Below are 288358 nucleotides of genomic sequence, written 5' to 3'. Positions count from 1 at the left end.
GAGTGGGATGCAAAACATACGCATTCAGCTGCCGGATATAATTCGGAACACATTGACTGTTTGGTATTTATTGACGAGCTTATTTATGCATAAATATTGTCATCGTATTAAAGTATCGTATTTACATTTATAGTCAATTTATATATCACTTAATTTCTTTGATTGTATTAATCAGTCTACATTAGAAAGGCATTTCTTTGGTTCTATAAAAACGTTTTTTAAAGAATATTTGTCTGATTTCAGGTCTACTGCTTGTGGAAAGCGCAGGGATAGAACCTTGCATAAACAGGAACTCACCATTCAGTTTGCTCCATTGCTAGCACCCGAGTATCTGAAAAGGCCAGTTAACCTAAGAACCCCTGACCCACACGAGATCTCGATCCCAGCAGCATTAAAGGCGAGCACATGAAAGTACAAAGAACAATTCTTGCGCCTGAAGTGTGCCAGCCAAAACTTCCGATGTACATTTCGCCAGCACCAACTGTGCAATTTTTTAACTGCTCCTACCCCTGACTTCGTCAATTTCAGCTCGAATAGTACCTTACCTGCCGGACTCTAATAATCAATACCAGAGGAAGCTGGAGACTGAACAGGCAGGGGAGTTTCGGAGACAGTACCAAAAGAAGCTGTTATACCATAGCTAAAATAAGTGATTTGAGGGCAGGGACATACCAAACATTGTAGGAGTGGATAGATGCTATGAAGTTGAGATACTAAAGAAACAAGAAAACTTCATAAATTGAAAACATTACAGTTTTACATTGATGATATTTAAAAAATTATCTTATATTTTAAAGCTTCCAACACTCTGCTTTTTACTATTAACAACAACAGATGAAGATCAACTAAAGTGACAATGAAAAAAGTCCTTATCGCTGCTAAGCTTAAATTGAGTATTGTTCAATGATTTATGCATTCGTGTATTGCTTAAACCATTTACTCTAGCACTTTATTACCAGCACAATAGGACAATACTGGCACAATCAGAATAACACAATAATTAATAAATCAATTAATCAAACGTTGGAAAAACTAGGTGTTTTTTAAGTAGTTTATTGTCCAGTTACATCACCAAAGTTTGAGGTACAATATACCCCTTTATTTTGTGATAATACATATTTGTTTTCTAAATTTTAATTATCATAAAAGAAGGTTTGTACCAAACATAAGTATTGAAAGTGGAAAATTATTATTATTATTATTATTATTATTATTATTATTATTATTATTATAATTATTATTGCAGTAATTACGATCAATTTCACCAAATATTGTAGTACCCATCAATAATGTGTCCTACAATATTATACCGTCGCAAATTATAAAAAATGAATATGAATAAAATGTAGATTATTTAGTGCATTAAAATCTAGAATATCGTCGATATGATGAGGTTTGTGCTTATATTATACAGAAACGGAACTGGTAGAAATAAAATACAAAAAGGAACACTTTAATTTGCATTCATGTTCAACGAACGTGTTAATACTGATTTCCATTTTTATAACGCTGTTATGTCAACAGATGATATAAGAAATATATTTTGGTGGTTCTTCTCGTCCTTCGGTAAATCTATTTCTTAGATGTCAAAATAAAAAGTCGACCACTTAATGTAATATTGCTATAAGTTTACGTTTTGAATTGCTTCCTTGCTGAATGTACGAACAATATTTTCATTCGTGAATAAAGTATTGTATGGCATATACTTTTATTGCTTGTCTTTTTGTGTCTTCGCCATACAGTTTATAAAATGTGCAAATGGCCCAAGAAACTGCATAACCTTTTGTGTAATGTTCATACAAGAAATAAAGTAAGTTTTCTTATCTAATGGTGTAAGATGATAACCCGGATGCGAAAAAGGCTACATCCTTTGTTATCGTAACATTTGAAACAAGAATCCACCGAACACTGTCGATTAATATATATTTCTTGTTCATTTGTATAACCTTTAAAACACGTATCGACATGGAACGACCATAAAAAGTAAACATATCTGTACTTATGACAAAAACTACCACCGTGACAATATCAAGTGCAATAAACAACATTAAGCACTTTAAAACACGTTAGGATAACAGGCTTACCCCTGTTGAACAATTACTTTTTCTAGAAAAGGACACTTTGTTTGTTTGTTTGACTTAGTCACATGACCTAAAATCTTTTGTCACTTCCAAATGAATTTAACGCATGAACTAAAAGTATTTGTCGAAATTAATTGAGGTTTTTATTTCTTCTTAAATAACAACGAATGTGAACATTTAAGAACGTGTGACAATCATTAAAAAGAGCTAACGGAGTTTCCAATTAACACACAACACCATTTGCATATTTTATTACGACATACACTTTTATTACACTTTTAGAAAGAGTACACTGTCTTTACGGAAACGATCGGAAATCAAACAGAAGATGATAAATAACTATCGTCAAATATCGCTGTTATATTTTTCTATCGACTTAAAACGTAATCCCGATGTCATGTAAATGTCTTGGATGAATCCAAATTTAGCTATACGTATGCCGCAACATTAAAATAACACTGATTGATTCGAGACCTGAGTTTGAAGACTTCCTGAAGTTTCGAGGAAGTCCCTCCGAAATCTCGAAATGTATCGCATGCCACAGTTACATGTCTCTTACACAGACTTGCGAAATTGTCTGAAACAACATTACAATATTTTGTTATCGCATGTATTTAAACATTGAATTGGTTGAAAACCATTTCAAAATACAGCTTCATATAAAATAGTATCTGTCAAAATATTCATGACACAGAATATAAATAAGGCCATGACCTGGATTCAGCCCAATTATCTCAGGTCATTTATAGTCGGTGTGTATTTTAACATGTATATGTAACTAATGGGTGTCTAGAAAAACAATCTTATAAACATAATTACGCAATCTCAAACTCGCATTATGTTTCAATTGGTAAAAACATTCACATGCCGCACGATATCGGAATCGGGATGATTGCAAATAAATCGGTTACAGTTTAATTTAAAAAAAATTACTATGAGACTGCGCCTTGTTTAGTTAAACAGGGGAATGTAAATGCAAATGAATACGTGCTATTGCGTAAATTGAAAGTCCCGCCTTATATAAAAATGTTAAGCAATTGGTTCAGACGATATTTTGAAGAGTGTGCATCGTTTATCTGATGGTCATCATACTTTAGTAATTAATATAGTACACGAACGGTCGCGTCCCCAATATTGCTTGTTTGTTTAGGAGCATAATTATTTTCTATGGAATAAATTGGCTGAATTTGAATAAGACTTATACCATATATAACTGTTTTTTCCAATCGAACATAGAGTCAAAATGTAATAAAACAATATGTGGACGTGTGAAAATATTATACACTACGTACGAATTCGTCAAATGTATACTAAATTGAAGTAAATTCAATATAAAATGTTTAACAATCTACATAAGCAATAAGCAATGTATGATAGTAAATGTTTTACATAAAATAAAATTGATACGAACAAGTATTATATAAATGGTATTAACTATGCTGCATATTCTTTGTTGCGTATAACTTGGATCTACTTCGTGAAATTACAGTATAGTCAACATTTGTAGTGCGTTTGTTTAAAACGAATGCAAATTTATTTTTGTGATAAATTTCTGTGTAGTGCATACTATTTCTGTAATCAATGTTTTGTATAACTCGGTCGATTTCGAGAAAAACAATTCACATGTATGTAAGTTTTTGAATTCGCCTCTGGGGAAGATCTAAAGAACGCTCTCATAGTGTTGATCGAACCCTTGACCTTCTGGATGCTAGGCGGACACCATATCTACTACGCCACGTCGACCAGCAAACTGGAATGATTTGATATAATTTGCATTTTCAGTTCCAAGACGATTGCCTATTTATAATTGTATGTGCGCTTGTTTTGTATGTGTGCGTTGTGTTTTTGTGCGTGATCGCATTGTTAAACAATAGATTCCTAGCAATAAATAAAACTACAAATATTGGAATATACCAGTGCAGGTTCGCTTTGTTAAAAGCACAAAACGTATTGTGTATGGTTCGATGACTTTTATCTTGTCAACACAATACACCTATATAAGGTATATATATATTCGAAATTTATCTAAAAACGTAAGGTATTCTTGGTTTATTCTTGAAAGTGTATAACGATTTATAATAAGGATATGTGAAAATATGAAAGTGTATAACGATTTATAATAAGGATATGTGAAAATGCACTTGGGCACGTTACATTACTAAAATTGCAAGAAACACAATGCCTTATCCGAATCTGCGGCATTGATGCAAAAGTCACATCAAGATAAGATGTTTGCAAACAAATGAACGGTCGTTTATTCCACCAATGAAACGGAGAAGAGCGATAAAGACTGATTGAGTTCTCGAAATACGAGCATGCAGGTGAAATATGGAGGCATTGTATGATTATTCTCTAAAGATTACAATGAATTGCACAATACCTATCATGCGTTTCGTTTTGTGCAATAGCGTACATTTTTCTGCTTTGACAACATTATTACATTTAGATTTGATACAATTTGATTGTAACGTTTAATGGTTAAGACTTTATAACACATTTCTGTACAAACGTTATGAACATGTCGTGTTAAGTTGCAACGTCAACATAGCCATATGTTGAATGAATCAAACATGTTTATACCCGCTGAAACTACTCCGCTTTACAGGTTGATCATTAAAAAAGTAAAACCATATCCTATCAATAGCGAAGACATGTCAAGAAAGCGATTGATAATCCAAAAACGTTATCTGAAGTCCAAATACTCATAATAATGCATATAACACCGAATCTTTGTAAAGGTTCAATACTTAAATCCGGGTTATGTACGCTCAACCGGTCTTCCATGCAGAATGTATACTTCCATTTTAAATTAAACACAATTGATTATACGCATGATCATAAGTATGTGTGACACCAGTAGACATATCAAAGGATATTTATTTAAGCTTATTATTTTTCGGTATACGCCGCCGAACAATATGTCAACATGAGAAGCGTTGAGTGAAACTTTTATGGAAATGTAATTCACCGAATTGCATCGCACAACTTCGCATATTGACATCATTAGCAACTTATGGGCCTTGCTGAATAATTAAGCCTCACTCAAGAGAATCGTTGACCAAAACAGGAACATAAATGTTGTAAATAAATAATCTTAACTAAGTTACTTATTTGTGAAGTAATTCAGTTCATTTTTTTTCACGAATGTCTATTTCATAGTGTTTTTTTTGTATTGTGTTGTACCAATGCGAGAGTGTAAAAGTGTCAGGGAAATCGATGCGAACGCTCATTGAAACGTTTCATATGTCACAGGTATTTAAAGGGTCAATACCTCGCAATAAGAAGTGATCTAATTAAATAAAAACTATTAAAGCATGTGATTGTGGAATGAAGGTGATTTGTTTACCGCTAATTGCAACTTTATAATTATCTTTTACAATCAAAACAGATAAAACCAATTACTAAGCTATGTAATGCATGCAAAATGTGACCCTTTAATTAAACAAATGGCAATTAGAGGCATAAATCACTTTATGACCAGAGTTTCATTCGACCAGACATGAGAGTTTATTGTAGCGTGTTAAAACTCTTTAAGCCTCGTATAAAAGAGCTGTCAAATTCATTAGCTGCCCGAATTAGAAATTCATGTACCGGCTATGTCAAGTTGCAATCATGACATTGTTTGCATAACAAGGTTTCGTACTTTTGCTTGTATTCGCATTCAAATCGAGCAAAGTAACAACATATAGTATGCTCGTTAACGAAAACAAACATTTTAGCTTTAATTTCACCTTGGTCATAGACTATGGAGATATGTTACGATGTTGATTCATTTAATTTATGAAAATGTATCGATACATTATGCACAACGACAATTGCTGAAATATGTACAAATATAATTGAAATATGTAAACGTGCATACCCGCCTCATCGTGATTGAAGGCTGTTAGCTCCGAAAGCGTCTGCCTTCTTTACCAAATCATACTTGAGGAACATTTTCCAATTCATTTTAATTGTATTGTATTAAACAAAACGTCGCTTGTCACCGGCTAACCTTTTGTACAAAACAGCTTCACTTATTTCTATATTTGATCCGAATCTTGGTATACACAAATCTGCCTTACGTTATGCACTTGATCAAACATCTTCGCAAGCAATCAAATAATTTATCACAACAATAAATGTCAATATTAAATAACAATAGACACATATTTTACACATTTATTTTGAGAACCATTAATGTATCCATCCTTCGTTTTAATCATTTAGAATACTCATTTTTCTAAGACGACACATATAATAAAGCAACGCATAATTCAAGACGAAACCATTTTAAAATGTTTTTCCATCGCAAACCTCATCATTATGTTTTCTGTAATTTGAACTTTTTATAATTCGTATGCTTACTAAAGTTAATAGTACTGTGAATAGCGGGTGATCTTATGTATAGGCATTCTAGTAAGGTTAAAGCGATTAAACAATACAATAACTCAATCACATATATGTATATCAGTGGCGTAGGCTCGAAAATGAAGATCTGCTTCCAAAGGGGAGAGAAAATCATAAACCAGTAAAATTTGACATATTCCTAGTTTAGTTCAACCGTAACGGTAAATCTCATCCCTTTTGCACTGTGTTTCATATTTATTGAACCAACGCATTGCGTTTGTTTCCTATACTGAAACTTTAAAAAAAACACAATGCACACCCCAACCTAATATCAAACAAATGCATAATTGGATACCGCACGGCGCCAGCTTTTTTTTGGCGATGCATTGATAAATGAGCCAACGCTACTTCCGATGTGGCGCTTAGGACCGAATCTTTTGAAAATTCACTGAACATTCTACATGGTTCGTAAGTTTTATAATTTTTGTTATGTTTTTTTTTCAACATATATCGCATTGTTAAAAAATCGGACAATATAGTGTGATTCAGGGAAGATTAATTCATCCACACATGTACAGAAGCATACAATTACAACCCATTTAAAAACGGGTGGACCTTTATGAGTTGTGGCATGGTGGCGTTTTTGAAAGCATATCGATGTTTTTGGCCTGTGTGACGAGCAAATGTCCATCCAATTAAAATACCAACGACATCAAACTAATAATTTGAACATTTACAAGCTGGTGCATGAACAAATACATCGGCCACTAGTCGGTCTAACAGATAATATAGTATTTTTCCAAAAGAGATGGAGCCAATGCCAAGGAGGTGGCACTAATGACAGAAGGTGGCGCCAATACACAATTTCAGCCTTTTTTTAATTTTCTATAGCGACCTTACGTTGATTTTTTGTGTGGTATTTTCAGGATGACTGTTCGATCATTTTTCTTTATTGGATGATAGTGAAATATTCTCGAACAAGTAAAGTTTACATTATTATGAAGAAACATGACTGTGTTGCAAAATGATTTTGGTGATTTCGACTATTGAATATGCTATACAACTTGAAAGTTACTTGAGTATTATACGAAAGTTAACGATTGAAAAAAAGCTATCTTATTTTTGGAGAAGAAAGTAAGGAGAAGCGATATATTTTAGCCTCTGACATAATGAATTGGTCACCTTTGCCTTTCAGCAACATAAGCATGGATTAGGGGGAAAATCTCATCGTTTCAAGCAGAAGCAACATCTTATGATTATTTCGTGAATTATCTTGCTGTATACACACATTTCTTGTATAAGCAATATTTTCAGAATGTTTAGAATTTTGTTATTAAAATTTATTTAGTATTACATATTTTTGGTTTATATCGTACACTATGTTTTATTCAGGTTGCCGACATCTTAATTGAGTCGGTAACTTGTATATTAACATCTTGTTTTATATAGAATGTGTATATGTTTTGTAGAGATTTGTGTTTACATATACACGTCGAAAAAGGAATTTTAAAAGGAACACTATTTATCAAATGTAACTCATGATATGATTCATTTATCGTACATTGGCGCGACCTCCTTGGCATTGGCTAAATCTCTTTTGGAAAAATGCAAAATTATCTATTAGATCCGCAATAGGTCAATTTGTTTGTGCATGGAGAATCTTGTATATGTTGAGCGCAATCGTTTACTGGCATTAGCGTATCAATATGGTGTACGTTTTCTCCTTACACAGGCAAAAACATAAATTTGATTTAAAAAAAAACACCATGGCACAACTTATAAAGGTCTCCACGTTTCCAAATGGATTGCGATTGTATGTTTCTTTACATTTGTAGATGAATTAATATTCGCTTTATTGCACTACATTGTCCGATTTTTAAAAAATAATGCGAAATATATTGAAAAACATTTTTAAAAAATGGAACCCTGCAGAATTATCCTTGAAATTTCATAACATCCGGTCCTGAGCGCCACCTCAAAAGTAGCATTGGCTCATTTAATTATGCATCGCCAAAAAGAAGTGGCGCCCGTGATTAACGGCCGTGTACCGTTTGTCATCAAATTGGCAATAAACTTATTCAATCGATTGCGTTCTGGGAATCGATGTGTTTTAACCCTCAGAGTTTCGATGCTCTTTCACAAAGGCGAGTTGACACTTTTTAAAACCCCACCATTATATACTTCATTGTCGCTTAGCGAACACACTCAAACCAGAACTTGATTATACAATGGAACTCACCGCGCCCAATCAGAAAAGTTAATTGTTCCATTAACTTTGTGCGTTATCCTTTCAGGATAACTAAAAGCCTAGCATGTCATCATGTAATTGCTTGCTTGTTAATTGAATAGCGTTTGATTTCATATACATATGTCGAATTGTTTGGTGATCCATTAACACCTTTTGCGACATTTGCAGATCCGAAAAGCGATTGACATTCCCATGGCGCATGCGTAGGTCGCTGTTTTATATAAATCGTTGCCTCTCTGTTGACCGCTAGTAGCTTTAATACCAAGCGATTCTAGGCATTGAATGTAACAGTTGTTCGTACAGCAGAGGACGCTATAGCAATCTAAATTGGTGTTCAATTTGAACCATTCAGTGCAAAATTGAAGACGTTTTTCTCAGAAATCCATGCGAACCACGCCACAGATGAGCATATAAGAAAATAAAAAAATAAATATGTTGTTTCAGTTCATGGGAAATATTAAAGTCAAAGTTACAATATACTGAGTTTCCTGATAAAGTACGTTAAATACTCAACATAATTTGGGAAGCGAAACAGTACCTAAAACAAAAAAAATATATATACATAGACATTCGAAGAAACCGACAAGCGAAATCGAGTGTGTAAATACGCCTATAATATACGTTAGTACGGTATTTATATATTCTGTGAAAAGATAATCAAACATGTCATCACAACGGACAGTACAAGTCATGCTAGAAATATTGGTCGTGTTACTCTGGATATCATGCGTTGTAACTTTACCCGTCGCTCTTCAAAAAGACACACTGATAAATCGACTTCCTAACCTGCGTGATAGACGAAACACACCAGGAATGGTAATACACTCTTTGTATATGTTTAATTATATTTAATTATTACACTTTGTTTGAAATTAGTTATGCGAGTGTAATACAATATGTAATAATGTAATATTGCATTATTGTGTTTTTGTTAATTTATTAACTATGGTTTAATAATAAGACATCTAAATAAAACAAGGCATGCATTATTGCTTTCTTTGCGTTTATTTTTTTTCAGATATATTATTATGTACTTTTCCCCTTTTTAATTTGAAGTGTGTTTTATGGTTTGATTTGGTCTGGAACTATAAATACTTTTAAAATGCATGATTTGTTTCGTGTTGGCAATGGTTATGCAGTCTTTATTAGAGTAAATAGTATTGATTTTTATTGAAGTGCAATTGTCAACTTTTGAAAAACATTGCAACAGTTCCGAACGGCTGAATATTCATGTTAAAACAAACTATAAGAATACATACTATTTGTTTTATTTTGCATATGCACATTTTATTCCAATTTAAGTATGTATTTTTAAATTAATCATTCATCGTGAATAGTTCGTTCGATTGTTTAATAATATGTTAATAATAAGGGTTAATTTAATATTTTCAATATTTTATCTTCAATTGCATATTAAAATATAAACGTATACATGAAAATATCGTATAAAATAGCTGACGCTCCTCAGTTCAACCAGTTATGTTTTTAAATCTACGACAAATTTGTGAAGGCTGAAGCATTTTGTTTCATGAAATCAATTCTATCGGTGACATTATTTTGTTTAATATATATATATATGTATATATATAAGAACAAGTTATTTGCCTAATATAACCCTATATGTTTTTATATTAATGGCTTATTTAACTTATTTATCGTACTTTTGTCAAACGGGAAAGGAAAAGATTAGACTATGGACAATTTAAGCACAAATGTTACCGTACAATTAATTGGAAATAACACGATTATTATTAGATTTCACTCGAAACTCCGAACTAGCACCTCTAACGGAACAACAACAGCATGCATGTGTTTACGTAAGGCTGACTTAACTAGTCGGTTACGTTTTATGTACTAGTTCAAGTTTTTTTTTGTTCAGTTCTTTTTATATTTTTATTTCCTTACTCAAGACAGATGTCTGTTTTCTGTTTGTAAAATAGCAATACCTGAATACCTATACCAACGTGGTTACAAGCGTCACAATGAAGAGGATTCGATATTTTTATATATTTAATTACATGTACTGCACTTATAGACAAACACCAGTTATGAATACGTATCTGCAATAAACTACCCGTGGTAAATGTATTATCATAAAGTGTGTTTCTCATGGGTAGAAGAATTATAATGATTTTAAAGTTATTCTATATACATTATAAAAGGTGTTATATATTATAATAGTTGTACTCAAATATTAAAATTTCAAACAAAAAGGATATTAATATATGTGATAGTTCAAGACACATAAGTTAAATAAAATTACAAATGGTATAACGTTGGTAAAAATATGACACACAATATATTTTTACTCATAACTTACAGGCATACATGGGGATTCAATATTGACAGCCTGTGAATTAACTGCAGAAGAAATAAATTGTTCGTACTTATGCTTTTTTAAGAAAGAATTGTTTTTTAGAAAGATAAAACAAACTAAAAGTGGTTACTTGTACAAACGGGGACAATCATCAGAATGAAAATAAACGCAAACAGACATACACTTACTTGTGTTAAATACATTCTTTGAAGTGGATCTATACATAATGTTCTTGTGGAAATTCGCAGTAATTAAAATCTGATTTATCGACTGGAACCATATAAAAAGCCGTAGTAAACAATCGAATTATGAAATCATTTGTTCTGGGTCCTAGATGGAACGCATTATCAACACAACTCGATTGGTATTAATGTTTCATTACTGGCTAACACATTATGTTCGTTCGACGCCATGTTTTCATTCATTGTTTTAAAACAAATAGCTAAAATAATTTTAAAGTCATAGCTTTACATACATAGTTGTAAGTTGTTCAAACAATAGTAATATATGTCAATTTTATAATTAACTGGAATATTCGTTACAATCATAAACGACAACTACAAGAGGCGAAAAAAAATCTGGTAAGAAACTATCCTCAGATACAAAATAGTAAGAACTTGAAAGTACAGTACACGCGTGTGTTATGAGGCATTTTAAGAAATAATTCATTCTGTCAATGGTAGATAGGAACACAAGTTTATAAACAAATTATTAAGATACAAACAAATTGAAAAACGAAGCAGCTGATTCGTATTAAACAAACCATATTTAGGCAACCATGCACTTAACTATTATGACTGTAAAAAGTATTGCATTCCTGTGCCAATCGGATTATTCTTTATAAAATTTAATTCGGTGACGCATAAGGATTGTATCATGAACTCTTTTCATCCTCTTTGTAACGCTTTAAAGTAAATCTGTTATGTTGTGTTACTTAAACAAAAAGCTCTGGGGAAAGTGCACCCATGGTGACAACGTTGCGACAATGGGCAATAAAAGGATGCACGTTTACTACGAAGCGTGGGAGTGCGTTGATAATTATTTCTTACCGCTTCATGCGTTATTTCCGCTATTCACACATTATAGCATTATAAAGGCACGGATATTAATTAAATGCGTATATCTGGTATATATGGTAGTGGGATTATTATGAACCATCGCATGCATCGATCCATAAAAGACTCGGGCATCGGATAAATATTATTATATTAACACATATAAAACCAAATTAACGCTCGAAATAATTTATGTATTAAATTTTCTTAATACTGACAGGTTAATAAGCATTGTCAGTTCGTTTTGCTTCAAGAGACTTCAGTATTTGCTTTGTGTGATTATTTATTTGAACAAAGGGAAAATATAAACAAATAAAATATTACACCACATATCAAATATAAACGTATACTCACCATTATTGTTTTATGACCGGTCATGTTTTTTAATTATTAACGTTAAACATATGATGCAGTTCTGTAATCTGTTAAAAAACGGATTTATGGTTAGAACAATTTACAAAATTATTGTGTCGCAAAGCGGACGTTATATAAATTAAAAACAGTAATAATTATCATTCCTCTGTCAAAATATTGACCTTTTTTAGAAGGCGATTTTTTTTCAAAACCATGGATACGATTGATAAAACATCATTTTCAGAAAAATATAATCACCCGTTTGTTCGTTTGTTTAATTATGTTACTCACGGGCTATCATCGAATCAATTTGTCCCAAAGAATATGTAGCTTAATGGCTTACTCTCTCCTTGACATTAGTAATTTAAAAAACATTCACAATTGTCACGATCGTTGACAATGGAGTTCCGTATTGAACTACACGAACAAATAAATCAGTTTGTTCCATTGAAGTAATGTGGTTCTAGCCACAGGCAAATCTCAAAGAAGTAAAAATGTATCTCTGATTCAAAAGAAAAACTCTATAGGTACCACAGCGCTCTAAAATAATAATGACAATGAGCGCACAAAAATTGTACTTTGGCAAATCTTTGCTAATCATAGTAAGCTCTTATTTAATAACACGACTGCGTTCTTTATTCGAAATTTACATAAATTGTAAGTTGATCTATAAAACCTTGACAACTAGTCAATGTTGGCAAAAAACTTTATGTAATTTGTGTTTTACACTAGGTGATAATACAGGAAACACTTACTTTCTTCAGGCGGTACAAGAATGATAATTGAATGTGATACAGAATAAAAAACAATAATGAGAAGAGGGATTATATTGAAGAAAGTTCGGTATTCAAACTTCGTCATTTGTTTTATATTTTCCAGGACCCGTCGGACCATGGAATGATAGTAAACGAGAATGTGGTTCGCTTGATGTTCCCAGAGAAGCAACATTTACTGCATTACCTTGCCTCAAGGAGCCGAGAAGTGAAGAGACAGCGGCAATGCTATTGGTCCGTTATATCGTGCTTCTAACAGCGCTGCTATTCAACCCGGGACGCAGTAGACAAAACAACACGAGGATATATTAATAAAGCGATTTATATTACACTCACCTGAATAAAATCTATTGATAAATTTTGCATGTAAATATATTTTGCATTCAACAGAACAAATTATTCCTTATGTTTTCATGATTTCGATCTGTTGCTGCGATGCAGATACGATATATCTTTTGAAATACCACATAGCATTAGGAGGCAATAAAATATACTTATAAAAAAATCTTAATTCAGTCCTCTATCTTGTGTTGTAAACAAACGGAACATGTTATTATTTAATCAAATAAAAGAAACGAGATAGGCTTGTTAAAAGTTTTCTTACTGTTTGTATCTGTAACAGAATGTACAAGAATTTATGTTTCCTAAGACATCTTAAAAATAGAAAAGTCCAACTAAATTCAACAAAGTTTTACTAATTGAAACGAGTTATTTCAGACCATTATATAAACAGGACTGTTTTCTCATAGCCCATCAAACAACTTTGAAGCGTGGAAAGCATCGCATGTTATGGTCGCACTTAATGTAATTACAGTATTCTCATATAACAAATGTAGGATAAAACTCGAGGTACTATAATAATAAGAATATAAATTCAATATCAGTTTCCTTTCAATTTAATATCTTCATTGTTTATTGATAACTGTACCATGTTTTGTCACAGTTCCATTAGTATTGAATGCGGTAACCCGAAGAAAACAAAGGAAACAAACGGCCAAACGAGTGTGTATCTGAATAAATGGGAATCAGATTTGTTTTCGACATAAATCCGTCCCGAGGGAGAACGTTTAACTCTTCAAAATGATGGAATGGTGTTTTGACTTAAAGATTGCAATATAAGGAATTCGGTCTATTGAATTTTCAAAGTCACGTGTCCTTATAAAATATGTTATTTCATTTAAACTGTTTGAGGGTTTTGGTTGGCAGGTCCGCACATACAAGCAGTCATAAAGACGCAGCAAGATGTGTGAATAAACTTTGACGTGATGGGTGGCTGAGTTGGGTGGGGCTTATTAAACAGACAACTAATTGTTCCCTTTTCAAATAATTGCCTTACTGTAAATAATTTAAGTTCTCACCACTTAAATGCAGCGTTTATTCAAATAAACCGCAACTAGTTTCAGGTTAATTTTTGGAATTTGTTTAAAATTTAATACTATTAAGGTAATCATTTTTAGAATAAACACTTCTTTCCATGTAATAACCGTTATGCTTTGAGTAAATAAGAAAATCGTAAGTTGTTGTTTTAGATTGAAATAATGGAAACACATCCGCTACACACAGAGATTTCGCGAAAAACTAAGATTGGGTTAAACGCTATTTATTTAGATACACGAAAGTGCATATAAGAAATACAATACAAACATTTATCAATCAATCTGAAGTTATCAATTTGATATCTGCCTGATATAACGTTGCCTGATAAAAAAAATTATCATTGCCAATAGGAAGTTCTTTTATCAGTCATGTGTTGAGGTTAGTCATATTACTCGGAATCCACTATAAATTAAGTAATCATTTTTAGTAAAATCGAATCAGATTCAACAAACAAACAATTTGATACCAAGATGTTACAAGTTTATATTTTAAGCACTGTAATATATTTTAAACACAAAATGCACCACACACAGCACCAAACTTTTTATACAAATATTAAGCGCGCGTGCTCATGCGGTCATTATTAACACGTCAAACGACAAGAGTCATATTCTTTCCCGCTAAACCTGCAGCTTTTAAGCGATTTTATTTTTTATTTCTTTAAAATCGGGGACGTAGAGGTATGATAAACATAAAAACAGGTTACTGCCTAATCTGTTTGTAATGTATCAGGCTCGGCACGAATAAAATAATCTCGGCAAGCCTCGCCGTTATATTATTCAAAGCCTTGCCTGATATATTACAAAAACGATCAGGCAGTAACCTGTTATTCTCTATATATACTATTTACAAACAATATACTAGCCATGTAGAAATTGCTGCATTGCTGCTGCATACAATTGACAGAATTGCCAAGAAAGCTCGAGGCTTATGCTGTGTCTCTCTTCTGTCTGTTAGAAAAGCTGCTGTTATGGTGTAAACAACCAAAGGTATAACAACAATGTATAGAAATGAAGAATTTTCGAACAATACAGTACGGTGATCGGTTTTTGTATACCGTTTAGAAATGTAAAAATACTAAGCATTATAATAGAATTAGTATAACACAGTAGTGTAGATAGAAAAAAGCTAATACGTTGAGAAGGAAATGGAAAAAAGTGAAAGAGTAGAGAAGCAGAATAAGAGAAGTTGCGGTAAAAAAAGAAGCAATTGCGGGACGGGGCATCGCTAGCAGTATAGTGTTTGTTCCTGAGATGGAGTAAAGTTATAATCTATGACTATCTCGGATGAAAGACTGAACCTATTTGAATATTAAAGAATTTACTCCGTATGATCCGTCGTTAACACCGGACAAAAGTAGTTACAAAGTTATAGGGTTGGAAACTGGACAGATTGTCAAAAAGGATAGCGTCTTTAGTATAACTGGGGCAATTGACGAAAAAGTGGAATCTATCGTCAATCTCACTTTATTGACAATATTGACGTTTTACAATGTTTTTTGCGAACAAATGTTCATTTAAGCTGCTACAGTGCATTCGTAAACGCCATTGAAGAACATTAGAACTAAGATAGTGTTTAAGAGTTAATACAGAATGACGACCAATAACCGATGAAACTGTATAATTTAATACAAACAATTAAATCTTGCCGACTGAGAAACAAAATCCTACTGTTTCATGGTTGTGTTAATTTCCTTCGGATATATGTCATTGACCATAATACAAATGACGTAAAAACTTAGAATTTCGTGACCAGGTTTACTTTCAAACTCTTAATTGCATGATATGTCGGTCGTACATGTCATTGACAATGAATGAGAATAAAATCAACACAATATACATATATGATTTTATACCTAAAAGTTTACAATTGTTACACTTTTTTAAACATTTCGTTCGTACAATATGTAAGCTTTTTAAAAGTCATATGTATAATTACTTGTTTTGCCATTCACGAAAAGCTATGTGTGTGTCATATTGTTTTTAACCCTTGAAAATCACAATATTTTGTAACACACCGTCCTGATTAAATCTTTATATTTTACATTTCAGCTTTGTTTTACCATGTCATCGTTACCAATTGTTAACATTTTGCAAAAATCATGATTTTTATTTTAAAATTCCTACCAGTATTGAGAACAATTTTTTTTGTCAACCTAAATGTAATTTTGTTTCCGCTGTGATGAAACGGCACCCAGAAAACATTAATATTTTTTCTATAAGTGTATTGCATATTGACTCTCAATACCCAACGATTAAGCGACCGCTTCAAGCGTGATGTTAATCAATTTCTGTAATGCCAAAGCACGGTTATTGCCTTCTACATGATCACACTTTTCATCTGATTTAAACTGACGATTAATTGTGTGTTTTTTCTTCTGGAATCTGTATCATTCATACGGTTATCGAAATAGTAAAGGGAACGGAATTTCAATAAAGAAAAAAAAATACAATTTGTAATCCTACACAATATATTAGATACTCACGGAAGATAATTCTTCAAAAGTGCATTATACATGGACAAGACAAAATTGATATGAGCCGACTTGATTTTTGTCTGATAGAATCGAATAATATACCTACATTATAAGGAACTGATAAAATGACTAGAAATATTCCAAATCTCGTATAAAATGGCATTGTGCATTAAACTTAGATTACCGTGAGGTCGAGGTCCTGGGTTCAGGAAACTTAATAGCTCTTTTCGATGAGATTTAGACTACAATGTATTTATAAACATAATAATTGACGACTGTGCGAATGAATTACTTAGTATGTTAAATAGTGTCAATATCTGGGAAATTTAGAACATGGTGTAACACTTCCTTCGATTCACTATTTAAATCAAAGGGCACGAACGCCGTAACAATTGTGTTTCGCTCGAGAAACACTTAAAGAATGATACTCATAACAAAACAAAATACCCAACATTATAGTACATCATACTCGAACTTGAAAACACTATTAAACTGAAATATAGCTTTAAAGCGACTACAGCACATAAAATCTATACAAAATTATAGAAGAAGGAGAAAAAAATCGGACAAAAAACAACAACAAAACTCAGCACTTTTATGCGTACCATAAACAAAACAATCGTAAGCTATGATAACATTTTAAAAACGAATATTAATTCTATAAACGCGCTCTGAAAAATCCATTACACATACATTTGAGACACATGATAAAAACAAACAAAAATAATGCAATGGGGACTGTCAACAGAAACGTAAAGAATACAAAGAGGCTCTCTACAATTTTAATTTAAACAAGGGCGATAACGCTCGACAAATAGTACTTGCGAAAAGACAATCGTACATATAGTTATGTCGCAAATGCAAAGCAGATTATAACTGTCAATTGGGACGCAAAATGGATACTATGAAATCTAAATCACCTAAAGAATTTTGGAAATTGTTTAGTAAACCGCGTACGAATCAGAAAGGTGAAACAATTAATTTAAACGAGTTTGTCGACCATTTTAGAACTCTTGCAAATAGCGGGGCTCTTCGTAATAATGAAAACAGTTCTAATTTTGTTAACAATTTTGACAATTGTAACGAAAGGGTTAGTTCTTATCCTGAACTAGACAGATATATTTCATTGGAAGAAATTATATCGGCCACCAAACGTTTGGGTAACAATAAGGCATGTTCGTCGGATAACATCATATATGAGAATTTCAAAGAGATTGTTCAGGTTATAGGACCTGCATTTGAACTGCTATTTTATTACATACTAATTTCCGGAAAATTTCACAGTAGCTGGTCAACAGGCCTGATAATCCCCCTTTATTAAAAGGGAGACCCTTTAGTCCCAAATAACTATCGGGGTATTACTCTTGTGAGTTGCTTTGCAAAGCTTTTCACAAGTATCTTGAACGAGCGTTGAACGACGGTAAATTATTGGGCGTAATAAGGTCATTATATGACAAAATAAAATTAGGCGTTAAACACTTGAATTGTATCTCAGATTTCTTTAAATCCGACATAGGCTTATTGCGAGGGGAAACGTGTTCACCAATTATCTTTTCTCTGTTGCTATATGATATTGAAATGCACTTACAAAATGATATAAATGCTGGAATAACCATTGACCAGCTATCAATTTATCTTTTGTTATTTGCCGATGATGCAGTACTATTCTCTGAATCAGCGGAGGGATTACAATCGTCGTTGAATAATTTGAACGAATATTGCAATAAATGGAATATAACTGTAAATGTTGAAAAGACAAAATTTGTTATCTTTCATAAAGGTCGTTTGCCAACCGGGTACAGTTGATTTTATAATAATAATCCAATTGAAGTCGTTAAAAAAAATCAATTACCTTGGTATAGTAATGTCGAGTAGCGGCGCCCATATACAGGCTACAAAAACGCTGTCGGTAAAAGCGCTTCGGGCGATGAACTCATTGTTGAGTATTACGAAATCGCTAAATGTACCAATCAAAATAATGTTTAATTTGTTTGATGCATATGTTGCTTCGATCGTTAATAATGGTTGCGAGACTTGGGGATTTACTAAGGCGGAAAATATTGAGCGTGTACAGGGTAAATTCTGTAAATGGCTGCTTAATGTAAAATCCTCTACACACGCATTGTATTCCGAAGTTGGAAGATATCCGTTGTATATTTGCCGTTATTTGCAAATAGTAAAATATTTTTTAAGACTTTTCGACTTTAAATCTGCCAGTTGTATTTTAAACAATATTATTCGTAAACAATGCGAAGAAGCATGAAGCATAACACGTTTCAAATCTAGGGCATGCAAAGATCGAAACCTTTTACAAGAATCTGGTTTTAACGACGTTTGGTTGTATCCAGAATCCGTTCATATAAACACCTTTATTCCAATTTTTCGAAATCGTTTAAAAGATACTTTTATTTCAAATTGGAGAGCGGACATTAATGAAAGTTCCTCATTGTACCTTTACAAAAATTAAAACCTATTTTTGAACGATCAGTTTTCTTAGATATCTTGGAGAATTCCAAATTCAGATATATCATTGCAAAAATGCGGTTATCATCCCATTGCCTTTTTATCCAAACTGGTAGACATCAAAATATTCCCAGAAATGAACGAATATGTAAAAACTGTTCATTGAACGAAATTGAAGATGAATACCACTTTTTACTGATTTGTCTTTTTTATGACAATTTGTGAAATACTTATTTGCCTAACTTTTACAAAAGAAGACCAAGTTTGTTTAAATTTGTGCAATTATTAAATGAAACTAAAAAACGGTATTAATTCGTCTAGCTAATGTTTGCATCAAAGCTTTTAAACTTAGGGCTGACAATATATAATTATGTTATATTATTTTTCGATGTGAAAGTATCTTTTCAAAAGTATATATATTCAATTATTTATATGTGAATTGTTCAAGTATTACATTTTAATACTCTTTGCAAATTAAGAGTCATCTCATATTGTTCTGGCATTCTCACAATAGTATATAACTGATGTACTGTATACAATGACAAGTATTGTTGACGCATGTAAATTTGTTTTGTTTTTTGCTGTTGATATTGTTGTGACGATGAGCTGTAAATGCTTTAGTCGAAATAAACATTCTGTTCTGTTCTGTTGAAATTCTTACGCTGCTGATGCACAACTTCGGATAATCGCGCCAACAATTAGGATATTTATCATACAATTAACTTATTTAGCCTACAAACTTAATGTTTCCAAATAAAATCTGTCGGTCGACAGTAGAATTAAAAAATAATTTCAATACTTCCTTGAAATATACTGCGACTACTGCAATTAATAAGATACTCATTCAAAATGTTTTCAAATGTGATTGAAATTAATACGTTATAAAGTAATTGCCAATTTGAAATTACGCCTATTTTAAACCAGTTTTATCATTTCTAATTCATCTATTAAATGAATATACATGCGGATTCTTTCATAGTATTAACATGTGTAAAGAAAACACAAACCTTTAAACACAGATTTAATAAACAACTACGTAGAATTTAACAATATTAAACCCAAACCTTAACCAAAATCTGTACTTATTATATTATAAATATTTTGGGGTAACACAATGTAAAACGTTTACTTTTCGCATGCTGTAGCGATTAAGGGATAACGTACAAACACGAAATCATTACAAAATGAGATATGTTTCATAACCTTTTTTCTTACAAAAACTTTAATTTAAACGGGAAAGAACAGGGTTACAACACTATTCAAATTCGAACCCCTGACAGTGACATATTTTTCATAATTTTGTACTACATTCAATTGACCAGTCGCCAACTCCGCCCACATTTTGTCGATCAGCCAATCAGATATCGATTTTTCACACACCCCTCAGCAACGCTTATCTGGCCGCCATTTTGTCCGACAAACAAAGCGTGTTGTACATATGGAATGAACGTAATTTTTAAGAGTTTACACAGATTTTATATCAAATGCATGATCATTACTGTTCGATCATTATTCAAAATTGTAGGTGCTATACATACTTTATAAAAGGTTATTATTTTATCTTTTTTTCTTGAACATATGAACGAGTAATGAGAAAACAAACACAATAAATAGTTTAACCACACCAGGTGTGTGTTCTATAAAACGTGTTATACCGTTTGATGCACAATATTTTTAAGCAGTTTGGGCAACATAATAATTGACACACGTGCTTATTAATCTCAGCGTAATTGTCGATGATTAATAAATAACAGTATGTTGCGTGGATCTCAGAATGAAGGCACATTAAGGCATTGTTAGGTACTGTACACAAGAAAAGAAAACTATTTAATTACTTAAATGATTTCCAATTATATATTTATTTTCTGTGGATCATAAACAAGGGAAATCATTATAAATTGTTAACTTAAATATTGTTTTTACTAAAGTAAAAACAACAAAAAGGTGATTTCAACGCGGCTTAGCCAGCTTAAAGCGACTTCAAGTGTAAAATGTACGGCTTATATTACAACAACAACATTTCTAATACAACATACATTGTCACTGGAGAAATGTGAAAATTGCAATTAACATATAAGGGCCATCTTGTTATAAATAAGCAAATGCATAATATGCTAAATGTATTCAATTCGAATGTTCGTGAACAGCACCGTAATACCAACATTTCATTTTTTAATAGTGAAATGTAACAGGTTCGCATTAAACATAAATGTAATAAAATGCATATTAGACTATCTGTTAATGAAACCACGAAATCAGGCCTGTATTAAATTATGGTTACAATAAAAATTCAATCTATATCTAAATAAAAAAAAATCGGTGTCTTTAAAAATAACACAATAAAACAAAGATCTAAACATTTTTAATAAACAAAAAACCCATCATGATATGGATATGTCATTTGAATTTAATAAAAAAAAATTCAAAATTATATATGAATAGCCACCGGGTTCACTGTCAGACGGTTGAATACAAGTTCAAAATCAATATGAAATAAATGCTCATTTTTACGACGGATTTTTCATCACCTCCCTATATAATATGTATAAGAAACGTTTCTGATAGTCAGTCTGCCGTTAACTCATTTATTTTGATTACGCCATTTCTCTCTAAAGTTTTTATAATTGTATTAACGTTTTACAAAGCAGTTTAGTTTAGTGTGCTGCTTTAATAATTTATTTTATAGAAAAGAGCATAATACATCATTACAGATATAGAATTTCCCTCACGTAATCTGCTATAATTGCGATCTGCTTGTCGGAGTTTTCTAATCACTAGACCACGTGACTATGTGGGCGGAGCGATCGATAATTTGGCGACTGGTCAATTATTTGACGGTTGCAAGTTACTTTTTGACGATGCTGCGAAGTAGCTCGTCTAAGTTATCATACCAAGAATCAATTCTTCACAATGGCGACCTATGTAAAAGACCGAGCCAGTTCGATTAAGATAGCTCGATTTTTCTAATCGGCATACCTCGCTGATTATCATTGATAAAGGTAAAAGAAGCTCAGCTATAAATAGCACAGTATATTCTGGGAAAACTATTTAATAATAGTTTGAAAACTTTAATTTTAAAACAGTTATATTAAATCCATTATATGTTTATAGATCAATGAAACAGCTATGCATTTTCTGTATTGTATTTGACATTTGTAGTGATTCTGTAAATAAATTGCGAATAAAAATGTGTATAATTCACGTTTAACGCAATCATGAGTGTAAAGAAAACGAATTATTTCAAACCTGTCATTTGTAAACGTTGTAGCGAGTATGGTATATAAACAGCATAATAGCTATATAATATTTTTGAAACTCGCTCTTATGCAGTTTTTCATTTTGCATATTTAATAAACTTTTCAAACAGAAATTACAGAGGCACATCAGTGCACATACTATGTTTGATAATTCATTCGTTTGTTGGATATTGTTTGCTGTTTTAAACACATATTACGTCATATCGCGGAGATTTAGTCAAACTTACCATGTGTTCTTGGGCGAACTCACGTATTCAAGTACTCTTACGACTATGTGCTCATACCTACTTTCGGGAATCATCATGGAATTATTTCCGTATTTAACGAACAAACATGCCTAAGCTTATTGAATTAGAGAAAACACAATAATCAAAAGAGAAAAAGTATGTGAACTCACGTCCGTACACATGACATCATTAACTTAGGAAAGAAAACAACGAAATAAAGTTTGATATGATATACATGTGAAATTAAAGAGCATGGTGTAATTAAAGATCATGTCAAGTTTTGAATATATCTGCGGAAACGTAATGTTATTACCCACAAACGTTTTACTATAACAGAACGTTTTTTAAGATAAGTGGTGCAGAAATACGCGTCGAATATCGTTAAAAATATTTCTTGTTATATTTGATCGAGAATGTAACCCGCCTCCCAGTTTCGCTGAATGGGTCAAGTTCCCCACAGGTACTACTTCCCCGTACCCCAAATTTTTTTTCTTACCCAAACTTTTTCGTACCCAATTTTTTTTGTACCCAATTATTTTTCGTACCCAATTTTTTTTCCTATCCAATTTTTTTTCCTACTCGAATTTTTTTTCCTACCCAAATTTTTTTACCCATTTGTTTGGCATAATTTTTATGCCCATAATTTTCGTACCCATTTTTGTTTCGTACCCAAAATTTTCGTACCCACATACACAATTTTGGTGATGTAGATAAACTTAAATTGATGCTTTTATATCCATCCTCTTCAAAAGCATCGTTACATCAGTACTGTCAGTACTTTGATTGACACTGGTGCTGGCAATCATAGAAAACTATTTGACAAGAATGAAGTAGCTACGGGATTAACTGAAGAGTTCAAATCAGCACTTTGATGTATACATGCATATTACGGTTGTGACACAACAATTGCTTTCAAAGGAAAGGGGCATATCAAACCTATTACATTGATAGAAAAAGGCAACGAACCTTTGCTCCAAAGGCTGCTTTAGGAAATACCTGGACGGTTGCAGACGAAGTAGTGGGTGAATTGGATATATTCACGTGTGTCATGTATGGAAATGCTAGAACCGACTCGGTAGATAAATTGCGTTTTCTTAAGATAATGGAGGTCTGTGATGATAGCCCAAATGCGTCCAAGAATGTAGACTTGTCAGTGTTGCCTCCCTGCAAGCAATGCCTCCGTTAATGTCTCCTGCAACACATCAGTGAATTATAAAGTTTGCAAATGGAAAAGGTCACACATACCCGATCCAGTTTTACCACTTGCAACGGAAGGACATGGATTGACCAAAAACAAATACTGATACAGGCCTGATTGAACCACTTTGGATTGATGGAGATATACTCCCGCCTCAAATTCTTGATGTATTGGATGACATGGCAAATGAACTTGAAGAAGAGTATGACACTGGTGAAAGTGATACTGAAACGGAAACGGAAAGAATTGGCGATGAAGACAGTTAAACAGTATATTTAAATTAAAAGAACAAGAAAAAGTAGCTATGAGCAACTAACTAACTAATAGGAAGAGATTATTAAGAAGTTATTTTCCTTGTGTTTTATGTTTACCCTACCCACTTTTCGGGGCGTGTTAAATCTATTGAGCTTCAAGCAATGTCTTTTATATCGCTCTTTTTTAATGTCTGCAGGTAGTGGCTTATGCTGACATTCACATTTTTACTGAAAACAATCTGTACTTAAAATATTTCAGTCTATATAGTGATATTTTTCTTTTTTTCCCGATTGTGTTAGTTTCTCATTAATATTCATGACTATGCAAAATAGATAAATATATAAGTTGGTCTTTACAATAAAGCACAATGTGTAGCCTTTGATTAAACATTAATTTATTTTTATTACGATAAGATATAATATTATTATGATGTGATATAGTCGCCCTGGTCCGTTTTCCAATTTTGAATGGCGGTTGCCATGGAAACTGGTTGATATGAACAGTTTCAATTGAGTTTACCTTTAAGGACAAGTGAAAAAAATTACTGTTACTGAACAACTTGGTATAGGTGAAAATTTATCCCAGGGGGATGCATGGAGACCCCTGTTAGGGCATGGCTTAAATGAAACATTATTATTTAAACCATGACGCTTTAAGTAAAAGGGATGCCAGGTCGGTATGTATTACAAAATCATTGTCTTCACGTAATCTGAACACGTATTGGAAAACAATGTAAAAACTGAATATTAAATTGCAGTTACTATTCATATTTATGCACAAAATATTATGGATAACAAACGTCCGATAATTAAAAAAAGAAATTAAAACGCATATTCCTCACCAATTAAAAGCTTTAATAATGGAACTCATATTTTCCTGATGCTGCTTATTTGGTGAGGAATAAGATTTCAAGTACGTTGTCTTAACTGACTATTTGTCATTCAATTTCTGAGTAATATGTACTGCTTATTTAAGGACATAGGACTAAATAAATCCATATCGAATATACGTTACATAACCACCTGACACAAAACACAATACGCAACATATTACGACACAAACATAATTGTCGCGAAATATATTTAACGATCCCTTCAAGTTTTATGCAAGTTACCGACGAACAGGTGATTAACATATCTCGAACTATTCGTGAAATGTGTGGCCATGTTTTCTTTTACGACCTAATTGTTTTTGACTATTTTGTTTCTTTCATGTTAATGCGTTTTGTACAGCCTTATACTAAGTGGATGAAAGTGACAAAATATAAACGTGCTACATTAACTTATATTAATTAATTGAAATATTGTTATATATATCATTACGAAAAGAAATACTGTAAACTTGAATATACCATATTGATTTGACAATAACATATGATTAAACAATGATCAGTCTATTGCACTGCTAATTTTGCGCAAGAGCTTCGTATATCTGCGGCTTATAAATGTATGTTCAAATTACTATACAATTTATTATCTTAGTAAGAATCATATGAGTTTAATACCAATATCATTAACCAATTAATGCAATGTTTATAAGTTATTATTTCATAACAATGTTATCACAACTGATGATGATATACGGATGACAAAATGATTTATCCTTCCTATGGTGTTTGAATCAAACTTACATTATTTTTGATAAACTATATGAATCGATGTGCAGCGTAAACGCATATGTACTTCATGCACACTTGAACTATCAAGTATTCATAAAATGTACTTTTAAGATGCATGTGGGTAAAATGGGCATACTTAATGTACCGAAAATATGTTTATAATGTATAATTATTTACATTGAACTAAACGATTACGTGTCTTAAGCGGTTTTATAAAAAATTGCACTAATGTATATTTTGTTATACTGTATATCGACAATAACGTCAATAAAAGTAAGTTGGTACATTGAGTATATTTAATAATTAAGTTTGTACATAATTAAGTATTTCATTACCGGTTCAATAATTTGATATACAAAGTGAATATGACAAACTCTAGTCACGTTTAGGCATACTATCAGTTTACATGTCATTCAGTGGAATTGACAATTGTTAGCATTTTTGGCCTAAATATATTAACTCATCTTGTAATGTTTCTAAGGAATTTTAATTTTCTGTTTATTTGAATATTTATGCTACATAAATAGTGATGGGGACTTACTGTATATTCCTATTTCCAACAAATCGGTGGCATAGGAAATCGTACCGATATCGGTTACCGAACATGTTTATAAGGATGAAACGTGTGCTATGGCGTGTTAAACGTTGCAAAATTTTCAATAGGATAATAGTATGAATTTATTGTATGTAATCCATGGATTCTAAGCTGTTCGTATGAGAAGAATAAACTTTTCATGTCAACAGATAATGCCAATTTCACAAAAAGTAATTTCACATGCATTTAACAATTTTATCTCAAACTACTTTCAAATATCAATCATATATCTTAAAGGGTAGACGTTTTACTTAGACTGAAGGATCCATTAATGACTGAACTAGACACCGAACGTGCCTGGTTATATTCATGAATTTTCTGTGAACAATAATTTAAGGAAAAAAAAATGAACAAAACACGTCAAAATTTTGTAAACTGAACAAAAATTCCATCAAAATAATATCAATCAAAGAGAAAACGAATAATCTTAAAGTAGACATTTAAAAAACGTTCACATGAACAGATGCTATACATAAGGGAATGTTTATTAAGAGGATAAACTGTTGCTGATCATTAAATGATATTTAAACTTGTGCGAAGAATGGCCCTGTCTAAGCCGTGCATTAAATCAACATTTACGTCACAGATAAAACCCACAGGGAAACCTTTCTACATGCAATCTTAGATTTTCAAGAAATTATAGAGTTTTTATGTTAAATTCACAGTGGAATGGCTTGTAGATATATTACATGGTTTTGTAAAAAATACAAATTCATCAAATATTCATGATAATTTAGCTTATTTAATTTGGTGAGGGGGCGATTTGTAAAGTATTTTGAGGGATGCCAAATCAGAAATTGTTAAAGGTTTCTTCAAGGGAACAAATGCCATCATCTTAATAACGATGTCATTAATCTATATTGTGAAGAAAAATTCAAAATAATTGTGCAATCATCAATGTAACAACTTGATGACAACAATAATCAAAGGTATGCAATATAATATCCCTCTAACAAGATGGTTCTTGGCTAGTCAATAACGCAGAGATTTATGCTAAGCATTGTGTAAGGACAATTGTTTCGAATCGAAGTCCCAAGAGTCAATAAAATCATGAACGTAGCATAAAAATTTGGATAATCTGCTTGTGGCGTTGTTTTGCTAGCATTGGTCTGCAAACTTCTGTTTATGCTTCATGGGAAGCATTACACTTATTTATGTGTACATCTGGTTCATGTTGTTGGCATATCTGGACAATAATTTGATTATTTATCACGCTATTTTATTATAACAGTTTGCACGTGATTACCATATGGAGACGGTGATGCTTGAAAACCCATGTTCCTTTCTCAAAGGCAATGTCACTGTCCCCGGTGGTATATGGGCAAATTGTAGTTTGTTTGCAATTAAAAACATACATCATTTCTCACACAATTTTTTTTAAATAAATGGTATCACATGATCAAAATGCAGCTATGATGTCGTACGCAACATATTTTTTCCTAGCTCAAATTTCAATTGTTAATGTATAAGTCAAAGTCAAGTATGGGAGTAAAATAGCGTATCAGGTCTCTGATTAAATCATTTAGCGCGTAATTTAATTTACCATATATGATTACAACATAGAAATGACATATCTTCTCGCAACACTTGTGTTTGATTAACGGTCGATAATGGGCAGTTAGTAGAGCTTTATTAAACTAATTATACATGAGTTTGTAAAAAAAATCACCGAAAACACTAAAGCATGTTAGTATACTGACTGTAATTTAATGTTTCAGCAGGCAGCATGAGGAAGCATATAGTGTTTACCGTGTTTATCTTTTATTTGTGTGTACAGGTACGTTTGGACTTTTGTAAGCATATGGTAACTTTAAAACTATGACAAATGTGAGGCATCATGCTTAAAAAAATGGATAAGAAAGTATATTCATCGCATACTTATATTTATTTTAAGTTATATTTAACACAAACAAAACACTTGTAGCAGTCATTATTGAATGTTCGTTGAGAAATTAATTGCTAATATTTGCACATTTTTGAGTTGTCAAACCGTATTTCCACGATTCTACAAATAATTCCATGTTGAAAAAATAACTAAATATATGCACTGTATTTGACGTTGGCCAAAATTGTATTCTGTTCAAATTATTGTGTATAATATTCAACAATTGCACGAGTATAAGGTTTTTTTTAATGTTGTGGCAAAGGCTTGCACAAAATGATCAAGATGACGAAAATTAAATGGTGTGTTGCCGACATCAAATTAGATATAGCTTTTTGACGATGCTAGAACAGCATCGTCTAAGGTATGATAACCATCAAAAAATTCTTCACAATGGCGACCTATGTAAAAGACCGATCCAGTCCAATTGAGATAACTCGATTTTTCTAATCGAAATACCTCGACCTCGTTGATTTTCATTGATAACATTCTCCTAGCAGAGTTGTCGTTCGTGTTTCAACATTCAACAATGGCCGACCCCATGAGAGTCTCGAGTCAAAACTTTCTTACTGCATAAATTGGCTTGTTTCGCTATTTAGAAGCTGTCATTTATGATAGATGAATTATTTATTAACTAAATCTCCGCTAATGACAACAATGGATGGAATTCGAAGGATATATTCGATGTGAATGGATCACTTTCTACAACAATGGCTTCGCCCATGAGAGACTTGATAACACTCGTGTCAAAACATTCTTACAGCTTAAATCGGCTTGTTTCGCTATTTAGTAATGCAACAATAAATGGAATTCGGAGAATATATTCAATGTGAATGAAGCCCTTTCTGGATCTCGACAGCTTGACAAGGCAAAACTGGCATACTGATGATACTGGCATTTTAAGTTATCAATTTAAGTCACATTTTGCTTTATAAATTTTGTTCGAGCATTTTGCGACTTATTGAATGGCTCTGATACCCGATATCAACATGTCATATGGGATTTGCATATCACCAAGCTGTCCTGAAATACAACATTGATTACAAACTCTTTACTCAAATTAATGGTTTGTATGAATTCTTTCTTCTTTCTATTTAAGTAGTTGATATCATTATAGTCCAAATAATTAGACGTAATTTACCGTTTAGTCCATGTATATCGACCTCATATTTATAGGAGTAGATATTATGTTAAAGGGGCCTTTTCACAGATTTTGACGTGTTTTGAAATAAGTCATTAAATGCTTTATATTGATAAATGTAAACATTGGATCTTAAAAGCTCCAGTTAAAAATCCAGAATAAAATTCTTTAAAAAAATTAGTCCGCAGCAGGGCTCGAACCAGTGACCCCCTTAGTCCTGGAGTAAAAACGCATTAGCCTGCTCGACGATTCTGCCAAGTATAAATGGTTGACGTATTTTATACCTAATATAAGCAATCTTCGTAGTTTCACACAATTAAACAACAACAACATAACTCTCCAAATTATTCAATCGTTTCCTTTATAATTTTTAAATCGTTAGAAGATGCATATAATGGCTATATTAGACCATGGTAAATGTTCAGTAATACTGTTTCCTAAAAATAACATAATTAAAACTAAAATTTGCGAATTCGATACAACTTTTTCAATTTTTGTCAATTTACCAAAAGGTGAAAAGATCCCTTAAAAAATAAATGAACTGTATCCCAGAAAAAGGGACATTAAGGCGAGTGTGGCCAGTTTAGATCCAGTTCAGCCTGCAGTTGCTTGAAAGATGTTTGCTTAAGAGCGGTTTTCTGACAATGACAAAAAGTTTAATTGGATACTGATTAGACTGCCCTTTTCCTGTGACCTGGCTAATTAAATTCAGAAGCCTGGTAACAGTTTAACGTTAATATTACCAATGTGTCAGACCAGGGCCTGGATTTTGAAATCTATGACATGCATGGTCAGAAGATGTCATTTAAGATTATACATTTTTTCAAATACATACAAATGCATACAAATATAAATAATTAAATGCACGAAGTCAGAAGGCATTTGACTTCGGCTGGTGCCTTGGCACACCAGGTGTTTTGGTTGCAATTGTTTGATGGACTCACTACTTGGATGTGTAGTTACATTATTTACAGTATATCAAACAGTATTTAGCATGAACCAATGATTTTTTCAAACATAAATAATTGATGTAAAATGCTTGAAGGAATAATATTTAAGGTTTAAGAAGGCATTTTCTTTTTGTTTTAAAGGATATCTTTGAAAATTATATTTTTTATGATTTTTTGGGCAACAAGGGGTAACGCATTTAAAAAAAATGTAATAAATTTTCTGACAAAAACTGGTACCATGAGTAGCATGAAACACTAATTTTTAAAAACATTTGTAATTGATGAAAAATGATTGCAAAAATAATATCTAGGGTCTATAAAGCATTTTTTTTAATTAATAGTTCTCTCTGAAAATTCTATTTTTCATGAATTTTTTTTTGCAACAAGAGGTTATGAAATTTAAAAAATGTTACTGGATTTTTAGACCAAAACTGGTACTATGATAATACTATGATGCACTTCGCCAAAATATTTATAATTATATTGTTTATTCTTGAACATGTATTTCCTCTATTTACTAAAAATAACACTTTTGATCAGAAAATTCATATATAATGATGTTTACTTTTATTTTCAAGACGCAAAATGCCTCTTTTTAGTTGTATTCAGCCACAAGTTCTTGTCAGCCACTTAAGGGTTATATGTTGCCTTTCTTTTACTCAATGCAAAATAATTCTACACTTTGAGACATTCATAAAATATTTTATGTCTTGACAACACGGACAGGCTAATAAATTTATATATCAAGTACTTCCATACTAACAGGATCATTCTAGGCGGGCAACCTAGCAACCTTGATTTGTTCATATCTTCCTATCAATCTGTTGATTGTCAAAATGTGTTATGAATAATTTGTTCGGAGAACATTTAATGTTTGTTATAATTTTTAAATAACTCAATGTTCAAAGTGATATTGTGTTATTGACCGATAAACCAACATACTAATTTAAAGGGAATATTTTATTAATTATGTGCATGTTATCCTACATGAGAAATACTTGCCTAAATGTTTTTCAAACTATAGAGAAATCTATATACAATTAATAATTGATGACGTTTATCAAAAAAAATAAAAAATTTATGAAATGGAAGTTTAAAGATAAAAATAAATAATGCAAATTTTATCAGATATTCGTAATAATTTCCAATATAATTGTGTGTCTGAGCAATGTGGATGAATAAATATATCGGATAAAACGAACACTTGTCTACACTTGTATTATGATTTATTTTTTAATATTTTATGCACTTAAGTTTAGCCTTAATGCGTTTTTATAAGCATTAATAGACAGTGTCTCTCCCCAAAATCAAGGAATTATTACTTGTCATTCATGTGGGTAATGGTATGCAATAATTTTGTGGTAGAATATTTGAGAAAAACATTAGAAACGAAACTTGTCAGTGATGAAATTTTCCATATGGTTATAGAAATTATCGATCTTTGGTTTCCGAAAAACAATACGTCACGGTTTCCAAAAAAATGATGGTTTTGCCCAAAGATTTTGGTGTTAATTAACATTACTTGTTTATATTTTAATAATTTCGATTCTCATTTGATAAATAGGTAATTTCAAGGCTGATAAACTTGAAATATGCAAGCTATTCTTTCGTTTTGCTCATGTCTGTCGATACATCTGTACAATCGGTAATTTCAGTAACCAATCATTAAATTGTAGCAGACACAAGTTTAAATAAAATAAAAAAAATAAGTTTTACACTAATATTCTACCTCTTTTTTGCTAAAAACTAATGCATGAATGATATAAAAGTAATATTGCATCGTTTTCAGCCAGGAACACTGTCTATGACCGCGAAAAAAAACATAACAAACATTTTGATTTACGATATTTACTTTATAAATAGCTTGCAAACGGCATTGCATTGCATGTTCCACAAGATAAATATCTGGACTTATTTTATTGGATGATTTCGGACTGTTTCATCCAATCAGAAAATAGCTTTTAAACGTAATTTAGACCCATGTTTAGCGAGATAATTAAGTACCACTTTGTATACACTGCCAAATTGTGACATAACATGTTGCCTCCCTTGTTGGTTCATGCTACTGTATTATTATGCCCCCTTTCGAAGGAGAGAGGGTATATTGTTTTTACATTTCTGTCCGTATGTCCGTATGTCCGTCCACCAGATAGTTTCCGGATGATAACTCAAGAATTCTTATGCCTAGGATCATGAAACTTCACAGGTACGTAGATCATGACTCGCAGATGACCCATATTGATTTTGAGGTCACTAGGTCAAAGAGCAAGGTCACGGTGACCCGAAATAGTTAAAATGGTTTCCTGATGATAACTCAAGGACGCTCATGCCTAAAGTCATGAAACTTCATGTGTACATTGATCATGACTCACAGATGAAAACTATTGATTTTGAGTTCACTAGGTCAAAGGTCAAGGTCACGGTGACCCGAAATAGTAAAACGGTTTCCGGATGATAACTCAAGATCGCTTATGCCTAGGATCATGAAACTTCATAGGTTGATTGATCATGACTCGCAGATGAACCCTATTGATTTTCAGGTCACTAGGTCAGAGGTCAAGGTCACGGTGACCCGAAATAGTAAAATGGTTTCCGGATGATAACTCAAGAACGCGTATGCCTAGGATCATGAAACTTCATAGATACATTGATCATGACTCGCAGATGACCCCTTTTGAGGTCACTAGGTCAAAGGTCAAGGTCACAATGACGCGAAATAGTTAAATGGTTTCCGGATGATAACTCAAGAACGCTTATGCCTAGGATCATGAAACTTCATAGATACATTGATCATGACTCGCAGAGGATCCCTATTGAATTTCAGGTCACTAGGTCAAAGGTCAAGGTCACGGTAACCCGAAATAGTAAAATGGTTTCCGGTGATATCTCAACAACGTTTATGCATAGGATCATGAAACTTCATAGGTACATTTATTATGACTCGCAGATGACCTCTAATGATTTTCAGGTCACTAGGTCAAAGGTCAAGGTCACAGTGACTCAACTTTGAAAAATGGTTTCCGGATGATAACTCAAGAATGCTTACGCCTATGATCATTAAACTTCTTAGGTACATTGATCATGACTCGCAGATGACCCCCATTGACTTTCATGTAAGTAGGTCAAAGGTCAAGGTCACGGTGACTTGGCACAGTTAAATGGTTTCCGGATGATAACACAAGAAAGCTTACGCCTAGGATCAAGAAACTTCATAGGTACATTGATCATGACTCGCAGATGACCCCTATTGATTTTCAGGTCACTAGGTCAAAGGTCAAGGTCTCAGTGCCAAAAAACGTATTCACACAATGGCTGCCACTACAACTGACAGCCCATATGGGGGGCATGCATGTTTTTCAAACAGCCCTTGTTTCAAAAATGTTTTCATGTAGTATACTTATATTGATATTTACACAATCGATGCATATCATGACAGTGAATTAATACTGATAATTATTCAATATATTTTGCTTGATACAATCATGTACATTTATATCAAATGAGATCATACTGTAACTTCAGTGATGAATTTCAGTGAATTAAATTAAATCCAAAATATAAGTAACTCCTATATCTCTCCCGCAGCGCGCACACCTAAACATTCTGCTGTGTACCTATCCAGATCCAGATAAAAAGATATGATACATAATTATGTATCATATTGTTCAGAGGGGATGATTTTACCTCTGTTGTATCAATGTATTGTTTTACTTCTTTAATCAGTGTGTTTAAAGATATATAAACATAGCTCCGGGGTCTTTGCTTCAGACAATGAATATTTCATATCCTGATCTCTTTTTCTAATGGATATTTTAACTAGTTCCTACATTCAATTCAGTCAATTATATGTTACGTAGTATCTGTACACATTGGTAGATTAAATTTGTACATCAAATATTATTTTTTAATTGTTTTAAAAAGATATAGTTCAAATGTTAATACTAGATTAATTTAGAAGCTCAGTCATGTCACGGAGATCTAGAGTCCGTGGTCATGTGGTAATTAAACATTTTTTAATATAACCACTTTTATATGGAGTCCTGACCAGATCTCAAATGCATATCCCTTTTCTCTGTCACCCCGGTCATCTCCTATCAAAATGGCAAATTATATGCAGAACCGTTCTTTATACACAATGGTTGAATGAAAAAATTGACATCCTTTTCACATGGAAATTTCACTTTGACAGTCATGGAAAAAGAGCCTGCACAACACAGATCAAAAATACTTTTTTATTTGTGGATAATCCCATATCTTGAAACTCTATGTGCATAAATATCTCAAGTCTTCATGAAATCAGGACAACAAAAAAGTCCTTAATTGACCTGGCTATAGTAATCAGATAATTATAAGCTCAATTAGTATATTTATGTCATATGTTTTGTGTATTGTAAACATTCACACAATATTGCAGGTACATGATAGCAATAAATAATAACAAAGCCATCCATACTATAAAGGTCAATGGCAAAGCCTGTGAGAAAAATTTGAACGCATTGAGTGTAATCACACAACGTGCTCATGGTGAGCTTTTGTGATCGCTTTATGGCATTCGTGAGCCGTCAACATTTGCCTTATTAACTCCGTAACAGTAAATAAGTATCCGGATGATTAATCAAAAATGCTTACGCCTAGGATCATTAAACTTCATAGGTACATTGATCATGACTGGTATATAACCCTTATTGATTTTCAGGTCACTTGGTCAATGGTCAAGGTCACAGTGTCTCATAACAGTAAAAAGGTTTCCTGATTATAATTCAAGAATAGTGAGGCCTAGGATCATGAAACTTCATAGGTGAATTGATCATGACTGGCAGATGATCCCTATTGATTTTCAGGTCACTAGGTCAAAGGTCAAAGTCACAGTGACAAAAAATGTATTCACACAATGGCTCACACTACAACTGACAGCCCATATGGGGGCATGCATGTTTTACAAACAGCCCTTGTTTGTCTTATGTTGGTAAATGTTCATATCGGTCAATTCTAGGTTAAGTTTGAAAGTAGGTCATATGTGGTCCAAAATAGGTCAACAAACCAAATCACAGAAAAGGTTAGTGAACACTCCAGAGGTCACATTTTCTTCTAGATCTTCATGAAAATTGGACAGAATGTTATCTCGATGAAATAAAGTTTCAGCTTGAAAGTTGGTAGTTTGTCAAAAACTAGGTCATAACGTCAAAATATAGAAAACTTCCTTTACCTTTCTACAGGTCACATTATCTTCCTGATTTTCATGAAAATTGCTTACAATGTCCATCTTAGTCAAATCAAAAGCTGAATTTGCAAGTTGGTCATGTGCAGGCTAAAGCTAGGTTACAACTTAGTCAAAGCATACACAAGTTTGTTGACACTATCGAAGGAGTTTTGGGTGAGCGATACAGGGCTGTCTTGTTTTGGAACAGCCTGTAGTAAGAAAGGGAAGGTATTGTATTTGTTTCAAAAGTAACATTTTATTGTTATTGGAAGTAACTGAGCAATTATATGATGTCATAGTTTTGGTTATTTTGCTCACTTGTTATGATGTGACAAGTTGAGCTTTTGTTATCACTCTTTGTCTGTTGTATTTTATCCAAAGTTTATTGTGAACACATAAAATATCATTTTACACTGTTTAAATTTGGGTGTCACCTCTTTGCCAGATTTTTATGAAACTAGTCACCTCTTTGTCATTTTGGGTTTCATATTCTATCAAAAATTAGGGCACTAGGTCAAATATAAGAAAAGGTCTGTTAATACTTTAGTAGTCACATTCTCTCTCTGATCCACTTGTAAATTGGTTAGAACATTATTTTAAATGATTTCAAAGTCAAGCTTGAAAGTAGCATATTTAACATTTAGGTCACAATGTCTAGTCTCAGTGATAAACAGGTCACGTTCCAAAGTGGGTCATGTGCTTCCAAGCATTTGATCAATAACTTAAATCATTAAAATCTATGTTAACACTTACATTTTTTACCTGATCTTCATGGCAGTTGATCAGAATGTTAAAATAAATAAAGGTAGGAACTCGGTAACAAGGCTCAACTATATCGGATAGACGCAAATAGTTTGTTCATACTCGCAATGCCTTTTTTTCTAGATCTTCATGAAAAATAAGTTAACACCACAAGCAAACAATCAGTTTCAGGTGAGCCACATTGTGCTGTTAAAGCTATCTATGTATAGTATAGATTGTTACAAAACCTTGTTTATCAATAAAAATAAATGAAAAAAATGGCTTTCTAAAAGTTGTAGTCTTGGATGATATATTCCTTAACTTATAAGCTACGACAATCTTTTGAAACGATTGCACCTTAACCATTTACTATTGACCTCCGGATAAATGACAAGCAATAAAAATTACACAATTGCGGTGGTGTAGATTTACTTATAGATGCTTATTTATTTTATGCTTTCCGGTGATTTATACAGAAATATCAGTGAAATAAACTGGTATTTCACTGTTTTAAACAGTGAAAAATAACAGTGAAAATATCGCTGTTTTTCTGGAAAAATCGATATTCCACCGAATCGAATAAATATCCTCTATATATCCATCCTCTTCAAAAGCATCGTCAAACCAGTACTTTTAGTACTTTGATTTAATAGAGCATGGGCTTAAGCGATGCTTCATTCATGTAAGTCTGTGCGTTTGTTGTGTGTTCGGGTGTTGTCTGTCATTTTCACTAGCCGTTTGGTTTTTGATCAATCTTTCCATAAATAAAGGACCAAGGTTTTAATCCTGCAGCTGAAGCTTCACTGTGTTAATATTTGAAGAATCGTTACTCGTTTTTGCTGTTTAAACCACTTTTCTGTTTATTTGTATTGTTCGTTCTCTCGATATTTTCTCAAAATAATTATAAAAAATAAGACGGATGATATAACGAAGACTCACATGTTTGGAACGATTTGACTTTGAAATTTACTAAACCTATGACTTAACCTAAACCAGCGTCGGCACAGCTTTCTTTTAACTCTTTAAGTGCTGGAACCGAATTTTGAAGGCCTTAGCAAACAGTTTGGATCCAGATGAGACGCCACAGAACGTGGCGTCTCATCAGGATCCAATCTGTTTGCTATTCAGATAGTATTCTTTGCAACAAAATCGAAGATAATGCTAATTTTAGAAATTCAGCAACGACATTTTAGCAGACGACAAATTTCCCAGCATGCAAAGGGTTAAAAGGTTGTATTCATTTTTAGATTTAAGAACGCGTTTTATTAGCAAATATTTCAAAACTATGCTTCACAAAATTATGTTACCGGTCATAATGTCATCATCAAGTTTATTTATTTGAACTACAAGATTAACAGATTTAATATCATTTCAAAAACATGTGTTTTCCTTGTCTTTGTTAGTTTGACATTGTAGTATTTTTCGTTGTAATTATAATTAATCACTTAGTAATATTGCATTGGATATAAGAATTGTAAAAAAATAAAAAATAAATCAAGTATTGCTTAAAAACATGAACATGCATACGGAAATTTTGAGATCAAGCAGTCACATATTTTCCAATAAGAAATTAGAAGACACGATACTTAAATCTGATCTCTGTGCTTTGGAATTTGTGGAGAAAGGCATTATTCTAAATAGTTGAAACCTCGCAATAGGTTGAAATGTACAAATCTATCCAACAAAGGCGCATATGATTACATTTTGAAATGATAGATTACACAGGCAAAAATAAAAATAAAACATTAATTTCATTTGCTAGACTTAATGTAGCCCTTGATATAATATTGTGTCTTTTCATTAAAACTGGTACATACGGGCACTTTAACTAGTTCAAATGCATTTAAATGCTCAGTAATTGAGATAACCATACATGATTAAACTTTGAGTTGAACGATAAACAATCCAACGTAAAAACAAAACATTAAAATAGATTTCTGGACTCATTTTGGACAATAAACTGCTTAATCCATATTCAATATTTACAAGTTCTTAAATACTCCTCTCTTTAAATATTTACATTTTCTTGTGGTAGGTTACTGATTTTTTTTCTAAATTGTCAGATTGGGGTTGTAGACGCGAAATAGATCATATATAAAAATATAGTGAATTATAGACAAAGTCGATCATATGCATAACATGTGATAAAATCAATATTTTACCGAAACTACTCCCACAGTCTGTTCAATTGCAATCAATTTAATTCGTGATGCCGTGTTTCTTTAGATAAGAGACATGGTAATCTACCACAATACTTAAAACTGTTTTGAGTTACTGAAATAAAACTTAAGTTATCGACACAATATCGTTTTAGCCATAATTCATTGTGAACAAACGAAACGAAGTTTTTCCATTGCATGAATAGAGTGTGTCTGTAATTGTCAATGAAGACATTTTATTAGTAGCGTGTGCATAATAAACGCCAACTAGAATTGTCGACGTTTGTAGGCGTTTATGAGATCAATCTGTAGCAAACTGGAAACATGTAAACTTAACAAATTCGAAGATGCAACAAACGAAAGCGAAGCATTCAATGTCATCATCAATCGAAGTTCTTCCAAAATTGCCTGTTATCATTAAAAACGAAACTTATGTCGTTTTTCAATTTGTGCAGCTTTATACATAGTTAATATATGAATACGTATGCATATAGTTATCACGTTTGATGAACTCCGATTAATTTCTTTGTTTAACTAAGGCATTTTATATTCTTAATGCTGTGATCTTTACTGGGGTTTTTTACGGAAAATGAAAAAACAAATATCCCTTTTTTTTAGATAATAATAATAATAATAGATAAAATAAGCCACCTGCACTAAACAAAAAAGAATTAAATTGTTTCTCAATTAACTGATATATATAAGAAAATATTGAGTTATTCGTGTTGGTCCTGTATCATCGTCTAAGAAATTCATATTTGTAAATTCGAATATTCTGTGATAATAACTGAGTTCAGATCAAATAGTTGATCAGAATTTGTTTTGTTTAAAATAATCCACCGCATGGGAAGCTGTGTGTGTGTGTTTTATGCATTACTTCCATGAAACTTCTGATGCATCCAGTACTTGATATTACAAATGAATTCTGAGCAGAACTGATTTATAACACAGCGATTGATTCTATGTGTACTGATTTGATATGTTCTCTGGTGGCGTTGGGTCACTCCAGAGTACCCGCTTTGCAAAATCTACGTTTTTGTCCAAAATCATTCGCTTCTAGTTTCTTGGCAAATATCGACTTATGTCATTAGTAACATATATTGAGACACAAACTTTAAAAGCCAATTGTTGAACAGATAAATTGTTCCTCAAAATGATTATTTTTAAAAAAAAACTACAGAAAAACAGTTTTTGTTTTGCATATAGAAATTTCAGAATGATAAACTAAGGGGCTTTTCAACGTGAGCTTCATTTGAAACAAGACTTATCTTTTGAGATATGATATTCGGCGTATAAACTGACTTTGAAGTAAAAGGTAAAAAAAATATTTAAAAGAAAATTATTGTTGTGTTCTTTGGTCACTTAAAATACATTGCACAAAACGTTTGCTATGATGTGAACGTTTATTAAATCACGTATTAGTGTTCGCAAATACAATTTTTACAACGTTTGATTACATCATATGTATCCTGATTGGGTTTTTAAAAACTAACATATTCGTCATCGAAAACTGTGCAATTTGACGCAGTTTTCTGTCCACACAATAAAATATCACCGTTACATCTGTGTCATGCGAAAATTGGCGTTATGGCATATGCGGCAAGCGGACCTCAACTGGACTGAAGCTTCGTTGGCATCCTATTGCATACGTCCCATTTTCGCATAACGCGAGTCTTTAATAATATAATTGCGCCTGGTAAATGGAACATCAAACCATGATATTTTCCGATGTAAAATTAAGGTTCTATTGATTGTTCGTAGCAAACTGGAGAATTTCCTAGCCTATTCAGGCTTGCAGGAAAGATTTTCAGACAGACTGACCGCGTACGTCACTCGTGTGTGGATAGATAATTAGGTAGATAATAGAAAACGTTTTCCCTTCGTGTTATTTGATATCTTGCAAGAAATACTTTGTTATCAACAAAATGCGTTTATGAACAGTGCATTTCGTCTTCCACTGCCGATTTACTGCCAATTATGAACTAAAATCGAGTTTATGTGGGTGTCAAATGTGAACAAAAGACGACAGCTTTCCCCAGACGAGCGATTGAAATGTTCGAGAACACAGATTTGCGAACACAAAAAATTGAAATAATTCATCCTTATATTTTGTTTAAGCTATAAAACAATTTCGAGAAATTTAAATGCATTCTAGCTCTTTGTAATGTTAAACTTATTCGTGAAAAGGCTATAAATAGTGCAAAGAGAATTGGAACAAATCATTTTGTAATTAATTCACAAAAATGTATTCATAGTTTTACTATAGAAGCCCAAATGCGATTTTCTGAGCCCGAAGTGCTGCAGTAGCTCCTTCATGACAACTTGGGCTGCTTGATGTCAGGCTTTAAAGGCTTTAAGCGCCGAAGTACAAATGATATATCATAATCCTCTAGCTTCTCGGACAAATGATCTATCATAATCCTCTAGCTTCTCGGACAAATGATCTATCATAATCCTCTAGCTTCTCGGACAAATGATCTATCATAATCCTCTAGCTTCTCGGACAAATGATCTATCATAATTCTCTAGCTTCTCGGACAAATGATCTATCATAATCCTCTAGCTTCTCGGACAAATGATCTCTCATAATCCTCTAGCTTCTCGGACAAATGATCTATCATAATCCTCTAGCTTCTCGAACAAATGATCTATCATAATCCTCTACCTTCTCGGACAAATGATATATCATAATCCTCTAGCTTCTCGGACAAATTATCTATCATAATCCTCTAGCTTCTCGAACAAAGCCGTAACGAGTGGCGTACAAGCCAATGGTAATTAAACTTTTGTTAACATTCCCAAACTCGTGTTATAATGTTCATCAGACGACAACATAGTCTAAATGGAAGACACGTGTCAGTATTAGGTAGCACTGTTTACGCTCACTTTGTTGTTGATGCATGACTTTTTACCCTAGTAGTTCAAACGGTGTCAACCAGTCTCTTACCTTAACATCGGTATAGAACACTCGTGTGCTTTTTCGGCGTAACTGTTTTACCCAGCTTTTCACCTGAAATGACCTCTGCATAACGCCAGCAGGAACAAATGCATACATTCGAATATTTTATAGGCTGCTTCGAGAGAAATCCCCTGAAATTTGGCTGCATCATTATGTCTGAGCGCAGCGTAAAGGATGTAACACTGTTCAATGTACGGAATTCCGGACTACTCTCTGCATGTTCAAACGATACATAGACACAAACTGTGACTCAGTTAAAATTACGTGTTAAAATACATCTCGCAGAATTTCGGGGTCGGTACTCGATACAATATCGTCAGGGAAAGGCATAATTTACTATCGATAAACAAAGTTTTGCTTTTAAGATGATAAAAAAACACAACCGAAATATGATTGTGTCAGGTTAAGAGAAAATCGTTTAATTATCCAACGACAAATGTTTGCCGTGCTCGTTCAGCTCGTCTGGAAATCGTTCCTGAACGCCTGAATAGGCTACCCTTATTTGCCAATTTACTGTATTTGCTTTTTTGTAATCAATTTTATATCGAAATGCATTGTGGTTAAATATGCAATTTACAACTCGCAATGAGATTTAAAAAAAAAGATCCGCGTCATACGAAAATGGGTCTTATGCCATATGCGCCCATCATAGCTAAAGTCTACACAGCCTGCGCATCTTTCAGACTGGTAAAGAGATACGTAATGAGACCATAAAACCTTGAGTGAGTTTATAGCGGACTGCATCGCCTCTAACCAGAAAACGCAAATGCACAGGCTGGGCTTGAGCTACGCTGGCCGAAACAACATAAGACCCCTTTTCGCATGACGCGGCTATGAAGGTGCGATTTATATGTTTCGAAAGAAAACTGCTTGTTAAATATTCACATACGATATATTTCGATGGTGGAGAACTAAACTCATAATAAGCCAAGTGAGGACACATTTGATATGCACTTCCGTAGTATAATGTGTAACTACATGTATTAACACTAATGTGTTGTTTGACTATAATTACGCACATTTTATGTGGTGAATATGCGACTTACAAGTGAAAACACACACACAAATGAAAACATTTTGTTTTCAATTTAATTATTTACAAACGTAAATATCAAACTTTATTTCAAAGTCAGCATTTTCTCAACTGATATTCAACGTTTTATTAATTGATAACTGTAAACATAAACAAGCTTAACCTTTTACTATTGCGTTGTTTTCACCCGTGCAATTGAGAAAAACATGAGATATCGCCGCTACCTGTTCAGAACGAAAAAAACATTTCCCAGATATATCAAATTGAACCCCGCTGTAGTAGCCAGCACTATCAACGACGTTACGCAACAGACACGTGATAGTATATTAGAATCTCGATATAACACTATACTTGTTGATCAGCAGTAGTTTTATTTTCCCGCATCTATTAATAGCCTCAGATCAGGAATTACCTGCTGAGCAAATATACCACATGATTAAGACGCAGCAGATAGTGGACTATTTTAATCATTCATAAAGATTCTCTTCCGCGACACGTATATTTCTAACTTTTTTTAAAATTCTTTTCTATATACGCTCCGTTTAAAAATATTCCATTTAACACGATATTCACATTATGTTTCCATTTGTGAATGAATATAGTTGAATAACTCAAACCTCTGGCATAAATTATACAACTCTTTCTCGGCGCGGATGCGGCAGATGCGGTAGTTTTCATGTTTATCGCAGATAACAAATTTGGCTTGAAACGCGTGGTATTAGCGTTAGTTGCTCGCAAATGATATCCAAAGTATACTCCTCCGCGTCGCGAACTCTTTCTCAGCGCGGGTGGAGGTTAAGTGTGATTTGGTGAAAGTTAGTACCCAGCCTACCGATTTTCGAAACACCACTATTAACCTCAGTTGTTCTAGCGAAAAACTAAAAACATTATAATACCCATACTAAGTACCAGAAATACGACAGTAACGGTTTCGTGTGCAATATGCAATGTGCTGATTCGTGTCTTTTGAAAGTCTATCTATTGGAACTGAAATGCAGGTTTTATATAACACATGCCTTACATGATCAATATGTTATTTAGTACTCAAAGTATGTTTGAAAATAATGTGTTTAACTTCCTGATGGGATAATAGCGTGTTTTGAGAAGTATAATGATATCCTATTCATAATGATTTATACCACACATCAAAAGAGACACTAAACGTAAATCTAAAACCCACTAGAGTTCGGTACGTGACAACTTCGTCTTGTTATAAGCGCAATTAAAGCACATTAGTGCTGATATATTGTTTCAAAGGCATATTATGACGTTCATAAAGTGTTTTTCGTAGTAGTCGTATAATGTTTAGCGTATATATAAAATCCTAGTTAAAACCACATCTTGTATTTAAGGTATGTATTTACTTTGAAATGACGTTTACATATTCAAAATATAGTACAATAAATTAAATTCATATTCTTAGACTCGCCATTGTTAGTGACGCTGAGCAATAGGTATAATTTGAATTGTGTGGGGATGATATAGAAAATGTTTTCGCTTAAAAAACGATTGAATTGAATCGCATTTAAAGCGGACACAAAACACGTCGGGTATGCGAATACTTCGTTGACGGATGGCACTTCACTAACAGAGAACAACAAACGCCACGCGCGAGAGGTAAGTTCCTCTGTTTTACTTAAAGTTATATCCTAAAGATTAGTTTTTAAGACAAGACACATAATCGAGTTGATAAATGGTGTATCCTTTTGTATTGGGAATACACAATTTCACGGAAGAATGGTACAGTTTTGCCCAAAAAAATAGAAAATTCGATCGGAAAACAGCATAAACTGGATGAATAGTAAACATTTTAACAAAATAAAACTACTTAGAATTATTGCAAGAAATTGTTTGCTATTCCAGCATGTAGAGTAATCACTGTGCTTCAAATACTGAAATTTTGATAGTATTCAATGAAATATAAACAAAGATAGTGCATGTTGTAATAGGTGGCATACATAAAGTTGCAGGCACTTTGTTTACCGATAAAGGGCACTTCAGATTACGGAGACTTTCAACAAAGCGGGCACTCTAATAACTGAGTTTTATCTTTTACCTTAAATGCATTAATTTATATTATGGCTATTCATACGAAACATTTTGAAATTATATTTTTCAAAAATCACATTACTATTAATTTATAAGGTAATATGCGTATGTTTTTTTCTTGGTGTCAATAGAATTTCAGTGAAAGTACGGCTACAGTTTTATCGTATTCTTGCTTAACAAAAACACCATCATGATTTTCGTACAGTTTAGGACGTCTTTGCATCTCAATAATGTAGACACATTACCGGGTATACCCCAAATAGATCTCAAACTCGCCATTTCTTGGATGGTCTTATTTTGGCTTTTCAGTTCTAACTTTGTATGGTCAAGATCATGACTCGCTTTCTTTGAATGTGTTCAATTTTACTACAGGGATCACGCTTTCGATCATCCAAATCGAGCCTCTAGAAAGCAGAGATGCAAAAAAGGACTTATAAGTAAGTCTGGGCAGCCAGCACACGGCGAAAAGGGGGTGCGTCAGTATCACTCAAGAGATGACTCGAAAATACCAGCACATCGACGCCTTGGACTAAAAGACCTACCCGAATGAATATGTAAAAGGCTTTATACATCCAATGAGAAGAAATTTAAAAAATGTTACATTGATTTTTGCTTTTATTTAACATTGAACACTTTTAACGGATAACAATTATAAATTGACGACATCCAATGACCCTGATTAATCTTTTCATTTAAATATACACAGGTGCTGTATGCGCAACTTTCAAAACGAACCAGCTAACACCAATCAGTGAATGTTGATTACAAACAGTAACATACAATTATGAAATAATATGCCCAATGATCATCGTCTTTCTTGTCATAGTTCACAACCTCTACCTCATGGGTTTTCTTGTGGAATTCCATATAGTTACGAGTGGAAAAAACCTTTCCACAACTTTCGCACATGATTGGCCTATGTTTGTCCTCGATGTGTTTCCTTTTATCTTTCTCAGTCTTAAAGAACTGAGTGCACACTGAGCACTTTATGCATACATCCTCGTGTGTCTTCAAATGACGCATCAAGTAGGCTTTCCTAGCATTATTGGCCTCACAAATTCCACACGAGAACCGTTCGATTGTACACAATTCTTCTTCTAAACTAATGTGCAACAACGAACCGTCGGCGGCATTCATAAGCTCCGATTCACTCATCCTGTAATAAATAATTGTGTCACTTATATGCAACTTCATATGCAGCATGTGTTGTGTTTATATTAAAAACAAAGACGGATATGCATGGCTTTTTACACCACTGTCGTGTGATTAAATCGACCCCGCCCGTTCTATTATTGCTATTTTCGTGTACTGGCATTGAGCCAAAAAGTTCCAATAGAATTTCGGACCTGCATCGCTGCTGATATTAATCTTTGAGAGGCAGTTTAAGCAGAGTGATTATTCATGACATGCTATCTAATATATAAGTAAATAGCCTTAGTACCTTCATTTGGACATAAAGATAAATGCTTTAGATCAACCGTTTAGAACGTAATTTAAAATATATGGTCATATAGATTTTACTCATTAGACATATCCAATTTGTTTTCTTTCACATTTCACATTTATACCAAATCATAATCATATTTCAAAGGGATAAGAACATGCTTCAGTAATTCATTTTTTATTTGCGTACTAAGTACATACATTTTTATTTATTGCCTGCTTACTTTCACAGTATTCCACAGCGAATTCTGCATTTTTGATTCACAAAAAACGAGTGTGTTATACCTGGAAAAAAGTGTCTAGATGTCGGGAAACGAAGTGCCATTGTTTTTTAGATGATCGGTAAACGAAGTGCAGATGAAAAATGTGCATGCGACTCTTAAAACATTTGAATTTTCTCAATTACATTAGTAAACTAAAATGTAACATGTTGTAACATTACTGGATATATTGATCTTTTATTTCGAATAGTAAGCACGTTCTTGATTTATTTCCAAGTATGTTTATTTTGTTAAAATATGTACTGATCATTCAATTCATGCTGATTATCGATGAAATTTTATCGTTTTTTTTATAATTCACCGTTTTCCGCGAATTTCTTTCTTCGCAATACGAAGTGCTATACCATTAATCACACAAACAATGTTCTGTGTCTAAAAACCAAATAAACAGAACATAAATACAAAAAAGCTGAAGAACTCACCTCTCGCGCGTGGCTTTTGTTGTTCTCTGTTAGTGAAGTGCCATCCGTCAACGAAGTATTCGCATACCCGGCGTGCAAAATGTCTAAACAGGAGTAAAAACATTTCCCCTTAAGTTACGATTGCTGATGCCCCCAGAAAGAGTCATGTACATGAGGTCAATTATGGCGAATAGTACGCTCTGGTCTTTGAAACTTTCTATTCCTCTGGTACATCCACAAATTGCATTCGAAAGTATTGCCAACCTCCACTTCTTACTGATGAAATAAAAAAGTCACCAAAGCCGGGAGGATGACGATCAATGCTTGTAGAGACGTATTTGTGATCAATTAACAGAGAATTGATGTAGCAAACAAATGACAGTACTAAATTACTACACAGCCTTTTTTCAAAGATAATCTGCAGGATGTCTTAATGCAAATACGGTACAGTCGAAACCCGATGGCTCGAACTCGTTTGGCTCAAATTTCCGGTTGGCTCAAACTCTTATTAAAGCGCCGATTTTTTATTACTATATATCCATATAAAAATTTTGTCGGATGTCTCGAATTCGCGAGGCTCGAATTATCAGATGGCTCGAACTGTTTTCACAGTCCGGATGACAATTTTCACACGTTCGTTTGGCTCGAACTTGCTTCGGATCGCATAAACTGTTAATCGATTAAGACCTCTTGATTAAAGGAACTCAATAATTGATTTAACACCAGTTGCAAACATGGCATCGACTTAATCGTTAATTAATTTGAGTAAAAGATGACATTATGTATTAATGTATTCAGAAATTATGTCGAGGAGTGCGAAAACTCACAGCATCTTTAATCTCAACTGGATCTAATAGAAAGCTTCGTTTCACGACAAAAGCGAAGGAACGCAACACAGATTGACATAATGTTATTATTAAAAAAATATAAATAAATCAATGTATGTAAATGATGTGTATATAGTGCTGATGCATGTTTTGTTCCTTAGCGCTATGTGTTACCAGAAAATGTTCTACGTTACTATATGATATTTGTTTGATAGTATTTATTACTGTTTTACAATATTGGTAAATAACAGCATTAAGTATATACAATGTATTTGGTTCTTATTAATTCAAAAGCAGAAAGTAGTACGCAGCTTAGGCAATATGTGTACTCTTCAACTAGACGTGAAAATGTACTGCAGACTTGTTCGTAAACAAAAGTTTATTAGAAATCGGATTGCTCGAATTCCGGATGGCTCGAACTTTTGTTGCCGGTCTCGACGAGTTCGAGCCATCGGGTTTCGACTGTATTTAACATGCCTGAATTTCACCGTTACGCCTATTGGCAAAACGACAAAGGCCTTCCCTTGGTCCTTACTAATAATATCCAGACTATAACCAAGGCACAATAATGTATGTGTTATCAATACGCTGCACTACACACACAATACAGAACATACTTGCATTAATACCCATCAATACGATGCACTACCCACACAATACAGGACATACTTGCATTAATACCCAATAATGTATGTGTTATCAATACGATGCACTACCCACACAATACAGGACATACTTGCATTAATACCCAATAATGTATGTGTTATCAATACGCTGCACTACACACACAATACAGAACATACTTGCATTAATACCCATCAATACGATGCACTACCCACACAATACAGGACATACTTGCATTAATACCCAATAATGTATGTGTTATCAATACGCTGCACTACACACACAATACAGAACATACTTGCATTAATACCCATCAATACGATGCACTACCCACACAATACAGGACATACTTGCATTAATACCCACACAATACAGAACATACTTGCATTAATACCCACACAATACAGAACATACTTGCATTAATACCCAATAATGTATGTGTTATCAATACCCAGCACTAAACACACAATACAGAACATACTTGCATTAATACCCATCAATACGCTGCACTACCCACACAATACAGAACATACTTGCATTAATACCCATCAATACGCTGCACTACCCACACAATACAGAACATACTTGCATTAATACCCATCAATACGCTGCACTACCCACACAATACAGGACATACTTGCATTAATACCCAAATTCAAAGAGTCTGATGACTATACTTTACAAAATCTTGTTGTTATATAAATATTTGTTAATTTTACCAAGTTGTCCAGACATTATTAGTTTATTGGTTTTTAACTTTTTAGGCATATATAGAATTATATCCCGAGTAATGTGTATCGAGATACAAACTACAACAGGCAATTGTTACACAGGTAAATGCTTAAGAAAAATTATCTCTAAACAAACCATACTGAATTAAGTCATGTTTTGCACATAAAATTCCAGAATGCTAAACTCAGAATATTTGAAAATTCCAACACATTAGGTCGCATGGATGAAGTAAAATGTGGGTGACAAATCTGAACAGGAGACGACAGTTGAGCGATCGAAATTGTCGTCGACACAGAAATACGAATGCAAACCTAAAACTAATGTTCCCAAATAATTAATTTTGTCATGCTATCAAACAAGTCCGAGAATTTAAAACGAATATATGCTCTTTGTCGTTTTAAACTTATCGTGTAAAAAGTGGAAACATTGCAAAAGGAATGAAAACAAATCATTTTTATGTAAAAAAAAGTCATATTTATTTATTAATGGTTTGATTAATGCAACACAGTTGCGAGTTTTATTGAGCACGGTGGGAGTAGAATCGTAAGTTGCCATTTTTCTTTGTCAAACAGTTGTGTTACCGAAATGTATATAACCAGGTACCATGAAATTGACGACTCATTTAATGTGTTTTCATTTCATTGTTGTGTTGGAGCCCCACACTTTAATTTCCACAAAATTTGATCGGACCTTATTCTTCTCTAACAAAACCATATGAAGTACATATTATTTTTATATAGAGTTTATTTTAATAATCCTGACACTCACAATTGTTTACAATTCTAAATGCAATAAAATAACGACTTGATTGGAACATGTTCTAAATTTAAACATATGGTAAAACTTTTCATTAAAAGTGAAAAAAGCTATGCGATTTGAGAAAAAATCGTGATCGTTGAAACAGCTGCTTGCACTGCTGACTTTCGCATCATATTTTGACATGGAACTGGCAACGGTCGTGTGTTTCCCGGCATTTGATTAACGATCATCACATGGATTTAAACCGGTAAAATTCAATTCCACTAATCAAAAACTGGTTGTGTCGCCTACGTCACGAAACAATAGAAGTTTGTAACGTCATAAGAAAGATAACAAGTTCGACTGGTTTGTAAACATTAGATCTTTTTATAGTAACCATAATCTATCGAAGTAAAAGAAACGTTAACGAGTGCGTATTTTTTTTATAGATTTTCCAAAATTCGTTTTCATTTTTTAACCAAACCCAAGTTTTACATATTGTTATTTTTCTTTGTCGGACGCGAGGATAGACAGTTTCAGGGAAATACCTGACCTCACCAAATTTAATCGGAAAGGTCCAATGTACGACGTCTTTCGCATGAGTTGACTTAGGGCTTTACCTTTTTGCGCCAACGTCGGCACAGCTTTCTTTTAACAGATGGGGTAATCATGTAATAGCAAAGTTGACGACGTCCGTGGCGGTGTCAATACAGTTATGTTTCGCCGTTTTATACCCCTTTTTTGCTTTTGCTAAATTTTTAAATGGCGCTCACTTTCCTGTCATATCAGTAAAATGCTGATAAGCTTTAATTTCGTAGTAAAAAATTCGCTTTACATCGCGACTTTACTCCCGCAATTTTTTTGTGGAGCTGTTCTAAGGTCATCCCGCTAAAAAATTTCGCAGCGAGTAAAGTCGATTTAGAGCGAATATTAATACGAAATAAAAGTTAGTAACTTTCTTGCTTATATATCTGGAAAGTGAGCAGCAAAACCTATAAGTACAAGTAATACAACGTAGAAAACGGCGAAAAACCTGCCAAGATATCATCTCAACCATAATCTGTTAAGGCTTTTTTAACATATACAAGATTCAAACCAACTAAAACCAAAATGAAAAATAAGCTTGACGAAATTCTGTTTCCGGTCTTAATGTAATCATCATTTTTAAGAAATATTTTTCAGTGAATTAATGGTCAAGACCGTCTATATTAAGACATTGACTGATGTGACACAATCAGTAAAAAAGTTAGTTTGTGTCCTATGCACGCACTATTGCCATCTACATGCCTCATTGAAATGTAAATCAGACTTACTCGTTTGAAGATTTGAGTAAGTCATTTTATTTTTAAACGACCAGGTCAACATATTACATACCATTACAATAAAATATGTTTATCGTGTCTTTGCAAGTATGAATATTTAGAATATTACCGATCAATTTTAATTAAAATCTTACGAATATTGTATTGCATATTGGATATGACAACAGTAGAGAAAAAACTTCACTAAGTATAAGTATTGCTGAATACAAGATCATGCATATAGAAATGTGGACTCCAAGTTGCCACATATTTTCAAATTAGAAATATCAAAACACGACCCTTAAATATTGTGTCAGTGCATTTTCATTTGTGATGAACGGCATATTTTGTAAGTAGTTCGAAGGCGTTTCGATACTCATATAGGTTTCAAATAAATCCGACATAAGCACACATGATTAAACTCCCACATCGACAAACTAGATAGACACAACTAATAATAAAACATCATATTGCTAAGCTTATTTTGGTCCCTAATTATAAGCTTATTAATATAATAACACGATAAAAAATTACACAAAGTATAGGTTTCCAACAAAACCTCTGGCTGCGTGCGGAAACTTGGAATCGGATTAGCCACGGATTATCAAATTAAAAATAAGAAGACACGACAGATCCATTGGTGTCTATTCATTGAAATTGTTCGAAGAATGCATTTTTGCTAGTTTAAAAACGTTTCACTGTTTTTAAGGTGACATAAACATATATCATAAAATTGTGCATTGAAAGATGTAGCAAAACGACGTAAGAATGAAATATTCAATTCAATTGCTTGACTAGTTTGAGTGAATAATCTGCTTAAACGATTTAAAAAATATACAGGTAGAAAAATCAATTTCACTTAACACATTTGCATTTCCTTGCAGGAGGTTACCGTTTTGTAAAAGTAAAAATGGCTATCATGGAATAGTAAAAGAAAAGAAGATTCAAAAAGCATAAAATGGGATAAAATCAATATATGACAGAAACAACGATCAGTCTATTGTCTTCATCCGATTTAATTCGTTATAGCATGAATCATTACTCGAGAGCCGTTTGTCTGACTACCGCAAAACATAGAAACAATTTGACTGAGTTTCAACTGAAGATATCGGCAACATACTGATTTGGCCCTTATGCATAGTATACAAACGCAGCGTGTTCATGGCATGTATGGCCTGTGTCTCCTATGGTCGAATAAGACAAACATTTTATTACAATCGTGTGCATCATAAAACCCTCTATAAAGTATGGAGGCATATAATATTCGTGATCAGTCTGTTGAAAACTGGCAACATGTAAACTTAACTCATTTGGGGATGTCATAAACGAAAGCGATACATACAATGTCTACATTGGTCAAGGTTCTTCAAAATTGTGTTTTGACATTAAGAGCAAAAATGATGTCGTGTTTTATGTTTTAGCCTTACACATAGGCAAGCCATAAAATTTATGCATGGTGTCGTTAGTTTTGGGCATTTTATACTATAAAAGTTCACGCACTTGTTCAGAAAGTATTGGTTTTTTTTTTGCTCAATAGAAACATGTGTCATCAGTCATGCATACCGAGGAACCAATAAAAAAAGAAAAGTATAATAGCACTGAGGTACACGTTGCAATAATCCATCTCGTGCAAAGAATTTCAAAAGAATGGTTCTTAAATGTAAACACATTCGACTAGTTTTAACAGTCTGAAACATTTTGATACGAAATAAGTGTAAACAGTTGAAAGATGTTATCAATCACAAAGAAGCATCTTTTCATACGATTCCTAAGCTTTATAGAGATGTTTTATATTAGCAAATGCAATAATCGTATATTAAATTACTAATCGACTATTATTGCATGTCTTTAGTATTCGTTTCAACCATTGATTCATAGATCAGAAAGTCAGTTTTACTTTTCACCTCGTTATAGTTTTAAAATATGCCCAGCATTGTTCAACGAAAGCAGTCACGTCACTTATCTATGCACAATAAATGTTTACAAATTTCGTGTTTACTCAGAAGATGTGCGAAATAACTCGTCCCGTGTATTCAGAACCTGTCCATTAATGACAATATAATGACAAGTTCCCGAAATTTTGTATTCAATTATAGCGTATTAACGTCGGAAACAGCAGATTCCGGAAATGCTCCAAAATGTCGGAGAAAAATTATTTTAGCGGACATAAACATATGCTGTCAAAACCATTTAATTTTGAGAAAGATTCGATTAAATCTAATGATATCAGTTGTATATTTTGTCGTAACGTATGTATTTATCAGCACTTAACATTAGTCGAAGCTGTTAAGTTATTCCATTTTGTAGAAAACATGTTCGCGCAAAAAGGCATGATTAATGGTAAACAAATGATTCATGCTGAAAATCTAGTTGGATAAGGTGTAATTGTGTGACCCGCTGAGAAATTTTGCAGCGTGTAAAGCGGAGATACATGGTGAATAATTATACTCTATAAACACTTATCACTTTCTTGCCGATTTGGCTAGAAATTAAACGGCATTTTAACAATAAAGGATATAGGATTTATATAGGAAATATTTAGGATTTTTATAACTTCTCAGCAACTTTGATAAAAAATGCTTGAGAAATGTGAATGCGAGAGTGTTTACAAACCAAATATGGACGGACGGACGGAAAGAGACCGATCCTTAAACCTCACCTGAGCAATCAGGTGAGCTAAAAGTGTTTTTTTCACCGATCTGAGCCATTTTCCAACTTGTCCGAGATATCAATAAAACCAATGTCTTGACTAAGTTTCAAGATGATTAGGCAAAAATGAGACTTCTATCTAGTGTTCTAAGGACTCTCTATAGTCATATAAGGAAAACTGCCCCCCCCCCCTTGCGGCCATGTTTCTTTACTGATCGGGAATATTTTTGAAATCATCTGAAATATAAATACAACCAATGTTTTCATCAAGTTGCATGATGAACGGGCAATAAATGTGACTTCTTGACTGTTCACAAGCCCTTTTTACTATATAAAAATTAGTTAAACTGCCCTGTCCCCTGGCAGCCATGTTTTTCAACAGACCGGAACCATTTTCGAACTTAACTATCTAAGAAACAAATGTTCTGAGCAAATTACATGAACATTTGACCAAAAATTTGACTTCTAGAGTGTTCACATATTTTCACTACATGTATATACATATCGAGAAAACTGCGACGCCCCCTGGTGGCCATGTTTTTTCACCGATCTAAACCATTTTCGAACTCGTCCTAGATATCAATAAAACCAATGTTTTGACCAAGTTTCGTGATGATTGGGCAAAAATTGTGACTTCTAGACTGTTCGCAAGGTTCTCAATAGCCAAATAAGGAAAACTGCCCCGCCCACTGGCGGCCATGTTTTTTAACAGACCGGAACCTCTTTTGAACTAAACCAACATATCATTAAAGTGATATTATGGGCATCTTACAGTTTATAGGTGTCTATCGCAACCGTTGTTTATATTTGGTGTTTTCACTTCATATTCACTTATATTTGTTAATGCAGCATCAACATACTAAAACAATATCCCGGAAAGTGAAAAATAATACATTTGGATATCAACCGTACTTTCGTTTTGACAACTGACGACAGAAATGATTCGATTTACGATGTGAATCTAAATCTAGTTTTTTAGTGCAGATTCGTTCATACGACATTAAAACACTATTTTGTTTTACGGATCATTTCGGCTTACAGGACTGGGTGAGTCACGTAAAATATCGAATATAATATTTATTTTTTTTATAAACAACTGATAGCAAGATTAGTTGCAGATTATTGGTCAGTAACCACATCTTAACTAACTCTTTTACCTGTTAATTCTTTAATTCTTTTCAGCCCAATTCAACAGTGAAAAATGCCCATAATATCACTTTAAGACAAACATTTTGACAAAGTAACTTGAAGATTGGGCATGAAAGGTGACTTTTACAGTGATTTTTCTTTTTTTTGACCTAGTGACCTTGTTTTTGACCCAGCATGACCCAGGTTCGATCTCGATCGAGGTATCATTGGGAAAAATATTCTGACCTAATGTCATGAAGATCGTACAAGAAATGTGGCCTCTAGATTGTTTTCAAACCAAATGTGGACGGACGGACGGACGACGGACGGACGACGGACAAAGACCGATCCTAAAAGCTCACCTGAGCAATCAGGTGAGCTAATAAATGCCACAAAAATTCGAATTGTCATCAGTAAACACCATTGTTTATAATAAGTTAAAGCTCGTGTTTTTGGACAAAGTTATTGTGTTTGAATTAAATTATGAGCGACATTATACATATCTAACTAGTGTTTCTTACACAGAAAAACACATTTAACTCCGTTTACGAACAACAGTTAGCCTTAATTAAATCCCATAATTGTTTTCTTTCAAAGATAAATATGACATCTTTAGTCGATTAAATCTAAACGTACTTAAGTCAGCGTCATTTGTACCATGGTACATGCAGTTAAATTTGGCATTTGTCTTTTAACCCATCATTTTCTCCTAGCTGCTATTAAAAGCAACGCCTGAGTAGAAAATAGGGTTCTCTAATGGGCGCCGCACTTAGGTATATAGAATTATATGTTTCGTTTGCAAGAATACGAGGCATTATTATACGAACATGTTTATGTAAGTAGTTTAGGTCAATTTATATTCTTCCATTTCATATAAAACACATTTACTTAACGTTGGAATTCTGTCCTGTCTCCAGTGTGCGTTCATACATAAGGGCCGATAATACAGTTGTTATGCCGAGTCATAATCAAGAGCTGCTCCGATGCAAGATTTTAATCGGTCATTCAATAGAACTGTTTTATTGCACAATTATTGTTTTCTATTAAGCTGTCATTCAGCCACAGTCCTTAGTGGGCGCAAGTCCTGCTTGTGTGCCCCTTTGTTTCAACATCCATGTGCGTTCAAATATTATCTATGTATAGAATAATTGCGCACCATTGTCTTCTCCACCCAAAATGACTTAGGTTATACCGTTCAAGAGGCCTTAGGTAATGACTGTAAATACCTAATGATCATACTATTCTTGTTTGTGGTGCAATAACATTTCAGCGAATTTAACAATATAACACATATTCAACATTTGCTAAATTTACCAAGTATACATGTCGATATATTTTTGATACCGCCAAATAACATTACACATTTTCGGAAAGTATGCTTTATAAATTGTTAAATGTCCGTTTACTTAAGAATGAACGGTGAGTCACCAAAGCTACCCAAATATCTTTTGCGGAATTCCCATTGAGGCACAATCGTGATACATCGGACTCGTCCATAAGATTTAAGCAATAAATCGTCTGCTGATCCAGAGTGATTCAGGCTCTCAAGATTTTTAATAACACCATGTTTTGATTCAATAAGCCTCATGCTTTCTACAGAATCGAGCCTTACTTAAATTAAGTGCGCATTCGGCAAAAATTGATGTATAGCATTAAGGGGCTTACTTGTATTAACAAAAAAACATTTTAGGCGAGCAGGTGTGTGTTGGGGGTCAACTATAAGAAATATTGTATATATGTATACACAACTGTTCGTGGAAATCCTAGACGAATAGTTTGCGGAAGTCGCAGACTTTTTGACTTCAAAACGAAATGAATTTTACTTTAGTTTTGTGAACAATTGCCCTACCTAAATTAAGGTTTCATTAATTACAAACTATTTTAACGTTTAAACACACTATTGTTATAGCAATTTCTCCTATTCCAACTGGCATTGATATCGCGGCATCGAGAGCACCAGCGATGCCTACACATGTGCTGGAAGTGAGAGCAGTACGCTCAAGGCTTAATGGGGAGATATCCAGGTACCAGCTACAGCCAGAACACAGGGCGTGGGGAGATAGCCAGGTACCAGCTACAGCCAGAACACAGGGCGGACACCACATGGGGAGATAGCCAGGTACCAGCTACAGCCAGAACACAGGGCGTGGGGAGATAGCCAGGTACCAGCTACAGCCAGAACACAGGGCGGACAACACAGTGGGGAGATATCCAGGTACCAGCTACAGCCAGAACACATGGCGGACACTACAGTGGGGAGATATCCAGGTACCAGCTACAGCCAGAACACAGGGCGTGGGGAGATAGCCAGGTACCAGCTACAGCCAGAACACAGGGCGGCCACCACATGGGGAGATAGCCAGGTACCAGCTACAGCCAGAACACAGGGCGTGGGGAGATAGCCAGGTACCAGCTACAGCCAGAACACAGGGCGGACAACACAGTGGGGAGATATCCAGGTACCAGCTACAGCCAGAACACAGGGCGGACACTACAGTGGGGAGATATCCAGGTACCAGCTACAGCCAGAACACAGGGCGTGGGGAGATATCCAGGTACCAGCTACAGCCAGAACACAGGGCGGACACCACAGTGGGGAGATATCCAGGAACCAGCTACAGCCAGAACACAGGGCGTGGGGAGATATCAAGGTACCAGCTACAACCAGAACACAGGGCGTGGGGAGATATGCAGGTACCAGCTACAGCCAGAACACAGGGCGTTGGGAGATAGCCAGGTACCAGATACAGCCAGAACACAGGGCGTGGGGAGATATCCAGGTACCAGCTACAGCCAGAACACAGGGCGTGGGGAGATAGCCAGGTACCAGCTACAGCCAGAACACAGGGCGTGGGGAGATAGCCAGGTACCAGCTACACCCAGAACACAGGGCGTGGGGAGATAGCCAGGTACCAGCTACACCCAGAACACAGGGCGTGGGGAGATAGCCAGGTACCAGCTACACCCAGAACACAGGGCGTGGGGAGATAGCCAGGTACCAGCTACAACCAGAACACAGGGCGTGGGGAGATAGCCAGGTACCAGCTACAGCCAGAACACAGGGCGTGGGGAGATAGCCAGGTACCAGCTACAGCCAGAACACAGGGCGTGGGGAGATAGCCAGGTACCAGCTACAGCCAGAACACAGGGCGTGGGGAGATAGCCAGGTACCAGCTACAGCCAGAACACAGGGCGTGGGGAGATAGCCAGGTACCAGCTACAGCCAGAACACAGGGCGTGGGGAGATATCTAGGTACCAGCTACAGCCAGAACACAGGGCGTGGGGAGATAGCCAGGTACCAGCTACAGCCAGAACACAGGGCGTGGGGAGATAGCCAGGTACCAGCTACAGCCAGAACACAGGGCAGACACCACAGTGTCACCAATACCTGGAGACTTACACACCAGACACAAACATATATCGTCGAATTTCTATTTCGGTATACATAAAAGACAGTTAATAACCAACTCAGTCTCAAGAGGAAGAACTTATTAAAGAACAATCTCAACAAAATCAAATCCCAATTTCGTTCAAATTGTTGTTGTTGTAAAGACATAAGTATAAAATGTACGACAGAGACTTATTCAAATGAGAAGAGTGGCCATGAATTATAACAATGATCTAAATGCGTTAAATAGAAATTGACTTACCTCTGTTACCTACAGTGTGCCCAGCGTTGTCGCCTGCGCACATGATCTGCGCATAGTCCTTGTGAATCTTCTTGCTTATAATGGTTCCGTTTTGAAGGTAAATTGCCATGGAAACCAGGCTCCCGTCGCCCCGTTCGCGCCATTCGTGCACCATGATTACTTTTGATTGTTGTTTTTTAGGATATTCCGAAACCTTCATATAGGCCGAAACATTTGAGTAAAATTTTGCATAATATAAAAATAATCTCGTGTAAAAACTTTATTGCATTCAAGTATAACTTATGTAAATCGTTGGTTAGTGAAAGGATTAAAGTCATGGCATAGCGATTACCAAAACCCGAAAGGTAAGAGCGAAACGTTAAAAGAAGTATGAAACACTTTCAGTGGTTACTTCCCTTTATCGGTTAGCACTCGCAACTATTGTTACAAAATCCTTAATATGTACTTTACTTCTTAAAAAAAACATGTATGCAAAGCGTTGCTATTTTGTACATTCGGTATATTAGAATTATATTCGTTTCACGAGCGAAGAAAATTCCAGTTGAACAAACGTTTATCGGTGATTATAACGCGGGATGTTTCATTACATTGGAGTTGGCATTTGATGAAAGCTATGCTTGAAACCTGTCTAATCCCTATGCTGTGGTCAAAAGACGACACGCATTCAATTGGAATAGGAACAAGAAGTATCTTTTAAAAAAGTTATACAGCATTGATTGTGGATGGTGTTGGTAAAAGAGTTATATCAATGAGATCAAAGCTTGCGAATGTCGTTTTATGTGTAGTTCCAATCTGCGTCATACGCAGTTCAATTACGGAGTGTTACGCCAGATTTCTTGGCTTATTTCGCATTATTAGATATTAATGATCATATATCTATAGATACAAAACAAAAAACAAAGACGAGTGGCAATGAAATGAAAAAAACATATCAATCAACCGACCACACGTGAATTATCCGTACATGTTAAAAATATTTATACGCGCGTTCTTCGAACAGACCTGTTTTTGTAGATTGTCGGATATTGTTTTGTATTCGAGTATTAATTATGGGGAATCATCTCGCTTATGCTTCATTAATTGGTTAATATGGTGGAATAATTCGTGTTAAACTAATCAAAAATAGTATTTGTCCTGGAATTGTTCAAAGCAATCTATTATTGACTTACCATATTTATATAGTCGAATATCTTCATTTTAGAGACTTCTGGTCAAATAAAATTCTAGTTTACCTATGTAAGCGTTTATATTATATAACGATCCTTTAACTGACCTCGAACTAACCCTGATACGTTGTGGGTTTGAATGCAATGCTTTTAAGTAAGGCCACGATTCTTCTGCTAGCACGACGGTTGGTTTAAATCTTGACTTTTTACATGTTAAACTTTTCATGTTGAAATTATTTTTAAATAGTTTAGTCTAAACGAATATCAGGATAGGGAAAAACACAAATAACTGTATGATAAAACATACACAAGTATACATAATGCAATATTTTAGTTATTGGTAAATTTGAGAACATAGCCTTTAAGTACAAACGCTCTGTCGCTGACACTTCTAAAAAGAGAGCAATTCATTTCAATTGCTTATTGATGTGAATATGGATTGCAGGTTTTGAATTACGAACAGTATCTGGCTTTCAGGCGGGAAATTGTAGTCAAATCCCGTGGGACGCCTACAGAGGCCAGCTCAGGTGAAAAGCTGGGTTAAACAGCTATGCAGAAAAAAAAAGAACAAATACAACACATTTTCAGAACCCAAACACATGTTTATAGGGTCAACACATTTGTTTGTGGTAGGTCGGGAGCCCTGAAACTGACACCAATTTTTCATACGCAAACGGGAAAGTAACCACTGTGTGGGATACGAGAAGGAACCCATGTGCCTAGCGGCCCTTATGTTTCGAAAATACTCCTCGAATCCTTGGTGATGCATATCCGCGGTGAGCGAGGCGTTGTCAGTACCGTTGTTCGTACTTATGTATCCTCTGCGTTGAGGCCGCGGTCATCACCGAGGTCACCATGCAGAACGGGTCTAGAGCGACCTGCGATAGCAATGTAATGTGTGTTTATGATTTTTTATATTATTTAAAAATGACTAAAAATTATTCAGAGGTTATTTTCTTATTTATCTAATTGGAAGAATTTTATATGAAAAATTCAAAATATTCAAATGTGCCTGGCTGGTCCTTATATATGTTTTGAGCGAAGATCTGTTAATAGAAAGGGCTGATAAATACACGCGTACTTCAGACAACGTGAGGCTTGTCAGCGAAATCTAGCAATAAACAAAACGTCAACGTGTCACGCTAGAATCTACAATGGCACAAATGGCAAAGTGAACTTTTTCATGAAGAGATGGAATTATATTGTTCGTCAAAGGTTTTATGAAAGAAAGTTTTTTATGTAAATGTATAGGTGTGTTAAAAACTATTTACGTTGCACATGCATGCATATTCCGCAAAGCAATCTATTTAAAATTAAACTATTTAAGTTAAAATAGGTTTTCTTTTTCATAATATTGGTATTCAAATAGTGTGTATGTGTAAACCAGGACTGATATTTAACAAACGATGAAGATATATTGACGAGTACATGCATGTGATAAATAAAGATATACTGCAGGGCGCCTATAGCGCCCAACACTCATTTTCTCATTCCGATTAACATTAAAAAAGAAATTATAAAAATAAATAAAATGGAAATTACTTCGAAAAAAATAGTGCAAAACAGGGTTTGTGACAAACATGGTCGTTATATATTTCGACAAAAGTATTTTAATTAATTTTATTGTTTGTCGAGCATTTAGTTTCACCTAATAATATGCGATGTTTTACAAAGAGTATTTTTTTAACTATTTTCTGAGCGAAAGCTACTATTTCTACAATAATTGTAAACGGCATGGTGCAGTATATAAACGTGTTTGTCTTTCAACATTGCGTCGGTCTTTTCAAGTTTTAAAATAACTATATTCTACGGGTTGTTTTAAAATTATAACATGGCCAATATCGGTAGGGTCTAAATATGCTTTCCACCACAAACATATCATACAGGACTTCTGTGCGTGAGCCAAGCGTCGCTTAAAGATATCTAGTCTTTAATTCATAAATCAATAATTTCGAACTCGTTGGTCAACGAGAAAATACTTTTATCTTAGCAAGCTCTTTTAAATATTCTATTTCACCAGAATATTCGGTCCCAAATCACTTCTGACTAGAAATCTTGTACACAAATTTTAACTTGCTATAAAACTAGTTTCGCCTAAGTCTTAGAACTACATGTATTAACAATTTCTTTCGCTGTCTTGGCAAAAAACACACAACACGATTCGGCTTGAAATCAGTTCTGCGTTGAATTAATTTTTTTAATAAAGTACTGGAAGCATCAGAAGTTTCATTGAAGTAATGCATTAAACACGTACAAAGCTTCTCATGCGGTGGAATATTTTAATTAAAAAAATACTGATCAACTATTTGATCTGAACTCAGTTATCATCACAACATATTCGAATTTACAAATATAAATTTCTTAGACGATGGTACAGGACCGACATGAATAACTCAATGTGTGTTGTTTTATCAATTAAGAAACAGAAACATATGAAGGCTTCTTTCTTTAAGGCAGGCGGCTTATTTGAACTTATTTTTTAAGGGCTGTTATTTTTTCTTATTTTGCATAAAAACATGTACAGAAAACAGCTTGTTTGTTTAAATACAATAATAATGCATTCAGCAAAAATAACAGTTTCAGTGTAAAGTCCAGAACATCATATTATCAGCATACGGGTTAATTCTACTTAAAAAGCTTCATTATTTATTGATAACGGGACCACATTTGGTCACAGTTCCATTACGATTGATTAAAGTAACCCGAATTGAAAATAGCAGACACGATATCGACAGCAGAGTCTATAAACAACTAAACTAAATCGGCTATTGCTGTGTAATCCTCACGTACTGTATACATACGCAATTAGATCATCGCTTGCATTGGCTGTGTCTAAAACAATGAAGTTTTTTCAAAGTAGATCGTATTATATTTAAAACGAATCTGCTATGATGAGTATTTATACAGCTTAGGGCAAATCTTAAATTTTACCGTTCCCTTTTTTTCACAAAATGGCACATGCATTAATATGGCAACTTTACAAATAATATCATGACTATAAACAATAATATATGTGTAATGAATCCTATGCACTGTACAGTGTACACACAATACATAAACAAAACCAAATATTGTTCGTTCATCAGGGACGGCGTAATTAATTACGTAAACGTATGAAATTATAATAATTATTAGAAATGAGTCTGATTTTTCTTTTCTACTCAAATGGCATACAATCAAATTTTAGTAAACAAACATTTGTATATAGAGAGTCATGAATCATTACCAAGATGTTATTATATTGGTAAACGCATAACAAGATAAACGAACATAAATTAAATAGTACTTCAATTCAAACGAATATGATGACTTTAACATACATTTACAAAAGACGATTGTTCAACATAAAAAGATGATTTCTAAAACATATGACATAATAACGATCTTTAAATCTTAAAAACAACATTTCATTAATTCAACAAAATTCATAATGTTGTTGACTTATCACGTCTAAACAAGACACGCCTTTAAAATAGAGCAATGGTTAATTGTTTAAAATCTAAACACATACTAGATAATAGTAGATATTATCTAACGCAAACACAAGTAATATTTTACTTAGAAGGTTTTCTTCGTGTGCTTTGAAACAATAAATATCTTTTAAAATGATATATGCCGTTAATTGAGGTTGGGGACGGTTATGTCAATGAGATCAAAGATAGCGAATGTCATTTTAGCTGCATCATACGCAGATCAATTATGGGTTGTTGCGCCAGATTTCGTGGCTTACTTCGCATTATTATATATTATTGACCAATTATTTATAGATACAGAACAAAAATACAAAAGATGAATAGAAATGAAATGAAAACAGGCAGGTCAACCGGCCACACGCAGATTAATCGTACATATTTGAAATATTTATACGCGCGTTCTTCGAATAAAAATAAAATAAACAAGAGTGCCAAACTGTCACAAGATACGCACGTTTAAAGGTTTTGGACAACTTGATAACTTAACCATGACCCATATTTGAACTTGATCTACATATCATATAGTAACAACTTCTGACCAAATTTGGTGAAGATCCGATGAAAACTTCTTCAATTAGAGAGCGGACACCATGCTAAATGCTTGAAATGCACTAAGTGGCCTCGTGATATAGTTTTTGACCCGGTATGACCCATATTTGAACTTGACCTAGATACTGTCTAGACATAACTTCTGACCAAATTTGGTAAAGATTGGATGAAAACTACTTCAATTAGAGAGCGGACACCATGCTAAATGCTTGAAATGCACCAAGTGACCCTGTGACCTAGTTTTTGACCCTGCATGACCCATATTCGAACTTGACCTAGATGTTGTCTAGATACAACTACTGACCAAGTGTGGTGATTATCGGATGAAAACTACTTCTTTAACAGAGCGGACACCATGCTAAATGCTTAAAATGCACAAAATATGACCTAGTTTTGACCCGGCATGACCCATATTCGAACTTGACCTAGATATTGTCCAGATACAACTTCTGACCAGGTTTGGTGAAGATCGGATAAAAACTACTTCAATTAGAGAGCGGAAACAATGCTTAATGCTTGAAATGCACTAAGTGACCCTGTGACCTAGTTTTTGACCCGGCATAAAACATATTCGAACTTGACCTTGATATTGTCTAGACAAAACTTCTGACCAAGTTTAGTGAAGATCGGATGATAACTACTTGAATTAGAGAGCGGAAACTGCTGTGGACGCCGACTGCCCGCCCGCCCGCCCACCCGCCCGCCCACCCACCTGCCCGCCCGCCCGCCCGCCCGCCCATCCACCCGCCCGCCCGCCCGCCCGCCCGCCGCCAAGGTGAAACTATAAAACAGCCCTTTTTTTTTTAAACGGGCGTATAAAAATGATTCATTTATTTTGAAATTATTTATGTATATGCAGATACATATATAAGAGTGAGACTTTTCAATAGTAATCAACAACGTTTAATGGGATGAGAGTGATTTATATCATAAAGAGCATTTTTGTGCAATAAAAGTTCGCTCTCAGATTGAACTGTAATTTGAAATTCAAACTTAAAATAGTAATCATTCCATGATATGCAAAAAACACTACATACAAACTGCATATACATAAATAATCTTAAATTGAATGAATAATGTTTTATAGGACGCTGTAGAGTGCATCATATCGTTTTATTCTCGGTTGGAGTCGCTTAAACGGGAACCCATGACTTGTGTATGTTGTTAGTCTACATATTGCGCATGATATCGGAACTGAAATACAGGCTTTACATTAATTAAACATGCGTTATATGATCAGCTATGTTATTTGAAACATTAAGTCTATTTTTACTATGATTGTTGAACTCGCTGATAGGACAATAGCATGTTTGGAGCAGAATAATGACCACATTTCCGTAATTATGGATACCGCAAATTAAACTAGATACTCTCTGGAATCAAAACCTCGCTAGCACTTTATGCGTGAAAACGCCGTCGTGCTTATTTATGCAATTTCAGTACATTAATACTGATACGTTATGTTCAGTGCAAATAATGGTCGTTCATGAAGTATTCCTCGTAATATTTGTATGATTGCTAACGTAAACGGGGTAATTCCAAGCCAACCTCATGCACAAATCGATCTATAATTCCGGATTTCAAGACATCGACACATGTGTAGTGTGTTAAAGATTGAAACATCAAGGCTACATTCTCTAATGACATAGACAGTTATGTTTTATATTTATTGCATTAAAATTGCTGTTTTGTATCAATTCGTGCAAATTGTTTGTTTTCTTTAAGTTCAGTTCGAACATATTGTCAGTATCCCGTGAAGACACGCAGATCACGAATCACCTCTTTCAAGTGCAATGAAGGGGTGTATTTTGCTTCTACGTTTCTGTTCAAAAAAAAGTAAAATTAATCAAGTTTGTGTTTAAGACTCACATTTGACAGGGATGTTGAGTGGTTCTATACGTATAATTGGAATTTTCTGGAGAATATAAACAAACTGTTGTCATGGGGTTTTTTCTTCTTCTTGTTGTATAGGTTCTGAATGTGGGCAATCAAGGATAACTGTAACACATGGAGATCACTTTATTCATCAACTTCATAAAGTGTTATATATATATATATATATATATATATATATATATATATATATATATATATATATATATATATATATATATATATATATTTATATATAAAATCTATACATTTTATATTGTTTTTATATTCCATAGCTAGATAGCAACTATTCATACATTTATACATGATTACTGGTAATAAACAAATTAAAGCTTGTTGTAATATGGTAATATAACAACATATTTAAAAAACATTTCTGAAAGATATGATAACTAATTATAAAAAGTAAAACTAACCTGTAACACATGGAGATCACTTTATTCATCAACTTCATAAAGTGTTATGAAGAATAGTGGTCATGGTATGTTCACTCATGCGTTACAGGCTGATCACAATGTGATTAGTACTGGGGAATGATGATTTGTTAAATTGATCTTAAGCCTTGATCGACCGACTATAAAAACACTGTAACTGTAAATGTTACACTATGACACTGTGTTCACATAAAAGTCGATTGAATTTAGATCGTATTTAAAGCGGCAAAACATGTGACAGGATTTTAACATTTGCCCTAAAATAACGAACACTAAAACCTTCAGAAAAACTCTTAAGTCTTAGAACTATTCACTAATTATTTCGCTGTCTTGGCAAAAAACAACAACACGATTTTGCTTAAAATCAGGGCTGCGCTGAATTAATTATTATTATCAAGTACTGGATGCATCAGAAGTTTCATGGAAGTAATGCATAAAACACATACACAGCTTCCCATTCGGTGACATATTTTAATCATAACAAATAATGATCGACTTTTTTATCTGAACTCAGTTATTATCACAGCATATTCAAATTTACAAATAAAAATTTCTTATACGATGATACAGGACCAACACGAACAACTCAATGTGTGTTGTTTTATCAATTAAGAAACAGAACCATGTGAAGGCTTCTTTGTTTAATGCAGGCGGCTCATTTGCACTTATATTTTAAAAGGGCTGGTATTTGTTCTCATTTGTTCATAAAACATGTATAGAAAACAGCTTTTTTGTTTACATACAATAATAATTCATTCAGCAAAAATAACAGTTTCAGTGTAAAGTCCAGAACAACCTATTATTAGCATACGGGTTAATTACAACTAAAAAGCTGCCTTATTTATTGATAACGGGACCACATTTGCTCACAGTTCCATTAAGATTGATTAAAGTAACCCGATTTAAAATAGCAGACACGATATCGACAGCAGAGTCTATAAACAACTAAACTAAATCGGCTATTGCTGTGTAATCCTCGCGTACTGTATACATACGCAATGAGATCATCGCTTGCATGAGCTGTGTCTGTAATTTCCAATTATCGCAAACAATGTACTACAAGCATGTGCAGCATAAAGACCACTTATGCTCAAGCTTTAGATTCGTATGTGTGATCAATCAACGGCAAAGTGGTTCAATCGAGGGTAATAAATAAATGTCTAAAACAATGAAGTATCTTTAAAGTAGATCGTTTTATATTTAAAACGAAGCTACTTTGATGTATTTAAAACGTAGCTGCTTGGATGTATTTAAAACGAAGCTGCTTTGATGTTTATTGCAGGTCACCACATACGGTAGTTGTGAAGACGCAGCCATGACCTGTAAATAAATTCATACACTGAAGTTTATTTTTACCGCATTCATACAGACGGCGACATGTATTTGTGAACTCAGATCAATGTCTTAGGGGCGACATGTAGTTGTGAACTCAGATCAATGTCTTAGGGGCGACATGTAGTTGTGAACTCAGATCAATGTCTAAGGGGCGACATGTAGTTGTGAACTCAGATCAATGTCTTAGGGCAACTAAGACATGTAGTTGTGAACTCAGATCAATGTCTTAGGGCAACATACAGACGGCGACATGTAGTTGTGAACTCAGATCAATGTCTTAGGGCAATACAGACGGCGACATGTAGTTGTGAACTCAGATCAATGTCTTACGACATGTAGTTGTGAACTCAGATCAATGTCTTACGACATGTAGTTGTGAACTCAGATCAATGTCTTAGGGCAACTAAGGTATTTGATATACTTACATGTCACCTTTTTGTATTTTGGCAAAACGGCACAGGTATTGATTTTGCCACTTTATAAGTAATATCAAGACAATGAACAATAATATATGTGTAATCAATCATATGCACTGTACACACAATACATAAACAAAACCAAATATTGTTCGTACATCAGGGACAGCGTAATTCTTTACGTAAACGCATGGCATTATAATAATAAGAAGAAGAGAAATGTGTCTGCTTTGTCTTTTCTAAATAAATAGCATACAATTAAATTTTAATTCCATATAGAGGGCCACGAATCATTACCAAAATGTTTTTATATTGGTGAACGCATAACAAGATAAACGAACATAATTTTAATAGTACTACAATTCAAACGAATATGATGACTTTAATTTACATAGTGTTTATTAACTTGTATTTATTTCGGTAGTTCAATATTTGTGATTTTCCCAAGTTATCCAGAAATCTTTAGTTTCCTGTTGCAAAACACATTTTTCTACATATAAAGATGATCTCTATAACAACAAAAAACATAACTATGATCAAGAAATCTAAAAAAAAACACATTCATTCATTCAACAAAATTCATGATGTTGTTGACCTATCACGATTAAACAACACACGCCTTTAAAAAAAAGAGCATTGGTTAATAGTTAAAAATCTAAGCACATACTACATGTAGATAATAGTAGATATCATCTTACGAAAAAAACGTGATGTTTTTCACAGAAGGTTATCGTCGTGTGATTTCAAACAATAAATATCTTTTTAAAAGATATATGGCGTTAATTGTGGTTAATGATGGTTATATCAATGAGATCAAAGATATCGAATGTCTTTTCTGCACAGGTCTTAGCTGCATCACACGCAGATCAAATACGGGGTGTTGCGCCAGATTTGGTGGCTTACTTCGCATTATAACATATTATTGACCATTCATTTACCAGGGTGCAGGATCGCGTGATTTTCGGGGGTTCCACTTTTTATCTTTAATAAATTTAACACGACGGTAAGCGGTGCTTTATTTCAAATAACTTTTTAAACAAGTTTTCTTAAGAATTTCAACTAGTTCATAAAAGACAGATCTTTGTGCTGCTTATGGCAATGCGAAATACATCAGACTAACTTTATTTAATAAGCATGTGTTCTTGATCAAAAAAATTCATTTTTGGCGATGCTGCTTCAGCGAAGCAACTCGTCTAGGTTATCATACCATGAAAAAATTCTTCACAATGGCGACCTATGTATAAGACCGAGCCAGTCCGATTGAGTAAGCTAAATTTTCTCAATTGGAATACCTCGCAGATAATCATTGATAAAGGTAAAGGCAGCTTGGTTCCCGTCCTCTTTCGAATTGATCGAGAGGTTCGAGACAGGAACCAGACTCGAAACTGCCAGGTGGCACTTAAAACGCTGTGACGCTCGGGAAAACCCCAAATGTAGTTATGTTTAGATTTGATCGAGAATTCAACCCGCCTCCCAGTTTCGCTGAATTAATCAAATTCCCCACGGGTACTACCGGGGTACTTCCCCTAGACCCCAATTTTTGTTCGTACCCAAAAAAATTCGTACCCAATTTTTTCGTACACACATTTTTTTTTTCGTACCCATTTTTTTTTTATTCTTTGATTCACAATAGACCCGCACGTAAAGTGACTGCATACAAACGTGCGGAAATCTATTCATTTTCAAGGTCTCGATCAATAAAACCGGTTAAAGGGGCCTTTTCACAGATTTTGGCACTTATTGAAGTTTGTCATTAAATGCTTTATATTGATAAATGTCAACTTTGGATCTAAAAAGCTTCAGTTAAAAACAAGAATAAAATTAAAGAAAGAAAAAAGTAACCTTCAACTGGACTCGAACTGATCCCTGGAGTAAAAGTCTATCGCTTAGACCACTCGGCCATCCGTGTTCATACAATGAGTGGCGCATTTTATACTTTATCTAAGCAATTCTCGTAGTATCACAAATTATAACGACAACAACAGAACTCTCCAAATTATGTAATCGTTTCGCGTTGCAATGCTTTATAATTTTTCTGGTTTTTAAATCGTCAAAAGATGGATATTTTAGAGCATGGTAAATGTTCAGTATTACTGTTTCCTCACGAATATGATAACTACAACAAAAATTTGCGAATCTGAACCATTTTTTTATTTTGTCAATTTCTACCAAAACATGAAAAGGCCCCATTAAACCCCGCATCCACCTCTTACTATAAGCACACATACCAGTATGTGTGATACTGGCCTTTGTGAGTAACACGAAATATCTTATAAAAAACGATATTCGCCTTTTATTGTTAAAATAAGAGTTGACTATTTGATATTCAGATTATACTTAAGCATAATTAGTTTATTAAAAAAGTAGAACATTTTTGTTTGTTGTTACGTCAGTTATTTTATAAATTTTGAAAGCAAGCGCTTTTAAGTTCTTTTTTTAAGAACCTAGGTAACTGATATGTCATGAATGTACAGTCAGTTTTCCAACCCTTCCGTTTCGCTTTATAGTATGTTTAACCTCATTCAGGCATTGTGTGAGTGTGTCTTTTATAAATATAAGTTGTGTTAGAAGTTACAGTCCGATCTGCTATGACGATATCGATTGTTAGGTTATAAGTTCAATTGAATTCCTTCTACAAAACATACTAAAGCTGTTGTCAAAACATACTCGAAAAAAACAACAACATAATATTGAACGACGAATTCCTTGCGATTCAAGAACAAACTTCAACCAGCTTTCACCTGTTATGATTGAAGAGAGTGATTAAAAAGGAAATGCTTTCGCCTCTTTCAAGTATATTCAATAATGAATAATATATTAGCGTCCCGTAGAAAAACAGGTTGTTAACTTGTAACACATGTATCTCGAAATAACAATTTGTTAATGTGAGTAAGTGATATTTACAATCGATAATATCGTTAATGTTTAAAGAAGTAATTGCGTCATTAAATACTTGAAATGTATTTTTGTTTATCGCAATCACGACTCAAATAAAAGACTTGAAAATCGAATACAGAAAAGACTTTCAGAGCACATCATTAGGACGGCATTTCTTGTACTGACCTCTTAATAATTCAAAACTTCACATAATAATAATTTTACGCGTAGGTTCGTCTTGGTAGATAAGTTTTACGCATGTGTTACTCGTATCTCGACGACTGAGCTAGATTGCGTTACGACTTAGTCCGTTTGTTGTAACCCTAAGCACTCGTAATTATCTTCTGGTTTATCACGGTGTAGATGCATAACGGTGGGCTTTCTGTCAAAATGCTGCCTCTCTGTTCATTCTGTGCTGCCTCTCTGTCATAAACAAGAAAAATGGATGATCGTATTTCACAAAACAGGTAATAAAATCTATAATTAAAACCCGTTAACACATTTGTGTATAAAAAGAGGTAGTCAATGAGTTGGATCATATATACAGCTACAGGTTCACAGTATTCCGCAGGTCCAAACACTTATCACAATCTCTATCGAAGATGGAATGATGACGAGGGTGGTGGAACAATCGTGCATATATGCCACTTTGATGACTTTTTAACATAGCTTTTCCTTAATATGTCAAATATCTAGTGTCATTGATATCATCTTAATGATCAAATCTTTACGTTCAATGTGTGCTATATAGTAATTTTCATCAATTTTACCTAAAAATGCCTACTTTCGCTTTCGTTGTGGCATGGAAATTCCCTTGATCTGCTCACTTTTCTTGCACGGGAAGCCTAGTCGCCGATTGACATTTTTATTTTTCTCAGTAAAATGAGTTTAACACTTGTTAAAAGTATTGGTAGTAAAAATTAAAACCTTCAGAATACTGGATGTAAATACCAAATGCGAAAGAGGACTTTTAACGTAATTATTTGGACTAGCGCTTTCGGCTACATATTTGAACCAGCTTAATGTACATGTATAAATCCGTCAGTAATGCAGATCGCGTTGATGAATTGCAGAAATAATGAACACCTATTTGCATTCTATACATAGATGGTGACGTCACTACGTTATTGTCAGTAACACCTGTGTGACACACTGCACCTATTGGTGACAACGTGATTACAGTACTTAAGGCAAAAAACAAAGATTCGGTAAACAGCCACGAGTTTATGGATTTTCTCGTGCAGGTCAAGTAACTTGTCGCCGGCTAGGCTCAGATTATAAAAAAAAGCCCATTTTATATTTGATCCTTTTAAAACGGCTTTTTACAAGTGGATGAACCAGTCAATAAGTATCATTCCGCCCATGTCCAGTGACTCGGGCTAGTTGCTTTCTGGTTCACTGAGCCCTGGTATCAAAATTTATTCATTTGATACCAACTTTTATCTTTCGATTTTCATCAATAGCCAAAAAAAAAAAAAAATTGTGTGCAGAAATATTTTAAAATGGAATATTCACAGCTAAAAAAGGGCACACATACAAGATTCAATTTTGTTAAAGTCTAGCCTATAATAAGTCATATCCTTGATATATCAAGCAGTTTAGTTCGACGACTAGGCTTTCTCGTCAAGAAATAAGAAATAATAATTTAAGAAATAACACGATACACAATTCGCCTGACCTACTCGTCAACGATCTGACCCGAGCAAAGAGTGAAATCTTCATGGAGTAAAGGCATTTTCCCTGCAAAATTAACGGACCATGGTACCATAGTTCAATAAAACGTATGAAATAAACATTCTGACCGTTCGTGCCGTTACATTATTGCCGTTACATTGCCGGTGATTAATTTGTCACTTTATTGAACAAATAAATAGAAAAACATTCACACTGAATTTACTTAAATGTTTCCTTTACTATCCATGCATGTTTTGTTACAACAATAAACCGTTATACACTTTAGAAACATACGCCGCCACAGTGTTTTCAATGCAATATCGTTTCATAAAAGAATATCGTAAACAGTAGGTTATGGAACGGATAATAATGTTGCGCCCTTTTTACACTCGGAGAATTAATTGAGCCTCGGTCTGAGAAAGCTAGGCTTGAACCATGTGCGAAAGTGTCGCCCCAGATAAGCCTGTACAGTAGGCACGGCTGATCAGGGACGACACTTTCTGTCTATACTGGATTTTCGTTTAGAAGAGACTTCCTTTAAACGAGAAATTCTACAAAAGCGGAAAGTGTCGTCCCTGATTAGCCTTGCGGACTGCACTCAGGCAGGCGGACTTCCTATCTAAGGCGAGAATAATTGAAACGCTTCATGCAGAAAAAACATTTAGATGAATGCCAATTATATTATTAATTTTTTATTTCGTTTTCGTGTCTTGCTCTTATGTTACGCATTACAATAGGCCTTTAGGAACGATGCGTTGTATTAATTCATATTCGAGCATAATAGAAATGTAACTGTAGCGAGATCATTTAAGGTACGGAAAGGGCGATGATCTGCGCACGGACCCACTTTCCCGTACACTTACATGGAAAGCAGGGTTTCGTATTCATTTGAAACCATTTAGTTTGGCGCTCAATATAATAATAATAATAAACCTATTTAGTTATACAACGAAAACAAATAATCGTACACAACATGTGTTAGATAGAACTAAAGAAATACCAATCGGTGAAAAATTGAACAACAAAAGGTGACACAGACAGATGAAGAACACACAATTTGATACAGAATTACAAAATGTACATCAAAAAGTATGTAAATCGCAATGGGACAAATACTATACTTCCGGGTAATCACAGTTATATGACTATCTCAGATTTCATATGATACAATATGATATGTTCTCTCTAACATTAATTTTCACCCAAAGTATATATATTAAATCTGATGCACGATATCATGGCACCAAAACATCAAAATTGGACTTCAAACCTTTAACAAAAATCAAACCTGGCAGTGCTTATAACTTATAAGGCATTCTTTGGCAGTATTATAACAACATAACTTAGCATCCCTTATTTTTTTTTTAATAAACTGAATATACTTATGTCTTTATGTCCACGAAAACTGGCTAAATTGATTATTAAAGCGTTACTTATGCATAGTTCTGAACGAGTATATCATCGACATAAATTCCTTTACAATTTTTGTTTCATATTCATATTCGTAATATATTATTCACACGTATCAGTGTATGTGGAGCTATTGTATATAATTTGAAATATTCTGTTTTGTGATTTATAGGTTCATCGGGTCGGATGCAAAACACATTTATATATATATTAACATGATGTTTTGTTATATTGCACATGTTACTATAACAAGCAATTTACTAACTTACTTACTTACAGTCAAAACTGACCTAGCGGTTAACTGTACGTTGATTATAAGCACCTATGTAATGGCTAAATGTGTATTGACACTTCCTGAATTTGTATTGACACTTCCTGTAAAAATATGACCGGGAGCGGTTCTCGATAATATAAAATGAAATGTACTGTTCGGTGGTTCAGTTATATAGCAAATTCGGACATTTACCGGTAAGTTAGAGCGTATATCTTTGTAATAAGGAGGAATCAGTGTATTACGAACAATCGAATCGTAAACACGGTTAGTATCCATTTGTTATTAATTAATCATAGTGCAGGATCACGTGACTTTGCGAGGTTCCCCTTTTAACTTTAATGGTAGTACACACGACGGTAAGTGGTGCTTCATTCCGATTTATTTTTTAAAACACTTTTTCTTAATACTTTCAACTAGTGCATAAAAGACAGATTTTTATGCTGCTTATGGCAATGTTAAATACATCAGAATTACTGTATTGAATAAGCCTATGTTCTTGTTTAAAATTTGACTTGTACTACTAGCTTATGCTTTAAGCAATGTGAAATTCTGTTACCGATATCAGACGTATTCAAGTATTTATTCTTATCCCTTAACATCGGCACAAACTGCAAGAAAATCTGTCTTTTATACACTAAAGATGTCTGCAAATGGATTTCAATAACTTAAGATATTTGCAAAAATAAAGTTCTTAACGGTGTGATAACATTCTGTCCAGCCCGCGTGTTAATCTCTGAAAATCCCGTTGATTCTGTACCCTGGTATCGTTACCATTTATTTTAATCAGGTGACACCCTAATGTTCTTTTTATTGTTGTACTTGTACATTTGTGTAACTGTATTCTTTTTACGGGATGACTATGTTCTCTTAAACTTCCTAGGTGAAATCCATCCGTGAATAATTTTCTTAAGTGTTGACAATTGTTGAACAGTTGTTCTTTTCTTTAAATGTAGTTTTGTATATGTGCAATAATTTAAAAATGCACAATCATTTCAATTGATAAAGAACATATACGAAGTTCAACATGGTCCGTTATATGTTTTCGTTTACTTATAGTACACGGTATCTCACTCTTTTATTTCAGAAGATGCTTTCCAAAATCCTACTGGTTTCTCTAGTGCTGTTTGGTAAGGCATTTTAAAAATAATACATTCGACTCAGTCGATTTGGAACGCGCGATTACATTGTAGAAGATGTTTCGAATGAATTTGAATGGTAAAGAAGTATTCTGATACATAAACTTATAAATATATAAATGGTTAATTTTTACTTAGCTTTTTTAAGGTGGTTGACTAACTCTCACTTTTCCTAGAATAGCTGTTTCATCAGAACTAAATCACATGCTTATGCTAGTAATTGAGGAATTCCCTACTTGAGTCTGAAGATGGGAGTTACCGTAGAAAGGATTTCATGACACATCTCGTCACAAGTGAGGCAGCGGGTCCAAGGATCCAACGCGCGATCCTCGGATCTATAGTCTAGCACTCTACCAACTGACCTAGCCGGCCCGTTCAGATAAATGAGCCGCGTTCTGAGACAACTGGGCTTAATGCATGTGCTGCAAGGGTCGTCCCAGATTAGCATGTGCAGTCCGCACAGGCTAATCAGGGAAGACACTTTCCGATTGTATGGTATTTTTAGTTTCAAGGAAGTCCCTCATTACCGAAAATCAAGTTTAGGCGGAAAGTGTCGTCCCTGATTAGCCTGTGCAAACTGCACAGGCTAATCTTGGATGGCACTTTAAGCACATGCATTAAGCCCAATTTTCTCGGAACAAGGCTTAAATAGTAATTTTAATAGTAAGTTGCATGGCTAATGAAAGTTACCCAGGACGATGGTACTCAGTACGCTCAACGTGCTGGGAAAAACGTTTTGGGCTATATAGATTGAGTACTTGGTTCGTACTATAGTAACGTTCTTTTCTACAAAAAATGTTAACTAATGTACCTGTCTTAGACATTGCCTTGCCCTGGTGATTTTGTTCGGAAAGACTTCAATTGGCAAATTAAATTGCATATAAGATATATCTTAACGTATGAAGCAATTAGAGAAAATCCTCTTGTTCTACTTTTGGAGCGCAGGCGGTAAGTACCTCTTACCATTATAATTAAATAAACAACTGCAAACTTTGTTGTAAGATGTATAGCATATTTGTTGTTCATGTCAGTGTGACCCCCCCCCCCCCAACGTTCTCACAGAGCTGCGACTTTACGACGATCATCCCGATCTAGCCACGATCTGATAAAGGTTTGGATCGGGGCGGATCGAGGCCGATCGGAGCAAATCGAGCAATTTGGCAAATTTTGGTTTTCATTTCGATTTTTTTTCTTTTTCTTCTCGTTTCTTGTTGGTCACGATCCTGCTACGCTTGTTTTGAGCATATTCAAAATAAGCGTGGTGAGAGCGTAGAGCTCTCCGATCATGAAGACTCCGCGATCTTACTGCGCTTATGAAGACTCCACTCCGTTTCTCCTGCGATTTGTCACGATCGGCCAAATTTTCGGCCACGCTTTGATCGTAGTAGAAGCGGCGTCTATGTGTGAACGGGGGTAAGTTCGTTTGTTATTTCACGATTGATCATAGAAAATATATTTTCACGAGTGAAATAACAAACGATCTTACACCGACATGAACAAATTTTCTGTTTATTTTATGCCCCTTTTTCAAGAAAATAATTAACAGCCGTTTCCTTTCGCTGAAAAGTTACCCTTTCTCCCGTGGCGTTCCTCAATACATTTCAATAAACAAAATGACGTCATTTATTCGACGAAATGACGTCACTATTCCAGCGAAATTATTCAGTTAAACTCTTTTACGATGTAAATAAACGGTGAAAAAAGCATAAAATAAAACAATCGTAACACTTCATCCATCTCCGGAGTCTCCGTAAAGTGCTGGTTTATGCAATAAAAAGCCGGTTGGGTCTAAAGTGAAAATAAAAAGATAGTTTGTTGGATTCTGTGGAATACCGATTTTAATTCACTCCCTGGTCATAAAAATCTTGATAGACTACATTTTAAAAAAGTGAAAATAGAAAAAGTAGTTCCGAAGATTTGTTATTTTCAGTGGTGAATATAACAATTTATTTTCACGGCTGTTATTTCACTGTAGAAATAACAAACGATCTTACACCGAAATGAACAAATTTTCTGTTTATTTTATGCCCCTTTTTCAAGAAAATAATTAACAGCCGTTTCCTTTCGCTGAAAAGTTACCCTTTCTCTCGTGGCGTTCCTCAATACATTTCAATAAACAAAATGACGTCATTTATTCGACGAAATGACGTCACTATTCCAGCGAAATTATTCAGTTAAATTCTTTTACGATTTAAATAAACGGTGAAAAAAGCATAAAATAAAACAATCGTAACACTTCATCCATCTCCGGAGTCTCCGTAAAGTGCTGGTTTATGCAATAAAAAGCCGGTTGGGTCTAAAGTGAAAATAAAAAAAAAGTTTGTTGGATTCTGTGGAATACCGATTTTAATTCACTCCCTGGTCATAAAAATCTTGATAGACTACATTTTAAAAAAGTGAAAATAGAAAAAGTAGTTCCGAAGATTTGTTATTTTCACTGGTGAATATAACAATTTATTTTCACGGCTGTTATTTCACTGTAGAAATGTCATATTTTATCATTAGGTATAAAAGAAAAATAAAGCTTCTCGTTCTTACCAAATAATGATTCCATATTATATAGGATCTGGCACGAGTTGTCATAGCTACCAGATTTTGTTAAACGAGCTCAGTAATTTTGCTAGTAAGCGAGCCTTTGGCGAGCTTACTAACGAATTTCCTGGACGAGTTTAATAAAATATTGTACGAAATGACAACGAGTGTCAGATCTTTTTGTCACATGCTTTTAAATGAGCAAATTAAATAAATATTTACGCAAACATAATAATCCCGAATGTTGTTTACATTTCATATAGTATGATAAATCCAACAAAAACACATATTTTTCTTTCCTTTTTTATCAACGTTTCGGCTTACGCCTTCATCAGGATAATACAAATAATAACAGAAAGCGGATGTTACGTCATTGACTTAACGTACATTAAAATGCGGGAAAATGTACGTCAATAAAATGAACGTTAATTAAATTAAGCTTAACTTTCGGATTCAAGAATACACAATTTCCTATAAAATTATATATAAAAATACTAATAGGAAAAAACAAAAGTAAGCTTAATTAAATTGAAGAGCTAGTCTTTTATGTTAAAAAGAACTTTGTTATTCATACCATTAGGGTGTAATGTTTTAAGTCTATGTATATAGTAAGTTTCTTTACATAGACGATCTATGTTGTTATTAACAACATCAATTGGCATAAAGGAAAAGTCATTTGCGCTGTGGTGATCTTCATTAAAATGTGATGCGACCAAAGTTGAAAATTCAGGGTTAGAAAAGTTTTTTATGTCAAATCGATGACTGTTCATTCTTTTTGACACCGGTTGCATGGTTTGTCCAACGTACTGTTTCTTACACTGTTTACATGTAATGAGGTATATTACATCTTTAGATGCACAATTCATATTCTTCTGTAAATTAAATTGCTCGCCTGTTACTGTACTTTTAAATTTTTCTCCAACGTGTATGGATTTACAATGGGAGCAACGTGTTCTTCCACAGGCACTGGACGCACGTGAACTGTTCAAACTGTTCGTAAACTGAGCACGTGTAATGAAGTTTCCTATATTATTAGGCCTTTTAAACGCCAGTATTGGCTTATAAGTTTCGTGCACACTTTTCACTTCTTCTTTCTGTGACAGGTTAAGTAAGTCCCAATACTTGTTTATTGCGGCTCCTATGTTTGGCAATGACGGATTATATTCCACTGTAAATGGGATAACTTTTGTTTTTGCTTTATTGCAGGACTGTAATGCGTCTTCTTCAAATGCACAATCGATAATTTTTTCCGGATAATCTCGCTGTTTGAAATGATGCTTGAGGTCTTGAAGTGACGATTTAAAACTGTTGTCATCCGATATAATACGTCTATATCGCTTCGCCTGACTGTATGGTATTCCGTCCTTACACTGTTTAGGGTGGCATGACGTATAGTCAAGATATTGGTGGTTATTGTTTTTGTTTACATTTCATGACATTATTGGACGTTGCAACGTCATTTCAGCAAAATAACAAAATGCGATGGGTCAATAAACGATAACTAAGCCAATGAAAACGCTTAAAAATGTTGTATTACACATGTGTAAGATAAAAATATTCGTAATGGTTATATTACATGGGAAACAGGGTATGTGAAACCTGTGAAAAAATAATGTATTATATAAATGGATATTTCGTATCAGTTACTTTAATGATATGCTCTCATAAGACAACAATCTTATCTGACAGAAACGTGCTGATAATCCTTAACTTGTTCACTTAATTTTGCCTCTGTAATATATGTAATGGTTTAAATCCGCGACGTTGTGAATTGTAATGCAAACTTTATTGATCCAAAACCATTGTTAAGTATTATTTGTGCTTAGGTATAAGTTGAGTTTTTGACATAAAATAGGTCTGTAAGGTTTTCATAAAAGTCATCAAAAAAATCTGACGTCGACGGTTGAATCCATTTTCTTAAGCCCATGTCCGATCCGTGGGTTTCACTCTGTATGGTTTGAACGTTCTGAACCTTCCCTTTTTACGATCGTCCTGTACTCGTTGCGCCCATGATTAACTCACAATATATTATTGGCGTCGCACTGGAGTGCGGCGACTAGTATGTAATGCATTTTTTTTCGCTTATGGGAGGAGAAGTTATTTTACGGATCAATGTTTATATTTTTGTTTAAAGAATATCTTGCATAGTGGTGATTTTTTGTGTAAATTAATGTAAAAAAGTACTGCATTGGTGCCTATTACATTCATTACAACATTTATTGCCAATAATGCAAAGCTAATTGTTTTAATTAATAACTGATCCACAACTGATCACAGGGGAAAGATCACAGGGACTGGGAAAATACGCGAAACTTTCTGGTTTTGTATAAGAAAAACATAATCAAAATATATTTATTTTGTGGTTTTTCTAACAATAGCGCAGACTGTTGTTCGAGTTTTGGTTAACGCGTATTTTCTTCAATTTTATTTAAGTTGTGATATGCATTAAAATGGTAGAATCTAGTTTCAAAGATTCAACCGAAAATACATAGTCAACAATTTTGTCTGTCACTGTCAACTGTCGCCGTGGTGTAGTGGATGATGTGTCCGCCTAGCGATCGGAAATTGGTGGGTTCGATTCCCATACGGCGAGCGTTTTTTATTTATATTATGTATATATTTATATAATATTATATTTGTAATATATATATATATATATATATTATATATTTATATTATTTAAAAAAATAGAATTTAAAAATTATTTGTCTTAATGCGACCTTAATACAACGTTGCAGCAACGTTTGGAAAAACGTCAGGAAAACTTTATATACACCATTGGTACAACCAAACTGCATCGTTTGAATGCAACCTAAATACAACGTTGCAGCAACGTTTGGGTGCCCACTGGGATGTTGTGTTTTAATTTAAAGAATACGCCTGGTGGTACTTAAAGGCAGATTGAATATTCATTTTGTAAGAACATGCATTAATTGTCATTACTTGCTTTGAACGTTTGCCGTAATGGCTCTTTTACGTAAAGTTATTGGCGTCGCACTGATGTGCGGCGACTAGTATGTAATACGTTTTTTTCGCTTATGGGAGGAGAAGTTATTTTACGGATCAATGTTTATATTTTTGTTGTCAGAATATCTTGCATAGTGGTGATTTTTTGTGTAAATTAGTGTAGATAAGTAATGCATTTGTGCCTTTTACATTTACTGCAACGTTTATTGCCAATAATGCACAGCTAATTCTTTTAATTAATATCTGATCACAGGGACTTGGCAATAATAAAAGATCACAGGGACTGGGCAAATACGCGAACCGGTGAAACTTTCTGGTTTTGTATAAACCAAAACTTTTTTTGTTCCACTATCCTAGCAACCACCTAGTTACTAATAAAGGCGCTATAGAGCGTGAAGCGCGACACGTATTAATAATTGTAATAATGAGTCTTGATAAAGGAAGCAGCCGCTTATCAATGAGGTGCATCATCACAGCACCCCAGTCTCATTACTATCAAGTCCTCCTACAGGTTTTTTTAAGAACCACATATAGAAGGCCGCAGGCCTGACCCGTATCTTGCCATTGGTATGGACTCTTTGGTATGGACCTTTAACCCGCTCACTATCCAGCGTTTAAGCTTCCGGGTTTACATTTAAACCGACTATTAATAGCTTATTAATATCTTAATTAGAAGGTGATTTTCAAGCGGTTCCGTAGTGTAGTGGTTACACGCTCGCTCCACATGTGAGAGGCCCAAGGTTCGATCCCCAGTAGAATCAAATTATTTTATTTGTGTTCTATGTTAACTTCTTGTTTTGATGTAGACATTTTAATTAAAATATATATGCTGTTTTATTGTAACCATTTTTTGTTTTTATTATGCCCATGAAATATATGTTTGAGAGGGTGGTGGGTTCTTAAGCACATTAAAACTTTTACAGTGTTTTCATATCAATGTACTCAACCCCTATCGTAAATGAGCAACGTAAGAATAAGTTCAGAATCACCTCCCCTTGAAGTTGAGAAAAATATGAAATTACGCTTACAAGGTGAAGCAGATTTTTTAAAACCTACACAGTTTTGTTCCATTAATGAAAACTGCACACGGATGCCAGTAAAAAGGGAAACCAATGTAAATAAAATGAACTATGAAATATTTGGGGGTTACAACACAAAATCATAGATAATGGTTATTTGGGGATTATAACACAACATCATAGATAATGGTTATTTGGGGGTTATAGCACAAAATCATAGATAATGGTTATACAAGTATCTTTTTCTATTTTGTTTAAAATAATCGGCCAATATATTAATATTTACAGTAGAAAACAAATCGTTCCATGTAACTTCATTGAGTGCCTTTTTCACTGAAATTCCCGACGCCCTTTGATGCTTTGCATCAATACTTATCTTGTAAATAACTCTGTAACTACTACTGATATTCACCCGCTCAGATAATGTTCAAGTAATCATATCTGGATCATTAAAGATAATCCGCTTTATATTATCAAAGCCAAAATATAGTCAAGCGCTTGTTATTTGTGTATCTTCAAAATTCACGCGCACTTGCACCATGTGTACGCTTTATACAATACTTATTAACGGTATTTAGACCATTTTGTTTACCCTGGTGTTGTTCAAATTTTCAAAAGCTTAGGATACACAACACATGAAACACTTATGATATGAAGATACTGATCTACTGTTTGTTCACCCACTAGGAAAACACAATATTTATCAAACGAAATCCTTTGCAAATCTTTAATATCTCCACAACGGGAGAAAAGGATTCGCCTTTGTGTTCTTTTACTTCCGAAACAATATCGAAAGATTGTCGAACATTTATGATTAACCACATTTTACAGGATTTTTTACGATACAACCCCCAACAATACTACCAACAGCACCAGCACCAGCATCCGCACCCCCCCGCCCCCTCAAAGCGGTGTGATCGTGCGATCTCCACAAACATCTCGGGATTCTACCATCACACTACTGGTATTGCAAGTGATACTGGTGTTCGTCTTCGGCGCTTTGCCTTTATAAATCAACGAAATGTCGCCCGAGTTGATTACTACAGCGCCTTGGCTGGATGTTAACATGCTTCATTGAAAAAATAACACCATTTCGCCGTATTTTGTACTGTTGTAAATCGTCTTATGAAACGGTACATAATATATTTTACGAAATGTACAAAAACATAAAGTGACTTCTGTATAAAGTATGTGGCATTTCATTTGCTTTCTGTTGTATATTTTTCCCTAGTTATTAAACAATTATTAATTTGTAAAATAATGGTTTAATCGTTTAAGTGGCATAATTATGAGCAGATACATCACTCAGTCTGATACACTACGTCATTAAACAATCGTACTTACGCATGTCCCTCTATGAATGGCGAGTTTACGGAGTTGTTCCTAATTATGCACATCAACCTATCCACATGCACCATTCCAACGGTGAGCGCGTAGTCGAATATTGCTTTTGTTGTTTGGTGAATCAGACACACGTATAATTCCCATACACATATTTTGAACGCTCTTTAAAAGGGTAAATGCCGAAGTATTAATTTGCCTGTAGTCAATCTATTGTCGATAAAATAAGGAAGATTGACAGTTTCACATAAACACGAATCACATCTAAATTGTGTGTTTGTTTTTGTAAAATTTCAAACGATCTTTTTGTAGCTGTGCAGTACCTTGAAGAATGCCAACCCATCTTTTACTCCCATAAACGTTAACTATTTTCGTGTTAAATAACTGAAGTATATATTTTAAACGCTTTTCGCGTGTAAACGAAGTAACGGTTGCTGCGAATTTAGGTCACACATTCAAAGGTCCACACAATTCCATCTTTGTAACTTATTTATCACAATTTGAACAAAAATTCGGAGTGATTTTGAGATCGGTTTCCGACATCCGTGGACATTAAAAGACAACAACAAAGACTCCCAGAATTTTCAGCTGATGTTAGAAGCCCTGGGGCAAGTACACAGAAATATTGTACACAAGATTTCATTTAGGGAGATAAAAGAGGAGAGATAGAACTAAGCCTCTAAATGTCACAAAGGTTTAAGTCCATACATGCCATTGATAGCTACAGGTGATTAAATGCACGTTCATATGATAGATGCCAGTGTATGTTATGCATATAACACGCTTGACGTACGACTTGTACATATGTGAATGCAAAAAGAAACTATTGGCATTTCCTTAGATTTCAATGTTTGGTATTGATGTTGAACATTCAGACACATCTAATGATGGCATAAATTATGTGGTTGGAACTTAAATTCAATAAGATGTGTTTGTGAAACACTATGTCCCCATATATTTGACCTTTGACCGTGAAGGATGACCTTGATCTTTCACCACTCAAAATGTGCAGCTCCATGGGATACACATGCATGCCAAATATCAAGTTGCTATCTTCAATGTGCAAAAGTGTACATTAAATAAGCGATTTTGACCCATATATTTGACCTTTGACCTTGAAGGATGGCCTTGACCTTTTTCCACTCAAATGTGCAGCTCCATGAAATACACATGCATGCCAAATATGAAGTTGCTATCTTCAATATTGCACAATTTATGGCAAATGTTAAAGTTTGACGCAAACACACAAACAAACAAACAAACCAACAGACAGGGAAAAAACAATATGTCCCCCACTACTGTGGTGGGGGACATAAAAATATTATAAAGAAGATTTAAAGGGCTGTTTTAAAGGTTGCACTTTTGATACATTTTTGATCTGAAAATAAAAAATGGCCGCTGATGAAGACCGTGAGGTCGAAAGCTTCGGCAAAAATAAATACAGCGTTTTTGTTTATATATATATATATATATATATATATATATATATATATATATATATATATATATATATATATATATATATATATATATATATATATATATATATATACATTTAAAATGTCGCATGAAAGTGCAGTTACAAAAAACACCATACTGATTTCGTTTGAGACAGGTTTGATATAATCATCGACTTGTGAAATTAATTATTTCAGTTTCAAAAGAAAAAAATGCCCCGTATCTGGTGGTATTTTAGTGACAGTCAACATTGTGAATAAAATACCAAATAGATTTAAATGTGACACACATGATAATTATAAAAGTGATATGTTATGTGGTATAATATATTTTTGTTAAACCTTCTTTTCGTGTTAGATCAAATTTGAATAAAGGAGTCTATATATACAAGTTCAAACATACATAAAATGTACATTAATATTTTAAAATGCTAAGCATGATCATAGCTTTCATAAATATAATGCAAGCTTTAAAATAAACATAAGACCCAATTCACATTCCCAATTTTCAAAACCTGAATCTCCAAAAGGATGACAAAACCCCAGCCGGCCCTGCAAAATGTTGCTACTTCTGAACATTAAGGTCTATATCCAGCATTTGAACTTGAAGAACTGTTGCATCTCAGGGTCATTCACATTGCGTCCGTTCACCCCGGCGTACACCTGCTGCAAGGTCTTGTTCTTGAACTTCTCTTTAAGGATCTTTACATACCTATCAAGTGCACCGGCATGCAAATAGAATTATATGAGCAGCGCTCTGGGAAAACAGGGCTTAATGCATGTGCGTAAAATGTCGCCCCAGATTAGCCTGTACAGTCAGCACAGGCTAATCAGGGCCGTCACTTTAAGAATGAATTGGATTTTTGCTGAGAAGAGACTTCATGTAAACGAAAAATGTTATAAAAGCGGAAAGTGTCGTCACTGATTAGCCTTTGCGGACTGCACAGGCTAATTTGGGACGACACTTTACGGACTGCACAGGCTAATTTGGGACGACACTTTTCGGACTGCACAGGCTAATTTGGGACGACACTTTACGGACTACACTGGCTAATTTGGGACGACACCTTACGGACTGCACAGGCTAATTTGGGACGACACTTTACGCATAATGCATTATGCACAGTTTTCTCAGAACACGACTAATATGTGTGCGTTGTCACATAATACAATTATTAGTAAGAATTATATGGTTGTTATGAATCTTATAGGACACAATTATCATTGATAAAATATTCATGGATACAATTATAACTACTAAATTACTATCGTAAAAAAGGATTATTGTTATTAAATAACATGAAAATTACTGTCATGGAATGTATATTAAATCATATAAAAATACCATCATAGAACAGAATCGTCATCATTAATCTAATTTAGAAATTATTCTCACAGAACATATACAAAATTAAGACATAGAATAGAGGGTATTACATAGAATTATTGTTATTAAATGTTCTGTGGTATAATATAAGATACATATATTCTTAATTTCTTATAAGAATAAGTTTATTTAAAGTTCAGGAAAATGTTCGGTTAGAGTACATGAATATCTCATGACCGACGATTAATATATTTAACATTAGTATTTCCTTCCCTTGGAGGTTGAAAATTCAATTAATGTCACCATAAATTAAAGCGAGATTACCGGTATACGATTTTGTCAAAAATTTATGAATATATATAAAATTTGTGAAAAACTTATTATACATATATTTCAATATAAATTAAAATAAAAGTTTAGAAGAACATGTGTCGAAAAATTTAAAATAAACGAGATATTTAATTCTGAAATCGAAAATGTATGTACAGTGGAATTTGCCAGCATATATATAATGCATGTACAATGTGAATCTAACTTTAGTTTAACGGTTCATTTTGAATTCCTGCAGAATATATATTCATACGACACACGAACACTTACTCTTATCCTTATAAAAAGACGAATGCTTCGGTTATTGTAGGAAAATATTATACGAAATATAGTCGTCACAATCGGCTCGGGGCGCTAATTTGTCTTTGCTGCATTTTATGAAATTCGTCTTCAATGTTTAAATTTTCTTGCCTATTTTGTGTTATTGTGACATATTTTATCAATATATTAGAATTTAACACATATAAAAAAAATCGTATAATTTCGCTTTAATGTAGTTGCATTTTCTCTTGATTAGACCACAGGCAGACATATTGGTTGTGGAAGCAAATAAAATAGTCATTGGATGTGTTAAATTGCGACGCAGTATGTGTCACATTTCCGTTCATGTCTGTCACTTTCCGGCTAAATCACGCACAATTCAGATGTAAGGGAGGATTTGGCTAGAACATAATTTATACCATTGTATTAATTTAAGATATTGAAAATATTATTTTAGTTTGACTATTAAAACCAATTTAAACTACCTTGAGACTTGTGTCTTCAATTAAATAAAAGACTTGTATCCGAACAATATTCCACTATGGAACAGCTTAACGTGCCGTCCTAGATGAGCCTGTGTAGTTTTCACAGGCTTATCACGGAAGACACTTTATGCCTTTAAGTGATGTTTTTTGTTTAAAGAAAGTCTCTTCTAAATGAAACTCAAGTTTAGGCGGAAAGTTCGTCCCTGATTAGCCTGTGTTTATTGCACAGGCTACTCTTAAACAACACTTTGTGTACATGCATATAGCCCAGATCTCCCCAGAACCCGGCTTATATATTACGATTTAATTCCAACTCTTTCATAGCACTGTATGAAACACAGAATTATTTTATTCTTTAATGTCTTTTGAAAATGACTCGACAATGTCATCTTAACTGGATATCCTTTTCATAAATATCCAAGTGTAGTCTACTAATGTTATTTACAGAAGTGTTCAGGCATTGAAGTTCATGTACTACGTTGTCCATTTTCTGGTTGCTCATATACTTTATATAATTTCAGAAAAAGTCCAATGACCTTTTGTACTTAATGTGCAACTAGTAACATTAGACTCTTCAAATAACAGTGGTTAATTGCTTCTTTTGATGGTTAATGTGATCGTCACAATGGTTCAGAAATCGGTACATTTAACTTATACATGTACAAAATGTTTTTTTGGCAAATAAAGCTCCTCCACATAATACATGCAGATACCTATGTGCGTGAATTTATTTAAGTACCTAATGATGATAAGTACTTTTGCATATTAGTATTGAGGAAAACATATGATAAAGTATCCCACAATAACTTTGGGCCTTGCTCTATGAAAAAGGGGCTTAATGCATGTGCGTAAAGTGTTGTCCCAGATTAGCCTGTGCAGTTTGCACAAGCTAATCAGGGACAACACTTTCCGATTTTATGATATTTTCTGTTAAAAGAAAGTCTCTTCTTAACAAAAATCCAATTTAGGCGTAAAGTGACGTCCCTGATTAGCCTGTGTTCACTGCACTGGCTAATCTGGGACGACACTTTACACAAATGCATTAAACCCCCTTTTCACCGAGCGCGGCTCATTTGTATTATAGTATAATTCAGCTTGTTAATCCTGTTCATGACAAAGCTAAGTATGTATTCAGGTAACAATTCAAACACATGTATGATTATCGTTGACAATAATATTAAAAATCTGTATTAACCAAGACCAAGAATTTTGCCATAGGTGATCATGTTTGGTCCAAGTCTTGGGTCGTCATATTACAAAGTCACCGAAAATGTAGGCATCATCGAACGGGTTTTTTTCCGAGACGAAAATCTTGCAGTACACATCAACTGCAAGAATGATGCATGTTACGTTTATTATTTTCAAAGTTTTGTGTAATTTTCCTTTTATCATGAGAGTGCATTCAAAAAATACATTGTTAGATTGACATCAAAAGTTTCAGCACATGTCATGACAAAATAGTAGTTCTTTGTGTGACTTTTGGTATGATACAGGACATGTCACAACAAAATTGTAGTTCTTTGTGTGACGTTTGGTATGATATTATGAGCCTTGTTCTGTGTAAATTGGACATTAATGCATGTGCGTAAAGTTTCGTCCCACATTAGCCTGTGCTACCACACAGGCTGACCAGGGAAGACACATTCCCTTTCATATTTTTTTTTGTAAGAAAGTATTTTCTTAACACAAATCAAGTTTTAGCAGAAAGTGTTTTCCATGATTAGCCAGTGCAGACTTCACAGGTTTATCTGGGACAACACTTTGCTAACATGCATTAAGCCAAGTTTTCCCAGAACAAGGCTAATATGATAAGTCACAAGGGAGACTATTTACATTTGAAAATTGTCTCTCCTAACATGACGCCCTTAATCATTTTACTACAGTACACATCTTAGCGCTTCTTTCAATGTTAAATAGTTGAAATTGTAGCTTAAAAATACAACTGTTATCTACATAAGAAAGCTAATTATGTCAAACCTAAAATGTAACTGAGCGTTGTCATTTTCTAAGATTTATGGCTAAGACCTGATAAAATGCGTGTCAGTTCTTTATAATACGCTGTTCTGCAATCGGTCGCAGTCTGTTCACAATTTGACAAATACAGATTGCACCATGTTACATGGTTTAATCTCAATTTGATTATATACAGTTTATTGCAAGTGTTTCAAATTAGTCCTCTATTGGTAGGACATTATCTAATTGCCCGAAATACATGTAGTATGTTCTTGTACATGGTGTTACTGTATCCTCCATTTATCAAGAATCAATGAGCTCCGTAAATGATAGCATACAGTTGAGATTGCGATATATTTCACAATTGTTTTGATTTATTCATAATGACAGCAAGGACTGGAACACCACGATAAGTTCACAGATAAAAATTCGTTTTCAATAGTGATATTCTCAACGTATAATTAATGATTTTAATGTAGTCCAGACTTGCAATAAACAGTTAACAAATCAGAATTTAATAATATGCATGCAATCTTAAATATATAGATATTATGTATGCTTTTATAAGAACATATATATATTGCTTTTGTACACTTTAGATGATCTATCTTATTACCTACCAGTAAATCACAATTTCAGTGTGTCACGTCTTTATTTAATGTTTATATTTCTTTAAAATTTGAAAGAACCTTTACATCTGGGGATATGGCGATGACCTCATTATAATATTTCTTGGCATCTGGAATCTCATTGGCTGTCCTATGTGCCCAGGCCAGTCCAAGGCTGGGCCTGAAGGACTTCGTGTTTATTGTGGCGGGGCCTAATAAAGGGCTGGTTAAGGAGCGGCCTCCTCTTTGGTTGGCTCCTCCTTCACTGGATATTTTTGGCTTTAGGAAAAACAAAAACCTAGAGAATACCGTATTTTTATAGGTCTTTGGGGAAAAACATCATTTGTGATTTAATGGTAAATAAGTATTTATAATAACACAAAGATAAGACTAATAAATGCAACAGATAGGTATAATGGAACTTTTTATTGGACCTTATAATACTTAATTCATGGGGATTATGATAATCAACTTAACCCATTTATGCCTAGCGTCTAGAAAAAAGGCCTTGGCAAACAGCATAGACCCAGATGAGACGCCGCATTATGCGGCGTCTCATTAGGGTCTTCGCTGTTTGCTTAAAGTAATTTCTGTAAGAAATATTCTAATTATATAAATAAATATACTAAACATCCCTAATTTTGGGAAAAATTGATCCAATTTAGAAGGATGGGAGAGTCCACTCGGCATAAATGGGTTAAACTTCAGACAGTAAGAATCCTTTCAGACACTACAGACAATCTCTTCTCTGCTCACATGCTAAGATGTGAAATATATTTATTGAATATCAAATACCCATCACAAGCTAAAAGTTTAAATGATCAAGCCTTCAAAGATATGTTTTCCAACTTCCCAGTGCATTTTTTATATATAATTGCAGCTTAATTTGCATGTGATTCATATTTGTGCTAACATCTATACAACTCAAATTAACAGGTAAAATAAATGTAATCACCACTTTTAATGAGCAATAATGGCAACATCCAACACCAATTTTACAGATTAATTACATTAATTAAATTATAAAAAATGAAAGCAAGGAGTTATTCTCAACCTTCTGGTAGAGCAGGAGTTTCGGCCCCTGGTTTTGCAGGGGCAGCGGCACCTCTCCCTCCAGGAGCCCCTCTGGCAGCTGGTGCAGCTAAGGCCTGAAACACAAACATTCATGTCAAAACAAGGGTCTGAAACACAAACAGTCATCAGAAACACAGGCCTGAAACAGTCATGTGAACAAATGGCCTGGCCTTGCAACTACAATTAAAACATTTATAGTTTCAATATGAAGATTTAAACAAAACAAAATATAAAATTAATTGATAACTTAATTTGTCTAAACTTAATTGATTACTTATTTGTAATAATTAATCAAAATTATTTATAAATGATTGTGTATCATTATCAATTATAACTAATTAAATACGTTTTTTGTAGTTGTGAGAATTTATTCAATGATTGCCTGACTTAAGTTATTTTAGTTTGAATACAGTCTAACCAATCTGTGCTTGGTTATAGACTGCTCCTCTACCAACATCATCAGCATGGATGCCGCCGTCTTAGAATGTTTCGGCCCTTTTAATTCCATGAACATTCTGATAGCGGTGGGCCCACAGTGGTAATCAGTCACTTCGTGTTGGTTGATTGCCTCCAGCTCTTCTCCTCTCGCCTCAGCCACAGCCAGCTTGATGCCCGTTCAGCTGCGTAGCTCAGTCTCTGGATAGCCACTTCGCTCTCCCTGCCAGTAGTTCGTACTGCTGTCATCAGCCTGTGCACGGACTGGGAACAGAACCCTCTAACGCCAACTTCCACGGGAAATAGCCAAGTACGCCAGCCTTGTTGCTTGCACAGATCCATGAGTTCTGTGTACTTTGCCTTCTTCCGCTCGAAGGCCTCTTCACATCTTGCCTCCCATGGTACTGTAAGCTCTATGGTGACGAGCTTCTTTCCTGTCTCTGACCACAATACAATATCTGGTCAAAGGGTCGTTTGAACCACGTTTGCGAAAACAAGCCTTCTACCAAGGTCTTCCAGTCTCTCGTGCCATCAAGAATTGATGCTTTTGTTGGTTTCTGTGTCTTCATGGTCTCACCCGATTTGACGCAAGCGATGTGCCCATGGCGAGGGTAATTGCCACGTTCCTTCTTCCGTTCTTTCTCTAGCCAGTCAGCCAACTCTCTGAGGACCAAGTCATGCCTCCATCTGTATTTTCCCTGTGTCAGTGCTGTAGTGCAAGATGACATAACATGTTCTAGGGTGCTACTCTGTCATACAGCCTGCATTTTGGATCTTCTGTGAGTCCCCAATCGGCACAAGTTCGCTGGGGATGGAAGTAGATCATAGACAGACCTGAGAAGAAAGGAAAACCGAAAAGCTCATACTTCCAAATGTCTCCCCAGGTCAACTTTCTGTCTGCGGTTTCCCATGTGGTCCATGCTCCCTGTGCTCCCATTTCTACAGCCCTTGCTTGTCTGGAATTTTCTTCCCCTCTCCTGACCGCAGACTGATTCATGGCATGCCTCTCTTTCTGGTCTGATCGGCTCCACAGTACCACCTTTCTCGCGCCAATTCCTTCATTCTCAACAGCAGTCACTCATACAATGTATTTGTGCTTGAGCGCGTTCTCTGCCTGGCTCACAGACTTTGTCGCTGACCATTTCCTGCTCGTTCGGGTTTGGATCCCTGCCTCACGTATGAGCTCGTCCGGAGAGTCCCTCAAGGTCAACACAAGTCTTGCTTTTGCTGTCTTGAACTCTTCTAACAGTGAAAATAGCGGGAGCTGTAACTTGTTGCTTTTCCAGTAGAGTCCAATACTGGTAAAGCTGGGTGGAACTCGTAGACACTTCCTGAGATGTCGACTAGTGGTTCTCTGCAGGGCTTCCACTATTGTACTTCAGGATACCTCGTAAAGCATCAACGGCCAGATTAGTCTTGGGAGCAGTGGGTGCTGGTAGAGCCAAGCTTTGAACTTGCCGGGTAGTCCGCAGCGGTCAATCTTCTTGAGACCCTTCTCTACCTGTTGCTCTAACTTCTTGATATTGTCGCGATCTTGTATGCTTGCATCTAACCACTTGCCCATGCATTTTATTGGACTCGTCACTATGGAAGGAATCTCTTCCTTCTGTACGTAGAGTTTGAACCTCTCTGTTGCCTGTCCTTTCTTTATGACGAGAGATCTGGATTGTGCTGCTTTGAACTTCATTCTTCCCCATGAAGCGACATCCGTCAGGGCTGTCAACATCCATCTAGCTTGGACGTGTTTCGTTGTCGTCAATATGAGGTCATCCATGAAGCCTCTGCTAGATGGGAGATAGATTTCTGACTCTGTCTTTAGTCCACGTGTCTCTCGTTGGGCAGCATTTATCAGCAGGTTCATCCCCATGATGAAGAGCACCACGGAAACTGTGCAGCCGTTAACGATTCTTTTCTTCAACTTCTTCCATCTGGTTAGCCGGTCACCAACAGTAAACCGGAGCCTGGTTCAATCCAGGTAATTGGTGATGATTGACTTAAGTTTTAAAAGTAGGTAGAGGGGAAACTATACACATGAAGCATGTTATCATAAACTTGAAAAGTATTTATTTTAACTGTTTCTGTCTCTTTGGTAATTTAATTGAGAGCAGAATTCTTTCTCAAAATGCATAGAAATTATTTGGCCCACCAAGAATAATTATCAATTGATTTTACAAACAGACAATAAGCATGTTTTGAATTTTTGTGCTAAAAATGACACTATTCATTTGTTTATTTTTTATTTTTTATTCAAATGATTTCTTTTTTTTCCTTTTAAGAAATATAATTTGCATTCATATTTTCTGGTTTTGACTTATATCCTAATGATATTCTCCATAAAGGACAAATGATTTATACTGCTTGAAACTAGTTGAAAATTAGACTCATTTTCAAAACTTCATGGAAAAAGTTGTTTAAATGGTACACTATAAAGTCTATAAGAGTATACTTTTAGAATTCTTAAAGTTTAAACACATTTTTCAAACTAATTCATCAAGGTCAACATATGTGCCAAGTTATTTCAAACTCGATCTTTATATGGCAAAGCTGAGACATTAATGGCAATGATCTTTTTTTTAACTATTTTCTGTCCCTTTTACTCACCTTTCCCTTTGGGATTGAATCACATCATTTGCTGTATGAGACACATTCTTTTATTGTGGCAAGTTATTATAAACTCAATGAATATATGGAAAAGTTATGGCTGAAAAAGGAATATTTGGATAATGCCTAGACGTAGTAGTAGTAGTAGTAGTAGTAGTAGTAGTAGTACTAGTAGTAGTAGTAGTAGTAGTTGTTGTTGTTGTTGCAGCAGCAGTAGTAGTAGTGCTTTTTAGTTATTATTTTTTATCAATCATCATTGCAATCATCATTGCTCGGGACCTTTTTTAATCTGTTCAAGTTGTCGGCTGTTCGCGATTTAGTTGTATGTACCCTTTTGTTGGAAATAACGCAGGTGCTCGAGAGTTCGTTGCTAAAGAGTTTGTGTAAACAGTTTCAGTTTCATTTTTGGAATTAATGTTTATAGGTGGTAAACGAATAAAAGGTAATTTCGGTCGAACATCATTACTGGGCGTATATTGTTTAAGTAACAATTTTATATGCAATACTTAGCTTTATCTTGAAATGGATAATATCCATTTTATCTGATTATGTCATTTTGCCAAATGTGGGTGGGGAAATCTATGGATCTGAATGGTTGAAGTGACCAAGTTTCGTTTCGGGAAATACTGATGAAGTATATATGAGCAGCCTGAAAACTTTTTGTACATGTGGAATTCGCATTGCTGTCCAGTCAAGATTGTTGTGCGCGAAGAAAGATTGATTTATCAGTGTTGGCTCAAATTCGTTGCTAGCACTTACTGACTTAGGTTATTGTCCACTGATGTTGACAAAATGTTTTGTTGGATGTAATTCTCAAACTGCTTAGCCCAAGTAGTGTGTTTTGATGCAAATAGGGATCAACATTGATAGCCTGTTCATGACCTTCCCCTACCTTTTACAAGACCGTCCGTCTCCGATGGTCTCACCTCAATTGAGGTTTGAGAAGGTTCAGATCCTCCAGCATGTGTTAAACTCTATGATTTAAAGAAAATGCACGATGGATATTATTTGCCAATAAGTTCCAAATGATGGGAACTCTATGTGTGCTTATCAATGTCTCTTCAGTCTTATTTCAAGTTAGGCTGAATCTGTTTGCAATTCTTAAAAATAAGACTTAAGTGGCATGGATAATCAAAAATTAAAGTTCATGTCATTCCAATTAGCAATTTTTTAATTGCAGACACAGAATCTACCACAAGGCCACTTATTGGCATTTATATTATTGTCATTTTGTCTTTCTGTGAACAAGAACCTTTTATTACAAAACCTTGTTTGGCTATCAAGGTATAGTTTCAGCTATGTTGTGACCAATTAGAAAAAGTTCTGGTCGAATTGGGAAAAAATAGTGAGTGTTTATCCTTGAGTTGGAATCTTTGGATTGTAATCTCTTAAATGTGGAAGTTTGCATCATAAAATATTCAAATTGGTATTAAAAGGGACATTTTAACAGATTTTGGCATGTATTGAAGTTTGTCATTTAATAAATGTAAACATTGGATCTAGAAAGCTACAGTAAAAAACAAGAATAAAGTAAAAGAAAGAAAAAAGTAAACCTCAACTGGGCTCGAACTACTTACCCCTGGAGTAAAAGTCTAACGCATAGACCAGTCGGCCATCCGTGCTCATGCAATCAGTGATGTATTTTATACTTTGTATAAGCAATCCTGGTAGTATCACAAAACATAACGACAACAACAGTAGTCTCCAAATTATTCAATCGTTTCGCTTTGCAATGCTTTATAATTTTCAGGTTTTTCAGGGATTTCAATAGACGCAGAATCCTGCATTTTGACAAGCAATTTGAAAATGACTCGATTTTGACCTGACCATTTTTTCTGCCATGCGTCAATTTGACACATCAAAAATTTGACCTGCTTGTCACTCACTGTCAGTAAGTTGACATCTTGAGTTCCATGGTAATAAATCCCGTTATACTCCTTATTGAGATTCATGCCCAAGTATTAGAAACTCAGTCTATACATCAAGGGGTTACCCCCCATGTGTCGTTTATCTTATCTCTTTCGATAAACATGTCACGGTCTACAGAGTGCGTGTGCACTAACTTGGCACATGCATATGCATTTAGAACAGTACCTTAGAATTATGATTCATAATCAGAGATAAAATAGAAACTGCGAAAACACATACACAGCTATTGCTTAGGTATTTATTTACATAAAACACGAAAGTTCCTTTTCAACCGTTTTATCGACAATTGTCAACACTTTAATCCAAATATTGTTATTTAATAATTTAACAAAGCGATATAAGTTTTTAATACATTATGTTACTCTTAGACTACTTCTATGTAACAAATATAATGACACAGACAAAAACACAATTCATGAACACTTATTTTTGCGCTTCAAAATTGACCCCAGCATTTTTCTATTTGACTCCTCTAAATTTCAGTCCAGGGGTCATTGACTCCTGATTTTTAAATCTATTGAAATCCCTGTTTTTAAATCTTCAAAAGATGCATATAATGGATATTTTAGAGCATGTTAAATGTTCATTATTACTGTTTTCTCACAAATGTCATAACTACAAAGAAAATTTGCAAATCTGAAACAATTATTTTTTATTTTGTCAATGTTCACAAACGTTAAAAGGTCACTTTAAGGTCTATGCGGTTGCATGATAAGTGCACATACCTATCAAAATATTTATTTACACGGTGACAGGCATGCCAAAATGATCAAATTGTATTAAAATTGTTTAAAAAGAACGAAATCTTTCACGAACATACACAGCAAGTTGTAATTACGATGTTAACATAATGTTTATAACAGATAATATCATCATGTTATAACTGTGAAGGTTATTAATGTTGTAAACAAGATTTTACTGTGACAGGCTCCCAACATAATTGACAAGCTGTCTCACAAAACATTGTATTTTGTTTCATTTCTTAAAATATCCATATAATCAATCTGTGAGAGAAAGTACTTAAGTTAATAAACATTTTGACCGACTAACAATAACACCTTCCTTTATACAAAAATACTTTGCTTGCAAAACTGATTATCTATGTGATTTTGAATTGATCTTATGCATATTCCCATTGTTTTGTTAAATTTCCAGATGTCAATAGGACATTTTGAATATTAAATATATGTACTTTTTTAAAATTGCCATGGTTTATAAAACAGGAGTAACAAGCTGAGTTTGCTTGAAAATTTAAATTTATTTTTACCATACTTTCATTTTCTGCTTCAGCTTAATCTGTTTTACAAACACCTCACTACTCTTAATCATGGAGAGGTTTAGCCAAGACATGCCTTTATTGGAAGGTGATGATTTCTTCAAGAACCTTGATATGATGGAACAGGATTTCTTAATTGAAGGGGACATTCAAGTAAGTCACTGCCAAGTGAAGTATTGTCCTAGTGATAAGTGTGAACAAAATCTTTGTTTTTTGTATGAAATTTTCTGGACTAATAAAGTCATATGAGAATTAACCTCCTAAACAAAGACAAAAGCAAATGTGTATGTTTTCTGTCAAAATATACATTTATATCAATCTTTTTCATTTCAAATTGAATGGAAAAGTATTAAGCTTCAAAGGAGGTATAAACCAGCAATCCATCTAATTTATTAAGACAATTTAAATTCATATTTATTTAATTTTAGGCCATTAAATATGATTCAAGGTTGAATCACCTCTCTCGTTCATTTCTTAAATCATATTTCTGAACAAAAGTTTAAATTGTATCATAATAAGTTTTGATGTAAACTAACATCAATAAAAGAAATGGATGGTTTGTCATGGTTATGTTTAGAGTACTACATTCAACAGTTTCTTTTTAAACAGACATAGACTTTAGATATTACATTTAAATGGGTTAAATGGGTCTAGTGCACTCACTATGTTATTGTTACTGTCTTGAAGGATTATGATGAAGATGGGGAGATGGAGTTACCATCAGAAGAAGATGAAACCATTGTTGAGTATGTATTGCTATAGTTTAAAATTGAGTAAAACGTCTTTTTTGTAAAATGGAAAAAATCTTAACCAAGTTTTTAACACATTTGAAAATTCTGGTCATTATCCCCACACTTTTCGGAGAAAAAGTGGGGATTATCTGCTTATCTCCGCCGTCTGTCAGTGCATCCGTCCGTCCTGGCCACTATCTCCTCCTACACATTATCACTAGAACCTTGAATCTTACAGCCATGGAAGCCATGAGCATATGTGCGACAGTGCACTATTTGGAACTTTGATCTGACCCCTGGGTCAAAAGTTATGGGGATTGGGGTGAGGCCGGGTCAGAGATTTTCCAGCGACCACGATTCGAAAAAGGCTCATAACTGCTGTGTTCCTTCACATATTGCTTTCATATTTGGTGTGCATGTGTATCTGGACAACACCTTTCCATGCGCATAATTTTTTTTACCCCTGTGACCTTGAACTTGAGGTCAGCGTTCAGGTTTAGAAATCTGCGACCGCGACTCGTAAAAGGCTCATACCTACTGTGTCCCTTCAGATATTGCTTTCATATTTGGTACACATGTCTACATGTATCTGGACAACACCTTTCCATGCACATGAAATTTTTTAACTTGGGGTCCGCGTTCAGGTTTCGAAATCTGTGACCGTGATTAAAAAAAATGCTCATAACGTCTGTGTCCCTTCAGATATTGCTTTCTTATTTGGTGCGCATGTTTATCTGGACAAGACCTTTCCATGCGCATATAATGTTTGACCCCTGTGACCTTAAAATTAGGGTCCGTGTTTAGATTTTGAAATCTATTATGTGGTTATCTCCGCCGTCTGTCTGTCCGTCTTGGCCACTATCTTCTCCTACACTATTAGCATTAGAACCTTTAAACTTACACACATGGTAGCTATGAGCATATGTCAGACAGTACACTATTTGGAATTTGATCTGACTCCTGGGTCAAATGTTATGGGGGTTGGGGTGGGGCTGGGTCAGAGATTTTCACTCATTTTTAGCTCTACTGGCAGAAGGCCTGAAGAGCTTATGTCATGGCATGGTTTCCGTCGTCCTTGCGTGCGTTAGACTTTTTCTTGTTTATGCCATAAAGTCCACAGTTTTCATACGATTCTTTTCAAACTTGTTCAGTGTCTTTATATTAATGAGGACTCGAACCCTATTAAAATGGGTTGCATTAGAGTAAAAAATCCAGAATGATCTCCTCTTGAATTTGAGAAAATTGTGAAATGAGGCTTGTGTATGCAATAAAAACAGTTTTCATCCAATCATTTCCCAACTTGCACAGTGTCTTTATCTGAATGATGAGTCAAACCCTATTGAAAATGAGCAATATCGGAGTTATGAGTCCAGAATTATCTCCCCTTGAATTTGAGAAAAAAAGTGAAAATTCAGTTGTTGTTTTTTATAAAGTCCATAATTTTCATCCAATTCTTGGCAAACTTGCACAGTGTCTTTGTTTTAATGAGGACTCAAACCCTTTTTAAAAAGAGCAATATCGAAGCAATAAGTCCAGAATGACCCTGAAGAGCTTATGTTATGGCGTGGTTTCCGTCGTCCATCTGTGCGTGCGTGCGTTAGACTTTTTCTTGTTTACGCAATAAAGTCCACAGTTTTCATCAGATTTTTTTCAAACTTGTTCATTGTCTTTATATTAATGCGGATTCGAACCCTTTTGAAAATGGGTTACATCAGAGTTATAAGTCCAGAATTATCTCCCCTTGAATTTGAGAAAAAAATGAAAATTCAGTTATGTTTTTTATATAGTTCATAATTTTCATCCAATTCTTGGCAAACTTGCACATTGTCTTTGTATGAATGAGGACTCAAACCCTTTTTTAAAAAGAGCAATATCGAAGCAATAAGTCCAGAATGACCCTGAAGAGCTTATGTCATGGCGTGGTTTCCGTCGTCCGTCCGTGCGTGCGTTAGACTTTTTCTTGTTTACGCGATAAAGTCCACAGTTTTCATCCGATTCTTTTCAAACTTGTTCAGTGTCTTTACATTAATGAGGACTGGAACCCTATTGAAAATGGTATACAACAGAGTAAAAAGTCCAAAATTATCTCCCCTTGATTTGAGAAAATTTTGAAATAAGGCTTGTTTACGCAATTAAGTCCACAGTTTTCATCCAATCATTTCTCAACTTGCACAGTGTCTTTATCTGAATGATGAGTCAAACCCTATTGAAAATGAGCAATATCGGAATTATAAGTCCAGAATTATCTACCTTAAATTTGAGAAAAAAATGAAAATTCAGTTGTTGTTTTTTTATAAAGTCCATAATTTTCATCCAATTTTTGGCAAACTTGCACAGTGTCTTTGTATCAATGAGGACTCAAACCTTTTTACAACGAGCAATATCGAAGCAATAAGTCCAGAATGAGAAAATTTTGAAATCCTGCTTGTTTACGCAATTAATATCACAGTTTTCATCTAATTATTTCCAAATTTGTACAGTATCTTTATATCAATGAGGACTTGAACCCTATTAAATATGAGCAGTATCGGAGAAATAAGTACACAATTATCTCCCCTTGAATTTGAGAAAATTCTCCTTGTTTGCGCGATTAAGTACACAGTTTCCATCTTATTCTTTCCAAACTTGCAGAGTGTTTATAGCAGTAGAGCGATTCAAGCCCTCATGGGCCTCTTGTTTTATGTTATTTTACTTTAACTTCTTCATTTCTGTACCGATTTACTTCAAATTGATACTGAACATCTCTTATGAAAATACAGTCAATCTCAACTATGCCTGGCCCCATTACCAACCCTGGGGTGCCCCTGGGTCAAATATGTGATGTGGGGCTACGCATCAGCCTCTGCTGTGCCATTTCTAGTTAGATTGATGTCTTGGTAATGTGTGGGCTATACCTTTAGTTGGCATTGACCTTGTTTGAGTTTTTCAGAATTTATGTCAGTGTGCCCATGAATGAAAACTACAAAAACCCTGACCTAGTCAGTATTGTGATATGTTTCAACATGAGATATGTCAGATATGTCATTCCTTTCAAATTTTACACAATTTAAAAATAACAAACTCTATGAATTTTTGACCCAAATAGTTCACCATATTTTGTGTTTTGTCGCACAGGTCCCCAGACTATCCTGACACACCAGATGAGAGGCTGTCCAAGCAGGAGCAGCTGCGTATGATGCACCTGAGGAGTCACCTGAACCAGATCACAGAGAAAGTGAAACACCATCAGTACATGACCGACAAAACTAGGTAGGGTTTGAATGTGAAATTTTACTAGTTCATGACTGAAAAAACTAGGTAGGGTTTGAATGTGAAATTTCACAAGTGCATGACCGACACAACTAGGTAGGGTTTGAATGTGAAATTTTACTAGTTCATGACTGACAAAATTAGGTAGGATTGGAATGTGACACACTGCAAGTACATCACTGACAAAACTAGGTAGGGTTTGAATATGACACACCACAAGTACATTACTGACAAAACTAGGTATTTTTTTAATGTGAAACACAACCAGTATATGACATACAAAACTAGGTAGGGGTTGAATGTGACACATCACAAGTACATGACGGGCAAAACTAGTTAGGATTTGAATATGAAACACAAACAGGATATGACTGACAAAATTATGTAGGGTTTACAGGCCTCTTGCTAATTATTGAGTTAAAGAGTACCGATATCCCCTATATAAAACAATATATAGGAGTATTTATTCTAAGAAAGGTAGCAGAATGAATTTGAATATTTACTTTAATGGCTAAAAGATGTTCAAGTTCTGAATCAATTGATTGCTACATTGTATTAATCTCTAAATGCACTACATGTACTATGTACAATATCACCAGCAGTATATAGTTAAACTTTTTCGAATTTAAAAAGTGTTTCAAATTAATTACACTTTCTGTCAAAATGTTAATGAGAACTGGCCATATTTTATTGATAGGATGGCTGTTTAAGAAGTATTAAGTCTGCAATTTCCGTTATCAAGGGCCCTGTAGGTACTGGTTACCAGAACATGACAGACAAAACATTGAAGCATTTGTTTCAAAGTAATTAAACCAGCTTTATTTATGAAAAGCGTCCTAAGGAGGCAATATCTGCAAAGTCATGATGAATGTGTCCTTGAATGTTTCAGGGATGAGCTGAAGCAATGTCGAAGCAAGATCATGGAACTGGAGGCCGAGAGGAATGAAACTAGAGACGAACTGCAGAACCAGACCAGCGATGGAAACCAGTAAGTCTATAATTGAGGATAATGTTTAATTATCAGATATGTCAAACACTTATTTTTGTAAACATTGGATCTTTTCTTTTACTTGAAAATTATTGAGTAACCTGATTAATTGTGTTAAGATGATATCTTATACATATGTGGGATATTTATTTAAATATAAATGTGACATGTAACAACATTCATCATAATTACACCATTATTACATTTAATCAACTGAGATGCTACACAGGCATATCAATTTGTTTATTCCATACATTATTTGTGTGTTCTTTAAGTTCTTTTAATGGTGTTAAGAACTCTTTTTATTGTACCAATACTTATTTCAATATATTGGCATGTTTGTCTACCAAATCAGGTACATGGTTGAGCCAGTGTCTACATTATTAAATCAAGCCTATGAATGAGAAAGTTTTAAAGTGATGCATCATTATCTAATATTGATTAAATAACAAAACTCCATTTTTTTGCATTTAAATTACAAAATTGTGACGTATTTTTCATTAATATTTTTTCATATCAGCGAATAAGCTATTTTTTTCATTCAATTTTTTTTATACAGACATCCTGGTGTGGTACCTATGAATTAGAACTCGTTGTTAATTGGCTAATAAAACAATATTACAACAAAAGTTATTTTAAAATTGTTATTTCACGTCTTGCAGGTCAGCAATTTATCGTTTGCGGGCCACACATGATCGTCTCAGTCAGGAGATTCTAGATGAACGACAGATTGAGAAACTGATCCTGGAACGACTGGAGAAGGAAGAGTAGGCTCCCTTCATTGTTAACAATAATTATATAAATGGTTAGATAGGAGATTACATGTATAAAAGAAAATCCTCTACAAGTACATAACCATTAAAACATGTTGATGTACCAAACTGCTCACATTAAAACTTTCACATGATGTCTTTTGAATCTGTGAAGTTTTATCAACTTTCTTTGCACCAGCTCTCGTTGAAACAGGCTTTTATGGTGCATGCATGATTTAGTCTTTTGTGCTAAGTATTAAGTGATAAAAACTTTCTGTGAGATAAATCCTATATTTTTACCATTCTACTGGAATGATTTTAACAATTAATTATTAACTAAATTTAACCTGTTTTTTTTAAGCTGAATAACTCAATACTTACAAAAAAACATCTGCAAAATAAAGAAATTACAATTATACTCCTGCACATATTTGCTGTATTCATCGAGTTAATATTGCTATAGGTTGTTTTTCCAGCCGTAATTACATGTCCGTTAAATAGACACATTCCCAAAAGCAAAATATATTTTGTTTATCCCAAGTTGAAAAAAATCCCTATTTGAAAAGACAATTAATAGAAAAAGTGTCTAATGATGATTATAACTCAATTTTATTTCAATTATATCTAAACAAAGTATATGACTATAATTTATTTCATTTTTTTCTTATGAATTGATTTATTTTTTAAAGTTAAAATAAATTAGTATTTCACAAATCAGCAGACTTTTCATGCGAGTTTTTTTCCCCCAAAATGAAAAAGCCTGAGCTTAGTTAATCCAATGACATGTACATTCAAATTCAATTGAGTATCAAAAATGGGCTATAAGCATAACGTTAGAAGCGTTCTGGGAAACGTGAGCTTAATGCATGTGCATAAATGTCGTCCAAGATCAGCCTGTGCTGTCTGTACAGTCTAATCAGTAAGGACACTTTAAGCTTCAAAAGGAATCTTGTTTAGAAAAGACATTCCTTTACCTAAAAACTCCATAAAACCAGAAAATGTCCTCTCTGATTATTATATGCGGAATAATAAGCCAAGGGATGACACATTACACATTTGCATGACCAGTTTACCCAGAACAAGGCTCAATTCTACATTCAGGTATGACTTAAACATGATTTTACCTGCAGGTATGAGTTGAACAAGGTGGAGGTAGAGAGAGGTAAGTTCCTGCTGGCGGAGGACGAACTCGTAAAAAGGGAAGATCGACTGGCCAAGGAGAAGACGGACCTTGCCATACGACGCCTCAGAAAGGAAGAGAAAAAGGCTGCGCAGGCTGAAAGAAACCTCCGCAACCAGCACAGGTATTAGGGATAGTTTTCTGTCAGAACATTTTTGTCTTTATAAAAAATTTAGCGATCTGGCAAACTTTGAATGGTTAGCCGATAAAATTGCAAAATGGTCACAGATATTTGTTTTTATTTAAATATTCTGAGTTTATATCTAATAATTAATTATTTTGACTAATCAATTTCAGGGCTGATGTAAAATAACAAAATTCAAGGTCAAGGACACATACAGTAAAAAAATTCAAGTTACCATTTTATATCCACTTCATAACGCCTGTCTTTTTTAGGATTTTTATTAAAATTTGAACAACTTGCAAACTATTTTGCTCAATAAATCCGTTGGAAATAAGCATAAGCAAGTCACACCAGCTCAAGGTCAAGGTCACACATGAAGGTCATATGTTTGAGCCTATATTTGTGTATCTTTTCTTTAAATTTATCACATTAAGTCAATGTAAAGAATCTATGAGACAGTCTCATCACGCCAAGGTCAAGGTAACACTTAGCTCGAAAGGTTCATGGTTGGGGATAAAACTGTCCTTCTGACAGCTTTGTTAGTGTAGTTGCTGTAATGATGGGTGTGTTACTGTTTTCATGACCCAGCTCGTTTATTATCCCCGCCGAAATTTTTTTCGTAAGGGATATAGTAATTGGTCCTGTCCGTCTGTCCGTCCGTCTGGCTGAAACTTTGTCCGGCGCAAAACTCCGAATCTATTCAATGGATTTACTTTAAACTTAGAATATAAACAGATGGCAACTAGGAGATGTGCAGTGACCAAGAACCATAACTCTATCTACCTTAGTTTTTGAATTATCTCCCCTTTTATATAACTTTAAAATAAATTTTTGTCCGGAGCATAACTCTAAATATACTAAAGCGATTTACTTGAAACTTGAAATATAAACAGATGGCAACTAGGAGAAGTGCAGTGACCAAAAACCACAACTCTATCTACCTTAGTTTTTTAATTATCTCCCCTTTATATAATTTTAAAGTAAATTTTTGTCCGGAGCATAACTCTAAATCTACTGAAGGGATTTACTTGAAACTTGAAATATAAACAGATGGCAACTAGGAGAAGTGCAGTGACCAAGAACCTCAACTCTATCTACCTTAGTCTTTGAATTATCTCCCTTTTATATAATTTTAAAGTAAATTTTTGTCCGTAGCATAACTCTAAACCACTGAAGGGATTTACTTGAAACTTGAAATATAAACAGATGGCAAGTAGGAAAAGTGCAGTGACTAAGAACCATAACTCTATCTACCTTAGTTTTTGAATTATCTCCCCTTTTATATAACTTTAAAGTAAATTTTTACCGGAGCATAACTCTAAATCTACTAAAGGGATTTACTTGAAACTTGAAATATAAACATATGGCAACTAGGAGAAGTGCAGTGACCAAGAACCATAACTCTATCTACCTTAGTTGTGAATTATCTGCCCTTTTATATAATTTTAAAGTAAATTTTTGTCCGGAGCATAACTCTAAATCTACTGAAGGGATTTACTTGAAACTTGAAGCTTAAACAGATGGCAAGTAGGAAAAGTGCAGTGACTAAGAACCATAACTTTATCTACCTTAGTGTATGAATTATATCCCTTTATTTAATTTCAAAGTAATTTTTTGTCCGGAGCATAATGAATTATCTCCCTTTATTTGTTTTTACCAATATTATTCTACTCTCTAAAACAAATGTTGTCATACAAGCAAACACATTTTTGCGGGGATTTGGCACTACTGTGACAAGCTCTTGTTTGTTTTGAACATTTCCATTTTTTTAAATGTTTCAGAACGCACTATGAGATCATGAGAGAGAAACAGAGACTCCAGGACCAGCTGGCAGAGAACGCCAAACAGAGCAGTGAGAAACACAGCAAGTTTGTCTCTGACACCATGCACAAGTAAGTAGGCCTGGAAGAGTGATTTTTTTACACAATACCTTGAAAGCACCAGCTTTTATCCCTTTTCCTCTCATATTCCCCCTTTGACCCAATTTTGTCTCTTAGAAAATTAAGTTAATTTTTAGACATTTCTTAATAGATTTAAGTTTTAAAGTTTTCATTTCGAGCCCGTCGATACTGATGAACAGCAAGCAGCATAAGACCTTAAAAGACAGGAGTTTACTTGCAAGTTGTTGTGGTTCTATGCTGGTTGCACATAGCCTTTTTATGCCCCCGGATCGAATGATCGGGGATTCGATCCGGGCATATTGTTTCTGGCCTGTCTGTCTGTCTTTTGTCCCAAAACTTTAACCTTGGTTAAAGTTTGATAACTTTTGCAATATTGAAGATAGCAACTTCATATTTGGCATGCATGTGTATCTTATAGAGCTGCACATTTTGAGTTGTGAAAAGTCAAGGTCAAGGTGATCATTCAAGGTCAAAGATCAAATATTATTGTATTTTTTTCCTAAAACTACTCTTCGTGAATGTTTGGTCATAACTTTTTAAATATTGAAGATAGCATTTTGATATTTGGCATGCATGTGCATCTCATTAAGCTGCACATTTTGAGTGGTGAAAGGTCAAGGTCATCCTTCAAGGTCAAAAGTTATTAAAAATAAAACATCCAAGGGAAGTAATAAGCTTTAGAAGGGAGATAATTTCTAATTCTACCAAATGATGTATTCAAATTTTATTTTAAAGCGGCGCAATAGAGGGCATTGTGTTTCTGACGAACACATCTCTTGTTAACTTTGTTCTGAGCGGGAAAGGGTTTACTAAATCTACTGTAATCTGCAATCTACTGTTAGGTTAAAACAGCGTCAAGAAGAGGAGAACAAGCGATACCAGGAAAACATGACCAAGAAAATGGACATGCTGCTTAAACTGAAGAGTGACATACAAGCAAACCGGGTAGCGCCTCTCTTACTGTCAGGATATTTATGTGCAATACCATTTAGTCTTGCTCTGGCTCCTCTGCGTGAAGTGTTGTGCCAGATTATCTTGTGCTTTCTGCACAGGCTTATCAGGGACTACACTTTTATGGAATATTTCGATTAAAGAGGAAGTCTCTTTTAAAAATAACAACCATTGTAGGTGGAAAGTTCTCCCTGATTAGTCTGTCCAGACTGCACAGTCTAATCAGGGACGATATTTAACTCTTATGCATTAAGCCCCATTTTTGAAGATCAAGGTCCATTAATGTACTCATTGCCTCATAAAGTATGGACATTATATAAAACCCATAAAATAATAGTTATAAGATAAATATAATAATGAAAACGAAATATACAATATAAATAATATAATAATAATATGATATTAAATAAAACACATACCAGTAAAATAGCTTTTTTAAGTGAAAAAAATATTTATACATACATTCTCATGTTTTAATCCCAGGACAATCTAAAGGCGTTGAGGGCCCGAGACAAGGCGGCCGAGAGACGTGAAGAGGAGAAGCTGGAACAGGTGCGGCAGAAGATCCTGGAGGAGGGAGGCAACCCTGACCAGATACTCCTCATTCAGAAACGCATCAGCGATGTACAGAGACAGAAGAGGTGGGTGTGCACTTAAAGGAAGCTGTGCTTGGTATAATTAATTTGCCTAAATAAGATTGCTGGTTTTTGCTTGTCCAGTATAGCCGGATGTCATGGCCGCATTTTGTGTGAATTTCAAGAATGAAGTTAAAGGTTAAAGGTGCGGTTTACAGTCTGCTTCGATAACATATGCATCTTCAGCTGACTTTGACATTAACCCCCCGATCACTGGGATTTAAGTCGTCCATTTACATATTGCGCACAAGGCAGCCACGGCAAATTTACTTATTTCCCTCACAGGTACCCATTTATACACCTGGGTGAAGAGGAGCAAGCGTGGGATTAATATTTTTGCTCAGACAAATCCAGTACCCTAGAGCCGTATTTGAACCAGGGACCTTCTGACCAGCATCCGACCACTAGACCACTGTCCCCACAAATAGAATATATATAGATTGTATATAAAATCATTTTATTATGTTTTGTTTTTTCTCTCTAAAGAATAACATTTTATGCTAGATAGTGTGACATACAAAAATATCAGTGAAATAAGATTCGACTGTTTGCTTTTGTTCGAGGTGTAATACAATAAATTGAACTGGCTGCCATTGATGGCAAACACACAATTGGGAAATAAAAGCAAATTTAAAATATGTGCAATATTTTTTTTCAAGTAAATGCAGAGAAAAGTTTGCTTTCAGTGTAAATATCATCAAAGAAGAAGTGGAAAAAATCATTTACATATTTTATTTTGCTCAAGTTCTCATTGACACTATTGTCTTAATGCAGGCAATTATAGAAAGCATTAAAACTCCAACAACAAACAAGTTGTATCACATCAAGTTGTGAATATTTCAGCAACTTTGAGTCTGAGCAGCGTGAGAAGCAGGCAGCCCTCATGGAGAAGATACTGATAGAGGAGGAAAGGATGAAACGACGCAAACAGCAGCAGCCCCTCCTTTGGGCGGACCCAAACAGGGAAAAAACTAAGGTAAGCTAGACAGGTTGTATAGCAGCCCCTTCTATGGCCAGACCCAAATAGGGAGAAAACTAAGGTAAGTTAGACAGGTTGTATAGCAGCCTCTTCTGTGGGCAGACCCAAACAGGGAGAAAACTCAGGTAAGTTAGACGATTTGTATAGCAGCCCCTTCTATGGGCGGACCCAAACAGGGAGAAAACTAAGGTAAGCTAGACAGGTTGTATAGCAGCCCCTTCTATGGGCTGACCCAAACAGGGAGAAAACTAAGGTAAGCTAGACAGGTTGTATAGCAGCCCCTTCTATGGGCGGACCCAAACAGGGAGAAAACTAAGGTAAGCTAGATGGGTTGTATAGCAGCCCCTTCTATGGGCGGACCCAAACAGGGAGAAAACTAAGGTAAGCTAGACAGGTTGTATAGCAGCCCCTTCTATGGGCGGACCCAAACAGGGAGAAAACTAAGGTAAGCTAGATGGGTTGTTTAGCAGCCCCTTCTATGGGCGGACCCAAACAGGGAGAAAACTAAGGTAAGCTAGATGGGTTGTATAGCAGCCCCTTCTATGGGCAGACCTAGACGGGTTGTATAGCAGCCCCTTCTATGGGCAGACCCAAACGGGGAGAAAACTAAGGTAAGCTAGACGGGTTGTATAGCAGCCCCTTCTATGGGCAGACCCAAACGGAGAAAACTAAGGTAAGCTAAACGGGTTGTATAGCAGCCCCTTCTATGGGCAGACCCAAACAGGGAGAAAACTAAGGTAAGCTAGACGGGTTGTATAGCAGCCCCTTCTATGGGCAGACCCAAACAGGGAAAAAACTAAGGTAAGTTAGACGGGTTGTATAGCAGCCCCTTCTATGGGCAGGCCCAAACGGGGAGAAAACTAAGGTAAGCTAGATGAGTTGTATAGCAGCCCCTTCTATGGGCAGACCCAAACGGGGAGAAAACTAAGGTAAGCTAGACGGGTTGTATAGCAGCCCCTTCTATGGGCAGACCCAAACAGGGAGAAAACTAAGGTAAGTTATACAGGTTGTATAGCAGCCCCTTCTATGGGCGGACCCAAACAGGGAGAAAACTAAGGTAAGCTAGATGGGTTGTATAGCAGCCTCTTCTGTAGGTGGACCCAAACAGGGAGAAAACTAAGGTAAGCTAGACGGGTTGTATAGCAGCCCCTTCTGTGGGCAGACCCGAACAGGGAGAAAACTAAGGTAAGCTAGATGGGTTGTATAGCAGCCCCTTCTATAGGCGGACCCAAACGGGGAGAAAACTAAGGTAAGCTAGATGGGTTGTATAGCAGCGCCTTCTGTGGGCGGACCCAAACAGGGAGAAAACTAAGGTAAGATAAAAACTTTTAGGTTATTTATCAGAGAGAGTTTGTTTAGCAACTTTAGGTTCATAAATAATAGGCGTATTACTGCTCCCAAAGCAAAGGGCAGTAATAAATCAATAATAAGTAGTTCCGCCTATTCTGATTTATAAAAAGCAATATTCGTTCTTTTTCAAGTTAATGCTGAAAAAAATGTGGTTTCTTTTAGCATTTTGCCTGATTGGCAATTTCATATAGGATTGTTTGTTTAGATTTTTTATTCAAAAGTGACATTACCAATAATTAACACCCCACAAAATTTATGTTATTTTATAGTTATCAAAATTTAGAAACTTAATTTGGACAGATAATTGCAGGCTGTTTTTTTATATTTTCCTTGTGAATTGTGTCCTTAGATGATTGGTCCACAAAAGAAGAAGCCCCTGAAGACGTTCCAGGAGTATACAAGACTGACTGGAGAGGGCACTGATCTCTCCATTGACCTGCACGACTCCATGGATGATCAGGTACTCACTACTGAGAGTCAATGAGTATATGGAATTAGCCGCAAAAGTTTGAACTCTTCCAGAATAAGTGTTGAAGGATTAACTTCCATTTATCTAAAATCACAAAAATTACCAGATTCTTTCGGAAAATCATAGATAAAATGCACATGTTAATTTTATACTGATACGCTTATGAAGTTCAAGAGTAATGATTGGATGGTATTGTATACTGATTTACATGTGATTGGCATATGATTAACATATCCTTTATGAATTTGCCATCACATGCCTAATATGTCATGTATCTGACCCATGTTGGTTAATTGATTGACTACCAGGAGAAGTATGATGGTGAGAAGATGCAAGGAGAAGATAGGGGCGATATCACACTTCCTGAGCAGCCTGTGAGAGATGAACAGAGCTCTGATTCCAGCGATGGGGATGACAATGGTAAGGCCCAATAGAGACATTGGTTGAACTATATTAGGAAAGGAGTCCAGAATGTGTTATTTTTAATCAAACTTTGCACACATTGTTTCTTATAGACATCTTAGGTATGAAAATACAAAAAAACAAACATTAAAGTCGGTAAAAATTTAACATTGAAGTTGTTATATGTCATCATAATAATGATAAGATGTGCAATAGTAAAAGATTTTTGTTGGATTTGGTGGAATATTGATTTTAATTCACAAGTGATCACAGACAATATTATTTTCACGTGTCGTGCAGCCACATGTGAAAACATTTTTTTCAATGATCACAAGTGAATGAAAATCATTATTCCACTGAATCCAACACATTTTCTTTTTATTTTATGCTTACAAATATTATGTTTGGATTTTTGCCATTCCAGACAATATAATTCCATGTTGGGCGCCCTTAAATGTTATTGCATGTATTTTCAAAGGAAGCTTAACGTATTTTTTATAAACATTAAATGCAGAGTAGTCGCTCTCAGTAAAATTGGGGGTCACAATTAGGAAACCAAAGATATCTAAAAATAATTCTGGTAAAGCAATGAAAATTATTGATATTTTTTACTGTTATTTTTCAGTGTTTGAAACAGTGAAATATCAGTTTTAATTCACTGGTATTTCTCTATAAACTATCAGAAAGCATAAAATAAACAACCTTCCTGCGCTTTGATTTACCTTTTGCTGATTTATGTGCCCATAAGCTCAGCCTTATGCATTTCTGCCATATAAAATGTTACAATTTTGTGATGTAAACTACTTCCACATTTCTCAAGTGATCCAATTGAGAATTGAAATATGTCATCACCATGAACTGAAGTTGTGAAAGACACATTTATTACTGAAAGTGATAAATTCATTCCTGAGTCATGTACCCTTGAACTTAGCCATGGGCATGGCTGCAATCCACATGACAAGTTGTGCACGGGTATTTTTAACCAGATTTTCCGAAGAAAAAACTGGTTATTAGATTGGCGAATGCGGGCGAGCTGGCGGGCTGGCGGGCGGGCGGAACAAGCATGTCCGGGCCATAACTATGTCGTTCATTGTCAGATTTTAAAATCATTTGGCACATTTGTTCACCATCATTGGACGGTGTGTCGGGCGAAATAATTACGTCGATATCTCCAAGGTCAAGGTCACACTTTGGGTTCAAAGGTCAAAAATGGCCATAAATGAGCTTGTCCTGGCCATAACTATGTCATTCATTGTGAGATTTTAAAATCATTTGGCACATTTGTTCACCATCATGGGACGGTGTGTCGCACGAAAGAATCAAGTCAATATCTCCAATGTCAAGGTCGCCACGACTAAAAATAGATTTTTTTTAAAAACAAACTTACAAAGGGGGTTAATTTTGTTTGTTCTTTTCAAAAGTTCAGTTTGAGTTTTCTCCCTTTATCAGATTTTTTTTTCACAATGAAAACCTGGTTTTGTGACAATTTTGTCCCTTGTTAGCCAATGTTTTGATAATGAAGCTTTAGGTTGTGAACTTAATCATGTATGAAACCAGCTCCCATTCTCATCAACTCTTTCTTGGACTTAAAATTAACCAATATATGTAGGCAGGTATTTATAAGGTCTACCATTGTGGCTAAGGTCATGAAAAAAAAGTTCACAATTTAAAATTATGAAGTAAAAGCTGCTAAATTATGTAATTCTCAACATTAAGAACATCACAATATTTAAATATCCATTATTCTGATTGTCAAGTCTCAAAAGCATTTCAGGGAAAAGGCGTCTTGGTGATAACAAAATATGTTACTCATTTGTGTGTGTCTGTTATTTTAGATGAGAATGCAGTGGACCTGGCGAAGCCCGAGTTTGAAGGCCTCTGGGACCACCACAAACCCTACACCATGCCCAAAGACCTGGATGCTTCACCCCTCAAACTGCCCGGAGCCTCTAAAATGGACAAGGTAGAAATTAACTAGACTGACTTAGCACCCATGAATTGCAGTAATCAGTTGTTTTTATTTTTAGCTCGACTATTATATATGAAATATATATAGTGGAGCTATCTTACTCACCCTGGCGTCGGCGTTGCCGTTCCCGTTGGCATTGGCATTTGCGTGCAAATGTTAAATTTTGCGTACTACCCCTAATATTTCCAATGTCCCTTGACAAATTGCTTTCATATTTTGCATGCTTGTTTACCATCATGACCCCAACCTATAAACAACTGTATCAAGCATTTTGACAGAATTATGGCCCCTTTTATACTTAGAATATGCATATTATTGATAAATCTATGTTAAAGTTTGCGTATTTCCCCAAATATTTCATGTGTCCCTTGACATATTGCTTTCATAGTTTGCATACTTGTTAACCATCATGACCCCAACCTTTAAACAAGAGCAGACAACTGTATCAAGCATTTTGACAGTATTATTGCCCCTTTTATACTTAGAATATGCATCTTATTGATAAATCTATGTTAAAGTTTGCGTACTACACCAAATATTTCCTGTGTCCCTTGACATATTGCTTTCTTATTTTGCATACTTGTTTAACAACATGACCCCAACCTATAAACAAGAGCAGACAACTGTATCAAGCATTTTGACAGAATTATGGCCCCTTTTATACTTAGAATATGCATATTATTGATAAATCTATGTTAAAGTTTGACAAGACAACACTTACCTGACATACCACAATGCACTCCACCCAAACCATCCCCCACGCCCCCCCCCCCCCCAGACCCCCCCCCCCCCCCCCCCCCCCCCAACCCCCACCCCCAAAAATAAATATTTTTTTTCTTCTTATTTTTGAAAGATCATCTATTAAATGATCACACACCCACATAATACATAATACCCTCTCCCCCCCCCCCCTAAAAAAATAAAAAAAATAAATGTTTTCTTATTTTGGAAAGAACATCTATTAAATGATCACACACCCACATTATACCCCCCCCCCCCCCCCCTCCATGATGGCTTACGTTATACTGTCAAGCACTAGAATAGTCGAGCGCGCTGTCCTCTGACAGCTCTTGTTTATATTTAATGTTACACCAATCTAAGTTTGAATATGTTTCACTTTGTTATGGCTATTACAATGTGCGAAACTTATTTTTAATTAAAAAAATAAATAATATGTTGCCCTCTGCTCTGTTTCTTTTAAGTTACTCTTGAAATACTTTTTAGTTACTTTCTTTACATTTAACAAATATGTTTAGGATTTTTACAGTTGACTAGAAGATACCAATTCATGAGTATATTATAACACATTTCTTGTTGTGGAATCCTATTGATTTACTTCCAATCCTTGGACATACAGCATTGGACAAACAGAAGGACAGTGCTTGACTACTGGTTGATAAGCTTAGTGTACTCATAAAATGCTACAGCTGGGAAAACAATTGTAGTTAAAGTTGATCATTGCATGAAGATTAGTGCTCCAGGTCTATGCAGTGCTGGAAAAACACAGGCAGCTGAAGAGTTTATGGTGGCAATATTTTAGGAGATTCTCTTTGACGTGCTAAATAAACATTAGTTTTTGAAGAGTTGAGCATAGAATTATTTTAGACCATGCTCTGTGTAGTGCCGTTTTAACAAGTTGATCATGATAATATTTCTTGCAACTCTCTATGAAGTGCTGCATGAAATAAGGTAGTCAAAGAGTTGATCATGACAATATTTCAGGCTTTCCTTTATGAAGTCCTGGAAAAAAATAGTTTAAAGTTGATCATTACATCATTTATACCATTCTTTTTGAAGTGCTTGATTAATATAACTATTTGAAGAGTTGAATATGGCAACATTTCAGGCTATCATGGATGAAGTGCTGGAGAAACATAGGGCCGGGATTGTAATCAAGCAGGTTGCAGCAGGCAGAGAGTTCAAGGGCTGTCCCTTCTACAGCAAGCCTGATGTCATACACTTTAAGGTAGGTTTGCAGGGAATCGGTTAACATTACTTCTTTTTTTATTGCTAATCAGTAAGTTTACATTTATCACGGAAAATAATTTCTATTCAGTAATTCTATGAAAGTAAGTGTTTAACCATCACCATAGAAAATTGAAATCTCGCAGCATGTTGGTTATATTGGGAGACGATTTTATCAAACATGAAAATGAAGGATACAACAAATGAAGCCATATGTTTGACAAATGCCAATGTTTTTACAGGACTTTGATGTGGGTAAAACGTATAAGAAGAAGGTGACGCTGACCAATGTGTCATACACTGTCAACTATTGCAAGTACATAGACATCACTGAGCGACTCAAAGACTTCATCAACATTCAGTAAGTACCATGGGTCCTCTTAGATTGAACAGTTTGGTCCACATCAACATTCAGTAAGTACCATGGGACCTCTGAGATTGAACAGTTTGGTCCACATCAACATTCAGTAAGTACAATGGGACCTATGAGATTGAACAGTTTGGTCCACATCAACATTCAGTAAGTACCATGGGACCTATGAGATTGAACAGTTTGGTCCACATCAACATTCAGTAAGTACCATGGGACGTCTGAGATTGAACAGTTTGGTCCACATCAACATTCAGTAAGTACCATGGGACCTCTGAGATTGAACAGTTTGGTCCACATCAACATTCAGTAAGTACAATGAGACCTCTGAGATTGAACAGTTTGGTCCACATCAACATTCAGTAAGTACCATGGGACCTCTGAGATTGAACAGTGTGGTCCACATCAACATTCAGTAAGTACCATGAGACCTATGAGATTGAACAGTTTGGTCCACATCAACATTCAGTAAGTACCATGGGACCTCTGAGATTGAACAGTGTGGTCCACATCAACATTCAGTAAGTACCATGGGACCTCTGAGATTGAACAGTTTGGTCCACATCAACATTCAGTAAGTACCATGGGACCTCTGAGATTGAACAGTGTGGTCCACATCAACATTCAGTAAGTACAATGGGACCTCTGAGATTGAACAGTGTGGTCCACATCAACATTCAGTAAGTACCATGGGACCTCTGAGATTGAACAGTTTGGTCCACATCAACATTCAGTAAGTACAATGGGACCTCTGAGATTGAACAGTTTGGTCCACATCAACATTCAGTAAGTACCATGGGACCTCTGAGATTGAACAGTGTGGTCCACATCAACATTCAGTAAGTACCATGGGACCTCTGAGATTGAACAGTTTGGTCCACATCAACATTCAGTAAGTACAATGGGACCTCTGAGATTGAACAGTTTGGTCCACATCAACATTCAGTAAGTACAATGGGACCTATGAGAGTGAACAGTTTTGTCCACATCAACATTCAGTAAGTACCATGGGACCTCTGAGATTGAACAGTTTGATCCACATCAACATTCAGTAAGTACCATGGGACCTCTGAGATTGAACAGTTTGGTCCACATCAACATTCAGTAAGTACCATGGGACCTCTGCGATTGAACAGTTTGGTCCACATCAACATTCAGTAAGTACCATGGGACGTCTGAGATTGAACAGTGTTGTCCACATCAACATTCAGTAAGTACCATGGGACCTATGAGATTGAACAGTTTGGTCCACATCAACATTCAGTAAGTACCATGGGACCTCTGAGATTGAACAGTTTGGTCCACATCAACATTCAGTAAGTACAATGGGACCTCTGAGATTGAACAGTTTGGTCCACATCAACATTCAGTAAGTACAATGGGACCTATGAGATTGAACAGTTTGGTCCACATCAACATTCAGTAAGTACCATGGGACCTCTGAGATTGAACAGTTTGGTCCACATCAACATTCAGTAAGTACCATGGGACGTCTGAGATTGAACAGTGTGGTCCACATCAACATTCAGTAAGTACCATGGGACCTCTGAGATTGAACAGTTTGGTCCACATCAATATTCAGTAAGTACAATGGGACCTCTGAGATTGAACAGTGTGGTCCACATCAATATTCAGTAAGTACCATGGGACCTCTGAGATTGAACAGTTTGGTCCACATCAACATTCAGTAAGTACCATGGGACCTCTGCGATTGAACAGTTTGGTCCACATCAACATTCAGTAAGTACCATGGGACGTCTGAGATTGAACAGTGTTGTCCACATCAACATTCAGCAAGTACCATGAGACCTATGAGATTGGACAGTTTGGTCCACATCAACATTCAGTAAGTACAATGGGACCTATGAGATTGAACAGTTTGGTCCACATCAACATTCAGTAAGTACCATGGGACGTCTGAGATTGAACAGTGTGGTCCACATCAACATTCAGTAAGTACCATGGGACCTCTGAGATTGAACAATTTGGTCCACATCAACACTCAGTAAGTACCATGAGACCTATGAGATTGAACAGTGTTGTCCACATCAACATTCAGTAAGTACCATGGGACCTCTGAGATTGAACAGTGTTGTCCACATCAACATTCAGTAAGTACCATGAGACCTATGAGATTGGACAGTTTGGTCCACATCAACATTCAGTAAGTACCATGGGACCTCTGAGATTGAACAGTTTGGTCCACATCAACATTCAGTAAGTACCATGGGACCTCTGAGATTGAACAGTTTGGTCCACATCAACATTCAGTAAGTACAATGGGACCTCTGAGATTGAACAGTTTGGTCCACATCAACATTCAGTAAGTACCATGGAACCTATGAGATTGAACAGTTTGGTCCACATAAACATTCAGTAAGTACCATGGGACCTCTGAGATTGGACAGTTTGGTCCACATCAACATTCAGTAAGTACAATGGGACCTCTGAGATTGGACAGTTTGGTCCACATCAACATTCAGTAAGTACCATGGGACCTCTGAGATTGAACAGTTTGGTCCACATCAACACTCAGTAAGTACCATGAGACCTCTGAGATTGAACAGTTTGGTCCACATCAACATTCAGTAAGTACCATGGGTCCTCTTAGATTGAACAGTTTGGTCCACATCAACATTCAGTAAGTACCATGGGACCTCTGAGATTGAACAGTTTGGTCCACATCAACATTCAGTAAGTACCATGGGACCTCTGCGATTGAACAGTTTGGTCCACATCAACATTCAGTAAGTACCATGGGACGTCTGAGATTGAACAGTTTGGTCCACATCAACATTCAGTAAGTACCATGGGACCTCTGAGATTGAACAGTTTGGTCCACATCAACATTCAGTAAGTACCATGGGACCTCTGAGATTGAACAGTGTGGTCCACATCAACATTCAGTAAGTACCATGGGACGTCTGAGATTGGACAGTTTGGTCCACATCAACATTCAGCAAGTACAATGGGACCTCTGAGATTGGACAGTGTGGTCCACATCAAAATTCAGTAAGTACCATGAGACCTCTGAGATTGGACAGTTTGGTCCACATCAACATTCAGTAAGTACCATGAGACCTATGAGATTGAACAGTTTGGTCCACATCAACATTCAGTAAGTACCATGGGACGTCTGAGATTGAACAGTGTGGTCCACATCAACATTCAGTAAGTACCATGGGACCTCTGAGATTGAACAGTTTGGTCTACATCAACATTCAGTAAGTACAATGGGACCTATGAGATTGAACAGTTTGGTCCACATCAACATTCAGTAAGTACCATGAGACCTCTGAGATTGAACAGTGTTGTCCACATCAACATTCAGTAAGTACCATGGGACCTATGAGATTGAACAGTGTTGTCCACATCAACATTCAGTAAGTACCATGGGACGTCTGAGATTGAACAGTTTGGTCCATATCAACATTCAGTAAGTACTATGGGACGTCTGAGATTGAACAGTTTGGTCTACATCAGCATTCAGTAAGTACCATGGGACCTCTGAGATTGAACAGTTTGGTCCACATCAACATTCAGTAAGTACCATGGGACCTCTGAGATTGAACAGTTTGGTCCACATCAACATTCAGTAAGTACCATGGGACCTCTGAGATTGAACAGTTTGGTCCACATCAACATTCAGTAAGTACCATGGGACCTCTGAGATTGAACAGTTTGGTCCACATCAACATTCAGTAAGTACCATGGGACCTCTGAGATTGAACAGTTTGGTCCACATCAACATTCAGTAAGTACCATGGGACCTCTGAGATTGAACAGTGTGGTCCACATCAACATTCAGTAAGTACCATTGGACCTATGAGATTGAACAGTTTGGTCTACATCAACATTCAGTAAGTACCATGGGACCTCTGAGATTGAACAGTTTGGTCTACATCAACATTCAGTAAGTACCATGGGACCTCTGAGATTGAACAGTGTGGTCCACATCAACATTCAGTAAGTACCATGAGACCTCTGAGATTGAACAGTTTGGTCCACATCAACATTCAGTAAGTACAATGGGACCTCTGAGATTGAACAGTGTGATCCACATCAGCATTCAGTAAGTACCATGGGACCTATGAGATTGAACAGTTTGGTCCACATCAACATTCAGTAAGTACCATGGGACCTCTGAGATTGAACAGTATGGTCCACATCAACATTCAGTAAGTACCATGAGACCTATGAGATTGAACAGTTTGGTCTACATCAGCATTCAGTAAGTACCATGGGACCTCTGAGATTGAACAGTGTGGTCCACATCAACATTTAGTAAGTACCATGGGACCTCTTAGATTGAACAGTTTGGTCCACATCAACATTCAGCAAGTACCATGAGACCTATGAGATTGGACAGTTTGGTCCACATCAACATTCAGTAAGTACCATAGGACCTCTGAGATTGAACAGTGTTGTCCACATAAACATTCAGTAAGTACCATGGGACCTCTGAGATTGAACAGTGTTGTCCACATCAACATTCAGTAAGTACCATGGGACCTCTGAGATTGAACAGTGTTGTCCACATCAACATTCAGTAAGTACCATGAGACCTATGAGATTGGACAGTTTGGTCCACATCAACATTCAGTAAGTACCATAGGACCTCTGAGATTGAACAGTGTTGTCCACATCAACATTCAGTAAGTACCATGGGACCTCTGAGATTGAACAGTGTTGTCCACATAAACATTCAGTAAGTACCATGGGACCTCTGAGATTGAACAGTGTTGTCCACATCAACATTCAGTAAGTACCATGGGACCTCTGAGATTGAACAGTGTTGTCCACATCAACATTCAGTAAGTACCATGAGACCTATGAGATTGGACAGTTTGGTCCACATCAACATTCAATAAGTACCATGGGACCTCTGAGATTGAACAGTTTGGTCCACATCAACATTCAGTAAGTACCATGGGACCTCTGAGATTGAACAGTTTGGTCCACATCAACATTCAGTAAGTACAATGGGACCTCTGAGATTGAACAGTTTGGTCCACATCAACATTCAGTAAGTACCATGGGACCTCTGAAATTGAACAGTTTGGTCCACATCAAAATTCAGCAAGTACCATGGGACCTCTGAGATTGGACAGTTTGGTCCACATCAAAATTCAGCAAGTACCATGGGACCTCTGAGATTGAACAGTTTGGTCCACATCAACATTCAGTAAGTACCATGGAACCTATGAGATTGAACAGTTTGGTCCACATAAACATTCAGTAAGTACCATGGGACCTCTGAGATTGGACAGTTTGGTCCACATCAACATTCAGTAAGTACAATGGGACCTCTGAGATTGGACAGTTTGGTCCACATCAACATTCAGTAAGTACCATGGGACCTCTGAGATTGAACAGTTTGGTCCACATCAACATTCAGTAAGTACCATGGGACCTCTGCGATTGAACAGTTTGGTCTACATCAACATTCAGTAAGTACCATGAGACCTCTGAGATTGAACAGTGTTGTCCACATCAACATTCAGTAAGTACCATGGGACCTCTGAAATTGAACAGTTTTGTCCACATCAACATTCAGTAAGTACCATGGGACCTCTGAGATTGAACAGTGTGGTCCACATCAACATTCAGTAAGTACCATGGGACGTCTGAGATTGAACAGTTTGGTCCACATAAACATTCAGTAAGTACCATGAGACCTCTGAGATTGAACAGTTTGGTCCACATCAACATTCAGTAAGTACCATGAGACCTCTGAGATTGAACAGTTTGGTCCACATCAACATTCAGTAAGTACCATGGGACCTCTGAAATTGAACAGTTTTGTCCACATCAACATTCAGTAAGTACCATGGGACCTCTGAGATTGAACAGTGTGGTCCACATCAACATTCAGTAAGTACCATGGGACCTCTGAGATTGAACAGTTTGGTCCACATCAACATTCAGTAAGTACCATGGGACGTCTGAGATTGAACAGTTTGGTCCACATCAACATTCAGTAAGTACCATGGGACGTCTGAGATTGGACAGTTTGGTCCACATCAACATTCAGTTAGTACCATGGGACCTCTGAGATTGGACAGTTTGGTCCACATCAACATTCAGTAAGTACCATGGGACCTCTGAGATTGAACAGTTTGGTCCACATCAACATTCAGTAAGTACAATGAGACCTCTGAGATTGAACAATGTTGTCCACATCAACATTCAGTAAGTACCATGGGACCTATGAGATTGGACAGTTTGGTCCACATCAACATTCAGTAAGTACCATGGGACCTCTGCGATTGAACAGTTTGGTCCACATCAACATTCAGTAAGTACAATGGGACCTATGAGATTGGACAGTTTGGTCCACATCAACATTCAGTAAGTACCATGAGACCTATGAGATTGAACAGTTTGGTCCATATCAACATTCAGCAAGTACCATGAGACCTATGAGATTGGACAGTTTGGTCCACATCAACATTCAGTAAGTACCATGGGACCTCTGAGATTGAACAGTGTGGTCCACATCAACATTCAGTAAGTACCATGGGACCTATGAGATTGAACAGTTTGGTCCACATCAACATTCAGTAAGTACCATGGGACCTCTGAGATTGGACAGTTTGGTCCACATCAACATTCAGTAAGTACCATGGGACCTCTGCGATTGAACAGTTTGGTCCACATCAACATTCAGTAAGTACCATGGGACCTCTGAGATTGAACAGTTTGGTCCACATCAACATTCAGTAAGTACCATGGGACCTCTGAGATTGGACAGTTTGGTCCACATCAATATTCAGTAAGTACCATGAGACCTCTGAGATTGAACAGTGTGGTCCACATCAACATTCAGTAAGTACCATGGGACCTATGAGATTGAACAGTTTGGTCTACATCAACATTCAGTAAGTACCATGGGACCTCTGAGATTGAACAGTTTGGTCTACATCAACATTCAGTAAGTACCATGGGACCTCTGAGATTGAACAGTTTGGTCTACATCAACATTCAGTAAGTACCATGGGACCTCTGAGATTGAACAGTTTGGTCTACATCAACATTCAGTAAGTACCATGGGACCTATGAGATTGAACAGTTTGGTCTACATCAACATTCAGTAAGTACCATGGGACCTCTGAGATTGAACAGTGTGGTCCACATCAACATTCAGTAAGTACCATGGGACCTCTGAGATTGGACAGTTTGGTCCACATCAACATTCAGCAAGTACCATGGGACCTCTGAGATTGGACAGTTTGGTCCACATCAACATTCAGTAAGTACCATGGGACCTCTGAGATTGGACAGTTTGGTCCACATCAACATTCAGTAAGTACCATGGGACCTCTGAGATTGGACAGTTTGGTCCACATAAACATTCAGTAAGTACCATGGGACCTCTGAGATTGGACAGTTTGGTCCACATCAACATTCAGTAAGTACCATGGGACCTCTGAGATTGAACAGTGTGGTCCACATCAACATTCAGTAAGTACCATGGGACCTCTGAGATTGAACAGTTTGGTCCACATCAACATTCAGTAAGTACCATGGGACCTCTGAGATTGAACAGTGTGGTCCACATAAACATTCAGTAAGTACCATGGGACCTCTGAAATTGAACAGTGTTGTCCACATCAACATTCAGTAAGTACCATGAGACCTCTGAGATTGAACAGTGTTGTCCACATCAACATTCAGTAAGTACCATGAGACCTCTGAGATTGAACAGTTTGGTCCACATCAACATTCAGTAAGTACCATGAGACCTCTGAGATTGAACAGTGTTGTCCACATCAACATTCAGTAAGTACCATGAGACCTCTGAGATTGAACAGTGTGGTCCACGTCAACATTCAGTAAGTACAATGGGACCTCTGAGATTGGACAGTTTGTTCTTATGTCTCAAAATCATACCAGTACTAAGTACTTTCAAAAGCTTTAAAGAACACAACTTCTCAGTGAATGATAGAGGGACAAACATTTTCTGTCCAATGACCACCACATTCCATTACTGACCAAAAAATGAGCCTTGTTCTGGGGAAAAGGTCTTAATGCATGTGGCTTAAGTGTCGTCCCAGATTAGCCTGTACTGACACTTTCTGTCTATACTAGATTTTTGTTAAGAAGAGACTTCAGTTAAATGAAAAATACTGTGCAAGTGGACATTGTTGTCCCTGATTATCCTGTGCAGTACTGTGCAAGTGGAAAATGTTGTCCCTGATTATCCTGTGCAGTACTGTGCAAGTGGACAGTGTTGTCCCTGATTATCCTGTGCAGTACTGTGCAAGTGGAAAGTGTTGTCCCTGATTATCCTGTGCAGTACTGTGCAAGTGGAAAGTGTTGTCCCTGATTATCCTGTGCAGTACTGTGCAAGTGGAAAGTGTTGTCCCTGATTATCCTGTGCAGTACTGTGCAAGTGGAAAGTGTTGTCCCTGATTATCCTGTGCAGACTCCATTATTAATCTGGGCTGACACTTAACACACATGCATTAATCCCAGTTTTCTCAGAACGCGGCTCAAATGTTCTCAAAGAGGATGTAAATGAGATCCCAGTAATTGAAGTACTTAATAAATGTCTGAATTTAGTGTTCTAATAAGCCCCACTCATATTCATTGTTTATACTAGGCATACCTTAAGTTTTGTTGGCAATGTATGTATTTGTTTGTTCAGTTTTGATCCCCCCGGCCAGATGTCTGCCGGCCTGACCTGTGAGGTTCTGGTGACGTTCAAGCCCATGGTAAGTCCAGCCTTTATTATGACAAAGGTACCATCTACATATAAACTGAGTGTTTTATCTATTATTTCCTTCTGAATCTGTGTTAGTATTTCGTTATAACAAAGGTCTCATTCACATATCCACTTAATGTTCTATTAATTATTTCTAGTTGGTATTTCATAAGATTATCAAAGCAGTCATTGATATTATCTTGTGTTATTGAGTTTACATTTGTTCAATGACATATTTAAAGATTTTTGTATTTTTGAATTAACTAACTTGTCATTTAGGGGCATTATCAGATTATTCATGTATATTATTATTATTACATAATCTCAGCATTTGTTGAAACTTTTATTTTTAAAATGTTTGGTTTTTAACTTTGTCATTGTTATGTTTAAAATAAAAATTCACTTTCATGTTTCTCACATCATTAAGACTGTGTGTGGGTCACTGAAGGAATATGGTTTAACCCTTTCCCAATCAGAAACAAAGTAAAATTTACTTTGTGCAATCAGCATACAACCAGAATAGCCTGCGCGGAACTCGCAGGTTGGTCATGTTTTATGCTTAACAGTATATTGCTCGATTGGTGCAAAAATGTACCATGTGACATGGAAATCATAAGGCACATGGTACCTTTTTGCACCAATGGGGAGATATAAGGTTGGAACTTAAGGCTATACAAGTTCAATCTAGCGAGACAGGTCTTTAATTTCATTTGATTTTTAAATGGACTTGAATGACATTTCAGATCAATGAGGATCTGGAGGGTGAAGTGAAGTTCCTGTCCCAGACTGGACCCTTTTCCATACCCCTCAAGTGTACCACCAAGAAGTGTGACGTGAGTAGAATCAAAAGCAAATATAGGATGAGAAAAAAAGGACAGAATCTCTTGTTAGCATCTGCCAGTCCTTTATTTAAGGCTAAGAATCAATTGTTTATACTATACAGAGCAATTGATAAAACAACAGCCTAAATGTAGAATGTGATTGAAACTGGGATTTGAGACCGATAGGACCCATAATCAAAAGCATTGAGGCTTAGAACAGTTGACCCTTGGCAAACCAAAACTCACACTTAGCCAAGCTGAAGTACGCTTGAGAATGGACACATGTAAGTTATTGGAAACCAAAATGGAAATTACTTTACTAATCATATTGTTTGCTGGAACTTGAAGTTAATATGTCCCAAAGTCATTTTAATTATTCAAGAAAAGTGTGTACTGAATATGCGGTCTCAAACTTCATACACATATAACAGTTTTTTGTCAGATTCTAATCAATCATGTGTTCTTTCCAGTTGTCAGTTGACACAGATGTGATCCAGTTTGGCACAACAGTCATTGATGAGACTCTCAAAAGGACCTTCACCCTCACCAACAAGGGAGCTCTGGGCACCACCTTTGAGTTCTTCAAGGTCACAGGTGAGTCTGGGAGCTCTGGGCACCACCTTTGAGTTCTTCAAGGTCACAGGTGAGTCTGGGAGCTCTGGGCACCACTTTTGAGTTCTTTAACGTCACAGGTGATTCTGGGAGCTCTGGGCACCACCTTTGAGTTCTTCAAGGTCACAGATGAGTCTGGGAGCTCTGGGCACCACTTTTGAGTTCTTTAAGGTCACAGGTGAGTCTGGGAGCTCTGGGCACCACTTTTGAGTTCTTAAAGGTCACAGGTAAGTCTTGGAGCTCTGGGCACCACTTTTGAGTTCTTTAAGGTCACAGGTAAGTCTTGGAGCTCTTGGCATCACCTTTGAGTTCTTTGAGGTCACAGGTAAGTCTTGGAGCTCTGGGCACCACCTTTGAATTCTTTAAGGTCACAGGTGAGTCTGGGAGCTCTGGGCACCACCTTTGAGTTCTTCAAGATCACAGGTGAGTCTGTGAGCTCTTGGCATCACTTTTGAGTTCTTCAAGGTCACAGGTGAGTCTGGGCTGAACACTAGAGTTATCTTGAGTAGAATTCTTAGTACGTCTATTCTGTATTCCAAGTTAGCAAAATGGGATTGTGAATACAAGCCCTGGAATGAAATCAAAGTTGTCTGTAGTGATTCAAATTTTTAGTTGTTACGCCTTCCTCATTTATTGTTTGACAAAATTATTTTGCAACAGTACAAGCGTGCATTTTTTCATCAGATCTATATTGGCCCATTTGAACAAGATCCTTGATACATACCAGTCCATAAAAATCTAAGAGCATAAATATAAGTAACATTTTCATTCGTCAGTATTTTAATGACTGAATTAAAGTTTGAGAATGGTACATTTGCAAAAACAAGTTATGCAGAAATATTTAAGTAATACCTAGTGTGTGCAATTTGAATGTTATTCCTTTCTTTGATGGGATACATGCACATCTATTGAAATTCAAGCAAATAAGAGTTTGCTATATTGCTAAAAGAATACGCATTTCACTATTATGCATAACGAATATGGATATATTAACTTGTCTATCAAGTATTTCACATGTATCAATATAGAGTATTATAATCAATATCATAATTTTACCTGCACTCTGGCCAAGTGAGGCTTAATACATCTGTGTAAAGTGTCATTCCAGATTTGCTTTTGCATTCCACACAGGCTAATCAGGAAACAACACTTTACAGCCTAAACTTCCTTTCAACAACAAAATCCATAAAAGTGGACTGCACAGGCTAATCAGGAAAGAAACTTAAAACACATGCATTAAGCTGGGTTTTCACATAGCAGGGCTCGTATGTTTCTTTTTTTCTTTTTTTTTATTCAATATCATACAATATACATACAATGTAAACATGTATATGATCATACAACATAGTGATTGTACAAAGCAATATAGTTCAGACATGTTATACAAGATATGCTAATATATATATATATTTTTTTAGAGAGAAAAGAAAAGAACAACAGAGGAATAGTTATGGAAAATGATGAGTTGTATAAAGTTGGAAGAAAACATACTGGACTTATGTGTTTTGTTGTATATTCACAATGATCTTGTCTGATTGAAAATAAGAATATAAAAAAATAAAAAATAAACAAAACTATTTTAGAGAGATAAACTAACATTAGAGTGAAATGTATATAAGTGGACAAAACATTATGAGAATTTAATCCGATTCCATTTTTGTTCAAAGATTTGTAATGTGTCATTACTGAGGGCTATTTCTTTCTCAATCTGGATTTTTAGTTTAAGACTATGGACAAAACAATTCAAATTTGGTACTTGTTTTTTGTACTTCATGTTTAAGATAAAATATTTCATCAATATAACCATAAAATTCACAATATTATTACAGTCTATTGATTTCAATGAGTTAATTCCGAAACTTACAGTTAAGAAAGATAGTTTAACGTTTAGTTGATGTTGTTCAAGAAAAGATATTAATTGATTCCAAATAGGCTGGATGTGTTTGCACTCCCAGAAAAGATGTTCTATAGTTTCAATGTTTTCACTGCAGAAGTCACACAGATTTGAGTTAGATAATTTACATTTAAAGAGATACTTATTTGTAGCTATAATTCTATGGATGTATTTATATTGAAAGTTTCTCAGTGTGCTTTCAATAGTTGCTTTATATGGCATGGTAAATATGTGTTTCCAATTAAGTTCATTTTCTCCAAAAAGGACTTGCCATTTATTTTGGATTTTGGAGTTTTCTGTAGGGTTTTTAATTTGTAGTGTGTAAAATATTTTATTTGTTTTGTTTTTTATTCCAAGTATGTTTTCTACAAATGTTGTTTGAGTACATGGTGTATTATTTGTATTGGTTTCAGATTTAATATGTGTGGGTATGCTTTTGATTAGTGTGTAGTACTTCAGAAAATTATTTGAAGGTATTCCGTATATGTAGCATATATTATCAAAAGAGTAGAAATCCTTAGTTCTGTAGTCATATAATTGGTCGACATATTTAATGCTTCGTTCAAACCAGTCTTTATAGAAAAACGTCTTATTGTTTGAAGTTATGTCTTTATTGTTCCATAAAATTGTTTTACTGCTGGTTTGGGTCTCTAAGTTATGAGTGACATCACTCCACGCTGATAGAACATCAGACAAAAATATGTTTTCGTTTGCAATTTCATGTAAGATAGTATTGCTGATGTTACATTCAAAGAGTAAGGAGTCACCATATTTTTTTAGGATTTTCTGGTAGAATAATTTCCATTTACTCGTATTGGTATTATCTAGGAATCGTTTAACCCAGCTGCATTTGATTGCATTCATGAATGAGTCAATGTTCGTTAATTGGATACCTCCATTTTCTACAGATTGAATTAACTGAGTTCTTTTTATTTTATCAGGCTTACCGTCCCATATGAAATTAAATATTGCTGATTTTATATCGTTAATAACATAATTTGGTGGATTTGGGAGAACTGTTAATACGTATATTAATTTAGGAAGTGCAAACGTTTTCAATACTGTGTTTTTTCCGATTAGTGTAAGTTTACGATGATGCCATGATTTTAAGCAGTTTTTAAAATTCTGTAATTTAGAACTGTATCCTTTTCATTATTTGTGAATGTAATTTCTAACGTTGTGGCTTCATCGGATGTCCAATTAAATTTCATTTCTTTTTTATATTGAACATTACTTTGTTTTAATTTACCTACCTACTCGTAGCACAGTACATTTACTTTTGTTTAGTTTAAGACCCGATGTCATTCCGTAAAGGGTTAGCGACTCTATTAGGTTATGGAAAGAATCGTAATTGTTATTTAAAAAATAAGTTGCATCGTCAGCAAATAGGGATTGTTTGATTTCTTCGTCAGGTTCTAGTGATATGCCTTTTATGTGTTTATTCGATTGGATGTGATGTGATAGATACTCGATGCAAATAATAAAAAGCTATGATGAGAGTGGACATCCTTGTCGAACCCCTCGTTCGATGTTAAAACTGTTTGAAAAGAAGCCATTGTTGATGATTATACTGTGAATATCGGTATAGAATAGTTTGACCCATTGAATGAGACTTTCACCAAAGTTCATATTTTCTAAGCAAGAGAACATAAATGAATGATCAAGCGAATCGAATGCCTTTTCAAAGTCTGCAAAGAATATTAGTCCAGGATTATTTGAATTGTTGAAATAGTTTATGCATTCTTGGATAAGATGAACGTTTTCACCAATGTAACATCCTTTTATGAAACCAGATTGAGATTTTGAAATGATTGATGGTAATATTTTTTTTATTCTGTTTGCTATACTTTTAGTTGCAATTTTATAATCATTGTTTAGTAAACTAATCGGGCTCGTATGTTTCTACTTGCATGGCTTTTGTTTAAGTCTGTTGTGTACCATCATGTGTATTTCTCTTGAACTGTACTGAACCATAAACTTACTTTCTTTGCAGGATCCAAAGCAAAGACTGCTACCAGTGCGCAGACTTCGTTGGGACGAATGGTAGCAATTATTTCTTACCAAATACTTGTTATACCCCCACAAACGAAGTTAAGGGGGGTATATAGGAGTGAACTTGTTTGTCGGTCTGTCTGTCTGTCTTTCGGTCTATCGGTCTGTCCACATAAAGTGTCCGCTCTCTAATTCAAGTTGTTTTCATCCGATCTTCACCAAACTTGGTCAGAAGGAAGTTGTATCTAGATGATGTCTAGGTCAAGTTTGAATATGGGTCATGCCAGGTCAAAAACTAGGTCACAGGGTCACTTAGTGCATTGTAAACATTGAGCATGGTGTCTGCTCTCTCATTCAAGTAGTTTTCATCCAATCTTCACCAAACTTGGTCAGAAGTTGTATCTAGATGATGTTTAGGTCAGGTTTGAATATGGGTCATGCCAGGTAAAAAAACTAGGTCACCGGGTCACTTAGTGCGTTGTAAACATTGAGCATGTTGTCCGCTCTCTCATTCAAGTAGTTTTCATCCAATCTTCACCAAACTTGGTCAGAAGTTTTATCTAGATGATCTCTAGGCCAAGTTTGAACATGGGCCATGCTGGGCCCAAAACATAGGTCACGGGTCACTTAATAGTGCGTTTTAAACATTGAGCATGGTGTCTGCTCTCTAATTGAAGTAGTTTACTTCCAATCTTCACCAAACTTGGTCAGAAGTTTTATATAGAGGATCTCTAGGCCATGTTCGAACATGGGCCATGACTGGCCAAAAACTAGGTCACGGGGTTACTTAATGCATTTTGCACATTTTTATATGGTGTCCGCTGTCTATTTCAAGTACTTATCATCCACTCTTCACCAAACTTGGTCAGAAGTTTTATATAGGCCATGTTCGAACATGGGCCATGCCGGGCCAAAAACTAGGTCGCGGGGTCACTTAGTGCATTTTACAAGTTCAGTATGGTGTTCCCTATTTTAAGTACTTTTCATCCGCTCTTTGGGGGTATTCGTCACGTCTGTGACAAAGCTCTAGTTTAATTAGTTGATTGATGTTTTGTTATTTACAAGTGTACTATAACTTTTGTAGGGCAAACTTTTTCTGTTGTGTAAAACCACTAGGGATTGATAAATCGAGGCATCAACAGCTCATAAAAGCTCAATATGTGTGCGTTTGTAGATTAAGATTGGCTATTACTTACTTATTTCATTCTGGGTAGTGAATTTTATATCCCTGGACTGATTATAGCTCCGTGATTAATTTACCAGACACCCATCTTGTGCAGAACTACTCATACGTTCCTTTTAATTATGTGAGGTACCTAAACAACAATCTGTTGTGTTGGAAAGACTGGACCTACAGTCCAACATGTGAACTGCATCAAGTCAAGGGAATTGTCAAAGTGGGATATGCAGGTGGCTGCTATAGTAGGGTGACCACTCCATGAAAACAGGGTTAAATGCATGTGCCTAAAGTATCAGTCCATATAAGCTTGTGCAGTCCGCTTTAATGGAAGTTTCTTCTAAACAAAAATCAAGTTTAGGCGGAAAGTGTTGTTCCTGAATAGCCCGTGGGGACTGGATGGCTAAGCTGGGACGACCCTTTATGGATATGCATTAAACCACCTTTTCACAGATCAATGCTCATGTGCATATATACATAACCTTCTAGCGCTATCACTGTGTATACCTCCAGACAGAGGATGTGACAACCAGCCAAGCTGTGACCCCAGCCCAGGACGGAGAGGACAGAACCAAGAAGGAGGCGCAGGATCAGCCAGAGAAAGGTAACTTGGAACACAGCCATATATGAGCCGCGTTTTGAGAAAACTGGGCTTAATGCATGTGCGTAAAGTGTCATCCCAGATTAGCCTGTGCAGTCTGCACAGGCTAATCAGGGACGACACTATCCGCCTAAACTTGATTTTTGCTAAGGAGGGACTTCCTTGAAACTAAAAATACCATAAAAGCGGAAAGTGTCTGTCCTGATTAGCCTGTGCGGACTGCACAGGCTAATCTTGGATGACACTTTATGCACATGCCTTAAGCCTAGTTTTCTCAAAACAAGGCTCATATACATGACATAGGCGCAGGATCAGCCAGAGAGGGTTAACTGGGTACAGGCATCTCCATACATGGCAAATGCATCTGTGAGTTCATTCAAGCATGGCAGTCAGGTAGAAAATGATTATCATTTGACAAGCTTTTAATAAGTTCAAGCATTCAGTGGTTTATTACAGTCTGCATTAAAATAAAGTCATGTATCAAAATATATCCAATTAATGTCATTTCACTTGGTTTTCACAGGAGAAATGAAACCAGACAATGGTGTTGCTATGGATACAGAAGGACAGACTGGGGAGGAAGGTCAACAGGAGGCAGATGTTCCAGATCAAGCAGGTGAGAGCAGATTGCAGAAAGCAGGCAGTCAGTCTGGGGGAAGGTACCTGGTGCTTCCTGTGTATTGGCCAGCATAAGGGCTGGAAACAGACAAAAATATGTGTCTTCTTCTGAGAAAACTGGGCATAGTGCATGTGCGTAAAGTGTCATCCCAGATTAGCCTGTGCAGTCTGCACGGGCTAATCAGGGACGACACTTTCCACCTTAACTTGATTTTTGGTCAGGAGGGACAACCTTGAAACTAAAACTACCATAAAAGCGGAAAGTGTCGTCCCTGATTAGCCTGTGTGGACTGCACTGGCTTATCTGGGACGACAATTTACGCACATGCATTATGCCTAGTTTTCTCAGAACGCGGCTCATAGGTTGATCAGTAAAGGCGTCTTATACATAATGAGTCAAATCTGGTGGTTAATTGCAAGGGGATGGCACTTAAATTAACAGTGCTTTACTGTACATAAAAGAAATTCACATATCCATTTCCCAACTTATTTGTTCCATCATTCCATGAATAAACTTGTTTGCATGCGAACTCAGTGCACACATCAGCTGTAAATAATATGAGTTTCTTCTTGTGATTGAGTGAGTTAAGCAGACATTCATGTTCATAATAAATTGCCACAAAACTGATCCTTTTTGGAAGTCAGTAAAATTTGTGATTGATGCATAATGATTGTGCATCAAATCAAACTGACTATTCGGAGTGAAACTGTGCAATTCTTATATATATTGGCTTGTTAGCAGTTGGGTAAAAACTGAATAAATATTATTGTATTTAATATCACAATAAATAGGTTTGCCGAATCAACAATTTTTTTTTTAATAAGTTTTAAATTTTCTTTGTGCATTGTAAAATTCCATTATTTTGTTAAATAATTTTCCAAAGATTGCACATCATACTCTAAAAATCGTCCTGCTTTTGTATGTAAATTATCAGGTATGTGCATCAGATAACCTTTTGTTTTCTCTACAGATGGTATTGAGGGCGGGCTGTCTCCAGACATTCAAGTGAGTGAGTATGACGACTATGGCACCCTGGACGGGATGAAAGTGGGTCCAATATCCACGGGAGAAATCCCCCCATTCTCCTCAACAAAGCTCGAGATCATTTGGAATCCCTCTGTGCCCGGGAAGGCTGACGTTGAGTTTCTTGTCAGGTTCACTGATCCACTGTCAGAAAGTGTAAGCTTTTGGTATTTTTTGTTTAAGAATACTTCATAAATAAATGATGTTGATTTAATGTTTTTATGCCCCAAAAAACTTAAGCATTAAACCTTGCCTTAGTTTTTGCACTTGTCTGTACCTCTGTATGCGTTTAGTTGATACATATGTATGTGCTTTTGTCCAAAAGCTTTTGTTTTTAATTGCACTTGGACTAATGAGTGGGTCTTGCTCAAGCTTTCACAGTTGAATGACCCAAAGTGTAGATGATTATTAAGAAAGGAATTTTGGATGCATTGAGTTTTTGCTAAATTATGGCCCTTTTTACTTTTTTTGCGCCCCAAAGCTTGTGTTTTCTACTCTTCTTTGAAAACTGGGAGGATCTTGTTCATATGTTAACATGTGTATGTCCTTAACGTGTGGATGATCGTAAGAAAGGATTGATGAGTTGTGTTCAAACTTTTGCAGTTAAATGACTTCAATGTGAAGATGCAGATCTTCTCAGTTTTGGGAAAAGGGAGAATATATGAGTCTTGTTCTGAGAAAACTGGGCTTAATGCATGTGCGTAAAGTGTCATCCCAGATTAGTCTGTGCAGTCTGCACAGGCTAATCAGGGACAACAAATTCCGCTTAAACTAGATTTTCGGTAAAAAGGGACTTCTTTAAACAAAAAATACCATTAAAGCGGAAAGTGTTGTCCTTGATTAGCTTGTGCGGACTTTACAGGCTAATCTGGGACGACACTTTACGCACATGCATTTTGCCCAATTTTAACAGAACAAGACACATATAGCACTTCATTTGTCTGTGTCTAAACATAAGTTTTGAAGCATCCTGAACCATTTTAGTTCTATCATATTTTGTCGTTGTATAACCCACAGTCAGGAGTCAAGATAAATAGGAATGAAATAACGAGTGAGTGGGTTATGACACAACAAACTGTGATAATAAATTACTTCGATTCTTACACCAATTCGTAGACAATGTTTTATCTTAGCTTATTTACATGTGTCTTGTTTTAGATCTCCATTCGAGCGCTGGGTTCAGCCATTGATGTGCCAGTGTGGGTGGAGAGACAGAGTGTGGACCTGAAGATATGCCTGCTGGACAGGCTCTACCAGGACACTATCATTGTCAACAATAGGTAGATACATACAGGCTCAAACATGACATTTATATCTATGATATTGAAATGCAGATACAATATGGCAATCCGTGACATAGACTACTGATACATACAGGCTCAAACATGACATTTATAGCTATGATATTGAAATGCAGATACAATATGGCAATCTGTGACATAGACTACTGATACATACAGGCTCAAACATGACATTTATATCTATGATATTGAAATGCAGATACAATATGGCAATCCGTGACATAGACTACTGATACATACAGGCTCAAACATGACATTTATAGCTATGATATTGAAATGCAGAACAATATGGCAATCCGTGACATAGTCTACTGATACATACAGGCTCAAACATGACATTTATAGCTATGATATTGAACTGCAGAACAATATGGCAATCTGTGACATAGACTACTGATACATACAGGCTCAAACATGACATTTATAGCTATGATATTGAAATGCAGAACAATATGGCAATCCGTGACATAGACTACTGATACATACAGGCTCAAACATGACATTTATAGCTATGATATTGAAATGCAGAACAATATGGCAATCCGTGACATAGACTACTGATACATACAGGCTCAAACATGACATTTATAGCTATGATATTGAAATGCAGATACAATATGGCAATCCGTGACATAGACTACTGATACATACAGGCTCAAACATGACATTTATAGCTTTGATATTGAAATGCAGATACAATATGGCAATCCGTGACATAGACTACTGATACATACAGGCTCAAACATGACATTTATAGCTATGATATTGAAATGCAGTATATAAATATTACATGGCTGACAGGGTGACAGTAAATTTGTCAACTTGAGGAAATACTGTCGCCAAGGTTGACAGTATTTTTCCGAAAGTTGACAAATTTACTGTCACCCTGTCAGACATGTAATATTTATTTTATTATACCGAATAAACTATTAAAACATGAACAATTAATATGAACCATGAACAATTTAAATATTCAATAATTGAATTTTGTTTCAGCAATGAACAACCATTAGTATGTTGAGTGGTTCAGATTTACGGGCAGAGCAAAATGAACTTCGCTTTATTTGGCACCGACCTAGTAATCAATTTATCCCATCAATTTTCTTAGTTGTCAATTATTTCTTTAAAAATATAGATCTATTACAGAAACAGCTTTCCGTATTTTTTTTTCATCACTTGATTACGCAATTTATGACGTACTTGTGTCATTTCGGTGACGAAACATTTTGGGACAACAATATAGACGTGGTGTTTTTTTTTATTACAGTAAAATATTTGTTTAAAGCATCGAACGAATCCAAAACGTATTTCGGATGGTGTGTTTGTCATGCATAACACCTTAAGAACAGACACTGGAAGTGTATATCGTAACTTTATTGTTATTAGCATAAGATTAAAGTTGCCTTTGAGGTAAGCGTGTCGTTTATACTAAATTGATTTTCTTTTTGATTCCTGTCAAAGCTTAAATAATGGCATTTATCTATTATAGAGCACAGTTTCAGCTGAAATCGATATTTTAATTACCAAAATACAACGGACACGCAAAACTGCGTACTGCGCATGCGCGAATGGGACAGTATAATTTTCGAACATTCCGCACGTGATTGCTAAGGCAGCGGGATACAGTATTTTTTTGTCAGTAAATTTTTTCCCGCTGGTGGCACTTGATTGCTATGGCAGCGGGATACAGTATATTTTGGACAGTAAATTTATTCCCGCTGGGTCTGACAGTATTTCTATGTCACGATGGCCTATGGGAGTTTAGCATTGTAAATAAATGTGAGGTATAATAAAACAATATGGCACTCCGTGACATAGACTACTGGTCATTTTGGATTGTCCAATGTTCCAAACAGATTTTTATTTTTGCAAGATTTTATGTTGAACATTAGGTGATTTTCAAATGCAAAAATAGTCTTTTGACTGGGTTGAACCTATACTTGGTGTTGTTATGCCAGTGGCATCTTCATCGTTAGGCAAAAAGTGATTTTCAATCTGTTGGTCCTATAATCTGTCTATCCTTCTTTCAGGCCATTACATAGGCATTAGATTTTACCTTTGTATGTGTTGCCAGGGCAACGACTGCTCTCCGGTTGAAGTTTGAGGTGTGTAAGGAGCTGAGGAACCACTTAGAGCTGCTACCCAAGACTGGCTACATCCAGGCACAGTCACAGTTCTCAGCACAGCTCAAGTTCCTGCCCAGGTATACCCAGCACTTCACCCTTTCCTGCTCAGATACACAATTTAATGAGTTTGTTGTCCCTTAGAAAATCTCATCAAATTAAAGACCTTTCCTACTAGATTCAAGCTTTAAAGGCTTCATTTTCAGCCTTCAGATTCTGATGAGTAGCAAACATTATTAAAGCTGAACAGACTGCGAGTGACTTGCCAAACATTATTAAAGCTGAACAGACTGCGAGTGACTTGCAGGCTGTTCTGGTTTTATGCTGGTTGCATGTAGCCATTGTCACTTTGCTTCTGTGTGGGAATGGTTTAATGCCTAATTGGGGCTTGTTAAAAAACTAAAATATGTTTTTGCTAGTAGGCTACAAGTGAACAGTTAACCACTGAAGAATAAATTGATGATTGGAAAACTGAATTCCTGATGTACAAGCTGTAGTTGGTGATAATTAGTCCAGTTTGTAAGAATGTGTTACAAATCTCTCTTGGTATTTTTGTTGCTGCCTTATTCTAGACACCATTCAAGCAAGAATACCCTATATTTCAGAGCCAGCCTGTTTGAGGAAGGTGGTCGTTACTTTGACAAGGAGACTGGGGTCTTGGAGGCACCTATGACCATCAGGGTGGCTGACCAGGTATGGCAATATGAAATTTTAAGGGGGCTTAATGCATCTGGGTAAACTTCCGCCTAAACTGGACTTTTGTAAAGAAAATGTTGTCTTCTCAGCTAAAACTCAGATTAGGCCGAATTACAAGACTTTCCACATTTTAATTAAGCCGAGATTGCTCAGAACGAGGCTCATGTAAATGAGATTTCAAACACTATCCCCTCCCCGCTTCCCCCGCCCCTTCCACCTCCCCAGGTGGGTCCAGGAGATTTCAAACACTATCCCCTCCCCGCTTCCCCCCCCCCTTCCACCTCCCCAGGTGGGTCCAGGAGATTTCAAACACTATCCCCTCCCCCACTTTCCCCCCTTCCACAGCCCCAGGTGGGTCCAGGAGATTTCAAACACTATCCCCTCCCCCACTTCCCCCCCTTCCACCGCCCCAGGTGGGTCCAGGAGATTTCAAACACTATCCCCTCCCCGCTTCCCCCCTTCCACCTCCCCAGGTGGGTCCAGGAGATTTCAAACACTATCCCCTCCCCCACTTCCCCCCCTTCCACCGCCCCAGGTGGGTCCAGGTGATTTCAAACACCTATCCCCTCCCCGCTTCCCCCCCTCCACATCCTTTAGGTGGGTCCAGGAGATTTCAAACACTATCCCCTCCCCGCTTCCCCCCCTTCCACCTCCCCAGGTGGGTCCAGGAGATTTCAAACACTATCCCCTCCCAGCTTCCCCCCCTTCCACCTCCCCAGGTGGGTCCAGGAGATTTCAAACACTATCCCCTCCCCGCTTCCCCCCCTTCCACCTCCACAGGTGGGTCCAGGAGATTTTAAAAACTATCCCCTCCCCGCTTCCCCCCCTTCCACCACCCCAGGTGGGTCCAGGAGATTTCAAACACTATCTCCTCCCCACTTCCCCCCCCCCCCTTCCACCGCCCCAGATGGGTCCAGGAGATTTCAAACTCTATCCCCTCCCTGCTTCTTCCCCTTCCACCGCCCCAGGTGGGTCCAGGAGATTTCAAACACTATCCCCTCCCCGCTTCCCCCCCCCCTTCCACCGCCACAGGTGGGTCAAGGAGATTTCAAACACTATCCCCTCCCCGCTTCCCCCCCTTCCACCGCCCCAGGTGGGTCCAGGAGATTTCAAACACTATCCCCCCCCCGCTTCCCCCCCCCCTTCCACCGCCCCAGGTGGGTCCAGGAGATTTCAAACACTATCCCCTCCCAGCTTCCCCCCTTCCACCGCCCCAGGTGGGTCCATAATATTTCAAACACTATCCCCTCCCCGCTTCCCCCCCTTCCACCGCCCCAGGTGGGTCCAGGAGATTTCAAACACTATCCCCTCCCAGCTTCCCCCCTTCCACCGCCCCAGGTGGGTCCATAATATTTCAAACACTATCCCCTCCCCGCTTCCCCCCCTTCCACCGCCCCAGGTGGGTCCAGGAGATTTCAAACACTATCCCCTCCTTGCTTCCCCCCTTCCACCGCCCCAGGTGGGTCCAGGAGATTTCAAACACTATCCCCTCCCCGCCTCCCCCCTTCCACCGCCCCAGGTGGGTCCAGGAGATTTCAAACACTATCCCCTCCCCGCCCCCCCCCCTTCCACCGCCCCCCCCCCCCCCTTCCACCGCCCCAGGTGTGTCCATAATATTTCAAACACTATCCCCTCCCCGCTTCCCCCCCTTCCACCGCCCCAGGTGGGTCCAGGAGATTTCAAACACTATCCCCTCCTTGCTTCCCCCCTTCCACCGCCCCAGGTGGGTCCAGGAGATTTCAAACACTATCCCCTCCCCGCCTCCCCCCTTCCACCGCCCCAGGTGGGTCCAGGAGATTTCAAACACTATCCCCTCCCCGCCCCCCCCCCCCCCCTCTTCCACCGCCCCAGATGGGTCCAGGAGATTTCAAACACTATCCCCTCATCGCCTCCCCCCTTCCACCGCCCCAGGTGGGTCCAAGAGATTTCAAACACTATCCCCTCCCCGCTTCCCCCCCTTCCTCCGCCCCAGGTGGGTCCAGGAGATTTCAAACACTATCCCCTCCTTGCTTCCCCCCTTCCACCGCCCCAGGTGGGTCCAGGAGATTTCAAACACTTTCCCCTCCCCGCCTCCCCCCTTCCACCGCCCCAGGTGGGTCCAGGAGATTTCAAACACTATCCCCTCCCCGCCCCCCCCCTTCCACCGCCCCAGATGGGTCCAGGAGATTTCAAACACTATCCCCTCCCGGCTTCCCCCCTTCCACCGCCCCAGGTGGGTCCAGGAGATTTCAAACACTATCCCCTCCCTGCTTCCCCCCCTTCCTCCGCCCCAGGTGGGTCCAGGAGATTTCAAACACTATCCCCTCCCCGCTTCTCCCCTTCCACCTCCCCAGGTGGGTCCATGAGATTTCAAACACTATTCCCTCCCGCTTCCCCCCCCCCCTTCCACCGCCCCAGGTGGGTCCAGGAGATTTCAAACACTATCCCCTCCCCGCTTCCCCCTTCCACCGCCCCAAGTGGGTCCAGGAGATTTCAAACACTATCTCCTCACCGCTTCCCCCCCTTCCACCGCCCCAGATGGGTCCAGTTTTTTGTGCTGCTTGTTATTTGCTATACACCACATACACCCGCATATAATGTTGCTCATTCTTTCCCAGACTGCCCCAGTACCGTTCACAGTGTCCGCAGTGGTGACCAATTCAGACATGGAGTTTGATGTACAAGATATAGACTTTGGCTGCTGTACCATCTACGAGTCCAACAAGACCACCATCAAGCTCACCAACAAGTCTATTCTGCCTCAAGAGTTTGGCTTTGTGGGGCACCCTGATGTAAATATGGATATAATTGTTCTTCTTGTGTATGTTATCTATCAATGAATAGAACCTTTTTCCATTTTCTAAAAAAACAATAAGAAAATGGAGTGAAGTAGTAGATTAGCTTAATTTAGTGCAATAATGCATACTAGTATATGGAAAATTCAGGTTAAAGGATGACAATAACAATTGATAATATAAAACAGATGTTTAAGGGTTTGCATCACAAAAGAACTGCTGGCAAAAGTGCAAACAATAACAAATATCATTTTACAAAATCCTTTTTAAGCATACGAACTGTAAAGCAATGACTGTAATCCATAAGTGTTGTACATGTCTTAGTATACAAAATAAAATACAGTGTATCCCAGTTTTGAACACTGATAAACCAAATTCCTAGTTATTTTGAAGTTTTTTTTCGGTTCCGATTTAAAGTTCACACCTATTGTTTCTGATAATAGTAGTTTTTGACCCTTTATTTCACAAGTTTGTTTATTCATTTGAGAGTGACAGTAAATTACTTTGATCAGCTTGCACAGTAAAAAATGTTGACAAAATATTTTAAAGTTTTCGCAAAGAAGTTGAACTTCAACACCTTAATTTTTTTTAGCTTGACTATTATATATGAAATATATATAGTAGAGCTATTCTACTCAACCCGGCGTTGGCGTTCCCGTTAGCGTCGCAATAATAAAGTTTGCATACCACCTCAAATATTTCCTTTCACATATTGCTTTTATATTTTGCATACTTCTTTACCAGCATGACCCCAATCTATAACAAGAGCAGACAACTGTATCAAGCATTTTGTAAGAATTATGGCCCTTTTTTCACTTAGAATATGAATATTATTGATAAATCTATGTTAAAGTTTGCGTACTACCTCAAATATTTTCTATGTCCTTTGACATATTGCTTTCATATTTTTCATACTTCTTAACCAACATGATCCCAATCTATAAACAAGAGTAGACAACTGAATCATGCATTTTGACAGAATTATGGACGCTTTTATACTTAGATAATTGAACATTTGGTTAAGTTTTGTGTTTTGGTCAATTTTACTCCTAAAGTATCATAGCTTTTGCTTTTTATACTTGGAAAACTCGCTAACTATCGTAAGGGGACTGTACAGGGCAAGTTGCGTAACTCTGGTTGGCTTTTAAACGGAATTATGGCCCTTTTTTGTCTTGGTAACTTTGAATATTTTGTTAAATTTTGTGTTTCGATCAACTTTCCTTTAAAGTATCAAGGCTATTGCTTTCAAACTTCAAATACTTTCTTACTATCATGATGTTACTGTACCTAGCAAGTTGACTTTGACCTTGACCTTTGAATGACCTTGACTTTCAAGGTCAAATTAATAAATTTTGCTTAAATTGCCATAAATTCTTTATTTATGATCACATTTGATTCATACTTTGACAAAACAACACTTACCTGACATACCACAATACAATCCACCCAAACCATCCCCCACGCCCCACCCCAGAATCCCCCCCCCCCAAAAAAAAATAAAAAATAAATAAATAAATTATTTTTTCTTTTTATGTCCCCCACTATAGTAGTGGGGGACATATTGTTTTTGCCCTGTCTGTTGGTTGTTGGTTGGTCTGTTGGTTGGTCTGTTTGCGCCAACTTTAACATTTTGCAATAACTTTTGATATATTGAATATAGCAACTTGATATTTGGCATGCACGTGTATCTCATGGAGCTGCACATTTTGAGTGGTGAAAGGTCAAGGTCAAGGTCATCCTTCAAGGTCAGAGGTCAAATATATGTGGCCAAAATCGCTCATTATATGAATACTTTTGCAATATTGAAGATAGCAACTTGATATTTGGCATGCATGTGTATCTCATGGAGCTGCACATTTTGAGTGGTGAAAGGTCAAGGTCAAGGTCATCCTTCAAGGTCAGAGGTCAAATATATGTGGCCCAAATCACTTATTTTATAAATACTTTTGCAATATTGAAGATAGCAACTTGATATTTGGCATGCATGTGCATCTCATAGAGCTGCACATTTTGAGTGGTGAAAGGTCAAGGTCAAGGTCATCCTTCAAGGTCAGAGGTCAAATATATGTGGCCCAAATCGCTTATTTTATGAATACTTTTGCAATATTGAAGATAGCAACTTGATATTTGGCATGCATGTGTATCACATTTTGAGTGGTGAAAGGTCAAGGTCATCTTTCACAAGGTCAAGGTCATCCTTCAAGGTCAAACGTCATATAGGGGGACATTGTGTTTCACAAAAGCATCTTGTTTTTTCTTTTTTTTTTTTTAAAGATCATCTATTAAATGACCACTCACCCACATAATACATCCTCTCCATGATGGCTTAAGTTATACTGTCAAGCACTCGAATAGTCGACTGCGCTGTCCTCTGACAGCTCTTGTTATATATAAAATATATAAATTAAAATAATAATAATAATAAAACATTTCAGAATAGACATTTTAAATGCCCTATCACACTGTGTTGAGAAGTCACTACAAAATTTATGATTGTATATGCATGGCTATAACTCTTATAAAGATTTCATAGAATTGTTATTTCAAATTATATTTTTTGGTCCCGTCGACTTCAAAATTGCAAAGTTTGACTGTAGCTGCCTTGGTTTGAATGTTGTGACAGCATGGTTGGCTGTTTCAGTATGTGGAAGTGCAGCCCAATGATGGCTTTGGCACTCTGCTGCCCCTGGAAACCATTGAGCTCGATGTGATATTTAGTCCCAAGAAGGCTCGAGACTTCAAGTTTGAGCTCAACTGCAAATCTATCATCAACAGGTAGGAGCAGGGAAAAATAAAGAATAAATAAATAAAAAATAATCTGCCCCAAACAAACATGTTTTCTTTTTATTTTATGCTTTTACTTCCATTCATTTATATTTAAAAAGTTCAACTAGAGAATTTTGATAGAATAATAGTGTCATTACTTCTATTAATGCATAATTTTAACTTAAAATAGTGAACAATTTGGAATTATTTTTTTTCTGTTTTAAATAGTGAATTGCCATTTTAAATCATTGATTTTTCTATATAATCCACTAAGGAGCATTTCTTAAAACTGTGCAAATGTCAGTCTGATAAAGTTGGTTCATCAATTTAAGGTAGAATAAAACAAAATCTTCGCTTTCTCTGCCAGTAAACTTGGAAGAAAATATTTAAATTTGATAACATTTATTTCTTCATAAAACCCAAAAGATTGTGATAAATAGTGAAATATGATAGGAATTCTTAAGCAATATAGTAACATTGGTTTAAGAAATAAGAGATTAGCCCATGTAAATAAACTTAAAGTTTGTGTGTGTCTTATTCCATTACAAGGACCTTGGAATAAATATGAAGCATGTGTCAGAACCCATTTACAGTGTAAGATTTGAATGTCCTTCTGTAACAGAACACATATTTTTGTACAATTAGTAATGCGATGGTTTGTTGCACACCTGTTTGTACTCACACTACTGTTGTAGAGAGTTCAAGATCCAGTGCAAGGGTGTGGGTGTGTATCCCCCTCTAGAGCTGTCCAATCAGGTGATCCACTTTGCTGCCACCTCCCTGTACGATGTGTCCACTGCGTCCCTTCACGTTGTTAACTCACACACCAGCATGAACGAGTTCACTCACCCTGTGCCCAGGATCGGAAAAGGTGGGCTAAAAACTCAATGACATTTACATGACATTCTGTATAGATATGTCTCAGCGTTACAATATATCTTCAGGACACTTGTTTTTGCATTTTGATTTTACTTATAGTTGTTTAGAATTAAATAAACACTAGTTTTTCAGAAAATTAATACAAGGTACAAATAATTATTATAAAGATAACATTTTGGTTCTCAACAAAAATGAACCCGAAATTGAAACAAGATTTGTACGCAAGCATATTAAAGTTTAATGTGGCCCTTGTAGTTAAAATTATTACAGTTTTTATAAATATTGCATTGAAATAAAAGATTTGAAAAGCGTTTTTCTGAATTGCATTTGTGTATGAATTGTCTGAAAAATAACATCTTATTTGTGTTTAAGCCGTCAGCGTTTATGTAAATTAGGCATAATTTTCCAATATGTTCATTAACCTATAAAATACAAAAATCACTGGGGGCTAACAAGGTCAAAGCGTAGTCCTTTTGTCTATGACGTCGGGTATATGTTTTTCTACGAAACATTGTGTCAATACACTTCTTTATCAGGCGAGTTTCATCTTTTCTGGTATTTATTGATTAGAGAACGGAACATCCAGTAATGGTAGGTACTTATTTTCAATAACAAACTAATTACAAATGCGCATAGTTGCAACATTTACATTGATTTTGAGCTGAAATCGAAATATTTTGATTTGAAGTAATGCATAAGGTGGTTATTCTGTTAAAATAGCCAATTACGGGAACTTAACTTAAATGAAACAACATGTTACTTTGAGACATTGTACATTAAACATTTTAAAGTACAAAACAGGTTACGAACATATATTTTAATCATTCAAATGCTTTGTTTCGAAGGAAATTACAAGTCGCTTTATGTATAGGTTTTGCACAGAGTATGTATTTGTTGTGCAACGAACTACAAATATAATGTATAAGTTACTCAACGAAGTTTCATATGTATATACGTATACAGATATCATTGGACTCGGATTTTGATTCCGCATATGATAGGCTACATCATTTCAAGCTAATATCTCGAATTTAAGTACGAGAAGCAAAAAAGTTACTCTTACCGAGACAATGACGCCGCCATTTTCCGTGTTCCATATCAAAATAAAACCACGTGATTCCCCGCAGTGTGTCAGACACCAGACACATGATCATGCCTAATAATACTATTCAGCCTTTTTTTCTGATAACTGGGTCACACTACACATTTCTAAACACACCAGTGGCTTAACAACACTTAGATCAATATGGAAATTGTAAAATTGTGTCAATTAAAACACATTTGTAAACCTTAATTTCATTTGTTAAATTGAAACTTGACTTCGGTTTGATAAATCAGCGGTATATTTCATGTTTAACCGCATAAACCAGACACATGTTGGAACATAATTTGATGTAACAGACCTATGAAATGTCATTGTGCTCAAATTAAGAGTTTTGTTATTAGATAAGCATAATCTTACATGTTTTAAACCCAATTTTTCCACCAATCTGTACTTTGATGGCATGTGTATTGACACAAGGTTTTGTAGTAAAACATATACCTGACGTCGTAGACTAATGGACTACGCTTTGACCTCGTCAGCCCCCAGTGAAAATAGGCTATTCATTTATTAAATAATTGATAGATAATGGACTTATTCAGGTGAAATTGCCCCAGTGGGCCCAACCTCCTTTGAGTTTGTGGTCCCTAAAGGGGCCCCAGTGACCATCTCACCATCAGTGGGAACCATCCAACCAGGGGAGGTAATCAGTTTTTGTCAGTGACACATATTTTTATCTTCTGTATCAATAATATTACCTGACTGCACACTTATACATATTTTTTATCTTACCATTTTAATAAAAATATGTGTGTATGCCAAAATTTTCAGATTTAAAGAAAATTAAAAATTTGGGGTACTTTATGAAGTTTTTTTTATAATCAATTTATCAGAAGGCAAAATTCTAATTATTGTACTATTGACATTTGATATATTAAGTGTTTTTTTTTACTAGAACATTCTTTTTCTATTACCATTTGAAGTACACCATTTTAGGAACTATTGAAATGCAAACACCATTTTACCAATGTCTCAAGTCTACGAGCATACAATACTAACTGCTAGCCTTGTATCACAGATGCTAACCTGCAGTGCATGTCATTCCTGTCCATGTGGAAGGCGCAAACTACATCACATTGAAAAAATATGATGGTTGTCTTACTTATTATTTAATTACTGGTAAGTGCAATAATCTATTGTTATTTTCCCATTTTGTTTAGAAATGTCGGGTGGAGGTGCGTTTTGCTCCAACACTTAATGAGGCAGATGTCGTCAAGGAGGCGATCCGCATGGCAACGCGGCAGATGGAGCTGCAAGCAGAGAAGGAGTACCAGGAGGCAATGAAACGCCAGAAGGAGGCTGAAGAATCACTGGTAAGGGAGATCGCTCTTACATAGTCTTAGACAACTTTTTGTTTGGTTTTGAAAATACATCATGAATGTTAAACCTTTTTTATGAAAGAAAACCAGGCTAAAATGTCACTGAAAAAGGAGACCACTCTAGATGTTTACTTTTTGTATATTCATGTTAAAAAAAATAACAAAGTGAACCAAACTGAAAAGACATTTTTAAAGTAAACCGCTCTTGTTGAATATTTGGAAATATTTTGTTTGAAGATTGTTTAATTAAATAAGTGAATGACTCGAATGTGGTGAATACTAAAAAGTCATTAGGAGGGATAATAAAGCAATTTTAACATTGTTTTCAGTTCTTGCTTTTAACAGATTTTATTATTTGCACTTTCTGTTTTAGAATTGTAATACAGCATTTTTATACTACCCAAAGATTGCACATTTTCATTATATTTTTGTTCATAAACGTGTTTGAAGCTGTTTGAAATCATTTGATAAGTGTTCAGTTTAAATCATGAATTGTTTTATTGTATTCTGTGATATTACTTTCCATCTTTGAAAACATTTTAATATCTAAGCATTCAAGTTATTTTCATCTCTCTTCATCATTGGACCCTTGTTCTCAGAAAACTGGGCAAAATGCATGTGCGTAAAGTGTCGTCCCAGATTAGCCTGTGCAGTCCGACACTTTCCGCTTAAACTAGATTTTCGGTAAAAAGGGACTTTTTTCCAACGAAAAATACCATTAAAGTTGAAAGTGACGTCCCTGATTAGCCTGTGCAGACTGCACAGGCTAATCTGGGATGACACTTTACGCACATGCATTTTGCCCAATTTTGTCATAACGCGATTCATTGGATTGTGCCCTATTAGTCAGCGCCTGGCAAAGACAATGGCGAGGATGTAAGTGTTCTGTACCAAATGTTTTATGTATGGACTGTTGGGGCACAGTGTTCTGTCGTGTGTTTAGAGTATATCTGTGTGAAGAATGTATTTTAACCTACGGGGGTTTCACAAATACAGATAACATCTATTAGACCCTTTTTGAGAAGGCCAGTGTTCATCTTCCACAACTCCTAAATATGTACAGTTCACAACCTTAGTTAATCTTTTTACACACCCCTAGAGTGATTTGTTGAAATAAAAAGTTGACTTGACATATTGACCTTGACAGAAAAACATCAACATTGGTCTGTTAATAATTTCAGAATATAAAGTATTAATGTCTTGATTGTGATAACTGATATGCATTTGACATAGATTAAAAAATGACTGTTGTAGATAAAGTTTTATATATGTTGTCCTAAATGTTGATCTAACAAATTATTGTTAATTTGAAGCGATGTTAAATGTTTGTTTTATTAACTTTTTTCCAGTAACAAATATCAGTTATTTGTTAAATTAAAACAATAGTGGTATCTCTCAGACCTTGATATTCAGAAAAATATGTGAAAGTAGAAGATTGATATGCGTTAAAATCTTGCTGAACATTTTAGAATCCAAAGTTTAAAGTGAAAAGGAACGTCAAGGTAACTTTATGGTGCGACTCAACTAGAACATAGCTGAAGATTTTAGAAACAAGAGAGAAAAAAGGGGAAAACTAGCAATACTTTTGGTTTGGTCTTTATGTATTTCTACACAGGCATTGGGTGAACACTTTACAATGCAAAAATGTGTTACAGGTTATAGTTACATTATTACATGTGTTATGAACTTTCTTTAAATTTCTCAACTTATTGCTTCTAGCGTTTTCTCAGCCTATAATGATAAATAGAGTATATTAGTTTGCCTTCAGGGTAATACCATTAACTATTGTTCTCAGTAGGGACTAAAGTGAGAGAATAAATATTTTTATGAGTGTTTGCACAAGTGAAATTGTGTAGATTTTCTCATTTTACAGAGCAAACAATTCAAGGTATTACCCCAAAAGCAAACTTTTTTCTATTTATTTCATGCCTTTTAGACATTTTATGCCTGTACTATTTTCTGATTGATGTGTACTTAAACAATTTGCTTAAGAAATCAACATTCCAAAGCCATTTGGCTTTTAATATTTGCCATTTATGCCAAACATGAGAAGAAACCAGGTAAAAATTACCTAAACATCAGCAAGAAAAGGTCATAGTCACAGTAAATGGAAACATAGATGTCTTTTTGTGAGCAAGGTGAACACATAGATTTATGATCCTTAAAATGCAAAACTCATAGGTATAACGTGTTATCTTCGTATATTTTTTTGTTAATGCTAACTTTATTGATTTGGGAAGGTGGCCTGGAAAAAACGGGTGGATTAGTGTATGCTGAACACAGAACAAGCTTTAAAGCACTGTAGAATTTTTGAATAGCATTTGTGCCAAAGTGACAAGATCTAGATGTCATCTCAGTTTAACTATTACCCTCCTGACATTGTCTTCTAGTCACCTTTTCTGAAGACGACTGAGGAAACCCCAAAGTATCGTAATTAACAGGACAGGCAATGTCAAATTCAATATTGAGTGTTGAGAGGTGTATGTAGCTTGTAACTGTATATTTTACATTAACTGCTATTTATCTTAACTTAATTATCATTTACTATGAATGACATGCATCAAAACTATATTTTAAATGAATGTGAAATTTTAAGTGTCCCTAGTCAGGCTGGTGCGACACATATACAGATTTCTGTCTCTGTTAATTCAAAATTTCATTATATAGCATTAAATAAACCTTACTTTTATCTTGATCAAAAGTAATGTGGTTCTAATCATCTCTATTTAATTGTTTCATTACCATTATGTTTATGATATTCATAGAAAAAAAAGCCATTTTACGTAAGTTGCAACAGAAATATATCTTGCTATTTTTAGTAAACCATAGTTCTCTTAGTGCTAAATACAATGTATTGTTTGTCAAATTAGATAGGTCATATTTGTTTGCAGGCTATGGAGCGGTATAAGGTTCAAAATGTTATGATTTCAACAATTTTATATTGTATTTAATATTGGTTTATAGTTCATTTTGATATTACATTCATTTCAATATTGTAAGTTTTTTGCTTAAATTACTTTTTATAAAAAACATTTCGCTTTTTATACGCCCGTCTTGAAAAAACGGGACGTATTATAGTTTCACCCTTGGTGGCAGGCGGGTGGGCGGGCGGGTGGGCGGGCGTACGGCTGCGTCCACAGCAGTGTCCGCTCTCTAATTCAAATAGTTTTCATCCGATCTTCACCAAACTTGGTCAGAAGTTGTATCTAAACAATATCAAGGTCAAGTTCGAATATGGGTCATGCCGGATCAAAAACTTGGTCACAGGGTCACTTAGTGCATTTCAAGGATTTAGCATGATGTCCGTTCTCTAATTGAAGTAGTTTTCATCCGATCTTCACCAAATTTGGTCAGAAGTTGTGTCTAAATGATATCTAGGTCAAGTTTAAATATGGGTCATGCCAGGTCAAAAACTAGGTCAAGAGGTCACTAAATTAGTGCATTTTAAGCTTTTAGCATTGTGTCCGCTCTCTAATTGAAGTAGTTTTCATCCGATCTTCACCAAATTTGGTCAGAAGTTGTATCTAGACAATATTTAGGTCGAGTTTGAATATGGGTCATGCCGGGTCAAAAAGTAGGTCATGGGATCAATAAGTGCATTTCAAGGATTTAGCATGGTGTCTGCTCTCTAATTGAAGTAGTTTTCATCCGATCTTCACCAAATTTGGTCAGAAGTTGTGTCTATATGATATCTAGGTCAAGTTCAAATATGGGTCATGCCCGGTCAAAAACTAGGTCACTTAGTGTATTTCAAGCATTTAGCATGGTGTCCAAAACCTTCAAGCAGGGGTATCTTGTGACAGTTTGGAACTCTTGTTTAATGTTATCAAATATCAAGAATAATCTGTATACATGAAGAAGCAAAAAAACAGATGTAAACATGTAAGTGAAATAAGTAAAATTGAAATAACAGTTTTACCAAAATAACACTCAACAGCAGGCTGCAATGTTCATGATTTTGGTACATTTCATTTAAGTATTAAATTTAGAATCAATCTTAGTTTGTAGTATGTGTAAATGTTTGTGTTTCAGCAGCTTTTTGGTTATGACATAAACAAAATACAAATATTTTTTTTCTGCATGGTGAATGGCATTAACTGAATGTTCAGGAATTCTGCAAATGGAATTTGACCTAAACTTTCATTAACAATGTTTTCTATTATTATGATATAGGCATAGAAAATGTGATTTGAAATAACTGAAAAAGATGCTGATTCCTAAACATTCAGCAATAGAAATATTAATGATTTGTTCAGTTTGATAAGCCGATTACAAAAACAACACAGCCTGCCTATTGATAGAATTGCTGCTTCAGACATGTAGAGGATTATGTGAGCCTGGTTCTGGGAAATCATGGGCTTAATGCATGTGCGTAAAGTGTTGCCCCAGATTAGCCTGTGAAGATTGCACATGCTTATTAGGGATGACACTTGCCGCCTTTATGGAATTTTTGGTTTAAAGGAAGTCTTTTCCAGTTTAGGTAGTAAGTTCCATACCTGATTAGCCTGTGTCGACTGCACAAGCTAATTTGGAAGGACATTTTTTGCACATGTATTAAGCCCAGTTTTCCAAAAACTAGGCTCATATGGTGTATAGACATGTGTAGTTGTATGGTGATGGTTGATACAAAGTGCCACAAGGAAGCAGTAATGATGTTTTAATTATGTTACATAACATTCACTTGTTAATGATCAAATTCAAGCTATAACAATTGAATGTAATTTGTTTACCTTCAAACTTTCTAGATATGTAGACATTCAGTTAACATTTCATATATGATGCCAGATAAAAGAGTTTCCTTTTTATATCTAATTCAGGCCCCTTTTTTATGTTGCCAGTAGGGTGGCATATAGCAGTAGGACTGTCTGTCTAGCAGTTTGTCGGTCTGTCCTGCATGCAGTTTTCCAGTGTTTTTTTACACGACACTTTCAGATAATGAGATGATTTTTGGTATGTGAGTCTACCTACATGACCTACACTGGCTACTGATATGAGTTTTGTTCTGGTCCATTGATTTCTGGTGGGAGGTTTCTATGCAATACTCTCAGATATTTATCTGATTTTTGGTATGTGAGTCTACCTTCATGACTTAAAGATGAAAGGTGAGTTTCTTTTTGGCCCATTGACTTTTGGTGAAGTTATGTGGGTTGGTCTTCGAAATTTTCCTTTTTTTCAAAATGCTTTCAGATATGCAGCTGATTTTTGTTATGTGCAGTCTACCTACATGACCATCAGATGAAGTGCGAGTTTTGTTCCGGCCCATTGATTTTTGGCGATGTTCTGGGCCTTTGACTTGAGAATGTTCAATTTTCGGGAGTTGTTTTACACAACGCTTTAAGATATAGAGATGATTTTTGGTATGTCAGTCTACCTACATTACCCTCAGATGAAGTGTGAGAAGTTTTTTGGTCCATTGATTTTTGGCGAATTTATGGTTGTTAACCTTAGACATTTTCTCTATAATAACCATTTTTGAGTTTTTTATGCAATGCTGTCAGATATTGAGCTGATTTTTGGTATTTGAGTCTACCTACATGACATACAGATGAATTCTGAGTTTTGTTCTGGTCCATTGATTTTTGGCAGAGTTGGAATTTTTTCTCTTAAATAGCTTCTGTGCAGCTTCAAAGCGCAGTAGGGGGCATTGTGTTTCACAAATACAGATCTTGTTGTTTCTAAAAAGTATTCATCTGTTATAAACATAACCTGTTGTTTATTTCTTTCTAACAAGATATACTCTTGCTAACAACTATATTTGTTATTTGCAGAAGTCCGCCCCTGCAGCTGGGGGCAAGAAGGGAGCCCCTGCAGCAGCTAAAGGGGCCCCTACCAAGGGTAAGGCGACCCCTGGGAACACCATGCTCACTGTCAGTGGCCCAAGTCCAGTCAGCCCACCCAAACCTGAGGATATCACAAAAGAGTTAGTGCTGGTCTAATGTAAAAACACACTCGAGCCTCGCGCTGGTATTACAGGGCTTTATGCATGTGCTTAATTTTTTCAGCCCAGATTAGCCATGGAGTCTACACAGGCTTACCAGAGACAAATCTTCTTCTTTCATGGAATTTTTCCTCAAAAGGGAGATCTCTTTTAAACAAAATTCCAGTTTAAGTTGAAAGTGTCATCCCTGATAAGCTTGTGTAGACTGCACAGACGATAACTCTAGGATTACACCTGACGCACATGCATTAAGCCCACTTTTTGCAAAGGATTACTTAATTTAATCTTTGTTTTAAACTCAAATGTAAAACTATTCAAAAAATTATTTGAATGATCAAAATCACATCTTCAGTATAATTAACGCCTTTTATTTACCAACACTTGTACTGCCCGATTTTGAAATAGAACATAGTAGAAACAGAACGTAATCTTTTATGTATGATTACAATGTATTATTCTTCATTCTAAGTAGTGAAGTACCGGGTATGCTTGATTGTTTCCAGTTCCACTGCGTATGCGTCTGCAGTTGGTTCCCTGTTGAGGCACTTCCGGGGCAAGTTCCAGTCCCTCACAGTTCCCTGCTATGTGGCATCAGGGGAGACAACCAACCCAGGAGAGCTGCCATACAGGTGGGCATGGGGAATTAAGGGAGTTGTAGGGAAACATTGTGACACAAACGAGTACAGACTCTATTGGACCCATTTGACTTGTAAATCTTACACAGAAATAATTTGTGTGCATACTGGTATGCACTCTAAAAAAGCATTTCTGTTTGAATACTTGCGGACTCACATTTATATGCATGATTATTCTCTTAATAAGAGACAAAAGAAATGATTCCGACACCTAAAATAAGTGTAAAAATAGTGTTGTGGGAGATGAAACTGAAAATTTGATTTAACACATTGAGGTTAATATATTTATTTTATATAAAATTTAAAGAAGAACTTGAAAAGGCTTCTTATATGTACATGTGCCACTTAAACTTATAAGAAGAACTTATTGGCCCCTTTGATAAAATGTTATTTTATAAACTTTCATATTATTGAGTTGAGAAGTATTAAATCAAACCTTCATACATACAAACTACATTGCAGCATTCACAACACTCTGTATGTGGAGCTACATTGCCCGACCGTGAAGCCATCACTGGTGGTGATATCCGACAGTGGAAAAACAACTACACATTTCGGTGATGTGTCGCTCGGTCAGAACATTTTCAAATCGGTCACCATTCAGAATATCTCCAGTAAAACAGTCGAGGTAAACACTTTGTGCTACTTTTAAAACCCATGTCCACACAAAAATATTTCAATGCATTCTTAAATGATATCAATTCTAATGAAATAAAATTATGTTTATTTCACTTAAAACTATTTAGTTTGTTAATGTTAATATTGTGGTATATGTTAATGTTCAGAAGTGTTCAGTGAAGACCGGATGTATACTTTTTGTATGCTTGGTACAAACAAAGTGTATTTTCTAATTTAATTTCTTGACTTATAAATAAATATCACAAGCTGTAGTGTGTATGGTAAATATATGATAACTACCAAATTATTTCTATTTGTCCAATGGAAATACTTCTTTTAGTATCGGTTTTTACAATTTCTACTAGAGAGGATTTCTGCAGAGAATTTTATAAAAAAGGATGGCGTCTTTTAAAGTGCAGTATGCACAGGCTAATCAGGAAGTCCTTTTCGGCATTTATGAAAATTTTTGATTACAGGAAGTCTCTTCGAAACAGAAATCTAGTTTAGGCGGAAAGAGTCGTCCCTGATTAGCCTGTGAAGACTACACTAATCTGGGACTAGACTTTACACTCATGCATTGCGCCCAGTATTCATGTTTCTCTTACCTGACAGCTGTCCTCCAGTGTGCTGGACACCAATGGTCCATTCCAAGTGGTGAATGCGTTCAGAGTGCTCCCCCCTGACGCCACTCACACCATGCTGCTGTCCTTCACCCCCAGCGCAGGACGCGTGGTAAGTTACCTGGGATAATTTAGTGAAATAATCACATATCACATGCTATACATTGCTTCCTTTGTTATACAGAGAATCCAAATACTCTTATCTTTCATGTATTTCATTATATTTTGAGCATTTTAAATGCATTATAGCGTACTTGAGCACAACATGCTAATTATGAGCTTTTGTCATCACCTTTTGTCTGTCTTGCCTGGTCTTTGTCAACATTTACTATGTTAATACTCTAGAGGATACATGTACTGCCCCATCTTCATGAAACTTTGTTAGAACATTGGTCTCAATGATATATCGATTGTAGATTAAACTACGTCACATGAGGTCAAAAACTAGGTCAGTTACCTACCAAGTTAAAGAAAAAGCTTGTGTACACTCTAAACGGTACATTTATTCCGCAATTTTCTTGAAACTTTATAAAAGAAATCTTCTCCTTCATGTGTGGATCCAATATGAAACTGGGTCTCTTGGTATCAAAAGCTATGGCAATGGGTTAAATTAAGTTAAAGCATGAAAATACTTTATAGGCTGCATTTTTTCTCTTATCATCATAAACTTGTTCATGATATTGTTCTAATGATATCTTGGCTGAGGTCTAAAATAGGTCTTGAAACATAGCAAAAGCTGATAAAAAAATTTCAGTACCTTTAGGTCTCAGTTTAGTGCCTGATTTATATGAGAATTATTTTCAACTCATTGTGCCATTTGTTGTGTTATATATTTATATCTTAATACTGCATTATAAATGTTGATATACACCTAACAAATGCATAATAGTGATGTCATTTTGTTGATTAGTTTTATATTGAGTGTAGTTTTCAGCCATTTTTTCTCATTTTTACTTTTAACATGAAAAGTGCAATAATTATGGGATTAATAGAATTCTTGGTAAGTGTTGAACACAGAAAAATTAATTTGCTCAGTAAAACCTTAACCATAATTGGATTGAACATTGTTTCTAAGTATCTCTAAACTAACATGTATATTTTTAAGCACAAACTTGGTTGTAGGCAATCCTTATGATGATCACATCTTCTTATATTGAAACATGTGAAAATAAAGGAATTCCAAGTGTCAAGGGATTGAGGCCTAGGGGATTATGTAAACTGGGAGTTTCTATTTTTCATCCTCTCTCAGGGATCATTCTCTATTGATCTTTCAAGCACTGGGTCTGTCTAGGAAAAAAACTCAACTGTCTCCAAAAGCTATTAATTAAATGGTAAATATTTACACCAATTCGTCTACACCTTTCAAAAATACTAACAGACATTTAATAAAAAAAAAGGGAAATCGCCCAATAGGGGCCATCTTGTTTGTTCTATCTGCATCTAACTTGGTCAGACTTTTTGTATAACCCGGTAATAATGTCTTTGCCAGATAATATTTGAATTCTTTGTGCATGTACTGATGGGTTTCAGGTAGCCTAAGCTAATAACTGCCTATCTTTGACAAATTCAAGCTAGAATATGAGCGTCTGCGGGAAAACTGGGCTTAATGCATATGTGTAAAGTGTTGCTCCTGTGCCTGTGAAAACTGCACAGGCTCATGAGGGATGACACTTTCTGCTTTTATGGCATTTTTCGCATGAAGGAAGGCTCTTATAAATAAAAATCCAGTTTAGGCAGAAATAGCTGTCCCAGATAAGCCTGTGAATACTCCAAAGGCTAATCTGGGACGATTTATGCACATGCATTTAGCCCAGTTTTCCAAGAACAAGTCTCATATAATTACCATGTGTTTTGTGTGTGTGTTCAGTTCCAGGAAGTGTTGAGTGTCCACTGTGAGACTGGTAGTCTGCACGTGACCCTCATGGGCAAGGGGGTCAGTCCCCTGGTCAGTCTGTCCCCTAACGTGGCGGAGAACGGGGTCATGGACATGGGATCGGTCCTGGCAGGGGAGTACCTCGAGAAGACATTCAAGGTGCAGTGGCCATTTTGTGTTATTTTTCTGTTATAAACATTTTTGTTTTTACATGAATATCCTCATCCAAAACTTATTCCATTTATAAGCCATTTAACATTTTTTATACAAAAAACTCCCAATATTGTAATAAATTTAAGCTTATACAAGTACATGTAGTATAACTTTTACGATTTCTTGAAACAGAGCATTTGAACAATCATTGGAAATAGTTTGCTACATTGTATGTTTGTGATGATTTGTTTCCTTTGCATGAGCTTGTTAATGTATATTTAATGGAGTTCAATGCTTATTCATAACTTTCAAAGTTACAATAACACACAGTATTGTTTGAATATCCCAAGAATTATATTGTTTGATCCTGGCTCTGGGGAAATGGTGTTTAATAATGATGTGTAATGTGTTGTCACAGATTAGCCTGTGATGGTTGCAAGACTTTCCAGGGACAACCCTTTCCACCTAAACTGGGTTTTTGCTAAAAGGAGACTTCCTTTAAACAAAAATACCATGAATTTCAAAAGTGTTGTAGATATTAGCCTCTGTGGATTTAATAGGCTGATCTGGGACAACACTTTATGCACATGAATAAAGCCCTGTTTTCAAAGAACATGGCTCCCATCAAACCCTGGTATGTCCACAGATGCAGAATACCTCTTCCCTGTCCATCAAGTATTCCATCAAACTGGAGAGTCTGTCTCTGCTACGGCACGCACACGCTCAAGAACTGCCGAAATTCCTCGCTGGAAAATCTAACACGCTAGTCGGTGTGCAGAACAACAATGGTCATAACGTGTTTGACCTTGTGCCCGCTGAAGGTTGCATTGAACCAGGTGGGAGCGTGGAGATTACCGCGACATTCTCACCGGACCACGCCAGTGACCTGTATTCTGATGGCGTTAAAATTGAGCTCTTTGGAAAGGTTAGTTTGTTAACACTTTTGTGAATGGTCCTTTTCTGGTACTAAACACCCTTAAAATAGAAATACGCTAAATATTACAATAACTTGAAAATTACTTGAGACATAGTCATGAAACTCAGTATGTACATGAAAAGCAATGTCAAGTCTACAGTCAATCTTGTGCTTGCGACCACTTGAATTAAGCGACTTTTGTCTAATGCAACCACTTTAAATCCCGCCCGAGCGTTTTACCTTTATTTTCATATTGTATTAAGCGACTTTTTTCTTACGCGACCGACCAGCGACTGCTGATTTTAGTGTATTTTGATGCCTGAGTCTTGAATTAAGCGATCGCTTTAAGGTAAAAGTGGTAAATCTGTTGACCGTTCAGGGATAAATCAGTGTTGATTGTTTATCTAAGCCGATAACATGAACGATGACACCTTTGTTGTGATTTCACACCAGCCATTTTCCTTGTCTCGATGACCGGTTCTGACCGGTGTTAATGCTGACTACTTATCAATTTTTGGTGTCAAATAATACAGTGAGGTATTGCCAACAGTCTACGGGTTAAAGAGTTTACTATCTGGGACGTTAAGTGACATATTTGATCGCCGATTTTATTGCAGAAACAATGCGCCGACGCGACAAACATTTTCACAGTCTTCTGGAGAGGTGTAAAAAATAAACTATTAATCGGTAACATGTAGCGAAATCTGTTCATTAAAAAATGTAATTGTTATTATGCTAATTAGTTTGTGTTAGAAAATTTTCCAATCAGGCGTGTTTATTTAGTTTTCAGTCAAGGTGTTTTATTTATTTCCTTATGTACCATAATCAAGTCAGATATATATAAGCTTACATTCAGAAATTGAATTGTCAAAACAGAAAGTATTAACGTTAAATGAGAAAATTTGGGTATTGGAAGTGTCTAAGAGTAAAAATACACTTAAATTTAATCGCGAATGAGTTTGGAGTCGGAAAAACCCATTTTCCGTGCAAACCATTTACATTGTATTTAGAATTAGAGAGAACAAATACAATTTGATTACAAAAGCAGAAATCGCTGTGTCAAAAAGAGATAATCCGATACCTGGATTTAAAATCAAAGGTCCCATCACAAATGGCCTTTTTTTTATTTAAAGACCATTTTATTAAGAGACCACTTTTGGTTACTCCCTTTAGTGGTCTCTAAATACAAGATTGACTGAATGTGTATCTTTATATTTAACTTAAGTTTAAACATCTGGTAAATGTAAAAAAAAATATATATTATGAAACAGGTGTTTGTTCACAATATTAAAAGGGAACTCCTCTTTTTCAAGTGTTATCAAAGTCTTTTTAATGAAGGTATCAGTTATAGAGAACAGCTCAAGTATTCTGCTTGTCGAAAAAAATGATATGTTTATTCAATAGAACAATATGTCAATAATTGTTTTATTAAGTATATACATACATTTGTGAACTTGATCAAGGGGGAGTCAGAAAAAAATAGCAGAGGTGTATTTTTGGAACAATCCAGGGGTCCGGGCTGGTTGTTGGGCCGCTTAGAAAAAAAATTCCGCTCAATAACTCAACCAGTTTAGATTGAATGATCATGAAACTTGGCAGTAATGTTTAAGGGCGTAATATACAATGTACTTGCTAGGTTGAATATAGAGTGAGATGGTATTAAAAACTTACGCATTTGGGCCCCTGATTTATGAAAATATAGCAAAATTTACCTTGTGTACTCTCAAACTCATCATGAAACGTGGCAATTATTTTGTCTGGCCATATAATCTCAAATAAGTTTGATAACCAGTCAAAGTGGGCTCTCTAGTTGCAATTACATGTACTTTGAGTCATGCAAAATTAAAAATCTTAATCTTGGAATTGTTAGCTCATCTATTTTTTGGGAAAAAAAAAGAGCTATTGTCATCACCTGAGAGTCGGCGTCCGGTTAATTTTTGTGTTTAGGTCCACTTTTCTCATAAAGTATCAAAGCTATTGCATTCAAACTTGGTACACTTACTTACTATCATGAGGGGACTGGGCAGGCAAAGTAAGATAACTCTGGCTGGCATTTTGACAGAATTATGTGCCATTTTTATACTCAGAAAATTGAAAGTTTTGTTAAGTTTTGTGTTTTGGTCAACTTTTCACCTAAAGTATCATAGCTATTGCTTTCAGACTTGGAACACTTGCTAACTTTCATAAGGGGACTGTACAGGACAAGTTGCATAACTCTGGTTGGCATTTTAACGGAATTTTGGCCCTTTTTGACTTAGTTGCTTTGAATATTTGGTTAAATTTTGTGTTTAGATCCACTTTACTACTAAAAAGTATCAAGGCTATTGCTTTCAAACTTCAAATACTTCATACTATCATGACGGTACTGTACCTGGCAAATTTAATTTGACCTTGACCTTTGAATGACCTTGACTCTCAAGGTCAAATTATGAAATTTTGCTAAAATTTTCATAACTTCTTTATTTATGATCAGATTTGATTCATACTTTGACAAAACAACGCTTACCTGACATACCACAATAGACTCCACCCAAACCATGCCCCAAGCCCCACCCCAGAATCCCCCCCCCCCAAAAAAAAAATATATATATTTTAATATATTTTTTTCCATTTTGTCTTATTTTTGAAAGATCATCTAATTAATTACCACACCCTCACACTATACCCCCCCCCCCCCACCAAAGAATTTTTCTTTGAAACATGGTTGCTGCATCCGTATGAAATTTTGGGGCGGAAATGAGGCGGAATTGGGACGGAAACTATTGTTTCCGCGCCGAATATAGGCGGAAATTGATTTCCGCCCCAAAAAGACCATGTCTCTTGAATATTTTCCAAGCGGAACTCATAAGCAATTCCGGGCGGAAATAAGACTGTGATGGAAGTTCATACTCATACATTTCTCTGGGGTGGATTTTCTGACTTAGGAAATTAACTCGGGCGGAATTTTATACTTATACATTTCTCTGGGGCAGAATGTTGGACTTAGAAAACTATTGATAAAGAATTTCAAAATGGGCCTTAAGATCATTAAAAAACAGAGTTCTGATTTCAGTTTCTAAATGGTTATTGTAGGAAACATTTGCCATACACAAGGTAAACAACATTTATAGTCAATTCATACAATAGTTAACCCATGCAAAAAAGGCTGAAATGAGCTTGAAATGACACACATAAATTAAGGCTGGAATGACTCTGAAAAAATAGGACTTAAATCCACAAACTCAGCTGCAAGTTTTCACTCCTTTATAAAATTTGGAGGAAAATAATTAACTAAGATAAATACTGTTCTGGATGAAATTTATATATATTTTGGCTCAGGCTTATTTTTATAAGACCTTATTATTAAATCACTTTGTTATGATAATTTTCCTTACACTTACATTTAAAGTACATATGTAAATCTACTATGTATTTAAAATATCTTTGAATTAAGGGTCGTAGAGTAAATTTGATTAAGGGCTGTATTCAAGTTGAAAATTGTTGTGAAATGCAGTAAATTTATCCCTGTTTATCAGTAGTGTTTTGTTTTAAGATGTCAATTTGGTGGCTAATTTTGTATTCCCCCAGTTAATTGTAAACAAGAATGCATGGGTTACAATATGGGGTAATATGAGATGCTACAGTGATAGGAGGACAGACTCTTATTCAGAGTGAGTCAGAAATTTGAAAATAACAGCGCAGTGTTTGCAAGACCTGTTACTCAGGCTTGAGAATTTGAAATGCAGTTTCAAAGCAATGATTGGAATTTTTTAATTTGAAGTATTAATAATATGATGAATTAATCTAACTTTGATGAACATTCTGAAATAATTAAGTAAAATGTGGAAGTCAACATTCAGTGTGTAAAAAAGGCTGAAAAGAGCGATTCAGTGAGTTATGATGGAACTTTTTTAAATGCTCCGAACTACTAAACAGGTTTGTTTCTCAGAATATTTACTTTGAATTGTTTTCTTATATTATGCTGTGTTTATTATAGTTATATTGTTTTACATTAATATCTGTTTAATGGCAGGTGGTTAATATCTATTACATTTAAAATGAATGCTCAAGCCAGTTTATAATCTTTGCAGTAATTTCACATTATATAAAAGACATAATGCAGTCAAAGGTGTCTATATCTTATAGAATGTTTTTTGCCATATAATCAAGATTTTTGTCATTTGTGAAATAGAAACCAAGTGCTTAAGCTCCATCAGAGGTCCAGATAAAGTTTTTGTATTCCTTAAATTTAATGAGTGAATGTTTTAGTGAACCAACACGCATAACTGTTAATTTTTGGGTATTACGTTTTAAGCCAGATATTTCACTTAAGTCTTGTATTGCGTTTATTAAAGCAGTGAATGAGTTAATTATTCCATCAATGAAGTATGTTGTGTCATCTGCAAAAAATGTTTGTTTTATGACTGACTGTATCTGGAAAAAGATTGAAGGGTACATGTTGTTTTTGTGATTTTTATACGCCCGTATAAAATACGGGACGTATTATGTGAAACCCCTTGGCGGGCGGGCGGGCGGCGGGCGGAAGGCATCACTTTGTCCGGACTCTAATTCAAATTGTATTCATCCGATCTTCACCAAACTTGGTCAGCAGTTGCATCTAGTTGATATCTAGGCCAAGTTCGAATATGGGTCATGCCGGGTCAAAAACTAGGTCATAGGGTCAATAAGTGCATTTTCAAAGGGGCCACTTTGTCCGGACTCTATTTCAAATTGTATTCATCCGATCTTCACCAAACTTGGTCAGCAGTTGCATCTAGTTGATATATAGGCCAAGTTCGAATATGGGTCATGCCGGGTCAAAAACTAGGTCATAGGGTCAATTAGTGCATTTTCAACGGCGCCACTTTGTCCGGACTCTAATTCAAATTGTATTCATCCGATCTTCACCAAACTTGGTCAGTAGTTGCATCTAGTTGATATCTAGGTCAAGTCCGAATATGGGTCATGCTGGGTCAAAAACTAGGTCAAAGGGTCAATGAGTGCATTTTACTTTGTCCGGACTCTAATTCAAATTGTATAAATCTTATCTTCACCAAACTTGGTCAGTAGTTGCATCTAGTTGATATCTAGGCCAAGTTCGAATATGGGTCATGCCAGGTAAAAAACTAGGTCATAGGGTCAATTAGTCCATTTTCAACAGCGCCACTTTGTCCGGACTCTTATTCAAATTGTATTCATCCGATCTTTACCAAACTTGGTCAGTAGTTTCAAGATAAGTAATATCAGTACAGGAAATACTGCCATTCTATACCTATGTAGGTCTAAACAATTATGATTTAAATATTGTGTTTTAGAGAACAAATGAGACTAAGTGTACACTTATTGATATCAATGCATATATATGAATATATCAGTTATATAAGTTGTTGTTGTTTTTTTTGCTTATTTCCAAAACAAATACATCAATCATCAGTGTATCATCTCCAATGGCACACGAATCGGGCGTATATTGCTCCGTCATGCGGCGCTCTTGTTAGTTTTCTTTAGCTTTTGTGACCACTTAATGTCGGTCAATCCATCAGCAGCTTACGGAGCTATGTATATACCGGAGTAGTTCATAAGTTCATAATACCCCCCCCCCTCGGAATCATTCACATATTCTCCTGTCATTTCCGCCTGAAAATAAATTCCGCCCGGAAATTTCCATCCCAGTCTAATTTACGCCCGGAAATCTTTTCCGCCTCATTAGCATATTCTGCCCCAAATTCCACCCCGTGTCAGCATGCAAAAATAATTTCCGCCCATAAATCTTTTCCGCCTCATTAGCATAATTAGCCCCAAATTCCGCCCCGTTTCCACCCCATATCCGCCCTGTTTCTGCCTCGTTTCCACCTGGAAAACATTCTTTCTTGTAACCACTATATTCGGGGCGGAACCAACAGTTTTCCAGGCGGAACTGTCAATAAAATTCCGTCTCAATTCCGGGCGGAACATTTCGTACAGGTAAAAAAATACAAATATTTTTTTTTATTATTTTATTTTTTGAAAGACCGTCCAGCCATCCCACCAAAGAATCCTCCTCCCCCAATTTTTTTTTTCATGTTTTTTCTTATTTTAGGAAGATAATGTAATAGATGACCACACCCCCACACTATACACCCCTCTCCACCCCACACCTCCTTCCTTTTTGATTGAAGTATTGAGATAGGTTCCTTCACCTTTAAAAAGAAAAATAGATGAGCATTCTGCACCCGCTAGGCGATGCTCTTGGTTTATAATGTAACAGTTTGTAAGCCTTTGTTTCGTTTGTGTGCTTTCTTTGTATAGTGTTCTTCCTCGGAGGGCGCAGTAAATTCAAAAAGTTCATTTAAACCTGTGGTTTATGCAAAAAGGGCAAAAAGTAACGGGGTGGGGATAACTGTTTTCATTTTTATCTTACACCAAATTACATGTATATTACTAAACTTACAGTATTAGAGGACTTGGCATTCATAGCATAGAAAAAATTGCGATTTTTTAATTTTGTTTAAAAATTTTGTAGTGCATTTAAAAAAAAATTATATTGTGAATGATTTAGAATTGATATTTCCCCTAAATACATTTTGAATCAAACATACTTAATCGTTAACTATATGGCCTTAAACAAATTTTTAGTGAACTAGTTATTGTACTGCTTGATGGTTAAACTAAAAATCTGGACAAAAATGTATTTTCCAGTTATCAATTAAGTTGTTATCCATAAGAATGCATGGTAGCTTACTGGCTTTTGCCTTTGAAAAGGGAACAGTGGGGCTTAAGAAAGGTGTGGCACAGTGTCATGCAATAAGGGCCTGGGAAAAACACTACTTTTGTAAGCGTTATTTTATTGGTCCATGTGTATGTTTGCTTGGTTAGCCTTGATTTCATTGGTCCATGCATGTTCTTCCTTTGTTAGCTTTTATTTGATTGGTCTATGTGTGTTTACAGGAGGAGTCTCAGTCGTTCCAGATCAAGGGTACTGGCAAGTCAAAGATCATGTTCATAGAAGGAGGTGACCCTTTGAAACCTGACCTGGAGTCCCTTGCTGTGAAACTTACACCACATATCGAGGAAGAAGGTTGGCATTTTAGCTCACCTGAACATAAAGTTGTTTTTTTTCATTTACAATTAATTTTTAAAGAGGATTATATACATATATATGATGATAATATGCATGTTCATTTTCACAGAGCTGAAAACTCAAACTTGCCATGGTTGCGATTCCGTTTTTTTTAAATATTGCTTAAAAAAAATACTGTTAGTCAACGCAACAGAGTATTTTTTATTTTGAGGTTTCATCAAATCAACCAACCAGCACGTTTTTATTAAAAGTGTGTCTCTTGTAAGTTATCATAGCTGTAACATTATCTGTATTGTTCATTTCAATGTTGCTTAAAATGTTCATTTTGGATTTGAGGCCGCGTGTTATTTGGATTTGTCAACCCCACCCTCAACTGACAATTTTTAATTTGCATATATAAAATCCCATCTTTTGAGCTAGGTTTGACACATTACTTTTCATAATTCATATATAAAATTTACCACTTATTAATAAGTAAATTGTTTTTTTGTTGTTTTTTTTTAAATTGTTATTTCATTTGTAATTTGTGAGGGTGCATTTTTTTACATTTTATAATGCAGATGCAATATCTTTTACTTAAATATTTTTTATGTTTTGTTTTGTACATTGTATTTATTTTACTTGTATTGTTAAAATAAGAAGGGTTTGGAACTGGAGTATTTCATTTATCCGAAAACTCCAACCCATAGCACAGGACTGTATAGTTCTATCATTTTTCTTTTAGTCCATTTAAAATCAACCTTAAAGGAATAAAAACACAGGACAAAGTAAATAATTGATAGTTCTTTGTATTGACAAAAGTAATGTCTTGCCTGTGAAATATGTACTGCATCAGAAGAAGAATTTATAACAATGTCACGCCAAAACCTGTATTCATGGCCAAATGATATTTTTCTTTCAGATTTAAATAATTTATAATAAATATATCAGAATTCATTTGTCTAAAAAAAGTTGTATGCTATTGAAACAACATGCCAGCGTACCATGCAAAATATTATCAACATTTGAGTTCCAACTTCACCATTGATATCACTTATATGGCATTTGTCTTGAAAAGGCTCATACACAATCTTCACTTCTGTATACAGAATTCAGACAGTTGATGATTGTGTATATGTGTCAATTTGTACGTTCTTCTCTTCACAGATTTGAAGCTGATATTGCCGCCTGTGCTGGTGACCTTGAGAAGTACGGCGCTGGAGGACAGCTTTGTCCCTGCCACCCGTGACATCTATGTCGGCTGTGTCCGGACCATGGCTGTCAGTCAGAAAAAGGTACCCTTTACATACTGGCTTTGTCTGGCATGTTAATGTGTAATACTACATGTATATAGAGTGGGCTTCATTGCGCTACTGAAAACAAAGGTTTGAGAGGGGCTATTTTGGAGTCTTTCAGTCTGTTGCTATGTTTGTCAGTCCTCTTAAAAAGTTACAAGTTTGTTAAGCCATGAATTTGAAATTCAAATATGTGATCACCATGAAATATAGATGTGCAACAAGACACGTTTCAACCCCAGTGATCCACTCATGTCTGAGATATTAGCCCTGGAACATGGCAGATTATCCCTGTGGGCGTATTAGTCAAGTTTATTACAAATATATTTGTTTAAAGACTGACTTGCATGATAATTGGTAACAAATCTTAAATTGTAATGAGTTTTCCAGAAAAATAGCATGTTTAAAGTAGAGTGTCTGTTTGGTATTAACTATGATAATGTTGTTCATTCAAAATATAATAATATTAAGCACTACAAATATGTGTTTAACCCATTTAAAACACCTGGATGGCAGTTTTAAATATGTATGTTAATGTTTTGATGTAGCTTGTGTTATAATGTGCTCAGTTGGTGTTTTTAACCAAAGGTCTTTTAAATCAATCTGCTGTTGTATGCCACTTGTGGTATAATTAGTTGTGTTAAATGAATAACAAAATGTCTTCGAACTTATACTTTGTACATAACTGGAGTTATGGACCATTTTTAGCACAATATTACATTTTTTATTTGTGTGAGATGTAACTCAAAAATGCTTGGAGGCCAAAAATTTGCAAACATATTGACTTTCACAGGTTTATTATATGACTGATGTTATGGCCCTTTTTTATTTGAAAAAACAAACAACAAATTTAATTGTGTCATGTGGAACTCAAAATGTATTGCTGCTAGAGGGCTTAAAGATTGCAAACATATTAACCAGTGTTATAAATTGCGCCCCTACAAACTGATGTTTTTTCGACATGACTGGAGGTATTTTTTCACTTGTGGTATACGTAACTAAAAAATTATTGCTGCTAGAAAAGCTGAAACTTTACAGACGTATTACCAATGGTGTGAACCTGCGTACCTCGAGTGTTTAGTAAAGTCATTTTTCACATATTAGTGGTATTTTCAGACAAAAGCAGAATGTGGGGACATCCTTATCTTACGGATACATTTCTAGTTATTTCTCTGTTGCACCATAGCCTATAAAAACAGTTGGCTATAATACAGTTTTTTAAATAAGAGGGTGTTTTATTCAATAACAAATCTAACCATATTAAAACATTGTTAGAAGAAGTTACTGGTATTTTGAAAAAAAACTACTTTTCAGGAACATTTATAGGAGAACTACATGTAGTTCATAACACTAACACATGTTGCTTTATTTTCCTGTTGTGGTGGCTGTCGCTAATTTAGGAGCTGAAACCTGGCTACAGGGTAAATGACTGCACTAATCTGCAAGCACAGAGCATTATAGAATTTATAGTCGAAAATGTTGACCAAACAGAATAAGCCTCGCTCTGGGAAAACGGGGCTAAATGCATGTGCTTAAAGTGTCTTCCCAGATAAGCCGGTGTTCAGGCTAACAAGTACAGACTCTCTCGGCTTTTATGGTATTTTTTTATTGAAGGAACTGTTTAGGCAGACTGCACACACAGGCTAATCTGGGAAGACATTTTACACTCATGACTTAGGCCACGTTTGTTCCAGAGCAAGGTTCCTATAGTATTGTACTGAAAAAAGCATAAATATAGTTATACTTACCGGTATTTGGAATACCATAATTAAGAAAAAAATCACAAAGTGCATGTATTGGAATCCACTTGTAAGCACATAGTCATGTACTCTTCTTTTTTGGAATATCAAAATGTAGGAGCAAAGCACATAGCAATGTTCTTTAGTAACCATATTTTCATTATCATGAAATAGGAGAAATACACACAGTATTGTACATTTTGCAAAGAGTAGAAGCAAAGAGTACAAGCAAATCGCAGTATGTCATTTATATATGTATGTCATATCATATATATTTGAATAACTGTTTGCTGTATTACATGTATCAGTTTTTAAAGCGCAAGATCTCTGAAATGTATTCTGTGTTAGATGTAGATCTACTTAGGACATAAGCACACAATGCTTTGTATTGTAATTAATGATAAGATTTCTGAACTTTGCTTACATATGTAGTGCTTTTATAGATTTAGAGGGCATAGAAAAGGGCATTTGTATTTTATGTATTTATAATGGCCGCAGCCAACACATTGAAATTTCTTTAAAAATTATGGCTAAAGTTGTGATATTTATTATCATGAAATTTCTCTGGTTTCATCTTGTATATTTAAAATTCTTTTTTTTCTGATGACATTTACCTTAGAATGACGGTTGTGAAATAATTCATTAATAAACAGAGCACAACCAGCTCAGTTTTATTAAGAAGTAACAGGTATAATATTTCATATGCATGGCAATATGCTTCGTCATCACTTATTTTTTTATTTATGAAGAAATAAATGTATTTAAATTAATCAATTTATGTTAAATTGATCTTTTTGTCACTTACAAATCAATAAATCTATCAACACATTTATTGATTTCTTTAATAAGGACAAACTGATAAGGGTACAGTAGATTTGCACTCAGCAAAAATAGGTGTGGTTGGGTGGATGGGTTTTGCATACACTTTCTACTAAATGCATTTTGTCTTGAAATCATTCTAATTATTCAGTTGTTTTTTTTCCATAGTCTTTTGGCTTTATATGCTTCCTGACAGTGGCTATCACACATTTGCCCTTGATTTTCTTCGAAAGTGTGTATCTTTGTACGGTCATCTCTATTACATTGCTGTACTTGTCTTGCTGGTTTTCACTTTAATTCTTTGAACTGGTTCTTTGTAAAAATCAATCAGATTTTATATTTATTTTTTATTTATCTCCCTTTCCAGAAGTGTTTACATTGAATTTTTAACATATTAGGTCGTATGTTTGATAAATGTTTTTGAAAATGTGTGTATTTAAAAATCATTTATTTGCATTTGGTTTTCATCATTTTACTTGGGCTGGACATTTTAATTAGCAAAAAAAAAATTGTGAATATTAAACTGAGAATATTTCTTTACATTATTTTGTCATCAGCTGAAAAACTTGCACTTGTGCACCTGTTTTGACTTCACAAATGCATTCACTGATTGAAGATGTTTCATAACATTGATCTTTTTCTTGAAATTACACATCTATATATATTTTTAACAAAAAATGGTATCGATCTATAACAAAAAACAACAAGTAGTTGTAGGAAGATTGTTGAACTTTTCATTGACAAATATATTATCAACGAGATTGTACCTTCTTCAAAACAACAGGCCATTTTGTTGTGCATATTTTACATAACTTTCTTTTTGTTAAGGTCATTCCTTTGTATTTCAGAATGGAGAGTTTACATTTGAGAACATCCAGTCCATTACTCAGAAAGGGTTCAACATTGATCCACAAAAGGTAGGTGTTCTATTTTAAATCACAAACCTTTAGCACTAAGATAATGTACGTGTATGGAGTAGTTCAGGTGCTTTTTTTTCAAAATCTCTCTTTTTGTAATACAATATAAAACTACATGCCTGTCAGCTGCAATTTGAAACTCTGTTAAGAATGCTATTCATATGGTAATTATGCAAAAATCTTGTGTTACCTTGACCTACCAGTATTAGCTTGGCACACGGGATTGGCATAGAGAACATCCTTTCAACATGTTGAGCTTGGGAAGCATGTTGCTTGTAAACTGCTGCGGGTTCAATGAACAAGATATACTAGTAGCCTACACAATTTTAAGATGCATAACTCCCATATTTTAAAGGTTGACCTCATAGTGTTACCATGACCTTTCAGTAATGGACAGGATTCTCACAGGTGTAACATGGTGTCCACATGATGTACGTTTGTGTTACACTAATTTAAAGTTGCATCATGAAGTATGAAGGTACTGTCAGACAGACGCACTGATCAATAGATCAATGAACATGCACTCTATGGCAATGGTAACTGCAATACAATCCTTACTGCAATCTGTTTAGGCTACAAGCAGGTTTGGCAAGGAATGGAGGAGACAAACTCTTGTTTCTCTTTCTGTGTACCTTATGTATGGCGTTTCTTGCAGGGCATGGTGGAAGCCGGAGTCCTGAAGCCTGTCACCATCACTTGGACCCCTCCACAAGGGTTCATTGTAAGTGTATATACAGCTTATGTTGTGGATTAAGTTTATAACAGAAAAGACGCTGTTTAGTCATTTGCTGCAAAGTATCAAAATCTAATAAAACCATGGAAAATATTTCAATGAATTTGAAAATGGCATTAGTTAAACTGGAAGTTGGTGGTGTTAATTTTGCTGAAAAAATGTTTGTGTATAATATTATCAATTTCAAGGCATTAAAAGTAATTTGGTCAGTACCGTCATTAAAACGATTACTGTTAAGTATTCATTGGATTAAAAATGGAAAGTAGAAAGTTTTCAATTAAATATCTCAACATTTATTGTACCTCCATAAAATTATCTTTGCATTTTGCAGCAAAATGAGGTGTGTGAGACCAGTGTGGTTGTGACACTTAAGGGGGATGTGGCGGAGCAGTTTAGAATTCTGCTGAGAGCAATGGTTGTCTCCAAGTAACACCTGACAGCATCGCGTTTAACTGGGCAATGGAATCTGATACCAACAGAATGATGTTACCTATGAACTTAATGCGTGGATGATATACTATGTGGATTGTGTATAAATATTTTAGCAAATAATACATTACATATCTACATGTACTTATGGTTTTAATGAAATTAATTTATTGTTTACAATGTGCAGAAGGTTTACAAATGTTCCCTTTAATATAAATATATATAATCAATTCAATGAGATATTTTCTCTTTAAAATACCATACAATATATATGATTGTAAGGAATAAATAAAAACCATGTGTGATTAATTATAATTTGTTCTCATATGTATGAGAAAAACAATCATTTTATGTTATTAAAAGATGAAATGTCCCATTGAAATGTTTCTTTTTCAACAAAATATCATAAACATGTAATGTCAATTGGTAACATCTGTTTGATACTTCAATGATGTTTAGAAAATATAACATCAAAATAAATAATTACTTGTATCTTACTAAGAATATGAAAATAGGTTTTCCGTGTGTGAAAAAATTAAACATCATATAAGTGAAAGATTGTTGTGGAAGTCTTGATCTTAGAAACACTGTCTGTACAAGTGAATATGATTATCAGTTTTGCATTTGTGTACTTAAGTGGTCTGTGATATGACATTTTTGCTATGTTAATGAATACTAAACATATTGATATTTTTTTTTAATTAAAAGTTGAAAATATTTATGTTGTGATGTTTATCCTAGTGATAATTAGCATAACAGTGTCCCTTGTATAACCTGATAATACCCTCGCTACCAGTGGGTAGGTGTAACTGTATGTGTCAGTCAGTCTGTCCGTTTATCTGTCCCATATCTGATCTTCGTTGAAGAGAATTTGAATGTTAATATTTATGGTACGACATGTTGCACACAGGAACCACATGTTAACTGTCAGGGTAAAACTCTTCAGATCAAAGGTTAAATTACAGCAATTTGTCAAAATGATTTGAACATTCTCTAATTCTCAATTTCATGGATTTCAAAATATTGTGCACACATGTTAAACTATTGTAGACAATATAGTGGGCATAACAACCAAATAGCTACCTCAGAAGGTCACAGTAATACTTAAAGGTGCAATTGAAGCTCTTTTTTTGTTAAAATATTACTTATCCACTCTATACCTTAACACTGCTATGTTGTGTTTGCAAACAAGAACCATGGAGCTACTTTGCTTTTCTTTTTTTGGAATTAAAGGTCAATATTGAGCAACAATTGTTTGTCAAATAATTATTTGAGATATTAATGTGCTTCATTGCTGCATATGTTTTTTTCCATAGTTTGTGTTCTCTCTTAGTGCTGTAGAAACTGAGCAGAACATATGAACATATTAGGAAAACTGCAAACACTCTGGCAGCCATATTTGTAAACAAGTTAACATACGTTTTTGGGAATTCACAGTCTCCCAAGGTACATTGTTGTAAAAAATTATTTTGACTTCTGATTCTAAAAAGAATTACTTATTGTCAATTCAGCCATATATGGACAACTGCCACACTCAAAAATTTCAATAAATGTAGAAAATGTCCATTAAGTTATTCTGGCATACATGATTAGTTTCTTTAAGGAAAGATTTCATATAGTTTTGTATATACTACTTTCTTTATGGAAAGATTTCATACCGTTTTCTATGTACACATTTCTTTAAGAAAAGATTTCATAAAGTTTTATATATACATGTATATATAATATATTTATTTATATATATATATATATATATGATTGTTTGTGTGCAGGGCATTGTTTTAAAGAAACACCAAACTTAGATTCATCTTTTTAATTTGTGAACTTGTGAACATAATAAATGAATTAATTTTTTAATGACAATTCATGATTTTGAATATTATTTACAAAGACAATTGCAGTTACAATGAAGATTCTATAAAAAATTAACAATACAATGTCTACTAAAAAAAGACTTAACAACAATTTTGCAAACATCAAAATTGCATCACATATGCTTCGACTATACTGAAGCAGTCATTTCAGAAGAGGCGTGTTAAAATACTTTCTCTATTTTACATGGATACAGACTAAAGACTTTTATTCTGTAAGATTATCAACATTCTAAGATTGATTTTCGTCTTCAATATTGCATTTATTGTCACAATTTTAATGTGCTACATGAACATGCAAAATCTCAACACTCATTTCATTCATTCATGATTTTTACTGGACAAATAAGCCAAAATTCCATCATACTCCATTTAAACTCTCCACACTTCAACCTTATATTGCATGTTCATGAATTCGGTGCCTCTCAATGTCACTTAAGCTTATAGATGTGCGTGTGTGTGAATGTACGTGTCACATCTCTCCACACTGGGTGATGATCACAGGCAGTTTGGGCTTGTTGTTGGGCCCTGTGGGCACGTTCTCTATCTTCCTCAGCACCAGCAGGCCATCAACCACCTTACCTGAAATATGGGGCAAGTTAAAAGGAGCCTCCCTCTGGGAATACCAGGCTTAATGCATAAATTGGCTTCCCTAATTAGCCTGTGCAGGGACGACACTTTCTGCCTAGACTGGATTTTCATTAAGAAGAAATATCCATCAAACAAAACATTATACAACAGCAGAAAGTGTTATCCCTGATAAGCTTTTGCAGACTTCACTGGCTAACATGGGATGACAAACTTTGCAAATGCTTTACACTATATTCCCCAGAACACGGCTAAAATAATGCACCGGGTATGCACTATACCATTGTAGTCAGTCTTAGGGCCCTCAAATAATGCACTGGGTATGCACTATACCATTGTATTCAGTCTTACGTCCTCAAATAATGCACTGGGTATGCACTATACCATTGTAGTCAGTCTTACGTCCTCAAATAATGCACTGGGTATGCACTATACCATTGTAGTCAGTCTTACGTCCTCAAATAATGCACTGGGTATGCACTATACCATTGTAGTCAGTCTTACGTCCTCAAATAATGCACTGGGTATGCACTATACCATTGTAGTCAGTCTTAGGGCCCTCAAATAATGCACTAGGTATGCACTATACCATTGTAGTCAGTCTTAGGTCCTTCAAATAATGCACTGGGTATGTACTATACCATTGTAGTCAGTCTTAGGTCCTCAAATAATGCACTGGGTATGCACTATACTATTGTTATCAGTCTTAGGTCCTTCAAATAATGCACTGGGTATGCACTATACCATTGTAGTCTGTCTTAGGTCCTTCAAATAATGCACTGGGTAGCACTATACCATTGTAGTCAGTCTTAGGTCCTCAAATAATGCACCGGGTATGCACTATAACATTGTAATCAGTCTTAGGTCCTTCAAATAATGCACTGGGTATGCCCTATACCATTGAAGTCAGTCTTAGGTCCCTCAAATAATGCACTGGGTATGCACTGTGCCATTCATTGTAATCAGTCTTAGGTCCTTCAAATAATGCACTGGGTATGCACTATACCATTATAGTCTGTCTTAGGTCCTTCAAATAATGCACTGGGTATGCACTATACCATTGTAGTCAGTCTTAGGTCCTCAAATAATGCACTGGGTATGCACTATACCATTATAGTCAGTCTTAGGTCCTTCAAATAATGCACTGGGTATGCACTATACCATTATAGTCAGTCTTAGGTCCTTCAAATAATGCACTGTGTATGCACTATACACTGTATCGACAATGTTCTCTCGCCAGCGAAACAGGTAAACATGAGAGAACCATCTCTTCAATACACTACATAACTAGTGGTTTAAAACTGTTGAATGGGGTTAAGAGGTTTTATCAACAATTGGCCATGCTTATCAGCAACGGTAATAAGTAATCACTTAACACCACATAATCACACATGCATGAAAAATTTACCATCTGCATGTCAAGAACCTGTTTATAGAATATAGTTATATACTAAGAATATAATTTAATAAATGTTTAAAGCCCTGTTTAAGCATTTATTGATTCTTAGTATAAATACTATCTTTTCTTGTTATTTACATAGTCTTGTAATTTAACATCATTTAATAAATGTTCTCGTAATTTACATAGTCTTGTAATTTAACATCATTTAATAAATGTTCTCGTAATTTACATAGTCTTGTAATTTAACATCATTTAATAAATGTTCTCGTAATTTACATAATCTTGTAATTTACATAATTTAATAAATCCTAAGAATATAATTTAATTAATGTTAAAAGCCCTGTTTAAGCATTTACTGAATCTTAGTTTTAATACAATCTTTTCTTGTAATTAACATAATCTTGTAATTTACATAATTTAATAAATGTTTTTGTAATTTAAATAATCTTGTAAATTACATAATTTAATAAATGTTAAAAGCCTACATCCTAAGAATGTAATTTAATAAATGTTTAAAGCCCTGTTTAAGTATTTATTGAATCTTAGTTAATACTATCTTTTCTTGTAATTTACATAATCTGGTAATTTACATAATTTAATTTTTTTTCTTGTAATGTACATAATCTTGTAAATTACATGATTTTATAAAGGTAAAAAGCCTGCATCTTATAATTTAATAAATGTTAAAAGCCCTGTTTAAGCATTAACTGATTCTAAGTTTTAATACTGTCTTTTCTTGTAATTTACATAATCTTGTTATTTACTTAATTTAATAAATGTTCTTGTAATTTACATAAACTTGTAATTTACATAATTTAATAAATATTAAAAGCCTAGTTTAAGCATTTATTGATTCTTATAAGTTTTAATACTATCTTTTCTTGTAATTTATAGCTTATATATGTTCTGAACCTTAACGTCAGTATGCTACATATGTGTTTCTTACGCATAAATTGGGTATTTAGATAAAACAATAATTAATAACATTGAAACATTTTCATCAAATCCTTAAGCTTTGCAATAAGGAGCACAACAATAAAACACCATAATTACAGAGGAATGTATACAAGTCAGTGATAAACTGATATGTACCGCTGGCTGAGAAAATCTCTTGTTTACCTGTTTCGACTCACTGGCGTTAGCTTGTCGATACAGTGTATACCATTGTAATCAGTCTTAGGTACTTCAAATAATGCACTGGGTATGCACTATACCATTGTAGTCAGTCTTCGTATCCTCAAATAATGCACTGGGTATGCACTATGCCATTGTAGTCAGTCTTAGGTCCTCAAATAATGCACTGGGTATGCACTATACCATTGTAGTCAGTCTTAGGTCCTTCAAATAATGCACTGGGTATGCACTATACCATTGCAGTCAGTCGTAGGTCCCTCACATAATGCACTGGGTATGCACTATACCATTGAAGTCAGTCTTAGGTCCCTCACATAATGCACTGGGTATGCACTTTACCGTTGTAGTCAGTCTTAGGTCCTCAAATAATGCACTGGGTATGCACTATACCATTTTAGTCAGTCTTAGGTCCTTCAAATAATGCACTGGGTATGCACTATACCATTGTAGTCAGTCTTAGGTCCTCAAATAATGCACTGGGTATGCACTATACCATTGTAGTCAGTCTTAGGTCCTTTTAATTTTCATCAGCATTTTTGTGTATACTTTGAATTTGTGGTCTGAAGTACTACTTATCAACTATACAAACATATGCACAATAATTCAGAAATGATTGTATTATACTTTGTTTTATTGTTGTTGTTTTTAAATCATTTTTCATTTTAAAAAAGTACATATTACTTCAATATCTTGATAATGAATCCAAAATTAATTTACATGTAACATAAATTTAATATTTTCTTTTAAACTTTGTTTTGAAATCAATTAGACTATGTATGACAAAGATAATGGAATATTTATAGTACATTTTGTATTTCTTTTTCATTAACCTTATTGATAAATGTAAATAATGGCTGCAGAATTATGTCTCTATAAACAAATGACCTGATCTCTAAGAATGGGCTGAATTATCATATGTACATATATATTCAATAAAAACACAAAACAGTAGAATAAACTTATATCCTACCAAAGACCACATGTTTGCCATCCAAGAAGTCGCATTTTGCACAAGTGATGAAAAACTGGCAACCATTTGTGTCTTTACCACTGTTGGCCTGCAATTAAATTACAATACCATGAAGTCACAATTATATAAACAATGCAACTGCCATTAAAACACACTCTGTCACATAAACAGTAACTTATGAATTAAAAATGTTCATTTATGCTATAGAAGGATTCAAACTGCACTCAATTACATAAATAGCAAAATTTCAATTTCAATAATCAGTTATGCTAAAGAATATTCAAGGGTTTGAAGTAAAAAGTATATAATACTTGTACAAATTGTGATGTTCGAAATACTTTCCAAAATAAACAAAATAAAAAATATCAAGGAAACTTCTGACCACAAGAACAAAATTAAACATGAACAATGTTAAGTCTGGTACATACCATGGATAGAATGCCAGGTCCTGTGTGTTTCAGTTTGAAGTTCTCATCAGAAAAGGATCCTCCATATATACTCGTCAAACCAGTACCGTCACCCTGGAAACAAAGACAGTTTAACAATAGCCATGGGCAATTTAGTGATCCAATAACAAACTACCTTAGGGCATATTTGTATGCACAGTGGGGGCTATATCTGCTGAAGTTTTTAGAGTTCAGGCGTTTAACTAGGTGAAAAAGTGTTGTTGTTTTTTAATAGGATGATGCTGGTCACATGCAGCTTATTACAGGTGAAATAATGTAAGATTTTCGTTCTGAAATATTCAGACAGAAAGAATAAACCAGATGATCGCTTTTTCAAGGTGACCACAACGTCAGGTTAGACTGCAGACTACAAACATCTTTTGTAGAGAGGGAATATGCATTGTTTTAATTAATGTCTATTTTAAGGGCTTAATACCCTTTTTCGCTCAGAAGCAAAGTAAAAATGGCTATCTGTAACATGCATAAAACTAAAACAGTTACTGGCAGGTTGTTCAGGTTTTATGCTTTTGCTGCTCATCAGTATCTTAGGGTTGGAAATAAAGACTTTAAAACTTGCATCAATTAACAAAAGTCTTTCACTTAATTTAATTTTCGAAGGGACTTCAAATGTGCACATCTTGGTGGTAAAGGGTTTACTACAACACAGCTTACATTGACAAAGTCTCCACCCTGCACCATGAAGTCCTTGATAACCCGGTGGAAGGAGCAGTTCTTGTAGCCTATAGGCACCCCATCCTTCCTGTACTCCCCTGTACAGAACTGTCTGCAACACACTGGCTAGCATGAGGTGTAGTTACACAGGAATCATTGCTTACACTTAAACTGGGTGTGATTTTCCAAACAAGGAAGGAGAGGAAAATACGCTACCTTCCCTCCCCTCCTCTCACGGGGTGTACAAAAACTCTGACTTTTCAGTGGTTTGCGTCCTTAATAAATGGTCAGTACCCTGACCTTGCAGCTCACATCTAACTGACCAACGAAACTCTCTGAGCCTAATGGTCAGTACCCTGACCTTGCAGCTCACATCTTACTGACCAACGAAACTCTCTGAGCCTAATGGTCAGTACCCTGACCTTGCAGCTCACATCTTACTGACCAACGAAACTCTCTGAGCCTAATGGTCAGTACCCTGACCTTGCAGCTCACATCTTACTGACCAACGAAACTCTCTGAGCCTAATGGTCAGTACCCTGACCTTGCAGCTCACATCTAACTGACCAACGAAACTCTCCAGTACCCTGACCTTGCAGCTCACATCTAACAGACCAACGAAACTCTCTGAGCCTACTCTGAAGACTGCAATGATTTCTGGGCCAGTAACAAGTACAGTGTCCTGGACTCATAACCTCATCATTGCTCACCCAAATTTAATACACCACTGAGACTCGCATTTATTTTCAGCAATTAATCTGTACTTAACCGGTTGGCTTTAGATGGGTGTATTTGTTACTCACTGTTGCACCCATATTTTGCTGTTTGCAATTTATGAAACAAAAGGACAAAAGGCTCTGCATCCCCTTCAAGACCAAAAGGGACTGAATTGTTTTGATCAGCTTTTATGATGTTTTCAAAAACTGGTTGACAATTTGGCAAAGATTTTAATTGAGAGAATATTCTGTTTTTTCTGAGCAAGCTTTGATTGAACAAAACTTTTCAGGTAAATTGACCAAGTAACCTAAGTTATTATACAATGTTACCCTGTTTCAAACTCAATCGAGGCAAATGTTCTGACCAAGTTTCCTGAAGATTGGACAACAAATTTGACCAATAGAATGTTAAAAAGAGACAAATGTGATCATTAAAGATTACCAGGAGAATGTTGCACTCAGATGAGTTAAAAACTATAGCGACTGCTTTGTATAATAAAAGGTACAAAGAAAAAACACAACACACTTTCAAATATCCAGCTTTTGACAAACTGGCATGCTACCATTTAGGTTAGCAATCAAATTAAACAGAATGTGAAACTAGCTGAGTACATGAGCAAGGTTGAAGCTCTAATTTAAATTTTGTCTTCAATTGTTAAGGGTATCAAAATGTATCCTTTCTAAAGGACAGAAGAATGATGCTTAAATATTAACATAACAATACCATGCAAAATAAAGAAAAATGAACAATTAAATGTCATTATGAATTCACCAACCTGAAGTTTTCTGCTGTTTTTGGTACTAGGTCTGCAAATAACTCAAACTTAATTCTGCCAACTTCCTGAAAATAAAAAACACACAAACCACTGTACATGTTTTCATTTGATGTTCATCATTTTTTTTTTAAGAAAGTTTAAGTAAAACTTAAACATATTTCTTGTACAATTCTGACTTATTGGTGACTCTAGAATTCCCAGTGTTTGATGTGTCTACTGTCACCTTACGTCCAAATAGCTTTCAAAACTTGAAAAGGGCGGAGTTTCATTTTTCAAAGCATAACATGCACACTAAAATGTTTTAGCATTATGAATCGGACAAAATTTCAGTGAGAAAATAAATTGAGGTGAAAAATTACTTAAAGTATGAGAAGCAGAGTAATGGTCCTTGTGCACTGCACTTCACTTGATCAAATCAGAAGTTTGAAGTGTACAGCTTTCACAGTTTTAAAGTCATTTTCTGACAAAAATTAAAAGGTATACAAAATATACAATGGTCGATAACAGATTACATTCATTATTAGAAGCACTTCCCTTCAGTGAGACCCATCTTCCAATGAAATCGATACTTAAATTAGCCTTAAAGTCTCTATAACGCTCAAAATCAACGAAAATTATGTTAAGTATTTCGTAAAATAAAGTTAACACCTTAACAATCTGTGTTCCTTATAGCAATAGCCAATTTCAACGCTAGATGTGGTATGATTACATAGATTTTTGTAGATAAAAAATGCTCGTTTTTATTTATTTGTGGCCACAATTAATTCACGTGAATATATCTATTCACACGAACACGATTTTAGTGTTCACGTGTCGTATGAATAGATATGCAAAACAATAATAACAAGATGTGTTTGTGAAACACAATGTCCCCCTATATGATGTTTGACCTTGAAGGATGACCTTGACCTTGTGAAGGATGACCTTGACCTTGACCTTTCACCACTCAAATTGTGCAGCTCCATGAGATACACATGCATGCCAAATATCAAGTTGCTTTCTTCAATATTGCAAAAGTATTAATAAAATAAGCGATTTTGGCCACATATATTCGACCTCTGACCTTGAAGGATGACCTTGACCTTGACCTTTCACCAATCAAAATGTGCAGCTTCATGAGATACACATGCATGCCAAATATGAAGTTGCTATCTTCAATATAGCAAAAGTTATTGCAAAATGTTAAAGTTGGCGCAGACAGACCAACAGACCAACAGACAGACAGGGCAAAAACAATATGTCCCCCACTACTATAGTGGGGGACATAAAAACGAGCATTTTGTATCTACAAACTTAACATCTATTTTACCAGACCACATCTGGCGTTGAAATTTCGGTAATTGCCATAAGGAACACTGATTTTTAACTGGTTAAGTTTATTTTACGAACAATTGTATGAAATTTTCGTTGATTTTGAGTAGTAATGTTACTTTAGCAGTTAAATGAATGCTCCTGATGAGCAAGCAGGGCAGATGCTTCTGCTGATGCAAACATTTGAACGCTGTCAACATAACAACTAATGTGTTTTAATGTCTAATATTGGGAAACAAGAAATAGATGCCCCAACATCAAATGTCTGGTGCAGTCAAAATAATTCAATGAAGTCAGCTGATTCTAAGCAATTTTTCACATTGTATCAGACTCCACTCTATGTCTTAACAGCAAAAAATAATTTCCTGTAGCAAAGTAAAATCATAAGAATGTATCAATTGTTTGGTCACACACACACATTTTGCATGAGGATGACATGACGTTGTACAGCATAGTTATTGCGCGCTTGTTATGGAGACAAAGAATAAACACAAACTACATGACCGCTTTTTACATGAAGCTACAACGTGTTACATATGCGTACCATAGCGTAACAGCATTTACATACAAATTTGGATTTGTGTAACAATTACAAATTTAATTATGCTCCTTTGAAAATTCCTCAAAACAATTTCAGTTGTGGGTAATGTATGTATTCAATTATAATGTGTTTAATTGCATTAGGTGACAAAATAAATGTTTTTACAATATCAAGCATCAAATGAACAATTTCCACAAGGCTTACACATGGTTGCCATCAACAGTCTCCTACAATGTAAGCCAGGATTTTATTGTGGAGGAGCATACTGTAGGGACGAATTAGTGTGGTAGGCATACCTAGCCAACAAACATTCACAAAACAACATAAATAATGAACCTAAAGTGACACAGGATTATTTATGCAATTGACGATAAGTGGCATGGTAATTTTTTAAATGGTTTTTGGCTTAAGGTAGTGCACCTCTAATGATTTCCCGCGATTTCTTCGAAGGTTGAAGAGCCTACTATTAGGTGCCGTAGCCTAGTGGTTAAGGCGATAGACTAGAAATCTTTTGGGATATTCCCGCGCAGGTTCGAATCCTGCCGACGACGTATACTTTTTTGCGACGCGTTTTATTTATTTTCTAACGTAATTTGATTTAATATGGCATATAAGCTATATTTATTGTTAAATATGTTGCAATTTTTATGCACATTTTTCAATTATTAAAATTAAAACAACGTTATGGCGAAATTGGGTGATTTACTGTTGAAAATACGAACCATGCATGTTGCATTTTTATTTTTATTTCAAAAAGTAAACGGTAAATCTGTCTAGTTCTTGGTATTTTTGCTGTATATAGTGTTTCTATAAAAACTAAGTTTAAAATATGACTTAAATGATACTATTTTGAATTTTATGACACTTTGTTTTTAACCGACCCAATTTTTACTTGGCTGAAATCACTTACATTTCATGGTGCTCTTCCATAGATAAAAATTTGAAAAAAATAAATGTCTGTAAAAGAATACTTATTTCATCTTGTTTAAACTTTAAACACCTTTACAGCATCTGTACACACCAACTGCATGCCCATATTTGGAAATTTGAATGAATTATGGAACTTTTATATACCCCAGGGGTGAAAATAAACTGGACAAAAGCCGAGCGTGGGGGTGGTTTTGAAAAAATCGGTATATTTTTTTAAAAAGCATGGAAAGCCTACCTACAAATTTGCATGTAGTTCAGTGAAATGATGCTGATTAAGAAAATAATTAATTAGATTATATTTGGATATGTGCCCATTAGAGGTGCACTACCTTAATCAGGAACCATCTTCACGTCCAAATATTTCTGCCACGAGACATGCTTTTACAGCAACACTCATGTAACTGGGTCATCACCAGTAGTTGTTATTGTATGCCTTATTGTAATTTATCGCTTTTATGATAATCACTCAAGCGAATATATTTTAGGTTCAAATTTCAATTCGAACCACAGGTGGTTTGCGTGTGGCTATGATATTAATTAGTGAAATCATCATTTTGAATGACAAATAATCATATTATAACGAAATAACTTTTCTGAACAAAATAATGTTCACTATCAAATATATATATATATAACAAGGTATGCAACTCAAAATCACCCGAAAGCGGGGTGCATCGCTTTGAACAGCCATATCTTCATCAATTGTGCAGCGATTTTCACGATCTTGGTCTTATTCAACGCAGAAATGAATTGCCTTTCTGGAAATATATGTCTTGCAATATTTTTACAAATGCTGGGTCAACTTTTAAGAAATAACACGATACACAACTGGCATGACCCAGTTGACACTGATCAGGCAGTATTTAAGACTGAAATCTTCACGGAGTAAAGGGCAACTTCCCTGCAAAGTTCATGTACATCGATACCATAATTCAATAAAACGTATGAAAAAAACATTCTTACCGTGCTTGCCGTTGCATTATGCGTCAAAACTAACTGTCCAGCGCCGTTTGAAACCTTTGTTTACATACATTTCAACTAACTGACATTTTAAACACAGGAGTGATTTCATTGGTCCAATGCGAAGGTGTGTCTTTACAACTGGAGATTTCATTCATGAATACTGCCTGATCATTGTCAACTGGGTCAAGCGAATTGTGTATCGTGTTATTTCTTAAAATTTGACCCAGCATGTGTAGAAATATAACAAGATATATACATTTCCAGAAAGGAAATTTATTTCTGCGTTGAATAAGACCGGGTCCATGAAAATCCCTGCAAAACTGATGAAGTAATGGCTGTTTAAAGCGATGCACCCCGTTTTCAGGTGATTTTGAGTTGCATACCTTGTTATATATATATTTGATAGTGAAATTTTTTTTTAAAGAAAAATGTTAATTTTTCGTTATAATATGATTATTTATCATTCAAAATGATGTTTTCACTAATTTATATTAAAGCCACACGCTAACCACCTGTGATTCGAACTAACTCAGGTACGAACGTTAACTATCATTTTTTATTTCATTCTATATAAGTTGTCGTGTACCATATAGTATAAATAATATACTGACCACATTTCCAATTGAGATGTCAAAAAATACGATTGGATTGTCAATCTTTTGTTTATCTGCTGTCATGTTGTCATAAAACGTTGAAACATAAACGTTTGATTTTGTTTTAACTTAAGTAAGCACAAGAAGAAAAAAACACACCCGACTGTTTTCACTAAACCTTAAGAATAACTTTTTCTGAAATAAAAACAGTTAGAAAACATTAAATGCTTTAATAAAATTGAAATATTGTCCTTTTTTAACCTTCTATCTTTTCGAATTACACCGGACATCCCAGATTTTAATGAAATCAGTGTTTGAAAACGCTGAATAATACGGTGTGATTTTTATATGTGAACAACAACAACAACAATGGCAGGAGAAGTAGTTGTCGATGCTCTGCCTTACTTTGATCAGGGCTATGATGAAACGGGAGTCAGAGAAGCTGTAAGTGCTTATATGTATAAGTTTAAATAATCCAACTCCCAGCTATTGAACTCCCGGGTCGTTGGGACCGAAGTTGCAACTGTTAACGCAGACATTATCTAACTTGTGGAAGTGAGACAATTCACCCCCAAGACAAATCACCCCCAAAAGACAATTCACCCCCTAGACAATTCACCCCTGCTCCCTGGACAATTCACCCCAGATATTTTTTTAATTATGTATAGATTACTATTATTCCATAACATGTTTGTCATTATCATTCTTGATTTTTAGTTGTCTTTCACTTGGAATTAATACAAAATAGAGAGTTCATTGTTTCAGGGTTTTTTATCTGATTTTGGAGAAAGAGCCTGGCCTTTTTTGAGGGGAAAAAAATCGCGCAAAATGCCAGAATTTGGCGGGAAAAATGACACGAAACACCGGATTTTGGGGAAAATAAGGAAAGTCTTAAATAATCAATTCAACATATTTTGCTGTTTTTAAAACAAAATCAAGGCAACAGATAATTTTATTATGCAATATGTTATATTTTCTACACTGGATCAGGTTAACTTATGTATTTAAAGTTTAAAAAAAAAGTTTGTTTTTTTTTAGGGGAAAAAAATGAAGTCTGGGGGAAAATTTACCTGCTGAGGGGAAAAAAAATCTGAGGGGAAAGGGCCGCTTTTCGGCGGGTCCCAAAGAAGAGAAAAAAGCCCTGGTTTGAAGCTTTATTAGCTCGGCTGTTTTCAGAGAAAACCCAAGTTTTGTCATAGCCAACTCATCGTCCGCCGTCAGCCTTCCGCCAGCTTTGTGATAAAACATTTACATTGGCTCTAAAATCAAAGTGCTTCCACCTACTGTACAGTCCATGCGTTTTCCCCAATTTCCCTCGCTACTCCGCGGCAGGCATTGAAGAATTTTTCCAGGGCGACTTGCCCTGCAGGGTGAGTAGGCCTAAAAATCCACTCGCCCTTCACTTTATTCTACTCGCCCTGCATTTAAAAAAAATATATATCTATATTTATAGTTATGATCAACCAGAACCTTTTAACCTACGTAACATAGTGACACTAAACTGCAAACAAATTAACTACATTATCTGATGGATTTTATTTGCTTTCCTTACCTTTTCTGCACCTGTTTCCTTTTCTCAATACTTTCCGCTTCTCGTTTTAATGACCTCTCAGTTTCTTTCTGTTCCCTGTCTCCACCACCTTGCAGATATTTTTAAATAGAACCCTTTTCCATGCTGAGTTTATATATTTTAGATAAACTTTTACTGAAAGACAGAAAGACATTTGTTGATTAACAAATGGTTACAATATGGTAAATTTTGGCTAAAGCTTCTGATCACGAATTATTATGTTTATTAAAAATTATTGTTTCTGTTTATTTTTAAATTAATATAAGAAGTATTATAATTAACCAGTTATGTATTATTTTTTATTGATATTTACATTAAAATGAAATTTTATTCTTCACAGAATGACAAATATATTTAACTGTTTTTTTTTCTCACTTTTAATCGATTAGCTAAGGGCACTGACACCTATGAAAAGAGCCCAGCCGATTTCGATAATTATTTTTACTGTGCCCGTGACGTCATTTTTCATTGTCAAAACGAAAGTGCAGTTTCTTTGTGTACTAAACCCTTTTTTTGTTCGTTCGAAAAATTGTTCGCAATTTCTATCGATGTGGCAGGAGATCTGGAACTGAATTTTTATTTCTCAACTTGATAAACAGCACTCGCCCGGTCGCTCGAGTTTTTAACAAACTTTACTCGCCCGACCAACAACTTCACTCACATATGCGAGCAGTCAAGTGAATTCTTCAATGCCTGCGCGAGCAGTATCTCCAAGGGAGATTAAGAAAATCCCACGATACGCGGCGTTTGCATGATTTGGGACTCCGCGGTTAACGATAGGCAAAATTGATTAGCCGACACACCGGCCCTCGGCGTTGGAAACGCGGATGAAACTCTGTGTTTAATGAGATAACGATCAATTTAACTTTGTTTGACTTCCTGATTTTCAAATAAAATTACATTTATTACAAGTACATATATATACAATTAAAAAAACCAACCAAGATAGATAGATCCTCACATGGTTGTAGAAGTAGTTGTTGTTGTATAGAAAACTCGTTGATTTACGACAAACAAAACTCCTTAAACTGATACTTACCAATTAATATAATCACAGTTTGCAACATTATTTTTATTTTGATAATTTAATCCAAAGTTTTCATGTTACCAGGTGTTTTTTTCTATACTGAACATGTAAACAAATGACTGAGGACCCTATTTAAAGTCTCGCAAATCTGTGTGAATTGACAGTTTGAAGTTACTGTGTAATTATCAAAGGAAAGTCGCTTCCTGTCTGAAGGCATAACTTACTCAAGTAAACACGTTCAACGAATGCATAAGGAATGTTTTTATTTGTCGGAACAAAGTCAATTCTCTGCTCACTAATGCATTCATTTTCTCTGCTCACTAATGCATTTGTTTTCTCTTAGTAGGTAGGTTATTCCATTGATTGCTCAAAGAAGGTGGTAACTATTGAGTTGATAGTTGCATTAAATATTCACAGTTGTATTCTAGTATTCTAGTTGCTTCGATTTTCAAAACAATGTTTTTACCAGTAATTATGGACCAAATCGGCAGAGTGACATTCACACATGTTAATCCCTTTTGTCAAAACACCGCAGACAGCAGTCTACACAATAGGTCAGTAGACAAGCTTTGCGTGTTTACATAACGTCAAACACTTAATCCAGTTCCGTCCAGATGTCTTCTTTAATCCGTTTACAGTACAATTACTGTTAAAATAATTACTCTACTAAAATACCGTAACGATAAAGATTCGGCGTGTTCGATTTGAAATTAATTTGTCGGAAATATCAACTTATTTGCGATATGATTGTGTTAAAAAATACCAAAGAAACTTTTAACCGAAATCAACAGAATTCAATGTTTGCTGCGCTACAAAGTTTGTATAAAAAAATCAATACACACACGCTTTCCAGGAGTATACCTTGACCTTGTACATTGCAGCATAATTTTCGCGCGCTTTTGTGGGGAAATATACATGATGACTGTATATTGGAAGCATTTGTAAACATCGTGTTAACATTAAAAATCGTGAGTGTGTTTCGGATTTCTAATTATTATTCTCATTTGGAAATTTTACGGAACATTTATTCTTGTGTTATATGGGTAATGAATTAAATATTAATTTGTCAAAACGCTTAACATGTTGTATATTCATTCATATTGTAGACGTACCTGTGAATTAAAAAAAAAAATTTGTATAGGTATTAATTTTCTATACAATTATCTTTATTTTTATATGCCACAGTATTTAAACAATTTTTAATAACAACGTTTTTATTTTTTGGCATGCCCAGTAGAACACTGCTAACGCGGTGTTGCGCGGCGGTCGCTGATGAGAACGGACATTGTCTGCATTTACCGACTAGGCTAAAGTTATACACGCCGCGGGTATTAGCGAACTCGGCGTAAACACTCGCTAGCAGAAAAAACCCTCAGAGGGAGCGCGTTTTTTTTGGGAAAACGATTGGACTGTACTGTACAACTTTGTAACTTCATATGTAGATGCACCTTGATGAGTTCTATATGCCACACCCATTTTCAGGTCACTAGGTCAAAGGTCAAGGTCACTGTGGTCTCTAAAAAAAAAAAAATCTGACAAGCTTTCATTTATTCTTAACTGCACCCGCAGCAGAGCATGGCACCCGTTATGGGGTGCTCTTTTTTTCTCAAAAGATGTCTTTGAAGTCATTTAATTCATATAATTATAACTGACCATAATGAGGTTCATTAAAGGGGCCGTCCAACAGATTTTGGCATGTATTGAAGCTTTTCATTAAATGCTTTAAATGCTTTATATTGATAAATTTAAACATTTGAACTAAAAATCTCCTGTAAAAAAAAACAAGAATACAATTTAAAAAAAGGAAAAAAAGTAAACCTAAACAGGGCTCGAACCATCCACGCTCATGTTTTGAGCAGATATATTTTATATCTATATAAGCAATCCTCGTAGTTTCCCAAAATATCGTTTCGCGTCGATATGAGTTATGACGCTTTATCTGTTGGACGGCCCCTTTAATTGTATTTTTGAAACTTATAATTGATGATGGTAAGGTTTTGAAGTTCTTTTCAATTGATTTGATTGATGCTTGTGTGCTTTTGAAGTCTTTAATCACTTTAATCACTTCAGGTGAATTGTGATAATCTTAATATAATTAAATGTGATTTAAAGAGCAAGTTTATCTTTCATCTTTGTAGATGTGTAAATTAGTTTTCACAGATTTTATTGAGTAATACTGTGGAAGATGTATATAAACTCAATTTGTTTCTTAAAATTATTCAGTTTATAACTTAAAGTGTGCTATTGATGATATTCAGTGAAATTGTGCTAATTGATTTTATAGTTTCAAATAATATTTATTAATGTGCTCAAATTCCCATGAAAGTGCTGTCTGGAATTCAGGCTGCAAATTTACATATAAGAAGCCTTTACCAGTTGCAAATCCCAGCCACCCGGAGGGTCAATAGCTAGGAGTTGAATTTTTTGCAACTAGATCATTGGTGTGCACTTCTTTTTATGCCCCCGGATCGAAAGATCGGGGGTATATTGTTTTTGGCCTGTCTGTCATTGTATGTGTCTGTCTGTCTGTTGGTCACAAACTTTAACCTTGGTTGACTTTAACTTTTGCAATAACTTTTGTAATATTGAAGATAGCAACTTATTTGACATGCATGTGTATCTCATGGAGCTGCACATATTGAGTGGTGAAAGTTCAAGGTCATCCTTCAAGGTCAAAGGTAAACAAAAAATTCAAAGCAGCGCATTATAGAGGGCAATCTGTTTCTGACAAACACATCTCTTGTTTACATTGAAAACAAGAACCATGAGGTGCATGTTACTGTAAGAGTATTTTATTTCACTATTCGTTTTTAGCTCCATTGGCAAGAGGCCAGCGGGGCTTATGTCATGGTCCTGTGTCCGTTGTGCATGCGTGCGTCCGTCCGTGCGTGCGTTAACTTTTTCTTTAAACATCTTCTCCTAAACTACTGGTCCAATTCTGATGAAATTTCTCAGGAATGTTCCTGGGGTGAACCTCTTTCAAATTTGTTCAAATTATGCCCTTGGGGTCAAATTTGACCCTGCCCCGGGGGTCAAAAAATTGAAAATTTGCTTATATAAGGCCTATTTTGTGAAAACTTTAAAAATCTTCTCGTCCATAATCATTGGGCCTAGGGCTACCAAATTTGGTATGTAGTGACATCTTATAGTCCTCTACCAAGTTTCTTCAAATTATGCCCCTGGGGTCAAATTTGACCCTGCCCTGGGGGTCAGAAAATTGAAAATTTGCTTATATAAGGCCTATTTTGTGAAAACTTTAAAAATCTTCTCGTCCATAACCATTGGGTCTAGGGCTACAAAATTTGGTATGTAGTGACATCTTATAGTCCTCTACCAAGTTTTTTCAAATTATGCCCCTGGGGTCAAATTTGACCCTGCCCCAGGGGGTCAAAAAATTGAAAATTTGCTTATATAAGGCCTATTTTGTGCAAACTTTAAAAATCTTCTTGTCCATAACCATATGGCATAGGGCTTCCAAATTTGGTATGTAATAACATCTAATAGTCATCTACCAAGTTTGTTCAAATTAAGCCCCTCGGATCAAATTTGATCGTTCCCCAGGGCTCGAATTAAACTTTTTTTTCTACTTGCAAAAATTGCGAGCAGCTTAAAAACCAACTCGCAAAATCAAAAACATTCTCGCAAATTTTGATGGGAACATAAAAAAACCTTGGACATTAGTTTAGTACTATTTAAACAAAATAAAAGTACTTAACATGTACATGTGTAAACATATTTTATTTCTGCAACCATACAAAGATATCAGTTCCTTGGACCAAAACGGCCCACATCAGGTTGATTGACCATCTTCATCTACAACAAGTTTTAGTCTTATTTTAAGTTATTTTTCCCACTAATTCACTGTTTTCGTAGAAGGATTTTAAATCCGTTTTTTCTAACTTAACGGCTAACTTTGCTTTATCTTTTGTATTATGTATATTTTGTGTTATTTCCGTCTGTGGGAATAAAGTGACAAGTTATTTTTCGCTTTGATGATCATGTGTGAATAGTCGACTGTTTCACTTCCTTTGTACCAATACCATCCGGGTATCTGTATATACCAGTCTACATACAAGGTGCGCGCTTACGCATAAGGGTACTTGGGCGTTCTATAAATTGACCTAAGATTTAGCAATCATGACGTCGAGCAGCATTATACCTACTCATTTCTTTTCACTATTTATTTACTTGCAAAAAAATACTAGTGGCTTTAAACTTAACTCGCAATCGGTATTTTTTACTCGCATTTTGCGAGTGTGCGAGTGTTAATTTCGAGCCCTGGTTCCCAGGGGTCACAAAATTGAACATATGCTTATATTGGGCCCATTTTGTGTTAACTTTAAAAATCTATTTGTCCATAACCATTTGGCCTATTTCTACCAAATTTGGTATTTAGTGACATCTAATAGTTTTCTACCTATTTTGTTCAAATTATGCCCCTGGGGACTAATTTGACCCTGCCCTGGGGGTCACAAAAATGAACATATGCTTAAATAAGGCCTATTTTGTGCAAACTTTAAAAATCTTCTTGTTCATAATTATAGAGCCTAGGGCTACTAAATTTGGTGTGTAGTGATATCTTATAGTCCTCTACCAAATTTGTTCAAATTATTCCCCTGGGCTCAAATTTGACCCTGCCCCGAGGGTCACAAAACTGAACATATGATGTTTACCAGGGGAGATTACTGCGGCCGTGTGTCTGTGACCAACAACAACAACAACAACATCTTGTTAACATGAGATAAAACCCTGCCATTTAGTGCCATTTAAGATCAGATGGTGACTGCTTACAAAGGAATTGAAGTAAGAAAAGGTGTTATGAATGTTTTTCTTATAAACTGAAAAAAGTCGGGTTTTATTTAAATATGTCGAAAGTGAACACATATCCGGATAAAAATATTTCGGATGACATGTTAATTTCATGTCTTTTTTGTAGTGTTTAAACCAGTTTAATAATATATTATTGATTTTTAAAACACAACTTCCATGAAAATAATTATTTAAAGAAAAGTCAATATATGATACTGCATGGTAAACTCAAACTTTGTATCCAAGAGAAGGTGTTGGAATTAATGAAGTGCAATGTTCTTAACTATCGTATATGCTGCTTTTTAATAACTAATGATTCAATGTTTCATTTGTGAATCGTGACTCATGAATTGTGGATATGATTGTCAATTGCTCAACGATCCATAGATCTATATATTTCTGACCATTTTATAATTTTCTTAAAATAAGTTATGAATTGATCTTAGAAGTCAAATGTATTACTTAATTATATACATTTATGAATATAAAGAAGTAATATTTAGATTATCATAATATTCTCAGGCCTCTTGGTCTTCGGGATGTGTGGGTTGTTAATTATATTTTGAGATGATTCTTTACAAAGAAAGATGCTACTGTTGTATTTGTTATAAATGTGTGAAAGGCTCTAAGAAGGAACCAGAGAATATTAACCCTTTACCAAACACTAACAGGATTTTAGGGGATTGTAGCTGACAACTTTATAAATAATTGTGATAAAAGGAGAAATTGCTCGAGATGAGCGATTTCTCCTTTTATCACAATTATTTCTACCGTACCTGATCATTTCTTTCATATTCCATTACAATTTAATTGTCGTCTGCAACCTCTTTCAAATTGGGACAGTCCAAAATGTGTCGTTTGGTAAAGGGTTAAGGCATTTTGATTCCTATGGTTCTTGTGAATCTTTTTCAAATCAAATGTGTAGATTTGATCTTCAGCATCTAAAAATATGTGAAATAGAAAGAACGACAATATCGTTTGGCGAGATAAATGTACCTACGTTATAAGCAAAGGACCTGTGCAACAATTCTGGGGCTTTTTAGTCTGTTTAGTTAACACGGTAGTAACTTTTTCCATATATAAAAAAGCTCACCCTTACAACTTTTAAGCGCCCAGTGGGACGAGGGAAAGAGAAAGTCACATGCTTGAGTACATTTCAACCCATGCGCATTGCACGTTTTTTTCGCATGAAAAAAACAGTGGAGCGATACAGGGCCATTATGGCCCTCTTGTTCTTGAATGGTTTGAGCTTTTATGAATTTATACTTACAGCTCAAAGTTCTTCTTGGTAAAATCCAGGTAAAAAAACTTCCATGTATCCACCAGTGACAAATTATCAGTGTAGTAAGAATATAAGTAACAGAATATCTGAACTAATGCAAACAATGCAACAACAAATGATTTACCTTTAAAGAATTATTTAATTCCTATTAAATCACGTAAAATTTATTTATTGACAGCATGTTTAACTATGCAAAGTTCCATACACACTAAAAATTGCATTCACTTCTTGCATGATTGACCTATTTATAGTGACAACACAACAAAAAGCTGAGTACTCAATTGTATTAGGCATTAGACCACCTAAACTTGAAAATTTGATCCACTGAACATATTTTATATGAACTTAGACTGTAATTTAAAAAAAATAAACTACTATTTACAATTCAAGTTCCTGTGCTATTGGTCCAGGGCTTCCATTATCGTTCGGCAAATTTGCTAAAGGTGAAAATTTCGAAATTATGGCAATGAAGAAAATATTGTGGACAAAACACTGTTTAACTTTTTTTTAAATAAAAAAACGCATGGTAAAGTGAAAAGAGTATATAATATAGTGGTGTGGGTAGGTATTCGGTGTTTTGTTTAATTCCCAAATGAGCATATAATCAAATATTTAATCCAAAACACACTGTCACACTTCTGAATTTTAATGTTTACACAACATTTACAAATTCGAGCTTCAAATAAACAGTGCTAATGTATTTTGTGTTGATCCTCCCTCCCGATGAGAGCCTGTGAATATGATGCTACTACATGTACAACGTTAATTACAACCGCATGTATAAATGTTGTTTGAAACAATTTGTGGCGCATAGACCATCCATATCTCTTAATTTATGTTAAAGGTTTCGTGTTCAGTGTAAGACAATTATATCTCTAGTGATTTGGAATTGAAATTTCCTATTCCTAAAATTAATTTGTAGTCAAACACTGTGTATTTTTATTGTTTTAGTTACTTATGAAAACACACAGGCAGTTTTACGGACCTATTTTGTAGACTGCATGGGATGTTTTGACAAAAGGGATTTAAATGTTCTAATGCAACTGTTTGCTGATATGATCCATAATTAATGGTAACAAAATGTTCTGTATCTTATGATTGGTTTAATCAATGTGATCCTTGAAATATAATTAAGCATATAGTTATATAACATACTGAAAAACATAAGTCTGCTTAATAAAGCAGAATGTTCTGATAAGGATTAAAAAATTTAATAATAATAACCGGTAAATTAAATTAATCATAATAATAGTATTACATAGACATATACATATGAAAAGGAAAAAATAAGCATTATGCAGTTCCAAATGGCTAAAACTTTGGCTACAGTTTCTAAAATTTGCTTTCACAAAATCCATTTGGCTTAAATGTTTGCTACATAAATTTTAAAGCCAGGGGGAGCCGTGTGGTAATACTTCTTTTGAATAACATGTGCGTATAAAAGTGCTAAAGAATTTCACAAATACAAATGTTTGTCATTTATTTTCATTATCAAATAAATTTCAGCATATATGCTACTATTAAAAAAAAATTGATGAAATAAACGTCCGTCCAGGATAAGGGTATTCTCACTGAACATGCGTACCACCGTATGCGGTGTGTGCCCACAGTTCTTATGCTAGAATCTACAATGAAATACGGAAAAAGTGAAAGGTTTTGTGTTAAAATTAATAAATGAAAGTGTTTTGTTTACACTAGGGAAGTTGTCCGCTTCACTTTGCAATTTATATGGAAATTTAATTAAGAGGACCAATAAAATGTATGGAATATATTTATACATTTGGATTATTTTAGCTGAAATAAGACTGTGAAATGCAATTATACCTGTTTTTTCTCATTTATGTTATATTTATCGTTATTTTCAAAAGTAGAATTTTTAGGACATTGGTAGGAAAACAAAATGCTTGGGAACCTATGCTTGTGACATCATCACAAGAGTCTCATTCTTAATGTAAAGAAAATAGCTGATAAAAGGTCTCCACCAATAATAGGTCTCCACCAATAATAGGTCTCCACCAAAAATAGGTCTCCACCAATAATAGGTCTCCACCAATAATAGGTCAAATCAATTTTAATTAACCTTATACATCATAACAAACTGTAAACCTGTTACCATTAAAATGAACTTGTGTCTGTTTTGGAAAAATGCTTGTAACGAAAACTTGATTAAAAAAAACATTTTAAAACTAAAAGCATAATTTAAATTTACAGTTAATATAGCAAAGAAAAGAACATGGTTACGCTGCACTAATTTTTTCACCAGATTGTCTGATTGTCTAGTCAAATGCTAGAAATTGAAAATGAGGTTGTAGTGTATAACAATGTTGTTTGAATGAGTACATATTCTGATCACAATAGGTTCATTGGTACAATCAAACCATAAAAAGTTGTTGCAGATTTTCATTGGGTTTAATAAATAAACATATTTTCAAATTTCAAATGTCTCATTAAAACAGTTGACTCATTTGAAATTTGTATTATTGTAATTATTCTGCAAGCACACAATATCACTTAAGTCATTTAAATATGTGCTTAATATTAAGGGACTTTTTTTTTTTTTCATTTATGACTGAAAACATAATATGTAGCGCATATTAGAAATGAAATATTTTATAGATGTTTACATGGAAAAAGTCCTTTACCAGTTGCATCTCCCAGTGACCTGAAGGTCAGTAGCTCGGAGTTGGATTATTGCAACCAGTTTTAATTGAGAGCCAAAAACAACACAAATGAGGAAAAACCAGGTATTACATACTACATTTCAAAACTGTCGTCAACTAAAATAATCCTAATTTATCATTCCATACATTTTAATATTCTATTGGTCTCATTCATGAAATTTCCACTTTAATTGTAAAGAGAAGCAGGCAACTGCACATGTTAACATTACATTTTAATTGACAGCACTTCATACCAGATATCTTGGTAATTTAAATCGCAACTTATTCTATTAGATTGTTTTTCAGACCTTTTCAAAATGGAGATTTTCACAGTTTTTCAGACCTTTTCAAAATGGTGATTTTCTCATTTTAGGATCAACCAAAGCAAATAAAGAAAAGAAGACTTTACTCACCAACAGCTCTCGCGAATGCTTACGAACTTGTAAAAAAAGGTGGTATTTCTGTGAGAAAAGCTGCAGTCCTATGCAATGTTCCACAATCAACTCTCAGAGATAGAACTTTAGGCAATATCAGTGTTAATGTAAACACTCAAGCTTTAGGAAGTGCGCCTTTGTTTTCACATGATGAAGAAAAAAAAATGTTTGAACATTTCAAAAGAATGGCTGAAAATGGCCATAGATGCACTCAGAAAGAATATGCTCAATTTGCATTTGACTATGCTGTCCAGTTGGGCAAAAGAAAAAAAGACAACCCCCTATCTTTGAAATGGACCCGCGGTTTCTGTCAGCGCTGGCCAGAACTCAAAAACATATCACCTAGAGCCCTTAATGATGCTCAAGCTAAAATGGCCTCAAAAGACGCAATCTCCAAATTCTTTGAAAACTTGCAGGAAACATTAGTTAAACATGAATTAACAGATAAACCCCACCTTATCTTTAGTATTGATGAAAAAGGAGTAACAGTCAATCACAAATCACCTGAAATTGTTGAATGGCAGACAGTCACAATCATTGGTTGTGGGAGCGCTGCAGGGCAAGCTATACCCCCATTTTATGTGTTTCCGGGCAAACGCATGAAACCTGACTTGTTAATTGGTGCAGCTCCCGGCTCAAACGGAACAGTAAGCGAGACTGGATTGTCAAACGGTTCTGTTTTTTGCAACTACTTAGAGAAGCATTTTCTGAAGTTCACTCCCGGATCTACTGATCAGAAGAAATTAATTCTACTTGATGACCACGAATCACATGTTTCAGTTGGTATAACAGAATGGGCTCTAGAACACAACATTGTTCTATCTGTTCTACCCAAAAACTGCAGCCATTTCCTTCAACCTTTAGATATTGGTTGCTTCAAGCATTTCCAGAAGATTTATGACAGCCTCAGCCTCCAACTGATGTGCCGAAAGTCGGCTGTCATTACACGCTATAACGTGTGTGAAGTTGCATCAAAGTCATATCTCAAATCAGTGTCTCCAGAAAATCTTGTAAATTCTTTTGCCCGTGCAGGTATATACCCTTTCAATGCAGACGCTGTCCCAAGCAAACACCTAGCTGAAGTCCTCCTTCACTCTGAGTCAGAAACGTCAGAGAGCCAGGAAACTATAGATGTGAACAGTATTGCCATGTTGAAACAGAAAGAAAGAACATTAACAATAAAAATTAAAACACCATCAAAAGAAAGAAACACAATAAGTGAAATAGTGGCAGATAAAGAAAAATCAGAAGAGGTCATGCAGCAAATTACAGAACCTACAGATGATAAAAACAGGAATACACTATATATATATATAAACCACAGTAACAAAGCTACCAGTACTGAGGACCTTAGTACATCTCCTCAGCCTGGCCCCTCAAATATGGAAACCTTTTCTGAAAGTAGTCAGGATGAAAATGAAGAGGACGTGTGTTGTCAGTGCAAACAATTTTCACCTGAAGCTAAAAGATACAGTGCTTCTAAAAATATTGTAAAATGGGCACAGTGTGACATATGCACATGTAAACACTGGGTGCACCTTTCATTTTGTACACAAATAAAAGTAATCAGAAGAGGTGCAGCTTTTTTGTGCCCATGTTGCTCATAAAAATGATGAACCATGGAACAGAAACTTGTAAATGTTTAGAAGTTACACAAAAGTTTACTTACAGTTTGAGTTGATTTGCATGCTCACCTGAGCACATGCTCATGACGAGCTTTTGTGATCACTTATTGTATGTCGTTCACTGTGTGTCCCCACTATTTACCTTGTTTACACTTGAGACAGAGGTCCAGATAAGATGCATATTTGCGTAAAATACTAATGGAAATTTTCCAAATACGCATGAATTATACTTTTGACGAGTGAAAAAAATCATAAAAATTGGCATACGCATTTTGTGCAATTATCAGTTACTGTGAAACCATTTATTTTCGACAGCACAAAATTTCGTCATTTGTATAAAAATGACGATTTCGTCAGCACTTAAATTCGCCGATTTCTGATTTTGAATTTAAAAAAAATGCGTCAGTCAATATCCGATTTGTGTGTAATACATATTCGCGATCAATCGCAGTTGCGAAAAATCGTGGTACGAATGCGGGAACACACTTGAGAATCACTGCAGGAGGTGGCACCTGTTTGTCACATGCCAATTAACTAGTCTTTTGTTATCAAGGGACAGTAATGGACCCTCTTAATGTATGCCATTAACACGTTCATTGTTATGATTAGCGGACAAGTGGGAGCGAATAACCGTTAACGAGTGTTTGTAACAACGAAGCCAATTGCCAATTGGGTATGTGTTCTAGTTGGTATGATTTTTATTAAAATGCTGTCAATACCGTTTTAAAACTCTTTGTGTTATACGAAAGAGGTTCCAGTTTGTTAAGTGTGTTTTTTTTCAAATAAAATGTTTTTTTATTCTGATATCAACATTAAAATTAGAAACTCTATGTGTGTGTTTGTTCTTAAAAAGTAAACTACCGGTATATAAATCAATAATGTAAATAATTTAAAAATAAATAAATTGATACATATAAAATAGTAATAAGTGTGGTTAAACGCAAACAATCAAACAACAAACAGCAGTTTAAATATTCTTTATTAATTTGTGATAAATACGCATGTTGATAACACATCGTCATCTTTTCATTTGGTTTATTGTCTTTCATCGGCATTCGCTGCGTGATGGCTAATATGCAACACCCCTGAAAAACACAATGCACCTAATGGGTAATAAAGTTATAAACAATTAGCGCTAATCCATTACCATTCTACATAAACGAAGTCAACGCATTCGATACAGCTGTAATGCACACGCGTTTTAAAGAAGTGTCACGTGTCAGTTAAGTACCTTGTGTAATCTACATCCCTTTGTGTCAAAACCGGATTAATCTTGATTACGAAACAGCAGTGAATGTGTGCATGGATTATGTTGGAATTTAATGCCTCATGTCTACGGTATAGTTTTAAATATTGTTCAACTTGGTGTTTGTTTTTGTTCAAACATAGAGCATGATTGTTCGTTAGGATCTTAAATTCGCCGATCGGTCGACTGACGAAATTTATGAAAATTAATGCCTGACGATTAATAATGGTTTCAAACAGTGCCCCAATTTGGATTATTTGATCAGCCATTTCAAAATGCATGTTTGTGTAAACAAGAGTAGATGTTCTTTATTATTAATACATGTTTTCTGCATGTTCATGTATAAAAATTTATAAAATAAAAAATAAAATACTTTTGCGGGATTATTTTAAATAGTCCCGCAAAAGTCTTTGATTTTGAATTTTACTCATCAGCTAAAAAAGTCATGAGTGAAATACTCTTTATCTTAACAAATTATCAGGAGCTCTGTCTAGAGGCCACATTTATTTCCAATCTTTATGAAAAGTGGCCAGAAATTTCTCCTAATGATATCTCAGCTGAGTTCAAAAATGGTTCAGGTCTGTTGAAAAACAAGGAAAACAAGGCCATCATGGGACGTGGCAGTTTTCCTTATATGGCTATAGTTAACTCTTTGCATGCTGGGAAATTTGTCGTCTGCTTAAATGTCGTCTGCTGAATTTCTAAAATTAGCATTTTCTTCGATTTTTTTTCAAAGAATACTATCAGAATAGCAAACAGTTTAACTCCTGATGAGATGCCACGTTCTGTGGCGTCTAGTCTGGATCCAAACTGTTTGCAAAGGCCTTTAAAATTTGGTTCCAGCGCTGAAAGGGTTAAACCTTGTTGACACTCTATAAGTATTATTTATAGTCCAATCTTCATGAAACCTGGTCACAATTAACATTTGTTCTAATGATAACACAACTGAGTTTTTGAAAACAGTTCCAGTCGATTGAAAAATATGTCCGACAAATGACGGGGTAGTTTTCCATATATGGCTGTAGTTAAACCTTGTTAACATTCTAGAAGTCAAATTTATGGTCGAATCTTCATGAAACTTGGTCTGAAAATTTGTTTTAACAATATCTGGGCTGAGTTTTAAAATGGTTGAAAACCATGGCCAACTGGGTTCAGGCACTTTTTCTTGTATCGCTTTTGTTAAACCTTGTTTACACTCTAGAAGTCACATTTTTAACAAAAACTTCATGAAACTATAAGGTCAAAACATTTTGTTTAAATGATGTCTCGGTGGAGTTCTAAAATGGTTCCTGTCATTTGAAAAAACATGGCTGCCAGGGGGCAGGGCAGTTTTCTTTGTATGGCTAAAGTTAAACCTTGTTAACATTAACTTTCCAATCTTTACGAAATTGGTCAGGTACATTTTTTTAGCTCACCTGATTGCTCAGGTGAGCTTTTGTGACCGGTCTTTGTCCGTCGTCCGTCCACATTTGTTCGTAAACACTCTAGAGGCCACATTTATTGTCCGATCTTCATGAAACTTGGTCAGAAGATTTGTCCCAATGATATCTTGATCAAGTTCGAAACTGGGTCATGCTGGGTCAAAAACTAGGTCACTAGGTCAAAAAAAAGAAAAACCTTGTTAACACTGTAGAAGTCACATTTCATGCCCAATCTTCATGTAACTGTGTCAAAATGTTTGCCTTAATGATATGTTGGTTGAGTTCAAAAGTGGTTCTGGTCCGTTGAAAAACATGGCCGCCAGGGGGAGGGGCAGTATTCCTTATATGGCTATAGAGAAACCTTGTGAACACTTTAGAAGTCACAATTTTTGCCCAATCATCATGAAACTGGGTCAAAATATTGTTTGTAGTTATATCTCGGACGAGTTCGAAAATGGTCCAGATCGGTGAAAAAACATGGCCGCCAGGGGGCGGGGCAGTTTTCTCAATATGTATATAGTGAAAACATGTTAACACTCTAGAAGTCACATTTTTGGTCCAATCTTCATGAAATTTGGTCAGAAGATTTGGTTACTGGATACAACGGTTGAGAATGAAAATGGTTTGGATCGGTAAAAAAAAAAATGCCGCCAGGGTTGGGGGTCTTTTTCCTTATAATTATATAGTAAAAGAGATTGTGAACACTTTAGAAGTCACATTTTTTGCCTAATCATCATGAAATTTGGTCAAAACATTGTTTATGTGGATATCTCGGACGAGTTTGAAAATAGTCGTGAACATTTGAAAAACATGGCCGCCAGGGGGTGGGTCAGTTTTCTCTATATGTATATAGTGAAAAAATGTGAACAGTCTACATGTGTATAAGACACATTTTTTGCCCAATCTTTATGAAATTTGGTCAGAACATTTGTTGCCTTGATACATGTACGATGGTTGATTTAAAAAAAATGGTTCTGATTGGTAAAAAAACATGGCCGCCAGGGGGGGTCTTTTTCCTTATATTTGTATAGTAAAAAAAGCTTGTGAACACTCTAGAAGTCACATTTTTTGTCCAATCATCATGAAACTTGGTCAAAACATTGGTTTATAATGGATATCTTGTTATGATATCTAGGCCAAGTTCTTTATGGTTGTGGTTTGTTGAAAAACATGGCTTTAAATGGCTTTTTAGTGCAACCTTGTTTACACTCTACAATGAAATTACCGATGTACACGTTGAATGAAATTTATGCATATTATGATATTCATGATCTCCACGCAGTCATCTAAATATTAATTCTGCCGACAAGATATACAGTTAAATTGCCAATTTTTTTTTTTAATTTATTTTTGTTCCTTTCTGAAGAGGATTATTATGTTTATGATTGATTGGGGATGAAGTGCAACAAACATATTTTTGCCATCTGAAAACCCTTTATTAAATATTCTCAAAATTTTAAGTAGTAATATTGAGTTCACAGAAAATCACTTAGGGGAGAAACAACTGTATATAACTTGAATTCTGTTTGACCTCCAATCATGAATGCATGGCTTGTCAGGAATGCACTCTTATTTCCCCATTGATCCCATTCATCCACCTGCTTATCAGCAACTAATTACATGTAATTCTCTATTGACTGTGCTTGAATTGTTAATTTGATGTAACAGGCTTGCAGCTTAAAAGCCCTTAGTCCCTAGAAATAGGCCCCAGCTGGGAACTCACATCAAAGACCTTCAGACTGATAAGAGTGGAACACAAATTGTTATGGCACACAGTTTATATATGTCAGGTCGGTGGTTTTGGTGTGATTATCAAAGATTTGTGTTTTAAATAGGATTGATAGTTGTTTTAATTGGAAATATCATTGCAAGGTGAGTCTGAAAATAGTTCCAGTTTGTTTAAAAGCAAGGCCCTGAGGTGGATGGCAGATTTCTTTTTATTGCTATAATGAAACATTGTGAACTCTCTATAAGTCACATTTTAGTTCAATCTTAATGAAACATGCTGAGAACATATGTTCCTATAATATCTTGATTTAGTTTGAAAATGGCTCCGGTGCTCTGAAGAGCATGGTTTCCAGGGGCGAGCGAATTTCTTCTTGTGAACCTTATGATGATATTTATGTTTCATGAAGTACTTTTATTATTTTGAACTCCACCTTCCCAGAATAGTTTAGTTCCTTTGGGTCTCAGGTGAGCGTCTTAGGGCCCATGGCCCTCTTGTTATTTGAAATGTGGTGGTAAAAAACTGCGCGCTATACATTACAAAATATGGTTTTCAATGCAAGCATGTTGTTGTATAACTGTTTATATGTATAACTGCATAATAAATATTCTTCAAACAGAAGTGTAAACATGCATATTCTGACAAATGTCCACTGACATAAAATTCTGAACTCCAGACATAGATTTGAAGAAATATGTACATTGTCTCTAAAAGGACCTTTTTTCAGATTAACCTTGTTGTTTTTATGCCCCCGGATTGAAAGATCGGGGGTATATTGTTTTTGGCCTGTCTGTCTGTCTGTCATTCATTGATTGTGTGTGTCCCAAAACTTTAACCAAAACTTTGGTCATAACTTTTTGAATATTGAAGATAGCAACTTGATATTTGGCATGCATGTGTATGTCATGCAGCTGCACATTTTGAGTGGTGAAAGGTCAAGGTTATCCTTCAAGGTCAAAAGTCAAAAAAATCCAATCCAAGGGAAGTAATAAGCTTTAAAAGGGAGATAATTTGTAAACCTGCCAAATTATATATTTAAATTTTATTTCAAAGCGGCGCAATAGAGGGCATTGTGTTTCTGACCAACACATCTCTTTTTATCCCCTGCCATCGGCGGAGGGATATTGTTTTGGCGTTGTCCGTCCGTCCGGAGCAATATCTTGTAAGTGCTTTCATTGAAACTTGGTATGAGTATATATATGGATAAGAGGATGATGCACGCCAAATGGCATTGTACACCATCTGTTAATAACGGAGTTATGGCCCTTTGTATCTTGAAAAGATGCTTTTTTGAGTGTCAAATATAACACTTTTGTGTCCAGAAGATATTGGTGGGGGATATGAATTCAACGAATTTGCTTGTTTAAATATAGTTTGTGACGTATATTAAATAAGAAAAGCACTGGAAATATAACAAAGAAAAAAAAACGGTTTGTCAATTAAAATATATACTACAAAAGTAACAAATACCCAATTCATTTATTAAACTTTTTGGAAGTAACAGATAATTGTGATAATGATTGTTCAAAATAATAGCTACTTATCGGTGTAATATCTTTTAACACTTAAATATGTTATAAACTTTACCTATAAAACTGATGTTACATGTGGTATATGGTAACGTATGTTGATCATAACTTATGCATAATGATGCACAATTTCTATAATAAAGCAGTACGAGTTTAAGAAAATTTGCAAAATATGTAATCTTTGTCAAATTTACTAAAAATGTCAAGTACTGTTCTTGTGTATATATTACTATTACCATTGTTTATGTTAATTTGATTAACTTGAAGCAACATTAAATAAATTAGTTAATCTACATTGTTTTAGTTATGTTAATAGCAAGATTTTAAATAAATAAATATTCAAAATGTATGTGAATTTCGATAATGAATATTTTTTCAGATTATTTGCAGGGTTTTTATGACTTTGATTAATTGATTTTGAAAAGGTGTTTTCATTCAGTATTAGAAAATCTAAAATGGGGTTTGATGGTTGAAAAGGTTGTAAACAATTTGTATACAAGATTTAATAAGTTTTTTTGAGGTGTTTGGCACATCAGTAAATTAGACCGTAACTTTTGGCCATTGCTTTGTACATGTAAAGTAATATGACTGCAGGTGAAGAAAATCATAAATCAAATACTTATGCAGAACAAGGTGACCTCATGCTACTATGTAAACCATGTAATCAGCAGAACTGTGTTCAACAGATTACAAAATTAAAACTTTAGAAATACCCCAGTAACATCTGAAAAAAAATGTTTTGTCCCTCTTCTAGAAAATTAGGTAACCAACAAATTATTAGAATAAGAATACCGGTAATGCGATGAAATGGTGACTGGTATGATAATAATTACTATATTCTTAAATATTAAATACTATCTGTATAATAACAGCCTAGGCCTTTTTTAGTTGTTCGCTTGTGGACCATACACTAAGAACGATAACCACTGCATCTGCCTGTTTATACTTCACCACTGGTACACTTCAGACAGTGAGTGTGTGTATGTAATCAATAGTGTTGAACAGCTTTTGCGACGACATTGGCCAGTTTGTCATTGAAATCTGTACATATTAACTGCTTTCCGGGAAAACGGGGCTTAATGCATGTCATATAAGTGGTGTCCCAGATTAGCCTGTGCACACTGATTAGCCTGTGCAATGCGCGCATGCTTATGAAGGACGACACTCTGATTTAATGGTGTTTTTCGTTTAAAGAGAGTCTATGGTACTGGGATGACAATAAATGCATGTGCATTATAACTCTCTTTTCCCAAAATGAAGCTTAAATTATCTTTTCTAATAATGATTTGAAAACAAAAGATATAAGTGATAATAACTTCAAAGTAACCTCGCTGACTAGGCAAATAAACAAAATGTTTAGATGTTTACTAAAAAATGCCACAAGGTAAAAATTTAGAACTAATTGGTTGTTTATTTCATTATAAAGTGATTCTGTGAAATAAACAACCAATTAGTTCTAAATTTTTACCTTGTGGCATTTTGTAGTAAACATCTTAAAGGGACCTTTTCACAGTTTGTCATTAAATGCTTAATATTGATAAATGTAAACTTTGGATCTTAAAAGCTCCATTAAAAAAACAAGAATAAAATTCAGTTACCCTCAACTGGGCTCGAACCACTGACCCCTGGTATAAGTCTATTTTTAGACCATTGGCCATACAATTAGAGATGTATTTTATACTTTATATAAGAATTGTCCTCGTAGTAGGAAAAACAACAACAGAAGTCTCCAAATTAATAGTTCGTTTAATTTTCACAATTTATCAAAACGTGAAAAGGTCCCTTGAATGTGTTCATACTTGCAAATTGAATGAGTTCAATACGCGGTTAGATCTTACATCATGAATAACTTAGGTTTAGTGGTTGCTTGTTAGCCTGGGGCCAGTAGATTTAAGCCCAGGAAACTCAATTTCATAAGTTGGTTACAGTTCGGCTAAAAAGCAGGGCAACTTGCTTTTTCAAAGCTTGAACAACTCAATCCAATTATACCTAGAATACAAATTGGCGACTGTGGATCAATTAGGTCTAGAAAATGATTCAATTCCGGCTCACAACTAGACATGATGCATTAAAAGTCTGTCGTGTGGGCAAAATTGTTGCTCAATAATTTAAAGAAAATGGATAAAGCACTAGATACACATAACACAACATGTACATGATTCTAGGCTTGTTATTCTCTAGCAAGGCAACCAAAATTCTAAAGATGGTTCATTAATAATTTGGTAAGTTCTGTTGTTATCATTATAGTTTGTGACAATAACTGAATTGCTAATATAAATTACAGTATAACATAATTTTCAACTGTCAGGGCGGATGATTGAGTGGTTTCAGCACTAGACTTTTACTCCAATGGTAGTGGTTCAAGCCCAGGTGAGGTTAACTATTGTTCTTTTTATGCCCCCGGTAGTGTGACATATACCAGTGGCATTTTGTCCGTCAGTCCATCCGGCATTTTTATGCCCCCCTTCGAAGAAGAGGGGGTATATTGTTTTGCACATGTCGGTCGGTCGGTCTGTCCGTCCGTCCTTCCACCAGATGGTTTCCGGATGATAACTCAAGAACGCTTAGGCCTAGGATCATGAAACTTCATAGGTACATTGATCATGACTGGCAGACGACCCCTAACGATTTTCAGGTCACTAGGTCAAAGGTCAAGGTCACAGTGACTCGAAATAGTAAAATGGTTTTGGATGATAACTCAAGAATGCTTAGGCCTAGGATCATGAAACTTCATAGGTACATTGATCATGACTGGCAGATGACCCTTATTGATTTTCAGGTCACTAGGTCAAAGGTCAAGGTCACAGTGACTCGAAATAGTAAAATGGTTTTCAGATGATAACTCAAGAATGCTTACGCCTAGGATCATGAAACTTCATAGGTACATTGATCATGACTGGCAGATGACCCCTATAGATTTTCAGGTCACTAGGTCAAAGGTCAAGGTCACAGTGACTCGAAACAGTAAAATGGTTTCCGGATGATAACTCAAGAATGCTTACGCCTGGGATCATGAAACTTCATAGGTACATTGATCATGACTGGCAGATGACCCCTATTGATTTTCAGGTCACTAGGTCAAAGGTCAAGGTCACAGTGACTCAAAACAGTAAAATGGTTTCCTGATGATAACTCAAGAATAATTAGGCCTAGGATCATGAAACTTCATAGGTACATTGATCATGACTGGCAGATGACCCCTATTGATTTCAGGTCACTAGGTCAAAGGTCAAGGTCACAGTGACAAAAAATGTTTTCACACAATGGCTGCCACTACAACTGACAGCCCATATGGGGGGCTTGCATGTTTTACAAACAGCCCTTGTTGGTATTTGAGTCTACCTACATTACCTGCGGATCAAAAAATCATGAAGTCAATGGACAATAACTTAATAATGTTTTCAATTGGGATATAGCTCAAACGCAGCTCTTGTTTTTTCTGTCTTTATTTGTATTTGTGATTTATATGTGAGATTTTTAATTCCAATGTCTACATACATTTATTAGCTCGACTATTATATTTGGAATATATATAGTAGAGCTATCCTACTCACCCCGGCGTCAGCATTAGCGTGAGCGTGCAAATGTTAAAGTTTGCGTACTACCCCAAATATTTTCAATGTCCCTTGACATATTGCTTTCATATTTTGCATACTTCTTCACCAATATGACCCCAACCTATAAACAAGAGCAGACAACTCTATCAAGCTTTTTGTACTAATTATGGCCCTTTTTCCACTTAGAATATGCATATTATTGATAAATCTATGTTAAAGTTTGCGTACCACCCCAAATATTTTCAATATCCCTTGACCAGGGGTGGCGAAATCAAATGTCCGAGTTGCCCGAGTCGTACATTTGCTTGTCTGGGCAACTGACTTTTTTCAATTAAGTTGTCCGTGGACAACAAGTTTTTTAAAAGTCGCGTCCAGGTATACAAAAATACATTGTATTAAAGCCGTAATTAAGTTTTACAAAACCGGATGTTGACACGCGATTACATTGTCAGTGCTATTTGCTGAGCAATCAAGCTAAAATACGTGCACTTTCCTGCGCAGTGATCTCCTTATTCTGCAAGAGACCGGGAGCATGCAGCATTTTCAACATTCGGCCCGACTGTTAGACAGTGTACACACTGGTTTCTTTATTTTTACGATCAGACGGAAATAAAAAGTATCAATCTAAGATAATCAAAACACGGTCTACCTTGTTATTTAAGACGACTTTAATGGTAAAGATGAACATTTTTTTTTAATCTTCAACAACGGAGCAGAAACCCGAAGCTTTGAGCAGCCCACCTCCCAAAAAACTAAGAAAGATTATGATAAAAATATGATCTAAGTTAACGCACCAGAACTTTTCAAGAAACTTGGCCAACAGATTTTCAATGGTTACCAGTTTATATAATCAAATTGCTACCAGCAGCGGAGCCTCAGTCTGATGAGGTCCACATATTGGACTAGTTTAATTTGTTAAGATTACAATGTACTTATGTTCAGCACATGTTTTAATAACACTAGCTTCGCAAGATTTAAAGTTTGAGAAAGGCTTTATATTGTTTATAATATACTGCTATAATGAATGTACCATTGAAATACAATTATAAACAAAACAAGCAAATCATACTCATGTTGATATATTCCACATTATTTAACATTAATCAATAAATGCGTTTATAATTTATATAAACATTAACGGACAAGTGTAGTTCAGCAACGGGTAAGTTAAATTTCCTAAATGGTTGTCCGTGGACAAGTATAGTTTTTTGAGATTTCGCCACCCCTGTTGACATATTGCTTTTATATTTTGCATACTTCTTAACCAACATGACCCCAACCTATAAACAAGAGCAGACAACTGTATCAAGCATTTTGTAACAATTATGGCCCTTTTTTCACTTAGATTTTCTATGCTAAAGTTTGCGTACCACCTCAAATATTCTCTATATCCCTTGACATATTGCTTTTATATTTTGCATACTTCTTTACCAAAATGACCCCAATCTATAAACAAGAGCAGACAACTGTATCAAGCATTTTGTAAGAATTATGGCCCTTTTTCCATTTACAATATGCATATTACTTTAGTTACATTGCCATAACTTCTTTATTTATGATCAGATTTTATTAATACTTTGACAAAACAACACTTACCTGAATACTACAATGGATTCCACCCAAACAATACCCCACCCCCCAACCCAGAATCCCTGCCCCCCCCTCCCCCCCCCCAAAAAAAAAATAAAAAAAAAATTATTTTTATTTTTTTTATTTTTGAAAGATCGTCTAATAAATTATTGAATATAAACAATTTCCCCATGATGGCTTACATTATACTGTCAAGCACTCGAATAGTCGAGCGCGCTGTCCTCTGACAGCTCTTGTATTTAATGCATTCAATGACAAACTTCAAAACATGCCAAAATATGAGAACAAGTCTCTTTAAACACACTCTTAAGTATTCTAATACAATTATGACCATTATGCATTTCATTCATTTTCACTCAAAAGGTTTCAAATTAGCTTCAATAGGTCCCCAAATGAGTTAATCTTCCTGTTGGATTGTTGGTTGATATGTGAAAAACAATAATCCTTAGTCTAGTGTTAAAGACAAGTTATCACTTTGGACAAGAAAAGTGTAAAAAAAATCACCCTTATCAACAACACCACAATATTCACTACCTATTAAAAATTGATTTATTGATTGCATCAAAGACTTAACCATATAAAATCATTCTACTGTATCAAACTGGTCATTAACTGAACTTTTCTACAGCATTACTGATTATGGGGTCATTGTCTCCTATGGTCTTCTGCACAAGCTAATCAGGATGGAAGTCACTTTTTAGCGAAAATCAAGTGAAGGTAGAAAGTGTCGTCCCTGATCAGCCTGTGCTGTGACTGTGCACTCCGAACAGGCTAATCTGGGATGACACTTCACGCACATGCATTAAGCCCTGTTTTCCTATTCACGCACATGCATTAAGCCCCGTTTTACTAGGGCGTTGCTCAAATGAAATGAAGTTGTTTATTCTTGTTGCAGGCCCTGGCACTGGTTGAGGAAGAGACGAGGAGGTACCGACCTACAAAAAACTACCTGGAGTACCTGCCACAGGCCCAGTACCATCACTTTGAGGTGAACACATGTGAGCCATGCTCTGGGAAAACGGGTCTTAATGCATATGGGTAAAGTGTTGTCCCACTGCACAGGCTAATCAGGGATAAAACCCTGTCTGTAGTGGATTTTTGTTAAGAAGATATTTCCTATAAAACAAAAAATTCCACAAAAGCGTAAAGTGTTGTCTAAGATCAGGGAACTGCACCCAGCTTTTCTTTTTTTTAGAGCAAGTCTCGTGTATCAAAAAACATTCTAGCATTAGAACTGGGGTGTAAAATATTACTCACCCACTCACATTGGCCAGTAGAATTTATCTCCAGACAAATATGAAATCTGAAATACCGGGTACTAGCCCGCACTCGCAACTCCATTTTAAGTAGCTGTTGCTTATCTGGAAACAAAGTGGTAAACGTTAGTCAATGTTTGATACTACCCTTAGTCTTTATTTTACTTTTTGTTACAGTAACCAGTTCAATTTTGTGCTCAAGGAGATATATTTTCATCGGCCCCATTTATTTTCCTCAAAAATGTCAAAACATGTATGGTAGCATGTTTTTATAAGCTGGTAACAGTGCCTTGATAAAACAGAATATTTTTTTATTATAATAAGCATGAATATACAAAAATCATACATGCTGTTGACAGACAGACATTATGAAGACCGAGTTTGAACGGCTGCAGTCTCGGCTACCGATAGAGATGATGAGCATGAAGAGGTATGAGCTGCCTCAACCTCCACCCGGCAAGATGACAGATGTGTCAGCATGGAGTGAATGTGTGGAGAACTCACAGGCCCAGTTAGAACATCAGGCACTCAGGTATGTAACAGGGAGAGATGTGTCAGCATGGAGTGAATGTGTGGAGAACTCACAGGCCCAGTTAGAACATCAGGCTCTCAGGTATGTAACAGGGAGAGATGTGTGAGCATGGAGTGAATGTGTGGAAAACTCACAGGCCCAGTTAGAACATCAGGCACTCAGGTATGTAACAGGGAGAGATGTGTGAGTATGGATTGAATGTGTGGAGAACTCACAGGCCCAGTTAGAACATCAGGCACTCAGGTATGTAACAGGGAGAAATGTGTGAGCATGGAATGAATGTGTGGAGAACTCACAGGCCTAGTTAGAACATCAGGCACTCAGGTATGTAACAGTGAGAGATGTGTGAGCATGGAGTGAATGTTTGGAGAACTCACAGGCCCAGTTAGAACATCAGGCACTCAGGTATGTAACAGGGAGAGATGTGTGAGTATGGATTGAATGTGTGGAGAACTCACAGGCCCAGTTAGAACATCAGGCACTCAGGTATGTAACAGGGAGAAATGTGTGAGCATGGAATGAATGTGTGGAGAACTCACAGGCCCAGTTAGAACATCAGGCACTCAGGTGTGTAACAGGGAGAGATGTGTGAGCATGGAGTGAATGTTTGGAGAACTCACAGGCCCAGTTAGAACATCAGGCACTCAGGTATGTAACAGGGAGAGATGTGTGAGCATGGAGTGAATGTGTGGAGAACTCACAGGCTCAGTAAGAACATCAGGCACTCAGGTATGTAACAGGGAGAGATGTGTGAGCATGGAGTGAGTGTGTGGAGAACTCACAGGCCCAGTTAGAACATCAGGCACTCAGGTATGTAACAGGGAGAGATGTGTGAGCATGGAGTGAATGTGTGGAGATTTCACAGGCCCAGTTAGAACATCAGGCACTCAGGTATGTAACAGGGAGAGATTGTGTGAGCATGGAGTGAATGTGTGGATAACTCACAGGCCCAGCTAGAACATCAGGCACTCAGGTATGTTACAGTGAGAGATGTGTGAGCATGGAATGAATGTGTGGAGAACTCACAGGCCCAGTTAGAACATCAGGCACTCAGGCATGTAACAGGGAGAGATGTGTGAGCATGGAGTGAGTGTGTGGAGAACTCACAGGCCCAGTTAGAACATCAGGCACTCAGGTATGTAACAGGGAGAGATGTGTCCACATGAAGTGAATGTGTGGAGAACTCACAGGCCAAGTTAGAACATCAGGCACTCAGGTATGTACCAGGGAGAGATGTGTCAGCATGGAGTGAATGTTTGGAGAACTCACAGGCCCAGTTAGAACATCAGGCAGGGAGTGAATGTGTGGAGAACTCACAGGTCCAGTTAGAACATCAGGCATTCAGGTATGTAACAGGGAGAGATGTGTGAGCATGGAGTGAATGTGTGGAGAACTCACAGGCTCAGTCAAAACATCAGGCACTCAGGTATGTAACAGGGAGAGATGTGTGAGCATGGAGTGAATGTTTGGAGAACTCACATGCTCAGTTAGAACATCAGGCACTCAGGTATGTAACAGGGAGAGATGTGTGAGCATGGAGTGAATGTTTGGAGAACTCACAGGCCCAGTTAGAACATCAGGCACTCAGGTATGTAACAGGGGAACAAAGACTGTCCTGCTGTAAGCATTTAATTACGAAAAATTACCCGTAAGATGTCTTGTAGAAAAAAAATCTTAATTGTTATAAGCTGATAGACTTATATTGAAGCCAATTATAATTGGTTTTGCCAGAATAATGTTTTATTTGTAGAATACATGATATCATTACAGTTTTCTTTATTTTTTATTTCAATATGTGATGTAATTTAGGATGCACCATATAAAATCTCACTTACTTTACAGGATTGTAATCAATTTATTTGTTAATTAGATCTAATTATTAAAAGACCTTACCAAATTGGTGTAAATTTTGAAATATCTTAACTGAAACAAAAGGTTATGAAGGTTTGAATTTATAGAAAAACACAATTTTCCGAAATTGTTCATGATAAATTGTAACATAGATTTGTTGATCAAGATCTTTTTATAAAAACACTAGTTGTTTCATAGCTTTTGATCTGTTAAAGATATATTAATTTGCCATGCCCATAAAATATGCTCATTGCATGAGACATCTAATAAACAGAAATGTGTGTAGCTGTTGAGAAACTTCATATATGAACATGGTGTTTGGTAGCACTTAAAATGAGTACCAGTAATGTTTTTCATAGATTATTTGAGCTCTGTTCAGGGAAAGTTGGGCTAAAAGCTTGTGGGTAAACTGTCCACTTTAATGGAATGTTTCATTGAAAGGAAGTCTCCTCTAAACAAAAATCTATTACAGGGTTGGCAAAGACCTTGAAAAGTGCTTGAAAATCAAGCTTTATCTTGAAAAGTGCTTAAAAACGATCTGGAGTGCTTAAAAGTGCTTATTTTCAACCATAGCCTTGAAAAGTGCTTAAAAAGTGCTTGAATTTGGCTGGAAAAGTGCTTGAAAAAAGGATAAAAATATTTAATTTCCGTGAGTCGGAAGTCTTAGGTTTTTTTTCACGATTTATGACGGTTCCGATCTGTTCATATGGGCAGGTACTGGATCGGTACGAGTTGGTACGGGTTTTAGCGTAAGGGAGGCAACTACTACTAATCTTCCGCCAATTGGTCTACTTCGGTTTTTTGTTGTATGCATTATGCCATTATGGTGCTGACAAGTCGAAATATGCCAGCGAATAAGTGCATTTTTCAGAAAGGGTGGCTTTTGAAGTACCCTTGGGGTGTTGACAATGCCGATTCTAAAGTCACAGCATCTTGTAAAGAACGCAGAACAGGTATAGAGATCGACAGTATGGGGGAATCGGCGTTGAAAAGCCACCTAAAATGCAGTTTGTCTGTGAAGCAAATTCATTCGGTTAACCCAATTCATTCAGACGTACTGCAAAAGACAAAAGACAAAAAAGTTGCACTTGACTGATTGTCAAATAAATTAGATGATACTGTGAAGAAACTGCAATCTGTTTAAATGAGTGCAGACTCTCAGTCTGAACATACACAGTACACTATTGCATCTATAACAGATTTTACATGTACATGTTTACCTGCTGTAGAAAATTACTTAATAAGTATAATTTTTACAAGCCTCAATTAATACATGGCATTTTATATTGCCGTTGCGAGATTCTGTACATTTGTAGTTTTCTATTTTTACTTCAGAATTAATTTGTATCAGATGCATAATTGTCTTGAACATTTTGTAGCAGCTATATTATACCACTGGAATATCTGTTATGAACATTTAGATTACATAATGATATTCTATACAAATAATAGGTTTTTTTGGTACAGTACAGCCAAAGCGGAACAAACGTATTTCGCGATCCGCGGCGGCAAGGCGAAACGAGTCGATGCCGCGTCAGTCGTTGAAGCCGCGTCAGTATGCGGCGGCAAGTCGCATTTCGCCGGGAAACTTCGCATCTGTCCGCCGAGGCATGCCGCGGTCCGCGACATGATGCCGAGTCGATGCGATCATGAAATAATTTTTTTTTAATTATTAGTTACATGTAGTTAACAAATTTTGAAAGAACAATTATAATAATAATTAAAATCATAATAAATTTATTGTGCGCGGATTGTATTAGCATATACATGTAAGCATAGTAAATGTGTCTGGCCAATTATTAAGTTCGTTTCCCGCCCGTAGCGTATGTATTTCACACATAAACAAGGTCACGTAATTATGTTTTCGCACATACAAGTGGTCAAGGCTCCAGCATATGGTGGATTTATAAATTAATTGCATGTTGATTCCGCTATTATATTTTAGCTGAGAAAATTAGCAGTTTGAAGCCACATCAATAATCTAGACGGTGACGACGTATTTGTAGTTTTGTTAATTATCAGCTTATTATAACTATTGTTTGAATATGCGTATATAAACACGTTTTATTTTGTTCATATTATACAGTTAATATCGCTACTTATTACCCGATAATCCCGTATATTCCAGTGTTAAAGCAAATGCTGGTAAATATTTACGATACACAAACATTCTCGATATTTCCTTAAGTATCAAATACATTTTGGCATTTGTTACTATTTATAGAGATGATGAAATAACGTCTAATCGGGGCGTTTTTTTTCTCCACTGAACACACGATTTACGCCTGACGTGATGTTCATGTATTTATACAACACAAAATACACCCAAACTTTCCAAACGACGTTCTACATGTCTGCATAATTTTCGCGCGCTTTTTATGAAACAAAGGATATTTTAGCACTGTTTATTTGACGCTAGAATTTGCCAAAGGACGCGTTAGCATTAAAATTCGGAAGTGTGTTTCGGATTACAAATTTAATAATGATAATCGAACAAAACATAAACAGTTGCGCGTAATTAATTATACGCTACACATACATGTATGTACATGTAGGTGGATATCTTTTCACTCGATGCGCCGCGTACGTATGCGGCGGATTTACTCCGCGAAAGTACGCGAGGTTAATACAGACTCGGCGTCGTTGCGCGGATCGATGCCGAGTGCCACGGCGATACGCCGCGTGAACACACGATTCGGCCGCCGCGGACTAATAATCTGGCCGTGGCGTAGCCGCGGATTATGTTTGTGCCGCTTTGGCTGTACTGTATGTGTAGTGCCTTGGTCAATTACTATATCATAATGAAATATCTTACTTTTGATTAAACAGTTGTTACTGTAGCAGGGAAGTGCAGACTGTTGAAATTCACATAGAATGTTAGGCAAGAAGAGACCAATTTAGCGAAAATATTGTCAGTATTGGCCACAGAATAATATACAGTTTTCAGTAGGTCGGACTAAAAAAAGTGCTTGAATTTGGATTTTTTCACTTGAAAAGTGCTTAAAAAGTGCTTGAATTTCATTGGAGAAAATCTGTATGAACCCTGTATTATATGCAGAGAGTGTCATCCTTGATTAGCCTGCGCTGACTACACAGGCTAATCTGGAATGGCACTGCGCACACTTGCATTAAGCCCAGGTTTCCTAGAATGAGGCTCATTTGATCATGTGTTGCAGGCTGTTGAACCTGGAGCTGTGAGGCTCATTTGATCATGTGTTGCATGCTGTTGGGCCTGGAGCTGAATGTGAGGCTCATCTGATCATGTGTTGCAGACTGTTGAACCTGGAGCTGATCATGTGTTGCAAGCTGTTGAACTTGGAGCTGTGAGGCTTATTTGATCATATGTTGCAGGCTGTTGAACCTGGAGCTGTGAGGCTCATTTGATCATGTGTTGCAGGCTGTTGAACCTGGAGCTGTGAGGCTCATTTGATCATGTGTTGCAGGCTGTTGAACCTGGAGCTGATAGGCTCATTTGATCATGTGTTGCAGGCTGTTGAACCTGGAGCTGATATGAGGCTCATTTGATCATATGTTGCAGGCTGTTGAACCTGGAGCTGTTAGGCTCATTTGATCATGTATTGCAGGCTGTTGAACCTGGAGCTGTGAGGCTCATTTGATCACGTGTTGCAGGCTGTTGAACCTGGAGCTGTGAGGCTCATTTGATCATGTGTTGCAGACTGTTGAACCTGGAGCTGATCATGTGTTGCAGGCTGTTGAACCTGGAGCTGTGAGGCTCATTTGATCATATGTTGCAGGCTGTTGAACCTGGAGCTGTGAGGCTCATTTGATCATGTGTTGCAGGCTGTTGAACCTGGAGCTGTGAGGCCCATTTGATCATGTGTTGCAGGCTGTTGAACCTGGAGCTGTGAGGCTCATAAATCATGTGTTGCAGGCTGTTGAACCTGGAGCTGTGAGGCTCATTTGATCATGTGTTGCAGGCTGTTGAACCTGGAGCTGTGAGGCTCATTTGATCATAACAAGCTGTTGAATCTTTAGCTGTGAGGCTCATTTGATCATATGTTGCAGGTTGTTGAACCTGGAGCTGTGAGGCTCATTTGATCATGTGTTGCAGGCTGTTGAAACTGGAGCTGTGAGGCTCATTTCATCATGTGTTGCAGGCTATTGAACCTGGAGCTGTGTGGCTCATTTGATCATGTGCTGCAGGCTGTTGAACCTGGAGCTGTGAGGCTCATTTGATCATGTGTTGCAGGCTGTTGAACCTGGAGCTGTGAGGCTCATTTGATCATGTGTTGCAGGCTGTTGAACCTGGAGCTATGAGGCTCATTTGATCATGTGTTGCAGGCTGTTGAACCTGGAGCTGTGAAGCTCATTTGATCATGTGTTACAGGCTGTTGAACCTGGAGCTGTGAGGCTCATTTGATCATGTGTTGCAGGCTGTTGAACCTGGAGCTGTGAGGCTCATTTGATCATGTGTTGCAGGCTGTTGAACCTTGAGCTGTGAGGCTCATTTGATCATATGTTGCAGGCTGTTGAACCTGGAGCTGTGAGGCTCATTTGATCATGTGTTGCAGGCTGTTGAAGCTGGAGCTTTGAGGCTCATTTGATCATGTGTTGCAGGCTGTTGAACCTGGAGCTGTGAGGCTCATTTGATCATGTGTTGCAGGCTGTTGAACCTGAAGCTGTGAGGCTCATTTGATCATGTGTTGCAGGCTGTTGAATCTGGAGCTGTGAGGCTCATTTGATCATGTGTTGCAGGCTGTTGAACCTGGAGCTGTGAGGCTCATTTGATCATGTGTTGCAGGCTGTTGGACCTGGAGCTGAATGTGAGGCTCATTTGATCATGTGTTGCAGGCTGTTGAACCTGGAGCTGTGAGGCTCATTTGATCATATGTTGCAGGCTGTTGAACCTGGAGCTGTGAGGCCCATTTGATCATGTGTTGCAGGCTGTTGGACCTGGAGCTGAATGTGAGGCTCATTTGATCATGTGTTGCAGACTGTTGAACCTGGAGCTGATCATGTGTTGCAGGCTGTTGAACCTGGAGCTGTGAGGCTCATTTGATCATATGTTGCGGGCTGTTGAACCTGGAGCTGTGAGGCTCATTTGATCATGTGTTGCAGGCTGTTGGACCTGGAGCTGTGAGGCTCATTTGATCATGTGTTGCAGGCTGTTGAACCTGGAGCTGTGAGGCTTATTTGATAATGTGTTGCAGGCTGTTGAACCTGGAGCTGTGAGGCTTATTTGATAATGTGTTGCAGGCTGTTGGACCTGGAGCTGATAGACACATTTGATCATGTATTGCAGGCTGTTGAACCTGGAGCTGTGAGGCTCATTTGATCATGTGTTGCAGGCTGTTGGACCTGGAGCTGAATGTGAGGCTCATTTGATCATATGTTGCAAGCTGTTGAACCTGGAGCTGTGAGGCTCATTTGATCATGTGTTGCAGGCTGTTGGACCTGGAGCTGAATGTGAGGCTCATTTGATCATATGTTGCAAGCTGTTGAACCTGGAGCTGTGAGGCTCATTTGATCATGTGTTGCAGGCTGTTGAACCTGGAGCTGAATGTGAGGCTCATTTGATCATGTGTTGCAGGCTGTTGAACCTGGAGCTGTGAGGCTCATTTGATCATGTGTTGCAGGCTGTTGAACCTGGAGCTGTGAGGCTCATTTGATCATGTGTTGCAGGCTGTTGGACCTGGAGCTGATAGGCTCATTTGATGATATGTTGCAGGCTGTTGAACCTGGAGCTGATGCAGGAATATGGCACCCACTCGTGGAAGATCTACAATGACATACTGGTCAAGATGATGGAAGCTGCACAGAAACAACTGTCGGAACTCAAGTAACGCATGGCAGACTATCTACTTGGCAATATTTTGATTCCGTAAAATCACACTGATCTCATTTTTAGCTTGGCGGTTTTCGAAGTAAACCCGAGGTATTGTCATAGCCAGCTCGTCGTGTCTTTCTGCCGTCCGGCGTCCACACTGCTAAAACCTTAACATTGGCTCTAAAATCAAAGTGCTTCCACCTACAACTTTGAAACTTCATATGTAGATGCTCCTTGATGAGTTCTACACGCCACACCCATTTTTGGGTCACAAGGTCAAAGCAAAGGTCATGGTCACTGTGACCTAGAAAAAAAAAAAGTTCCGACAAGCGTCTATTTATTCAAAACTGCACCCACAGCCGAGCATTGGCACCCGTTATGTGGTGCTCTTGTTAATAATAGAATTGAGCCTTGCCATGGAAAAACTGGGCATAATTGAATAAAATGTTGTCCAATATAAGCCTATGCAGTCTGCACAGGCTAATCAGTTAAGAAACTTTCTGCCTATATAGACTATATTTTCATGTAGAAGATATTTCTTTTAAAAGAAAAACTATAAAAGCTGAAAGTGTTGTCCCTAGTTTACTTGTGCACAATGGACAGGCACTAATTTGAGACCACACTCCAGGCTCATGCATATATCCCCGTTTTCGCAGCATGAGGCTTTGTGTTTTTATTGAATGGTGTGTTTTGATTTCCATGTCTACCTAATTTAGTTTTTGAAGAGAGCTCACCCTGATTTTAGTATAAACTCTCGGTGAGAGAGTGCATTGGAGTCGGTCTGTCAGTCGGATTATTTGTCTATCCATGGGTTCCAATGGTTCAGTGTATGGAAAATTACTTTCACATTCTCAAGCCATTTAATTTAAAACTTCAAATATTTCCGCACAATAAAGTATAAATGTGTAAGAGATATTTTTATATCCTTGCTTTTCTGATTTTACTAGTAGGAGAACAAATACATTACAAGTTGATTTCACGTGGATATCATGTTTTTGCCTTTGTATAATACCTTATATTGCACAGATCATATGCAGGAGTGCATCAAACAAGTCAATAACAGACTTTTCTGATTGGTCAACTACAGGAAGAAGATTCAGGAAATCAATCTGCAGAGGAAGAGTGAACAGACTGTGGCAGGGGCCAAACTAAAAGATCTAGAAAACAGGTTTGTCCATGTAATGACAGGGAACAGACTGTGGCTGGGGCCAAACTAAAAGATCTAGAAAACAGGTTTGTCCATGTAATGACGGGGAACAGACTGTGGCTGGGGCCAAACTAAAAGATTTAGGAAACAGGTTTGTCCATGTAATGACGGGAATTTTTTTTACAATTTTGGAAATAGGTTTGGGAACCACCAAACTGAGAATATTTAATCAAAAAGTCAATGGAAAAACTTCAGGTACTAAATGTTATAAATGAAGAACCAAACATAGGTTCATATTATTTAATTGGTATTGCAATTGCGTGATCTTATGTCATGTAAGGAAAACACTTATGATACCAATGAGATTTTATATTGATTTTCATATTTAAGTTAAAACCTGCAGATAATCTTAGATTAGTTGTAATGGATACCCAATTCTGCATGACATAGTAGACTGCCATTCAGTAAACCAGGTTACATGATATCTTTCATTTTCCAGTTGGGTCGGGCTGGTGAGCAAGAACTACGAGATTGAGCGTGCCTGTGTGGAAATGGAGAAAGAACTCACGGAAATGGAGAAGCATAAAAAGGTCCATACAAAACCATCTATATTATAAGGCATAACACAAATTAAAATGTACATTATTTTATAATGTTGCAGTTTCTAATGTGAAGGATTGAGTGTACTGTATGTCATCAAATACTTGTTTTTTGTTTTACAGGGATTAAGGGCTGACAGATGAGAGATGGTGTAAATTTTGCCAACCCTTTTACAACTACAGGTAAGGATTGCCGGGCAGAACCAGCACTGACGGTTTTCTACATCTCAGACTATGATATCGCATATACATGTACACAAATATATTGTGCATCAACATATGCACAGAAAACAGAATGATATAGTATATTTAAGCACAATTCTTTCTGATGTTAATCTACTTTAGCGATTGGAAGACAGTAACATATTTGTATTGGTGAGCATATCTAACTCAGTGTGCAGATGCTGTGTGCAGTAGTTTGCAATAGACATTGTTCAATTTTGAAGAAAATTATCGCATGAAACAATATTATCTGAGATCAGCTTGTTTGTTTATGATCATTTATTAAAAAATCCCCTCATTATGTTATGCATTGTTGGGTGTGAATTGTACCATACTTATCCAACAAAGAGTGGACATTTACTTACATGCTACCTACACCGGTGTTTAAATAGTATGAATATGAAGGTTATTTGATGCATAGCACTTTTTATAGAAATTACTTGAATATAATAGACAGTAAGGGATATTGGCTATATGGCATGAAAAAAACATTCTACTCGAATTACTTTCATCTGTTTTATTTATACTGTAATTTTGTATTTGATATTATTATTTGCTCTCAAATTTAGCTGAAGATGAACCTGGCAATTGTACACGCTGTCTACACTTTTGATGTGGCACCATGAACAACAGTTGAAGTTTTCAAAGATGACCATCAGTAAATATTTTATCAGAAGTGTCATAATAATGTCAGACTGTTAGACATATAGGCATAGAACCCAATATGTACATATGAAATGTGCGCCAATTTGAATGTCTTTTGGATATGATAAATTTGTGTTGCACATAAACTCTGTGGATTTTAGTGACAACCTTAACACATTCATTTTTTTTCATTCATAAAAATATTCAACATTATTATTATTGTCATAGTCACCTTACTTGCTTGTCTGCTTCCAGTGAACAAACAGATAATGCTAAACATGATTTGATTATTTCTTATCTTTTGTACTGTTTTAATGTCTACATAGATGGTAAAATAAACTTCAGAAATTACGTCTGTGTTTGTATAGAACATATATCTTGTCCCACTATGAAAGCGTTTTTTATGATACTTAAACATGCATACGAAGAAATACAAACATTTTATTAAGACTTGCGTTTACTTCATTTTAAATTGATTTATTACCCTAATCCTTGTTTTTAGCATACAAGTCACTCATTAGATCTCATCTGGACTGTGGGAACTTGGTCTATTATCCTTGCACTAACAAATATAAACAAATAATTGAAAAAGCACAGCATTGGGCCACCAGATTAGAACCTGAAATCCGTGAACTATCATCCAGATCTCTTGGCTGAATTAAATCTTCAATCCATGGATTATCAATGTAAAAGATTATATATTACATGTATTCAAGTATTTAAGATAATGCATAAAATTGATGCTGGAACATTTTTCCAATTATGCTAAAAATAGTGGGACAAGAGGCAATTGTTTAAATCTTGCAAAACCGAAAGCACATAAGTCTATTTGCCTCCATTTTTTTAGCTCCACTGGCCAAAGGCCAGCGGGGCTTATGTCATGGTCCTGTGTCCGTCGTGTGTGCGCCGTGCGTGCGTGCGTTAACTTTTTCTTTAAACATCTTCTTCTCCTAAACTACTGGTCCAAATCTGATGAAATTTCTCAGGAATGTTCCTGTGCTGAATCTCTTTCAAATTTGTTCAAATTATGCCCCTGGGGTCAAATTTGACCCTGCCCCGGGGATTCAAAAAATTGAAAATTTGCTTATATAAGGCCTATTTTGTGCAAACTTTATAAATCTTCTTGTCCATAACCATTAGGCCTAGGGCTACCAAATTTGGGATGTATTGACATCTTATAGTCCTCTACCAAGTTTGTACAAATTATGCCCCTGGGGTCAAATTTGACCCTGCCCCGGGGCGTCAAAAAATTGAAAATTTGCTTATATAAGGCCTATTTTGTGCAAACTTTAAAAATCTTCTTTTCCGTAATAATTGGGCCTAGGGCTACCAAATTTGCTATGTAGTGACATCTTATAGTCCTCTACCAAGTTTGTTCAAATTATGCCCCTGGGGTTAAATTTGACCCTGCCCCGGGGGGTCAAAACATTGAAAATTTGCTTATATAAGGCCTATTTGTGCAAACTTTAAAAATCTTCTTGTCCGTAACCGTATGGCATAGGGCTACCAAATTTGGTATGTAGTGACATCTTATTGTCCTCTACCAAGTTTGTTCAAATTATGCCCCTGGGGTCAAATTTGACCCTGCCCGGGGGGGTTAAAAAATTGAAAATTTGCTTATGTAAGGCCTATTTTCTGCAAACTTTAAAAATCTTCTTGTCCATTACCATTAGGTCTAGGGCTACCAAATTTGCCATGTAGTGACATCTTATAGTTCTCTACCAAGTTTGTTCAAATTATGCCCCTGGGGTTAAATTTGACCCTGCCCTGGGGGGTTAAAAAATTGAAAATTTGCTTATATAAGGCCTATTTTGTGCAAACTTTAAAAATCTTCTTGTCAATAACCAATTGGCCAATGGCTACCTAATTTGCTATATAGTGACATCTTATAGTTCTCTACCAATTTTGTTCAAATTATGCCCCTGGGGTCAAATTTGACCCTGCCCCGGGGGTTTAAAAAATTGAAAATTTGCTTATATAAGGCCTATTTTGTGCAAACTTTAAAAAATCTTGTCCATAACCATTGGGCCTAGGGCTACCAAATTTTTTATGTAGTGACATCTTATAGTCCTATATCAAGTTTGTTCAAATTATGCCCCTGGGGTCAAATTTGACCCTTCCCCGGGGGGTCAAAAAATCGAACATTTGCTTATATAAGGCCTATTTTGTGAAATCTTTAAAAAATCTTCTTGTCCATAACCATTTGGCCAAGGGCTACCAAATTTGGTATGTAGTGACATCTTATAGTCCTCTACCAAGTTTGTTCAAATTATGCCCCTGGGGTCGAATTTGACCCTGCCCCGGGGGTCAAAAAATAAAAGTTTTGCTTATATAAGGCCTATTTTGTGAAAACTTTAAAAATCTTCTCGTCCATAACCATTGGGTCTAGGGCTACCAAATTTGGTATGTAGTGACATCTAATAGTCCTCTACCAAGTTTGTCCAAATTATGCCCCTGGGGTCAAATTTGACCCTGCCCTGGGGGGTCAAAAAATAAAAAATTTGCTAATATAAGGCCTATTTTGTGCAAACTTTAAAAATCTTCTTGTCCATAACCGTATGGCATAGGGCTACCAAATTTGGTATGTAATGACATCTTATAGTCCTCTACCAAGTTTGTTCAAATTAAGCCCCTGGGATCAAATTTGACCATTCCCCAGGGGTCACAAAATTGAACATATGCTTATATCGGGCCCTTTTTGTGCAAACTATAAAAATCTTCTTGTCCATAACCATTGGGCCTATTTCTACCAAATTCGGTAGGTAGTGACATCTAATAGTTCTCTACTTAGTTTGTGTTCAAATTATGCCCCTAGGAACAAATTTGATCTTGCCCCAGGGGTCACAAAAATGAACATATGCTTAAATAAGGCCTTTTTTGTGCAAACTTTAAAAATCTTCTTGTTCTTAATTAAAGAGCCTAGGGCTACTAAATTTGGTATGTACATGTAGTGATATCTTATAGTCCTCTACCAAATTTGTTCAAATTATTCCCCTGGCCCCGGGGGTCACAAAACTGAACATATGACGTTTACCAGTGGATATTACTGCGGCTGTTTGGCTGTGACCAACAACAACATCAACATCTTGTAAACATGAGATAAAACCCTGTCATTTAGTGCCATTTTAGGTCAGATGGTGACTGCTTACAAAGGCATTGAAGTAAGAACATGTGTTATGAATGTTTTTCTTATAAACTGAAAAAAGTCGGGTTTTATTTAAATAAGTCGAAAGTGACCATATATCCGGATGAAAATATTTTGGATGACATGTTCATTTCATGTCTTTTTTATAGTGTTAAAACCAGTTTAATACTATATTATTGATTTTAAAAACACAGCTTCCATGAACATAATTATTTCAAGGAAAGTCAATATATGATACTGCATGGTAAACTCAAACTTTGTATCGAAGAGATGTTGAAATTAATGAAGTGCAATGTTCTCAACTATTGTATATGCTGCTTTTTTTATAACTTATGATTCATTGTTCCATTTGTGAATCGTGACTCATGAATTGTGGATATGATTGTCAATTGCTCAACAATCCATATATATTTCTGACCATTTTATAATTTTCTTAATATTAGTTATGAATTGATCTTAGAAGTCAAATGTATTACTTAATTAAATACATTTATAAATATAAAGAAATAATCTTTAGATTATCATAATATTCTCAGGCTTGTTGGTCTTAGGGATGTGTGGGTTGATGAGCAATTTCTCCTTTTATCACAATTATTTCTACCCTACCTGATCATTTCCTTCATATTCCATTTTAATTCAATTGACGTCTGTAACCTCTTTCAAATTGGGAAAGTCCAAAATGTGTTGTTTGGTAAAGGGTTAAGGAATTTTGATTCCTATGGGTCTTGTGAATCTGTTTGAAATCAAATGGGTAGATTTGATCTTCAGCATCTAAAAATATGTGAAATAGAAAGAACGACAATATCTTTTGGAGAGATAAATGTACCTACGTTATAAGCAAAGGACCTGTGCAACAATTCCCGGGCTTTTTTGTCTGTTTAGTTAACACGGTAGTAACTTTTTCCATATATGAAAATGCTCATCCTTCCAACTTTAAGCGCCCAGTGGGACGAGGGATAGAAAGAGAAAGTCACATGCTTGAGTACATTTCAACCCATGCGCATTACACGTTTTTTTCGCAAAGAAAAAACAGTGGAGCGATGCAGGGCCATCATGGCCCTCTTGTTTTACATCGCACCATCTCAGTTTGGAACTATTTATCTCAAGACATTGTGACATGTGATTCTGTCATTTCGTTCAAGACTCAACTAAAAATTATGGTTGGATAAGCACTTTGACATATTAGTCTATTTATAAGAGTAAATTTTATTAACTAGTGACATTTAAAACTAATAAAATTCAGACAGGAGTTGAGATAATAAAATAAGATTAAAGGAATAAACTAGGTGTAAGAGCTATTGAAAGTCCCTAGAAGACAAAAAATGTCAGATAAATATTTTAATTTGACTAATTTTGTCATAAAAGAAAGCTAATGGTATAGTTGAATGCCCTAGACTTTCAAGTAAGCTAATAGTATAGTTGAATGCCCTAGACTATCAGTTGAATGCCCGAGACTTTCAAGTAACATAAATACTCAAAATCACTTATATTTCGCAAAATATTTCGTAAAATAAAGTTAACCCATAAAAAATATCAGTTTTCTTTATAGCAATAGCCAAAATATCAACGCTAGATGTGATATGGTAACATGGATTTAACGAGATACAAAATGCTCATTTTTTATTTTTTATGGCACAATATATTCCATTTTAATATTCCACAGCTGTATCTATTCATACAACACACAAACACTAACTTGGTACATGAACATGTGTTGAATATATTGTCCCGCAAAAAGAGCATTTTATATCTTGTTAAATCTATGTTAACAGACCACATCAAGTGCTACTTAATCAGAGCAAGGTGAAAAGCCAAACAGTTTCTAATAACTTATTAAACACAAGTGTTCATTAGCCTTTTTTCTTATAATTAAGGATTTTAAATGAATTGTATTTTCTTATTTAATAATTGTGGCACTGACTCAGCATGTTTGTATCGACCCCCACGGAGATGCAGCTGTGAAATAGACATTGCCCTCTTGATGCAAAAATGTACCATGTGGCATTCAAATTGGAAGGCACATGGTACCTTTTTGCACCAATATGGCGAATATGGTATCTGCCTTGGGGCTTAAATTACCCGGGTTTGAACACCATGTGAGTACCAGTGGCATTCCGAGGGCTTTTTTAAATGGTTTTCCATAAAAATATGAATAGATATTGAACTGCGCAGCAGTTTAAATTGCTAAATCAGTGGCCTGTAAAATAAAACAAGAGGGCCAAAGGGTTTGAGGTTTCTCACTTTACAACCTTTTGAACTGAGCAGTTTTGAGTATATTGTGTTGTGTTTGGTTAATAAATCAGGCTCCATACCTTTCTCTTTACCCAGAGGCATTTTTTAACTCAGTTCAGATGTCATTAGAACAAATGTTATGATAAAAGTGTATTGCTTATTGAGCAAAAAAATATGACTTGTGCATGGTTAACAAGGCTGAAATGAAGACTTGTTAGGAAAACTTCACCATTCCAGTTTGAAGATGTGTTTCAAAAGACCAAAAACAATTTTTAGCTCGGCTGTTTTCGGAGAAAACCCGAGGTATTTTCATAGCCAGCTCATCGTCTGGCGTCGTGCTAAAACCTTTACATTTTGTTAACTTTTTGAACATTGGCTCTAAATGAAAGTGCTTCCACCTACAACTTTGAAACTTCATATGTAGATGCACCTTGATGAGTTCTACATGCCACAACCATTTTTGGGTCACTAGGTCAAAGGTCAAGGTCACTGTGACCTCTAAAAAAATATAATCTGACAAGCTTTCATTTATTCAAAACTGCACCCGCAGCCGAGCGTTGGCACTTGTTATGCGGTGCTCTTGTTAACTTGACCAAGAAATTGTTTGACAAGTATTCTGAGCAGATTTTGAAGATTAGACAAAACAAAAGTGACAGCTAGTCGCGTTTTTACAGGAGGAGCATAGACCAACAGTTAGCAATTGATTATGTGTTTTTCTTTACTTTGATGTTTCCTATAGTTTAATTTCTACATTGCTCAAGAGCTAAAATAAGCACACACATAATAATTAGAAATTTTGGTACAGGGGTATTCCTTAATAAAATTCAGGCACAATGGTACCATTTTTTGAAATCCAGAAATATTGCTATAACTGTGCTAAAAGGCCCTAGGGAAAAGCCCGTTTCCCAATAGCAAAATAAGGAAAAGGGTGGCCATGTTTTCCACGAATTTGAATACATATACCATAGAAGCAAAAACCGACCACAATGGCTTACTTTTCGTAAATGGGTGGAAAAGCAAAGGGCCATAATTCTGCCAAAAATCAATGCAGCTTTAATGTCTTTCCTTGTGATCAACCACACAGTAAGGTTACTATACAGTGAAGGTTTGAGTCCTATCAATCGAGTAATTAAAGGAATTCAAAACACAAGCTTTGGGACGTACACCTGAACAGAAGACTGCACTGCGTAATGCCCCCCACTCTATTAGATGTGTATTGAATTTTGCTACTAAGTAGGTGGCTGAAATTGGTCAGTTGAAGAGATTTGATTGAATTCCTGACAAGCCATGCATTAATCATCATCAGAATAATGATGATAATCATCAAAATCATAAAAATCATCTTCCTTAAGAAACACAATCAAAAATGCTTTTTGAGCAACGTTTATCTATACTTTATATGCAGAATTAATATTCTGATGACTTTATTAAAATTATTGTCATATATTTTTTTATTGGTAATTTGTTAAAAGTCATGCTTTTTTATCAACAACATGATTTCATCAGTGCAGAGCAAAGGTTCTGAGATAATGTCACAATGAAGATTTGCAGAAAAATAAGTGTTCATTAGGATTCACAATTAACAAAAGAAAAACTGAATGATACTGGAAGTCATGTTTTTCAGTGGACTGGAACCATTTTCAAATTTCAAGAAATCAGAGCAAATGGTTTGAGCAAGTTTCAGGACGATTGGACAAAGTGTGACTAACAGAGATTTAAAAAATTTGACCATAACTATTTTCAAACTTGGCCCAGATATCATAAGAGATCATGTTTTATGTAAGTTTCATGATTTTGGGGAAAAAAAGACTTCTACAGTTTTAACAATGGTTAACGAAAGACATATAAGGTAAACTGGACCACCCCACTGGCTGCCATGTTTGTCAACCAGAACAAAGATTTCATCCAAGTTATGATATGAACATGTGTTCTTAGCAAGCTTCATCATGACTGGACCAAAAATGTGACTTCTCAAGTGTTTTAATACAGTCAAACCCCTACTACCGGTCGCCCCTCATCGGCCGTCACCCATGTATGCAGCTGGTCTGTGCCGCGACTGTCGATAAACACTATATAATGCACCCCGTTTCTCCGGCCAGCGGCCAGCAATTTTGTATCCCAAATTTTAAATTTCCCCAATAAGAGTGGTCACGTGCGAGTAAGTCGGTCATGGACATTTGCAAAATTACACCGACGCATCAGCGAAAAAATCGATACATACTTCCAGTGTGCGGTTTAGGCTCTGTAGTACTGAAGCAAGACGTGATAAACATTTCGACAGCCAGTTTGCAAATTGCAATTAATTAGCGGCAGATTATCGGGTTATGGGGTTAAAAGCAATATGCGACCGTTTGATCTTTTTGTTTCCACATGTGCGAATATCACCTATTATTATCGGAAGAGATTCTTAATTTATAATTTTTTATTTGTAGCTGTTGAATAATAATATTTCAATCAAACCTTTATGACAATTATTGGCTAATTATATACCAATATAAAGAAAACTGCCTTGCCCTTGACCTAGTTGTTGGAGGCACCTCACCCACATTCAAATTAGGACTAGATACTGCCCAGATTAACATTCTGAGCATGTTTCATCAAGACGAAGGCATAAATGTGGTGTTTACAGTTGTAATAAGTTTTTTTTTTTATAAGATTTAACCTAAATACCATGTTTTGGATGCATTTGACCCAGATTCAAACTTGAAAAGTTTCATAGAGATTGAGTCATTAATGTTGCCTGTAGAGTGGTTACAAGGTTTTTAACCAGGTTTTCCGAAGGAAAAATCTGGTTATTAGATTGGCGAATGTTGGCTGGCTGGCGGAACAAGCTTGTCCGGGCCATAACTTTGTCGTTCATTGTGAGATTTTAAAATCATTTGGCACATTTGTTCACCATCATTAGACGGTGTGTCGCGCGAAAGAATCAGGTCAATATCTCCAAGGTCAAGGTCACAATTTGAGTTTGAAGGTCTAAAATGGCCATAAATGAGCTTGTCTGGGCCATTACTTTGTCATTCATTGTGACATTTTAAAATCATTTGGCACATTTGTTCACCATTATTGGACGGTGTGGCACGCGAAAGAATTACGTCAATATCTCCAAGGTCAAGGTCGCCACAACTAAAAATAGATTGATTTTGAAGCAACTATGTAACTATGAACAATCAGTTTCAATGCACATTTTGATTTTGAGTTGTCTCTTTATCAGACTTTTTTTCTAATTGAAATCAAGGTCAATTTTACACAAGGGGGTTAACAATAACGCGGATCCGTTTATAATGCTGCTGCGTGGCTTGGACCCCGTCATCCGCGTTGTATTGGAGTTACAGTGTATATATTTTGAATTGTCTCCCTTTATCAGACTTTTTTTCAACTGAAAACCTGGTTTTGTGACAATTTTGTCCCTTGTTAGCTCATCTATTTTTTATTTTTTGAAAAAAATTTATGAGCTATTGTCATCACCTTGGCGTCGGCGTCAGCGTCCGGTTAAGTTTTGCGTTTAGGTCCACTTTTCTCATAAAGTATCAATGCTATTGCATTCAAACTTGGTACACTTACTATCATGAGGAGACTGGGCAGGCAAAGTTAGATAACTCTGTCTTGCATTTTGACAGAATTATGTGCCCTTTTTATACTTAGAAAATTAAAAAAATTTGTTAAGTTTTGTGTTTAGGTCCATTTTATTCCTTAAGTATCAAAGCTATTGCATTCATACTTGCAACACTTACTATCATAAGGGGACTGTGCAGGCAAAGTTATGTAACTCTGACTGGCATTTTGACAGAATTATGTGCCCTTTTTATACTTAGAAAATTGAAAATTTGGTTAAGTTTTGTGTTTAGGTCCACTCTTTTCCTAAAGTATCAAAGCTATTGCTTTCATACTTGCAACACTTACTATCGTAAGGGGACTGTGCAGGCAAAGTTATGTAACTCTGACTGGCATTTTGACGGAATTATGGGCCCTTTTTACTTGAAAATTTGGTTAAGTTTTGTGTTTTGGTCCACTTTACCCCTAAAGTATCATAGATATTGCTTTCGTACTTGGAACACTCGCAAACTATCATAAGGGGACAGTAAAGGACAAGTTGCACAACTCTAGTTATCATTTTTACGGAATTATTGCCCTTTTTTGACTTAGTAACTTTGAATATATGGTTACATTTTGTGTTTAGATCCACTTTACTTCTAAAGTATAATGGCTATTGCTTTCAAACTTCAAATACTTTCATGCTATCATGAAGGTACTGTACCTGGCAAGTTGAATTTTACCTTGACCTTCGAATGACCTTGAATCTCAAGGTAAAATTATTAAATTTTGCTAAAATTGCCATAACTTCTTTATTTATGATTAGATTTGATTGATACTTTGACAAAACAACTCTTACCTGACATACCACAAAAGACTCCACCCAAATCATCCCCCCTGAATCCCCCCTTAATCCCCCCCCCCCATTTTTTTTTAAAGATCATCTAATAAATGACCACCACACCCTCACACTATACCCCCCCCCCAAAAAAAAAATAAAAAATTATGCCCCCAGTAGGGTGGCATATAGCAGTTGAACTGTCCGTCAGTCAGTCTGTCCGTCCGTCCGAAAAAAACTTTAACATTGGCCATAACTTTTTCACTATTAAAGATAGCAACTTGATATATGACATGCATGTGTATCTCATGGAGCTGCACATTTTGAGTGGTGAAAGGTCAAGGTCATCCTTCAAGGTCAAATGTCAAATTTATGGCATCTGTCCGTCCGAAAACTTTAACATTGGCCATAACTTTTTCAATATTGAAGATAGCAACTTGATATTTGGCATGCATGTGTATCTCATCGAGCTGAACATTTTGAGTGGTGAAACGTGAAAGTCAAGGTCATCCTCCAAGGTCAAATGTCAAATATATGGTGTCTGTCCGTCAGAAAACTTTAACATTGGCCATAACTTTTTTAATATTGAAGATAGCAACTTGATATTTGGCATGCATGTGTATCTCATGAAGCTGCACATTTTGAGTGGTGAAAGTTCAAGGTCAAGGTCATCCTTCAAGGTAAAAAAAAATAAAAAATAAAAGCGCCGTTCTCATGAAGCTGCACATTTTGAGTGGTGGAAGTTCAAGGTCAAGGTCATCCTTCAAGGTCAAGGTCATCCTTCAAGGTCAAAGGTAAAAAAATAATTCAAAGCAGCGTTCTCATGAAGCTGCACATTTTGAGTGGTGGAAGTTCAAGGTCAAGGTCATCCTTCAAGGTCAAGGTCTCCTTCAAGGTCAAAGGTAAAAATATATATAAAAAATTCAAAGCAGCGTTATCATGAAGCTGCACATTTTGAGTGGTGGCAGTTCAAGGTCAAGGTCATTCTTCAAGGTCAAGGTCATCCTTCAAGGTCAAAAAAATATATTTCAAAGCGGCGTTCTCATAAAGCTGCACATTTTGAGTGGTGGAAGTTCGAGGTCAAGGTCATCCGTCAAGGTCAAAGGTAAAAAAAAAATAATTTCAAAGCGGCGCAATAGGGGGCATTGTGTTTCTGACGAACACATCTCTTGTTTTTTTTCAAACATGGTTAAAAAACACAAATATTTATTTTTATTATTTTATTTTTGAAATACCGTCCAACCATCCCACCCAAGAACCCCCCTCCCAAAAAAATAATATATTTTGTTGCATTTTTTTTGCATTTTTGGAAGATAATGTAATAAATGACCACACCCCCACACTATACACCCTCTCCACCCCTCCCTCCTTTGTGATTGAAATTGAGATAGGTCCCTACACCTTTAAAAAGAAAAATAGATGAGCGGTCTGCACCCGCAAGGCGTTGCTCTTGTTCTAAGATTTGACATGGTGGTCTAGTGTTTGTATGAACCTGACCCAGGTTGGAACTTAACCTATATATTGTCCAGAATTACATTTTGATGAAGTTTTCATTAAGATTTTATTAAAATGTGGCCTCTAGAGTAGTTACGACTCGGCTAAATGTTCACAACCCGCACACCTCACACCGTACTACTAGGGATGCTGGATATGGGGTGAGCACAATGTCTCATCTTACGCAATTCTGGTGAGCTAAAGTTGGAAAAATAAGACAATAACATTTCTAGTTCTCCCCATACACTTCTGTGCCCATTTATTGTTCTCATTCTAGTGGAAAACCAAGAACATTGGAAGACCCATAAAAGAATATCAAAAATAAGCATATATTAATATAATAATTTTCTGTTTGACACTGACAACACACAATGTCAATGTATGGTGCTTCATCTGTCTACGGCTGGCATGCATATACATCACAAATGTTGTGATAACATTATTCAGTTTGAACTTAAATCCATAGATTCTTGAGATTCATGTTAAAAATGAAAACATATCAAACCTCAACAAACAGGCATAAAAACTAATGATCCTCTCTACAAACAGACATAGCTCTATTATGAGTAAAACAAGATGAACCACGAAAATCCCTGTGAATACTCTTCTGAGAAATTGTTGATCAGCGGTATAATACTGTATAAGGTCATAATACACCAAATAGTTTCCCTATATAATTCAATGTAAAAGCGACAACTTTGAGCGAAAATAAATGCAACATTTTGCACATAGAGACCCCCATAACCATACCTTTTCTTAAAGGCCATTCTAAGCGGAATCGATTTATGCAATAAAAAAGATATGTCATGTACAATGCAAGAAAGAACTTGACACAAATCAAAATCGACTGTTTTTGCAACTTTTTTTTCGGCCGTTTCTTAGTGGAATGTAACCTTTTCTAGTGCAATGGTTTACTATAGTCTTCAAGTGTATCATATTTCAGGGATTCAGTAGTGAACACCTATTCATGCCCTACCATTATCTCCGCAAGATAACACCTGAATAATGGTAAAAAGTGTAAAACATGCCTTCCTGTCAACTATGATATTTTTTTAGAGAGAACAGCCCTACATGAAGCGATCATTTAGTGTATTGTAACCTATAAGACAACGTTTACTGTTAACATCGCGAAAAATAAGCTATTCTCGATACTTATAAACCTATTTTCTATGTGCATGCCAATTTTCAGACCGATCTTTCACGTAGAAATGCTTGAAAATGCATTTTATTATAACGCCTGATAAGCCATGTGGCTTTCGCGTTCGGAGCTTTGATTTATAACGGGCGTTCAGGCGTAAAACGATTACCCTAAATAATTACAATCGGTCAAAATACTGGAATATTGTTACAAGCTATGTAGAAAAAGAAGTAAACAACTATTAAAACGTGTTCATGAGCTCTTTCAGCACAAATTGTTGCGATTTGAGATGCTCAAGACGAGTTTTTGTACATTTTTTTCTTATTTTCCTCTGAAAACGTATTTTTTTCTTAAAAACTCACGATGCTCCTTTAATTCGTGAAACAAACGCATTTATTCCGTGAAATTTGCCAAAACGCATCATATCTCACTAAAAGAATGGTGATTTTCTATAAATACAGCACCTTTGTGACTAGGCCTGGTTTTGCGTATAAGACAACGTTTACTGTTAACATCGCGAAAAATAAGCACTTCTCGATACTTATAAACCTATTTTCTATGTGCATGCCAATTTTCAGACCGATCTTTCACGTAGAAATGCTTGAAAATGCATTTTATTATAACGCCTGATAAGCCATGTGGCTTTCGCGTTCGGAGCTTTGATTTATAACGGGCGTTCAGGCGTAAAAACGATTACCCTAAATAATTACAATCGGTCAAAATACTGGAATATTGTTACAAGCTATGTAGAAAAAGAAGTAAACAACTATTAAAACGTGTTCATGAGCTTTTTCAGCACAAATTGTTGCGATTTGAGATGCTCAAGACGAGTTTTTGTACATTTTTTTTCTTATTTTCCTCTGAAAACGTATTTTTTTCTTAAAAACTCACGATGCTCCTTTAATTCGTGAAACAAACGCATTTATTCCGTGAAATTTGCCAAAACGCATCATATCTCACTAAAAGAATGGTGATTTTCTATAAATACAGCACCTTTGTGACTAGGCCTGGTTTTGCGTTTAGGTCATAATACACCAAATAGTTTCCCTATATAATTCAATGTAAAAGCGACAACTTGAGCGAAAATAAATGCAACATTTTGCACATAGAGACCCCCATAACCATACCTTTTCTTAAAGGCCATTCTAAGCGGAATCGATTTATGCAATAAAAAAGATATGTCATGTACAATGCAAGAAAGAACTTGACACAAATCAAAATCGACTGTTTTTGCAACTTTTTTTTTTCGGCCGTTTCTTAGTGGAATGTAACCTTTTCTAGTGCAATGGTTTACTATAGTCTTCAAGTGTATCATATTTCAGGGATTCAGTAGTGAACACCTATTCATGCCCTACCATTATCTCCGCAAGATAACACCTGAATAATGGTAAAAAGTGTAAAACATGCCTTCCTGTCAACTATGATATTTTTTTAGAGAGAACAGCCCTACATGAAGCGATCATTTAGTGTATTGTAACCTATAAGACAACGTTTACTGTTAACATCGCGAAAAATAAGCACTTCTCGATACTTATAAACCTATTTTCTATGTGCATGCCAATTTTCAGACCGATCTTTCACGTAGAAATGCTTGAAAATGCATTTTATTATAACGCCTGATAAGCCATGTGGCTTTCGCGTTCGGAGCTTTGATTTATAACGGGCGTTCAGGCGTAAAACGATTACCCTAAATAATTACAATCGGTCAAAATACTGGAATATTGTTACAAGCTATGTAGAAAAAGAAGTAAACAACTATTAAAACGTGTTCATGAGCTCTTTCAGCACAAATTGTTGCGATTTGAGATGCTCAAGACGAGTTTTTGTACATTTTTTTCTTATTTTCCTCTGAAAACGTATTTTTTTCTTAAAAACTCACGATGCTCCTTTAATTCGTGAAACAAACGCATTTATTCCGTGAAATTTGCCAAAACGCATCATATCTCACTAAAAAGAATGATGATTTTCTATAAATACAGCACCTTTGTGACTAGGCCTGGTTTTGCGTTTAGGTCATAATACACCAAATAGTTTCCCTATATAATTCAATGTAAAAGCGACAACTTTGAGCGAAAATAAATGCAACATTTTGCACATAGAGACCCCCATAACCATACCTTTTCTTAAAGGCCATTCTAAGCGGAATCGATTTATGCAATAAAAAAGATATGTCATGTACAATGCAAGAAAGAACTTGACACAAATCAAAATCGACTGTTTTTGCAACTTTTTTTTCGGCCGTTTCTTAGTGGAATGTAACCTTTTCTAGTGCAATGGTTTACTATAGTCTTCAAGTGTATCATATTTCAGGGATTCAGTAGTGAACACCTATTCATGCCCTACCATTATCTCCGCAAGATAACACCTGAATAATGGTAAAAAGTGTAAAACATGCCTTCCTGTCAACTATGATATTTTTTTAGAGAGTACAGCCCTACATGAAGCGATCATTTAGTGTATTGTAACCTATAAGACAACGTTTACTGTTAACATCGCGAAAAATAAGCACTTCTCGATACTTATAAACCTATTTTCTATGTGCATGCCAATTTTCAGACCGATCTTTCACGTAGAAATGCTTGAAAATGCATTTTATTATAACGCCTGATAAGCCATGTGGCTTTCGCGTTCGGAGCTTTGATTTATAACGGGCGTTCAGGCGTAAAACGATTACCCTAAATAATTACAATCGGTCAAAATACTGGAATATTGTTACAAGCTATGTAGAAAAAGAAGTAAACAACTATTAAAACGTGTTCATGAGCTCTTTCAGCACAAATTGTTGCGATTTGAGATGCTCAAGACGAGTTTTTGTACATTTTTTTCTTATTTTCCTCTGAAAACGTATTTTTTTCTTAAAAACTCACGATGCTCCTTTAATTCGTGAAACAAACGCATTTATTCCGTGAAATTTGCCAAAACGCATCATATCTCACTAAAAGAATGGTGATTTTCTATAAATACAGCACCTTTGTGACTAGGCCTGGTTTTGCGTTAGACAACGTTTACTGTTAACAATCGCGAAAAATAAGCACTTCTCGATACTTATAAACCTATTTTCTATGTGCATGCCAATTTTCAGACCGATCTTTCACGTAGAAATGCTTGAAAATGCATTTTATTATAACGCCTGATAAGCCATGTGGCTTTCGCGTTCGGAGCTTTGATTTATAACGGGCGTTCAGGCGTAAAACGATTACCCTAAATAATTACAATCGGTCAAAATACTGGAATATTGTTACAAGCTATGTAGAAAAAGAAGTAAACAACTATTAAAACGTGTTCATGAGCTCTTTCAGCACAAATTGTTGCGATTTGAGATGCTCAAGACGAGTTTTTGTACATTTTTTTTCTTATTTTCCTCTGAAAACGTATTTTTTTCTTAAAAACTCACGATGCTTCCTTTAATTCGTGAAACAAACGCATTTATTCCGTGAAATTTGCCAAAACGCATCATATCTCACTAAAAAAAATGATGATTTTCTATAAATACAGCACCTTTGTGACTAGGCCTGGTTTTGCGTTTAGGTCATAATACACCAAATAGTTTCCCTATATAATTCAATGTAAAAGCGACAACTTTGAGCGAAAATAAATGCAACATTTTGCACATAGAGACCCCCATAACCATACCTTTTCTTAAAGGCCATTCTAAGCGGAATCGATTTATGCAATAAAAAAGATATGTCATGTACAATGCAAGAAAGAACTTGACACAAATCAAAATCGACTGTTTTTGCAACTTTTTTTTTCGGCCGTTTCTTAGTGGAATGTAACCTTTTCTAGTGCAATGGTTTACTATAGTCTTCAAGTGTATCATATTTCAGGGATTCAGTAGTGAACACCTATTCATGCCCTACCATTATCTCCGCAAGATAACACCTGAATAATGGTAAAAAGTGTAAAACATGCCTTCCTGTCAACTATGATATTTTTTTAGAGAGTAACAGCCCTACATGAAGCGATCATTTAGTGTATTGTAACCTATAAGACAACGTTTACTGTTAACATCGCGAAAAATAAGCACTTCTCGATACTTATAAACCTATTTTCTATGTGCATGCCAATTTTCAGACCGATCTTTCACGTAGAAATGCTTGAAAATGCATTTTATTATAACGCCTGATAAGCCATGTGGCTTTCGCGTTCGGAGCTTTGATTTATAACGGGCGTTCAGGCGTAAAACGATTACCCTAAATAATTACAATCGGTCAAAATACTGGAATATTGTTACAAGCTATGTAGAAAAAGAAGTAAACAACTATTAAAACGTGTTCATGAGCTCTTTCAGCACAAATTGTTGCGATTTGAGATGCTCAAGACGAGTTTTTGTACATTTTTTTTCTTATTTTCCTCTGAAAACGTATTTTTTTCTTAAAAACTCACGATGCTCCTTTAATTCGTGAAACAAACGCATTTATTCCGTGAAATTTGCCAAAACGCATCATATCTCACTAAAAAAATGATGATTTTCTATAAATACAGCACCTTTGTGACTAGGCCTGGTTTTGCGTTTAGGTCATAATACACCAAATAGTTTCCCTATATAATTCAATGTAAAAGCGACAACTTTGAGCGAAAATAAATGCAACATTTTGCACATAGAGACCCCCATAACCATACCTTTTCTTAAAGGCCATTCTAAGCGGAATCGATTTATGCAATAAAAAAGATATGTCATGTACAATGCAAGAAAGAACTTGACACAAATCAAAATCGACTGTTTTTGCAACTTTTTTTTTCGGCCGTTTCTTAGTGGAATGTAACCTTTTCTAGTGCAATGGTTTACTATAGTCTTCAAGTGTATCATATTTCAGGGATTCAGTAGTGAACACCTATTCATGCCCTACCATTATCTCCGCAAGATAACACCTGAATAATGGTAAAAAGTGTAAAACATGCCTTCCTGTCAACTATGATATTTTTTTAGAGAGTACAGCCCTACATGAAGCGATCATTTAGTGTATTGTAACCTATAAGACAACGTTTACTGTTAACATCGCGAAAAATAAGCACTTCTCGATACTTATAAACCTATTTTCTATGTGCATGCCAATTTTCAGACCGATCTTTCACGTAGAAATGCTTGAAAATGCATTTTATTATAACGCCTGATAAGCCATGTGGCTTTCGCGTTCGGAGCTTTGATTTATAACGGGCGTTCAGGCGTAAAACGATTACCCTAAATAATTACAATCGGTCAAAATACTGGAATATTGTTACAAGCTATGTAGAAAAAGAAGTAAACAACTATTAAAACGTGTTCATGAGCTCTTTCAGCACAAATTGTTGCGATTTGAGATGCTCAAGACGAGTTTTTGTACATTTTTTTCTTATTTTCCTCTGAAAACGTATTTTTTTCTTAAAAACTCACGATGCTCCTTTAATTCGTGAAACAAACGCATTTATTCCGTGAAATTTGCCAAAACGCATCATATCTCACTAAAAGAAATGGATGATTTTCTATAAATACAGCACCTTTGTGACTAGGCCTGGTTTTGCGTATAAGACAACGTTTACTGTTAACATCGCGAAAAATAAGCACTTCTCGATACTTATAAACCTATTTTCTATGTGCATGCCAATTTTCAGACCGATCTTTCACGTAGAAATGCTTGAAAATGCATTTTATTATAACGCCTGATAAGCCATGTGGCTTTCGCGTTCGGAGCTTTGATTTATAACGGGCGTTCAGGCGTAAAACGATTACCCTAAATAATTACAATCGGTCAAAATACTGGAATATTGTTACAAGCTATGTAGAAAAAGAAGTAAACAACTATTAAAACGTGTTCATGAGCTCTTTCAGCACAAATTGTTGCGATTTGAGATGCTCAAGACGAGTTTTTGTACATTTTTTTTCTTATTTTCCTCTGAAAACGTATTTTTTTCTTAAAAACTCACGATGCTCCTTTAATTCGTGAAACAAACGCATTTATTCCGTGAAATTTGCCAAAACGCATCATATCTCACTAAAAGAATGGTGATTTTCTATAAATACAGCACCTTTGTGACTAGGCCTGGTTTTGCGTATAAGACAACGTTTACTGTTAACATCGCGAAAAATAAGCACTTCTCGATACTTATAAACCTATTTTCTATGTGCATGCCAATTTTCAGACCGATCTTTCACGTAGAAATGCTTGAAAATGCATTTTATTATAACGCCTGATAAGCCATGTGGCTTTCGCGTTCGGAGCTTTGATTTATAACGGGCGTTCAGGCGTAAAACGATTACCCTAAATAATTACAATCGGTCAAAATACTGGAATATTGTTACAAGCTATGTAGAAAAAGAAGTAAACAACTATTAAAACGTGTTCATGAGCTCTTTCAGCACAAATTGTTGCGATTTGAGATGCTCAAGACGAGTTTTTGTACATTTTTTTTCTTATTTTCCTCTGAAAACGTATTTTTTTCTTAAAAACTCACGATGCTCCTTTAATTCGTGAAACAAACGCATTTATTCCGTGAAATTTGCCAAAACGCATCATATCTCACTAAAAAAATGATGATTTTCTATAAATACAGCACCTTTGTGACTAGGCCTGGTTTTGCGTTTAGGTCATAATACACCAAATAGTTTCCCTATATAATTCAATGTAAAAGCGACAACTTTGAGCGAAAATAAATGCAACATTTTGCACATAGAGACCCCCATAACCATACCTTTTCTTAAAGGCCATTCTAAGCGGAATCGATTTATGCAATAAAAAAGATATGTCATGTACAATGCAAGAAAGAACTTGACACAAATCAAAATCGACTGTTTTTGCAACTTTTTTTTTCGGCCGTTTCTTAGTGGAATGTAACCTTTTCTAGTGCAATGGTTTACTATAGTCTTCAAGTGTATCATATTTCAGGGATTCAGTAGTGAACACCTATTCATGCCCTACCATTATCTCCGCAAGATAACACCTGAATAATGGTAAAAAGTGTAAAACATGCCTTCCTGTCAACTATGATATTTTTTTAGAGAGTAACAGCCCTACATGAAGCGATCATTTAGTGTATTGTAACCTATAAGACAACGTTTACTGTTAACATCGCGAAAAATAAGCACTTCTCGATACTTATAAACCTATTTTCTATGTGCATGCCAATTTTCAGACCGATCTTTCACGTAGAAATGCTTGAAAATGCATTTTATTATAACGCCTGATAAGCCATGTGGCTTTCGCGTTCGGAGCTTTGATTTATAACGGGCGTTCAGGCGTAAAACGATTACCCTAAATAATTACAATCGGTCAAAATACTGGAATATTGTTACAAGCTATGTAGAAAAAGAAGTAAACAACTATTAAAACGTGTTCATGAGCTCTTTCAGCACAAATTGTTGCGATTTGAGATGCTCAAGACGAGTTTTTGTACATTTTTTTCTTATTTTCCTCTGAAAACGTATTTTTTTCTTAAAAACTCACGATGCTCCTTTAATTCGTGAAACAAACGCATTTATTCCGTGAAATTTGCCAAAACGCATCATATCTCACTAAAAAAATGATGATTTTCTATAAATACAGCACCTTTGTGACTAGGCCTGGTTTTGCGTTTAGGTCATAATACACCAAATAGTTTCCCTATATAATTCAATGTAAAAGCGACAACTTTGAGCGAAAATAAATGCAACATTTTGCACATAGAGACCCCCATAACCATACCTTTTCTTAAAGGCCATTCTAAGCGGAATCGATTTATGCAATAAAAAGATATGTCATGTACAATGCAAGAAAGAACTTGACACAAATCAAAATCGACTGTTTTTGCAACTTTTTTTTTCGGCCGTTTCTTAGTGGAATGTAACCTTTTCTAGTGCAATGGTTTACTATAGTCTTCAAGTGTATCATATTTCAGGGATTCAGTAGTGAACACCTATTCATGCCCTACCATTATCTCCGCAAGATAACACCTGAATAATGGTAAAAAGTGTAAAACATGCCTTCCTGTCAACTATGATATTTTTTTAGAGAGTACAGCCCTACATGAAGCGATCATTTAGTGTATTGTAACCTATAAGACAACGTTTACTGTTAACATCGCGAAAAATAAGCACTTCTCGATACTTATAAACCTATTTTCTATGTGCATGCCAATTTTCAGACCGATCTTTCACGTAGAAATGCTTGAAAATGCATTTTATTATAACGCCTGATAAGCCATGTGGCTTTCGCGTTCGGAGCTTTGATTTATAACGGGCGTTCAGGCGTAAAACGATTACCCTAAATAATTACAATCGGTCAAAATACTGGAATATTGTTACAAGCTATGTAGAAAAAGAAGTAAACAACTATTAAAACGTGTTCATGAGCTCTTTCAGCACAAATTGTTGCGATTTGAGATGCTCAAGACGAGTTTTTGTACATTTTTTTTCTTATTTTCCTCTGAAAACGTATTTTTTTCTTAAAAACTCACGATGCTCCTTTAATTCGTGAAACAAACGCATTTATTCCGTGAAATTTGCCAAAACGCATCATATCTCACTAAAAAAATGATGATTTTCTATAAATACAGCACCTTTGTGACTAGGCCTGGTTTTGCGTTTAGGTCATAATACACCAAATAGTTTCCCTATATAATTCAATGTAAAAGCGACAACTTTGAGCGAAAATAAATGCAACATTTTGCACATAGAGACCCCCATAACCATACCTTTTCTTAAAGGCCATTCTAAGCGGAATCGATTTATGCAATAAAAAAGATATGTCATGTACAATGCAAGAAAGAACTTGACACAAATCAAAATCGACTGTTTTTGCAACTTTTTTTTTCGGCCGTTTCTTAGTGGAATGTAACCTTTTCTAGTGCAATGGTTTACTATAGTCTTCAAGTGTATCATATTTCAGGGATTCAGTAGTGAACACCTATTCATGCCCTACCATTATCTCCGCAAGATAACACCTGAATAATGGTAAAAAGTGTAAAACATGCCTTCCTGTCAACTATGATATTTTTTTAGAGAGTACAGCCCTACATGAAGCGATCATTTAGTGTATTGTAACCTATAAGACAACGTTTACTGTTAACATCGCGAAAAATAAGCACTTCTCGATACTTATAAACCTATTTTCTATGTGCATGCCAATTTTCAGACCGATCTTTCACGTAGAAATGCTTGAAAATGCATTTTATTATAACGCCTGATAAGCCATGTGGCTTTCGCGTTCGGAGCTTTGATTTATAACGGGCGTTCAGGCGTAAAACGATTACCCTAAATAATTACAATCGGTCAAAATACTGGAATATTGTTACAAGCTATGTAGAAAAAGAAGTAAACAACTATTAAAACGTGTTCATGAGCTCTTTCAGCACAAATTGTTGCGATTTGAGATGCTCAAGACGAGTTTTTGTACATTTTTTTCTTATTTTCCTCTGAAAACGTATTTTTTCTTAAAAACTCACGATGCTCCTTTAATTCGTGAAACAAACGCATTTATTCCGTGAAATTTGCCAAAACGCATCATATCTCACTAAAAGAATGATGATTTTCTATAAATACAGCACCTTTGTGACTAGGCCTGGTTTTGCGTTATAAGACAACGTTTACTGTTAACATCGCGAAAAATAAGCACTTCTCGATACTTATAAACCTATTTTCTATGTGCATGCCAATTTTCAGACCGATCTTTCACGTAGAAATGCTTGAAAATGCATTTTATTATAACGCCTGATAAGCCATGTGGCTTTCGCGTTCGGAGCTTTGATTTATAACGGGCGTTCAGGCGTAAAACGATTACCCTAAATAATTACAATCGGTCAAAATACTGGAATATTGTTACAAGCTATGTAGAAAAAGAAGTAAACAACTATTAAAACGTGTTCATGAGCTCTTTCAGCACAAATTGTTGCGATTTGAGATGCTCAAGACGAGTTTTTGTACATTTTTTTTCTTATTTTCCTCTGAAAACGTATTTTTTTCTTAAAAACTCACGATGCTCCTTTAATTCGTGAAACAAACGCATTTATTCCGTGAAATTTGCCAAAACGCATCATATCTCACTAAAAAATGATGATTTTCTATAAATACAGCACCTTTGTGACTAGGCCTGGTTTTGCGTTTAGGTCATAATACACCAAATAGTTTCCCTATATAATTCAATGTAAAAGCGACAACTTTGAGCGAAAATAAATGCAACATTTTGCACATAGAGACCCCCATAACCATACCTTTTCTTAAAGGCCATTCTAAGCGGAATCGATTTATGCAATAAAAAAGATATGTCATGTACAATGCAAGAAAGAACTTGACACAAATCAAAATCGACTGTTTTTGCAACTTTTTTTTCGGCCGTTTCTTAGTGGAATGTAACCTTTTCTAGTGCAATGGTTTACTATAGTCTTCAAGTGTATCATATTTCAGGGATTCAGTAGTGAACACCTATTCATGCCCTACCATTATCTCCGCAAGATAACACCTGAATAATGGTAAAAAGTGTAAAACATGCCTTCCTGTCAACTATGATATTTTTTTAGAGAGTACAGCCCTACATGAAGCGATCATTTAGTGTATTGTAACCTATAAGACAACGTTTACTGTTAACATCGCGAAAAATAAGCACTTCTCGATACTTATAAACCTATTTTCTATGTGCATGCCAATTTTCAGACCGATCTTTCACGTAGAAATGCTTGAAAATGCATTTTATTATAACGCCTGATAAGCCATGTGGCTTTCGCGTTCGGAGCTTTGATTTATAACGGGCGTTCAGGCGTAAAACGATTACCCTAAATAATTACAATCGGTCAAAATACTGGAATATTGTTACAAGCTATGTAGAAAAAGAAGTAAACAACTATTAAAACGTGTTCATGAGCTCTTTCAGCACAAATTGTTGCGATTTGAGATGCTCAAGACGAGTTTTTGTACATTTTTTTTCTTATTTTCCTCTGAAAACGTATTTTTTTCTTAAAAACTCACGATGCTCCTTTAATTCGTGAAACAAACGCATTTATTCCGTGAAATTTGCCAAAACGCATCATATCTCACTAAAAGAATGATGATTTTCTATAAATACAGCACCTTTGTGACTAGGCCTGGTTTTGCGTTATAAGACAACGTTTACTGTTAACATCGCGAAAAATAAGCACTTCTCGATACTTATAAACCTATTTTCTATGTGCATGCCAATTTTCAGACCGATCTTTCACGTAGAAATGCTTGAAAATGCATTTTATTATAACGCCTGATAAGCCATGTGGCTTTCGCGTTCGGAGCTTTGATTTATAACGGGCGTTCAGGCGTAAAACGATTACCCTAAATAATTACAATCGGTCAAAATACTGGAATATTGTTACAAGCTATGTAGAAAAAGAAGTAAACAACTATTAAAACGTGTTCATGAGCTCTTTCAGCACAAATTGTTGCGATTTGAGATGCTCAAGACGAGTTTTTGTACATTTTTTTTCTTATTTTCCTCTGAAAACGTATTTTTTTCTTAAAAACTCACGATGCTCCTTTAATTCGTGAAACAAACGCATTTATTCCGTGAAATTTGCCAAAACGCATCATATCTCACTAAAAGAATGATGATTTTCTATAAATACAGCACCTTTGTGACTAGGCCTGGTTTTGCGTTTAGGTCATAATACACCAAATAGTTTCCCTATATAATTCAATGTAAAAGCGACAACTTTGAGCGAAAATAAATGCAACATTTTGCACATAGAGACCCCCATAACCATACCTTTTCTTAAAGGCCATTCTAAGCGGAATCGATTTATGCAATAAAAAAGATATGTCATGTACAATGCAAGAAAGAACTTGACACAAATCAAAATCGACTGTTTTTGCAACTTTTTTTTTCGGCCGTTTCTTAGTGGAATGTAACCTTTTCTAGTGCAATGGTTTACTATAGTCTTCAAGTGTATCATATTTCAGGGATTCAGTAGTGAACACCTATTCATGCCCTACCATTATCTCCGCAAGATAACACCTGAATAATGGTAAAAAGTGTAAAACATGCCTTCCTGTCAACTATGATATTTTTTTAGAGAGTAACAGCCCTACATGAAGCGATCATTTAGTGTATTGTAACCTATAAGACAACGTTTACTGTTAACATCGCGAAAAATAAGCACTTCTCGATACTTATAAACCTATTTTCTATGTGCATGCCAATTTTCAGACCGATCTTTCACGTAGAAATGCTTGAAAATGCATTTTATTATAACGCCTGATAAGCCATGTGGCTTTCGCGTTCGGAGCTTTGATTTATAACGGGCGTTCAGGCGTAAAACGATTACCCTAAATAATTACAATCGGTCAAAATACTGGAATATTGTTACAAGCTATGTAGAAAAAGAAGTAAACAACTATTAAAACGTGTTCATGAGCTCTTTCAGCACAAATTGTTGCGATTTGAGATGCTCAAGACGAGTTTTTTGTACATTTTTTTTCTTATTTTCCTCTGAAAACGTATTTTTTTCTTAAAAACTCACGATGCTCCTTTAATTCGTGAAACAAACGCATTTATTCCGTGAAATTTGCCAAAACGCATCATATCTCACTAAAAGAATGGTGATTTTCTATAAATACAGCACCTTTGTGACTAGGCCTGGTTTTGCGTTTAGACAGCGTTTACTGTTAACATCGCGAAAAATAAGCACTTCTCGATACTTATAAACCTATTTTCTATGTGCATGCCAATTTTCAGACCGATCTTTCACGTAGAAATGCTTGAAAATGCATTTTATTATAACGCCTGATAAGCCATGTGGCTTTCGCGTTCGGAGCTTTGATTTATAACGGGCGTTCAGGCGTAAAACGATTACCCTAAATAATTACAATCGGTCAAAATACTGGAATATTGTTACAAGCTATGTAGAAAAAGAAGTAAACAACTATTAAAACGTGTTCATGAGCTCTTTCAGCACAAATTGTTGCGATTTGAGATGCTCAAGACGAGTTTTTGTACATTTTTTTCTTATTTTCCTCTGAAAACGTATTTTTTTCTTAAAAACTCACGATGCTCCTTAATTCGTGAAACAAACGCATTTATTCCGTGAAATTTGCCAAAACGCATCATATCTCACTAAAAAAATGATGATTTTCTATAAATACAGCACCTTTGTGACTAGGCCTGGTTTTGCGTTTAGGTCATAATACACCAAATAGTTTCCCTATATAATTCAATGTAAAAGCGACAACTTTGAGCGAAAATAAATGCAACATTTTGCACATAGAGACCCCCATAACCATACCTTTTCTTAAAGGCCATTCTAAGCGGAATCGATTTATGCAATAAAAAAGATATGTCATGTACAATGCAAGAAAGAACTTGACACAAATCAAAATCGACTGTTTTTGCAACTTTTTTTTTCGGCCGTTTCTTAGTGGAATGTAACCTTTTCTAGTGCAATGGTTTACTATAGTCTTCAAGTGTATCATATTTCAGGGATTCAGTAGTGAACACCTATTCATGCCCTACCATTATCTCCGCAAGATAACACCTGAATAATGGTAAAAAGTGTAAAACATGCCTTCCTGTCAACTATGATATTTTTTTAGAGAGTACAGCCCTACATGAAGCGATCATTTAGTGTATTGTAACCTATAAGACAACGTTTACTGTTAACATCGCGAAAAATAAGCACTTCTCGATACTTATAAACCTATTTTCTATGTGCATGCCAATTTTCAGACCGATCTTTCACGTAGAAATGCTTGAAAATGCATTTTATTATAACGCCTGATAAGCCATGTGGCTTTCGCGTTCGGAGCTTTGATTTATAACGGGCGTTCAGGCGTAAAACGATTACCCTAAATAATTACAATCGGTCAAAATACTGGAATATTGTTACAAGCTATGTAGAAAAAGAAGTAAACAACTATTAAAACGTGTTCATGAGCTCTTTCAGCACAAATTGTTGCGATTTGAGATGCTCAAGACGAGTTTTTGTACATTTTTTTTCTTATTTTCCTCTGAAAACGTATTTTTTTCTTAAAAACTCACGATGCTCCTTTAATTCGTGAAACAAACGCATTTATTCCGTGAAATTTGCCAAAACGCATCATATCTCACTAAAAAAATGATGATTTTCTATAAATACAGCACCTTTGTGACTAGGCCTGGTTTTGCGTATAAGACAACGTTTACTGTTAACATCGCGAAAAATAAGCACTTCTCGATACTTATAAACCTATTTTCTATGTGCATGCCAATTTTCAGACCGATCTTTCACGTAGAAATGCTTGAAAATGCATTTTATTATAACGCCTGATAAGCCATGTGGCTTTCGCGTTCGGAGCTTTGATTTATAACGGGCGTTCAGGCGTAAAACGATTACCCTAAATAATTACAATCGGTCAAAATACTGGAATATTGTTACAAGCTATGTAGAAAAAGAAGTAAACAACTATTAAAACGTGTTCATGAGCTCTTTCAGCACAAATTGTTGCGATTTGAGATGCTCAAGACGAGTTTTTGTACATTTTTTTCTTATTTTCCTCTGAAAACGTATTTTTTTCTTAAAAACTCACGATGCTCCTTTAATTCGTGAAACAAACGCATTTATTCCGTGAAATTTGCCAAAACGCATCATATCTCACTAAAAAAATGATGATTTTCTATAAATACAGCACCTTTGTGACTAGGCCTGGTTTTGCGTTTAGGTCATAATACACCAAATAGTTTCCCTATATAATTCAATGTAAAAGCGACAACTTTGAGCGAAAATAAATGCAACATTTTGCACATAGAGACCCCCATAACCATACCTTTTCTTAAAGGCCATTCTAAGCGGAATCGATTTATGCAATAAAAAAGATATGTCATGTACAATGCAAGAAAGAACTTGACACAAATCAAAATCGACTGTTTTTGCAACTTTTTTTTTCGGCCGTTTCTTAGTGGAATGTAACCTTTTCTAGTGCAATGGTTTACTATAGTCTTCAAGTGTATCATATTTCAGGGATTCAGTAGTGAACACCTATTCATGCCCTACCATTATCTCCGCAAGATAACACCTGAATAATGGTAAAAAGTGTAAAACATGCCTTCCTGTCAACTATGATATTTTTTTAGAGAGTACAGCCCTACATGAAGCGATCATTTAGTGTATTGTAACCTATAAGACAACGTTTACTGTTAACATCGCGAAAAATAAGCACTTCTCGATACTTATAAACCTATTTTCTATGTGCATGCCAATTTTCAGACCGATCTTTCACGTAGAAATGCTTGAAAATGCATTTTATTATAACGCCTGATAAGCCATGTGGCTTTCGCGTTCGGAGCTTTGATTTATAACGGGCGTTCAGGCGTAAAACGATTACCCTAAATAATTACAATCGGTCAAAATACTGGAATATTGTTACAAGCTATGTAGAAAAAGAAGTAAACAACTATTAAAACGTGTTCATGAGCTCTTTCAGCACAAATTGTTGCGATTTGAGATGCTCAAGACGAGTTTTTGTACATTTTTTTTCTTATTTTCCTCTGAAAACGTATTTTTTTCTTAAAAACTCACGATGCTCCTTAATTCGTGAAACAAACGCATTTATTCCGTGAAATTTGCCAAAACGCATCATATCTCACTAAAAAAATGATGATTTTCTAGTAAATACAGCTTCTTTGTGACTAGGCCTGGTTTTGCGTTTAGGTCATAATACACCAAATAGTTTCCCTATATAATTCAATGTAAAAGCGACAACTTTGAGCGAAAATAAATGCAACATTTTGCACATAGAGAGACCCCCATAACCATACCTTTTCTTAAAGGCCATTCTAAGCGGAATCGATTTATGCAATAAAAAAGATATGTCATGTACAATGCAAGAAAGAACTTGACACAAATCAAAATCGACTGTTTTTGCAACTTTTTTTTTCGGCCGTTTCTTAGTGGAATGTAACCTTTTCTAGTGCAATGGTTTACTATAGTCTTCAAGTGTATCATATTTCAGGGATTCAGTAGTGAACACCTATTCATGCCCTACCATTATCTCCGCAAGATAACACCTGAATAATGGTAAAAAGTGTAAAACATGCCTTCCTGTCAACTATGATATTTTTTTAGAGAGTACAGCCCTACATGAAGCGATCATTTAGTGTATTGTAACCTATAAGACAACGTTTACTGTTAACATCGCGAAAAATAAGCACTTCTCGATACTTATAAACCTATTTTCTATGTGCATGCCAATTTTCAGACCGATCTTTCACGTAGAAATGCTTGAAAATGCATTTTATTATAACGCCTGATAAGCCATGTGGCTTTCGCGTTCGGAGCTTTGATTTATAACGGGCGTTCAGGCGTAAAACGATTACCCTAAATAATTACAATCGGTCAAAATACTGGAATATTGTTACAAGCTATGTAGAAAAAGAAGTAAACAACTATTAAAACGTGTTCATGAGCTCTTTCAGCACAAATTGTTGCGATTTGAGATGCTCAAGACGAGTTTTTGTACATTTTTTTTCTTATTTTCCTCTGAAAACGTATTTTTTTCTTAAAAACTCACGATGCTCCTTTAATTCGTGAAACAAACGCATTTATTCCGTGAAATTTGCCAAAACGCATCATATCTCACTAAAAAAATGATGATTTTCTATAAATACAGCACCTTTGTGACTAGGCCTGGTTTTGCGTTTAGGTCATAATACACCAAATAGTTTCCCTATATAATTCAATGTAAAAGCGACAACTTTGAGCGAAAATAAATGCAACATTTTGCACATAGAGACCCCCATAACCATACCTTTTCTTAAAGGCCATTCTAAGCGGAATCGATTTATGCAATAAAAAAGATATGTCATGTACAATGCAAGAAAGAACTTGACACAAATCAAAATCGACTGTTTTTGCAACTTTTTTTTTCGGCCGTTTCTTAGTGGAATGTAACCTTTTCTAGTGCAATGGTTTACTATAGTCTTCAAGTGTATCATATTTCAGGGATTCAGTAGTGAACACCTATTCATGCCCTACCATTATCTCCGCAAGATAACACCTGAATAATGGTAAAAAGTGTAAAACATGCCTTCCTGTCAACTATGATATTTTTTTAGAGAGTACAGCCCTACATGAAGCGATCATTTAGTGTATTGTAACCTATAAGACAACGTTTACTGTTAACATCGCGAAAAATAAGCACTTCTCGATACTTATAAACCTATTTTCTATGTGCATGCCAATTTTCAGACCGATCTTTCACGTAGAAATGCTTGAAAATGCATTTTATTATAACGCCTGATAAGCCATGTGGCTTTCGCGTTCGGAGCTTTGATTTATAACGGGCGTTCAGGCGTAAAACGATTACCCTAAATAATTACAATCGGTCAAAATACTGGAATATTGTTACAAGCTATGTAGAAAAAGAAGTAAACAACTATTAAAACGTGTTCATGAGCTCTTTCAGCACAAATTGTTGCGATTTGAGATGCTCAAGACGAGTTTTTGTACATTTTTTTTCTTATTTTCCTCTGAAAACGTATTTTTTTCTTAAAAACTCACGATGCTCCTTAATTCGTGAAACAAACGCATTTATTCCGTGAAATTTGCCAAAACGCATCATATCTCACTAAAAAAATGATGATTTTCTATAAATACAGCACCTTTGTGACTAGGCCTGGTTTTGCGTTTAGGTCATAATACACCAAATAGTTTCCCTATATAATTCAATGTAAAAGCGACAACTTTGAGCGAAAATAAATGCAACATTTTGCACATAGAGACCCCCATAACCATACCTTTTCTTAAAGGCCATTCTAAGCGGAATCGATTTATGCAATAAAAAAGATATGTCATGTACAATGCAAGAAAGAACTTGACACAAATCAAAATCGACTGTTTTTGCAACTTTTTTTTTCGGCCGTTTCTTAGTGGAATGTAACCTTTTCTAGTGCAATGGTTTACTATAGTCTTCAAGTGTATCATATTTCAGGGATTCAGTAGTGAACACCTATTCATGCCCTACCATTATCTCCGCAAGATAACACCTGAATAATGGTAAAAAGTGTAAAACATGCCTTCCTGTCAACTATGATATTTTTTTAGAGAGTACAGCCCTACATGAAGCGATCATTTAGTGTATTGTAACCTATAAGACAACGTTTACTGTTAACATCGCGAAAAATAAGCACTTCTCGATACTTATAAACCTATTTTCTATGTGCATGCCAATTTTCAGACCGATCTTTCACGTAGAAATGCTTGAAAATGCATTTTATTATAACGCCTGATAAGCCATGTGGCTTTCGCGTTCGGAGCTTTGATTTATAACGGGCGTTCAGGCGTAAAACGATTACCCTAAATAATTACAATCGGTCAAAATACTGGAATATTGTTACAAGCTATGTAGAAAAAGAAGTAAACAACTATTAAAACGTGTTCATGAGCTCTTTCAGCACAAATTGTTGCGATTTGAGATGCTCAAGACGAGTTTTTGTACATTTTTTTTCTTATTTTCCTCTGAAAACGTATTTTTTTCTTAAAAACTCACGATGCTCCTTAAATTCGTGAAACAAACGCATTTATTCCGTGAAATTTGCCAAAACGCATCATATCTCACTAAAAAAATGATGATTTTCTATAAATACAGCACCTTTGTGACTAGGCCTGGTTTTGCGTTTAGGTCATAATACACCAAATAGTTTCCCTATATAATTCAATGTAAAAGCGACAACTTTGAGCGAAAATAAATGCAACATTTTGCACATAGAGACCCCCATAACCCATACCTTTTCTTAAAGGCCATTCTAAGCGGAATCGATTTATGCAATAAAAAAGATATGTCATGTACAATGCAAGAAAGAACTTGACACAAATCAAAATCGACTGTTTTTGCAACTTTTTTTTCGGCCGTTTCTTAGTGGAATGTAACCTTTTCTAGTGCAATGGTTTACTATAGTCTTCAAGTGTATCATATTTCAGGGATTCAGTAGTGAACACCTATTCATGCCCTACCATTATCTCCGCAAGATAACACCTGAATAATGGTAAAAAGTGTAAAACATGCCTTCCTGTCAACTATGATATTTTTTTAGAGAGTACAGCCCTACATGAAGCGATCATTTAGTGTATTGTAACCTATAAGACAACGTTTACTGTTAACATCGCGAAAAATAAGCACTTCTCGATACTTATAAACCTATTTTCTATGTGCATGCCAATTTTCAGACCGATCTTTCACGTAGAAATGCTTGAAAATGCATTTTATTATAACGCCTGATAAGCCATGTGGCTTTCGCGTTCGGAGCTTTGATTTATAACGGGCGTTCAGGCGTAAAACGATTACCCTAAATAATTACAATCGGTCAAAATACTGGAATATTGTTACAAGCTATGTAGAAAAAGAAGTAAACAACTATTAAAACGTGTTCATGAGCTCTTTCAGCACAAATTGTTGCGATTTGAGATGCTCAAGACGAGTTTTTGTACATTTTTTTTCTTATTTTCCTCTGAAAACGTATTTTTTTCTTAAAAACTCACGATGCTCCTTAAATTCGTGAAACAAACGCATTTATTCCGTGAAATTTGCCAAAACGCATCATATCTCACTAAAAAAATGATGATTTTCTAGTAAATACAGCTACCTTTGTGACTAGGCCTGGTTTTGCGTTTAGGTCATAATACACCAAATAGTTTCCCTATATAATTCAATGTAAAAGCGACAACTTTGAGCGAAAATAAATGCAACATTTTGCACATAGAGACCCCCATAACCATACCTTTTCTTAAAGGCCATTCTAAGCGGAATCGATTTATGCAATAAAAAAGATATGTCATGTACAATGCAAGAAAGAACTTGACACAAATCAAAATCGACTGTTTTTGCAACTTTTTTTTTCGGCCGTTTCTTAGTGGAATGTAACCTTTTCTAGTGCAATGGTTTACTATAGTCTTCAAGTGTATCATATTTCAGGGATTCAGTAGTGAACACCTATTCATGCCCTACCATTATCTCCGCAAGATAACACCTGAATAATGGTAAAAAGTGTAAAACATGCCTTCCTGTCAACTATGATATTTTTTTAGAGAGTACAGCCCTACATGAAGCGATCATTTAGTGTATTGTAACCTATAAGACAACGTTTACTGTTAACATCGCGAAAAATAAGCACTTCTCGATACTTATAAACCTATTTTCTATGTGCATGCCAATTTTCAGACCGATCTTTCACGTAGAAATGCTTGAAAATGCATTTTATTATAACGCCTGATAAGCCATGTGGCTTTCGCGTTCGGAGCTTTGATTTATAACGGGCGTTCAGGCGTAAAACGATTACCCTAAATAATTACAATCGGTCAAAATACTGGAATATTGTTACAAGCTATGTAGAAAAAGAAGTAAACAACTATTAAAACGTGTTCATGAGCTCTTTCAGCACAAATTGTTGCGATTTGAGATGCTCAAGACGAGTTTTTGTACATTTTTTTTCTTATTTTCCTCTGAAAACGTATTTTTTTCTTAAAAACTCACGATGCTCCTTAAATTCGTGAAACAAACGCATTTATTCCGTGAAATTTGCCAAAACGCATCATATCTCACTAAAAAAATGATGATTTTCTATAAATACAGCTCCTTTGTGACTAGGCCTGGTTTTGCGTTTAGGTCATAATACACCAAATAGTTTCCCTATATAATTCAATGTAAAAGCGACAACTTTGAGCGAAAATAAATGCAACATTTTGCACATAGAGACCCCCATAACCATACCTTTTCTTAAAGGCCATTCTAAGCGGAATCGATTTATGCAATAAAAAAGATATGTCATGTACAATGCAAGAAAGAACTTGACACAAATCAAAATCGACTGTTTTTGCAACTTTTTTTTTCGGCCGTTTCTTAGTGGAATGTAACCTTTTCTAGTGCAATGGTTTACTATAGTCTTCAAGTGTATCATATTTCAGGGATTCAGTAGTGAACACCTATTCATGCCCTACCATTATCTCCGCAAGATAACACCTGAATAATGGTAAAAAGTGTAAAACATGCCTTCCTGTCAACTATGATATTTTTTTAGAGAGTACAGCCCTACATGAAGCGATCATTTAGTGTATTGTAACCTATAAGACAACGTTTACTGTTAACATCGCGAAAAATAAGCACTTCTCGATACTTATAAACCTATTTTCTATGTGCATGCCAATTTTCAGACCGATCTTTCACGTAGAAATGCTTGAAAATGCATTTTATTATAACGCCTGATAAGCCATGTGGCTTTCGCGTTCGGAGCTTTGATTTATAACGGGCGTTCAGGCGTAAAACGATTACCCTAAATAATTACAATCGGTCAAAATACTGGAATATTGTTACAAGCTATGTAGAAAAAGAAGTAAACAACTATTAAAACGTGTTCATGAGCTCTTTCAGCACAAATTGTTGCGATTTGAGATGCTCAAGACGAGTTTTTGTACATTTTTTTTCTTATTTTCCTCTGAAAACGTATTTTTTTCTTAAAAACTCACGATGCTCCTTAATTCGTGAAACAAACGCATTTATTCCGTGAAATTTGCCAAAACGCATCATATCTCACTAAAAAAATGATGATTTTCTGTAAATACAGCTCCTTTGTGACTAGGCCTGGTTTTGCGTTTAGGTCATAATACACCAAATAGTTTCCCTATATAATTCAATGTAAAAGCGACAACTTTGAGCGAAAATAAATGCAACATTTTGCACATAGAGACCCCCATAACCATACCTTTTCTTAAAGGCCATTCTAAGCGGAATCGATTTATGCAATAAAAAGATATGTCATGTACAATGCAAGAAAGAACTTGACACAAATCAAAATCGACTGTTTTTGCAACTTTTTTTTTCGGCCGTTTCTTAGTGGAATGTAACCTTTTCTAGTGCAATGGTTTACTATAGTCTTCAAGTGTATCATATTTCAGGGATTCAGTAGTGAACACCTATTCATGCCCTACCATTATCTCCGCAAGATAACACCTGAATAATGGTAAAAAGTGTAAAACATGCCTTCCTGTCAACTATGATATTTTTTTAGAGAGTACAGCCCTACATGAAGCGATCATTTAGTGTATTGTAACCTATAAGACAACGTTTACTGTTAACATCGCGAAAAATAAGCACTTCTCGATACTTATAAACCTATTTTCTATGTGCATGCCAATTTTCAGACCGATCTTTCACGTAGAAATGCTTGAAAATGCATTTTATTATAACGCCTGATAAGCCATGTGGCTTTCGCGTTCGGAGCTTTGATTTATAACGGGCGTTCAGGCGTAAAACGATTACCCTAAATAATTACAATCGGTCAAAATACTGGAATATTGTTACAAGCTATGTAGAAAAAGAAGTAAACAACTATTAAAACGTGTTCATGAGCTCTTTCAGCACAAATTGTTGCGATTTGAGATGCTCAAGACGAGTTTTTGTACATTTTTTTTCTTATTTTCCTCTGAAAACGTATTTTTTTCTTAAAAACTCACGATGCTCCTTAAATTCGTGAAACAAACGCATTTATTCCGTGAAATTTGCCAAAACGCATCATATCTCACTAAAAAAATGATGATTTTCTGTAAATACAGCTCCTTTGTGACTAGGCCTGGTTTTGCGTTTAGGTCATAATACACCAAATAGTTTCCCTATATAATTCAATGTAAAAGCGACAACTTTGAGCGAAAATAAATGCAACATTTTGCACATAGAGACCCCCATAACCATACCTTTTCTTAAAGGCCATTCTAAGCGGAATCGATTTATGCAATAAAAAAGATATGTCATGTACAATGCAAGAAAGAACTTGACACAAATCAAAATCGACTGTTTTTGCAACTTTTTTTTTCGGCCGTTTCTTAGTGGAATGTAACCTTTTCTAGTGCAATGGTTTACTATAGTCTTCAAGTGTATCATATTTCAGGGATTCAGTAGTGAACACCTATTCATGCCCTACCATTATCTCCGCAAGATAACACCTGAATAATGGTAAAAAGTGTAAAACATGCCTTCCTGTCAACTATGATATTTTTTTAGAGAGTACAGCCCTACATGAAGCGATCATTTAGTGTATTGTAACCTATAAGACAACGTTTACTGTTAACATCGCGAAAAATAAGCACTTCTCGATACTTATAAACCTATTTTCTATGTGCATGCCAATTTTCAGACCGATCTTTCACGTAGAAATGCTTGAAAATGCATTTTATTATAACGCCTGATAAGCCATGTGGCTTTCGCGTTCGGAGCTTTGATTTATAACGGGCGTTCAGGCGTAAAACGATTACCCTAAATAATTACAATCGGTCAAAATACTGGAATATTGTTACAAGCTATGTAGAAAAAGAAGTAAACAACTATTAAAACGTGTTCATGAGCTCTTTCAGCACAAATTGTTGCGATTTGAGATGCTCAAGACGAGTTTTTGTACATTTTTTTTTCTTATTTTCCTCTGAAAACGTATTTTTTTCTTAAAAACTCACGATGCTCCTTAAATTCGTGAAACAAACGCATTTATTCCGTGAAATTTGCCAAAACGCATCATATCTCACTAAAAAAATGATGATTTTCTGTAAATACAGCTCCTTTGTGACTAGGCCTGGTTTTGCGTTTAGGTCATAATACACCAAATAGTTTCCCTATATAATTCAATGTAAAAGCGACAACTTTGAGCGAAAATAAATGCAACATTTTGCACATAGAGACCCCCATAACCATACCTTTTCTTAAAGGCCATTCTAAGCGGAATCGATTTATGCAATAAAAAAGATATGTCATGTACATGCAAGAAAGAACTTGACACAATCAAAATCGACTGTTTTTGCAATTTTTTTTTTCGGCCGTTTCTTTAGTGGAATGTAACCTTTTCTAGTGCATGGTTTACTATAGGTCTTCAGTGTATCATATTTCGGGGATTCAGTAGTGAACACCTATTCATGCCCTACCATTATCTCCGCAAGATAACACCCTGAATAATGGTAAAAGTGTAAAACATGCCTCCTGTCAACTATGATATTTTTTTAGAGAGTACAGCCCTACATGAAGCGATCATTTAGTGTATTGTAACCTTAACACCGACTGTTTTTGCAACTTTTTTTTTCGGCCGTTTCTTAGTGGAATGTAACCTTTTCTAGTGCAATGGTTTACTATAGTCTTCAAGTGTATCATATTTCAGGGATTCAGTAGTGAACACCTATTCATGCCCTACCATTATCTCCGCAAGATAACACCCTGAATAATGGTAAAAAGTGTAAAACATGCCTTCCTGTCAACTATGATATTTTTTTAGAGAGTACAGCCCTACATGAAGCGATCATTTAGTGTATTGTAACCTATAAGACAACGTTTACTGTTAACATCGCGAAAAATAAGCACTTCTCGATACTTATAAACCTATTTTCTATGTGCATGCCAATTTTCAGACCGATCTTTCACGTAGAAATGCTTGAAAATGCATTTTATTATAACGCCTGATAAGCCATGTGGCTTTCGCGTTCGGAGCTTTGATTTATAACGGGCGTTCAGGCGTAAAAACGATTACCCTAAATAATTACAATCGGTCAAAATACTGGAATATTGTTACAAGCTATGTAGAAAAAGAAGTAAACAACTATTAAAACGTGTTCATGAGCTCTTTCAGCACAAATTGTTGCGATTTGAGATGCTCAAGACGAGTTTTTGTACGTTTTTTTTCTTATTTTCCTCTGAAAACGTATTTTTTTCTTAAAAACTCACGATGCTCCTTAAATTCGTGAAACAAACGCATTTATTCCGTGAAATTTGCCAAAACGCAGTCATATCTCACTAAAAAAATGATGATTTTCTGTAAATACAGCTCCTTTGTGACTAGGCCTGGTTTTGCGTTTAGGTCATAATACACCAAATAGTTTCCCTATATAATTCAATGTAAAAGCGACAACTTTGAGCGAAAATAAATGCAACATTTTGCACATAGAGACCCCCATAACCATACCTTTTCTTAAAGGCCATTCTAAGCGGAATCGATTTATGCAATAAAAAAGATATGTCATGTACAAAGCAAGAAAGAACTTGACACAAATCAAAATCGACTGTTTTTGCAACTTTTTTTTTCGGCCGTTTCTTAGTGAAATGTAACCTTTTCTAGTGCAATGGTTTACTATAGTCTTCAAGTGTATCATATTTCAGGGATTCAGTTAGTGAACACCTATTCATGCCCTACCATTATCTCCGCAAGATAACACCCTGAATAATGGTAAAAAGTGTAAAACATGCCTTCCTGTCAACTATGATATTTTTTTAGAGAGTACAGCCCTACATGAAGCGATCATTTAGTGTATTGTAACCTATAAGACAACGTTGACTGTTAACATCGCGAAAAATAAGCACTTCTCGATACTTATAAACCTATTTTCTATGTGCATGCCAATTTTCAGACCGATCTTTCACGTAGAAATGCTTGAAAATGCATTTTATTATAACGCCTGATAAGCCATGTGGCTTTCGCGTTCGGAGCTTTGATTTATAACGGGCGTTCAGGCGCAAAACGATTACCCTAAATAATTACAATCGGTCAAAATACTGGAATATTGTTACAAGCTATGTAGAAAAAGAAGTAAACAACTATTAAAACGTGTTCATGAGCTCTTTCAGCACAAATTGTTGCGATTTGAGATGCTCAAGACGAGTTTTTGTACGTTTTTTTTCTTATTTTCCTCTGAAAACGTATTTTTTTCTTAAAAACTCACGATGCTCCTTAAATTCGCTGAAACAAACGCATTTATTCCGTGAAATTTGCCAAAACGCAGTCATATCCCACTAAAAAAATGATGATTTTCTGTAAATACAGCTCCTTTGTGACTAGGCCTGGTTTTGCGTTTAGGTCATAATACACCAAATAGTTTCCCTATATAATTCAATGTAAAAGCGACAACTTTGAGCGAAAATAAATGCAACATTTTGCACATAGAGACCCCCATAACCATACCTTTTCTTAAAGGCCATTCTAAGCGGAATCGATTTATGCAATAAAAAAGATATGTCATGTACAAAGCAAGAAAGAACTTGACACAAATCAAAATCGACTGTTTTTGCAACTTTTTTTTTCGGCCGTTTCTTAGTGAAATGTAACCTTTTCTACTGCAATGGTTTACTATAGTCTTCAAGTGTATCATATTTCAGGGATTCAGTTGTGAACACCTATTCATGCCCTACCATTATCTCCGCAAGATAACACCCGAATAATGGTAAAAAGTGTAAAACATGCCTTCCTGTCAACTATGATATTTTTTTAGAGAGTACAGCCCTACATGAAGCGATCATTTAGTGTATTGTAACCTATAAGACAACGTTTACTGTTAACATCGCGAAAAATAAGCACTTCTCGATACTTATAAACCTATTTTCTATGTGCATGCCAATTTTCAGACCGATCTTTCACGTAGAAATGCTTGAAAATGCATTTTATTATAACGCCTGATAAGCCATGTGGCTTTCGCGTTCGGAGCTTTGATTTATAACGGGCGTTCAGGCGCAAAACGATTACCCTAAATAATTACAATCGGTCAAAATACTGGAATATTGTTACAAGCTATGTAGAAAAAGAAGTAAACAACTATTAAAACGTGTTCATGAGCTCTTTCAGCACAAATTGTTGCGATTTGAGATGCTCAAGACGAGTTTTTGTACGTTTTTTTTCTTATTTTCCTCTGAAAACGTATTTTTTTCTTAAAAACTCACGATGCTCCTTAAATTCGCGAAACAAACGCATTTATTCCGTGAAATTTGCCAAAACGCGTCATATCCCACTAAAAAAATGATGATTTTCTGTAAATACAGCTCCTTTGTGACTAGGCCTGGTTTTGCGTTTAGGTCATAATACACCAAATAGTTTCCCTATATAATTCAATGTAAAAGCGACAACTTTGAGCGAAAATAAATGCAACATTTTGCACATAGAGACCCCCATAACCATACCTTTTCTTAAAGGCCATTCTAAGCGGAATCGATTTATGCAATAAAAAAGATATGTCATGTACAAAGCAAGAAAGAACTTGACACAAATCAAAATCGACTGTTTTTGCAACTTTTTTTTTCGGCCGTTTCTTAGTGAAATGTAACCTTTTCTACTGCAATGGTTTACTTAGTCTTCAAGTGTATCATATTCAGGGATTCAGTTGTGAACACCTATTCATGCCCTACCATTATCTCCGCAAGATAACACCCGAATAATGGTAAAAAAGTGTAAAACAGTCCTTCCTGTCAACTATGATATTTTTTTAGAGAGTACACAGCCCTACATGAAGCGATCATTTCATGTGTATCATATTTCAGGGATTCAGTTGTGAACACCTATTCATGCCCTACCATTATCTCCGCAAGATCACACCCCAATAATGGTAAAAAGTGTCAAACATGCCTTCCTGTCAACTATGATATTTTTTTAGAGAGTACAGCCCTACATGAAGCGATCATTTAGTGTATTGTAACCTATAAGACAACGTTGACTGTTAACATCGCGAAAAATAAGCACTTCTCGATACTTATAAACCTATTTTCTATGTGCATGCCAATTTTCAGACCGATCTTTCACGTAGAAATGCTTGAAAATGCATTTTATTATAACGCCTGATAAGCCATGTGGCTTTCGCGTTCGGAGCTTTGATTTATAACGGGCGTTCAGGCGCAAAACGATTACCCTAAATAATTAAAATCGGTCAAAATACTGGAATATTGTTACAAGCTATGTAGAAAAAGAAGTAAACAACTATTAAAACGTGTTCATGAGCTCTTTCAGCACAAATTGTTGCGATTTGAGATGCTCAAGACGAGTTTTTGTACGTTTTTTTTCTTATTTTCCTCTGAAAACGTATTTTTTTCTTAAAAACTCACGATGCTCCTTAAATTCGCGAAACAAACGCATTTATTCCGTGAAATTTGCCAAAACGCGTCATATCCCACTAAAAAAATGATGATTTTCTGTAAATACAGCTCCTTTGTGACTAGGCCTGGTTTTGCGTTTAGGTCATAATACACCAAATAGTTTCCCTATATAATTCAATGTAAAAGCGACAACTTTGAGCGAAAATAAATGCAACATTTTGCACATAGAGACCCCCATAACCATACCTTTTCTTAAAGGCCATTCTAAGCGGAATCGATTTATGCAATAAAAAAGATATGTCATGTACAAAGCAAGAAAGAACTTGACACAAATCAAAATCGACTGTTTTTGCAACTTTTTTTTTCGGCCGTTTCTTAGTGAAATGTAACCTTTTCTACTGCAATGGTTTACTTTAGTCTTCAAGTGTATCATATTTCAGGGATTCAGTTGTGAACACCTATTCATGCCCTACCATTATCTCCGCAAGATAACACCCGAATAATGGTAAAAAGTGTCAAACATGCCTTCCTGTCAACTATGATATTTTTTTAGAGAGTACAGCCCTACATGAAGCGATCATTTAGTGTATTGTAACCTATAAGACAACGTTTACTGTTAACATCGCGAAAAATAAGCACTTCTCGATACTTATAAACCTATTTTCTATGTGCATGCCAATTTTCAGACCGATCTTTCACGTAGAAATGCTTGAAAATGCATTTTATTATAACGCCTGATAAGCCATGTGGCTTTCGCGTTCGGAGCTTTGATTTATAACGGGCGTTCAGGCGCAAAACGATTACCCTAAATAATTACAATCGGTCAAAATACTGGAATATTGTTACAAGCTATGTAGAAAAAGAAGTAAACAACTATTAAAACGTGTTCATGAGCTCTTTCAGCACAAATTGTTGCGATTTGAGATGCTCAAGACGAGTTTTTGTACGTTTTTTTTCTTATTTTCCTCTGAAAACGTATTTTTTTCTTAAAAACTCACGATGCTCCTTAAATTCGCGAAACAAACGCATTTATTCCGTGAAATTTGCCAAAACGCGTCATATCCCACTAAAAAAATGATGATTTTCTGTAAATACAGCTCCTTTGTGACTAGGCCTGGTTTTGCGTTTAGGTCATAATACACCAAATAGTTTCCCTATATAATTCAATGTAAAAGCGACAACTTTGAGCGAAAATAAATGCAACATTTTGCACATAGAGACCCCCATAACCATACCTTTTCTTAAAGGCCATTCTAAGCGGAATCGATTTATGCAATAAAAAAGATATGTCATGTACAAAGCAAGAAAGAACTTGACACAAATCAAAATCGACTGTTTTTGCAACTTTTTTTTTCGGCCGTTTCTTAGTGAAATGTAACCTTTTCTACTGCAATGGTTTACTTTAGTCTTCAAGTGTATCATATTTCAGGGATTCAGTTGTGAACACCTATTCATGCCCTACCATTATCTCCGCAAGATAACACCCGAATAATGGTAAAAAGTGTCAAACATGCCTTCCTGTCAACTATGATATTTTTTTAGAGAGTACAGCCCTACATGAAGCGATCATTTAGTGTATTGTAACCTATAAGACAACGTTGACTGTTAACATCGCGAAAAATAAGCACTTCTCGATACTTATAAACCTATTTTCTATGTGCATGCCAATTTTCAGACCGATCTTTCACGTAGAAATGCTTGAAAATGCATTTTATTATAACGCCTGATAAGCCATGTGGCTTTCGCGTTCGGAGCTTTGATTTATAACGGGCGTTCAGGCGCAAAACGATTACCCTAAATAATTACAATCGGTCAAAATACTGGAATATTGTTACAAGCTATGTAGAAAAAGAAGTAAACAACTATTAAAACGTGTTCATGAGCTCTTTCAGCACAAATTGTTGCGATTTGAGATGCTCAAGACGAGTTTTTGTACGTTTTTTTTCTTATTTTCCTCTGAAAACGTATTTTTTTCTTAAAAACTCACGATGCTCCTTAAATTCGCGAAACAAACGCATTTATTCCGTGAAATTTGCCAAAACGCGTCATATCCCACTAAAAAAATGATGATTTTCTGTAAATACAGCTCCTTTGTGACTAGGCCTGGTTTTGCGTTTAGGTCATAATACACCAAATAGTTTCCCTATATAATTCAATGTAAAAGCGACAACTTTGAGCGAAAATAAATGCAACATTTTGCACATAGAGACCCCCATAACCATACCTTTTCTTAAAGGCCATTCTAAGCGGAATCGATTTATGCAATAAAAAAGATATGTCATGTACAAAGCAAGAAAGAACTTGACACAAATCAAAATCGACTGTTTTTGCAACTTTTTTTTTCGGCCGTTTCTTAGTGAAATGTAACCTTTTCTACTGCAATGGTTTACTGTAGTCTTCAAGTGTATCATATTTCAGGGATTCAGTTGTGAACACCTATTCATGCCCTACCATTATCTCCGCAAGATCACACCCGAATAATGGTAAAAAGTGTCAAACATGCCTTCCTGTCAACTATGATATTTTTTTAGAGAGTACAGCCCTACATGAAGCGATCATTTAGTGTATTGTAACCTATAAGACAACGTTGACTGTTAACATCGCGAAAAATAAGCACTTCTCGATACTTATAAACCTATTTTCTATGTGCATGCCAATTTTCAGACCGATCTTTCACGTAGAAATGCTTGAAAATGCATTTTATTATAACGCCTGATAAGCCATGTGGCTTTCGCGTTCGGAGCTTTGATTTATAACGGGCGTTCAGGCGCAAAACGATTACCCTAAATAATTAAAATCGGTCAAAATACTGGAATATTGTTACAAGCTATGTAGAAAAAGAAGTAAACAACTATTAAAACGTGTTCATGAGCTCTTTCAGCACAAATTGTTGCGATTTGAGATGCTCAAGACGAGTTTTTGTACGTTTTTTTTTCTTTATTTTCCTCTGAAAACGTATTTTTTTCTTAAAAACTCACGATGCTCCTTAAATTCGCGAAACAAACGCATTTATTCCGTGAAATTTGCCAAAACGCGTCATATCCCACTAAAAAAATGATGATTTTCTGTAAATACAGCTCCTTTGTGACTAGGCCTGGTTTTGCGTTTAGGTCATAATACACCAAATAGTTTCCCTATATAATTCAATGTAAAAGCGACAACTTTGAGCGAAAATAAATGCAACATTTTGCACATAGAGACCCCCATAACCATACCTTTTCTTAAAGGCCATTCTAAGCGGAATCGATTTATGCAATAAAAAAGATATGTCATGTACAAAGCAAGAAAGAACTTGACACAAATCAAAATCGACTGTTTTTGCAACTTTTTTTTTCGGCCGTTTCTTAGTGAAATGTAACCTTTTCTACTGCAATGGTTTACTGTAGTCTTCAAGTGTATCATATTTCAGGGATTCAGTTGTGAACACCTATTCATGCCCTACCATTATCTCCGCAAGATAACACCCGAATAATGGTAAAAAGTGTCAAACATGCCTTCCTGTCAACTATGATATTTTTTTAGAGAGTACAGCCCTACATGAAGCGATCATTTAGTGTATTGTAACCTATAAGACAACGTTGACTGTTAACATCGCGAAAAATAAGCACTTCTCGATACTTATAAACCTATTTTCTATGTGCATGCCAATTTTCAGACCGATCTTTCACGTAGAAATGCTTGAAAATGCATTTTATTATAACGCCTGATAAGCCATGTGGCTTTCGCGTTCGGAGCTTTGATTTATAACGGGCGTTCAGGCGCAAAACGATTACCCTAAATAATTACAATCGGTCAAAATACTGGAATATTGTTACAAGCTATGTAGAAAAAGAAGTAAACAACTATTAAAACGTGTTCATGAGCTCTTTCAGCACAAATTGTTGCGATTTGAGATGCTCAAGACGAGTTTTTGTACGTTTTTTTTCTTATTTTCCTCTGAAAACGTATTTTTTTCTTAAAAACTCACGATGCTCCTTAAATTCGCGAAACAAACGCATTTATTCCGTGAAATTTGCCAAAACGCGTCATATCCCACTAAAAAAATGATGATTTTCTGTAAATACAGCTCCTTTGTGACTAGGCCTGGTTTTGCGTTTAGGTCATAATACACCAAATAGTTTCCCTATATAATTCAATGTAAAAGCGACAACTTTGAGCGAAAATAAATGCAACATTTTGCACATAGAGACCCCCATAACCATACCTTTTCTTAAAGGCCATTCTAAGCGGAATCGATTTATGCAATAAAAAAGATATGTCATGTACAAAGCAAGAAAGAACTTGACACAAATCAAAATCGACTGTTTTTGCAACTTTTTTTTTCGGCCGTTTCTTAGTGAAATGTAACCTTTTCTACTGCAATGGTTTACTTTAGTCTTCAAGTGTATCATATTTCAGGGATTCAGTTGTGAACACCTATTCATGCCCTACCATTATCTCCGCAAGATAACACCCGAATAATGGTAAAAAGTGTCAAACATGCCTTCCTGTCAACTATGATATTTTTTTAGAGAGTACAGCCCTACATGAAGCGATCATTTAGTGTATTGTAACCTATAAGACAACGTTGACTGTTAACATCGCGAAAAATAAGCACTTCTCGATACTTATAAACCTATTTTCTATGTGCATGCCAATTTTCAGACCGATCTTTCACGTAGAAATGCTTGAAAATGCATTTTATTATAACGCCTGATAAGCCATGTGGCTTTCGCGTTCGGAGCTTTGATTTATAACGGGCGTTCAGGCGCAAAACGATTACCCTAAATAATTACAATCGGTCAAAATACTGGAATATTGTTACAAGCTATGTAGAAAAAGAAGTAAACAACTATTAAAACGTGTTCATGAGCTCTTTCAGCACAAATTGTTGCGATTTGAGATGCTCAAGACGAGTTTTTGTACGTTTTTTTTCTTATTTTCCTCTGAAAACGTATTTTTTTCTTAAAAACTCACGATGCTCCTTAAATTCGCGAAACAAACGCATTTATTCCGTGAAATTTTGCCAAAACGCGTCATATCCCACTAAAAAAATGATGATTTTCTGTAAATACAGCTCCTTTGTGACTAGGCCTGGTTTTGCGTTTAGGTCATAATACACCAAATAGTTTCCCTATATAATTCAATGTAAAAGCGACAACTTTGAGCGAAAATAAATGCAACATTTTGCACATAGAGACCCCCATAAACATACCTTTTCTTAAAGGCCATTCTAAGCGGAATCGATTTATGCAATAAAAAAGATATGTCATGTACAAAGCAAGAAAGAACTTGACACAAATCAAAATCGACTGTTTTTGCAACTTTTTTTTTCGGCCGTTTCTTAGTGAAATGTAACCTTTTCTACTGCAATGGTTTACTGTAGTCTTCAAGTGTATCATATTTCAGGGATTCAGTTGTGAACACCTATTCATGCCCTACCATTATCTCCGCAAGATCACACCGATATTGTCATGTACAAAGCAAGAAAGAACTGGACCCAAATTCAAAATCGACTGTTTTTGCAAGCTTTTTTTTCGGCCGTTTCTAGTGAAATGTAACCTTTTCTACTGCAATGGTTTACTATAGTCTTCAATGTGTATCATATTTCAGGGATTCAGTTGTGAACACCTATTCATGCCCTACCATTATCTCCGCAAGATCACACCCGAAATAATGGTAAAAAGTGGTCAAACATGCCTTCCTGTCAACTATGATATTTTTTTAGAGAGTACAGCCCTACATGAAGCGATCATTTAGTGTATTGTAACCTATAAGACAACGTTGACTGTTAACATCGCGAAAAATAAGCACTTCTCGATACTTATAAACCTATTTTCTATGTGCATGCCAATTTTCAGACCGATCTTTCACGTAGAAATGCTTGAAAATGCATTTTATTATAACGCCTGATAAGCCATGTGGCTTTCGCGTTCGGAGCTTTGATTTATAACGGGCGTTCAGGCGCAAAACGATTACCCTAAATAATTAAAATCGGTCAAAATACTGGAATATTGTTACAAGCTATGTAGAAAAAGAAGTAAACAACTATTAAAACGTGTTCATGAGCTCTTTCAGCACAAATTGTTGCGATTTGAGATGCTCAAGACGAGTTTTTGTACGTTTTTTTTCTTATTTTCCTCTGAAAACGTATTTTTTTCTTAAAAACTCACGATGCTCCTTAAATTCGCGAAACAAACGCATTTATTCCGTGAAATTTGCCAAAACGCGTCATATCCCACTAAAAAAATGATGATTTTCTGTAAATACAGCTCCTTTGTGACTAGGCCTGGTTTTGCGTTTAGGTCATAATACACCAAATAGTTTCCCTATATAATTCAATGTAAAAGCGACAACTTTGAGCGAAAATAAATGCAACATTTTGCACATAGAGACCCCCATAAACATACCTTTTCTTAAAGGCCATTCTAAGCGGAATCGATTTATGCAATAAAAAAGATATGTCATGTACAAAGCAAGAAAGAACTTGACACAAATCAAAATCGACTGTTTTTGCAACTTTTTTTTTCGGCCGTTTCTTAGTGAAATGTAACCTTTTCTACTGCAATGGTTTACTGTAGTCTTCAAGTGTATCATATTTCAGGGATTCAGTTGTGAACACCTATTCATGCCCTACCATTATCTCCGCAAGATCACACCCCAATAATGGTAAAAAGTGTCAAACATGCCTTCCTGTCAACTATGATATTTTTTTAGAGAGTACAGCCCTACATGAAGCGATCATTTAGTGTATTGTAACCTATAAGACAACGTTGACTGTTAACATCGCGAAAAATAAGCACTTCTCGATACTTATAAACCTATTTTCTATGTGCATGCCAATTTTCAGACCGATCTTTCACGTAGAAATGCTTGAAAATGCATTTTATTATAACGCCTGATAAGCCATGTGGCTTTCGCGTTCGGAGCTTTGATTTATAACGGGCGTTCAGGCGCAAAACGATTACCCTAAATAATTACAATCGGTCAAAATACTGGAATATTGTTACAAGCTATGTAGAAAAAGAAGTAAACAACTATTAAAACGTGTTCATGAGCTCTTTCAGCACAAATTGTTGCGATTTGAGATGCTCAAGACGAGTTTTTGTACGTTTTTTTTCTTATTTTCCTCTGAAAACGTATTTTTTTCTTAAAAACTCACGATGCTCCTTAAATTCGCGAAACAAACGCATTTATTCCGTGAAATTTGCCAAAACGCGTCATATCCCACTAAAAAAATGATGATTTTCTGTAAATACAGCTCCTTTGTGACTAGGCCTGGTTTTGCGTTTAGGTCATAATACACCAAATAGTTTCCCTATATAATTCAATGTAAAAGCGACAACTTTGAGCGAAAATAAATGCAACATTTTGCACATAGAGACCCCCATAACCATACCTTTTCTTAAAGGCCATTCTAAGCGGAATCGATTTATGCAATAAAAAAGATATGTCATGTACAAAGCAAGAAAGAACTTGACACAAATCAAAATCGACTGTTTTTGCAACTTTTTTTTTCGGCCGTTTCTTAGTGAAATGTAACCTTTTCTACTGCAATGGTTTACTGTAGTCTTCAAGTGTATCATATTTCAGGGATTCAGTTGTGAACACCTATTCATGCCCTACCATTATCTCCGCAAGATCACACCCCGAATAATGGTAAAAAGTGTCAAACATGCCTTCCTGTCAACTATGATATTTTTTTAGAGAGTACAGCCCTACATGAAGCGATCATTTAGTGTATTGTAACCTATAAGACAACGTTGACTGTTAACATCGCGAAAAATAAGCACTTCTCGATACTTATAAACCTATTTTCTATGTGCATGCCAATTTTCAGACCGATCTTTCACGTAGAAATGCTTGAAAATGCATTTTATTATAACGCCTGATAAGCCATGTGGCTTTCGCGTTCGGAGCTTTGATTTATAACGGGCGTTCAGGCGCAAAACGATTACCCTAAATAATTACAATCGGTCAAAATACTGGAATATTGTTACAAGCTATGTAGAAAAAGAAGTAAACAACTATTAAAACGTGTTCATGAGCTCTTTCAGCACAAATTGTTGCGATTTGAGATGCTCAAGACGAGTTTTTGTACGTTTTTTTTCTTATTTTCCTCTGAAAACGTATTTTTTTCTTAAAAACTCACGATGCTCCTTAAATTCGCGAAACAAACGCATTTATTCCGTGAAATTTGCCAAAACGCGTCATATCCCACTAAAAAAATGATGATTTTCTGTAAATACAGCTCCTTTGTGACTAGGCCTGGTTTTGCGTTTAGGTCATAATACACCAAATAGTTTCCCTATATAATTCAATGTAAAAGCGACAACTTTGAGCGAAAATAAATGCAACATTTTGCACATAGAGACCCCCATAACCATACCTTTTCTTAAAGGCCATTCTAAGCGGAATCGATTTATGCAATAAAAAAGATATGTCATGTACAAAGCAAGAAAGAACTTGACACAAATCAAAATCGACTGTTTTTGCAACTTTTTTTTTCGGCCGTTTCTTAGTGAAATGTAACCTTTTCTACTGCAATGGTTTACTGTAGTCTTCAAGTGTATCATATTTCAGGGATTCAGTTGTGAACACCTATTCATGCCCTACCATTATCTCCGCAAGATCACACCCCAATAATGGTAAAAAGTGTCAAACATGCCTTCCTGTCAACTATGATATTTTTTTAGAGAGTACAGCCCTACATGAAGCGATCATTTAGTGTATTGTAACCTATAAGACAACGTTGACTGTTAACATCGCGAAAAATAAGCACTTCTCGATACTTATAAACCTATTTTCTATGTGCATGCCAATTTTCAGACCGATCTTTCACGTAGAAATGCTTGAAAATGCATTTTATTATAACGCCTGATAAGCCATGTGGCTTTCGCGTTCGGAGCTTTGATTTATAACGGGCGTTCAGGCGCAAAACGATTACCCTAAATAATTACAATCGGTCAAAATACTGGAATATTGTTACAAGCTATGTAGAAAAAGAAGTAAACAACTATTAAAACGTGTTCATGAGCTCTTTCAGCACAAATTGTTGCGATTTGAGATGCTCAAGACGAGTTTTTGTACGTTTTTTTTCTTATTTTCCTCTGAAAACGTATTTTTTTCTTAAAAACTCACGATGCTCCTTAAATTCGCGAAACAAACGCATTTATTCCGTGAAATTTGCCAAAACGCGTCATATCCCACTAAAAAAATGATGATTTTCTGTAAATACAGCTCCTTTGTGACTAGGCCTGGTTTTGCGTTTAGGTCATAATACACCAAATAGTTTCCCTATATAATTCAATGTAAAAGCGACAACTTTGAGCGAAAATAAATGCAACATTTTGCACATAGAGACCCCCATAAACATACCTTTTCTTAAAGGCCATTCTAAGCGGAATCGATTTATGCAATAAAAAAGATATGTCATGTACAAAGCAAGAAAGAACTTGACACAAATCAAAATCGACTGTTTTTGCAACTTTTTTTTTCGGCCGTTTCTTAGTGAAATGTAACCTTTTCTACTGCAATGGTTTACTGTAGTCTTCAAGTGTATCATATTTCAGGGATTCAGTTGTGAACACCTATTCATGCCCTACCATTATCTCCGCAAGATCACACCCCGAATAATGGTAAAAAGTGTCAAACATGCCTTCCTGTCAACTATGATATTTTTTTAGAGAGTACAGCCCTACATGAAGCGATCATTTAGTGTATTGTAACCTATAAGACAACGTTGACTGTTAACATCGCGAAAAATAAGCACTTCTCGATACTTATAAACCTATTTTCTATGTGCATGCCAATTTTCAGACCGATCTTTCACGTAGAAATGCTTGAAAATGCATTTTATTATAACGCCTGATAAGCCATGTGGCTTTCGCGTTCGGAGCTTTGATTTATAACGGGCGTTCAGGCGCAAAACGATTACCCTAAATAATTAAAATCGGTCAAAATACTGGAATATTGTTACAAGCTATGTAGAAAAAGAAGTAAACAACTATTAAAACGTGTTCATGAGCTCTTTCAGCACAAATTGTTGCGATTTGAGATGCTCAAGACGAGTTTTTGTACGTTTTTTTTTCTTATTTTCCTCTGAAAACGTATTTTTTTCTTAAAAACTCACGATGCTCCTTAAATTCGCGAAACAAACGCATTTATTCCGTGAAATTTGCCAAAACGCGTCATATCCCACTAAAAAAATGATGATTTTCTGTAAATACAGCTCCTTTGTGACTAGGCCTGGTTTTGCGTTTAGGTCATAATACACCAAATAGTTTCCCTATATAATTCAATGTAAAAGCGACAACTTTGAGCGAAAATAAATGCAACATTTTGCACATAGAGACCCCCATAAACATACCTTTTCTTAAAGGCCATTCTAAGCGGAATCGATTTATGCAATAAAAAAGATATGTCATGTACAAAGCAAGAAAGAACTTGACACAAATCAAAATCGACTGTTTTTGCAACTTTTTTTTTCGGCCGTTTCTTAGTGAAATGTAACCTTTTCTACTGCAATGGTTTACTGTAGTCTTCAAGTGTATCATATTTCAGGGATTCAGTTGTGAACACCTATTCATGCCCTACCATTATCTCCGCAAGATCACACCCCAATAATGGTAAAAAGTGTCAAACATGCCTTCCTGTCAACTATGATATTTTTTTAGAGAGTACAGCCCTACATGAAGCGATCATTTAGTGTATTGTAACCTATAAGACAACGTTGACTGTTAACATCGCGAAAAATAAGCACTTCTCGATACTTATAAACCTATTTTCTATGTGCATGCCAATTTTCAGACCGATCTTTCACGTAGAAATGCTTGAAAATGCATTTTATTATAACGCCTGATAAGCCATGTGGCTTTCGCGTTCGGAGCTTTGATTTATAACGGGCGTTCAGGCGCAAAACGATTACCCTAAATAATTAAAATCGGTCAAAATACTGGAATATTGTTACAAGCTATGTAGAAAAAGAAGTAAACAACTATTAAAACGTGTTCATGAGCTCTTTCAGCACAAATTGTTGCGATTTGAGATGCTCAAGACGAGTTTTTGTACGTTTTTTTTCTTATTTTCCTCTGAAAACGTATTTGTTTCTTAAAAACTCACGATGCTCCTTAAATTCGCGAAACAAACGCATTTATTCCGTGAATTTTGCCAAAACGCGTCATATCCCACTAAAAAAATGATGATTTTCTGTAAATACAGCTCCTTTGTGACTAGGCCTGGTTTTGCGTTTAGGTCATAATACACCAAATAGTTTCCCTATATAATTCAATGTAAAAGCGACAACTTTGAGCGAAAATAAATGCAACATTTTGCACATAGAGACCCCCATAAACATACCTTTTCTTAAAGGCCATTCTAAGCGGAATCGATTTATGCAATAAAAAAGATATGTCATGTACAAAGCAAGAAAGAACTTGACACAAATCAAAATCGACTGTTTTTGCAACTTTTTTTTTCGGCCGTTTCTTAGTGAAATGTAACCTTTTCTACTGCAATGGTTTACTGTAGTCTTCAAGTGTATCATATTTCAGGGATTCAGTTGTGAACACCTATTCATGCCCTACCATTATCTCCGCAAGATCACACCCCAATAATGGTAAAAAGTGTCAAACATGCCTTCCTGTCAACTATGATATTTATTTAGAGAGTACAGCCCTACATGAAGCGATCATTTAGTGTATTGTAACCTATAAGACAACGTTTACTGTTAACATCGCGAAAAATAAGCACTTCTCGATACTTATAAACCTATTTTCTATGTGCATGCCAATTTTCAGACCGATCTTTCACGTAGAAATGCTTGAAAATGCATTTTATTATAACGCCTGATAAGCCATGTGGCTTTCGCGTTCGGAGCTTTGATTTATAACGGGCGTTCAGGCGCAAAACGATTACCCTAAATAATTAAAATCGGTCAAAATACTGGAATATTGTTACAAGCTATGTAGAAAAAGAAGTAAACAACTATTAAAACGTGTTCATGAGCTCTTTCAGCACAAATTGTTGCGATTTGAGATGCTCAAGACGAGTTTTTGTACGTTTTTTTTCTTATTTTCCTCTGAAAACGTATTTGTTTCTTAAAAACTCACGATGCTCCTTAAATTCGCGAAACAAACGCATTTATTCCGTGAATTTTGCCAAAACGCGTCATATCCCACTAAAAAAATGATGATTTTCTGTAAATACAGCTCCTTTGTGACTAGGCCTGGTTTTGCGTTTAGGTCATAATACACCAAATAGTTTCCCTATATAATTCAATGTAAAAGCGACAACTTTGAGCGAAAATAAATGCAACATTTTGCACATAGAGACCCCCATAAACATACCTTTTCTTAAAGGCCATTCTAAGCGGAATCGATTTATGCAATAAAAAAGATATGTCATGTACAAAGCAAGAAAGAACTTGACACAAATCAAAATCGACTGTTTTTGCAACTTTTTTTTTCGGCCGTTTCTTAGTGAAATGTAACCTTTTCTACTGCAATGGTTTACTGTAGTCTTCAAGTGTATCATATTTCAGGGATTCAGTTGTGAACACCTATTCATGCCCTACCATTATCTCCGCAAGATCACACCCCAATAATGGTAAAAAGTGTCAAACATGCCTTCCTGTCAACTATGATATTTTTTTAGAGAGTACAGCCCTACATGAAGCGATCATTTAGTGTATTGTAACCTATAAGACAACGTTGACTGTTAACATCGCGAAAAATAAGCACTTCTCGATACTTATAAACCTATTTTCTATGTGCATGCCAATTTTCAGACCGATCTTTCACGTAGAAATGCTTGAAAATGCATTTTATTATAACGCCTGATAAGCCATGTGGCTTTCGCGTTCGGAGCTTTGATTTATAACGGGCGTTCAGGCGCAAAACGATTACCCTAAATAATTAAAATCGGTCAAAATACTGGAATATTGTTACAAGCTATGTAGAAAAAGAAGTAAACAACTATTAAAACGTGTTCATGAGCTCTTTCAGCACAAATTGTTGCGATTTGAGATGCTCAAGACGAGTTTTTGTACGTTTTTTTTTCTTATTTTCCTCTGAAAACGTATTTGTTTCTTAAAAACTCACGATGCTCCTTAAATTCGCGAAACAAACGCATTTATTCCGTGAATTTTGCCAAAACGCGTCATATCCCACTAAAAAAATGATGATTTTCTGTAAATACAGCTCCTTTGTGACTAGGCCTGGTTTTGCGTTTAGGTCATAATACACCAAATAGTTTCCCTATATAATTCAATGTAAAAGCGACAACTTTGAGCGAAAATAAATGCAACATTTTGCACATAGAGACCCCCATAAACATACCTTTTCTTAAAGGCCATTCTAAGCGGAATCGATTTATGCAATAAAAAAGATATGTCATGTACAAAGCAAGAAAGAACTTGACACAAATCAAAATCGACTGTTTTTGCAACTTTTTTTTTCGGCCGTTTCTTAGTGAAATGTAACCTTTTCTACTGCAATGGTTTACTGTAGTCTTCAAGTGTATCATATTTCAGGGATTCAGTTGTGAACACCTATTCATGCCCTACCATTATCTCCGCAAGATCACACCCCAATAATGGTAAAAAGTGTCAAACATGCCTTCCTGTCAACTATGATATTTATTTAGAGAGTACAGCCCTACATGAAGCGATCATTTAGTGTATTGTAACCTATAAGACAACGTTCACTGTTAACATCGCGAAAAATAAGCACTTCTCGATACTTATAAACCTATTTTCTATGTGCATGCCAATTTTCAGACCGATCTTTCACGTAGAAATGCTTGAAAATGCATTTTATTATAACGCCTGATAAGCCATGTGGCTTTCGCGTTCGGAGCTTTGATTTATAACGGGCGTTCAGGCGCAAAACGATTACCCTAAATAATTAAAATCGGTCAAAATACTGGAATATTGTTACAAGCTATGTAGAAAAAGAAGTAAACAACTATTAAAACGTGTTCATGAGCTCTTTCAGCACAAATTGTTGCGATTTGAGATGCTCAAGACGAGTTTTTGTACGTTTTTTTTCTTATTTTCCTCTGAAAACGTATTTGTTTCTTAAAAACTCACGATGCTCCTTAAATTCGCGAAACAAACGCATTTATTCCGTGAATTTTGCCAAAACGCGTCATATCCCACTAAAAAAATGATGATTTTCTGTAAATACAGCTCCTTTGTGACTAGGCCTGGTTTTGCGTTTAGGTCATAATACACCAAATAGTTTCCCTATATAATTCAATGTAAAAGCGACAACTTTGAGCGAAAATAAATGCAACATTTTGCACATAGAGACCCCCATAAACATACCTTTTCTTAAAGGCCATTCTAAGCGAAATCGATTTATGCAATAAAAAAGATATGTCATGTACAAAGCAAGAAAGAACTTGACACAAATCAAAATCGACTGTTTTTGCAACTTTTTTTTTCGGCCGTTTCTTAGTGAAATGTAACCTTTTCTACTGCAATGGTTTACTGTAGTCTTCAAGTGTATCATATTTCAGGGATTCAGTTGTGAACACCTATTCATGCCCTACCATTATCTCCGCAAGATCACACCCCAATAATGGTAAAAAGTGTCAAACATGCCTTCCTGTCAACTATGATATTTTTTTAGAGAGTACAACCCTACATGAAGCGATCATTTAGTGTATTGTAACCTATAAGACAACGTTGACTGTTAACATCGCGAAAAATAAGCACTTCTCGATACTTATAAACCTATTTTCTATGTGCATGCCAATTTTCAGACCGATCTTTCACGTAGAAATGCTTGAAAATGCATTTTATTATAACGCCTGATAAGCCATGTGGCTTTCGCGTTCGGAGCTTTGATTTATAACGGGCGTTCAGGCGCAAAACGATTACCCTAAATAATTAAAATCGGTCAAAATACTGGAATATTGTTACAAGCTATGTAGAAAAAGAAGTAAACAACTATTAAAACGTGTTCATGAGCTCTTTCAGCACAAATTGTTGCGATTTGAGATGCTCAAGACGAGTTTTTGTACGTTTTTTTTCTTATTTTCCTCTGAAAACGTATTTGTTTCTTAAAAACTCACGATGCTCCTTAAATTCGCGAAACAAACGCATTTATTCCGTGAATTTTGCCAAAACGCGTCATATCCCACTAAAAAAATGATGATTTTCTGTAAATACAGCTCCTTTGTGACAAGGCCTGGTTTTGCGTTTAGGTCATAATACACCAAATAGTTTCCCTATATAATTCAATGTAAAAGCGACAACTTTGAGCGAAAATAAATGCAACATTTTGCACATAGAGACCCCCATAAACATACCTTTTCTTAAAGGCCATTCTAAGCGGAATCGATTTATGCAATAAAAAAGATATGTCATGTACAAAGCAAGAAAGAACTTGACACAAATCAAAATCGACTGTTTTTGCAACTTTTTTTTTCGGCCGTTTCTTAGTGAAATGTAACCTTTTCTACTGCAATGGTTTACTGTAGTCTTCAAGTGTATCATATTTCAGGGATTCAGTTGTGAACACCTATTCATGCCCTACCATTATCTCCGCAAGATCACACCCCAATAATGGTAAAAAGTGTCAAACATGCCTTCCTGTCAACTATGATATTTTTTTAGAGAGTACAGCCCTACATGAAGCGATCATTTAATGTATTGTAACCTTAATCTAGCCTTGGCATTTATATAAAAATATTGTGGAAACTTGTGGAGGCTTTTTGTTAAAACTTATTTATAAGTATTTGATGTTGTTTAATATTCCTATCATTCTGATAGTTTTGTCGTGCATTATCGTCACATGATTGTTTTGATTGGATTGCCGTTTTATTTCAATATAAATGTATTTATTGTATTTAATATAATTTACATGCATTTTATGTATTAAATATGATAAGTTACTATATAAAGTGCAATGGCGAGTAAAAAGTATGTATCCCCTTCCCACCCCCCAAAAATGTATATAGCTGGAGCCAAATGATATTCATGTCAAATATACGTGTAAATGATGTCACGTTTGTTTCATATATTGGTACTGTTTTCTTTATATTTTTTATTGTACATGTATATATCATATTTAAGGTAATAATAGTTAGATTAAATTGAAGTAAAGTATGATGATGTACACGCTTTGCCATCTTTAGTCAATTTTTAGTATCGTATTTGCGATATTTTTATTCTATCACATACATTATAATAAAATCATAAGAAAGTGTCATTCATGAGTTTAAATTATATTTGCTTTATTATTTTTAAGCTGATGACAATACTATTAGCACGAGAACGTATTTGTAAGACTGAAATAACTGTCTCAATTCCAATAATAAGTCTATAATGTATTCAAATAATTAATGAGAATTTTTGACATTGACTTTAAAATAACATGCATCATAGCATCAAACAATCATTTTATAACACCTAAAAAAACACATTGTTCAACAGATTGCAGTTAAATCCACGCCAGCTTGATAAAACAGTATGCTCAGAAACAATTGTCAGGTAAAAAAATAACTAAGACAAAGGTTAGTCTCTTACTTTAACATTCATGCTAAAGTTTTAGCGCCAGCCGCAGATTTCAGCCGAATCCTTATGTCATTATGTAGATCGTATCGGCGATTTATCAAGCAAAAAGTTCAGCTAACTCGCCAATTGCATTTTCATTCTGGCAAATAATTTTCAAAAGTGCTTACTGATGCGTAATCTGTCATGTTATCATTGAAACTCAATGAACGTACACAACTCTTTTTTATTTTCATTGCGATCTATTTTTACTGATTAAATTGAAAGACAACGTTATCCAATGTTCGTTAAATACAGTTGCGGTCTAACGGCCCGGAGCCGCCCTGTTACAACAACAAAATATGTGACAGCAATATCCGGCTGTGTGCGTGGTACTGTCCAGTTACTCAAGTAAAATAAAAATATATGCAATGAACCATGCAGTCGACTGTAACATGTGCAAATTTTGACAGGAAAGTGTGCACAATCCCGTGTTCAAAGGTAACGACGTAATATGATGTCTGCAACGGAAGTATATGGACGTCAGTCCGCCATTAACATGAAATTATACATCAATCAATGAGCCGCATGCTTACCCAAGACATGACTTATCAGCGAAACGAGCAATGGACCATTACATGGAGCGTTCTTCTCGTCTAGTTTGACGTTAACATATTGTGTTTGTCTGTTAAGGTAGAGTCTGTACTGAAGTTGATACAGTACAATCATATTTTAATACTATCCTTAGTAATAAATCTTAGGCACTATGTGACACATCTGTAAATTAATAGAAATGTTTTGCAAATAAACGCATACATTTGAAAAGATATACATTAAAACAAATATTGATAACATATTCAAAGTCATCTTAAAACTTAAGGCCCAGTCTCACTATGATGCCGGCGGAGCCCCGGTGCGTGATCCGGCATCTACCGGGATGAACCGGGACTCTACCGGGATGAACCGGGGCTCCACCGGGAAAGTATTAAAATGTTAAATACCTCCGGGACGAACCGGGAGTCACCGGACAGGACCGGCAACGACCGGCGTGGCACCGGGAACAACCGGGACGGCACCGTAGCACCACCTAGTCCCATACAGACCCCGGCAGAGCTACGGCAACGCCCCGGCGAATGCCGGCAGAGTTCCGGTATAGCTACGGTACATAAGTAAACCGGCGCTCTGCCGGGACGCCACCGGCATTCACCGGAGCTCCGCCGAGGCATTACCGGCGATCACTGAGGTTAAATCGGGGCGTTGCCGTAGCCTTGCCGGGGTCTGATGTCGGTATAGCCCCGGTGAGTGCCGGCGGAGTTACGGTATACCGGGGCTCTTCCCGGACGCTGCCGGCTTTCACCGGGCCTCAACCGGGGCATTTCGGCGACAACCGGGGCTCTGGCGGGGCTTCACCGGGATAAACCATAGACAGTCCGGGGTTGACCGGGACTCTGCCCGGCTGTTGACCGGCTTCAACCGGGGCGGCAACGGGAAATAGTGTGACGGCGTTAAAACAAAATTCTACGAATCATCCCGGTTCTCGCAGGTCGACCGCCGTTAGCAAACCGGGATGGACCGGGGCTCTACCGGCAATAATGAGACTTCGTCGTTGTTATTGACATTTAATCCCATGCGTGAAAACGTCTGTTAGTTTACATTTCGCAAACGCTGGTTATACGAATGTCTGAGTCCTAGGATCAGCCTATGTGACGCACATCGGTAAACATTATATATGTCTACGGAAATCTTTCTGGATATAATAATCGCAAAATCAGGCGATTAAATTGTGAATGAAGAAAGCCAGAAAAGGCTAACAGCTGTTTTTAAGGTAATTTTCGTTATTTTGAATGTTCAATGTCAATGTTGTCGGATGTGAAACAGTACCATGAGTTTTTTTTAAACGAGATATCTATACATCTTAAAAAGCATAAAACTCATCATCTTTAAGCTTTGTCTGCGAATTCTGACTTTAGTCACTTGTTTGGTTGAAACTTATTTATATTTTAAATATGATGGGTTCTAGACTTTGGTCTTAATGTTGTGGAATTTAAATTTATTTGTTTAATCAAGTCTGTAATATTAAAAAAAATGTTGCACATGACGTTTTATTGCGTACTGAAAAAGCGAGCTTAAACTTAAAATCGAAGAATATTTTTAGGGATGTAAATCAAAAGCTTATCAAACCGACCCCAAGTTAAACCGGCCATTCGTCACCTATCACTTTTCTGTTACCATTAAAGTTGAATACAGTCACGAAGTCTAAGATAATTTATCATATGCGCCTTTAAAATGACGTAACAAATTTTGTATTGACGTAGCTACTTGTGAATTTAGATTGGTCGATACTTGTGTTCGTCGCATTTTTACTATCAGCCGTGCTTGATCCTTATCGGCCGAGATTTCTCTTATTAGTCGTATTTGGAGATATATTGGTTTATCTGACTACCAATCTGACGAGATTCTTGTCCAACGTTATAAAGTCATATAGTAAAATACTCAACGACTAGTCGATATGCCATTTAATACAGCTCCATCGATTTCCAGATAAATCAGCCCCCATGTGTTTCTCGTACCAGCTCTGTCAATACCATCAATATTGGGTCAAATCGGTCAAGCGTTGGTCTACTTTTATTCCAATCATTGTTGCTTAATTTGTATATGCGAGCTCTTTTTCGATTTGGAAACATTGTTTTCGCAAGAACGAATGAAGATTGATAAGTTTCCACAATTGTATTAACAACATTAAATCGCAAGAAGACAAGTTCGACGTATAGTAAACGTGCATGTGCCACAACGTCCATGTCAGACATGAAAGTCGTACGTCGATTGCGGTACACTTTGCATAACTCCGCGAGCATATTCTTCGTGGAACAACGGTTTGTACTCAATAAGACCGTCTCTTAAGTTTCATTTTGTGATAATATATTAATACTCAACAAGAATAGAAAATAATTATGATCGAACATAGTCCATAATTTGGATTATTAAAATATCGATTAAAAGTAAAACTAAGAAATATGACACTATTTGAGCTTTACAAGGAGTTATTGAAAAACAAAATTTAGCAAACGGAGTTATTGAAAAACAAAATTTAGCAAACGACACGCTTACCTAAATGACAGTTTAAATCCAATACATATAGCAATTAAAGAACAACAATATGCATTTTCTGTTCTTCCATTCCATTTGAAACCTCGCAATTTTGTAAAAAAAAAGAAAGAAAAAACATTTGTATCATATGCTAACTCTTCTGACCAAACACACGATCTACGAAATCAATTGACTGGTCGGATCCATTTATTATATTCTTTTTTAAGTTTACATAAAATCCGGAAAATGTTTTGCTTTCTTTTGATGTTTACAAAATACTTCACTGTTCAATAAACCAAAATGTCCGCTTTGTTGTTCTTAAAGACCCGGTCAGACCGACTAACGAATATGTACCGGAGAGAAAACGGACAAAATATGCAGATTTTGGTTATCCGGTGATCAAATTAACCTGCTCTGCCGCTTACGGCTCTCGCAATCGGTGTGTGAAGCGAAGAAAACTCACAATGACCGTACAAGTACCGGTGATGTAACGGGAAAAACGTACGTTTAACGGATATGTACCGGATAATTAACGGTCGGCTAACGGATATTACCGTGCGAGTAACGGACTTCTACCGGATAAAACGGCAGTGTAACGCATTAGTACCGGACAAAACGTTCTCCCAACGTGAGAGAAACGGAAAAGTACCGAACACCAACGTACACAAAAGGTCAGTCACCGTATAGCTTTTGCATGTACGTACGAAAGCCAAATGAAAGTGGATAAAGCACACAAGTCTTTTCATAATGTTTGATCACATCATATACCTACACATAATCATGTACATTCAAACATACATACATACAGATAGACTGATGGACAAACATACATACATATATGCATACACGCATGCAAGCTCGCACGCACGCATAAATGCATGCATTTATCTATTCATTCATACATACATAATATAATATAGCTGAATCCGTTTATTTTAGTTTGTGTATAAACTTATTATGGAGACGCCTCGCAACACAAAAAACTCTTAGAATTAAACAATAACCTAAGACTGGGCGAGTTGATATTAATCTTTATAAATCTGTATAAACTGGGACCACAATTGAAATAAGATGATTCTTTCCATCTTTTTCTGTGATATCCCTGGTATAGGTGCGCATTACATGCTATTTATTAGTATTATGAATTTTTAATATTATGTCATGCTTTATTTATATTTTAAAGTATCATAATTTATTTGCTTTGTTTTTAATGCATATGCTTGTTTGTTTCTTTATCATGAATATTTATGTACACTTATGCCAAATATAAAATAAATAAATAAACAAATCTTTGCCGGCCGAACACTTTTATATTTTCTTACCGATGAAAAAGTAGGGTACATCATCAGTATCATGTGGCAAAGCTTCAGGTTCTTGCAGGTCAAGGTCTCTGTTCCCAGTTGCTGCCTTCAGGTCAGACTCGTTCCCCAACTGTGCATCGGGTGCAGCACCACGGCCTCCAATGTCAGCCCAGACGAACATGTAGTCAGAATCCACCAGAGCTAGCAGGACAACGGAGAAGTACTTCTTGTAGTTAAAACACGTAGACCCGGATCTTGATGGACATTTGCAGGCAATATGTTTGCCATCAATAGCACCTAGAGTATGGGGGAAATTCCAGCTGTCCCTAAAGCCGTCCGCTATCCGCGTCCAATCGGCAGCTGTTGTTGGCAACGGCATCACCTCGTCAGCATACTCATATATGACTGCTCTACAAACCTGACGTGTAAAAGATAACAGTATGATAAGCTAGCGTGGATTATAAGTGAATGACACAGTAGATAATCTATGACTTTTAGCGAGTAGATGATAAGGTAAAAACTACTTGATAAACAGTGCTTATAACTGTGTGCATTGCAAGATATGCGCACAAGACAGTACTAATGGTAAGATACAATTTAGGAGGATAGTGTTGTAGTGCGCACACTCATCTATTTGCCTTTTATCCTATACCAATAACTAAACACAATGCAATTCATATAAAATGATGATAGAAGTAGACATTAAATATATATAAATATATTAAAATGACGAACAGAAGCCTTTTTAAATTAATTCTAACACTATAGTTAATTAAGCGGTACTTACTTCTGGCACGAGAAGAGAATTAGTGTTGTGGGGTACCCTCCAGCCGAATTGCATATCACGGTCCTTTGAACCAGGAACAAGATGCCGCAGCGCAATTGCTAGCTTCATCCCTGGTTCCATTGGAAGTCTGTAGTTAATGCACTGTTTCGTTATCCTTGGGCCTACTCGTGCGACAATCTCATCAAACATCTCGGGTGACATTCTCATGAAATTGATGATTGCGCGTTGGTCCTCTCGTCGTAGTTCGACCATAAGTTGATCATACAGACCGAACTGACGCCTCCGCTCGAGGCCCAGCCAAGCCCTGATCCATCATCTACGCTTCCCCCCTCTCCTTGCTCTCTTTTGAGCAAGACGATGCATGGCCAGATTAGCATCCAAAAGGCCAATCAAGGCCTGCACGAGGGTGGCTTGACACTCTAATTGAATGCGAGCACGACACTCCATTGCATATGTCCTTCTAACAAGGCGTTCCAAAATGAAATGAGACTTCGACCCCCAGGCTAATTACGGTTAAATTTATGTCAACAGTTTTGTTCCGCCACACTTTTTGCACGTTTGTATACGTTAGCTGTCCGTTATTATCTGTTGAACATGCGTTAGGTGTCCGGAACGGTGCGGATTATCCGTTGCAAGTCTGGTATTAGTTCGGTAGTTGTCCGGTGGTGGATCAGGACAACCGGACATTAACGGACATAAACCGGATACGTACAGGAGGTCTAACGCACGAGTTCCGAACAAACCGTAAACTAACGTATGGAGACCGCACATTAAACGGAGGTCTCTGTCCGTTTTATCCGGTGGAAAATTTTAAACATGCTCAAAACTTCCCAACGGACGGAACGGGTGTCACCGGACATCGCCGAACAAGGAGCGGATTCACCGGACGACATTAAACGGATAAGAACGGACACGAACGGATAACATGATTTTATGTCCGTTTCTCGTCCGTTACCTCGGTGTGACCGGGCCTTAAAGACCAGAAAGTATAGCTGAAACTGGTGTTATTCGTCACAGAAAATATCGTCAGACGAAATTAGTAATAAAGTTTATTCATTAATAATTTAAAACCTTTTTTTACGCCGTAAACATTGCAATTGACAATATTTGTACGTAATTTACTATATACAATTTAAATATAACTTTTACATCAGAAATATGCACTTGCGTTTTACCAAATCAACATTAAACCATATACATATTGCAGTTTAGAATATTTACATCTGAAATTATATAAAATTATAGCACACATACATAAAATATTTGGAATTTGCAATCTTAAATTATAAAAATATAATTCAAAATGTGTTTTGCTTTGAATTTCATCATTGAAACACAATAAGATTGAAATATCAAGTAGTGTATGTTTTGGATAGAGTATAATAGTGTAATTTTGACAAAAGTGTAAGGAATATATGGCTGCAATTATATTCTTATGTTAACACGTTTTTGTTTGGTTAGTTTAATATAGAATATTCAGTTTTTTCGAAACCAAAATTTATGTATGATATTATATAAAAGGAAATATTTAATTTTTTTATGATATTAAAGGTCCGCAACCAAATCGCAGGTTTAAATTTTAACGTTTGTTAAACAAGCCCTTTTGCTAACATTTTGTAACCGGTCTATAACCAATTGTTTCATTTACTGTAGTCAAACACTAGTTACATAACACAGACATCCATTTATTTGCACCAGTCATAATTTACTTTGTCTTATTCAAAACGCCAAGATGAGGGCAGATATGGGCATCATTATGATATAAAAATATTTGATATAATAATTATAGGACGTAACATTAATCGCACATCAACATAGTTTCAAGCATTTCAAATTGTAAAGTTTATTATGTTATTGTTTACCTGGTAACTTAAATTTGAAATTGAAAAAAGGCCATCGATGCACTTTGAAGTATCCCCGTTGAGATACCAGACATTTTTGTCACAACACGATTTTTCACAAAGTAGCTATATCAGATAAATAGGTTGGTAGTGCGATAGATCTGTATATCTAAAGTCAAGCTTCCGAACCAAATCCACAAACAACGTTATAAAGATTGTTCAAGATATATATAGTGAATACATGGTTGGTTCCGAAATGGAGAAAGTTTATTCGGTGAGGCTTAGAAAAAGTAAAATAGGGCTCGCTTTTTCGGGCCGAACCGGATAAACACAAATTCTCTATCTCGGCACCAACCATGCATAATATTTATCCTTCTTCACCACCCCCGGAAACCCGATATGATGTGAAAAGTTGGACGTGCTTGGAAAAGTTTCCGATTAATTTTGCTGAATTTCCGTAAGGTAAGTAAATCCAGTTCTATAATTGTTTAAAGGCATTTTTGAATTAAAACATCTTTTGGTATATGCGAAGGAGATATTATCATGTATTTTAGAAAAATCCTGGTTATTATTGTTCAGGATTTATTGAAATATGACTATTTGAAGTCGACGCTGCAGGGACTTGTCCCCTATTTAGCAATTATTTACAAATTTCTTTAAAGGTTTTTTAAGTTTTTGCACCGAAAGTGATATCAACCAATGTCCCCGAGTAACACATCCATCAGGGTTTTTTTAATAAAATGCGTATTGGTGGAGAAATTCCACTTTACATTCAACATGTTGATGAGAAAATGATATGACCCGGTTCAGTGCCAAAGATGTCAAGATATGTCAGGAGTGCAGTTCTTTTATGAACTTAAAAGCTCACTATTACGATGCTCTGTTTTTTTTAATAAGAATCTAAGTACTGTTAAAAACCACCCCGTCAAATTTGCCCCTAACATCCAGAGAGTCTTGCTTAAACTAGTATGTTTCGTCAGCGAAATGACGTCACACTAGGTACGTCATAATTGCGAAAGCAAGAAAATGAAAATACAAAATACGGAGAGCTGGTTCGGTAATATATTTTAAAGAAGAAACAAAATAAGATCATATAATAAAACGATAACATTCATGATGCGTCTCAATAAATTTCAAAGGTCAAATATTCGAACATGTCGGCGCGTAGTAATAGGTACTTACGGTAGATCGCGGTTACGCGAGTAAATGCCGAATATCAACTAGTTCATTCGACTGCTTTATTAGGTCATTGTTTGCAACTAAGGCAGGATAAAATGGTCATCCTTTCCCTTACCTGAATACAGCTCGCTTGCTAGTTACTGACATAAATGTAACATTCATGAAACAATAACACGGTTTAGACATTCAGATTTTTTTTTAAATTTAATTTAGCTGTGATATCATATTGATATAGTCTGAATGCAGAGGAAATGCATGGCATTAACCGTACATAATACCAACAAAACCAATAAGTGTACTTACCCGGAGATGTCTCGTGATTTCCATGATAAGACCAACGAGGATGCGTTAAGTTGTCTCTTGTAAAAGTAGTTTTAGTAGGTAAAGATTCACAGTCACTAAAAACAGAACATGTTTAACATGTTTTGTTTTATGATTAACCATGACTTTTTGATAGTCATAAGAGTAGCAAAAAAACAACGAAGAAGAACCTTTTTTCACATGTTTCTTTTTTTAGGGGTGTAGCTAGAGGAAAATGAATTTTACTCATCTTCCAATTTCTACGGCATTTGCGAGGTGCGAAGCGCCTAGACGGGGGAGGGTGTGGGATGGGGTAATCCCTCTCTCACAAGGGGAATATGGGGGATCTCTCCTAAAAAAATGAAAACGCATTTTGGTTGCATTTTACTCGTTTGTATTACAATATTTTGAATTCGCCGAGACCAAGTCAGAGTTCTTTGATTTATTGATTGGATAGTGCAAAACGCAATTGTCAACGGTATTTCAGTTTTATTGCGGCGGTCTGTCAACTGATATCTCCCCGGGTACTATACGACAATTTTTGTAAGCATTGGGTTTATTTTCCCACAAGAACAGTGGTGGTTGAGCAATAAATAATGACAAAAAAACGTCGAAAAGAAAGATTCCCGATCCGGAAACTTGATCATCATACCCTTGTTTACAATCGGTTAAAAATGGGGTATCGCTACCGTCTGAGCTATTGTGTCAAAATTTCAACGACGACTGGATCGCAACTTATTTATCTGACCATCAATGAGATATTTTAATATGTTATATTGTGGACATTTATTTTAAACAATTTTCTTCTCCCCCCAAAAATATTAGCAAGTATGAAAAACTTAGAAAACCTTGTGGAAATGGAATGAACGATCGTTATAATTCTAAAATCCAAGATGATGATGCTATTACGGCCATTTTATCTTGTTTCACAATCTTTTGTAAAGCATATGGAATGTAAATGTTTCAATCGGATCAGTCCTGAAAAGCAATGCCCATTTGCTTTCTTTTTTTCGCGTAAATTTGTCCAAAACAGTTTCTGTAGATATTTCTTTTTCCCCGTAAATGTTGAGCAAACTTAATCCGGACATTCTCACTTTTATTATTGTGTTCCTTAGGTATGTTTTTACCCTTCGCATGGTGCTGAAGGAACGTTCAGCTGTAACGGTTGACACAGGCACCCAACCATATACTTAAGTATAGCAAATATCCCTGGGTAAATGTGTCCGTTCAGTGAATTCAGAGTCTCTTGAAGATCTGCCTTGGGATTGCCCTGCCCCGTCCATTTTGTCCTCCATCTTCTGATCTCGGATTGGAACTCGTCTCTCGTAAGCGAAATTTCTTCTTGATATGCCTGGAAAATCTCCTTATCGACCTCGTGTATTATGTCAACGGCTTTCTCTGGGAGCAAATGTTGAGCTATGTACCTCAGATAACAGGACACTTGTTTCTAATTCCGATATCAGGTGGTCAACGAATTGGAGGTACATATTTAGCTTCCAATAGCCAGATGGGTTGGCTGCTGGAACATTCGACCTAATATTGTCTCAAATGTGGTGTCTGCGTTACATTTCTCTTAAGTGTACGCACGATGCGTTATAAAGTAACTTCGATTGTTTAATGTGTACGCAACTGCGTTTTTTTGCGTACGGGTTGCTACGGCCCTGGCTTTATATCATAACTAGTATAATTTTCGTTTTGATGAATTATCGCCTCAGTCTATGTAGTTATTCTTTTAAGGTATTACATCCATTTTCTTTTACATCTATTTTCCTCGTATATTACAGTCACATAAACAACCAAGCTATGCAATATGGATTTTAACACCCAATATTGCTGTTTCTTCCTGTATTTGCACGATGATGATCTGAAATATTAACTTTATGATAATATCCTTTTAAATCTTTTTGTAAAAAGAAGGGATGTAGTTGACACTTGTTCGTAATTTTATTGTATCGAGTAATTTTATTTCATCGTTCCTCAAAAAGTTGTAGCTCTGTTGTCTGATTTCTTTATCTTCTGTTGAGCAATTTTATTGTACTGCAATTTAATGCGTTTAAATTCCCTTTTATTATTGTTTAATTTGAGTTGAAATGCTATGAGATTATATTTTATCTACTTATATGTATCATGAATATTGCTGGGCCAAGTGTGAGGTTGAGCTTTTTAAAACTGGTTTAAACATCAAGTGCTTTGTATTGATCGTTGCAAGGCGGTGACCCCATCTTTATTCTACTATAGGTGTATGTTGTTTCGTTTTGTGCCGTTCTGTTGATAATTGGTCACTTGCCATAAATAAAGGACCACAAAATTATATATAATAAGAACGCAATACTGCTTGAGGAGCTGGAGTTTCACTTCTTTATATTCAAGTTAAAAAATATTCAAAATTAGTTACATAATGACCAATCTCCCCAGTTTTGATTTCTGATTATTCTTCATGGATCATGAACCTACGTGCTGATCATTTGCATTTACATCGGTATTCGGTGATTATAGTTCACTTTGCATAATATATTTGTATATACACATTGAGAGGACTAGATTTCATGCGCCTAAATAAATGAGTAACTTACCAAGGAATCCTTGCTCATCGTATATATATGTAAATATTGTCATTTGTGTAAAGAGCAAAACGTATGTTTCTGTTATAAATAATTCATTAATTTTTGCAGTTTCAAAAATGGTTATTCACTGATGTCATTTATTTGTACGAAACATTATCATTATTAATATCTTTTTATTTCATGCAATAAAAAACAGTATGCATGGAATGTTTGTATTCTGTATTTTACAATTTGAAATAGGGTTTATATGAAATAATATGCGATTGTCATCTTTCAAATATATCATATTGATATTTACTTTAAAAAAATTGTTATTATTATACGTATTGACCTATATTTGTACCAGTAGATACAAGGTTAAAAACAATGTAATAATTTAATGGAAACTAACACCGGGCCTTGCTTCGATTGCTTGTGCACCATTTATGATAAGGAGCTTCTTAATTAAGAATTATATATGCTTTTTTAAACTATTTTGGTAATTGAAGTGAATTATTTAAATAGCCTTGCGGGCATCAAGTTTAGTTAAAACAACTAAAGACAAAGCACACCATACTAATCATGTTGTTTGGTTAAACCATTACCAGTTTTTTGTCTGAAGAGGGAAATAACCATTGCTATGTTGGTGATGAATATTCGCTGATCCAAATGTATGGTCATCTTTTTGAAATAACAAAATAACGATATTTTGGTGCATCTGTTTTCAGCGGAATTATAACATTTGTTTATAAAGAAAACTAATAAGTTTTCTGTTTTTAAATTTTCATTAATTATTACAGTTTCAAAAAGACACATTTACTGTTGTCATTCATAAGTACTAAACAATTTCATTATTTACATATTTTACATCTCATGCAATAAAGAACACGCATTTCATTGGGTGAATGCTCAAAATAAATTGCATGGATAATACGATGGCAGAATAACATAAACTGAACATATTATAAACATACAATATGATTTAGCCATTAGGAATACCGTTTAAACGTCATTATTTCGGTAAAATAAATTTAACAACTAGTGTGATGATGAAATCGATGATTTACAATTTAAGGGAGAGCAATGTGATATGCTCGAAAATGAGAACGCCGTTGTCTACCTTGTTTAAGAATAATTGGGTGTACCGCTCAATTTAGCAAATAATTTCAACCTTATCACAAAGTATACTCCGTTACTTACCTATTAGAAATTAAATGTAGTATCGAAAAAATGGATTATAGAAGTTTATATTGATATTTGCATTTGAAAATGCCCTACCATTTATCGGAAATAATGCACCAGGATGGAAGCTAACCCAATCGGACTCCACACTTTTATTAAAACCTTTGTCCGAAACTTTTTTCAGCCAAAAGGCAGGCGACGGGTGGTTAGCCTGTACTGGGTATCTACCCGGGAATAAATGGTTTTCTCTTTAAATTTACCATAAAAATACACACCAATTCACTCGACATATGTGTTTAATCCTTGGACCCCCGAACTAATTTTAATCTTAGTTCGAAGCTATGTTAGCTCCACACGCAGACGACAGTTGGTCAATTTGCATGGGGGCGTTAATGGGGAATAACTTTTTTTCAGAAAAGGGCTTTTAAAGTTGCACTTCAATAAACTGATCATACAGTTTTTCCGTAACTATTAATTGTTTTTAAACGAAAATATTTGCTTCAAACGCATACTCGATTGAAACTTGTTTATTGTAACAACAAAGAGCTTGTAAAATAGAAAAATTAAACATATAATTGCATTTATTTTTGGTTTCTATCTGTTTCCTTGTCGATTACATTTTAATCAAAAGAAACTCGTGTGCGGGTAGTAATCAAACGGGTATTTATCACCGTCATCACAAGTAGCATATTCAGCATCATTATCATCCGTATCAGCCTCGTCATCATCAACATACCATTTGCATGTTTTTGTATGCTAAACAATCGATAATCTACATATTTCTCTGTTGACATATACACATTTGTCAATAAATTTAGGGAGAAATCAATTATTATTTATTAAGACTTGTACATTGTTTTGTAGCATTATATGTGATATTTTAAATGGTATTTGCATGCTGCTTCAAAACTATGGAGTCATTCGCATATATTACCAGGTTGGTAAGGTCTGTAAAGCTATCAAGCGAAACTGCGCCATTTCCTCATGTTAATGCTTACAATAAAAACGTAAAGATTCTTCTTCCAAAGTTTTGAGAAGCACATAATTCAAAGACTGGTTAGATCAATTGAATGGATCACTGCTTAAAATTGTACTTATACTTTGTCTGGGTGAATTAAAAAAAATGTTTCCCATTGTTGAGTATACATTTTTATAAAAAACGTTCAAATGCAATGTTCCATCAATCATCGCTTTATCTGCTTTTACATTCAGTAATTGGTATTTTATTCACC

General features: G+C 35.5%; 4 protein-coding genes and 4 long non-coding RNA genes across 14 annotated transcripts; 4 read left to right on the top strand and 4 right to left on the bottom strand.

Moving 5' to 3' along the window:
- Window positions 1–8927: 8927 nt before the first annotated feature.
- LOC127870450 (uncharacterized) lies at window positions 8928–13756 on the top strand. Its single transcript, XR_008044827.1, has 2 exons — window positions 8928–9474; window positions 13264–13756. It is a non-coding gene; the product is annotated as an uncharacterized LOC127870450 (long non-coding RNA).
- A 75222-nt stretch (window positions 13757–88978) lies between these two features.
- LOC127870449 (uncharacterized) lies at window positions 88979–91643 on the bottom strand. Its single transcript, XR_008044826.1, has 3 exons — window positions 90922–91643; window positions 90484–90577; window positions 88979–89708 (listed from the first exon to the last, which is right to left on the bottom strand). It is a non-coding gene; the product is annotated as an uncharacterized LOC127870449 (long non-coding RNA).
- A 2241-nt stretch (window positions 91644–93884) lies between these two features.
- Window positions 93885–169585, top strand: LOC127869182 (cilia- and flagella-associated protein 74-like). Of its 4 annotated transcripts, none has more exons than XM_052411512.1 (44): window positions 93885–93981; window positions 96759–96897; window positions 97432–97490; window positions 100590–100724; window positions 101614–101712; window positions 102375–102479; window positions 103595–103768; window positions 105550–105660; window positions 106512–106614; window positions 107104–107261; window positions 108099–108231; window positions 109934–110044; window positions 110362–110473; window positions 112291–112418; window positions 114271–114390; window positions 114632–114750; window positions 123410–123476; window positions 124210–124299; window positions 124758–124881; window positions 128787–128836; window positions 130476–130566; window positions 131087–131179; window positions 132153–132361; window positions 133364–133485; window positions 135581–135709; window positions 136235–136322; window positions 138923–139096; window positions 141741–141874; window positions 142561–142736; window positions 144389–144489; window positions 145007–145159; window positions 148057–148074; window positions 150934–151085; window positions 151607–151732; window positions 152201–152366; window positions 152969–153088; window positions 154844–155008; window positions 155649–155927; window positions 162825–162954; window positions 164104–164231; window positions 165632–165652; window positions 167638–167706; window positions 168362–168427; window positions 168771–169585. In XM_052411512.1, exons 2-44 carry the CDS (start codon window positions 96796–96798, stop codon window positions 168867–168869), a joined length of 5109 nt encoding a protein of 1702 aa, XP_052267472.1. In that variant the 5' UTR covers window positions 93885–93981; window positions 96759–96795; the 3' UTR covers window positions 168870–169585. The 4 variants fall into 4 exon arrangements, with proteins under 4 accessions (XP_052267472.1, XP_052267471.1, XP_052267475.1 ...); XM_052411511.1 differs by lacking the exon at window positions 148057–148074 and adding an exon at window positions 146635–146667; XM_052411515.1 differs by lacking the exon at window positions 148057–148074.
- LOC127869184 (uncharacterized) lies at window positions 124871–141505 on the bottom strand. Of its 2 annotated transcripts, none has more exons than XR_008044466.1 (4): window positions 141398–141505; window positions 135563–135733; window positions 131227–131259; window positions 124871–125468 (listed from the first exon to the last, which is right to left on the bottom strand). It is a non-coding gene; the product is annotated as an uncharacterized LOC127869184 (long non-coding RNA). The 2 variants fall into 2 exon arrangements; XR_008044465.1 differs by lacking the exons at window positions 135563–135733; window positions 141398–141505 and adding exons at window positions 132135–132349; window positions 133348–133462.
- On the top strand, window positions 160371–161282 carry LOC127869183 (uncharacterized). The gene is made up of 2 exons (XR_008044464.1): window positions 160371–160725; window positions 160882–161282. It is a non-coding gene; the product is annotated as an uncharacterized LOC127869183 (long non-coding RNA).
- Window positions 169586–170666: 1081 nt separating the features above from the next.
- Window positions 170667–181965, bottom strand: LOC127869181 (peptidyl-prolyl cis-trans isomerase H-like). The gene is made up of 6 exons (XM_052411510.1): window positions 181800–181965; window positions 177444–177508; window positions 175952–176063; window positions 175262–175354; window positions 174834–174921; window positions 170667–171321 (listed from the first exon to the last, which is right to left on the bottom strand). Exons 1-6 carry the CDS (start codon window positions 181863–181865, stop codon window positions 171212–171214), a joined length of 534 nt encoding a protein of 177 aa, XP_052267470.1. The 5' UTR covers window positions 181866–181965; the 3' UTR covers window positions 170667–171211.
- A 107-nt stretch (window positions 181966–182072) lies between these two features.
- On the top strand, window positions 182073–218648 carry LOC127869180 (pre-mRNA-splicing factor SPF27-like). Of its 3 annotated transcripts, XM_052411508.1 has the most exons (9): window positions 182125–182225; window positions 190460–190486; window positions 207153–207245; window positions 207873–208045; window positions 215586–215696; window positions 216772–216852; window positions 217331–217421; window positions 217554–217613; window positions 218222–218648. In XM_052411508.1, the coding sequence occupies exons 1-8, from the start codon at window positions 182151–182153 to the stop codon at window positions 217572–217574; spliced, it is 672 nt and encodes a 223-aa protein (XP_052267468.1). In that variant the 5' UTR covers window positions 182125–182150; the 3' UTR covers window positions 217575–217613; window positions 218222–218648. The 3 variants fall into 3 exon arrangements, 2 of the variants coding, with proteins under 2 accessions (XP_052267469.1, XP_052267468.1); XM_052411509.1 differs by lacking the exon at window positions 190460–190486 and having other exon boundaries at window positions 182073–182225; XR_008044463.1 differs by lacking the exon at window positions 218222–218648 and having other exon boundaries at window positions 182118–182225; window positions 216772–216917; window positions 217554–217599.
- A 60653-nt stretch (window positions 218649–279301) lies between these two features.
- Window positions 279302–280282, bottom strand: LOC127870123 (uncharacterized). Its single transcript, XM_052412779.1, has 2 exons — window positions 280082–280282; window positions 279302–279712 (listed from the first exon to the last, which is right to left on the bottom strand). Exons 1-2 carry the CDS (start codon window positions 280280–280282, stop codon window positions 279302–279304), a joined length of 612 nt encoding a protein of 203 aa, XP_052268739.1.
- Window positions 280283–288358: the final 8076 nt, after the last annotated feature.

The sequence above is a fragment of the Dreissena polymorpha genome, chromosome 2 (genome assembly GCF_020536995.1).
Source record: "Dreissena polymorpha isolate Duluth1 chromosome 2, UMN_Dpol_1.0, whole genome shotgun sequence".
Lineage (NCBI taxonomy): Eukaryota > Metazoa > Mollusca > Bivalvia > Myida > Dreissenidae > Dreissena > Dreissena polymorpha.
Note: the sequence above shows the minus strand (reverse complement) of the source record. Positions and strands in the feature narration are given on the sequence as shown.

Excerpts from the sequence above, each read along its gene's own strand:
- LOC127869181 (XM_052411510.1), bottom strand. The coding sequence starts at position 181,865 with ATGACAGCAGATAAACAAAAGATTGACAATCCAATCGTATTTTTTGAC. Across the intron at positions 174,922-175,261 it reads GACCTGGCATTCTATCCATG|GCCAACAGTGGTAAAGACAC; the intron begins GTATGTACCAGA and ends ATTTAATTGCAG. Across the intron at positions 171,322-174,833 it reads TGGCAAACATGTGGTCTTTG|GTAAGGTGGTTGATGGCCTG; the intron begins GTAGGATATAAG and ends CCCATATTTCAG.
- LOC127869182 (XM_052411511.1), top strand. The coding sequence starts at position 96,796 with ATGGAGAGGTTTAGCCAAGACATGCCTTTATTGGAAGGTGATGATTTC. Across the intron at positions 101,713-102,374 it reads CAGACCAGCGATGGAAACCA|GTCAGCAATTTATCGTTTGC; the intron begins GTAAGTCTATAA and ends CACGTCTTGCAG. Across the intron at positions 135,710-136,234 it reads CAGCTCAAGTTCCTGCCCAG|AGCCAGCCTGTTTGAGGAAG; the intron begins GTATACCCAGCA and ends CCTATATTTCAG.
- LOC127870123 (XM_052412779.1), bottom strand. The coding sequence starts at position 280,282 with ATGTCACCCGAGATGTTTGATGAGATTGTCGCACGAGTAGGCCCAAGG. Across the intron at positions 279,713-280,081 it reads ATTCTCTTCTCGTGCCAGAA|GTTTGTAGAGCAGTCATATA; the intron begins GTAAGTACCGCT and ends TTTACACGTCAG.
- LOC127869180 (XM_052411508.1), top strand. The coding sequence starts at position 182,151 with ATGGCAGGAGAAGTAGTTGTCGATGCTCTGCCTTACTTTGATCAGGGC. Across the intron at positions 182,226-190,459 it reads AAACGGGAGTCAGAGAAGCT|CTCAAAGTTCTTCTTGGTAA; the intron begins GTAAGTGCTTAT and ends TTATACTTACAG. Across the intron at positions 216,853-217,330 it reads CTAAAAGATCTAGAAAACAG|TTGGGTCGGGCTGGTGAGCA; the intron begins GTTTGTCCATGT and ends TTCATTTTCCAG.